At 35.8% G+C, this 254,712-nt stretch overlaps 8 protein-coding genes across 25 annotated transcripts; 5 read left to right on the top strand and 3 right to left on the bottom strand.

Moving 5' to 3' along the window:
• Window positions 1-2,704: 2,704 nt before the first annotated feature.
• LOC105219367 (uncharacterized) lies at window positions 2,705-4,493 on the bottom strand. The gene has a single exon (XM_011195463.3). The coding sequence runs from the start codon at window positions 4,348-4,350 to the stop codon at window positions 3,067-3,069; it is 1,284 nt and encodes a 427-aa protein (XP_011193765.2). The 5' UTR covers window positions 4,351-4,493; the 3' UTR covers window positions 2,705-3,066.
• A 26,176-nt stretch (window positions 4,494-30,669) lies between these two features.
• On the top strand, window positions 30,670-33,653 carry LOC105219371 (proline-rich protein 2). 2 transcript variants are annotated; one of them, XM_054228022.1, is made up of 3 exons: window positions 30,670-30,845; window positions 31,907-33,134; window positions 33,207-33,653. In XM_054228022.1, the coding sequence occupies exons 1-3, from the start codon at window positions 30,843-30,845 to the stop codon at window positions 33,419-33,421; spliced, it is 1,446 nt and encodes a 481-aa protein (XP_054083997.1). In that variant the 5' UTR covers window positions 30,670-30,842; the 3' UTR covers window positions 33,422-33,653. The 2 variants fall into 2 exon arrangements, with proteins under 2 accessions (XP_054083997.1, XP_011193770.2); XM_011195468.3 differs by having other exon boundaries at window positions 31,907-33,653.
• Window positions 33,654-56,901: 23,248 nt separating this feature from the next.
• LOC105219377 (sodium channel protein Nach) lies at window positions 56,902-61,119 on the top strand. The gene is made up of 8 exons (XM_011195478.3): window positions 56,902-57,154; window positions 57,223-57,349; window positions 57,435-57,719; window positions 57,789-57,876; window positions 59,920-60,005; window positions 60,089-60,457; window positions 60,623-60,729; window positions 60,834-61,119. Exons 1-8 carry the CDS (start codon window positions 56,992-56,994, stop codon window positions 60,974-60,976), a joined length of 1,368 nt encoding a protein of 455 aa, XP_011193780.2. The 5' UTR covers window positions 56,902-56,991; the 3' UTR covers window positions 60,977-61,119.
• Window positions 61,120-62,157: 1,038 nt separating this feature from the next.
• LOC105219374 (uncharacterized) lies at window positions 62,158-72,094 on the top strand. The gene is made up of 7 exons (XM_054226591.1): window positions 62,158-62,538; window positions 62,632-62,773; window positions 64,190-65,085; window positions 68,112-68,333; window positions 69,987-70,134; window positions 70,369-70,643; window positions 71,405-72,094. The coding sequence occupies exons 1-7, from the start codon at window positions 62,305-62,307 to the stop codon at window positions 72,038-72,040; spliced, it is 2,553 nt and encodes an 850-aa protein (XP_054082566.1). The 5' UTR covers window positions 62,158-62,304; the 3' UTR covers window positions 72,041-72,094.
• Chka_1 (uncharacterized) lies at window positions 72,029-73,755 on the bottom strand. Its single transcript, XM_011195473.3, has 4 exons — window positions 73,487-73,755; window positions 73,263-73,413; window positions 72,923-73,200; window positions 72,029-72,739 (listed from the first exon to the last, which is right to left on the bottom strand). The coding sequence occupies exons 1-4, from the start codon at window positions 73,721-73,723 to the stop codon at window positions 72,089-72,091; spliced, it is 1,317 nt and encodes a 438-aa protein (XP_011193775.2). The 5' UTR covers window positions 73,724-73,755; the 3' UTR covers window positions 72,029-72,088.
• A 2,075-nt stretch (window positions 73,756-75,830) lies between these two features.
• Window positions 75,831-88,910, bottom strand: LOC105219376 (uncharacterized). Of its 5 annotated transcripts, XM_054227355.1 has the most exons (13): window positions 88,227-88,910; window positions 85,271-85,307; window positions 82,588-82,730; window positions 82,224-82,418; window positions 81,997-82,129; window positions 81,582-81,716; window positions 80,339-80,496; window positions 78,409-78,653; window positions 78,198-78,341; window positions 77,869-78,140; window positions 77,696-77,794; window positions 77,468-77,627; window positions 75,831-76,958 (listed from the first exon to the last, which is right to left on the bottom strand). In XM_054227355.1, exons 3-13 carry the CDS (start codon window positions 82,644-82,646, stop codon window positions 76,618-76,620), a joined length of 1,941 nt encoding a protein of 646 aa, XP_054083330.1. In that variant the 5' UTR covers window positions 82,647-82,730; window positions 85,271-85,307; window positions 88,227-88,910; the 3' UTR covers window positions 75,831-76,617. The 5 variants fall into 5 exon arrangements, with proteins under 5 accessions (XP_054083330.1, XP_028900856.2, XP_011193777.2 ...); XM_029045023.2 differs by lacking the exon at window positions 85,271-85,307; XM_011195475.3 differs by lacking the exon at window positions 85,271-85,307 and having other exon boundaries at window positions 81,997-82,088.
• A 16,136-nt stretch (window positions 88,911-105,046) lies between these two features.
• LOC105215340 (estradiol 17-beta-dehydrogenase 11) lies at window positions 105,047-137,911 on the top strand. Of its 6 annotated transcripts, none has more exons than XM_054226994.1 (9): window positions 105,047-105,172; window positions 112,197-112,505; window positions 133,262-133,415; window positions 133,629-133,753; window positions 135,945-136,055; window positions 136,123-136,248; window positions 136,652-136,773; window positions 136,850-136,966; window positions 137,036-137,911. In XM_054226994.1, exons 2-9 carry the CDS (start codon window positions 112,326-112,328, stop codon window positions 137,313-137,315), a joined length of 1,215 nt encoding a protein of 404 aa, XP_054082969.1. In that variant the 5' UTR covers window positions 105,047-105,172; window positions 112,197-112,325; the 3' UTR covers window positions 137,316-137,911. The 6 variants fall into 6 exon arrangements, with proteins under 6 accessions (XP_054082969.1, XP_054082972.1, XP_054082968.1 ...); XM_054226997.1 differs by having other exon boundaries at window positions 105,061-105,172; window positions 112,200-112,505; XM_054226993.1 differs by having other exon boundaries at window positions 105,121-105,255.
• Window positions 137,912-140,275: 2,364 nt separating this feature from the next.
• On the top strand, window positions 140,276-215,678 carry LOC105215339 (uncharacterized). 8 transcript variants are annotated; one of them, XM_054226502.1, is made up of 5 exons: window positions 140,276-141,076; window positions 141,262-141,579; window positions 173,917-173,943; window positions 210,637-210,693; window positions 211,372-215,678. In XM_054226502.1, exon 5 carries the CDS (start codon window positions 212,889-212,891, stop codon window positions 213,534-213,536), a length of 648 nt encoding a protein of 215 aa, XP_054082477.1. In that variant the 5' UTR covers window positions 140,276-141,076; window positions 141,262-141,579; window positions 173,917-173,943; window positions 210,637-210,693; window positions 211,372-212,888; the 3' UTR covers window positions 213,537-215,678. The 8 variants fall into 8 exon arrangements, with proteins under 8 accessions (XP_054082477.1, XP_028898120.2, XP_028898125.2 ...); XM_029042287.2 differs by lacking the exon at window positions 141,262-141,579; XM_029042292.2 differs by lacking the exons at window positions 141,262-141,579; window positions 173,917-173,943; window positions 210,637-210,693 and having other exon boundaries at window positions 211,372-212,615; window positions 212,743-215,678.
• The last annotated feature ends 39,034 nt before the right edge of the window (window positions 215,679-254,712 follow it).

Here is a 254,712-nt window from a genome sequence, read left to right as displayed (position 1 = left end):
CTTTTTATTCAAATCAAAAAGATCATATTTATAAACATAATTTGTTTAAATTTTTATCAACAAGTGATTTAACTAATAGCTTTTTCTTTTCTCAATGAAAATACTGAGTTTTTGTATTATATTTCAATTACATTATACGAGTACACATGATGCATTATCTCTTTGAATGTGTTCCATTATGCATGATAAAAGAACAAACAAATGTCTTCCTATTAAAAGAAAACGCTTTACACTTTTTGGCTCTGTGTTATTGATGGGATACTAAACTTTTGAAAACTCACATTTTTCACTCAAAATATTTGAAACTTTTATTTAATGAATTAACTTTAGATGACGACACTTAATTCGCTCTCGGCGACAGTTGAATTAAAAATGAATGTTTGCTTTCTTCTTCGTATATTTGCGCGCTCTGTTCGTAGTTTAATTGAACGCGTCCGATTGGCAACTGAATTTTACGTCTTGACCAACTAACCGTTGTGGATACTCAAGTCCGCCAAATATTGTAATGGGTCAGTCTTTAAGTGGAAAAATCAAAATCGCCACCGATACGAATGCTTAAGCCGAAAGACGATGAAGAAGTCGAGAAAAGAAGATGGTCAAGTTACAAAAAGAAATTAAGTAATAAACAGTTAGCTTGCGATGCACATTTCATGGATATTAGTTTGTATCTATGTTCAGCTTTATCCAAAACCATATACTTTTATGTATGTAAGTTTGTATGCAAAACCACCAAATATGTGGTGCGTAAAAAACAATGCGAAAAGACATACGGCGAACCGTCGTGATAAACAGGAAAATTGATAATTACATTTTCTCTCAAAATGCTGGATAATTTAATAGTTTAAGGTATGCATGTATGTATGTCTATGTTTGCATTTAGCTGGTAGTACTTGTGTTTACATATACAGCTGTTGTCAAAATAATAGGAGTGCTATTACATTTTCACTTATTTTCGTGGTAGTAAATATATTATTGGTATTTTGAGTGTTCTTGTTCACTTAATTTGTTTAAATATTAGTGTAAATTATGAAATACCTTCAACTTTGTTCTGTTTCACAAAATTCATGAATTTCTAAAATTAACTTAAATTTTTGGCTTCTCAAAATAATAGATCAGCTTAAGATGAAAAATGAATCGTTCTTTATCACTTCAGTGGCACAAAAGTACCTTGACATCGACTTTAATTAACTTCTGAACGAATCATTGCGAAACTTCACTTTATTTTAAAGAAATGGGACGTGGACCCCCTGACTACAATTGAGCAACGTTTTTTAATCCCAAAATTAATTTAACGTGAAAAGCGTACACAATTTTATCGGTCGCGATGCGTCGATGGAACTAAATGCTATTAAATTTGCATCAAAAGCTGAAACACACAAAAAAATCAAATAATATCAAATGAACTTACTACTCGCATAACTAATACACGATGCACCATCCTTTCTTAAGCTTAAAAAATATAAAAAATGAACTGAGCTTGAGTATCCCAACTTTTAGCCAACGATTTAAAGATAATAATTTAAAAGCATATAGCCAGAGGATACAAGAAAAGTGACAAAGAAATGGTTCAATGACAACGATGATTGTTTGAATGCAGTCTTAATTACAGTAGGATCGAAAATTTTTATATATACATATATATATATATTTGGCATAGGAACCGTTTTAAGCTATTATAGCGGAATCCCCCAAAGCGCGCCACTCATTCCTCCTTTTTTGCTTTTTGGCACCAACTGGAAACACCAAGTGAAGCCAGGTCACATTCCAGTTGTTCTTTCCAACGGAGTGGAGGTCATCCTCTTTCGCCGCTTCCTCCAGCGGGTACTGCATAGAACACTTTCAGAGCTGAAGCTTAGAGCTCAACCGCAACCGCAACCGCAAAACCTTTCTCTCGAAAACTCCTAGTGCCGTTTCAGCGGATGTTAATATCGTCCACTCTTCTGCACCATAAAGTAGGACGGGCATTATGAGGGACTTGTAGAGTTTGATTTTTGTTCGTCGAGAGAGAACTTTACTTTTCAATTGCCTACTCAATCCAAAGTAGCACCTGTTGCAAAGAGTGATTCTGCGTTGGAATTCGAGGATGACATTGTTGGTGTTGTTAACGCTGGTTCCTAAGTAGACGAAACTATCTACGACTTCAAAGTTATGACTGTCAACAATAATTCACCACCAGACCCATACAATTCGCGTCCTTATCCAGTCTGGAAAAAGCAGAACAAACGGCGCGGTTGTTGCTTCCGATGATATCAATATCATCGGCGTCCGCCAGTAGCTGTACACTCTTATATAAGATCTGCAGCTCGTATTATTTTTTTCAGCAATAGATTGAAGTGTACGATAGTGAGTCACCCTGTCTAAAGCCTCGGTTGGTATCGATCGGCTTGGAAAGGTCCTTCCCGATCCTAACGGAGATTTTGCTGTTGTTCAACGTCAATTTACATAGCGTTTTAGTTTTGCAGGGATACCAAATTCAGACATCGCGGCATAGAAGCAGCTCCTTTCTCTGCCATCCGATTATCAATCAACCTCATTTACGCGCGGCCTTTTGCATGAAAAATAGGGCTAGAGTCGGATCTGGAATATTTGCGCACTCTCAGAAACTTCACGTCTAGACCAAGAGCAAAGGATTTATTCTGAAATTGAAGCTAAATTATTAACTATTTTGCAACAAATATTGAAATGCATGTGAAAGCATTGCATGAATAATTCAAATCATTTTTTCTATTCAATTCAATATAATTGGACAGAAATCAGCTGTTTCTGTTTACATTATTTTGTTTTCCACTCATGTAGGGAAAAGCAATTCGTACTGAAGTTAATTATTTTATCAACATTGTCACAGAATACCAAAAAATTTCTTACTTGATAAAAATCTGAAATAATTTTAAATTTTTTTGTTATTTTTTTCAAGTGCACAGAATAGGCCTGTTAATCTATTTTTCAAATACAATACTATGCAATTTTCCTTTACTCAGCGATTATAATATCAAAATTTATTTAAATCTATACATGTTATTGAAACTACAATTTTCTCTAAACTACAAACTAAACTATTTACAAATACTAGTGTTTAGCATTTAACACAAAGTTATCTACAAAATCTTCCAGCATATCGGTCATTCTATTCCGATATATGTCGTCGCTGTGAAAAGCTTCCAAGCAGATGTCCGTGCGTTTAGCATCAAAGAAATCGGTGAAACCATTCGCCGACGAGGTCACCGCCTCTGTCAATTCTGTTGGCAAATCCGTCATGTGGGAGAAAAGTAAACTCTCAATAAGTCCAACAATGCGAAATTTTTGTGTGGTCTCATTGAACTCTTGACGTGAAAAGTAGTCTTCAGTGTTGAGATGTTCACGCTCCAAGTATTTGGACATGAAACTATAGTAGTCGTCGAGTAGTTCTGATAAATGTTGCTTCCGGAAGTTGCTGCTTGTCGGTATTGTAAGCATTGTTATCACATCTAGCATGGGTGGTGCATAACGGCAGAGCTGAAAGTCCACCAGACGGCTCTGTATGGGCGACTGACAAGATTTGCCATACTGAAACATAACGTTGTTCGCCCAAAGGTCACCATGACAAAATGCGTTCCGATATTTGTCTGACGTCTGTGCCAATTCGAAAATCACAGCCATGCGCTTCGGAAACTCTCTTAAAATATAGTCCAAATTCTCTTGATATTTCGGCAACAACTTTATCAGTTCCACAAATACTCGGTTCGCATTTTTGAAATTTTGTTTTCGAACATGGCTTTCTGGAATGCCCAGCGGATAGGCGTTCTCCACCACAGCTTCGGGATGCAGCTCATTCAACTTGCGTCCACAACGCACCTCATAAATTATAGAACTGGCATGCATTGCCGCTAGCGTTTTCAGTACGCAATGCAGGTGATCATAGTTGAGAATGCCATCACGTCCGGCGGCCATGCTGAATTTCTGATCGGCGAGATGTTCGAAGACAAGAAGACGCTCGTTGGCATAGTAACAATTAGGCGCCACATGTGGAATAATTTTTTGCAATTGAGGCATTACATCACGGTATACGCTAACCTCCTTTTTGAAAACGCCAAACTCTTCCAGATACTCCATACGGGATGCCAATTCCAGTGGTGGGGTTTTGGTGAAAAATCGTATTTGTTCCAAATGCTCATTACCTTCGGCATCAATGCGACGAACTTTGAGTGTAAGAAATTGATGTCTACCAAGGAAACCAATGACGGTGTCTGCGTTGGCAGAATGTTCATAGCTGAGAACTTCAAGTGTGCGTGGCTGTTTGAAATCGTTGTATTCGTGGTAACTCTGGCAAAGATTGTGCAAAGCGCTGTTGCTTAGCTCAATTGTAGCCGCCATCTTGTTAAGAAACAGTAGAAGCAGGCACAGGAACTCTTATGCTATTTTTAAATTGTGACTTTTCTGCCTATTGTCTGTACTGCATTAGATGCAGAAGCTGAATAGCGTCCAAATTTAAATTCACGGAACTTTTGTCTTTTCATTATCAGCGAGTTCCAGTTAAGATGCGAGTCGTAAGCGGTCAGGGAAGTTAGAGTAAAATGTGTTGTATTTGAGGTGAAATATGGTTACGAAAATAAGATTTGCACGTTGTTGTATTTACTTAAAATATTTAAATATGGATAACTGGATATACATTTCTTTGTTTAAGTTCTCACGCCACTCTATATCTATGATGTTGTCTAGCTTAAAAGCTGGCTGGCGTAGTAATTACACATACAGTTGAGAGCATAAAAATATCATAGCAACAGAGCGTAGTATTTGTAGAGAGATTACCTTACTTTCTTACTCTCTCCTCAGTTATTGTAGGATCTTTCTGGGATCTACTACTATGTACTATTAGAGATTACAATCAGGTACTACCTATTTTAACAAGCATTTGAATTTCGGCACGAAAAAGTAGATATTTTGGGTAAATCATTTGATTACATTTTCATTAGTGTGTGATGTTTTTTTGTAGTAAAAATGTATTTTATTATCATGCTATTTACAGAGTAAGTCTAGCAACCAATTAAAACATAGGATCCCACATTGTGCGACCTGCTACCGTTATGTACACATACTATAAATCAGGTGCAATATGTAGTTGATAAGATATTTTTATTTTAAAAGAAAACAGTATGTATGTACTTATATAATTACATATAAATTTAAGGAGATAGTAAAGACAGTTTCTTATATACTTTTCTCAAAAGATATAAAAACGTCTGTTCAGACACTTTAAAATTCAAACAAATATATAAACAAAGTAAGGAAGGGCTTTGTTCATATACAACCGAACATTATATTTATTAGCTGCTACAAGATAGTGGTCCGAGTTCATGTTGGGACCACGAAGCGTACGCACCATCTATCACAACATGATCGGTTGCGAGTGATTCGATCCGGGGACAGCCAAGTAGCTTGATGGATTTTCTTATGCTGGAATCTAGTACTACAGACGACCATATTTCGGGCTCCGGCGAAGTCGATCAGCCTCAGACCGTTTGGCGATGTTTCGTCGTGGAGGCTGAATTTTCTGACTGTTGTGCCAAAGACACCTTCTTTACCCACCCTAGCGTTGAAATCGCCAAGCACGATTTTGACATCGTGACGGGGCAGCGCTCATAGAAGGTATATTTGATCACTTCGTCATGCTCTTCCGTCGGGGCGTGGGCGCAAATCAGCGATATGTTGAAGAACCTCGCTTTGATGCGGATTGTGGCTAGACGTTCATCCACCGGAGTGAATGCCAGGACTCGACGACGGAGTCTCTCTAACACCACGAATCCCACACCTCGCTTCCAGACGGATGTCTGTTGGCTACCCAGAGGATACTTGGTCTAAGACCGGAAGTCGTGAGCTGCTTGAGCCACATGCAAAAGAATCGTTCCTGGCCACTCCCAAGTGAATGGCAGTCAGAAACTTACGTGAACTTCTACACATGACTCCAACCTCCTTACATATACATACTATACTACTAGCGGACCCTACAGACATTGTCCTGCATAATATTTCAAAATATTAGGATATTACACAAAGTATGAAACGAAACACATATAATAAAATAATTAGAATTAATATATACTTGGATTGAAGATTTGATACACCGCCAGTAGAGACATCCCATTTTAAAACATTTCCCAAACAAATTTTCGCAAAACTTTAGGCCGAACTTTATATATAAAGGTAAGCATATATCCCAATTAGTTTTCTACGTCACAAACAATTGTTAGGAGAACAAATCCATTAGACTCCGTGCAACATGTTGCGAGAGTATAAACAAGTAGATAGAACAATAATATAAGTATTAAAGGTCATATAAAAAAATACAAATACAGTCAGTTTGAATGTTCACACAATCTAGTTGCTAGTTATTTGAATAATTGCGCGTGTATTTGCTTAACATTAGCTTGTATAAGAAAGTTTTGTGTACATAGCAGGTGTTGGGACATCCAGCAGCGTATTCACTAAGTACTACTATAAAGATAAAAAAATTTTTCACATATACAAAGATAAAATATGTGCAAACCAGAGAGCAATCAAGTTCGCGAAGGAATATTTATTGTTTAAATTTGGCACATGGATTAGATTTGAAAGTAGTCCATAAGTACTTAACTTGTTAATCTACGTAACAAATACCAAAAGTAAAAATAAAATTTTCTAAAATTTGCGGAAGCTGAACGAGGGCAAGAATAATAATATAATGCAGAGCTTTGCAAGAGATTTCATAAAATAAATATAAAATATATGTCTGTACATGGTCAGAAGAATAACTGAGCGGAAGAAAAAGTTGCAGTAAGCTATGAGGAGATTTTTTTAATTTCCTCATGTTATATTTTAATACACATAATATTTTATGTATAATTACGAAAGAAATCTCCGCATCGGTGTTTTGTAATTATTTCGAATTCATAACATAGCAGCTAAATGCAGTAATAAATGTTTTATAGTTTTTCACTATGCTATGCTATCGACCAATAGGTGGCGCTCTAAACCAATACCGTTTTATAACATTAAATTGAGGCATATTTATTATTTATTTATAAGGAAAGTCTGAACTACCGAATTAAAAATATCTAAGTTTAAACCGGTTCTATGTATGATAATACATTCATATATTCCAATTCTTTCGAAAAATAACGGGGGAATGATGGCTTTCCTAACAATAAATTCAATATATTTGTCGATATTTCTATGATAAACAGTGATCATTAGATACTAAGTCATTTGTAGAAATTGTAGACTAAGTGTCGATTTTGATCAACTTAAACTATTTTAATCTAATAAGTTGATGTGTTTTTATGTCATTACATGGATGTGTTATCTTTCGTTCGTATTCTTTTTCTGTTTTATGTGTTCATAAGCTAGCTTAAATAATATGAAACAAATTTCTCGCATGCGATTTTTAACACAGCTACGCAACTTGTATATCTAAGTTAAGTAGTGTGTGTACTTATTTACGCCAGTTATTCGTAAGTTTTGTTTTGAGAGATTCTATGTGTTGTTATTTAATAAGGCGGTTTTTCTAACTGAGAATATACGCTATAGGCTTACATATATCTTAAAAATGTTATCTTCTCAATGAAATTTAGTGGCGGGATAAGGCACCAATCTGGATTTCATCGAACGACACCTAACGATGTCTCATATAATATTATATATTAAATATCTTTCTTCTGGTGGATGGTTGATAATCGCAATTTACTCTCCAAAATACTCGCAATGGAGTCATATGTAGAGGTTCACGTAAATGAGCAAAGTGTCTGATTGTTATTCACTTGGGAGTGGCCAGAAACGAATTTTTTGCATGTGGCACAAGCAGCTTAAGACTTCTGGTCTTCCACCAAGTATCCTCTAGGTAGCCAACAGACATCCGTTTGGAGGCGCGAATCCACTTATGCGGCTGTGCGTAGGACCCACCAGATAAAAACAAATTACCAATGAAAAGGAAGCAACAGCCTCGGATGAGAGACCCCAATTTTGATGACGTGACACTGCAAACATATTAAGGACTACGATTTAAGGGCATGCACATGGAATGGCTCTGCCCAGCTGGTTGATGTTCTCATACATCTAAAAGCTGACAACATCCCCATCTAAGAATTGGACAGAAGAAGGTGGGCCCTTGTGACATCTACTACATCTGCCATATAAAGGAGCGAAAATTCGATGTGGGATTCGTGGTCGGAGAGGCACTCCGTCGTCGAGTCCTGGCATTCACTCCGGTGGATGAGCGTCCAGCCGCAATCCGCATGAAAGCGATGTTCTTCAACATATCGCTTGTTTGTGCCCACGCCCCGACGGAAGAGCAGGACGAAGTGATCAAAGATACCTTCTATGAGCGCTGCCCCCGTCACGATGTCAAAATCGTGCTTGGCGATTTCAACGCTAGGGTGTGTAAAGAAGGTGTCTCTGGTACAACAGTCGGAAAATTCAGCCTCCATGACGAAACATCGCCAAACGATGAGGCCTGAGGCTCATCGACTTCGCCGGGACCCGAAATATGGTCGTCTGTAGTACTAGATTCCAGCATAAGAAAATACATCAAGCTCAATCATGCGCAAACAGATCGATCATGTTGTGATAGATGGACGACATGTCTTCAGTGTTTTTGATGTGCGTACGCTCCGTGGTCTTAACATCTACTTGGACCACTATCTTGTAGCAGCTAAGATACGTACCCGCCTCTATGCAGCAAAGCGCGCACGTCAACAAACACACGGAAAGTTCGGCATCGAGAAGCTACAATCACAACCGAGAGCTGAACGTTTTTCTACTCGACTTGCACTCCTGCTCTCTCAGCTGCAACCAAAACTATTGTGTCTCGGAAAAGTACAAAAAAAACAGCTGGTATGATGAGGATTGTCGTCTCGCAGTAGAGAGAAAACAGACTGTCTACCGCGCAATGTTGCGATCAACCGCAACACGAGCGGGATGAGATAGATACCGAGAACTGAAGAGGGAAGCGAGCCGCATTTGCAGACAAAAAAGAAACAGGCCGAAAATGCTGGTGTATGGCGCTGAGGCGTGGACGATGACAACATCGATGAAACGATGGGGTTTTCTAGAGAAAGGTTTTGCGCAATATTTATGGTCCTCTGAACATTGGCAACGGCGAATACCGCAGACGATGGAATGATGAGCTGTATGTGTTATTAGACGACATAGACATAGTTCAGCGAATCAAAAGACTGCGTCTACACAGTGCTCCAGCTCTTAAAGTGTTCGATGCAGTACCCGTAAGTGGAAGCCGATGAAGAGGGAGACCTCCACTCCGTTGGAAGGACCAGGTGGCTTCACTTAGTATTACCAATTGGCGCCAAACTGTCAAAAGAAGAAATGAGTGGCGCGCTGTTGTGGACTCGGCTATATCCGCTTAAGCGGTGTCTATGCCAGTCAAGAAGAAGAAGTAGAATTTATTCTCCCTCTCTTAACAATTCCCATATTTTATATTTGTTTGTCAAGCGAGAGTACCCGATCTTTCCGAACTTAGTCTTTCCATGCTTTATTGTTTATTATCTTTGCAGATTTGATGGTGGTTACACATTTCATTAGATAAACGGCGTTCGCGCACTTCTTTGGGACTTTCTTGTTTTTGGCATAAGTTAGATGGTAAAACCAATTACAAATATTACTCTACATAAATGTGTACGTATATATGAGTAGGAACCTGCGTCAATGGATTTTCTTATCTAATTTGGTTCTTGTAAAAATGCACTAAAACAAACAACAACAATAAATTAATTGCCCTAAACTAAATATGCGAATGTCATATTAAACGTCACAACAACAGAAATTAGGTCTTATCTTTATTTTGCTTTTGCGCATTATCTTCGCGTATTTATAACTGTTTATTATACGAAATTATATGGATTTACATATATAATAAGAGTAAAATTTGTCGCTGTTATCGTGACAGATTTGGTTCAATTATAATGTCATTAAATATTTAATGAACTGTAGGCGACCTCAGAGTCGGAGATATTGAAGACATAACTGCCACAACTAAAGTTCCAACTTGAAAAACACATTATGGAAATAAAAAAAATTCTTTACAATTGTCACTCCTCACACAAACACTTTGCAGCATTTTCATTGAAATATGACCTTGACTTCTTGTGTACACGATCATGCTAGAACTAACCCGCTAAATATTCAGGTAAGCAACACTACCATAAGTTGCTCTTACGTAGTAATTAACTCTAACATAACTTTCGCTTTTCATTTGGTTCTTTTGCAAACCCAACACAAACTGCTTTTATGACGCTTTAAAAGCCAAACTATTTGGTCACACCAGTTTCATAACTCGGCACTTTTCCTTAAATGGTCTGAAAATGGAACGGGTGAGTTTTGGCTAATGAGTTGATTGTCCACCACTTTGTCAAGAGCACAACAAATGTGTGAACCTGAAGTGTGAAAACCCCTTTGCTTGCGGTTTTCTTAATATTTAACAACTAAATTGTTTAACTATATTACTAAGTGAAGCAAGTTGTGAACATTGGTGTTAGCTGGCGCTGCATAATGGTGCGGTCACGCTTCTGGTAATAGAGTAGAGCATTTCTTAGCCACAATTGTAGGCAATCTTCAGCGTTTGTAAGTTCTGCGTTAGCTTTGTATGTTGGGTTAAGCAACTGAGTATTTTCGCAAATTTTGCTCATCTTTTAGGCGGAGATTTATATATAGTAAGGACTAGGTTGCAAATGAACTAATAATAAAAATATCCAGATTTAAAAGAAAATATCTATATCATCGCAATGGAAGACGGGAAAATCCGCTGGACAGCATAACTTTGAACTCTACCTTGAAAATGATCCCGTAATTGTTACTAACCAAATAAAAACAAATTTATGTTATATGCATTTGGCAGGCGACCCATGCAAAACGGTTGTTCACTCAAGAATCGGAAATGTAATCATGCGCTTCCACAAATTGGGGATTTTTGACTACTATTAACTATTTTCGATATAAGAAAGAAAATAATAATTTTGAAATGAGAAGAAAATAATAATAATTAAATTGCTTTATTTGAAGTAATTATTTAAAAATTTGGTTAAATTTTGGGCCTAGTTCACTTGAGATCAACAATTTATGTTTGTACTCATTTTGATGGTTTTAAAGTGAGGTTAGGTGGGTTTCAGAGGCTTAAAACAAGGGTTTTTTTAAATATATACAATTATATATAAGCTGCACAATTCAGTATATCGAAGACACACATTTAAACAGTATATTGTGAAGGTACAATCTTCAATAAGAGTGTACAGCTCCTGGCGTACGCCGATGATATTGATATCATCGGAAGAAACAACCGCGCCGTTTGTTCTGCTTTTTCCCGCATGGATAAGGAGGCGAAGCGAATGGGTCTGGAGGTGAATAAGGACAAGACGAAATATCTCCTGTCATCAAGCAAACAGTCAGCGCACTCGCGTCTTGGCTCCCACGTCACTGTTGACAGTCATAAGTCGTCATCGAAGTCGTAGATAATTTCGTATACCTGGGAACCAGTATCAACAACACCAACAATGTCAGCCTCGAAATCCAGCGCAGAATCACTCTTGCCAACAGGTGCTACTTTGGACTGAGTAGGCAATTGAACAGTAAAGTCCTCTCTCGACGAACCTAAATCAAACTCTACAAGTTGCTTATCATTCCCGTCCTGCTTTATGGTGCAGAAGCTTGGACGATGTCAACATCAGATGAGACGACACTAGGAGTTTTCGAGAGGAAAATTTTGCGCAAGATTTATGTTCCTCAGAACATTGGCAACGGACATTGACATAGTTCAGCGGATAAAATAACAGCGGCTACGCTAGCGGCTAGGTCATGTTGTCCGAATGGACGAAAACACTCCAGCCCTGAAAGTGTTCGATGCAGTACCCGCCGGAGGAAGGGGAAGGCCTCCACTCCGTTAGAGGGACCAGGTGGAGACCGACACTTGTTACACTTGGAATCTCCAACTGGCGCCGAACTGCGAAGGAAAGAGAAGAGTGGCAGGCTCGAACGGCTAAACGGTTGAACGCCAATAACATACTTACACATTGTGAAATTCTTAATTATAAATTCCGAAGGTAGCCTTAGTACCATTGGTACCTTATCTCCAATGATATGTAAAAAACAGTAGTTTTTGCCATAGACAGCTTAACTCATTATCCGTTCATACAAAATCAATAAATATATCGAATTAACATGGATAAATCTAATTAATAAAATAAGTTGTTTTTCTAGCTTAGAATTTTTTTATGAATTGGGGGACTTTGGCCGCGCTTTAATAAATTAACCTTGGCCTATCCAAATCCGGGGTATCCATAAAATAAGTAAGTGTGGTAGCGTTAATACGGAAGTACCTGATATTCTCCACCGATTTATTCTTAGTAGTTAGTTTGGATATATGACGTATGTACAGTGGTTGCCATATCATATGCAACTGGAACGCGATTTTAGAAAAAGTATATATATCTTACGATTAAACTTTGCAGACTGTTGATTGAAATTGAATTTATTTAATTTGGTGTTTTTACTATTATTTAACGTTTATAAAAACAAATATTTTCATTATTTAAAAAAAATACAGGTACTATTTTGATTTCACCTCTAAAATTACGTGGACAAAACATATGCAACTTTTTAGAAACAAAGGTAAAAAATAAGTTTTGCTAATATTTTGTTGCAATTACAATGATTTTTCATCAATTCACGATATTTCCTTGGCATTGAGCCTATTAAGTTGTCAAAGATTTTCATCGGAATCGATTTTCAGGCTTCTTGAAGTCTATTAAGTAGTTCATCGCAATTTTCAATGTTAGTCCTTGCTATGCGCCTGTTAGTCGGATTTTACAAGTTCTCAATAGGGTTCAGATCTGGAGCCATTCCATAACATTCAAAATAAAGACAAGATTTGGCATATTTAGACGTGTCCTTTGGGTCATTTTCCTATTCGAAGATTTAACACAATGGCATTTCCCGTTATATACATATACAATGGGGTTAGATATACAATCTTCCGGAATTTGACTTGAATCGTATAGTTTAAGTCATCAACATCACTATTTTTGACAGCGTGTTCACAACCTATCGTAATTACGATAATTTTGGCAAATGTTCGATTGAACATTCGCGATGAGCTCATCTTTCGTTGAAGTGAATTGACAAATGGCAGGTGGAATTGATATAAAACCATTGGAAGTATCAACCGGAATTTCCCCATTTCCAATTCTTAGCAGTTCTTCTGCGGTGCCATACTGTTGCAGATACAATCGCATATTCATATGCAATCGTATGGTTTTCACGTACATCCAAAAATACGATGACTTGAGACATGTGTTTAATTCATCTGCCGCCGTTGAAACAGGAAGTGTTTGTCAAAAATCGCCTGATAACAAGACTTTCACAGAACTTTCATTGTTCTGTCAAGTGCTTCTAGAGAATTGAACCCATCTCACACTATCATTTGTTGGTCATTCAATAATGGAACAATTCTTGATACTTGTTGTTCCAAAGTTATTCTGTCGTACGCAAGCTCACATTCCAATGTACGATTCAGTACATTTCTGATTTGACGATTTGGCGCTGGCATATGAGTTTCCGTCAATAGTTTGCCAATCATAATCAAACACAAATATTCAATCAACACCAATGTTTCATTGTAGATGTCATCGTTCATTTGCAATTCTAAATTTTCTGCTGTCACCTGACACTTTCCGACTATTCCGACTTGGTTTTTTATACTCTCGCAACCTGTTACACAGAGTATTATAGTTTTGTTCACATAATGGTTGTTTGTGTCACCAAGAAATATAAGAGTTAGATATGGGGTTAGATATACATAAATCAGGATGACGAGTGGATTTGAAATCCGGATGTCTGTCCGTCTGTCCGTGCAAGAGTAAAAATTAAGATATCTTTATGAAACTTGGAACACATGTGCCTTGGCACCCGGAAGAGGTTGCTTTCGAAAATGGGCAAAATCGGTCCACTGCCACGCCCACAAAGTGGCGGAAACCGAAAACCTATACGGTGTCATAACTAAGCCATAAATAAAGTTATGAAAATGAAATTTGAAACATAGGATCCTATTAGGGAGGGGCACATTTGGATGTGATTTTTTTGGAAAAGTGGGCGTGACCCCGCCCCCAAATAGGTTTTTTGTATATAACTCGCAAACCAATAAAGCAATATAAACCAAACTCTCTGCAGTCGTTTATTTTAGTCACTTCTTAATGCAGTCCAAAAATGAAAGAAATCGGATAATAACCACGCCCACCTCCCATACAAAGGTTAGGTTGAAAATGACTAAAAGTGCGTTAACTCACTAACGAGAAACGTCAGAAACACCAAATTTTACATAAGAAATAGCAGAAAGAACCTGCACTGAGATTTTTTTACAAAATGAAAAATGGGCGTGGCGTCGCCCACTTATGGGTCAAAAACCATATCTCAAGAACTATTCGATCGATTTCAATGAAATTCGGTATATAACACTTTCTTGACACTCTGATGACACGGGTGAAATATGGGCGAAATCGGTTCACAACTACGTCTACTTCCCATATAACTCAATTTTGAATTCTTTTGATTCGTTCACTTTATAATACATATATACATTAGAAACAAATGAAGATAGCGGAATAAAACATTACACAAATACTGTATGTGAGCTGTGACATCACTTGTGCAAAAATTGTCAAAATCGAACCATGACTTTTCAAGGCCCCTGATATCGAACACGAAGAACTCAGTGCCTAAGGGTAATTTTTCACCGAAAATATAGGTAAATCCCTCAGATATTTTTATGTAATTCATTCCCTCTGAATTTTTTTCTTATAACAGTTTCTCTCTGTACCTGAAATGGTAAAAATCGGGTCATAACTTCCCCCAGATCCCATATACCTAATTATAAATAATATTAAATTAAGTGAGCGTACAGTCTTCGATACATTGTATCTTGGTGGTGAAAACGAGTGAAATCGGTTTAGGAATTACCTCAGTCCCCATATACTATTTATGATGATTTTCGTTATTCTATTGAACTTTATACCGAATATATGGGTCGAATTGTGTTATCTTTATAAAATTACATCAATAAATTGCGAGAGTATAAAATGTTCGGTTACACCCGAACTTAGCCCTTCCTTACTTGTTATACTCTCGCAACAAAGTTGCTCCGAGAGTATTATAGTTTTGTTCACATAACGGTTGTTTGTAACACCTAAAACTAAGAGTTAGATATAGAGTCATATATACCAAAGTGATCAGGGTGACGAGTAGATTTGAAATCCGGATGTCTGTCCGTCTGTCCGTCTGTGCAAGCTGTAACTTGAGTAAAAATTAAGATATCTTGACGAAACTTGGCACAAATATTCCTTGGCACCATAAGAAGGTTAAGTTCGAAAATGGGCGGAATCGGACCATTGCCACGCCCACAAAATAGCGAAAACAAAAAACACGTAAAGTGTCATAACTAAGCCATAAATGAAGTTATAAAAGTAAAGTTTGGAATAAAGGATCGCACTAGGAGGGGGCATAATTGGATGTAATTTTTTTGGGGAAGTGAGCGTGGCTCCGCCCACAAATCGGTTATTTGTATTTAACTCGCAAACCAATAAAGCTATATAAACCAAACTTTCCGCAGTCGGTTCTCTGACGTACCCCACTTCACACCATGAAAATAGTTCAAATCGGATAATAACCACGCCGACCTCCCATACAAAGGTTAGGTTGAAAATTACTAAAAGTGGGTTAACTAACTAACGAAAAACGTCAGAGACACTAAATTTTGCAGAAGAAATAGCAGAAGGGAGCTGTACTCATATTTTTTTACAAAATGGAAAATGGGCGTGGCATCAGGAACTACTCGACCGATTCGAATGTAATTCGGTACATATTATTTTCTTGGCACCCTGATGACACGTGTGAAAAATGGATGAAATCGGTTCACAACCACGACAACTTCCCATGTAACTCAATTTTGAACTCCATCTTATTCCTTCACTTTATAATATATACATAAGGAACCAATGAAGATAGCGAAATAAAACTTTACACAAATACTGTGGCATCATTTGTGAAAAAATTGTCGAAATCGGACTATAACTTTTCAAAGCCCCGAATACCGAATATGAAAAATTCAGTGTCCCATGGTAATTTTTCATCGAAATCTCTCAGGTATCTTAATTTAATTTAGAGGAAATATTTTTCTTCTAATAGTGTAACTTCCCCTACCTCTCCTATACCTAATTATAGGATTTTCAAATTGGGTCAAATTGTGTGTTATCTTAATAAAAATATATCAATAAATTGCGAGAGTGTAAAATGTTCGGTTGCACCCGAACTTAGCCTTTCCTTACTTGTTTATACATAATTTCTTTACAAAACAATAAATCAGCTTCAAAATATTTTTATTATGTTTTTTTTTTTTATTTATGTTGTCAACTCAAATAAAAACCTCTTATCATTATCTTTCCAGCACTCCTCCGCGAACATTTCGAGACTAAAATTAGCCAAATCGGTTCTGCTATTCTCGACTTTTAGCGAGACTAACGAACAACAAATCATATACATATGTACATATATGTATGTATGTAAATATTATATAGAAAGTGTTTGTATGGTAAAAAGAAATTGGCTATTTTCCCTGTAATTATTCGAACTTTTCTCACCTTTTAAACCTTCCCTAGATCTCCACGAACATTTCAAGACTATCTATTATCCAAATTGTTTCAGCCGTTCTCGAGTTTCAGTGAGACTAACGAACAGTTATTTATATAGATAAATGAAGAACCGAAAGTATTAAAATGTTAAAGCAATATCAGGAATTAATTGCATCGATTTTATAGTTGCAGAAACTCTCTAACCCTACTTAACTACGTGTCAATTATTGTTGCGGATTTGGAGCCAAGGTATGAAGCTTAAGTAGTCAACAAATGGATTTTGTTGTGTTTTCAACTAACTCAGTCGGCGCGCTAATGATTGGTGAGTAGTCACTGTTGTTGCCTCATTAATCAAAAGTATAAGAAGTGTTAAATTTCTTTGTTAATAATTCATTTTACATCTTGCCCGTTTAATTTATTCGCTTGATAGCTCCTTTCTTCTATGTTTCTATTCGAGTTTTTATAATTTGTTTTTGAGTTGATGTTAACTTTTTACTTAATTTTACAGCGGTTTTGAACAGTGACGCCATTGCCCAAATAAAATAACTTTTTGCACACAAGATGCTTGAGTGTCTTATTTTTAGTTGATGATTCTTAGACTTATTTTGTTTCCGGGTAACTAATTAAGTTGTCTTTACCATCGTAAACATGATCTTTGAATCGTAAATTGTGACCCTCGCGTATAATGTTTCCATGTTGCTAATTAAATAATACCAATTTATTGCCAATCCACTATAGTTAGGGTTTTTATTTAAAGCAAAATGTTTTACGCCTTAGGTGTCACTATTTTCAAATGTTTGAGTTAAATAAATTTATTTATATAATTATATGTATAATAGCAGCTCTATTCTGTGCATTTGACAAATTTATAAAATTTGTAAAATTAAAATTTAATTTTTAATTTTTTTCAAATTTTTTTCACGTAAGAATTTGTTTGATATTCTGTGACAATCTTTATAAAATAAAAAGCGCCATTCAGTACGCATAGCTTTTCACCACACGTGTGGGAAACAAAATAATGAAAACAGAAAAGGCTGATTTCTGTCCAATAAAATTGAAATGAATTAAAAAACTTAATTGAAAACCATTCTACATACATATATCGCTTAAGCATTTCAATATTTGTTGCAAATAGTTCATAATTTACCTTCAATTTCGCAATAAATCTTTTGCTCTTGGGCTAGACGTGAAATTTCTGAGAGTGCGCAAATATTCCATGCTCCGAATCTGACTCTATTTTTCATGCTAAATGTCATTATATGGATGAGCCTTCTTTATTGTGGCTTAGTTGATAAGGTTGGTTTAAGAGTGACCGGTTATCAGTTTATCTATCTCATTCTGATGTCGAGATATCGACTGAAGCCTCCCAGCACTGATGCAAAGTATTTGGTTTGGCTATACAACCCAATTTACTTTATATGGATGATAAGGTTATACCGCCTTTACCTGGCCGCCAGAGCTTCGTTATCCTGGCAGAGGAGGGCCGCGCATAAATGAGGTCCATTCAGATCAGGGTTTTGAGATAACACCAGAAAACCAATAAGGAGGACAGAGATTTTTAAAATCCATGGGACTCAGTTGAAACTCGTTATTCCGGTTTTTTATATCCGGTGTCGGTTTTTATACTCTCGCAACAAAAGTTACTAAGAGAGTATTATAGTTTTGTTGTATATAGGGTTATATACATATATCAAAATGATCAGTGTAACGAGACGAGTCAAATTCCGAATGTCTGTCTGTCTGTCCGTCCGTCCGTGCAACGGATAACTTGAGTAAAAATTGAGATATCTTAAAGAAACTTGGAACACATATTCCTTGGGACCGTGAGAGGGTTGCTTTCGATGGGCAAAATCAGACCACTGCCACGACCACCAAATTGTGAAAACCGAAGACACATAAAGTGTCATAACCCCGCCCGCAAATCTATTATTTGTATATATCTCGCAAACCAATGAAGTTATTTAAATCAATCTTTCTGCAGTCGGTTCTCTTACGTACCCCACCACACACCATGAAAATAGTTGAAATCGGATAATAACCACGCCCACCTCCCATACAAAGGTTAGGTTGAAAATTACTAAAAGTGGGTTAACTTTTACAGCAGAAAATTGCAGAAGGAAGCTGCACTCAGATTTTTTTACAAAATGGAAAATGGGCGCGGCATCGCCCACTTATGGGTCAAAAATCGTATCTCAGGAACTACTCGACCGATTTCAATGAAATTCGGTATATAATATTTTCTTGACATCCTGATGACACGTGTTAAAAGTGGATGAAATCGGTTCACAACCACGACAACTTCCCATGTAACTCAAATTTGAACTCCATCTTATTCCTTCACTTTAAAATATATATGTATATATGGAACCAATAAGATAGCGGAATAAATCTTTATACAAATACTGTATATGATCTGTGGCATCTCTTGTGAAAAAATTGTCGAAATCGGACTATAATTTTTCAAAACCCCGAAAATCGAATATGAAGAAGTCAGTGCCCCATGGTAATTTTTCACCGAAAACTTCAGTAAATCTCTCAATCTTAATTTAATTTAGATGAAATATTTTTCTTCTAATAGTGTGTCTTTGTACCACAGAAGTTTTAAAGCGTGTCCGCCATATTGGTTCGCCATTTTGAATTTTTAAAAAGTAACGTGAAATTCGTAATCAGCAACCCCGACCCGATTAACAAGTTTCAAACGAATCCGATGAATTTTGAAAATAGCTGTCCGCCATATTGGTTTTCTGGGGTTATCTCAAAACCCTGATCTGATGGGGGTAAATGGACCTCGGATTCGGATTCAGCGGCCCCATTCGGATTCAGCGACCCCAAAAACATATTGTTCACTAGTAAGAGCCTAGGTCATGACAAACACTTTTTTGTGAGGCTGTGTACTCGGATGGCACAGGCTATATATTCAATTTTTCATTCCAGATTTGCTCCCCCCCAGAGCCATATAATACATGTGCATGTGTACATATGTCCTTTATAAAAGACAGTAATCACCGTTTAAGAGCCCCCTCTTAACATGCAAGACTTTTGAGACACTTAAGCCGGAAAGGCACTTAAATGAATCCCGCATAAGTGCCTCGTGGTACTTACCAAGCTTTTTTCCAAATACTTCGATCTAATATTTTGTCAGAATGAAAATCAAATGTATTGCTTATTAATAACAATTTAACTTTATTAATATAACAAACAATTTGACTCCCATATTCGTCATATGGTATAAAGTCCATTGAAAGTTGGAAACCTTACTTTACATATTGTAAAGTAAACTAATCCAATCGACTTCTGGTATATAGGAAGTAGGCGTGGTTGTGAACCGATTTGAACTATTTTCACAACATATCATTGGGATGCAAGGAAAATATTACAAACCAAATTTCATTGATATTGATCATAAGTGGGCGGAGCCACACCTACTTAAAATTCTGTACACCAATTTGGGTGGAGCCCTTCTGTACCTTCTTTATAATGAAATTAAGTTTTCTGGTATTTTCCCTTACTGAATTAAAGCATTTTTAGTAGTTTTCAACATAACCTTTGTATGGGAGGAGGGCGTGGTTATAATCCGATTACCTCAATTTTTGGACTGTATAAGGTAGTACCTAAAAGAAACGATTATAGAAAGTTTGGTTGATATAGTTTAAGTAATTTACGAGACATGTACAAAAAACTTAACCCTTTATAACTCAACTAAGTAAAAGCGGAAAAACTGTATCGTTTCTAATAGATTTCGGATAGAAATGAAATATGTACGTGTATTAGTTTATACAATTTTTTTTTATTTGGGTGAAAAACAACAAAAGAGGGTATGTGACAGATATGTCACGTTATGTAACAACGTCTCTAAGCTCATTAAATAATAATATTTGTATATCGTGAATATTTACATGTTTTTTAAGAAGTGTGAAATTCTTTGAAACAGTTGTTTTGCTTGTTGTAGCATAAAGCCACACCACATTTTTCACATACCGTTTGTGATACTCCAACACATACTGGACGCTTGCAACGAATTCGTTTTTCTGCCCATACCGGCCAGTGTCCAACTTGATCTTGCCTAACTGCCATAGGAGGAACATGTTGGGCTGGGCCCTTATGCTTTTTAGATTGTATCTCCGCTTCAATTCCTCTTCGTTTCATAGGGGACATTGTACCCAATTTGCACAACACCGTGGAAACTTCTAAACGAAAATCAGCAGATGACAACTGATTGCCCTCTAATTTTTTTTCTTTATGAGCTCTTTTGTATAAGAGCCAAGCATTAGACATTGCAAGGTCTAAAAAGGGATAAAATAGACGAACGAGACGAACCCTTATTACTCAATGTTACAGAAATGGTACAAACCTAAACTTCACTATATATGTATTGTATTAGTTAACATTTTTCGTATTATCTTATAGAAATTAAACATAATAGTGAACTTACCTGGAGTTTTCCACTAAATATTTTATTAAAACACCAAAAATTTTCTTATTTTTATCTTTTCGGTAATTGCAAGCACGTGCATTCACTAACTTTACCACAGCGAAAAAGAAAGTACCGTTTTATAAGTGATGTCAATACATAAAAAACCAGAGAATTTTAAAATTGAAAAATACGGAGTGTGACACTGCTGCTATATCATACTAAAAAGAGAAAAATTAATTTTCCTATGTTTTGTACCCTCTAAAAGGGTTTGTAACATATCTGTCACATGATGCTATAAAGGGTTAAAAAGAAGCGATGCCACGCCAACTTCTCCAAAAAAGTTACATCCAAATATGCCCATTCATAGTGCGATCCTTTGTTTCAACTTTTATTTCCATAGCTTTATTTGTGAATTAGTTATGGCACTTTATGTGTTTTCGGTTTTCGCCATTTTGTGGGCGTGGCAGTGATCCGATTTTGAATTTTTGATTTCGAAAGCAACTTTCCTATGGTGCCAAGAAACAAGTGTGCCAAGTTTCATCACGATATCTTAATTTTTACTCAGTTTCAGCTTGCATAGACGGACGGACGGACAGACGGACGGACAGACAGACATTCGGATTTGAACTCCACTCTTCACCCTGATCACTTTGGTATATATAACCCTATATCTAACTCGTTTAGTTTTGGGTGTTACAAACAACCGTTTTGGGAACAAAACTATAATACTCTCTTAGGAACTTTGTTGCGAGAGTATAAAAAGCATTACAAAAGTATGTATATGTTTTCCTTTTGGCAATACTCAGCATACTTACACACTTAAAAGAGGAAATTTTCAAAACAATTTTGTTTTTGTGGCCTAAATATTGCAGTCATTTAAGCGGGAAAGGCACTTAAGCGGGGATCACTGTGTGTAAAAAAATGAAATCTAAACTTTGTCATTTTTTGGGAAAATTTAGATAAGCTGTAGTCGTATGCAATATAATTTCGTCAAAGTTACCCTCATTATCTTCATTTCTTTTATACAAAAAAGTAAAAAATAAACTTCTTAATATAAATACGACTCAATTACGCGAGCCATCAACATATTCATATATTTCCTCTTTGTATAAAAATAACGACAAAAGTAAAATATCTTCATTACAACAAATTCGTTTTCATAACTATCCACAACGACGTATTTTATTTGTAAAAAACACTGTCTAGAGTATTTTACTTCTTAACAATTAATAAAGAAAAGAGCTTTTTATTTTAGACACAGAATACGAAATGCTTGATAAATTTCAAATTTTTATAAAAAAATATGTATTTATATATATATATATATATATTTATCTAAATATCCTAAAATTCTGAAAAAAGTTTTTGTAGTCTCAAAAGCCAATAATATTCTGTTGTGCTTCAAACAACTGAAATTTATTTCTTGACAACTTATACAACGAATGCTTAAACGTTAGTGGGGATTTACATAGGATTTGCAAAGGACTCCAATGACAGCTATAGTGAGTTGTTTCTAAGTTACGCGCGATAAATGCGATTAGTTAACAATAGACAGAACATGATAATATGTAGCAATGTATCTTTGATTTTTAATGATTTTCCACACACGGTTTTGTGTCGTGTATTCTGTTGTGATTGCTTTGTGTGGACAGAATTGACACCACTCTACGCTATTAATACTCATTTGGCGTCGCTTCTCTGTTGAATTTTGGCAAAGTGTAAGCGGTAATTATGAATTAAACATCTTAATTTGCATGTTAAATCGAAATTTTCCGTTTTTTCCGAGTGATTGATAATGAGAATTTAATAGGTAGATTTGTTGCGGTCTAATGAGGTAATCCTCAGGTTAACAAAAAAGTTTAAGAAGAAAAAACAACTTTATAAGCATATACAGAATTCTTGTATTCAACGTACATATTTAATTGTTATTTGATTTTTAATGTACTCAATTATTTGAATGAAGTAGTGAACGAGAGTACGATTAACAAGCTATTTATACTCTCGCAACAAGTAGCTCAGAGAGTAACAATTTTAATTAACTAACTGTTTTTTCTACATAACATCACAACTAACTTGCAATAAAATGCTCGGATTATACAGATGATTTGATTTTGCATTGACAGCTTGTGCATCGCTCCGTGTACCGGCGCTTACGTTAGTTTCTAATGAATATGCTAATTTTTGACCGTAAGGTTGACTTAAAGTCGACATTTCGGATCTTACACAAGATATCTTAATTAATTTAAATGGGTTAGAAAAGACACTGAAATATACTTCACGAGACTATAGTTCTGACGAGAGTATCTCAGCTTTAGCAACACCCGAAATTAGAACGTTATTATTTTCCTACATTTATATGTAAGAAAAAAGTATCCAATATCATTTAGCAATCCCAATATTATTGCAATAATGGAGCCAATAAACAAATATTTACAATAAAATTTTACACTAATCGCCCACATACTATATACCAAACAAGCTAATAAATTTGTATCGTTTTGATGAGGAAGCTACAATAGAACCCATATGTTTTGTAATTACACACGGGTACATATTTCAAAGCAGGTGGTCCGTGGGATATAGTTTTAGAGCAACGTCAGTTTTGGTATTTTAAAAAGTTGGATGAAAACATGGAAAAGGAAGCATATTTTTTAATGTAAACAAGCAAGGAGGGGCTAAGTTCGGGTGTAAACGAACATTTTATACTCCCAAAATATAGTTATTTAATTTTGTTAAGATAACACACAATTTGACCCATATATTCGACTTAAAGTAACCTAGAGTAACGAAAATCATTATGTTTTATATATGAAGGCTGGTGTGTTTTCTGAACCAATTTCATTAATTTTCGGCACCAATCTATATTCTGTACAGTATTATACATTGTTCACTATGTGAATATATATATGATCGTACTCGAGAATTTTAAGAAAAATTTAATCTCAGTAAAAATATTAGCGCCCCACTAAGGCATAACATGATTTTGATTAATATTAGGTACCGCTGCCGTCTATTGGAATTTCATTATGCACATTACCTTCCCCGACTTACAAACATGAAGTTGGTCTCAACGAAATGAGATGAACATGCCATGCCATGGTATTGGAAACAAATGACGAACAAAACATATATTTGTTTTTATATAACGAAATCTGCTGTGTTTTGCATCCACTCGTTATCTGCATTTCAAAAAGAGGTTGACTTGAGTATTCCATCATCCCGTATTGACAAGAATAATGGATATTTGCGTAAATTAAACTTGGCAGCAATATTCAGTTATGTTAGAGGCTAATATGTAATATGTCTTTGGAGGGGAGCTTAATAAGAGTATGAGATTAAATTACTTGACGATACGTTAATTATACTATTTAACTTTATTGCAGCTATGGTTATGCAAAACTACCTTATAGTAAAAAGCTGATAATAAGACATGAGAGAATATGAATTAGTAAGAGACACTTGGTTCATTGTATTTATATTAACAGTAAAGATATAGATCCTGGATTAAACGTATGTCATTGGATAAATATTTGTACAAATGTGTATTTGTTCTGTTATGAGCTCAATATCCGTTCATTAGCGAAAGCGAGAGCAACAAAGCGTCTGATTTCTTTTCGTGATTCACGTAGGTGTTTATCCAAAATCCCGGATATTTGTACATACTCACTTACTTACATATGTATGTACCGTACAGAATAAGCCCAGAGAGCTAATGCCTGTTTTCACGGAATGAAACTGTTGATGAAGAGTCCAAGACATGGTAAGACTTTTGCAAGATTACCTAATCATTTCGTACTTGGGTATTTACTAATTGTGAATGTTAACTAAACATTGTTTTAACATAACAACTTTTTAACAGAATTTAAATTAACATAATCAAATGCTTAGTTCATAGATAAATAAGATAAGTACATACAAGCTTTAAGAAGAAGTAGAAGGTTTAGAGCCACAAATCGTATTTTAATTTGAGGTATTTTTATAATTATGGCACACATGCTAATAGAAATATTGCGAATTCTTATTAGATGAATAGTAGCAGATAATAGACGAAAAAATGTCTACTCAAACGTATAATGACTTCAAGTATATATTACATTTTAACTTGAGTAATAAGATATGTACATATTTCTTATATACAATCAAAATGTAAATTTTTTCATAAGGAAATATAAAAGAATTGATATCCATAAAACCATGAATAATTAAGGCATTACGTCATTCCTACATTTTCGCTATAAATATTTAAAAAGGACTAGCCAAAGCTGCAACTGTGTCATAAATACATGAAATAAAATGGTAATACAGCAAGTCTACAGCAATTAACACATATGTACATTACTGTTTGCTTATGCTCGATACAAAATAAATTTGCACATTTAAAGAGCCCGTAATCATATGTTTGTGTGAGAAAACACACAGTGCATACCAATTTGATGGCATACATACAGACATATGTTCATTTGGTTACATCAGAAACTCAGAGAATTACAAAAATTTATTAACACCTGTGAAAACATATTTAAAGATGAGTATTTGTTGTCATTCATAGACAACTTGGCGCATAATACTCTCCTGCACTTGCAGACAGAGCAAAATGGTGGGAAGATTATACAAAAAATCAACACTTTTTAATGAGTACAAAAATGTAATAACGGTGATATGCTCATTAAATAAAATTATCGAAATTACTTTCTTCTTAGCTGACTGGTATTGATTTGTTGTTGGCTGGTTTAGCGCAGTTAAGGGTGATAGTTGCATTTTCGTTTCGATATTTGGATTAAAGTGCAATTCTTTCGAATTAATGAAAAATAATGATTGTGAGGAAACTATAGGATCGGATAAAAAATTTGGTGCGGATTTCTCTATGCTTGATAAAACAATTCATAAAACTTCGCTAATAAATAGTTAAGAACTGATTAGTTGATAATCCGAGCTACAAGTTGAAAACTGACAACAGTAGAGGACCACAGAATTTATTTATGCAAAGACAATAAACATTTTCAAATAAAAAAGAAGCGGTTTCAATTAACCGCTATAAAAGAAAATGGAACGTTTTTTTCGGCTAAACGTCTTCTTTGGAACTTGAACAAAAAAGGAATATATGAACAAAGTGAAACCGCAAACTAATAAACATTTATTAAATACAGTGGAACTTCCATAACTCGAATTTCTATAACTCGAAGTCCTCCATAACTCGAACTCTTGAAGTGGCAATAGAAGTCAAATTTCATACAAATTTCCTTCCATAAATCGAACTTTTCGATCAGGACATTATACAAAATTTAAAATTTTACTATCAGGGAACAATTTTACAAAAGTCTTTCTATATCGTATGGGGGCAAACAAAAAATATAATTTTATACTTATAGATTTCCTAAATCGTGTAACAAAGGCATGGAAACCTTTGATCAAAGTTAAAAATTCGTCAAATTCAATTCTAATGGCTATTGGCTAATGACGTCACGAACTAATGTACTTTTCTACCCAACACACTCGAGAAACGAAACAGTCTCATTGCTGATTCTAACATTCTTTGGTTTTCTACTACTATTAGTAATTAAATGATAATATTTTAAACCGTAAATTGTATTATGAATGAGCTCAGTCACCTGTTTGCATACTTCTCTGCCACCAAATCATAGATGCTTCTGAATTTACTTACTAATCTACTTCTAATTGAAAGAGTTAATTATGGCAGAAAATATAAGAAGGCATGGTTTTAATTAAAAACTATAAAAACAAACAGTTTAACATTTACACATACCATTAAACTTGTACATATGTATGATCCAAAATGCGCTTCGCGTTTTATGCCGAAAATATATTTGCGTTATCCATGTGTATGGTTGTGTTGGGTTGCCCAAAGCAAACTCTTGACTCGCTCGTTTGAACAGGAACTCGTTAATTTTCTGTTAAGATAATTTTGATGAAAATCACACGCCCTTGGTATATCCGCATTGTTATCATTGTTTTTGCCATAATAAAACCACGATTTCGGCGGACTGCTATCAATTTTTGATTTAAACAAATCGTGCTGCTGCGTCTCATGCCAGCGGTCACCAATTAAAAGTACCAATTTAAGTTAAATAATTTATAATCAACTAACGCTACGTCACGTTATAATATTGACGATTGCCATAGTTTGCGCATTGTCAATGTTATCAAAAATATTGTACGGCGCATTGGCCATCAAAAGCTCGTGATTCTTAAATCATTATTGACCCCCTAGGTGACTTACTTATTAGAGGGTACACATTTTCTGAATATGGTTGCTTCTCCGACTAGCATATTCTCAGACCAAGTTAACGAGCTATAGAATAAAGGAAAAAGATATAATTTTGTCCCATTATTTGTCCAGGAACAAAATTACGATGAAAGTTTGATATTCCTTTTCATTTAAGATAGATGTTAAGATAGTTTTGAAGTAGCTCAAAAAATATGTTATAATGAGTATAGGACATACATAGGAGCATGCGTAGTTCTCGATCGATGCGGAACTCATTTATAGTTGACACGCGCATATAATTGCCATACGCAAACCCGCTTTGGTTTAATATCGTTGTTGACAGTGAGTACAACCGTTAGATAAACACTATGCAAATTTAAAATTATGAGTTTAATTTTATTAACAAGTTTTAGTCTCAACTATAGGTACATGTAAATAGGTGTTTCGCTCACCTTCTTCTTTTCTTTACGTTTGCAAATATTAGGAAATTTGAAGAAAGATTTACAGGGAAAACACCATAATTCTTATGAGTCGCCTGCCTCACGTAGTATTTTCTATGTAATAGAAATTCTTACAGCCAAACTGTTGACGGTGTCAATCATCAAACCGGATTTAGAACGCACGCCCAGTCGTTTGAGCACCCTAATATCCATAGCGAAATATGTGTGTTTGTGTGTGTGTGGGCAGAAACTTTAAAAATAATTTTAAATTCAATTGCGGTTTCATCATTCAAAATCAGTCGTAAAATTTTTTTTATTATGTAATGAAAAGATTTTTGATTTATGTTTGCATGTGTGTGTGTGTGTGTTTGTATGCACTCGCGCAGAATAGCCAATTGTCATAATGCAACTACAAATAATGGCTTATTAATTTCATATAGATTGAATCAGAAAGTATTGAGACCCCAGACCTGCAGTGGAACAATAGTAAGCGGACATTGAATGAAATACATAGCAACTGTGGCGACAGCATGACAATAATGTTAAAATTCAACACGGAGCCACTGACAGCGCTGTGCGAATTCCCAGCGCCACAGTAATTATAGTTTGCGATTTCAGTTATATGTTTGTATATTATATTATAATGTATTTGCATAAAAATGCTTTATGGTTGAAATAATCAATATTAAATGCACTTTTAGTTGACACAGTTCTATTATTTGGGTCAATCGATAAATGCAAATTGCTCAAGAAGGTGTTTAGCTTATAAGTGCTATACTTTATATACGTTACAAATAGGAGATACCAGCTGCAAACTGTTATTTTCGTAAAAGTATCATTATCATTTAACATTTGAATAATTACTAACACTCGTGATGCTTCGTCATCCCTATGAACACTCATCTCGTGAGGATTGCAACCTTCTAGTTTCACACTATCGAATTGCATTGCAGCACCTTTGAGGATTCATAACGAATGCAGGTGTCAATATCTTATATGAGTCAAGTTTTCGAAAATGATCGAAAGTGATGATCGAAAGAGTTTTTTGGAAAAGGAGGCAAAAACTTTGTTTGTAATTACTTCGAATGTTTGATAATTTGTTTAATTTCGAAATGCATCTGTTGGTTTTTCAAACGTCCCTGCTCGGAAAACAATACGGTAAAATCCCGATTATCTGGATCAAATAAAACCAGGAGTATTCCTTATAATCGAAAACCCGGATAATCGATTTCAAACAAATCATAAAACACGAGCTAATGAATTATATAATACCCCTGCAATTTAAAATTTTTGTTGAAAATAACTTGTGATTGAACTTTGAACAACTGTATGGTATCCGGGATCTCTTTTCATCTACTTAAAACCAACATCTAGAGATTTAAAATTACTGCGTGAGATGGTACTTGACATACATCTCCTGCTTCAGTCATTTAATAAACTTCTCTCTCCTTATTCTCATTGTTATTTAAAAAATAAATTAAATTTGCAAATAGAGCCGAGACAAATGCGTTCAGATATCCGATAGAAAGTTAAATATAGAAATTGTTTTTTCGATCAACACAAAGATCATAAGTTGCTGATACATATGTACAAATTACCACTGGACTTTTCTAAACTTTTTTAGTCTGCTTTGCAAAGCAGATGACCTAGCCAGTTTAGGCACAACTTTAGGGCTTTTCGCACAGGACTTACATAATTGATCATCTGAAACTGGCATGACACTGACACTGCGGGTTGTTGTCCACGCTGTAAATTTATCTTCTTTTATTGATAAAACAGCAATCAGCTAATGACCTTACCAACTTCTTACGGTAATGCAAAATACAAATTATACAAAAATGTAATGAAAGGCAAAAATGGTTTCTCAAGTGTAATTTTATTGTATTAAATTTATTTGGCTGTGCGAAAAGGCTATTGCTATTGGATTTCAATAACGGTATATGCCGTTTACCACTTGAGACACTTATTGAGCTGAGTCCCGGTAAAAATGATCCAAGACTTACACGACAAGCAGACAAATGTGACCTGATTGGAATAAAGGTCGTACATGCCGGCTATTGGAATTTAAAAGGAAAGATATAATAACTCTAGTAGGAGTGCTAACAAATCACTCTCTGATCGACAGACTGGGGATGACTACTTTAGGTGCTACCAAGAAGTAGTAGACGAAGAGAAATGGTACATCTTCTATGCGAATGCAAAGCATTGTGCAGGAAAATAATCCCAACAATCGGACACACAAAAACTCATTGAGTTGATCAATTTCATAAAAGCCACTGCGTGGTTAATAGAGGACCTAGTAAATATTAAAAGTTGAAAAGCATTACTAATTTATGAGTCAACTTCATTTAATTACATTAATATTTATTTATTTATTTTATTGAATTTATTAGCGAATTTTCATAAATAATTAAATCCATTATATTTATATTCTCTGTACAGTCGTCGAAGGCAATTATGATGCACATTGTTGTTGTTGTTGTTTATGAAGATCATTGTATTTGGAAAAACCTTTATGTATATGTGATATGATATGCAGTGTGTTCGTGTGTGAGCTCGTCTACTGAGCGTGCGCCACCGCTTTATTAAATGACTTTCGGTTTGTTTGTTTACTTTGTGCGCGTTTGTGTATAACTACTCGTGTGCTCAGCTGCTGTTGTTGTTATTGTTGTTGAGTCTCAAGTCGCGCTTTGACTGCTGTGACTGCGATGACGCTACGATTGAGGTTGCCGGCGGCTTAGCGGATTGGCAGCTTAGCCAGCCAGCCACTGAATCTAATGCTTCTATAAGGGAAAGAGTCTAAGTTATGCGAATTTGATGCTACTGTGGAGAAACGATTGAGACGACTCGACTGCGCGCGAGAGTTGGGATTCCCTAGCGCCGTAGCATCCATGAATCGCTCAATTTTCATATAAATTGAGCTGAGCGAGAACAATTGGTCAGCATTCAGTTTTCGGGCGTGCAACAGTTGTGATCAAACTACCAAGTGAATTTCAAACTGCAAACGTTTGGTGATAATAATAACATTTAATTACTGATTATATAAAATATATATAATTACCACCCAAGGATCGCAAGATATAAAAAGTACCTTTCTTTAGTCGGGTGCTAGCGACCAAAACTTGAGAATGGTGAGTTAGAGGCAAACAGCGTTTAAGATCATCATAATAATGGGCACCTAAATTTCGCAATACGGTAACTTGCAGTAGATAAGCGTCTATTTTGCAACGCAACGAGGCACATATGTACATACATACATACCAACTCGTAACTATGTGTTGCGTTGGATACGCTATTAGCGCAAAATGTGATTTATGACCAAGTGTGACGTTATGTACTTAGCATCAAAATTTATGTCATAGGTAAAGACAAAGAATATATGACAATACTGAAAATGGAAAATGGCAAATGAAGAGTTGAAGACTCAGGTCTGATTGCTTAAAATAAAAAATAAAAAAATATCTTAACAACCAAATACAGCGAATCCATATTGATATAGCGAAGTATTTTGGGAAAATAACGTAGGGTTGTCTACGAAACTACGCTCGTGTAATAATGGAAAGACAAGTTGTGATGGAGAAATTCGGTTGTGTCGGAGTTGAAATGTTTTGTTTTGAAATACACACCAACAAAACATAGAGTCTAATGCGGTTTTTGCTTCTTAGCCTAGATTGCTGTGGAGTTATTGCCGAGTTTATTTCGAAATCGTGACATAAAGCACTGCAATTGAAATGCAAAGCCAGCTCAATGCACAATCAGTTCCCAGCTTATTGAGAATACCATCACGAAATGATGAAAATGTACAAAACCATAATTTTTTAAGGGCGGCCTATGATTCAGCTATCGCAATAACAAACTTTTTTTGATTTTGCCTTTTTCGTACAGGCATCTTAATGCGCTTTTGAAGGTGTGCATAGTAGAGTTGTAGACTTGTGTACACATTTGTAGATGTGTACATTTGTTTGTATTTTGAAGGTGTTTTGATTGCTTTCCACTGATTTGAATAGTGAATGAAACCAAAGTGGATTATGATTTAATGACTAGTTAACGGATGTCTACACATTGTAAGCAATTATGACTTGCGTAATACCTGCTTGCCAAACTTGACTTATACACATGCATGCATACACAATGATTAGAGTTTATTGCATGACATCTAAATAATTTTTCGAAACTTTTATATATTTTACAGAAAATATTTCTTCTACTGCTGGCACTAGTTGTCACTAGTGCGCATGCTGATGTTTCACATTTGAGTGGTGACTTGCAGGAGGATGGTTATCATTACCAACAGCCTTCGGTGCCATTTCCAGGAGCTCCTTCGGGCAATGCCATAGATGATGTGGAATACCAACCAAGGCCACAACCACAGCCACAGCCATCATACCCAGCTCCTCGTCCACAGCCACAACCTCAACCACAGCCATCATATCCAGCACCACGCCCACAACCGCAACCACAACCACAGCCATCGTACCCAGCTCCTCGGCCACAGCCGCAACCACAACCACAGCCATCTTATCCAGCACCACGTCCACAGCCTCAGCCAAGACCTCAACCATCATATCCAGCTCCCTCACAGCCTACCCAGCCGGCCCCTCGCCCACAACCCCAGCCAGGTCGTCCGGCACCAGCCCCCCAACCAGGTCCAGAATATTTGCCTCCAGAGCAACCACAACAACCAAGACCACGGCCTCAACCTCAACCTCAACCACGCCCTCAACCTCAACCTCAGCCCTCGTATCCAGCTCCAAGGCCTCAACCTCAACCACAACCACAGCCATCATATCCTGCTCCACGTCCTCAGCCACAACCACGTCCCCAACCACAACCTCAGCCTCAGCCTTCTTACCCAGCTCCTCAACCACAGCCTCAACCACGACCACAACCTCAACCACGACCGCAACCTCAGCCAGCTCCTGGTCCTGAGTATATACCACCAGCTGGACCAACTCCTGGCCCAACTTATCAACCCCGACCACAACCCCCCACTCCGGGGCCAACTTACCAACCACGTCCACAATTACCTACTCCTGGTCCAACATATCAACCGCGTCCACAGCCGCAGCCAAAACCATCACAGCCTGCCAAGCCTGGTCCAGAATATTTGCCACCTCCTGGCGAAAATGAAGTAGGCCCGAGCCAGCCAGCTCCTCGTCCACGCCCTCAGCCACAACCTCGCCCCCAACCAACACAACCAGCTCCTCGACCAAGCTATCCAGCACCTCAACCTTCATATCCTGCTCCTCAGCCTAGTTATCCCGCACCACAGCCAAAACAACCAGAACCAACGTACCCAGAAGGTCCAGGTGGTCCAGGTGGTCCAAGCGGCCCAGGCGGTCCAGGAGGTCCACAAGGTCCTGGTGGTCCAGGCGGTTCATATGGCCCAGGCGGACAAGGAGGTCCCAGCGGTCCAGGTGGTCCCAGTGGTCCAGGAGGTCCACAAGGTCCTGGTGGTCCAGGCGGTTCATATGGCCCAGGCGGACCAGGAGGTCCCAGCGGTCCAGGTGGTCCCAGCGGTCCAGGAGGTCCCGGTGGTCCTAGTGGTCCAGGAGGCCCAGGTGGACCAGGCGGTTCATATGGTCCAGGTGGTCCAGGCGGTCCCGGCAGCTCTGGTGGCCCAACAGGACCTAGTGGTCCCGAAGCAGGATCTCTCGGACCTGATGGTTATAACTACAACAAACCATCTAGAGCCTTCTCATATTAAATTATTGAACTTAACACATGAAACTCGCCCATTTAGTATTATAAACAACTACGAAATTTTTATGAAGAATTTAATAATAAAAAAATGAAAATAATGTATGAGCAACATGTCTTCCATAATGTCTAAACAGAGACAAACGATCATTTTCCACTACGCGAATGCCAGTTGACACTTACATAAAATATAAATTATATGACTATTTAAAAATAAATTTTATGATTAAAAACAAAAATCTAGCCGTGTTCAATGTTAATTAGCAATGGGTTAAGCGAAAACGATTAAACTCGCAATGTCAAGTAAATTTCGTAGGCACAAATAAGCTTACAACATATGATTGTATGTGTACAAGAGTACATAAAGGTATAACCCGCGTGGTCAAGGGGCTGTGGTCGTTTGGTTATGAAGGCAGAACTATTTTGCTTTTTTCTCATACAACTTTATAGTAAATTTTATGACACGGGTACAAGCCAGCTTGTTAACAATTCATCAAGAACTATCATCATAACTTATTTACAAGTTGGAGCTCATTTACGTACTACTTGGAAATGGAGCTTTGAAATACATTATAATTTACAAAATCAATCAATTATATCATTTTAAAAATCAGTTCGAAAAAATAGTTATTGGATGCATCTTTTATGTTTTCTTAATATCCCCAATACAATATAATTTGAATATGAAGATATATAAAGATCCTTCATTAGAATCGGATCAGGTAGGTTGGAAAGTTTGTATTTATTCTTTGAGAGGGTTTGAGATGGTTAGACCTTCAATTCATTGTTAAACTTAAGTGTTTTCAGCATTTCAAGGGACACCAGCTTTTTATTTCATGTAAAGTGAATTAAAATGTTTTCTTTGAACGAATTTTTCAGTCTGTCTGACACTTTACTATCGTTCAACTGATCTGTGAATTGTGATTCACTAAGGAAAAAATTCAATTCAGAAGCAAATAGCTCAATTCATTATTGATATTACTGGTACTAGGTTACTATTCCAAATTGAAAGTTTGTGACCTAACGTCCTACAATCGCAATACAAGGATATTATAAAATGTAAAAAACATAGATAAATAATATGATATTCATCGAAATAGGAACACTTTTATATCCACGTACTTGAATTTCTTCCAGAATTACCGATTTATATGGAATTACTGTATTGTCTTCCAAATTACTCTCCAATATTACTATAAAATATTGATAAAGTTGAATCTTCGCCAGTGGACGTAGCATTAGGTTGCCTAAAACTTGTAGGCTCCTCGATTCATTAATGTATTTGCAATACAAAGTTACATTCTCCGATATCAGTATTTCAACAATTAAAGCAAAAACAGATCATGGCTTTTAATTACGCTTCTTTCTTGAATATGAGAACTAACAAAAGGCACATCATGAATTCTAAAATACTCCATATATGGTACATGCAAGTTGTGAAACTTCCATCAAACCAAGTACTATTTGCAGTCGTGGGAATGCCATAATTTCTGTGCAAAATTAATTACTGACACAAAAATGTACAATAATTCATTATGCATGAGGAAATGCTTTGTGAAGAAATTACGATTGCTTTTGTTCATATAATTTTTTAAGTTAATGCTTATATATATGTATGTTATGTATAGCTATGTATGCATGTAAATTCTCCACGGACATAAATGTGGCCAGACAATTATATGAGCATACGTAATAGTTAATGTACAAGATTTAATAGCAATCGAGTAAGTGGATGGTTGCTTCATTCACACTGTTAGATTTCTAGTTCCTGCTCCCGCCTGAGTGATGCTGCATTTTTATAATAGTTTCATATTCAAGTTTTCAATATTTTACTATATATGGACAACAATCGAAGTGATTAACCCTCTCATGCCCGAACTTAAATGGGCGGAGCTAAAACTTTTTTTTAGTCTTAACTCAAATATGCAGTGATAAAAATTATTTCTTTCTTTGTCCTTTGTACCCTGGTTCATTAGTTACAGGATGTTGCCTAGTTGCCTATTTTTTTGAACACTTTCGGTATAACCACTTTTGTACAACTTTTTTCGCGAAACGATCTTGACAATTCCACTCCGCGGAGAACGCCTATTGAATGAACACGTGCACAGCTCATAACAAATAAAGTAACTGTAAGCTTGCACAACACATAAGTCTACATAACTGGTCAAAAAAATATAAATAACGAAAATTAGAAGCCGGGTAAGTACATTGTTGTAGCATTGGACATGAAAGGGTTAATAGGATTGCATACGTCCTAGCTGTGAGATAATCGAAAATGGCTTTGAAAGATCAGTTCAAATGAATATCTTTATATAGCTCGGAATAATATGTATAGTCTAATGTTTGATTGTTTAGGTGATAGTCGGTGATCCACTGGTGGATATATAAATTACAAATAAGTTAAGTTTTTTAGTTTAAATAAAAGGTCTTTTAGTTAGAATATAACGTGTGTGCTCATGAACTTGAATCCATCTCCTACTGAGTCAGAAGAATAAGTAAAAGTATCCTAATACTGGAAGTGCTCATAGAAGGGCTGTTAAGGGCGTTTCAAATTTTCAAAATTTGACAATTTTTTGTCTTATTAAATAGTGCAATAAAAAATACAATTCTAAGAGATAGAATAGACCGTTCGGAAGTTCCGCACAACAGGCCACGTCAGTTTGAATGTAAAACTTTAAACGAATTCATCTCAAAACTAAATTTTTGAAGCGTTTTTGTTCAAAAGTGAGTTTTTTTGTAAAATTTGAATGAGTTATTTTTTCTCTCGTTCATTAACTAGATTTATTTATTTACTCTCGAAATATTTTTCGTTTATAGATTTTGGATGAACCTATAACGAGCTATACTGTCCACGGCAAGAGCTTTTTTTGGACACGTCATGGGAGATGAGGCGCCAATGGCTGAGTTTTCGGAATTTGTAAATAAAAATGTCACAAAATACTGTTTAAATAACTATATATCAAATAGTTTATGAATTGTTTAAATGAACCTTATGATTGTACATATTAAAAAAATGTTAACATTTAGAAGTATCCTGGTTTTTAGCCTCTGACACCCACCCAACCCCTTAAGAGGAATATTAAATAAAATAACACATCCAATTATTTAACTAATGTCATTTCTTTGTTATATAACCATCAGTCTTCTGGAAACACTTTTTGTATACTACAGTAATTTACATTTTTTTAACGTTCTGTGAAATGAACTCTTATAATTTTGTTGGTTATTCCTACTGATTAATTGCATCTGCGTATGTTTTTGGCATTATTTTGATAATGGTCGAAACCTGATCAGAAGTTTCCCTGCGCCCCTCTTTCTGATATTCTTTTGTTTCTTGGCTTCTACTAATTTAATGATTCTGTATTATTTTTTTAAGTTTTAAATCGATACCAAAGCCATGACTGCCAGAAGTGTGCTTCGGGTCTTTTTTGCTAGAAATCTTCAATGCAGAGATAAATCTTCAGCATAATCTTGTATGATATTATTTCTCAAAATTGGGAAAATATTTCAAATTTATATTAATTATGATCTCGACAGTGTAACTTTTGTTTGTTATCGCTTCCATATATTCATATGTTTGAAACATTTGAGGCTCATTATGTATTTGAAACATAATCGCTCCTTTAGCGTAGATATTACCAAGAAATCTGCTTTACTTAACTTGTTTAGGAATCTATCATCATCATCGCGGTCCATATCTCTTAATAGTAGCGCAGTAACAACATTATACCCAAAACATTTAAAAATTTACCATACATATTTATTTTACGTTGCAAGATATTACTCTAGTCAAGGTGTCGAAATTGTCACCTCGTCTAATAAAGGCATTTACATGAACATAAATCAGTACAAATTAAAATATATTATATTCTCATTAAGGCCTCATCTTTATGCGCATGCGCAACTGAAAGCATACATTTGAAATATTGCAAAGAGGCAAGACTAAGACTAATTAAAATCATTCCAAGTGCTGGTAAAATTTTTTTTTTTTTAAACGCGGTTTTAAATCACATTTGCTTATATACTTAAATTAATATAGGTATATGCCGAGTTAAAGAAATTAAGCAACAATGTTCGATCGCCAGCCTTGACATTCTGTTTGGCGAACTCGTGTACCTTTTGGGTACTAAAATGTAATCATTTTTTTTAATTGTTGACAGTGACGCGCTGTTTGACGAAATATTTATGATTTGTGCAGACACGGGAACTTCAAGAGTCAATTTCGGTCAGCATTGACAGCCAACACCTGACAATTCACTCTTCGGCGTTCACCGTAATTAATGAACAACTCCACTGTGGCATTGTGTGTAAATTGCATGCGGCACCAGCAGCCGTTTGTGGTTGATGGCAATAAGTAGGTGTTGCTATTTGCATGAGGGTGACCCGTAATGCACAAGTGAGATGAGATGTACCGAATTCTTTAAAAAGAGAACGAAATAAATAACTAAAAAATGATAGCCCGCTTACCAATTTAACGGTCGCAATATGTAGTCTTTGATACTTCTCCTCTCATAATACTTTCGCCGTTTAAGAGCGAAAGGAAATATTTCCAACAAACTAATAATTCCAACAAACCGATAATTGAACTTCATTTGCTTAAACACTCATAGAACAATAGTTACAGATATATGCACATACACACACATATATGCAATTTCTACCAACTGTATTTTCACAACTTCAAATTTGCATACAAACGAGTACATATATTTGTACATATGTAAGTATTCATTTGGTGTTTAAATATGTATGCAAAATTTTCAAAATTTGTTGAACACCGCAGATATGCCATGAACTCAAAACAAGAGAACCACCATCATATTTGCAAAAACAAAAAACAGAAAAATAATAATTATTGTAATAACAACTTTGTTATAGGCACCATAGTGGCGCTGTCAAATGAAGTGAAATGTAAATGAAAAGCGCGGAGCATAAGAGATAATGTTAAAATAGACGTGACTGCTAGAACTGTAAATCAAAATGTTAAATGAATTACGATTATTAATGAATTTAATTGTCAAATTCGTCATTGCCTTTCAATCAAGACGAGGTGCGAACATCATGAGGTCTGCTAAAGTCTAGCAAAGCGTAGGAGTCGATGACCCAGCAAATTGCCACCGGTGAACATTTTCCTAAAGATACAACATACATATGGGGTATTCTCTGGAAAAAAGCCACTTGAAAAAAAAGTTCTTTATTTACTTTGGCAATGATATATCTTATAGTACATGTAAAACCTAAAATAAAACATATGGTTTTAGGTCTGTGTAACGCGGTTTTGAAAAATACAAAAAAATTTAAAAAAATATTAAAAAATAAAAAAAAATCAAAAAGGGATTAAATGTCTGCTACGTCCAGGGTTACGCTAAATTCTGATAATAATAGTGCATAAATCAATGATTTTTCATCATGTTCTGAGTTGGTTTTTTATTTGTAGCTCATACAAATATTGCTGTCCCAAAATTCCCTTTGGGGGGTAAAAAGGTGATGGAATAAGGAACATTTTAAGATATTTTCGAAAAAATCGAAGTTGTTGTTAAAAATTCCAAAAAAAATTTTTTTTCATTTTTTGCTATGAAATATTAATTTTAAAAATTTTTACGATATACAGTTTCAAAGTTTGAGAAGTTCTGTAGAAAAAAGTCACATGGTGTTTTAAAATCTGTTCATTAGTTTTAAAGTTATGGCGGTTCGAAAATTTTTTTACAAAAAACTTTGGCCCCTTATAATATGGCAACCCCGCGTTACACAGACCTAAAACCATATGTTTTATTTTAGGTTTTACATGTACTATAAGATATATAATTGCCAAAGAAAATAAAGAACTTTTTTTTTCAAGTGGCTTTTTTCCAGAAAATGCCCCATATATATGGACGTAATTATATAAAATCATACCCCATAGAGAATTGCATTAATTGGGTACTGGTTTGAAGGTAGAGTTATTCTCCAGTTATGCCATTGGCTACATTTTAATTGTATATGAGGTGTCTTTTAGTGTTTGAAATCGTAAAAATTAAGTTTAAAGAAAACAATCCAACTTTATCTGTCAATGTTAGAAACTTTGTGAATTGTTAATTGACATTTTGTGTTTTCCGGTAAGGTATGTCCAAAGTGCTTAGCGCCATTTGTTTAGCTGAAATTCTTGGACGACTGCTGTTCAAAGCAACTAACAAATTTCGAGAGCTGCAGAATAGTAGTTACTCCCGAAATTTGTGAGAATAAATAGTGTGTGCAATAATTATAAATACAATAATCATAATCACAATAATGCTAAGTAGCTAGGAATCACCCTAGATGCTAAGCTTCGCTGGAAAGAGCCTGTCAAGAAAAAAAGGAGTGAGCTTGATTTAAAATTTGCTAAGTTTTACCATCTGGTCGGTAGGAGATCCACGCTTTCAATCGAAAACAAGCTGTTTATACATATATAATAAAGTACTAAAGCCAATTTGGGGCTATGGAGCTCAACTATGGGGTTGCACAAGTCAAAATAGTATTGTCTGCATTCAGCGCTTTCAAAATAAGGTACTAAGAAGTATATTAATGCTCCTTGGTATGTTAGATCTGCTGACCTTGACCGCGATCTTGATGTGAATTCAGTAGTAAAACTAGTAAGGAAGGGCTAAGTTCGGGTGTAACCGAACATTTTATACTCTCGCAATTTATTGATGTAATTTTATAAAGACAACACAATTCGACCCATATATTCGGCATAAAGTTCAATAGAATAACGAAAATCATTATAAATAGTATATGGAGACTGAGGTAATTCCTAAACCGATTTTACTCGTTTTCACCACCAAGATACAACGTATCGAAGACTATACGCTCACTTAATTTAATATTACTTATAATTAGGTATATGGGATCTGGGGGAAGTTATGACCCAATTTTTACCATTTCAGGTACAGAGAGAAACTGTTATAAGAAAAAAATTCAGAGGGAATGAATTACATTAAAATATCTGAGGGATTTACCTATATTTTCGGTGAAAAATTAACCTTAGGCACTGAGTTCTTCATGTTTGATATCAGGGGCCTTGAAAAGTCATGGTTCGATTTTGACAATTTTTCCACAAGTGATGTCACAGCTCAAATACAGTATTTGTGTAAAGTTTTATTCCGCTAGCTTCATTGGTTCCTTATGAATACATTATAAAGTGAACGAATCAGATGGAATTCAAAATTGGGTTATATGGGAAGTAGACGTAGTTGTGAACCGATTTCGCCCATATTCCACCCGTGTCTTCAGGGTGTCAAGAAAGTGTTATGTACCGAATTTCATTGAAATCGGTCGAATAGTTCTTGAGATATGGTTTTTGACCCATAAGTGGGCGACGCCACGCCCATTTTTCATTTTGTAAAAAAATCTCAGTGCAGCTTTCTTCTGCCTTTTCTTATGTAAAATTTGGTGTTTCTGACGTTTTTCGTTAGGGAGTTAACCCACTTTTAGTAATTTTCAACCTAACCTTTGTATGGGAGGTGGGCGTGGTTATTATCCGATTTCTTTCATTTTTGGACTGTATAAGGAAATGGAAACGACTGCAGAAAGTTTGGCTTATATAGCTTTATTGGTTTGCGAGTTATATACAAAAAACCTATTTGGGGGCGGGGTCACGCCCACTTTTCCAAAAAAATTACATCCAAATGTGCCCCTCCCTAATGGGATCCTATGTTCCAAATTTCATTTTCATAACTTTATTTATGGCTTAGTTATGACACTGTATAGGTTTTCGGTTTCCTCCATTTTGTGGGCGTGGCAGTGGACCGATTTTGCCCATTTTCGAAAGCAACCTCCTCAGGGTGCCAAGGAACATGTGTTCCAAGTTTCATTAAGATATCTTAATTTTTACTCAAGTTATCGCTTGCACGGACAGACGGACAGACGGACGGACAGACATCCGGATTTCAAATCTACTCGTCATCCTGATCATTTATGTATATATAACCCCATATCTAACTCTTATATTTCTTGGTGACACAAACAACCGTTATGTGAACAAAACTATGATACTCTGTGCAACAGGCTGCGAGAGTATAAAAATAACCAAACTTGCAAAGGCATACACAGCATGTAAAAGAAGAGAATTATAAAGAGATATTGGATTAAGGTTGAGGTTTAAAATTAATTTATGCTAGAAGTATATACATAATGCTATCATAATAGCGCATTGCGCTTAAATTAACATAAATCTACAATTGAATTATGTAATCTACACCTATTGGCCAATTTATGTGTTATAGAGTAACTAGATAGCGAATATTGTGTGCTATATTTTGGTTCGAAATCTTAATTATCGCTTGAGGAGGGTTTTATATAGTAAAAGAAGATAATGGGATTAATAGAGCGCCTTTCAGGATAATTTGATTTGGCGAAAATTTGACCAAAAAAGTGAGTTTTTTGTTCAAAGTCTGCCAAGAATTCAATTTTTATTATTTTCTTTTTCCTTCGATCATTAACTAGATTTATCCATGTACTATCAAAATAAATTGATTTTGGATGAACCAATAACGAGTTATGCTGTCCACGGCAAGAGCTTTTTTGGACATGTCATAGGAGATGAGGTACCAACGGCTGATTTTTCGGAATTTGTAAATAAAAATTTCACAATATACTGTGAATATGTATCTTTGATATTAATGTTATATAGTTTAAATAAAATATATGACTGTATATACTAAAAGAAAATTGTAAAAATATATTTGTTTTCAACCCCCTTAAAAGAGTACAGGTACGACGCCAGTATTGCAGTATCCTAAATCATTTAGTTTTAAGTGTTACAAGCAATCGTTAGGTGTACAAAACCTTAAAACTCTTACGAACGTGGCAAGCGAGTATAAAAAGTGATCTTTTGATGATGGTAAGAGTAAGACTTAAACCAGACCGCCACCCTACATTTGCAAGAAGACCGATACAATCGCACAACAAGTTTCGCTTAAATCATATTTATTATACAAATTAACTATGCTGGCGAACTCTTGATTATAATTTGTCAGCAAATATACTCGCACATAGAGAGACATCATACGTACGCAAACGATACAATAATCTATTCCAGTCACGCATAGCTACTCATATGCCAAATAAAATATTTCTTTAGCTGTGTCAGCTACGTCAAAGATTTGACAGATTTCAACTGCAAACTCAAGGTAACGCCAAGCCATCTGTAATACTACCATCAAGCAAAAATCTCCATATTACCACACCTGCAGAAACTATACTCACTTATAAGACTTGTTCAAAGAAGGAAAAGTGGTTTGTAACTGCAGAAATCGAAAAAAATATCTAAAATATTTGTCTTATTCAAAGCAACTGCATATTTTAATCTTCTGTGAGAAATAATTAACTGCTAATAGGGGTGACTGAGTTTGATCGGGTAGTATTTAAATTAAAGATAGCTCAATTGTATATTAAGTAAGTTAAACTTAAAAATTATATTATTTTAATGTTGATATAATTTTAAATCTTACAACACCACACATAAATATTTATGTATCCATATTATACTCATTAAAAACATGCATTACTTAACACGAATTGAGTGAAATCAATCAATGCATCATATTGCTTAATAAGTGTACACATGTCTGTATTGTTTCCTTTTGGGCATTACGGCATATTAGAGGTGTCTGCGACAATGTAAGTTTAAATTTACATAACAGCAACAACAAAAACAAGTGCATATGCGCAATCATAAGTGCTTTTCTTTGAGCGCTCTTGTACATGCCACAAGTGCGTTCCTAATTATCAGAAATCAAAAATATGCACTTTTATGCCCAGCAAACCCAAAGACATAATATAGTGCTCGTCATACTGATCAGACTTATTTAAAATTGAAATGAAATTAAAATGCAATTTTCAGAAATGCTAATCGGAAGAGTTGCATATAGTATTTAACCTCAAAGATAAATTAGCAAAACGAAAAACAACAAGTAAGGAAAGGCTAAGTTCGGGTGCCACCGAACATTTTATACTCTCGCAATTTATTGCTATATTTTTATTAAGAAAACACACTGATACTTGAGAGATTTACCGAAATTTTCGGTGAAAAGTTACCATGGGGCACTGAGTTCTTCATATTCGATATCCGGAGCATTGAAAAGTTATAGTCCGATTTCGACAATTTTTTCACAAATGATGCCACAGATCATATACAGTAATTGTGTAAAGTTTTATTTCGCTAACTTCATTGGTTCCTTTTGTATATCTTATAAAGTGAGGGAATCAGATGGATTTCAAAATTGAGTTATATGGAAAGTTGTCGTGGTTGTGAACCGATTTCATCCATTTTCCACGCGTGTCATCAGGGTGTAAACAAAATATCATATACCGAATTTCATTGAAATCGGTCGAGTAGTTCTTGAGATATGGTTTCTGAACCATAAGTCGGAGATGCCACGCCCATTTTTCATTTTGTAAAAAAAACTTTTGCTATTTCTTCTGTAAAATTTAGTGTTTCTGACGTTTCTCGTTAGTGAGTTAACCCACTTTTAGTAATTTTCAACCTAACATTTGTATGGGAGTTGGGCGTGGTTATTATCCGAATTCAATTATTTTCATGGTGTGTGGTGGGGTACGTAAGAGAACCGACTGCAGAAAGTTTGGTTTATATAGCTTTATTGGTTTGCGAGCTATATACAAATAACAGATTTGGGGGCGGAGCCACGCCCACTTTCCCAAAAAAGTTACATCCAAATATGCCCCTTCCTAGTGGGATCCTTTATTCCAAATTTTACTTTGATAACATTATTTATGGCTTAGTTATGATACTTTATAGGTTTTTGGTTTTCGCCATTTTGTGGGCGTGTCAATGGTCCAATTTTGCCCATTTTCGAAAGCAACCTCCTCAGGGTGCCAAGGAATACGTGTTCCAAATTTCGTTATGATATCTCAAATTTTACTCAAGTTATCCGTTGCACGGACAGATGGACGGACGGACGGACGGACGGACGGACAGACAGACATCCGGATTTCAACTCGTCTCGTCATCCTGATCATTTTGGTATATATAACCTTATATCTAACTTGTTTAGTTTTATGACTTACAAACAACCTTTAGGTGAACAAAACTATAATACTCTCTTAGCAACTTTTGTTGCGAGAGTATAAAAAGGGTGTCCGATGTCCTGACGATTTGCATCCTCCAACGACTTTATTAAATGCGCATCGGCTTCTAGAGGCCTGCCGCAACGAAGTTTTGTCTTAGGTGTTCATATATGTAACGCCGTTAAGTGTGAAGTTGGCTGCGAAAAAATTCAAAAAGATAGTATGTTTACATATAAGGAGATTATTTCCATTTACGAGCTCAACTCGATAATCTGTAATTAAGAAACGAGATTTACCATACAATATTGCTTTCTTGATAATCCGAGATTAAAAAAATATCTCGGATTATACAACTAGATTTGCGGTGTAATTCAATTCTTTATAGCTAATTTAACGAAGAAAAGGAGAAATGTCAAATGAAAATGTAAACAAAAATGGCCGTCGGCGTGAGAAAGATATGTAATACAACACATTTGACAGTTGATTACCTCATTTGGCTATATGTAAACGGTTAGGTTATTGAACGAGCTTAGACCGTGATTATTTTCAAATGTAACCGTACTTTTATTGAACGACCCAATATTTATATAATTTAATTTGTTTATGTTCCATGACGAGTATCATTAGGCGTGTTTTATTTCACCAGCAAATTAAGCTATGAGCTTATTTTGTATGGAAGACTTAGCCACATAATTATGGTGGCTTCTCATAAGCTATGATATCTTGTATATTGAACTAGAGGCATTGCCAGTTCCTCGCCTTTTTCATTCATAATAGTTAGGTTTTTTCCAAAAAAAAGCGAGAAACTCAATTTTGACAGATACAAATGTAAACAAACCAAAGTTGTAAATTCTATTAGATGTGCACAATGGCAAATAAAAACTGGCCATCTCTGATCTAATAATTACTGTAGATTCTTTAAAAGACCAGAATATTATAGAAAAGCGGTAAACATAAGGGAAAATTTATTCATAAATTCAACCGTTTAAACTAAATCTCAGCTGAGAGTTCGCGCCCGCATTGCCAACACATTTTTAGCAACCACGCATATATACATATATATCGAAAATTCGAATATTCTACAAAATATCGTTTTTGGTTTGCTGGTATATCACGTGTATGCAAAGTAGTGTGCGTTTATGAAGGTACTTAACGCATATAGCTTGAGACGACAACAAAAAGTAAGAAATGCACTTAACTGCATATTGCGTTAAGCACTCTGACATTAAGGAGCAAACTGTCATGCTCCATGACACACAACTTTTTGTACACAGTGTTCAAGTTACATACATATATGTATGTAAGTCACCACATTTCTTAAGAGCACCGAAAATCATGCGGCATTTTTCGTCAGACGTCTTGAGTTATTTAATTATTTCAATAGTTAATTTTTTGTTAAGAAATGATCTCCCGATTATTTTATAAGTTAAGTAACTATATATGCATGTACATAGATACATATATACAATATATAAAAACCCCTTTACCCAAAGTTCTCAATTCGATGTTCTTTAATTCAATTTCTTTGAAATATTCAATTTATTTATTTTTTCGGAAGGAAGAATTATCCTTTTGATTAAGTAGTATTTGAGAAACGAGAGCCCTAACTTTATGGCTCATAGGTAAATATGTAAATTGAAATACAACATTCATTCGGAGATGTGGAATAAAGCGATAGTGAAATGCAATCTTCTTACCGAAGTAGTCAAGGGCAACTCAAGCAATTTTTGTGCAGTGCCTCACAGAAGTATTTGGCATAAAAGCTTGCATATACAAATGCCAAATTCTTAATGTATTCAATGTGCGAACGTACTTATTTCAAGGTTTTCACTAATATTTGAGTATGTGTTGGAGAACAAATATTATTTCGTTATGTTGTAACAAGAAAAAATATTTACGGTACAGAAATTCTATGCTTACAAAAATTAAGTTGCTTCTTTTTCAAACCAGTTACGTGCGCTGTTTGTTTACATATTGCTATTTGAATTCAATGATTTATGTTGACTCTTGTTTGTTTCTATCGAAATTAGTTGAAGTTGCAAAATGTTATTGCTTCGCAATGAATGGAAGATTCGTAGAGAAGTAGAATTTTGTTTCAGTACGATAACGAAACGAAACGTTACGCAAAGTTAATTTGTGGATATTGTTCAACAACAAACACTTGCAAAATCGGGCCCGTAATCGTGTCATAAACCTTATAGAAGGCAAGTAAGGAAATGCTATGTTCGGGTGCAACGGTACATTTTATACTCTCGCAATTTATTGAAGAAATTTTATTTACATAACACACAATTTGACCCATATATTTGGCATAAAGTCCAATAAAAAAAAGAAAATTCCTCACAATATATTTATAGTATATATGTACATACATTATATCTAAGATTTAATTTGGCTAAGATATTTCACATCTTAACCGCTTTGTAATTATTAAGCCCATCGTATTTTTGAAAATCTATAATTAGGTATATGAGAGCTAGGGGAAGGTATGACTCGATTTTAACCACTTCTGGTACAGAGACACACTGTTAGAAGGAAAAGATTTTTGAATCTGAATTAAATTAAGATATCTGAGAGATTTACCTATATTTCCGGTGAAAAATTAGCCATATGCACTGAGTTCTTCATATTCGATATCCGGGGCCTTGAAAAGTTATGGTCCGATTTCGACAATTTTTTCACAAGTGATGCCACGGATCATATACAGTATTTATGTAAACTTTTATTTCGATATCTTCATTGGTTCCTAATGTATATATTATAAAGTGAAGGAATCAGAAGAATGACATTTAACATTTTGTAAAAAAAATCTGAGTGCAGCTTCTTTCTGCTATTACTTCTGTAAAATTTAGTGTTTCTGACGTTTTTCGTTAGTGAGTTAACGCACTTTTAGTCATTTTCAACATAACCTTTGTATGGAAGGTGGGCGTGGTTATTATCCGATTTCTTTCATTTTTGGACTGTGTAAGGAAATGGCTAAAAGAAACGACTGCAGAAAGTTTGGTTTACACAGTTTTTTTGGTTTGCAAAATATTCCTAGTGCGATCCTTCATACAAAATTTTACTTCAATAGCTTCAGGGTGCCAAGGAATATGTGTTCCAAGTTTCATTAAGATACCTCAATTTTTACTCCAGTTATCGCTTGCAAGGACAGACAGACAGACGTACAGACATCTGGATTTCAACTCCACTCGTCATCCTGATCATTATTTGTTATCAGTGGTACTGACATCATCAGCAAATGTGGCAATTGTACAGTTTGCCGACGTAGGCATATCGCAAGTGAACAAGATATATAAGAGTGGTCCCAGGATACTACCTTGGTGGTATATGATTGTCCCTGCATGATTCTGAAGTAGCGGTTGCTCAAGTAAGAGGCAAGTAGATCAGTTAGATAATGTGGTAAAAAACGTCTTAATTTATAAAGTAAACCATGGTGGCACACTCTATCGAATGCCTGAGATTCGCCTAAGAAGACAAGCTGTGCAAATTAGTTTATTTTCCTTCGCATTTTCTATAATGTTTGTTATGCGATGTACTTGATCGCTTGTGGAATGTTGAGTCCTAAAACCAAATTGGTGAATTGGTATGAAATTGGACTGTTACTGTTTATAATGTAATTAAAAAGAAGGAGACGTACAACTGGAAGGACAATTTAAAGATAACTGGGTGGAAACCGGTCCTAACCAAAGATAATGCAGAAGATTAATAGGAACTCTCTTACAAACTCTCACAAAAAGCCTTGTTAATATTGTCGCAGCTTCGAATCAGCAAATTGCGTTAATAGTCAATGAGTATAAAGTGGTCAATATCTCCAAAACCATAAAAAGCTTGCAGAAGATACCATCCTAAAACCTATCGTGGATAGATAAAGTTGAATTTTAGCTCCAGCCCTTGTTTGGTATACGCTTTATGCATTTATCAAGAAGAATAAGAAATAAGCAGTTCAGCCGCTAAACAGAGTCGGGAGTGACACGATGATTTTTTGGGGAAATTTTCCTTAATTCAGTTTTGGAGAAATCGTTCGATGTGTAAATAATTTTGACTACCTCTGCATATTGGATTTATATAACTGAATCAAGATTTCTATTCCTATATAGTATTTTTCTGGTATATTCATTTTTTAAATAAAGTTGTTTTTTTGGCACAACAAAAAAATATGGGGGTTGTCACTATTAACTGTGTGACTGCATATAGTTTAGTTGTACCAAATAGTTTATATCCATCCATCACTGCTCAAATTTTCCCATTCAAATCATTCGAAGCATAAAAGCTTGATCTAAGATACATATGTATGTGCATACATAAGAACATACATTAGAAATAACCTGTACTTCGTTGTTTTGAGGAAGAATGTGATGTAGAAGAGACAACGTTAGCACAAAAATCGCGTGTGAAATATGTACATATGTATATATTAATTTTAATTTACATAAATATCTATAAATATCTTAGCAGACGTGTTAAATATTATTTTCACTCATACTTTATTTAGTTGTTTTAATTTATATGTTTAGGTTTAGACTTAAATGATTTTCGGGAAGTTTGTAGATGCTAAAAGATTAGACTAATCAGCACACTCTAGCATACCTGTTTTAGTTTCCTGGTTCAAAATTTAGTCAGCATTTCTTCCGTAAACATGAAAATTATTACTAAAATATTCGGTTCAAATGAACTCGTACGCTTCAAGGTAGTTTGTAATAAATTATCGATTTTAGGGGGTCGGTTTTCTAGTTGCTAGTTAGATATAGTTTTGCATACTTGATGTTTGCGAACATGTTTTCCTTTTATTGAGGTTGCATCTCATTCCATACTACCGTTATAAGACTGTTTATATGTATGATTCCAACGAGCATTGACATTGCTTTAGTCGCGTGATCTTAACGGTTTGTTTTTACGCTTTCGAGCGGTTGTCTTATCATGCTGTTGGAATTTGCCAACACGCATTGCAACAGGTTTGCTTCAAACCAGCAGCTTGTTGTGCACACTTCCAGTAGGTACATATATTGTTATTTAATGCGCATAGTTTCTGGTGGCAATAACATTAGGAATAATTATGTATGTATATTAGAAGGAGGATGGGACCATGTGTAGAAGTTCACGCAAGTGAGGAAAGTTTTTGATTGTCATTCACTTGGGAGTGGCCAGAAACGATTCTTCTCCACATGGTTCAAGCAGCTCACGACTTCCGGTTTTAGACCAAGTATCCTCTGGGTAGCCAACAGACATCCGTTTGAAGGCGAGCTAAAGTGAGAAGGCGAAGCCCGCTTATGCGGTTGTGCGTAGGGCTTGGGATCCACCACATAAAAACACCCCCCAATGAAAAATCTACGAAAGCCTCGGATGAGACACCCCCCTTTTGATGACGACCCCTGCAAACGTTTTAAGGACAATGATATAAGGACATGCACCTGGAATGTCCGGACCCTTAATTGGGAAGGTGCCTCTGCCCAGCTGGTTGATGTCCTCATACGACTCAAGGCTGACATCAACGCCATCCAAGAAGTGCGATGTACGGGACAAGGACGGAAGAAACAATTGGTTTTCGGCAACGACAAAAAACAAGCTGGTACGATGAGGAGTGCCGTTTCGCAGCGGAGAGAAAACAGACTGCCTACCTCGCAACGTTGCAAACGACCACAACACGTGCGGGATGGGATAGATACCGAGAGCTGAAGAGGGAAGCGAGACGCATCTGCAGACAAAAAAAGAAAGAGACCGAAATGCGTGAGTACGAAGAGCTTGAGAAGCTGGCAGACAGAGGTAATGCTCGAAAATTTTATGAAAAAATGAAGCGACTTAACGAAGGTTTCAAGACCGGAGCATCCTCCTGTAGAGACCAAGGTGGTAATCTGGTAACCGATGTCCAGGGCATACTGGGATTATGGAGGGAACACTTCTCCGACCTGCTGAATGGCAGTGAGAGTACAACACCAGGAGATGGCGAACCCGATCCCCCAATCGATGACGATGGAACAGATGTTCCATTACCCGACCATGAAGAAATTCGAATAGCAATTACCCGCTTGAAGAACAACAAAGCAGCGGGGGCCGATAGATTACCGGCAGAACTATTCAAATACGGCGGCGAAGAACTGATAAGGTGCATGCATCAGCTTCTTTGCAGAATATGGTCGGAAGAAAGCATGCCTGACGATTGGAATCTCAGTGTGCTCTGCCCAATTCATAAAAAGGGAGATCCCACAATCTGCGCCAATTACCGTGGGATCAGCCTCCTAAATATCGCATACAAGGTTCTATCGAGCGTACTGTGTGAAAGACTAAAGCCCACCGTCAACAAACTGATTGGACCTTATCAGTGTGGCTTTAGACCTGGAAAATCGACAACTGACCAGATATTCACCATGCGCCAAATTTTGGAGAAGACCCGTGAAAAGAGGATCGACACACACCACCTTTTTGTCGATTTTAAAGCTGCTTTCGACAGCACGAAAAGGAGCTGCCTTTACGCCGCGATGTCTGAATTTGGTATCCCCGCAAAGTAATACGGCTGTGTAAATTGACGCTGAGCAACACCAAAAGCTCCGTCATGATTGGGAAGGACCTCTCCGAGCCGTTCGATACCAAACGAGGTTTCAGACAAGGTGACTCACTATCGTGCGACTTCTTTAACCTGATGCTGGAAAAAATTATAAGAGCTGCAGAGCTAAACCGAGAAGGTACAATCTTCTACAAGAGTGTACAGCTCCTGGCGTACGCCGATGATATTGATATCATCGGAAGCAACAACCGCGCCGTTTGTTCTGCTTTTTCCAACTCTTGCCAACAGGTGCTACTTTGGACTGAGTAGGCAATTGAACAGTAAAGTCCTCTCTCGACGAACCAAAATCAAGCTCTACAAGTCGCTTATCATTCCCGTCCTGCTTTACGGTGCAGAAGCTTGGACGATGTCAACATCAGATGAGACGACACTAGGAGTTTTCGAGAGGAAAATTTTGCGCAAGATTTATGGTCCTCAGAACATTGGCAACGGCGAATACCGCAGACGATGGAACGATGAGCTGTACGAGTTATACGACGACATTGACATAGTTCAGCGAATAAAAAGACAGCGGCTACGCTGGCTAGGTCATGTTGTCCGAATGGACGAAAACACTCCAGCACTGAAAGTGTTCGATGCAGTACCCGCCGGAGGAAGCCGAGGAAGGGGAAGGCCTCCACTCCGTTGGAGGGACCAGGTGGAGAGCGACCTGGTTACACTTGGGATCTCCAACTGGCGCCGAACTGCGAAGGAGAGAGAGAGGTGGTGCACTATCGTCGATTCGGCTATAACCGGCTAAACGGTTGCAACGCCAATCACATACATACATTAGAAATATTATGTTTTAATGTTTCCTCGCGTCTGACGATCTCGATGGCAAATTTCATTAAAAAACACTCAAACTGTTTAATATTAATATCGGCAAAATTAATAAATTGTACAATTATTTTTCAAAATTTCTAATTTTTCCATCATAACCTTGTAGAAGAAAACATTTTTTTTTTTCGTTGAAAACGGAGTGATTAACCGTTTTGAACACCCAAAGAAAAGACGAAAGGGAATAATACTAATTGGAGTACTTACAAGTTGTCGTGAAATGTCGAAAAATCATAGAGAAACTTTTACACTTGTTTAAAAAAATTGTTGTTGGATTGCTTACAAAATAAATTTATACAATCACGACTCAGTGCGCTATGTGCTCTGTTCGTTGTATATTGAAAATTTTCGTTTTTCAGTCAATCAGTGTTACCCGATCCGTATGTAGTTACTAAGTTGGATCATATAGACGTGGATACATGATACGTGAACTACCATCTAAAGACTGGGAATTTTACGTTGAATAATGAGACTTAAACTAATGAAAATCACAGCACATGAACAATATACAGTTGAACTTCCATAATCAAAGGTCTCCATAACTCGAACTCTTGAATTGGCAATAGATGTAAAATTTCATACAAATTTCGTTCCATAAATCGAATTTTCAACAAGAGCATAACACAAAATTTGAGCCAAACAATAGCAAACTGCAACAAACAAAATTATAGAATACATGTTTAATGTATGTACATAAAACTTCATTCGAAGTAAATAAATAAAACTGTATATAGAAATCTATATTATTCAGCTTTTTGATAATTTTTATGTTTTATGAAAACTTCTATAACTCGACCTTATTTTGTGGACTATGGTGATTCGAGTTAGGGAAGTTCAACTGCATATAAGAATCTAGAAAATTCACTTACACGAAGAGTAAATACGACACAAATGTGCCAGATTTAATGCATTTCAAGCTCACAGTTTCAAGTAAGGAATGGTTAAGTTGGGGTGTAACCAAGCATTTTGTAATCTCGATTAATCGATTTATTAAAAACACTATATTATTACATTTGAATTCTAAGTCGGTAAATCTGAGTGAATTAGCTGTTGTTGGGTGCGATGGAACTGTAGTGAATACAGATTCAAAGGTGGAGTTATTCGTCTAATGGCGGAGGAACTCAAAAGGTCATCACAGTGGTTTATCTGTCAATTGCATGAGTTACCACTAAGTAAACTTTTATTACATTTTATTAATGCTTTACGAGTGCCATCGGATCTCAATTACAAATTTGTCAAACAATGTATTATACGACATAATGACCAATATCAGACTGGTATATTTTCTTTGATTTAGCTAATATGGAACCTGAAGTCCTTAACTATTCTAGATGGCTAGCAATAGCTAATCGAATTCTAAGATTGTATGCCACTAAAACTGACCCAGAATAAATGTTAGTTGTTTTAGCCACGTACGTTATAAATGTTTATTGAACAATGTGTTTTACAATAAAATGTAATTCCTCGTGCATTAACGGAGCCAAAAATCTATGATAAACCGTTAGCCTAAGTCGTTATTTGAATTTCGATATAAAACCAATCGTTGACAAAGTAATAAAAATTGTAAAAGTAAGATCAGAGAATGCTCGAAAAATTCGAACGTTTAAAGTAACTGCCAAAGGTTATTATGTAGCGATATTGTGATATAACTGAGCCACCTCTAACTTTTAATATGCCTGATGAAACCTAGAAAACCATTGCCACATCCAAGACGTGAAGCGCTGCATAAAGTTGGTAACAGAACAAGTAAGAAAGGGCTAAGTTCGGGTGTAATCGAACATTTTATACTCTCGCAATTTATTTATTATGGGGCCTTGACAACCTATGATCCGATTTCGGTGATTTTTAGAATGGGGCTGTCACACTATAAACGTAGTATTTGTGCAATGTTCTGCATCGATATCTTCACTAGTGCTTACTTTATATATTGTAAAGTTAACGATTCAGATCGTCTTCAAAGTTCTGGTATATAGGAAGTAGGAAGTAGGTTGTGAAGCGATTTAGCCTATTTTCACAACATATCATTGGGATGTAAAGAAACTATTTCAAACCAAATTTCATTGAAATCGGTCGAATAGTTCCTGAGATATGGTTTTTGACCCATAAGTGGGCGATGCCACGCCCATTTTCCATTTTGTAAAAAAATCTGAGTGCAGCTTACATCTGCCATTTCTTATGTGAAATTTAGTGTTTTTGGCGTTTTTCGTTAGTAAGTTAACCCACTTTTAGTAATTTTCAACCTAAGCTTTGTATGGGAGGTGGGGGTGGTTATTATTCGATTTCTTTCATTTTTGGACTGTATTAAGAAGTGGCTAAAAAAACGACTGCAATTGAGTTTGGTTTATATAGCTCTATTGGCGTGCGAGATATGTACAAAAAACCTATTTGGGGGCGGGGCCACGCCCACTTCCCCAAAAAAATTACATCCAAATATGCCCCTTCATAGTGCGATCCTTCATACCAAATTTTATTTCCATAGCTTTATTTATGACTTAGTTATGGCACTTTATGTGTTTTCGGTTTTCGCCATTTTGTGAGCGTGGCAGTGGTCCGATTTTGCTCATTCTCGGAAGCAACCTTTCGATGGTGCCAAGAAATTAGTGTGCCAAGTTTCATCAAGATATCTTAATTTTTACTCAAGTTACAGCTTGCACAGACGGACGGACGGACAGACAGACATTCGGATTTGAACTCCACTCTTCACCCTGAGCACTTTGGTATATATAACCTAGATATAGGGTTAGTTTTGGGAGTTACAAACAACCGTTATGTGAACAAAACTATAATACTCTCTTTAGCAACTTTTGGTGCGAGAGTATAAATATTAAAAGAAAGTTGAAAGAAAATAATTTTCTGGTCAATTTTGAACATAACTGTATGTGCAATATTCTAGTATTTAAAATAATAGAAGCAATTTTGCTTGTCTTTCTAAAGCTTTAATTAATTTTTTTAAGATGATGTTGACTCTGCGAAATTGTATATGCCAACCACATCTAGAAAACTTAACTTAACGGAATGGAATATAGTAGTGAGTGCTAGCCATTATGGCTCCTTATGTAGTATGCCTTCTTAATATGCTGTAAAATAAAATGTTTATCTTGTATAGATCTAATTAATAGCTTCTATTATGTATTTAATGACTTTATGTATCATGTGTTTGTTCATTAACGACATCATCCAGTCTTGGGTTGGGTTTATTAATAATTTGTATATCCCTAAAAGTATACTAAAGACCACACGAAAATATTTTTCGTTTGTTAGTCTCCCTTTGAACAAATAATGTCTACGTTTAGGCCAAGTTCAGTTTTGTAGCAAGTATTTAAATAACATGTAAATTATTGTAATTTATTACTGTGAGTTGCTATTTTTGAGGAGATTTTTATGAGTAATCAATTTACGAAGTGGTAGCGAAAAAGAAAACCGAACTTTTAAACTCAATATATTTTTATTCTCTCGCAACAAAGTTGCTACGAGAGTATTATAGTTTTGTTCACATAACGGTTGGTTGTAAGTCTTAAAACTAAACGTGTTAGATAGTTAAAATGATCAGGGTGTCGAGTAAAGTTCCAATCCGGATGTCTGTCTGTCCGTCCGACCGTCCGTACAAGCTGTAACTTGAGTAAAAACTGATGTATCTTGAGGAAACTTGGAAGACTTATTTCTTGGCACCATAAGAAGGTTAAGTTCGAAGATGGACGTAATCGGACCACTGCCACGCCCACGAAATGGCAATAACCGTAAACATATTAAACGCTATAACACAGCCATAAATTAAGCTATTGAAATTGAAATTTGGTATGAAGGATCGCACTACGAAGGGGCATATATGGAAGTAATTTTTTTGGGGAAGTAGGCGTTGGCCCGACCCCTACTAATTTTTTTGCACATATCTCGTAAACTACTAAAGCTATATCAAGGAAACTTTCTAGAGTCGTTGCTTTAAGGTACTACTTATACAGTCCAAAAATGGAGGAATCGGATTATAACCACGCCCACGTCCCATACAAAGGTTATGTTGAAAATTACTAAAAATGCTTAAATTCAGTAAGGAAAACCATCAGAAGCCTTAAATATCATTATAAAGATAGTACAGAAGTGCTGCACCCAAAATTGTATACAAAAGTTTAAATGGGCATGGTTCCGCCCATTTATGGGTCAAAAACCATATCTCCGAAACTACTGGACCAATTTCAATGAAATTCGGTTCATAATATCTTCCTAACTGCAAATCGGTTCACAACCACGCCTACTTCCCATAAAGTAAGCACTAGTGAAGATATTGGAACAGAACTTTGCAAAAATACTGTATTTAAAGAGTGGCATCGCCCTTCTAAAAATCGGTCCATAAATTTTAAGACCCTATATAGCTCAGTACTTCTAACTAATTTTTTACCGAAATTATAGTAGTCTCTCAGATATTTTGAAGACATTTTGAGGGAATATGTTTCTTCCAATAATATGTCTATGTGCTAACAATGAGTGAAATCGGGTCATAACTTCTCCTAGCTCCCATATATCTAATATTAGGGTTTTCAAACTTCATACCATATATATGCCGAATATGTGAGTCAAATTGTTTGTTATATAATAAAATTAAATAAATAAATTACGTATAAAATGTTCGGTGACACCCGAACTTAGCCCTTCCTTACTTGGTTTTTACTATTAAACTATTACAGAGTTCATGTTTTATATTGCCTCCAAAGATTTTCAATACCGGAAAAGCAAGAAATCTTATTTAAGATTTGGAGATTTAGGTAAAAAGAAGTTTTTTATCAATGCAATTCACTGGCCGCTTTCAATTCGCATATATTAATTAATTGCCAAACTATTTTCCAGTAATATAAACTATTAGTAACCTCATTGCTGTCACACATATAATTTTTGGATCCACCCTAATGATTTTGGAGGGTGGCCATAGAATCCAAATTTTATGGGAACTACAACATCTGTTTCATTGTTGGCATTTAATAGCTTAATAAACTGATTCGAATAAGATATGAGTGCGATATTATAATCGCTTAGTTAATGACATAAGTTCAGCCCTAGCTAGCTTGTAATGAGCATAGCTTGATATCAACATCAGTTATTTGTTACTTGACATTCGTTAAAGTCACTTGGTGTCTTGTGGCACCCGGGAAACGAAAAATAATAATATGCGTTTACGTCAACTCGTTGAGGAGTATTTCAAGAATTCAACGTTGCATGGAGCCAAATTTATTGTGGACAAGGATGCATCATGGATAGAGCGCTTGTTTTGGGCGCTGTGCCTGGTGGCATCCTGGTTGGCCTCTTGGCAGTTGATAAAAGCTTCATTGGGTACATATTCACGTACTCATTATGTTAAGATGTGTCATTACTATATTTATTAACTATTCTTCTCTTAGACGCATTTGAGCACAATGCCATCAGTTTTGTGGTGGAGAGCTCCTATCGGGATTGGGATACCAATTTCCCTGCAATCGTTGTTTGTGAATCGAAAAACATGGATCGCATACAGGAAGTAGCAGAGCAGTGAGTTTTGAATTCAAATAAATGATTTTACGTCATTTTGCAAATTAAAAATTAAAATTAATTCATTCCTAACTCTATTTTGCAGACTTTGGGGTGCGGATCATGACTTCACACTGGAGGAGGTGCTTAGTGAGATTTCTTTCTTTCGTGGCGAATCATATCACACCGTGCATGAATGCGGCGGTGAGGAGCCAGCGGAAAACTGTTTCTACTCGAATTTTTCTTATTACGCTCAATTGGTGCGCAGCAGTTGTCAAGATTCGATACAGAATTGCATGTGGAACGACAAAGCCTTCGAATGCTGCAAATACTTCCACCGAATGGAAACGGAACTGGGTATTTGTTATGCTATCAATTCTTTGCAGGCGGGGTATGTTTTTGTGTACATATATTGTTTAATAAAGAAAATTCTTTACCACTACAATTTCTTCGTTTCCAGTAAAAACAATGGCCCCAAGCTTAATATGTACTCAAATCGTTATACTGGTCCGGGATCCCTGAAGATGGAACTACACACTGAAGCCACTGTAAGTGCACTCTAGTTTTATGAATTCTGAAAAATTTGGAGAAGATTTGATTTATAAATATATAGATTTAAATGTTTTTTTAAGATCTTAAAATACACGAAAACGTTGATACCTACAGTGGCTCACAGCTTATTTCGTGTAAGCAACAATTTTGATAATACTGATATGAAATTAATATTTTTTGCTCTGAACTAAATGAACGAATGATGCAATTATATTGATAATTTAGTTTTAAATACAAAACATGTAAACAAATTTACGAAAGTATTAAAATTCAATATTTTATTAAACAAAAACCAAAAACACTCATAATTCATGGGTCACAGCTTATTTCGTGTGTCGATTTTCGTTCATGTGATACATGCAAATAACGGATGCAGAAAACTAACGGTAAATCAAAGAGTGAACTATGAATACTTAAGAAGCAGTTTATGTTCTAAAAACAATGCAGATCAGTTGCAATTACGCGGTATATCAACATGGGTCCACGCACTTCAATTGAAAAACGCGAATTAGTTATTAAACATTTTCAAAGTGGAAAAACGCAAAAACAAATTGCTGAAATGGTTGATTTAAGTTCACCTACAGTTCAATATATAATTCAGCGCCTTGTTCGTGAAAATCGCGTGCATAACAAGGGTCGAAAGGCTCCTAATAAAATTTTTAATGAAACGGATGAGAGGTGGATTTTAAAAAAGATTAAAAAAGAACCAATGTTAAGTGCTCCAGCGGTGACCAAAGATGTTGAAATGTTTCTCGGCAAAAAATGTCATCCAGAACTGTGCGCAGAATATTAAGGGATTCCAATTTTCATGGGCGAACAGCGCGGAATAAGCCTTTTATAAATAAGAAAAATAAGAAAGCCCGTTTACAGTTCGTAAAAGACCATTTAAACAAGGACAATGCTTTTTGGAATACGGTTATTTTCGCGGATGAGAGATAGTTTAATCTTTTTGCGTGAGATGGTAAAGCATGCGTATGGCGGAAACCAAATACTGAGCTCCAAACAAAAAATTTACTCGCAACAGTAAAACATGGTGGCGGTCATGTAATGGTTTGGGGTGTATGTCATCTGCAGGCGTTGGTAGATTGGAGTTTATAGACTCCACTATGAATAAAGAAGTGTACCTAGACTTACTGAAGCAAAATTTCCTTCAACGTGCAGAAGACCTGGGTATAAGTGACACTTTTCGCTTCTACCAGTACAACGACCCTAAACATAAATCTGATCTTGTACAAACTTGGCTCATTTGGAATTGTCCACACCTCGTCCAAACACCTGCACAGTCACCAGATTTGAACGTTATTGAAAATGTATGGCACATTCTGGAAATTAATATTAGAAAACACCACATTTCTAGCATCCAAACTCTAAAAGCGGCTTTGAAGGAAGAGTGGGGTAAAATATCGCCAAATTATACAAAAAAATTGGTGGAATCAATGCAAAACCGCATGAAAGCTGTAATCGAGCAAAAAGGCTTTTCCACAAAATATTGAAATTTTATTTTTGTTTACTTTTTAGTAAGAATTTTTATACCACACGAAATAAGCTGTGACCCATGAATTATGACTGTTTTTGGTTTTTGTTTAATAAAATATTGAAATTGAATACTTTCGTAAATTTGTTTACATGTTTTGTATTTAAAACTAAATTATCAATATAATTGCATCATTCGTTCATTTAGTTCAGAGCAAAAAATATTAATTTCATATCAGTATTATCAAAATTGTTGCTTACACGAAAAAAGTTGTGAGGCACTGTATATTACATAATGAACATCAGCATATTTTAAGTCTTGTAGATTCCTGTATTCCGAAGAATGCATTAGACATTATCAGAAAGAAAAATTTTTGCAATTTGGAGATATTAAATCCAGTTGACATCCATGAAAGACTAATACATGACCCAACAGACTAAAGGAAGACCTTCACTTTACATAAAATTCTTATTTATTTCATCGTATACCAATATTCGCTCCCTGTACTATTGAAGTTCATCCTCGCTAAACTACATTGTTGTCAATGATCCTTGTCTAATTTAAGGTTTTTATTCTTGGTGAGGAGGAAGTGCCCACTTTTGTTACGCCCAAAACGGATTATCTATTGGTTGGGCCTTATGTGTCATTTGTGTGAGTATTTACGTATTAAGTTCCTAAACCCTTCTATTATATCTTTGGATAACTTTGGGTTTTGATCAACATTTCCCTCTAAGTCGCCACATATCCAAACGAGACATTCAGAATGATGAACAAATTCGTGAAACAAGTGTAGCTCAACGCAATTGCCGTTTTAGTGATGAAAATAATTTGGACGTTCATCGCTACTACAGTTATTCCGCTTGTACGGTGCAGTGTCGCAAGGATCGTCAGATCGAACTGTGCAATTGTTCCAGTCATCTTTCACCGAACACACCCGACTGGCAGATGTGCAATATGGACGGACTGGAGTGTTTGAATCGCAACTATGAAGATTTATCTGTGATCATAGCGAAATGGTCGCGTGGACGCAAGGGGCTGGTGTGCGATTGTCTGCCCTCCTGCACAGAAGTTGACATTTCTACGGTGCACGACAGCAAAGAAAAGTAAAACTCTCGAGAAACTATAATAACCCAGTCAGCATTTGAAGCAATGTAGATTTGACATTATTTAGGGCACTTGGTTGCGTTCATATCACCAAATGCCGGCTGGGAAAGCTTCCATTGAATAAACTCTTTGAGTTATACTAAAATATTTATTTTCTATTGAAGCATTTTTGAGAATCAGAACCCTTTGGCTAAAATAGAGATTTCGCTTATTGAATTGCCCACAGAGCGCTACAAGCGAAATGTTGTGCGAGGAAAGTTGGATTTAGTGGGTAAGCACTTGATTTTGATGAATGCATATCTTATTCTTACATAAGTATATTTAATAATTATTCAGAGCAAATAAACACTTTCCAACGTATTGTAATTCTTTCAGTATCAATTGGCGGCACTACCGGTCTGTTCGTTGGCGCTAGTCTCTTGAGTTTCGTGGAGATTATTTACTATATTACAATACGCCCTTATGGCACTATGCTATCGGAGAGGCGACAAATGCGACAAAAATTGCAGGTTTCTTAAAATGAGACTACACAAATGATGACAAAAGCGAACTGAGATTTTAGCGTTGCTTTTGATTGCCTTCTGATTTTATAAGTGTGTGGTTCTGTTTAAACGCAAGTGAAATTAATAAATAAAGTAATTTTGGCACCAAACAATTTAAAAAGAGCTAAAATATTGTTTTCATTCTATTTTTTGAAAAGTCAGATACATAACTTTTTTTTCTACAATCGACTTACCGATTTACACAATATCGACTTTTGTGTTAACGTCGCGCATCGTGGGCAATGAGTATGTATAAACCCTGTGAGTTCCGGTCTTCAAAATATTAATTCAAGTAAGTGTTCTCTGGAACCGTCTAAGTTGTTTCATCAAATCAAAATATAGTTTATTCATTACAATTCCAATCAAAGGCGATGCACCGGGTATAGCGTTCTTTTCACATTTCTATATAATTTTTGTGGAACCATTTATCTTTTACTTCAGAGTAAGTTTCAGCCTCTTTATTTTAGCTACATTTCTTTGAAGCCAGTATTAGCTTGAGATTGAGTATTGGTTATAGTTGCTGGACCAGAATCGGAGAATCATTTTTTTTTATTTTCTTTTGATGTTCACGATCAGAATAGCTTCTTTTTGGCGTCTGTATTCATTGTTGTTCATTTGACAAGAACGGAACTTAGACAGTCACCATGGTTGCTGCACCTAGCGAAGAGCCACATTTCCTATCATCAAAGTTTTTTCCATAAAAATAATATATAATCCATTAACACATGAAGTAATATTCGGCAGCCAAAACTCATAATAGAGTCCTTTGAATGCAAGGATTGACTACAAAATGTATGCAGGCAATTCTAGTGGCTCCTCCTCTTATTGAACGCCGCGAAGTTTTCAAGTTGCTTATATATATTATATAAGATAGCATACCACACTGGAGAGTGAAGGTATGTACTTTCGTACGTGTATATATGTATGTTTCTTATCAAACGTGAGGAATTCAATTAGGTAACAATACTGCAAAAACAAAAGTATCGAAATGGTTTGTAAATGCGACTGACGATATCGACAGAACCAAAACAGATGTACTGCACAATGACAAACGCCATATATATGTGCGAGCGGATGTGTTTATCCGTATGCGCTGTATATAGCACGTTTTGCTCCGCCAATGCGGTGCTCGATAAATGTCGGCCGCGGACAGTTGACTCGAGAAGCTCGACGAATTTGGACGGACGCCAAAATATAGAGCAGCTAAAGAAAAAAAAAACACATAGCGACATTTAAATAGTGAAATTTATTGCGAAAGGTCACTTGTGTACAAATATAAATAAGTGGAATTATAAAAAACAAAAATGTCGCTAAATATTGGAGAGTCAGAGTCAAACGAAAGTCCTACAACAGCGCCCGAAGACCTGCTAACACACGCCGAATGCGAACGAATTCTGGTGAAGGCCTGCGGTATGGAATGCAAGTTGCAGCTGATAGACTATCTTCTGACGCCAGCCGAGAACGCAAACGGCTATCTTGGCGAATATTATCACCTGTTGGCGCGCTATAACGTCGCTGAGTCGGATGAAAACAAAAATGTAAGTTTTGGCGCAGACAAGCAAATATGTAGCATACTTTTGGGGTGTAAGAGTGGAGAGTGGTTTCATGAACTGTTGCTTGTTAAATCGTAGCTGACTGATGGGCGCGAAACGCATGAACTGCGTGCTTTCGTCAAACGTGTGCCACAGGCTAGTGCAGAGGCAGAGAAGGAGGCCATATTCCGAAAAGAAGCAACGCTCTATGAAACTCTGTTAGAACGCTTACGCAGATACTGTGAGTAACTATTGAAATAAGCTTTAAATCTAAGATATGTTTATTTCAAAATAAGGTTTTCTATGCTTCAAACGAAAAAAGTTGTCAAAACATAACATTTATACATATATATTCCTACACCACACAATTAAACGTTTTTAAATTTGTTTCAAATATAGAGAAGTTGCAGTTACATAAAAAATAAATAATTTCCATAAGTTTTCTTCAATCACTCATACGTCCCTGCGCCACCGTTTACGCTGTCGTATGAGTAACTTTAATATTTACATAAGAAATTTTGCTAAAAAAGGTTAAATTAGAGGTGCCTTACGCATAACTTTTGTCATAACCGTAACAATTTATACCATACCCGATTATTGGTATCATAACCATAAACAGCAGATACTTTCATTCGTTGTTTTTGTTTTTATTTGGAAAGTGTCAAATAAAGCGAATAAAAAACAAGTAGGGTTTAACCGAATATTTTGTACTCTCGCAATTTATTGATCCCGTATATTCGGCACAAAGTCCACTAGCGAAATCGTTTTAGATTTTATATGGGGTTTGGAAAATTTCTTGGCTCGATTTCAGCTATATTTTATCGATTTCCTAGCTATATTTTATCGATGATTCTACGTTCACTTAATTTTGCTAAGATATCTCACATGCTAACCGATATACACAGTATAAAGTACACCGGAAGTTTGAAAACCGAATTTTAGGTTTATGGTGGCTAGTGGAAATATTTGCCAAATTTTCGGCACGAAGGCACACTATAATAAGCACCACATCTCCTTTGAACTTCTTTCACAAACACTGAGGCTCTCATGCTCGATATCTGGTGACTTGAAAAGTTATAGTTTGATTTTCAGTTTGGTATATATAACTATATATTGAACTCTTTTAGTTTTAGGACCTACAAGGAACCGTTATGTAAACAAATCTATTATAGTCTCTTAGTGACTTGTTGGGAGCGTATAAAAACGCACTTTTGTTAATTCACTAACGGAAAACTTCACAAATTTTACAGAAGAAAGCTGCACTCCGATTTTTTTTTTATAAAATATGAGAATTCAATACTTACACGCCTACATAATAGTTGTTACGCCCTGTATTGAACGTTAAATATATAAGTCAAATATGTTTATATAATAGTCAAATTTTGCCTTGCAAAGCATGCCATTGCAAATCACATCAAAGTTATAATTCTTGAGTTGTCCGTAGCAAAGTGCAATGAACTGATACAAATTAAGTTCGGTAAGTTTGAAGTAGACCCAGAATTATATATCTGCCAGTTATCCATTTTACACATTTTTGCTATGACGAAAGAATTGTAAATGGCACCTCTGCATTATTATTATTTAAAGCAGATATTTTATCGCTTTTTACTTTCCATGAACTTTGATATAAAGCATTCATATTCTCGTTGTTTTTCAGCTACAGTAGCCTGGTCGCCGCGCTGCTACTACACACGTGACGATTTTATTGTGCTTGAGGACTTGGAGGAAATTGGTTATGCTCTATATCCGAAAGTCGATACATGTATTCCCGATAATTATTTACATCAGGTGCTGCGCGCTTTGGCTGCTCTACATGCCGCCAGCTTTGCACTCGAACACAAAGAAGGCGTTTGTATAGGCAATATCTATAAACAATTAGGAGAAGAGATCACTATATCAGAACGTGTGCCATGGTATACCACAGGGCTACGTGCAATTCGTGCTTTGGTTAAATCGCAGTTAGAAACACAACCGATTTCTGCGCGAGAATCCATTGAGGCTCGCTTTGCGGTTGCTGTTGAAGGCGTGTACGGTATGACAAACGTCTCTTCTCATTACCGGAATGTGCTCTGCCATCGTGACATTTGGCGCGGTAATATCTTCTTTAGCGACAGCCCTTCGACTACTCCGAATTCGGTATTATTCGTGGATTATCAAACTGCGCGCTACTGTCCGCCAGCCATCGATTTGATATACGTATTGTTCATGAACTTAGATAAGGCCACAAGAAAAGCCAAAGAAACGCAATATTTGCGCTTTTATTACGATTATCTACAGCGAGATTTCGTCGCCAATGGGTTTACGCAGACAGATGTGCCACTCTCTTACTCAGATTTATTGGCTTCTTATCGGGAATTTCAGCCTTTCGGTTTGCTTTACAGAGCGATTGCCAGTACAATATTGAATGTCCCACGAGAGATTGTGACCAACTACTACGTTCAGGTGGAGCGCACTGACATGGTTCTTAAACTAATGGATGAGCTGCCCGAGTTTCGAAAGTGTCTGGAAGAACAGATTTGTGAAATTTTGCAGTTTTTGAGCGAAGAAAGTTGTTAGGCAACCAATTGCTTTTGATAGTTAGATAAAGTAGAATTGAACAATGATTAATGATCGGTATTTGTTGTAATTTAAGTAACTGTCAGGCACCACAATTATAATGTATTTGCCAGGCTTTATCTTCTTTCGAGGATTCGCAGATCAAAATATGCATTGCTATATCGTGCACTATTCAATATTACCGCAAATTATCTGATCATTTAAAACAAAAAATAAAAAGCTCTAGAATATCTTCGCATTGACGGTGTTCATCGAAGGTAGTGATAGATATTTATTACTGAAGAAACTATCCCAAAGAAAGATAATGTTCCTAGAAGCAGTCCCATTAATTATTATTAACACAGACATATTTTATTCAGAAAGAAGCAATTCTGAATGAATATTTTACAAAGTATACATATGTATGTACTATAATTTATTAATGGCATACGCAAAACCTAAACAGAGTAAAATGTGCTAAAATGTTGTAATTTTATCTAAGCCAATAAAGTAATTGGTATTTATCTACTTAATGCAAGCAAATATAAATATTGATCAAGATAATACCATATGGTGTCTTAAACTACATATGTGTGTTGTTATCATTTGATAAAGATAAATTGATATCTATATAATTCTTCTCGGCATAATAAAATAATTATTTAATTAAACTTGGTACAACATACTGAATGCTTTTAATAAGTTGGTATTTCTCAATTTGAATGACGATCAAAGCGAATTAGACATTGGATCTATGTATTTTACTTTCCGTAATTTCATCTAATATAAAACATTTTTCAGCTGCTGAAAGGAAAGAATTGTTCGTATGTAGGATTTAAAAGGTCAATATGCGGGCAGATCAAATGTAATCTATATACTTTAATGGAGTATTTTTGAAGCGTGACTAGTATCTCACTGGGTGTAATCGAAACCTATCTACTAAAACAGAGCAACACAAACAACAGTTTAGAAATATCGAAAATATTATTTTTATATAATGCAAAAGAATTAGAAAGTAATTGGTATCTTCCTATAATCAAATCAGCATAATCTACAAAAAAAATTGAGTTACAGAGACTTCGAATTATAGAAGTTTTCATTAAAACATTAAATTTTTCAAAAAGCTGTAAAATTCAGATTTATACAGAGTTTTATTTATTTACTTCGCATAAGTTTATAACTTAAAACATGTATTTTTGACTGAAATATATTTTTCACGTGCTTGTTTGAGTGAAAAGAGATTTCGATCTGTTTCTTGTTTTGTAATGATCGTCAGTCGTATTAATATTCGTATTTAAATAGGACTTTAAATTGCAAAGGAGGACATTTCATAATTTTTTTATGGTGATTGAGTAATTTCTTCTTTTGAATCCTCATTTGGTTATATTCATTCGGGTCTGAAATAATCTGTCATAGTAAGATTTGAAGGGATATTTGTATTACTATTTCCCATCCATAATTCGAAATCAGTAACTCATTTTTGATCGTCGCCAATGTTTTGAAAAAGAATTTGAGGTATGTAACTTTCGTTCGTTCGATTTATGGAAGTAACTTTGTATGAAATTTTACTTCTATTGCCAATTTTAGATTATGATTTACGATTATGGAGAACTTAGAGTTATGGAGAACTCTGAGTTATGGAAGTTCAAATGTATTTCTAATAGGCAGAAATTGCAAAACTATATGGGAGCATATGGATTAAATAAATATTTCAACTAAAGAAATTGAATGAATTGTAGTTAAGAAACACATATTATTCACGTATTATTAATTCATACCCATATATTACAAAATCAATCGGATTGGCGAAAGACATTATATTGGGTATTTGTAACTCGATGTATGAACCTATTTATACCATTTTTGGAATCGAATGGTCATACCCTAACATAAAATATGCATATGTACATAAGAACAAGGTCCTGCAAGGAACAATACAAAATATTAACCAATTCCATCCATTTTGGGAGCAGAGTTTCCATACTTCTGTATCCCTATCTGCATTAATTCTTAAATAAATTGATTCAGTAGTGGGAAATATTAATTTAATGAGGACTGTCTCACTATGTTTAGACTGATTCATATGAGACTTATATGACTATTATGATTACTTTCCTATTGACCGCAGTGGTCAATAAATCTACTTATCAGTTATGTGACGCTTTTATTAAATGCTCTCTTAATGTTTAAAACAATCTGATTTCAAATACCTCTTACCGCGGGTCGGGGAAAATATTTGAAACACCAAGCTTGAGTGAGAACTATTTCATTCTGATTTTATTTTGGTTTTTTACTTACTTATATACAAATTTTAGAATTATCTTAAGAACTAATTATATATGTATGTGTGTATGTCTATATTTATATTTTATATGTTGCACGATAAGGGGTTATTTCAAATGCAAACAAGCAATTGCCCAAATGTATTTTTATAACCAATAGGTTATCTTGTGCATACATATAAATGTGTTTGTTGAGTGCATGCATGTTGCATATAGATGCATGCGTGCCTCATATAAATATATGTACGTTGTATATATAAATGTATGTATTATATGTATGTATGTATGTATGCTCGTTAAATATATTTGAACATACATATTTATGCTCAGTGGACTGTATGTGTTATTACATTTTTCTTATTTAATATTCTTAATATGTAGAGTAATAAAAAACTAAATATATACGCACATGTTCATTTTTGAACATTCTCCCGGGCGACAAAAGTGACTCCTGTTCATTTTTGAACACTTAACTATCACATCACCGAACAAGAAAGAGTAGATTGTTGCACAGTGCTTGTTACCGATTTGTTATTTATACATTTATTTGACAATTGTAAATCGCTCTTTATCTTTAGTTATTAATGATTAGTATAAGTGATGAGGAACTTAACCACATGATTTAGTTGCTATTCGCTTGTGGAGACGTCGCGATCGCGTTAGTGCGCTTCTTTCTGATACGAGAGCTTATATTAGTTTATTTAACGAGACTCGTTGGTATCATTCAGAGACGGCGAGCATTTCAGTAGCTTCGCGCATTAGCTCTTGGCAAAAGCAATAAAAATGAGTCCCACATCTACGCTCGTACGTGGTGATAAGCAAAATGAGCTCTTCTCGCGCGCCGAAGTCGAGAAAATATTGAGCAATATATTGAACTCGAATGCCGTTGCTGTGTTGTTGGAATATAATGTATCGCCGGAGTGTGGACCAACTGGTTACTTAGGTGAATACTTTCATTTGGAATTGAAATACAAATTTGTAGAGGTAATGAGATACAAGTGTGTGTATAGTTTTTGAGTTGATAAGTTGAAATTTTGTATTGAGTGGCACTGACCTATAGCAAGATGTGGTAAAAGGTGCTTCATTTTGAAAATCTGCTAGAAGAATCTGTGAATATAACCTTTTTAAATACATTTATTTAAAATTTGCTATAACTTATAAGAGACCATTGAACGTTATCAGAATAAAATCACCTATCTAAACTCATTACTTGAGAACTCAACACCCATACTAAATGTACATACATACACATGTATGATCGTTCCTAATTTAACGAAATTTAACCCCAATTAAAACAAGTAAGGAAGGGCTAAGTTCAGTTGTGACCGAACATTCTATACTCTCGCAATTTATTTATTTAATATTATATAAAAGACAATTTGACCCACATATTCGTCATATATATGGTAAAAAGTCCATTGAAAGTTGGAAACCCTAATATTAGGTTAGAGCACTGAGGTCCTCATGTTCGATATATGGGGCCTGGAAAACCTATGGTCCGATTTCGGCGATTTTTAGAAAGGGGCTGCCACACTATAAATGTAGTATTTATGCAAAGTCTGTTCCGATATCTTCACTAGGGTTTACTTTATATATTGTAAAGTTAACGATTCAGATCGTCTTCAAAGTTCTGGTATATAGGAAGTAGGCGTGGTTGGCCTATTTTCACAACATATCATTGGGATGTAAGGAAACTATTACAAACCAAGTTTCATTGAAATCGGTCGAGTAGTTCCTGAGATATGGATTTTGACCCATAAATGGGCGACGCCACGCCCATTTTTTCATTTTGTAAAAATATCTGAGTGCAGCTTCCATCTGCCATTTCTTACGTGAAATTTAGTGTTTCTGACGTTTTTCGTTAGTAAGTTAACCCACTTTTAGTAATTTTCAACTCAACCTTTGTAAGGGAGGTGGGCGTGGTTATTATCCGATTTTTTTCATTTTTGGACTGTATTAAGAAGTGGCTAAAAAACACGACTGCAGAAAGTTTGGTTTATATAGCTCTATCGGTTTGCGAGATATGTACAAAAAACCTATTTGGGGGCGGGGCCACGCCCACCTCCCCAAAAAAATTACATCCAAATATGCCCCTTCATAGTGCGATCCTTCATACCAAATTTTATTTCCATAGCTTTATTTATGGCTTAGTTATGGCTCTTTATGTGTTTTCGGTTATCGCCATTTTGTGGGCGTGGCAGTGGTCCGATTCCGCCCATCTTCGAACTTAACCTACTTATGGTGCCAAGGAACACGTGTTCCAAGTTTCATTAAGATATCTCAATTTTTACTCAAGTTATAGCTTGCACGGACGGACAGACGGACGGACGGACAGACAGACATCCGGATTTGAACTTTACTCGTCACCCTGATCACTTTGGTATATATAACCCTATATCTAACTCGTTTAGTTTTAGGACTTACAAACAACCGTTATGTGAACAAAACTATAATACTCTCTTTAGCAACTTTTGTTGCGAGAGTATAATTAATGAAATATGGAATTTATTCAGCTGAAACTGAATAACTTTCCGTTCAGTTTCTTAATTTAAGGCATGTTACAACCCAAAAATCTGAATCTGATCTGGAAATAACTAAACTCTAACAAGGGTTAACTAATTCTGTTTCAAATTGTAGCCCAACAACACAATTCAAACAACGCGCGTGTTCGTTAAATCCTTGCCTTATCAAAATCCCAAAATGACGGCGTTTATTGAAGCTTGTGGCATGCTCACAAAAGAAGCAGCAATCTACGAGCAACTCTTAAATGAGTTGAGAAGACTGAGTGAGTATTCGAGTCTACCGGCAAAGAGTGAGAAAACATTTAATTAACATTAAAAACTTAACAAACCCGATTGAAATCGTAATTATAAGCGCTATTACCATTATTTTTATTCATTTAATATTTTATTTTCTCTTCCCGCTCCGCTTCTATTCAGTTGTTATCTTTTGTGTTATCACTGAAATTAAGCAGTTAATATTGATAAAGGCTTTTAATAATTTCTGCTATCGTCTACAGCAGCGACCATCTGGTGTGCTCAGTGCTACTTTACACGCAGAGATTTGTTTGTCATGCAAAATATTGTCGATATGGGTTATGAGCCACTGGTAGACCCCGCGGAGTTTCTAACTCAATCACAGATGGATGTATTGCTGAAAAGCTTAGCAACCATGCATGCTTGTAGTTTAACATACGAAGAGCAAAATAAAGTCAATATCGGAGAGCAGCTAGAAGATGTGCTCAGAGAGATGACAGTTACGCCAGATGTGGTTTTCTACACCGCAGGACTGAGGGTAAGTATTATAATTATAAAGGGTGATCCATTTCGAGGTTCCCTGCTTATTTATAATAAAAAATACAGATAATTCAAATTGAATGAGGAATGTTTAATATTATTCCAAAGAACATTCTTTGGTATTCTTTTAAAGATTATCTATTTCAAATGTTGGCCGCGGCTACGTCTCAGATGATCCATACGTTGAGTCCAATTTTTAATGACTCGTTCGAGCCGACTCAAAATACTCATTCGACTGATAGCTGGCGAATGACACGCGTGATGTTTTGCTCCAAGGCCTGAAACCAAGCGGGATTGTCCGCATAGACTTTCGTCTTTATATATCCCCACAGGAAAATGTCTAACGGTATGATATCACACTATCTTGGTGGCCAATCGACCGGTCCAAAACGTGGAATAATCTGCTCACCGAAGTGTTCTCGCAATAAATCCATGGATTGATGCTATGTGCAGAAGTGGCGCCGTCTTGTTGAAACCAAATGTCGCCGAGATCACGAACTTCAATTTCAGGCATCAAATAGTCAGTATAGTATATAAATAATCGTTCTCACCGGTATCATTTTTGGAGAAATATGGACCGATGATTCCACTGGACCACAACCCACACCAAACCGATGTTTCTCGTGTATATCCTTACTGATAGACCATCCATCATTTGACCATAAATCTCCAAAAAAATTCTAAAGTCTTCGTGGTTTTCACTGTTTAATTCTTTTGAAACTAATGCTAATCTTTTATAAATTATATACTTACTTACAGGCTGTCTTAGCAGTTGTCAGCGTTCACCCCGCTTACCAATGTGAGGCATTGCAGAAGTTCATTGCCCAAGAGTTGCCGCGACATTTGGACAGCGTATACGAGATGGTAAATCCATCCAAGAAATACCGGAATGTGTTTTGCCATCGCGATCTCTGGGGTGGTAACTTGTTCTTCAATAAAGCACAACCCGATGCAGAACCTGTCGTTCTGGTGGACTATCAACTAGCACGCTACAGTCCGCCTGCGATCGATGTGCTCATGGCAGTGTATTTGAATATAACTCCACAACAACGTAGAACGATGAAACACTGGTGCTATGATAGATACTACAGTTACTTTGCTGAGGAACTAAGCCGACAGGGTTTATCTGTGGAGCAGCAAATTACTCGAAGCGAATTTGAGCAATCACTGAAAGAGCTGGAACTCTTTGCCGCACTATACAATTGCATATCGGCGACTATACTGCGGGTGCCGGGAGATTACTTAAAGGATTTGAAGTTAAATCATCCGGACGCATTTCATCGCTATACAAATGTAGATCGAGTGAAAGAGGTGCTCGAGCTGTTAAAAATTGATAAGAAATTCAAGGATTACATATTTGAGTGTATTGAAGAAATGATGCGCTTGTTATTGTAGAGTCTGTTTTATTATTATATTTAATTAATAAAAATTATACAATTACTGTCACAAGTCACGGTTTTTCAGTAAATATGCTATAAGTTCTTCAATGGGCCACATAATCTTCGACTCGTAAGTGGGGTCCATTGCCATTATACGTTGAAAGAATTCATCACGCTGAGTATTCATGTAGTAATCGAACTTCTCTTGCTCCTCCGCATGCCATTTATTCGACAATCCCTCTGGCATCATTGTCAGCGGCTTGGTAATGGCCATAATGATCAGTGCTGGTAGGTGCGCACGATGAATATCTGCCAAAAGCTCTGCCTTGGTAATAGTATCAGTTGGCAAATCCAGCGCCTTGAAACGTGCTTGCAGCTCGGAAAAGTAATGATCGATATACTCCTGCATATGGTGTTTTCTTTCGTCTGCTGTGGTTTGGCCATACAAGAAGAAGAGTATGTCTAAGCCCGGCGGTGCATATCGACTGAGTTGAAAGTCGACTATACAGCAGGAAGTAGGTTCAAGATTTGCATCAAACTTGAAAAATATATTTCGTTCCCATGAGTCACGATGCAGGAAGACATTGCGCAACTTGGTTGAGGGTTCCGTATACTTTTGCACATCCATAAGCAGCGGAAAGAGCTTGTCTTTAATAAGTGATTGTATCTCGGGTGTTTGGAATTTTCGGTAATTTTTCGCAAGATATATTAGTCCCTGTAACAGTATTAAGTTAATATGTATAGACAATGTTCCCTTTTCAGTAGAAACTCGAACGCAAACTTCAAATAATCGCAAGAACTTAACAATAGATAGTTTATATTAGTATGTTTAAATCATCTGCTACAACTATCGGATTGAATTTGTTAGAATACTACTTTATATAACTCAAATATTTACCTTAGCGCCTGTGACGTACCACTCATTTTCCGTGATTAACATCAGTTCAAATAAGGAATCCTCAAATTGCTTGCCAATGTTGACGCCTTCCTTTTCCTCCCATGCAACGCTACCAGCATGCAGCTGTGCCAAGTGCGTGAGAAATAGTTTGCGATGCCTGTTCGTGTATGGTTCATCACTGGCCAAGTGCCGGTAGCCTAGGTGTGCAGCAGAGAGATCTTCAAGCACCAACAAATCTCTCCTTGCATAGTAGCACTCCGCATACAGTTTAGTGGTGGCTGAGAGCGATTCGAAATAAGATTTTGAAATTGAATTAGTTGCCAAAACAATTTGTACTCACCATACTTTTGTATATTCGGCATAATCGCAGTGTAGGCACAGATTTCTTTGCGAAAAAAATTTTTGCGCTCACACTCAGCGCGTAGCAATTCATTCGAAACGGGCACCGATTTCACAAAGCAACAGAGCTCTTTGATGTCATATGTTGAGTGCTGTCAGTTAAGTTATTTAAAGTGTTCAGATATTTTATAAAAAAGTGCACTTTCTACGCCCTTGTTGCCTTACCTTGCCGCATATTTGCACGCGAAGCTTGAAATATTCACCCATAAAACCCACAAGCTCATTCGAGCCCTTTTCAAGTTCATAGCTCGTAATTTCTACACTCTCCTCTGGTTTTAGCTTCAGTGCATTTCTTACAACTATTTCGCATTCTTCAGCGCTTAGTAGTTCAACAACTGTCCCACTCATTTCATGCGCCGTCTGTTCTCTATGGCCGCTGCTTTCGAACTGTCGCGCAATCATATTTAGAATCGCAAGCGAATTCTTTGCAACTACAATGTGGCACTTAAGATCGTCTTAATTTATTCTACACTTATCTATATACATATAATATGTATGCATATACATATGTATGTAGATTAGTATATTACATACACCTGTGAAGTACATTAAGTGCAACGTTATTGTTATCTTCATGATATTCTAATTTTGTAGCTACATCTTATCTCACCGCGCGATTTCAATTTACGAATTAGCTCCAAGCTTATCATTTATCTTGAACTTTAAGAGCACAAAAAGTATCTAAAAATTGTATAAAAATTCTAGTCTAGTAAATCGTTTATGTTTATCAGTTAATGCTTAGTTTGGAGTGTTAATAAGTAAGATACCTTTAACGGACAAAAATTAATTGTTTACTTATTTTTATGGTTTGTTGTGAGTACTTACCGACCACTTAGTTCAGAGAACTAAAACTCACATATGTTAATCATAGGCAGATATCAAAGGTCGAAGAAAAAACCTGACTAGACCCTTACTAGTGGTGAAATATCGCGGGGGTTTTAGGACTGTTTACTAACGGTATCGCAAAAAATTTAGCACATACAGTTAATTATTTAGGTGATTGTTGTTTTCTTTCCGTCACCCCATCAGCCCATTGTGATTATTCAGTGATCTCAGACATCTAATTTACCGAGTCAGATAACGTAGGTCTGCAACATAATACGTTTTTGCAAATATCTCGCAAAGTAGCAAAGCTATATAAACCAAACTTACTGGACATATTTCCATTTAATAGCCCATCATAAACTATGAAAATGGGTGCAATCAATACATAACCTACCATAAGACAACTTCTAAAATTGCGTTAACTCACGAACGAAAAAGTGTTTTATAAAATATAAACAAGTAAGAAAAGGCTAAGTTCGGGTGCAATCGAACATTATATACTCTCGTAATTTGTTTATATAGTTTTATTAAGATAACACACAATTTGACCCATATTTTCGGCATAAAGTACTTCAATAACGAAATATCGGTAAATCTCTCAGATATTTTAGTGTATCTCCGAACTAAAAATAATTAAAGTCAGGTCACAACTTCCCATAGCTCACATAAACCGAATTATAGGTTTTTCAAAAATACGGTGGACTTTCTTCCGCATATATTGGTTAATATGTGAGATATCTTAGCAAAATTTACTGAGCGTATAATTATATATTACATATAGTGACCTTGGTGGTGAAATGAGTGAAATCGGTTCTGGAATTACCTCAGCACTCAAATACTATTTATGATAATTTTCGTTATTGAAGTACTTTAACTTAGCCTTTCCCTACATGTTCGTATATGCAGCACTTCAGTCGTGGCATAACAGCTCCGTCGTTATAATATTAACCAAGTTAATACACATATTAACCATATTATTTGCATTTTAATATTTATTTACATGTACTTTCCTAAAAATAACTACAATTTATTTCATTTTCATTTTGATTGAAAATGTAGCAGATGTTAGGTTAGGCTAGACCAGTTATGATCCTTTGCGATACCAGAATGGAGTGCCTCCACATGTTCCTTGAGTAGTAGTCATCTTTTAGGATGCCTGAATTTTAATAGTTTATGAGGCTTTACTAACGATATGTCCTCTAACTTATCGTATTGTGGGGCCCCTAAATGATTGAAACGCTGTCTCGCTAACACAAGACAAATGCACAAGAGATGCTCCACTTGGTGGTGGTTTTCTTGGTGCCATATCAGCTTTTTAGTTATATATCAAATCTTCACATTTTTAGGTTGGCAACGCGAAATTTAAATTTTCAATACGAATTATTAGTTTAGTTGATCTGCAGTTGAATTGATTTAATATTATTTCCACTTTAGTCGGGTAAACAGGGGCACATAAAATGGCATTTCTCAGTGTTGTTTAACAGTGTTTAGGATAGCCAATTTGATATAATTCATAGATATCTCTAAAACGTTTGATGAGATAACTGAAATCATGTATAATATTCATAAGATTTGGGAACCAATGACACCATAGTATTGGTCATTTCAATTATTTTTCGAATTTTATTTCCAATAAATATTCTTGCTTCTATTAGAAGCAGCAGTGATGTAATTTAAAATATCATTTATGATATCTTCAAAATCGTATTTATTTTGAAATATTTTCAATAATAATTCATTTGACAGTGACTCGTTCACATAACACATTTCTTAAAATCGCCTGTTAAACTGTTAAATTGATACGTCCGTATGGTCATGAAATATTTGATTATAATTTAAATATATATATATAATATATAAATTTGTTTGTCTTAATTTAGCACATACGATTTTCCATGACTGGTTATAAAAATTGTTATCCAATATATTCCAATTCTACAGACATTCATAATAATATTTAGCTAGAATTGATACTTATAACTGCTAAATAGTATTGTTTGAAATTAATCGTTTAAGTTTTTGTATTAACATATACATTTTAGTACTCAACATTTGTTTTATATTTAACTAATGTACATACTATAATTAAGCACTAATTACATATATAATAGTATAAATACTCATACGCCAATATTGTTTGTCTAAAACTTTGTCATTTACGTCGGAATTCCGAATGAGGCGAATGTCTTATAAAATACGATTTCTCATTTAGGTTATTGTTTCGGGCAAGCAAATGGCATTTGCGGAGCCTTTAGCTGCGGCAATGACTATGGCTATGGCTACGACTACGGCACAACATTTCTCTCAAAGTACAGCACGTGACACGAAAAGGTACTCAGTTGTTTGATCGTTTCATTTTGTTGTATTTATTATTTAATTTTTTACTCGCTCCAACAAAGTTCATCGTCTTCATTTCTGTTCTCTTTGAAGTCGCACACATTGAGATCTTCACTATCTGAGGACGCTAATTGTCACCTACTCGCATTCACAAGGGTCGGTATTGTCACAGGATTTGTGGGTGGGCCTGGTATGTGTATTGTTGTCGTCTTCGGTGCATCGCTCGGTATTAACTGTTCCTGTATAGTGCCACCGCTATGTTCGAAGCAACTGCAACACCAGTTGTCGCAGCGCAGCAGTAACATAAGACCAGCAATCACCCAAAACACGATCGCTGGCCAAGAGTAGTACGAGCAAGCGCCAAAAAGTACACCACTGGTCAAGAGGGTGCCGCAGCAAAACACTGGATTCAAACAAATGTTACCGGTCTTGTGGCGTGGAAACAGCGATAACATGGAGCTGAGAAGCATTGTTCCTGGAAGGGCAGTTAGAGTAAAAATTATATACGGTAGATATAAGATTATAAATGTTTTCTTTGAACAAACATTACTTTCTCTCAGCGACCAGAAAAAATGGTGAAGACCACTTGACTTAGAACCTCTGTCGAAAGTACTCAAGCTTTTATACTTGGTACTCACAAGAACTCTCAAATTCTTTAGAAAATCATGAAAAAACATGAGATTAACTAAAAAGTACCGAATTGATTAACATAATACGATATCTTATATCCGTACTTAATATCAATTCGTCAATTTATTTATTTTAGAGAACGCTTTATTTAGAGAACGCCATTAAAAATTTGGTCTAGCATTGGATCAAGATTACAAGATTTGCGTCTTAAGCGTTTTAGATGTCCTTGTTTCTTAAGGTCGATAAGATAGAAACAGTATCGAGTATATTTCGAAATTCTTAGCAACTCCTTAGATAATTTGTAACACGTCCTATGTATATATCTTTAGAAGAATAAGAAGAACAAATACTCACCACAGCCGAAAATGATCTCTCCATGTGAATTCTGCTGCATACTGTTGGAAGCGAAAGAAACTGTACCAAAGATTGCCACACAAATTATACACAAAGCAAATCGCCAAGAAAACACCGATGGAACACGTGTGCTAATATCGATTAGGCCGGAGGTAGTAATCTGTTATATACAAAATAGGAAATAATTCGCAAATATTTTTATTTTTAATTTAACTGCGTTTATATTACCCTTATTTTCTGTCTATATTCATCGACAATCGCGTCAATGTCGGTTGAGGTATCTGAGTCACTGATCTCTACTATTTCCGGGTAAACGAAATTCAAAGGCTTTAAGAAGAAAAATATTGTTGTAAATTATTAAGTTGTTGGACGTCAAATAAAATATTCTTCAGCTGTCTTACCACCGGTTTACTGCTTGACTGCATTGCGGATTCGACGTCGGTCGGTTGACGCGTAGGGCACGGCGATGTGGGTTCTCCCAGCAAAAGCCATTCCTTCTCCAACTCCTTTTTCGGTTTTTTCTTCGGCGCAGGCTTTTTCGCTGCACTCATGTTGGCCACTTTGACACCCAATATGCTCCGCCCACTCGTGCTTTTCGAAGTGGCACGCTTGTATGAAGCTGCTGCGGCTGCTGCTGTGGCGAGCCGACTATATGCGAGTGACGAAATCGCTACTAGATGGGCGTAGTTATAATTATTTTCAGCAATTTATAAAATAAATTATTTCTTACCAGATCGCTCTATATACTTTGGACGGAGTGGTATGTATAGTAAATATAAAGCTCTTAAGAAGCCTGCAGCTAAATGGCTGGCCGCCAGCGTGTGAATTAGGTGTTGCATTGGACATGCAAAGGCCAACATAGCACAGAGACTTCCTGTAATTCAAAAATCCAATAGAACAATTCTTCATAAAAAACCTGCCGAAACTGCATTAAAACCTACCACTTATAAAAATAGCCAATACGGGGCTACCGCTTTCTGAACTCTCATAGCTTATTTGCTTTGAAAGCACCTTCCATTCTGAGGTAGCAAAACGCACAATTAAACCGTAGAGTTCTGGAAAAAGCTCCAAGTATGCTGCTGAGGAGGTTAACATTAGAAGACAAGCAGCGGCTGGCACCAGTTTGCCTAAAGTAATATCGTCCAGAAATGTGAAAAATGGATTGGCAATGTATTCTTCGACTGGTCTGAAAGGAAGAAATTATTTATGATCTTAGATACACATTTCTTAACGCTTTACAGCTCATGATTGAATCAAAGAGTTGAAACTAAAGTAAAGTAAGTAAGTAGAGATTGTGCATTGAGTCTATGACAAATATTATGAAGTGACCAATTTCAATAGCTCCTGCCGTACTAATCTAATTTTCTAATAAGTCATTCGCTCAAATTAATGTCGCTACACACGGACATCAGTTATATTTCTACTGAGACTGTTAGTGAAAATTTGTACATAATTTAAAAAAATATTCCCTAATATTTTTATCTATTTATTAATTTCCACGTTTTTACCGCCCAGCAGTAATGGGCCAACATCCTTTCTTTCAGAGTTAAAATCTTTAAGCCGATTTTTTAATAACGCTTGTAGAAGTGGTCTATGTGACAACTGTGCTTTTTATAAGTTAGGACTTGCCTTTTCAAAGCTTCGGGAGAGCGGTACCGCTTACACAGACCTTCTGGATGAACGTCACCTAACCTAGGCGTTGAATTAGCCTTCCCTCGATATTTCTAAAATCGCTGGAGAAGCTCATGGAGCTGTACATTAAGGTTAAAACACCTAGAAGCAAGCTCAATATACCTATTATATTATAAGGGAAGGTTGGTAGACACCGTTTGCACTCTGTAGTGTCGTGGTAGGTGGCAGCTTTCATAAACAAGGATTACAATGTAGGCACCTTACTCAATACTGAAGGGGCCTTCAACAATGTAAAACCGGAATCGATCATTGATGCGCTCGATGAGTTTAGAGTCGAAGCAAACCTCAAATATCTTATCTGTAGTATACTAGGACGTAGAACTGTCTTTGCGGAGTGGTGTAGTCCACTTGGGAATCAAGGCTGTCGACTGATAGTTTATGCTAACGATGTAGCTCTAATGGTAAAGGAAAATTCCTAAATAGCGTCTATGAGATGACTTCAATATGGTAACCTGCTAAACGCACAGAAGTGACTTAATCTGGCAGGATCACCGGGATCGTACATACATGACTTTTCCCACTTTGATACTCACAAAGTATTCTAAGGGGAATTGAAACAAAACAACTGCAATTTATTAATAAGGTAGGTGGCTAAAACCACCAGATGACTAATGTTGGCCATTGTAATTATATACAACTCATATGCTAAGTTTAAGTAATTGGCGACTAAACGGCACCTTTTTACTCACAATTAAGTCTAAAGCTTAGTAATACCTTACTTAATATACACATTTAAAACGCTTCCGAAAGAACAATTGCTATTCTACCTTGCTTACTACGTTTCATTAGCGAAAACTGCGGTAGCACTATACAAAGTTAATATCAAATCACATTCTTAGTGGTGAAAAAAATTAGTACAAAAAATGCAAGTTAAAGTTAAGATGGGTTGAACAAAACGGCACTAAAAGTATTTATTTAAGTTATCAGTAAGCCAACATCCGATTCGAGTTGCAGCTAAATCACCGCTTAACTTTTACTCGCTTCATAGCAACATCTACTTAAATATCTAATCAAAATTATACCTTAAAAAAATAAAAACTACCTCTATAATTGTATCATCTCGAAAAAATAATCTGTCGTTTTCGTGAACCTCACATTAATAGACAGTTGAGAAAATCCCAATAGAAACAGATTTTAACACTTATATTAATTTTGGCAACAACAATTTTATTAACTTACTTGTAATGCACCAAGGTCGATACGGATACTATCGCTAAACACAATATAAAGAGGGTTCTGAAGAACTTCCCAAATCCTTTGAAACGCTCGAGGAATGAATTGGGCAGAGGCAACTCTCTGGGATAAACGAATGAAAGAAGCGCCGCCGGCGTTAGAAGCTAGAAAATTAAACATATTTATGCAAACATTACACAATTATACATAAACGTATTTAGTATTTCGAAATAAGCAAATATCCATATTTGTAGGAGGTAATCAAATTTCGCCTATTCCCTCACGACTTCTCCCACTCGTCTGGGTAGTAAAAGCAGTAAACGTATGTGCATATGTTGAAATACAAATTAAAATTGCGTACACAGACTAGGGCTCACAATCTACGAGTACACTTTCTCATTTTCACACCAGTGCCACCGCAACTTGCACACTGACGCTGACGGCCATAGAAAGTTAGCTGAGAGATTTGCAAACAGCAAACCACAGGAAATCAGAATAATTACTACAAATGGTCGTAAGTCAAAGGCAAACCGAGAACTCGTGCAACAAATTGCCCGACCGTCAGCATGATAAATGCGACAAAGTAAACGAAAATCAATATACATAGCCGTATATTATGTACAGTATATACATACATATACGATATAGCAAATTGAATGCAAATAACGGTTGTTTTTTTAGACGTGTGGTTTTTAATAAGGCAATACTTTGCTCGAAGTTTGGCAGCTGTTTCATGATTAATACTAAGTTTGGTTTGTCATTTTATAGTGAACAGACTTACTCCGGAATAAGGTTTATTGCTGACATGTGAAATTACTGAAAAAAAAATTTTGAAAATTGGGCTTCTCGACTGTAATTTATTAAGTTTTACATCATTATGGCAAATCCTTCTTACGTTTCAGTAGATGAAATACATCTATGTATTTTGACCACCTGAGCACGAAAATGAAGCCTGTTTTGCGATTCATTATATTCAATATATAAAATTTCCGGAAAATGCGAAAAACTAAATTTTCAAGTTATTTATGAAAATATAGGGACAAATTTTCCGTTACCATATGGTAATCGTGGGTTAATTCGGATTAAACTAAATTCTAAACCATCATTTAATATTATTATTTACTTATTTTTTTAAAAACTGTTCTGGTAATAAATAATTATATTATGCAAATTCATTATAATTCTTGCTTGACGATTCAGTTTTAATATAAAAAGGGAGAAACATATGTTTCATATCGCGTTGACTTACACTAAGAAATCCATTAGGTCGAAATAAATAGCGTGTCCACTCCACAAAGTCTCCTTTCCAGCAAGTCGCGACCGGCGGACACAAGTTCAGAATAATCATGCCACACCACATGATAATATGGAAGACTTTTGAGTGCTGTTGCGTTAGCGTTAGGAGGAATAGACAGAAAATGTAATCAAGTTCATTAGCAAATATTAAGGTGAAGTAAGTATGTAACGAATATAAAGTGATAATTTTAAAATATTTTAATTTATTCTATTAGTCAAAATTTAATTACGAATTGCTCGTAAATAAAAAATAAATAATTAAATACAAATTTTGATCATTAAATAAGAAAAATGTATTTCTTAACATAATTAACTTTATTAATACTCTTTTATAATAGTTATATTTAGAATATATTTATTATTCTTACCTCCAGTCCCAGCATAAACATAACTGTAATGATAATGACCACCGCAACACCCAGCACATCCGGCCACGGCTCGTTCGGCGATGAGTTGCGGCCTAAAAGTATGCCATAAATTCGACTTAATAAATATTTTCGGCTAATGACACACAGTGCCACCGAAAAGTGAACATAACGAAATTCGTAATTAAATTTGAATATGCATCACGTAAGATTTCATTTTGTTTGCCTACCTAAAATGAGAATGTGCGCCATTCCGCCGGTCATTGCATCCAAGCAGGTGCTCATGGTGCGCGCCAAGGCGACGCAGGCACACAGAACCGCCAGCACATCCAACCAGGTGGCAAGAAACAGGCAGGTGTAGTCGATTTTGTTGCTCGCCCGAATGTACGGTATTTGGAGGCACTTCAAATGAGACTTGCAGTATGCTGTGTGAGAGAGAGAGAGAGAGAACACGTCAGCTGTTGTGTACTTAATAAACTCAATTAAAAGCATACATGTACATAACGTACATATGTCTCTACATAACAAATTTAATTTTTTCTACGGTGGCTTATGAGTTTATAAGCTTGCGTGTTTTTGTTTTCGTTCGTTTACCTGCCATTGCACTGTAGGTGAAAGCGAGAATGTTGGCAAACAGTATTGCCGGGCCGCATGCCTCATTGTAGAACAGCAAATACACAACGACTGTTGAGCCAAGAGCCAAACGACCGGAACTGCCGTCAAAGAATTTGGACTCACTGCAATTAGAAAAATATAAGGCATATAATAATAAGTGATATCTTAAAAATCTAAAAGTTAAAAAAGTTAATTTTGGTTGTATATGATTTCAAAAGTTCAGGTGTAAACTACCATTTTAAACCAGTATGGATAAATGTAGGTAACTCCATTTATAATTAATACCAAGAACAATTTGTTCAAAATTTCTCTACGACTATCTAGTGTGGGTAGATTTATATCTTTTAAACAATTAGTTTACAGGTGAATATTCCGGTATCTCAGAATAAAACTTAACAAACTACCAAAAACGCTTGATAACAAGTACAATACAATATAATAAAGTATGTACATAATTTAAAAAGATTTCCATCGTCGGTGTGTAACAAATATTTAAATGTTTTATTGCAGAAGTTATATTATTTTCAAAAACAATAACAAGAACAAAATCGAACCAAAAACTTGATGATAGTTCAACATCTTCCATGTTTAAATTGGAAATGTGAAGCTTTTATTTATAAACATTGTTCTCTTTCACCAATCAGCTGTGAATTAATGGTTTGCAATAATTGCAACCTTTGCAACCGCAAAAAGTTGATGGAAAATAAAAAGTTTATGAGTTTATCATGTAAAACGATAAGAGCGCGAACAAATCATATAATTATATATTAACTATTAAACAATGAATGCTTGTACTTAAATCCGTGTAAACGATTCGAAATTCTTCCTCCTTTGACATTAATTAGTAAGATGTTGAACAGGGTATAATAGTTTTGTTACAGTTTGAAATCCGCCAATCTCTCAGATATTCTAAAGAAATTCAAAGGAAACGTTTACCGTAGTATTTTAATCATATATCTGAACTAAATCTGAAATGTATAATTAATAATTTTGAGTAAATATGCAAAATTGTTCAATGTACAATGATTTAGAGTAAATATGAGATAGATAATCTCTGTGCCCAAAAAGGGTAAAATCGGGTAATTACTTCCCGTAACGATATGGTTTCCATATACATATGTACATATATTTCCATATACACAATATAATGAGATTGAAACTTCCGGTTGACTTTATACCATATATATCCTTTAATAAGTGATATATTAAAGCAAAATTTAGTGAATGTAAAATCTAGGATATAATATATAATAGCTAGGTGACAAAAATATTCGAAATCGAAACATCCCCCATATACTATTTACAATAAGTTTCGGTATTTTGGTGGCCTTTGCCGAATATATGTATGTCATATTGAGGAAAGGCGTTTTTGAGTATAGACCTTCCCCAAGTCCCCATACTTATACAATATAGTGATGAGATCGGTTTAAATTTTCGACCCCTTCTCCTATTATAACACATTTTCACCAATCCCTGAAGATGTTTCCACTCCTTTGAGACTTTGGAAATTATGAGAGTCAAAAATGTTCAGTTACACTTAGCACTTCCTTACTTTTTTATTTCACCATATCTATAGAGAGAAGGCCGGGGTTAGAAGCAAAATTAATATATAGATTAAAACTCCCGGTCACGTACTCCCGACGAACGTAATCGCCCAATAATTATATGTTTGTAAGCAGACTTTAGTTTGTCTCCACAAACCTCACAAGCAAGTCTGTTGTAATTCATTTTTATATGGGACTGTTTGCATTTTTATACCCTGAACAGGGTACATTAAGTTTGTCACGAAGTTTGTAACACCCAGAAGGAAGCGTCGGAGGCCCTATAAAATATATATATAAATGGTCAATATATTGAACTGAGTCGATTTAGCCAAGTCCGTCTGTCTGTCCGTCCGTCCGCTTAAACCCATAGTTACTAAAAGAAATGCACTTGTGAAGGGTATATTAGCTTCGGTACAGCCGAAGTTAACGTTTTTTCTTGTTATTAGTGCTTTTGTTAGTCTCGTTTATTCTGCAGACGCACACCTTTCATCTGTCAACAATTTCTTATAACATCCTGGCGGATTTCCCTAACGACCTAACCTAGAAAGTAGCACAATGAAACAAACGGCTCTTACACTCGAGCTGGGCGTACGAACAGGCTACAGCTCATATTAATGAAAAGGTGGGTAATCATATACACGAACGTGTCGGGGCACACATATTAATTTTCGTTGTTTTGTTTACTTTTTTGTTGTTGTTTGTTTGTGGTATATGAGCTTGTGTTCGTTGGGCTTCTTGGGATATCTACAGGTAAGAGAATTAGACTTACTAGGTTTATTCGTAGCTTGAAATAAAAATATTACATTCAAGTTCAGATATCTACTAGATAGATACTACTTTGCTTTTCTTACGAATGTACATAAATGTAACTCCCGAGAAGGAGGTTAGAGTTTACGTCCGAGTTAGCAAGAGTAAAAAATAGCGAAAACGATCAGTATACGACCACTATAGAAATTATTATTTTACCTGATCGATTTTAGCAGTTTATTTATAAAAAAACTTTAATCTCTATTTGTGTTCTTAAACTATAAGTAAACATTAAGGGTATTCAGACCGATTCTTTTAATTTGGTAATTCGTTGGTTGATACATCGTTAAAGCTCTTAACCGTGAACATACTTTTGCTCTATCTCAGTAGTGGGGAATATTTTGAAATCTGAAATAAAAATTAAATGATTTTTTGAGCAACGACACAAAACAAATAGAAAATTTGATGTTACCAAGTAACGAAAAAATTATCCAGCTTGTCAGGCTGGTACTTCGTTACTCGGTAGAACGATACTTTTTATACTCTCTCAACAAAGTTGCTAAAGAGACTAATATATTTTTTGTTAACATAACGGTGGTTTGTGTCACCTAGAACTAAATGAGTTAGATATAGGGTTATATGTATTATATATGTATATAAATGATCAACATGATGAGTGGAGTTGAAATCCGGACGTCTGTCCGTCTGTCCGTGCAAGCGATAACTTGAGTTAAAATTAAGATATCTTAATGTAACTTGGCGCGACCCGCCCACAAATCGTTTTTTTGTATATATCTCGCAAACCAATAAAGCTATATCAACCAAACTCCCTACAGTAATTTCTTTTAGGTACTACCTTATACAGTCCAAAAATGGAGGAAATCTGATTATAACCACGCCTACCTCCCATACAATGGTTACGTTGAAAACTACTAAAAATGCTTTAATTCAGTAAGGAAAACCAACAGAAAACTTAAATTTCATTATAAAGAAGGTACAGAAGAGCTGCACTCAAAATGGTATACAAAATTTTAAATGGACGTGGTTCCGCCCACTTATGGGTCAAAAACCATATATATGAAATTCGGTTTATAATATTTTCCTTGCCACGAAATGATATGTTGTGAAAATAGGTCAAATCGGTTCACAACCACGGCTACTTCCTATCTACCAGAATTTTGAAGTCAATCTGTATCGTTTACTTTACAATATATAAAGTAAGCACTGGTGACGATATCGGAACAGAACTTTGTATAATTACTGCATTTATAGTGTGGCAGCGCTTTTCTAAATTCGCCGAAATTGGACCATAAGTTTACAAGGCACCGTATATCGAAAATGAGGATCTCAGTGCTTCTAATCATATTTTTACCGAAAATATATGTAGGTAAGTATCTCAGATATTTTGAATATATTTTTAGGGAATATTTTGCTTCCAATAATATGTCCTCCTGCCAAAAATGGGTGAAATCGGGTCATAATTTCACCTAGCTCCCATATATCTAATATCGGGGTTTCCAACTTTCAATGGACTTTATATCATATTATATGACGAATATGTGGGTCAAATTGTGTATTATATTAATAAAATTAAATTAATAAATTGCCAGAGCATAAAATGTTCGGTCACAACCGAACTTAGCCTTCCTTACTTGTTTAATTTTACATAAACAAAACACGCACACAAGTAACGAGTTAACGAATTAACAGAGCTGGTCTGAGTACCCCTATTGTAAAAATTTCATTATGTCGTCTTTTTAATAGAATAGACCAAACTAATATTTTCCGGGAGATTGAGTCTTGAGTAAAAAAGTGCATTCCCCGATTTACGAAGTCGAAGAAATCGAAATACAGTTGAACTTCCATAACTCGAACTTCTATAACTCGAAGATCTCTATAACTCGAACTCATGAATTGGCAATAGAAGTCAAATTTCATACAAATTTCCTTTCATAAATCGAATTTTTCGACCAGGACATAATACAAAATTTAAAATTTTACTAACGAGGCAGATTTTTAAAAAAGTGTCTATATCGTATGGAGGCGAATAAGTAATAAGACACTTATGGATTGCATAAATCATCTAACAAAGGCATGGGATATAGATGTCAAGAGCCAATAATAGCAACTGCAAAAAAACAAAATTACATAAAACTTAATGCGAAATAAATAAATAAAACTGGGTATACATTTATATTTTACAGCCTTTTGAAAAATTGTATGTTTTAATGTAAATTCTATAACCCGAAGTTTTTTGTTGATTATGGTGATTCGAGTTAGAGAAGTTCCACTGTGTTATTAATTACAAGATTTAGCTACTAAACAATCCAAAATATGGAAATAAGCTACATTTTCTCCTTAATTCATTGGTGTATATAATTTTCCCACTAAGCTTATATGACAGAGCTGTAAGGTGTCCTGTATTTTTCGATATATAATATTTTTATTATTTTCGAAGATCTAACTTTGACACTTCATATCATCTCTTATAGTTATAAGCTTGAGCCCTAATTCAACATTCTCTATCTTTAAATGCATTATTATTAAATTACTGCTAAAGCATTCTTTTATCAATTAACCAATGATTCCCACATTTCAAAGTATGCATGTTTTGGAAATGGCACAACTTGACCTTTTTCTTTTCGACATTCAGCAGAACAGAACAAAATATTTTCATAATCCATTAATTTGACCCAATTAATTCTGTGATCATAAGCAAAAAGAAAGAAGAAAACATGCATGACATTTTTTATTCAGCCGTGAACTAGGCGAAGAGCATTAATACTGAGTAAACTTAGTAGCAGACCAAATTTAGGTGCAGCTCACCCACAGACTATATTTAATCTTTTGAGCAAATTAGGGGCTTTAAAAAATTGTACGAAAGCTTGGAAAAACATTAACACACTACCCACCCAATTGCATATATTTTGCTCATTACTGCAGATATATGTTTATTGTTCTCGGTCAAAATTAAAAATCAATTTATCGATTAGGTTAATACAAATGGCAATTGTAGGCATGAAAATACCGAAGTGCAAGTGACAGTGTAATGCTAATTACGTCAAATCGCCACTCGTTGAGAGGACAACAAGATAATAGCCACAGATTGGTCGGCAAAGTGGAACGAAAATTGCATAGTTTTACATAAATTTGCTGAAGAACCACAAGTGGCACGCCAGGACTGCATATATACCGATGCGCTGGTGAAAATTATGGCGATGAAGATGATGATGATGCGGTATACCCTTAATTTATGTACATAAGAAAGTAGTGGCACTTGCCTGCCGCACTTTTGTGGCGCAAACTTACTATCTGCCATATACTCACCTCATGTTTTCGTAAATATGTATATATGTTGTTGTATGATTAATTATTCGTTTTTCTGTGTTGGCCTTTATGCAGTCGTTTGCTTTGGCATTAGCACCAGACGCCCGCTTTGGCTTTTAGTGGCACGCAGCCAAATATTAGGAATTGCCGTGATTATGCGCACATTCAAAATTTTATATATACGAGCATTCTTCGATATTTTCACGGGTTTTCAATGCCTACAACGTTGTTGTAAATAGCAGCATAAATATATACACTAATTTCTTGATTAATTTTCTTCTTTTTATAATTTTCAACACGATTGGCTTTATTAATTTATGCTTTATTCTATACACTCTTCACTGCACCCCTCCACCAATATTGTGTCGAAGCAATCAGCTGCGCTCACTATTCGGCTAATTTTTGTACTTTTTTCTCTTTAATATTCTTTGGTATATTTAGCCATTGGTAAAAGGCAATTAACGATACTTATTTGTACATGTTTTTCACATTTTTTGTGATATTTTCATTCACTATGCTCGATTTTCTATCTTCACTACAATCCACGCCCCTCTCACACTCCGCTGTTGCTCTACGCGTGCCGCAGCTATTGCACAGAAAACTCGCCGTTCTGCATTGCGACCGTGAAAATGCGATGTTCCCTCACGAAGCTCATAAAACGAACTGAGTTTGCCGGGACCGCAAGTTGTTGAACGAAATTGCAGTTTTCTCTCTGTATTCCTTCCACTCTCTGTTACTATTTTTTGTGAAAAAATTCAAAATTTCCTCTATTTCATTAACATCCGCATGTTTCGTTTTAGAATACTTTGAGAATTCTATGGAACATGCGCACTCTCTCACATTTCACTCCCTCCACTTTTAGTTCTCCGTTCTAAAGAATTGTTTTCATACTTATGTGCGACGAAGTAAATGTACACACTCGCGTTCTCTTAATTTTCCACCCCATTTCTCCCCCACAAAAATTGGTGGAACCACGAAATACACGCGGCTCATATTTTTCTTGCTCGAATTGGTATAAATTTTGGCAATTACTTGTCCTACAGTATTCAAAGAAAAAATACACTGTATTTGTATAGTTTTTTTACATTTTATGTTCTCGCAACATGTTGCACAGATTTTATATTTCCAGCTTATGTTTGTAAAACCTAAAACTATCCAAATTCTTCAGTCGAAATTCAGATATCTTGGTGAAATTTACTTGGAGAAGTATGATTTTATATTTTTGTCTCGTTAACAAAATTCGAAATTATTCGAAAAACTAAACTATAATACAATGTGCTATTAAATGCCTGTTAATGGGTTGAAGACACATATGTATGTATGTATATATCCTAAACTATCAGGTCCAAAAATTCCTCTTCTAGATTCCATTGAATGTAGTATTTGTTTACTAATATTTTACGCACCACTGTACATATTATACACACGCAGTTTACGCTCGTGCCACAACTCGTCACTAAATATACTTTTTTTGAAAATGTGCAAATACACAAGCGGGGAGGGTTTCTCGTTACTTTGCTTTGCCTTCATATTCTATAAATGGTATAATGGAGAGTTTTTCTGTTTATTCACCTTTTCAGTTCGTGGCTGGATACGGCATTCTCATCAAAGGCCATATCCCTTAACCTACACTTGAGTTCTTTGTACGAACCCTGTGTAACTATGTTTGTGTGCATTTGTTTACCTTACTGTTTCCTAACACTTTGATGGTTTTTTAATTAAATTGAAATCATTATGCTCTTCGTAGAGTAAAGTTTCTGACCGCCAAAGAAAATTATTCTCAGTCAGAAATCTGGCAACAAAAGAAATTGTCTTAATTTATGGTGCTTATATTTGAGGTATATATGTTTGTAGATATTTAAAAAATAGAGCCTTTAAAAAGTTATTTGCATTTAAATCTGCAAAGTTTCGTGAAACCATTAGTGGTATTGTTAGAACCTACGATTTCAACAATTTTATATGAGCGCCTACAATTCAGTAAAGTTGTACTAGGTGAGGTTAGGTTTGTAGTCAGATCTCTGCAAAGACAGAAGATCTCACTTAGACATCCTGGCGCTGTCCATTGTGGTACCAATAAAACTCCCTGCGGATCAAAGACCTTTAAGATTCAGCAATCCGCTTGGAATCTGTTATAAATTTCTTAAGACTGGTAATATCGATTCTAGCCAATTCGCTAGGATCTCCGAAAAAGGGCTTTCGGAGATGTTTCAACCTCAGTCTGGCAAAAGCTGGACAATGCAGTAGGAAATGCTTAGATGATTCCATCTCGCCTTCCTCCATACAGCTTTGGCAACTTGCAAGTTGTACTAAGTTTCATGAAATCTATATCTTGGACGGACGTATGGACCAATAGACATTACGCAACATGTCTCGTTACCCTGATCATTTCCCCATAACTCCGTACAACATATTTTGCGAGAGTATAAAAAAAAGAGTAATGAAAGTACCCATTCACCAATATTAATATATTTTCCGCTTGGTTTCGTAACCATAAATCACATAGTGAAGGATGGATGCACCATAATGTCAAGCAGAAGGGCTGATATCTTATTAGACAAATGAAAGCGGAACGTATGGGCAGAATTTGAGATGAGATAATACACGAGGTAAATTTTACACTGTCCGGCTTTGAATGGGAACTACTGCTTAAAAAAGTGTTTACCATAGTTCCCCGAAACATTTCTTTATTATTTTGTATAAAACAGTTTTCAAGATGACTTTCCAAAGTTTGGAAAAGTCGAATACTGACTTTTTTCATTTTCATTTAAAAGTTTTAATCCAGCCTATAACGTCGATATGAGTATAGCGTTCTCGGCATCGAAGTAAGAAATTTCACTCACACTTTTTTGTGACTGTTTTGTTTGTGTTTAATCGTTTCCATAGTTACATTGTCCCATGAAGTCTTAATAAAATAAACAGCCTCCAAAGGTTTTTCATTGAAATTTATTGTACTCTTGTCAAAATATGTTTGACAATTTTATTTCTGTATAATTCCGGAATTACATGTGCATTTCTGCAGAAAACTGATTTGAGAGTTCAATGGATCTGCATGGGATGTGAAATTTGAATTTCGTTCACAGCTTCACACTTTTTCTGGTATTAACCCGAAATCCTCAATTTGGAAACGCTTTGTCTTATTGGAATTCACTTTGTCGTAAAATACGAAAGATTCGTTAGAGGAATGTGCCCTTGGATGAATTGTGTGTTTCCGGAATTGTATAAACCTGACCTTAAGAGGTATTTAAACATTATAGCAACTTCAGTCCCGAGTATTTTTTATTTTTTTTACAATTATACCTAGTATACAATGATTAAATGCTAACAACAATTCAATTGTAATAAGTTAAAAATAATTAAAAGCTAAATGTTAGATAAATTCATTTTCTGCTACAGTTGCCTTGCTAAGTCTGAAGGCCTCTTACGTTTCAGTCGGTTTTCTGGTTCAGCAGTTTCGATGAGTCTGGATGCCTCTTCATTTACATGCTGTCTACGCTTCATTTCGCGAGACTTTGCAAGTTTGCTTATTTCGTTTACTACTGAATTCACACCAAGATTACGGTGAAGGTCAGCAGATCTAACATACCATTAACATTAACAATACTTCTTAGTACAATATTTTGGAGGCGCTGAATGCAGGCAATACAGTTTTCACTTGAGCAACCCCATAGTTGAACTCCATAGACCGAAATTGGTTTTAGTATTTTATTATATATTATATAAACAGCTTGTTTTCGATTGAAACCGTGGATCTCCTACCGACTAGAAGGTAAAACTTTGCAAATTTTAAATCAAGCTCACTCATTTTTTCTTGGCATGCTCTTTTCAGCGAAGCTTAGCATCTATGATGATTTCTAGGTACTTAGCATTATTGTGATATGGTATAGGAGTACCATTTATATAAATGGGATGGTATGATATTTTTTTAAGTATAGTCTACGTGCATTGATTTGGAATCGTTTAATTTAATTCGCCACTTGGAAGCCAATTTAGTAATTGCATTGCACTCGAAGGGTAGATACTGAGGGCTGTGTCGTCCGCAAATGTCGCTGTCGCATAACTTGAGTCAGTGGGGATATCACTTGTAAAAAGCAAGTTAAGCATTGGCCCCAACACGCTTCCCTGAGAAACACCCGCTTCTATCGGTTGCAAGTTTGAGTATGCATCCGCTTGTTTTATGCGAAAATATCTATCTTTTAGGTAGGAAGCAATTATTTCGCAATATTGTTTGGGTAACAGGCATTTCAATTTCAGCAGTAGACCCAAACTATTAAAAGCCTGAGACACGTCTAAGAAGGCCGCCGAACAAACCGAACTGATGTACTGGTATAAGGTGTTTTCGATCTATTATTGATTTGAGCCTCTTTATGAGAAGATACTCGAAGATTTTCGTTAAAGCTGACAGACATCATTTATTGATTTACCCGGCTTAGGAATTATAATACCTTCAGATATTTTCCAAAGCGATGGAACGTATCTTAGGTATAATGCACTGTTTATAATGTTTACAATTATTGTTTACAATTCTTTGGTAGATTGCGTAACATTTCTCCGGTTATTAAATCATGAGCACCATGAGCTTTTTTGAGCCTTGCGTTCCTGATGAGGTTTTTGATGTATTTCTCAAATGATTTGCAAATACAGCAGCTTTTTGTGTGTTCGTTTTAGCCCATTCAATTTCGTTTAATTGTATTGGTGCGACGTATTTTATTTGTTTATTAATCTTTCTTGCAGCTTTCCAGGGCGAATAATCGGTAGATTTATCAATAGTGAGCTTGGACAAATACGCTTTGAAGGAATAGTTTTTAAACTGTCTAATTTTTGTTCTCAGTTCCGTTGTACATCTATTAAGTTCAGTTTTGAGAGCAGTCGACCTATTTTGCTACCATCTTCGTCGAAGTTTGCGTTTTTTATGGATTCCTTCAATGATGTATTTTGGGAATTTGTTTCCACTTAGATTCACGCGAATATTCCGCGTTCTCTTCTATGCAGCATTTTGAATTAATTTTGTGAAAGATGCAACTTCACAATTTAAGTCAGCATCTGTCGGTATGCGCTTCAGCTTAAAATCGACTTTATTCAGTATAGTCTTAAATTCATACAAATCAGTATGTTTATTAGATGTATAGAGCAATTAAGTAGTTATAATGACTGACTGTGCATTTTTACTGAAATTGATGTAGCTTGAATTACTTCAGTCTGGATCTGAGCTTCTTCGGAATGACCATTGCATTATTTTCAAGGAATTACTCAGCAATAAATTGTATATTGTATTCAAGAGCGTTAAGCCGCTGATTTATGGACTTCAATCATTTTTCTTGTTCGTTTAGTTTATCTAGAATTTGGGATAACGGACTACTTTTTTTAACAGTATTTATCTGACCTTGCTTAGCCATCTGCACAAATGTAAGTTTAGAAGTTGATGGAAGGGGTCTTACTTCCTCCCTTCCTTTGTCCGCAACAGGGTTATTCGCCTGAGCATTGACATTCTCCTCAACTGTATTACCATTCTTTTTGTCTCTAATTTTTTGTGGTTCTTTTGCAACGACCCAACCACGGTGCTTACAGGATGAAAATCGGCTTTGGTGCATTCAGTTGTTAGATGTTTGCCTCCACATGCCACACATCTCGATGGCGTACCGCAGAAGCTTTTTGTATGGCCAAAAGCCTGAGGGATTAATTTAGAGTGCTATATTATCTTTGTGTAATTGATTACACATCGCTTCTAAAGTTTTAGGCCTTTCATTTACAAGAGAGTCTTTTATAATTCTCTAATTTTATTTACTCTAAACGAGCTTAGACTGTTTCTCGGCGTCACCTCATGTAGAGGTTCAGCCATTTTGTGTTTTTAGCGTTTTCCCCCCCAACCGTTTGGTCGATAATGCAGTTGAAATAAAACTTTTTATTCTGTGTTTATTCAACGTATATGGCATCTTTGATCACAGCTATAACACAGAAGAAAAATCGATAAACCTACTTAGAATAAAAAACTTTTCGAGCTGCTGTTTTTATATTCTGTTATTTATTGAGAAACTTTAATTCAACTTATCAACTTAAGACTAACTACTATTTTTCATTTATTTATACCTCTGCCTCTGTATACCTTAGCTTTTCATACTAACATTAAAATACGTTAAACAAATTCGATTTTTCGATATTTTAATGTCCAATGTTTTTGATTTCGATGGGTATTGAAGAAATATCGATACAACGAACCATCGATGTTTCATTTCACGATGTTTTCATCCCTACTGGCAGCATTCTGAATTGCGCTCAGCTGTTGAATATCTGCACATGTAATTCCGGCATAATGCCCTTATCGAGGGGCTGACAAACGGATGTTTTATATTAGAATGTAGGAAGATCAACTTTATGTGATTAAGTTTAAAATCTCTTGGGTGAGTTATGGAATTGTCCAAATATAATGAAAATTTTGCTCTTCTGAGAGGCTTTTTTTTCAAGCTCTAGTAGTCACTCCAACATAATTCCACGAGACATCCAAGCTTTATCTACTCTACCTTTATTTCAGTTATTGATCTTCGTTGTCCGCAAATTAGAGCAACGCATCCGCTTATGAGAGGTTTTTTATTGTTTTCTTTACACTTTCGTTCGGCAATTAAATTTTCTTGTGCGTTATCGAGAGGTCCGCATCCCTTAGGAAAAGTAATGAAAATAAAAAGTAGTAAAAAAGTGTCCGCGCCCCGTCATGAGAGAGTGCCGGGTTGTTAGAGTGGAAGTTTTTCTGAAAACGCAATATTTTAGGTTCCTACATTTTTTCACCTTATTGGAGGTGTCCGCAAGTAGAGGCTTCACTGTATATCCTAATTTATTTTTTCTGAACATGATAATTTTCAGTTACCTATTTTCTTGAATATATTTCTGCCTATAGGAGTTAACGAATGGAGATACACCAATCCACCATGACATACACCGCCACCATTGGCATCCGAACTTCCGCTTTGGTTTCTCGCAATTGCGTATTCTTCGACACCTCACACTTCACCCTTTGTTGTGTCTTCTCTTGCTTTCAAAAAAAAATATGTATATTGTAAATGAAAAAGTGAACTCCTTTGAAATGGTTCGCATTGTAGTCCTTCCATTCAATCATTTTTTGTCCGGTTTTAGTTCCTCATTGACTGTGAAAGTTCGAATAGTGCAGCGAAATAATATATAGGAATTATCAGTATTCCCTTAATTACATCGCGTTCTAATTCTAAATCCAGACGTATTGCACATAAGATGACACTAATACAATTATTTCATTTCGGTGTTCAAAATGTCAAATTAACGTGCAATTGCGCATCAAATTTGAACTGTTATAGTATACTTTCATTGTTATTGTCGTTCTGCTGCTTGAAAGAGATCGCCTTGCGTCTAAGTATAATTCTTTCTAATCCACTCAATATCGAAATTACTTTTATTCGAAACTTCATTAGCGATGCATCGAAATTTGTAAACAAATATGCATTTATATTAGAATATCCAGTTTTTGACCAAAACACGATACGAATCTTAAGATGCATACATTTGCATATGCTTGAACTGCAGACGAATTTAACCCACTGACCTTGAGTGGTACCGCATTTTTTCAGCAAAACATTGATCTCAAAGCTTAAACAGGCAAAAGCTCTTGCACATTTGCCAAAGTGACCACAAGTGGTCTATATAATTGTACAAAAGCTCTTTCATTTTATATTTCCAAAAAAAACTCGTTCTCAGGCACGTTAAGTATTGAATAGGGGATTAATTATCACATATTTTTATAAGAAATATAAATTCTGCACGATATATAATGGTATATAATCAGTTTGACTGAAACGAAGAAGAAGAAGCGCTATATAATAAAAATATGGAATATACAAACAAAAACATAATCGTTAAACAAAATATAAACAATTATAGTCAGGAAATAATTGTTTATAGCTACATATATGTATTATGAAGTTTAATTTGTCTACATATATATTATATTAACTTTCCTCAATGATTTGGTGTCTAAACACAAATTATGTATATGTATAAACCTTCGGTACTATTTTTGAAACATAAAATTTGCAACAGAGGATCACAGTAGGAGGACATTTTAGCTAAAAATTTTGTAAAAACTTCGAAATAAGGAACTTTTATAGATTAGTTAGTATGTTACAATAAACGAAATCGAACTAAAACTTCCAATATAACATAACTCTGTCAACACCAATGATATTATATGAAAAAGTGTGATAAATATCTCTCAGTACAACAATATTTTAACAGATAACGATTTCGGTGGTGCGGTTTTGCTACTCTCTTGTCATTTTTGACAGACTTTGTCGGTGATTTTTTTTATTTTAGACGGTGAATTATTACGTGTATAAACTAGCAATTCTTACGACCATAAATACGAGCATAAATACGAGCATAAATCTTCAAAATGCTCCATCAAATATTTTGCAAAATGATTTTGAAGGGTTTTCGGAATGGACTAAACCTGACCTATTGTTCACGAAAAACTTAATTTATTCAGATTATTTTATTGAACATTCAAAAATTTTACTTGGTTCATAACTGGTTCAGTAGTCGGTCTATTTTAGCAACAAAAAAGTTGTTTTTGATGAAATAACTTCAAGACTTTTAACTACTTTTATTATGGTATTTTTACCACATGTGCGTCTCGGGTATATATGTAAATAATATCTGTAATTGTTGTTTTATATTCAAAATAAATCACGTAAGTGAAAAAGTAATTTTGAAATGAGTACTAGTGCTTTAAAATTACAATTTTTGTTGATTTATTTCGAATATACAATTTTAATTAATTTTCTATACTATACACATATATATAGTAAAGTAGCAAATATGGACGACCAAACTTTTTTTGGTTATATAGTTTACCAAATACATGCAATTTGATTAACTTAAAAACAATTACAGTGGAACTTCTCTAACTCGAATCACCATAATCCACAAAAAACTTCGAGTTATTGAAGGATTTATTGAAACATACACGTTTTCAAAAAACGGTTAAATATAGATTTATACTCAGTTGTATTTATTTAATGCGCACAAATATTTATATACATACGTTAAAACATTTATTCTGTGATTTTGTTTGTGGTAGTTTGCAATTGTTCTATATTTACTTGACGCCTTTGTTACATGATTTATGCAATCCATTTGTGTAATATCATATTTTTTGCTCTCCTCCATCCAGGTAGTTAGCAAGGCCTTTTCTGCCTTTTACGCTTCCTTGACAATAATTGGGATAATTTTAATGGAACAACACATATGTATGATTACGTTCACTTTCGATCTAATGATATGTACTATTTGTAATGGCTTTTGTCACCTTCCATTATTAAGATAGCTAAAGTATCAACAATTTTATGGCAATAAAACTTTTCACAAATTATCTACATGAAAATTCATCACTTGAATTCCAAAGAAATTAGTTCGTATATCATACGTGTTACTACGTCACCAAAAGTCAAGGCATCGGTTTACAGTATTGTCTATTAACAAAACTGTATTCATATGCATTTTTATACTCTCGTAACATGTTGCACAGAGTATCATAGTTTTGTTCACGTAACGGTTGTTTGTGTCACGAAGAAATAAAAGAGTTAGATATGGGGTTATATATATATAAATGATCAGGATGACGAGTGGATTTGAAATCCGGATGTCTGTCCATATGCCCGTGCAAGCGATAACTTGAGTAAAAATTAAGATATCTTAATGAAACTTGGAACACATATTCCTTGGCACCCTGAGGAGGTTGCTTTCGAAAATCGGTCCACTGCCACGCCCACAAAATGGCGGAAACTGAAAACCTATACAGTGTCATAACTAAGCCATAAATAAAGTTATTAAAATACAATTTGAAACACAGGATCGCAATAGGAGGGGCATATTTGGATGTATTTTTTTTGAAGAAGTGGGCGTGGCCCCGCCCTCAAATAGGTTTTTTGTATTTATCTCGCAAATCAATAAAGCTATATAAACCAAACTTTGTGCAGTCGTTTCTTTTAGCCACTTCTTAATGCAGTCCAAAAATGAAAGAAATCGGATAATAACCACGCCCACCTCCCATACAAAGGTTAGGTTGAAAATTACTAAAAGTGGGTTAACTCACTAACGAAAAACGTAAGAAACACTAAATTTTACAGCAGAAAAATGCAGAAGGAAGCTGCACTCAAATTTTTTTACAAAATGGATAATGGGCGTGGCATCGCCCACTTATGGGTCAAAAATCATATCTCAGGAACTACTCGACCGATTTCAATGAATTTCGGTATATAATATTAATATAAATGTATGAAATCGGTTCAAAACCACGCCTACTTCCTATATACCAGAACTTTGAAGACGAATCGTTTACTTTACAATATATAAAGTAAGCACTAGTGAAGTAATCGGTGCAGAACTTTGCACAAATACTACGTTTATAGTGTGGCAGCCCCATTCTAAAAATCGGGCCATAGGTTTTGAAGGCCCCATATATCGAACATGAGGACCTCGGTGCTTCTAACCTAATATTAGGGTTTCCAACTTTCAATGGACTTTATACAATATATATGACGAATATGTGGGTCAAATTGTATATTATATAATATTAATAAAGTTAAATAAATTGCGAGAGTATAAAATGTTCGGTTACACCCGAACTTAGCCCTTCCTTACTTGTTTTGAAATAAAGTTTTGAAAACATTCACATAAATTGAGAAGATATCTAATATTGAATTACGCCTGAACTTCGGCCCTTCCTTACTCGGTAATTACATTAATTTTATAGCTCAATGTCATTATTTTAATTGAAGTAGATTTTAAGCCACTAACCTTTGGCACTTCGCCACTGTCACGTCGTAATCTCTCTGCTGGTGTTATTCTCATACTTTTTATAGCAAGACATTACGCAAGTTTTGGCATAAAAAACGGAACGCTTTTGCTTCTTGAAAACGTGTCACTATTACTAATACTGCGATTTTTCTGCGAAATATTATATACAAATATCAAACAAATAACAAAAATAATATGTTAACAAACCCTGCGAATTATTTTGTCATTTGCAGCCTCTCTAAGCAGTGACATTCTCATACATGTGAGCTACCTGTTTAAGTGCTAACCATTAAATCTTGATTGCGAAGCTGCTAAGTTCAGTAGCAATGGAAAAATTACATAATATCTATGTAAATATATATATACATATATACAGGTGTTGTATAACAAAATGAATCTTAATAATTAGCGACGATTTACTCATTTTGAAATTACTAGAAATAGCGAATGAATACTGCAGCGACTGAAGACTATATAGTGTATGATTTATAAGCCGTAAATAATATTTAACTTACACTTCTCTACAAATAATTGGCAGTAGCGTGCAAATTCATTCGCAGTACTTCTAATTTCAGTAGAATTTTAGTAAATCTTGAAAACCTTACCACTATTTTAAGATCGCATATTTACTTTGCTGTATAATTTGCAAACAATAATATTTACACTTGTAAGGCCAGCGTACCATAGAAGCCGCAAGATTATTGAGGGTATACTTCGAGAAGTTTAATAATTTCTGAAGATGCAGTGTTTGTTAATATGTGTTTGGAAATATCCATAAAGAGAAGTATGAAAAGTGTTTACTTACAACTATATGTATGTATTATTATGTAAAAATATTAATATGTATACAAAGGTGGCACAGCCAAGGCTTATGTAATTTTTATTATGAGACTAAAGTCACGTTAACGAAACTTTGAACGGCTTAAATGTTTGGAACTATTTATGTTTCTTTATGGATGAACAAATTTGTAATTCTTACATACATATTCGCTGATATGTTCGACCTCGCTCACTTTCCAATCTCTTTTGTGATCTTCTGTAGTAGTTTTGTTGATCAATTTATGGCTAAAAGTTTGTCAATATTTTATTTCAATTCTATTCAGCCTGTCATGGCTTGTGTATATTGTCACCAATATTTTACTATATCCTCTAGAAAAGCTAATTAATTGTTTAAATTTTTTTAGGTTATACCTTTCAAGTAATCGTTTAGTTATAGTATCCGATCCGAATCATTGATGCTTTAAGGTCCTGTTACAAGAAACGATTCCAGGTCGGATTGTACACTCACACACGATTTTATCTGATAAGAGTTGATTGCCTTGTATGCCACATCCAGCAGTGTGGCTTTAGACCTGGAAAATCTACCATGTACCAGATATTCACCATGCGCCAGATCTTGAAAGAGACCTGTGAAAAGAGGATCGACATATACCATCCCTTTGTCGATTTTAAAGCAGTTTTCGACAACACGAGAAGGAGCTGCCCCTATGCCTGAATTTGGTATCCCCACAAAAATAATAGGGCTTTGTAAATTTACGTTAAGCAATACCGTCAGGATAGGGAAGAACCTCTCCAAGCCGTTCGACACCAAACAAGTCTTCACTATCGTAAAACTTCTAATTAATCTGATGCTGAAGCGAGGAGCTAAATAGAGATGGTACCATCGTCTATAAGAGTGTACAGCTTCTGGCGATGATATTGATATCATTGGAGGCAACAGCTCCGCCGTTGGTTCTGCTTTTTCCAGACTGGATAAGGAAGCGAAGCGTATGGGTCTGGGGTGAACAAAGACAAGACGAAATATCTACTGTCAACAAACGAACAGTCAGCGCATTCGCAACTTGGCTACTACATCAATATTTAGTCATAGCTTTGAAGTTGAAGATAATTTCGTCTATCTGGGAACCAGGATTAACAGCAATAACAATGTCAGTCTGGAAATCCAACGCACAATCACTCTGTCCAACAGGTGCTACTTTGGACTAAGCAGTCAATTGAAAAGTAAAGTCCTCCCTCCCTTCGAACAAAAACCAAACTCTAGAAACTTTATGGTCCTTAGAACATTGGCAAAGACGTATACCGCAGACGATGGAACGATAGTTATTCGACGACATTGACATAGTTCAGCGAGTATAAAGACAGCGGCTACGCTGTACGACGTTGGTCGAATAGGCGAAAATTCTTCTGCTTTGAAAGTCTTCGATGCACTAAATTGGAAGACTCTGTTGGAAAGGCCAGGTACATTTGGTATCACCAATTGGCGCCAAATTGTCTGTCTTAACCTTCGATGAAAAGAAGCTTGGAATCAAACCGATTGACCAAGAGAACTTAATACGCGGTCCCAAAATGCCTACGGGACGAGATTGGGTTGGGATTCGCAGATTGGGCTTAGAATAATGACGTAAAATCACTTTATAAACTCCTGCTTCTGGATTTACCCGCCAGGCGTTTGAGCACTAATAGTACTATTGTGACCTTAATAATGGGTTTCCTGGCGTTATTGATTCAATGAATCTAGTATTTTGTGTAATACCTTGCTATCTAATACCGAATTTCTTTTGTACAGTGACATTAACTGTAGCATTGAAGGAGAAGGCAGGTAACTTCTAGTTTATAATGTAAATGTTTGGTGTCTGAAATATACGTATACGGAGGATGGATAATAATATTATAAGAAACTCCAATATCTATGGCCCAGCGAATGAGTGTAAATGGCTAAAATATGTTATGTTTGTTTTTGAGATGTCAAGAAGGCGTTGAACTCCAACGATACGCAAAACACAAGAAGTCGAATTCCAAAGAAATACCATCAAAACATTGATAATTATTTAAGAATGGTCCAAATAATAAAACAACAACGTATATATGTACATAATTATGTGTGTTTTGAAACTGTATTTCTGTTTTCTTTAGCACAAAGCAATAAATAAAGAATTCAATAGTTTCCGCATAATAGTAATTCTGACTGATTCGATGACCGCGTTCATACGTACACATGCGCACATTGAATCCATTGGATCTAGGTGTGTATAATACATATAATGTGTTATTTAATAGGTCGAAATTAATTTTTTTTTCAAATATCATTTGTATAAATACATATTTTGGCACGTTAAGTCGATTCATAAGAAAACTGGATTTACAAATTTTTTAGTTGACCTTAGAATAATGCTTAATAAAAAGCTGTGCAAAATTCGCTTGCTAGTCTTGTATGTGTGTGTGTATGAAAGTGTAGATTAGCAGAATTCAAACAATTCACCGGATATTCATAAATCTATGGATTGAGGCAAAACAACTGTAGCTGTATAGGTGTGCGTGTGTGTGTCTGTATGTAATTTAACCTATTTTACTTCCTCAAACGTAGTCTTCAAATGAAATGAAGAGGAAGTTGTTTGTTTGCAAAAACAATGCAAAAAGTTTCACACACACTCACATCCAAATTAGCGGTTATTTGTGGATATGCGCGTGCATTTGTTGTGAAGTGGCGAAGTTGCGATCTGCCTCTCGACAACTGGGCTTGAGAAGTTGACGAGACGCTTCCGTGCTATTTAGCAAGTAGCTTCGCTTTTCAGTTTTACATTTGTGCGATTTTATGCATTGTCATTTTATGACATAATACAAGGCATTTAAGCGCTTAAGCGTCTAATTATTAACAGCGATTTTATGATCCAATACTTTGCAGGGCACTCGATAATTTGTTTGTTTGTAATGGTTTAGTGGACTTTATTATTGGCATGTATGGCTCTTAATTGTTTGACAGTTCAGGTTTTTTTCTTTATTTAAGCATACAGACATACACACATATAGTACTGAGCTAAAATATATTTGCATAATAGTGAAAAGTTTTTGATTGGCATCACCAAGTCAATAGTATTGTCACATTTCAAGGTCACAAGATACAACGCAAATACGGTATAACGCAAATAAAATTCTCCATTGAAATTTGTAAATAACTACGTGAGTTCATATGTATGTATTCGGAATGTATTCATATGAGAATAATGCTTCCTACAAGCAATGTTCAGAGCGCACGGATCAGAAGACAACCAGTTGGGGAGCTCATACAGCTCGTCATTCCAACGAATTCGATACTCACCTACGCCCACGCTTTTATATCGCCACGGACTTTTATATCGAACGCTCCTAAGGCGTGCTTCCGCACCATACACCAGGACGCGTATGATGAGTGACTTATAGATCATTGTTTTGGTTTTGCAAGAGAGAGCTGCTTTTTAATTGCCTACTGAGCCGTGGTTGGCAAGAGTGATCCTCCGATTGATTTCGTGGCTGACGTCGTTGTTAGTGTTTATGATGGAACCTATATAGATAAAGTCTTTTACAACCTCGAAGTTATAACTGCCAACACTGAAGTGGTTCCATTCCCGATGAGATCCTTTACATGATGACAGGAGGTACTTCGTTTTGCCCTCGTTCACTACCAGATTTTTTCGGGCATGAAAACGCTTTACATACGGCCCTGTTGTTGCAGCCGACATCGTCGGAAAAGGTCAATAACTGGTGACGCTTGAAAAGATCGTGTCTGTACGATTAAAATCTGCAGTCAGATCTTTCTCATCAATCATTATATTCTCAAATTGTGCATTTTGTGTGTAAGATTCTGCAGAACGATGCGCGTGCCGCAGCTCAAGCATTAGGTTAAAGAAATCGCCTTGACGGAAACCTCATTTGGTATCGAACGCCTCGGAGAGGTCCTTCCCTCTTCCAATGGGGCTGGTGGTGGCGCTCAACGTCATTACAGTACTTATGGGTACTGTCTTTAGCTGAATGTGTATTTTAACAACGTTAAATCAAACTTTTTTATGACATAATATGATTTGATATCAGAAATGGGTATGATAAACAGAAAGATTATGGAAATATTGTAGATACTGATTGTCGTAATGAAATTCTTTGAGTATATTACCAATAACACGTACTCGTAAATTATTATAGACCTTATTTTTGAGGGATTAAAAGCATAGCCGCTTAAGTCGCTTAAGAAATGCTCTCCTTTAATCTAAATTAAATTAATCTAAATTATTTTTATAATATTATTCTCCTCAACCTTTAATAGGTTAATCTCATTAACCAAAACGTATGACACTTTTCGAATTTTAAATTTTCATTCAAACGGTACGATCTCATGGGAGTATTCAACAATACGTCTAACTGATTATAACTTAATAGAAAACAGAATTGAATTAATTAATTCCACTTTTAATTAGTTTTAAATGTTTAAATAATAAATTGTATTCGAAATTCAATAATCTACCTACTTCTAATTCTCATATTTGTAAAATATACCACCTTTAAAGCTACAACACTGACGAACATACAACCACCGACAGAACGGTGAAGATTGTAAATCCAGCCCAGCCCAGTTTGGTGGTGAATAAGTGTCATATTGAATAATAAATAGTCGACCTAAAGCAAAAATCAGCATTACAGGATTGCATTGAAATAGTTTTCAAAAATAGCATTAACTATTAACTATTATAAATATTTTAATATTTTTTTTTTTTTTTCAAAAAATACTAAGAGAGCAATATTATATATTATTTTTATCTTTATATAATATTATATACTTAAAAGTGCTATATGCTTCCTATATACGCTTTTACTACCAAGTACATCCTGAGAAGAGTGTTCATGTGAACTTCGAATATTTTCGAGTGGAATTAAATTAATTACAATAGTCAAAACGGTATATTAAGCGAGGATATCTAAGTTATTTTTATCAATAGAAAATATAAATAGCGAATTTAAAATCATATTATCCAAAAGTGGCTGAAAAAGAAATGAATTTGAGATGCCAATTTAAATTTTACCTCCAACATTTTTAGTTTATTAAGAAAAAATATTATAAAAATATATTTACACATCACCCTCACTCCAGCATGTCCATTGCTATTAAAGGTGAGTATGGTTAAAAAACCAACAAAAAAGCAAAACACAACATTGCAACTGCGCAAACGCGAAAAATGTCATCCCCATTGTAAGAGATGTCAAAGAATGTTAGTTTATTCGGAGGAATATCATGAAAACAGTGCAAAATAGGTTCAACTGAATCAACGATAAACATTTTTGCATGTAAATTATCAAGAAGTGAAGGCAATGTGCCTAAGAAATAGGTAGCAATTCCAAAGTTGTTAATTGTAAAATATTATAAAGTCAAGTGAAGTAACATAAGCAAACTGTCGAAATTGCAAAATCGGTAATATTGAGTGTGGCTGTGAGTCATATGATAATTAAAAAATTAAACTCGGTCTATACAATATGAGTAGCGGTGTCTTCAAATGTATGTTGTTGAGACATCCTTTAGTCCAGTTCCAGAATATGCATCGACCCATTGAAGACAAGACATTATTGATGTTTTTTACAAGCAAAAACACACCAAAAACAAATCCACTAGTGGGCTCTAACTAGAACATACAAAAAAGCAGAGTACTGTCCGTTAGACAAAAAATCAATAAATAAAAACCAGAAACACATAAAACAAAAATTAGTAAAAACTCACGTAATAAACCAAATAATAAATGCAACAACAATTGCACACAACACTCGACTAGTTGTTGGCCTTTATTTTGGTTAAAGAGTTTCTTGAACTCGCAGCGGCACGCGCATCGTTCTGCAGAATCTTACACATAAAACGGACAACTCCGTCGCTTTGGATTCTGCCAACTGCTAGTAATTAGCGCTTATTTCTGTTTGCCTCCGCTTCTTTGTTTTGATGAGCGTTTGCATTCCACGATGCCGATTGGTTTTGCATAACTGGATTTTAAGGTGACGCACAAACATGCTTGAAGATTCGAAGTAGACTCGGACATTTGTATATTTGCTTGCAAAAATTGATACAACCACTTTCGAAAAAAAAAACAAAAAGAAAAAACCGAAGTGAAATTAATATAAACCGATATTATAAATTATAATTTATTACTTTCCCTTTTGCCCACAGAAACCTTAAATTTTGAGGTTATGTTAGGTATTTGAACACTTTAGTATCTTGCTGATTTAGAAATCTGCACAGCAAAATAGACATTTTTATGGTAACGAAAGAAATACTTACTGTCCTTTACAAAATCAATTTCAAACTATTTGTAATTTCGTTTATGTTGTTACCAATTTCCTGAACAAGCGAATGCCCGAAATTCTTTCGAAACTTTTTATAACAAGTAAGGAAGGGCTAAGTTCGGGTGTAACCGAACATTTTATACTCTCGCAATTTATTTATTTAACTTTATTAATATTATATAATACACAATTTGACCCACATATTCGTCATATATATTGTATAAAGTCCATTGAAAGTTGGAAACAATAATATTAGGTTAGAAGCACCGAGGTCCTGTGTTCGATATATGGGGCCTTAAAAACCCATGGTCCGATTTGGGCGATTTTTAGAATGGGGCTGCCACACTATTAACATAGTATTTGTGTAAAGTACTGCATCTTCACTAGTACTTACTTTATGTATTGTAAAGTAAACGATTCAGGAAGTAGGCGTGGTTGTGAACCGATTTGGCCTATTTTCACAACATATTATTGGGATGTAAGGAAACTATTACAAACCAAGTTTCATTGAAATCGGTCGAGTAGTTCCTGAGATATGGTTTTTGACCCATAAGTAGGCGATGCCATGCCCATTTTCCATTTTGTAAAAAAATCTGAGTGTATCTTCCATCTGCCATTTCTTATGTGAAATTTAGTGTTTCTGACGTTTTTCGTTAATGAGTTAACCCACTTTTAGTAATTTTCAACCTAACTTTTGTATGGGAGGTGGGCGTGGTTATGATCCGATTTCTTTCATTTTTGGAACGTATTAGGAAGTGGCTAAAAAAACGACTGCAGAAAGTTTGGTTTATATAGCTCTATTGGTTTCCGAAATATGTACAAAAAACCTATTTGGGGGCGAGGCCACGCCCACTTCCCAAAAAAAATTACATCCAAATATGCCCCGTCATAGTGTGATCCTGCATACCAAATTTTATTTCCATAGCTTTATTTATGGCTTAGTTATGGCACTTTATGTGTTTTCGGTTTTCGCCATTTTGTGGGCGTGGCAGTGGTCCGATTTTGCTCGGACCGATTTGCTCCGGACGGACGGACGGACAGACAGACAGACATTCGGATTTGAACTCCACTCTTCACCCTGATCACTTTGGTATATATAACCCTATATCTAACTCGTTTAGTTTTGGGTGTTACAAACAACCGTTATGTGAACAAAACTATAATACTCTCTTTAGCAACATTTGTTGCGAGAGTATAAAAACGTGTAAACCGTCTATCTAAACGTCGCTATTGGAAAATGTTCCAAGAACACACCTTTATACAGAACTTCGTTTCATGACAACTTCACTTTTAATAGTCGCCTTTCAATAGGATATTCCACTCAATGAAATCTCACATCATCAAACCGACTTTAGAAATTCTTTTCAGCTCCATTTCCATACTATAACTAGTTGCTCCAATGCGAATTCGTGGGTATTTTATAATTAAAGCCTAAGCAAAATTTCTCGTATTGAGCTCTCAATATCATGTACATCGAGGTTTTGTCTGGTTTCAATCTAGTTATTCTTAAATTAATTGACTAAATTAAAATATTTTCAAGAATATAAAGTCGTGGCCTTCACGTGAGCATGAGATGAGTCAAACTAAATTTAACCAACGACGCCATAACATAAATATTCTAAATGCACCACCACTAAATTTGAATAAATAAGCAAAAACAAATTTATGAAAAAAAAAACAAATTTAATACAAAATGGAGAAAAATCCTGTTTTTGCGATTTTGAATTCAAGGTTATGCAATGAACAATACAAAACTATATATTCGCTAAAATCAACTCGAAATTTATTTAAAGCTTTGTCCGTTTTTTCTGAATAATAATGTATAAATTGCGAATTTCATTAGAATATTTTACGGTTATTTGCACAAGCATGTTTATCTATTAATAAATTCTAAATTATTTTATTTTGCATATTATTTATTATTATTATATTACTTTTGACCTCCTGCCTTAGATACTTATGCAAAACTATAGATACGCTGAGACGAACTAGTTTTTGCATTTGTTTATTTTTATTATATTTAATACGTGATGCAAAACAGTTTTCAGTCCGTTATTATAGTAATAACTTCACGCTTTTTTCACTAAAAGAAACACTATTGCTTGATTGGGCGGTATTTAGTGGGTTCTCAAGCTGTAGCATATTGACTACTTCAGAAGAGATAGATAGATCAGAATCGATAAATCAAGAGTTAAGCTCCAGTTACCGATGCTTGACTTGACTCAGCTGCGAAAAATTTGGCTTGGAAAACTTAGATGCAGTTATACTTCACACAACTTCAACTTAAGCTGTTATTATTATAGTTTCTGGGTAGAGTTGCCAGATGTTCAGATTTAGCTTTAAAACTAAGTTTTTTAAATTAAAATATCACCAAGATTGAAGATTTTAAAACTAGTATACAAAAAAATCTTCACTATTAGGAACTCTGTGAACACGTGAAGATTGTATGTTTGAAAGAAAACTCTTTAATAAATATATGAATATAGCTTTGAGCAGAATACCACAAAAGAAACGTGCACACGTAGTTCAGTTTTTCGATATTTGGAATTGTTACAATATGTAATAAATTGGAGCCAGCCAAGCGTATATATGATAGGTGAATAAATAATTTATTCAAATTGTATTTGAACATTTACAATAAATTCGCAAAATATTTTTTTTCTGAGCAGATCACCACAAATTCTTGCAGAGATTCGCAATAGTTATGTTTCTGTTGTAAAAATTACCCTCATATCGTACCTATTTGATTTTATTTGTTTATTGCACTTAAAGTTAAACAAGTATTTGCGTTATAAATAAAATAAACGATTTTTTTATTAAACACATTAAAAAATAATTGTTGTGAAAAAGGTATTTTCCTCTGAATTATCTTATTTTTTCTTTATTTGAAGATTTATAAATATTAAAGATTAGAATTTTAACATATTTAATTTTAACCGAAAACATTCAGGCAACACTGGAATAGTGTCATAATGAGAATGAAAAGAGAAGCAGTGAGAGAGGGAGAGCAGTTCAAATGTCAACGTAACTTAGAGTTCTAAATTCAACAGACTTTCAAGTCAAGTCATGCGTTCTGTAATCAAATACATGCAAGGCCCATTGACAGTTCTCAAGTCTCTCTAGGTCAAGTCAAGCATCGGTAACTGGAGCTTTAGAATTTTAACTAGAGGATGTAGTCCTGTATACAGAGCTGTCTATTTGGATGTGGTGCTCAATATTAAAATTATCTGATAATATATTATTTATAAATAATATTCCCATTATGTAAGACAGTCGCATTATAGTTGTGGGTCTACTACTACTAGAACCAAAGTTTATTATTACATATTGCTACTGAGTTCAGTATATCTGAAAAACCAATCCTTTTTGCGAAACAATTGCGAAAATCAAAATAATATATATAAAGGGTTTTTGAGGGCTGTGAGTATTTGAATAAATGAAAATTGTTTAAAATCCTAGCAGCCTCTGATTTTTGTTAGTTTTTATTTGTGAAAATGTCAATTGTGCTCATTTGTCATGTGTTTCATTTTTTTCTCAATAAAATTAGAAATTTAATGAACTTCCACTATTCGAATAGTCGACAACGAACTGTTAACCGAATAGTCGGAAATGAGCGGTTAATCGAATAGTCGACAGCTTAGGACTATCCGGATACTGCACACCGAATATCATTATTCAAATAATGACCTATCCGGTCAATTCGGTTAGTCGATTATTCGAATACCAAGAGCTCTACTACTTAAATAAAACAAACGGTTTAGGATATCAATGAAATTATTTATTTATTTATGTGAAAACACATTCGATGTCATTATGTATGGAACTCGATTTCTATTGCTTGGCCACCACGCGTGGGTACGCTTGCAGAAGTCCAGACACTGAACCCCATTTTCGAAGGTTTTCCAGTATAAATCGGCCGATACTGATACAATTTGACGTTCGATATGAGACATTCGCTGTGTGGCTTGTGGCGCCGTCCTGTTGGAACCACATATTACCCAAGCCCATATCATCCAATGGTGACTCATGTAGTACGTGAGGATTGCTACCTGTCCAATGACCCATATTTTGCTTATTGACGATGGAAATCCGGATCATTTTGAAGTTGTTGCTCAGCCCAATTCACGAACATACCACGATTCTGGTGGTCCAGTGGTTACACATCTTTGGACTATTTGATCTTGTAAGAATGTAGGCCAAAAATCTTTTCGCAAAATTCGCCGACGACACAGAGATGCCCAACTCTTGAGAACGACGTGTTAAAGACTGAGGCGACTGTCGTGCTTAATGCAAATTTTGCTATGCTGAAACAATTCAAAGGAACGAGATCCTTTTTTAGATTTTCAATATTTTAAGTATTTGCGCATTTAATAAACAAAATAAGAGAAATTATAATAGAGCACTGTTTGAAGAAATCTCCGGTATTTCTAACACTGTATGCCATTTCGTTTTGACATTTGTGATTGCATAATTTTTTTTACTACTTAAGTACAATTTTAATTTAGTTTTCTATAGGAATTCCATTATACCATACCATGGTATATAGATACTGCCATTACATAGTCATACAGAGCAGTTTCGAAAGAAGTAAAACAAGTCCCTTAGAGTTTTATAGACTTTGCCTACTGGGTCTGACGAAGGATCTACTTTAAGACTACGATTTGGTTAATAAAGTTTAATATTAAAGCATACTATAATCACATAAATGACCTTATAAGCCTGATGAGATCATAACTTTCCTTAAGTACGCAAAGGATAAAACCCGCGATCGTTCAAAATCCATAAACAATGCTAGGAAATATAAATAAGATATTGCAAGAATTTCCGACAAAAATACTTACATCCAAATGAATGCCACAAAACGATTTGAAATTACAGACTTTTTATAAATGAACTAATGAATATACGAAAACTAAACAGAGGAAAGCAAATGGGAAACAATTTGCCTGACTGATTACGGCAAAGACAGGGAAGGTGTTAAAATTATCAATTATCATATCAAAACAAAAGAGCAGAATAGGAAACAGTTAAGAGAAATGAAAACGAAACTAAAAGAAACCACGCTGAAGAAATGAAAGGAAAATGGAATACAAAATAACCAACCTTGAAGGTTTCGCCAGTGAAGCCACTTCGCGGACCACCGCCAATTGCCTGCAATCGCGTTTGGCGCGAAAAGTCCAAGCGCCAATAAACCAACAGCTGTGCCGAATGACGACAAAAGAAAATGATAAGCAAAATTAGAAAAAGAAGTTGAAGACAAAAGAGAGGCAGCAAAACCAAAAGCATGTTTATGAAAACTGTAATGCAAAGTGAAGTGAAGCGTGTAAAGCAGACACAAACACAGCGGAGAGGCAGGGAGGTAAGGGGAATGCTATAATGAGACACAGCAGCTGTGTGACGTCAAAATCCGACTTTAATTAGAACTGCGACGCCACAGCCAGCTTAAGCTTCAGCAATAGCAAGCACGCTTCGGCTGCCGCTGCACCCGTGCGACTGAACAGCTGAGCTAAGCTTTGGCCAAGCGCCGACTGCCCGGCAGCGGGCTTAAACTGTTTTTTGTTGGCTATTATTTGTTGTACACTGTTTGTTGTTTTTGTGGTCGAGAAAATCGAAAGCCTCACAAAAATGAGCTGCGCGCTGTGAGTCGAGCGGAGAAGTCAAGCGACACTCGAAGCGATTTAGCGAACACACAAGTTTCTTACGCTCAGCAGAGCAGACGTGTAGCGCGGAATATCGAATTTTTATCAAACTCAAGCTCCTACGTCCATAAACAGCCAGGCTTTAACGAAAAATCGTTGGAGGAAAATAAATAAACAGCCAAACACTGACACACTGACATACACTTACAGTTACGCGCAAAGGCGAACAGTTCTTTTTCGCCATCGACTTGGTTTGTTGTGATTTTCTTGTGCGTTTCTCAAAACTCCTTGCGAAACATTCAAGTCGCAGTCGGTGTAAACAAGATTTACTTTTTTTTTGGTTTTATTTGTCGCTTATTAAATTCTGTGCTTTGTGCAAGTGGTTTTCCTTACATTTTTGGTGTGAATAGAAGTTTTTATATAATCTGGCAACGTGTTTTCCTAGTAGTTTACATCAAATAAAATAAAACATTCTTGATTTCGGCATCGAAAACTGAAATAAACCAATGAACCTAATTTCTGTGCTCTCAACTTAATATCAATAAAAAGTTGTAAATTTGAAATAACTGTGAAAATGGGGAATAACAACAATGCGCAAACGAATGGCAGTGCAGCAAATGGTCATTTGCCCAACGGTCATTTGGCAACCGCATCTGCGCCGACAGAATCCTTTCTCAACCGCGTTTGGGGTTGGGCGGATGCCATAAGGGACTTCCTGTGGTTCATCATTTGCTCCATCGGCTATATAATCCAGGTGAGTTGTGAACAAATGTAGGATTAAGTGATGGAAGAGCTGTGTAATAGAATTTGTTTCGATTTAAAATGAATTGCGAAAAGTGGGTGTTTAAATGAAATTTACTTGGATATGTCATAATAATTTCTAAAAATTATAAGTTTTATCTAGCAGTTAATTACAACGAGTGAACTAACTTTTATCTTTAAAACTATAATTAATATAATAATTTATATTTAAAACTATAATCCAAAATCTAATTTGGTTCCATGTTTTATGAATTAGTTCATTGTTATATAAGAATTTGAAAACAATTATATATGAATTTAATCTAGTGGGTTGACTAAATACCAGCAAGACTATAAAACTCCAGCAAAGCAGGTGGAATGATAGTTCTGACCTTAATTATTCGATTTTTTATTAAAATATAATCTGAAAAGTTTAAAACTATAAGCTGAGCTAACACTCGTTTATAAATGACTGTAAAATAATAATTATATATAATTGGGGTACTCACAAGTTGTCATATATTGACGAAAAATCATAATCTTTCACACTTGTTTAAAAGAATTGTTGTTGGATAGCTTACAAAATAAATGTACACAATTATGACGTAGGGCGCTATGTGTTCTGTTCGTTGTATATTGAAAATTTTTGTTTTTCAGTCAATCAGTTTTTTTCAAATTCAACACAACAAAATTGTAACGTGTTGCTCCCAACCATCGTATTTTTTCTCAAAATTTTATTATGATTGATAACTTTTTGACAACTTTTGAGTACCCCAAATAACAAATATAATAAATTACTATAAAGTTAGAATTTGAAATTAAAAAAAAATTCTTGAAGCGCAGAAAGGAACTTTCACCTAAAGGCGTCTATATTTACCAGCACATGGTTACCAGTATTCATTGATATTATATTACTCGATAACTTGCATAGAGTCACGAAATCTAAATCTGACACGTATATATATATGCATCAAAAAAAATACAATTCCAAAATTTATTAGCTCTCTGTTTCAACGTGTTCTAAAAATCAACGTAGCAGAGTGGTAATAAAAAAATTAAAATATAAAATACTAGCTATGATGATATTAAACAAAGTATGAAATGAAACGTCATACTAAAATAATTAGAATTAATATACAGTGGAACTTCCATAACTCGAAGATCTCCATAACTCGAACTCTTGAATTGGCAATAGAAGTCAAATTTCATACATATTTTAACGAATGTTTATAAAACTATATGGGAAGTAAATGTATAAAACTCTGTATAAATCAATATTTTACAGTTTTTTGAAAACATTATGTTTTAATGAATATTTCTATAACTCGAAGTTTTTTTTGTGGATTATGTTAATTCGAGTTAGAGAAGTTCCACTGTACGTATAATTGGATTGAAGATATGGTACCCCGACAGTAGCGACATCAATTATAAAACATTTTCCAATCAAAAACAATTTTCATATAGCTTTAGGCGGTTTCTATACAGTAACAATGGCGCCATCTAACAAATAGAAAACATCATAAACATTTATAAATTTAAAATTAATTAAATGTACTATTTAAATTGGACCGAATGGTGACTACAAACCATTCTCGAATCCAGCTGAAGACACACCAAAAATTTCATTCAAATCGGTCCAACCGTTTAGGAGGACTTCAGTGACATACACAAGTACAGAAGAATTTTATATATAAAGTTGGGAAAGTGAGTATCGCCTTAAGTCGTCTATATTTGTCAACTCCAGAAACAAGCCTATCGGGTTTCATTGATTTAATGTTACTAGTGTACTTGATATAGCATATTCAAAAAATAATAAATATGCGACTTTATGAATATTAATGTATCAAAAAAACTTTTAAAATCCGGATGTCGACCAAGAATAACAAAACAAAGATGAACTGAAATATTTAATATGTAGAATTATTACGTTATTCAGTTATTTATTAGTACTATGATACAGAAGTATAATGCAGATGCAAATAGCTAATGCTTACCAGAGCGTATGAGTAATCATAAACTATTTCACATATTTACCCTGTGTACACACGCAATGCCAATATCTACATATTTACTTGTGTCGTTATTAATTAACGAAGCAATGACATTTCGCAATACAATTAACAAAAACTTTTTTGTTCCACTCCCCTGTCAATGCGAACCGGCGATTGCTATTTAGACAGCGCCTCTGACACTCTGTCCGGCTGTCAGACCAAACAAATCCATCACTCATTTGAAAAAACTATGCATGCCACCTAAGTAAACTGCAGTTGAGCAATCGAGAGTTGTGCATATTAGATGCGGTTAAAAGTGATAAAAACAACCGAAAGCAATAAAGCGTTTACTACGAGCGCTTAGTTTGTAAGACATAAAAAGTCATAAAACAAAAACGGCTAATTAAATGTGAAGGCCAGCAATGCGAGTGTGGCTTCTGAGTTCCCTTTCATGTGTACAAATGCTAAAATATATGTATGTCATATGCAATATATATTTAGTCACTAAACAACTCTTAAATGTTCTGAGTGCAGTTGCATCTGCCGCAAGGCAATAAATAAATAAATTTATTCTATTTAATATTTTAAAACAAATAATAAACCCTTTTTTATGTTTTTATTCTGAGCTGTCTGAGCTTGCAGGTGAAAATAATTGCAAGCTTTAGTAGTCTTCGATTGACGGATAGATATTGTGAGGTGCACTTTGCTGCCAGAGACTCTCAAATTGCCTGCAAAGGGGAGACCGATTTAAAAAAAAAAACACCTTGATTTTTGAACACACCACTTTTGACCTCATCGGGTGATGCTCACGCACTCGGCTCTTGTGGCTCCTCTGCTATTTTATTACAATTTTTATAGTTCAAATAAATGCTTAAGACCTCGCGCCCTTTTGAAGTATGCTGCCACTTCAATAAAAGCAGTCGTTCATACCAAAATCTATACGAAACCACACAGCAACATACGGCACACTTTAAGGTCTTCTCAAGTTCACAACAACAAAACCAACCTAATAATTAAAGGTACAAAAGTGAGTGTAAAAACTGCTTTACTCACATTTTCAAGCGCCATTAATCCACATTTACAACGAACGCTTTTTCGGCGGTAAATAATCAAAACTCACTTTCGTTAACGAATCGCGCAAAAAGTGTTGTAATGCTGGTCAAGAGGCAGCCAGACACAGGCACGCATACCTCCGCATGTAAATGGGAACTGCGCTGTGTTTTTGTTGTTTTTTATTTTTATAACAGTATCATTATGCGGCAGCAACAACAACTTAACACGAGCACAATAGAGATTTACCACTCGCATATCTCAAAGCGCGTCTAGCGCGACTGGCTGACGGATGTGAAACAATAGCGAATCGGCTAAAATGGGTAGTGAAAAGGGAAATACCAAAGGAGCATTTGTGTGCGTAATATGTAAATGGTTGTCTAACGATTTGTGGTTGTAAAGAGTGTGAAGGGAAACGCTGCATAAATGCGGTCCGCCATGTGCTATACGTACTCGCACTCGTAGGTATTCGAATGAAGCGAAATGGCAGAGTTGCTGGCGTTTTCTATTTCTATTGTACACAAATTAAAAATAAATTAATAATTTTGCTTGCATATTTTAACGGCAGTTTGCTCTTTTTTATATTTAAGTTTTCGGTGTGAATTAAACTAACAAAGTGATATCTTACAAAATTACTTTTTGGTTTACACTACTATGTAGCACTCATTGATGAAAAATATAATATGATATATATAGTATATACATATATAATATACAAGGAAGTTACACAGAAGTGTTCTTCGCGCTCTAACTGATATGAACTTGTAAGTGCAAACAGCACCTAGGAGGAGTTTAAAAGCTCTGGAGCTCCAACATTGTCATTGCTTAAGACATATCTGGTTTCCAAGTCATATCTACAAATACTTATATTATCAGATTTAGGCATATTGTTATCTATTATATTAAGAGATTATAATAATATTTAGTAGTTTGTTAAAATATGCATTAGAGCACTTCAAAAAATGGTACATTTTACAATACATTTTTTTGTTGAAGAATAGTGTTTATGTGTATATAAATAAACTCAAACCAAATCATAAATTATTAAGCATTAAGCACTCCAACAATACAGTTGTGACTTATTATATATTTGATAATAAAGTTTTTATTTCTTTATTATTATATTATAATATTTTATTCTTTCTTCAGTTGTGTGCCTTGAATGCAAGTATTACTGTGTTGTTACCTTGGTAATATTTTCCATACATAAATTTAAATTTTCCTCCAAAATTTGCATATAAACATTGGCTTACTCAATCACCAAAGCCGTTCAAATTCACTCATTATCAAGTACTTTTCCGTAGAACTACCAAGTTCTGTGTTTATGCGGAAGGAATAGTTGCTCAACGAGTTCGTTACTTAAGTCTTTTGTTTGCGGTGGCTTTGCATTGTGACTCTCGAGAATGGGTTGTAACCCACCTCACTCTTCACTTCTCATTCACATAAGTAATATAACAAATATGTTTTGAAAAAATAATAATTTGTAAAGCAATAAGTAAGCAGCCACTTTAGTCATAAGGAAGCCATAATGAAACTTCATATTTGATATTTCCTACTTCTTTGTGCAATTGATGGAGTTGTTTATTGTAATTCAATTATTTTTGTTTATTCTGTAAATTTTTGTTTTCGTGTTCTCTTATTTTCCAACAAATAAAGTTCAATTTTCAACAAACCGTTTGAGTAGATTCTATTCATTGCGTCCTTATTACAGTCGAGAATGCACTTAACCGCATTTCTATTCGGAAAAGGGCTGTCAACTCGATACAGATACATGAGAATCCAAAATACAAAAAAATAAAAAAATAAAAAAGTTCACAAGTTGATATTGTATGTATATACATACTTATATATATTAGTATTGTGAAACATTTGCGTAATTCTCAACTTTTCTTCTTTCAATTAAAGCAAATTACTCAGCTGTGTAATTATATTCCAGTCACTCGCTTCGCGAAAGATCGAAAACAGAGATAAAGTTTGGCCAGCATTCATTTAGCATAACAATTAGCAATTTAAGCAGCTCGAAAATATGTAGTTTTAATTGGGCAGTTTATGGCGGACCCTACTACATTTAAAATTTCATTTTTTTGTTTTATAAAATAATTTGTCAACACTGTCGCTGCGTGAATTGTTTACAACTTAATTCAACACATTGCTGCTTTCATATGCGTTGCTTTTGTAAGATTTGCAACCTTTGACAGATGCTGATTTGCAGATTTTCCTACAATTTGTTACCTCCAAATCGTTGTGGTGTTTTCAGCGTTAGCCGGCGAATAACAATAAACTGACAAACTAATGCATGCCAGAGCACACAAGCGTTTAATTTTAGCTGCCTGACACACATACACCGCTCCCAAGCTCAATCCCCTCCATGAATCAGTGCGAAATACTCGCTGTCTATTTGACTTGACTGCCGCTTGTCAGCGGCGATTGTTTGTGGCACTATTAGTTGCCATTGTTTGCTGTCTGCAACAAGTGCGCCGCGCACACACCTACACAAACACACACACCGGCATACACGTAACAGTCATGCAGGGAGGCGCATGTGTGACTAAAGTCGACTATAAGCAAGCGATTCAGCGCTTCGGCTTAATAAGCCGCATTAAGTATTTGAGCTGCTCAAATTGCTAATGTTTGCAAAAATAAAAAAAACTTTAAATGCCAAAGGCAGAGCAGACGCAAAAGCGCATAAATTGCATGACTTGCGTAATCGACATTGAGCGCTATGTGCTCGGCAGATACCGACTTATGGATATTAGTTGCAGGTCTGCGATTAAAAAGGGAAAAAATCAATTGTGAATAACTATTTTTACAAATATCAATTTATAATTATTTCTATATGTAATTTCTTCTATACTAATTTTACTGGAGTACAGTCACTTAAAAAAACTATATGTTTGCATTAGAAGTTTGATTAAAGAAAAATTCCATATAAAACTAGTCAATGAAACCGAATACGCTTAACTTCTGTTGTCATATCATTTTGGAGATATCACCTTATCATTGGTGAAAAGATCCCTTTGGGAAGCGTTTCTATGTAGTTTCACGAAAATTTTATAATAGGAAATTGAATTATCTGGTTTCCACTGTAAATATTTTTTGGTCGAGTATATATAAATATGTATATATATAGGAGAATTGGATAATATTGAAAACCCAATAAAAAGAGAATAATCAGCAAGAACTGGGGCCTTGAACCAAATATAGTCATGTGGATGTACATGGCCGTGATTTAACCAGTTCTAACATATGCATGGTGGCCTGGTTTGGTGACCAGCACTAAATAAACATTATAACATCAAGAAGTTCGATGGAATACAGAGGGCAGCCTGTGCAGGGGTTACTGGGGTGATTAAGTCATGGCCGTCTGACGCGCTTAATGTTATCCTGCACCCACTGCCCATAGGCGTCTTCATCCGAAAGGTAGCAGAATGCTCTGCTATAAGAATAAAGAAACTATGTTGTTGGCACCGTAAGAGTTATGAACATAGCGGTATCCTGAACCAGTTCAAAAACAATCTAAACAAATCGGACTAGTCCCCCCCAAAGTTGGCCTTCAATAGTGGCTTTCAGGTGGGGATATCTGGAGCATCTCTAGAGGAATGGGAGGCGGAGCGAATACCATGCCCACTAGGAACTATCAAGAGAGAGAGAGATACAAAAATTTTGAACAAATTACTCAAAAAATGGAAATCTATAACTAAATGTAAAATAACAAAACAGATATGGCCTGGTTTAGATGGAATAAAAACTATAGAATTATTAAATCGATCCAGCAGAAGCATATACAGACTTACAGCGACTTTAACGGACTATTTGAAGAACATGCGTTTAAAATGGGTCTGCCCTATATATGTCGTTCCTGCAAACTAGAAGGGTACAAGGAAACGATATTTCACTTTCTTTGTGAATGTCCGGGCCTGTCACAAACCAGACATAGGGCACTTGGAATCCATACGTCCACAAAAAGCATAAAGGAAATAAGTAGTTTCATTAAGAGTACCAAGGGATCGAACGTAGAGATGAAACGTGATAGCAGGATTATAAAAGACTGACAGTGTAATGTAATTAAGCCCCAAAAAGCTGCACTCTTACCTAATATATAAAACAAATGAATGTCCAATTTTTCAAAACATATCATTATAGTGTTGCCTTTCTATGCAATCTGACCTGATATGAATATGGACAAAAATCGGTTTAACAAACGTGTAACATTTCCTTTGCATTTTTATTCACTCTTTGATTTAGCATTTTATATTTCTTTTGTATACTCGTACAACTTCGAGCTATGGAAGTTCAACTGTATATATTGTAAATATTTAAGTATTCGAAAACGGGAACAGTTCGCAAATGTGAACTGATTTGGTTTTAATTAGTTCAAGTTTTCGAGCGTGCGCTGTGCTCAAAGTTTCATTAGATCAGAGATTTCATAAAAAAATATAGATTTGTTGCAGACTAGAGCTCTTTTTAAATACAGTAGTTTTCCGAAATAACGAACACATTAATTGTCGGGCCTATTCGCTATATCGAATTTTTCGTTAATTCGAGTACTCACTTAGATTTTTATCTATAAAAATGAGTTATATATCCGTAAATTGCAGTTTAATATATTGTTTTATTAATTATTTGTTAAAAAATGAAAAACCATAACAAAACAATTCAAATCCAATAAATTCTGATCAATAATTTTAAACTTTTTTATAAAATTCAACATTTTTTTTGAATTTTTTCCAGTTTTTTTTTTTAATTCTGGTTCGATGTTATTTGATTTTTTTCTCTTTCTTCATATCAGAGAGCTGCAACGGATATATCATTTTCGTGCACACTCGAATGTCCACTCTGATTTTGTTTGATTAAACTTTTCGGTATGAATACACGTATTGATCGCTTGGAGACATGTTCAAAACGAACGAGCCTTTCGCGACACTCGAAACTCAAGCATATATGCTTGTTTTAACAGAGTGCCGAGTTGACACTCGTTTGTGAACGAGCTGGCACTCTAACCCGATCGTATTGAATGTGATCGAGTCACACACGAGTGTGCACAAAATTTCAGAATATGTATGTATGTAATTGGCAGTCATGCTATTATTGCGTAGTGATTGTCAACGATTATTGGTTTTGTTTGTTTTGTTTACTTTTTATAATTCATAATGACAACGATAGAAAATTCGGGTTGTGAGAACATTTCCAATGGCACAAACACCTTATCTGGTCTACACCTGAAATTTGTGATTTAAAAAAAATTAAAATATTTAAGTGCAATGAAATGTTTTTTATTTATGATTTATGAATTAATAAATAAAATAAGTTTTGAGTGAATTCTATTCTTAAATTGAATTATTCTTTTATAATATGTACTATGTACGTCTAATATTCAAATTTTTCAACCAAAAAAGCTAAGACAGAACGCGTCATCCCGACGCCAACATACATACATATGTGTGTACGTATGTTTATCTATTATTTTTTGGTCTTCGAGTGCCACTCGAGTGTGTCGATCACAATCAACACGTGCACGACACACCCGAAAATAAAATATACATAAAATTCGAGTTTGCTGCTTGCACTCGAAGATAGGACCGTCTTGATTGTTCGTTTGCGTTATTTTCGCTTCGGGTTCTAAACTCGATCGAACACGTGTTTGAAGAGTGTTACGACACACTCGTACCGAATTTAAGCTAGTGTGATTGGACACACTCGAACATACCCGAAGCTGCTCTCTGCTTCATATGTCTTCTTCATGTTGTTCGTTAAACTGAGTACTTACAAATTCTCGATGCTCGTTATTTATGGTACTCAATGCAACAAATTTGCTTGTTCGTTATAAGCGGTTTTCGTTAAAACGAATATTCGTTATTTCGGAAAACTACTGTATTTCAAACTTAATAAGAAATTTCAATTAGATAATTACTGTCAGAGTAAAAAATTTAAACGAAATCTTTCGATTTTTCCAGTGTTTGAAAAAAGTGAACTGCCTTCTTTTTATTGTATAACAGTAAAAGAATTCTCGTTTACTTTCAAAAACTAGTTTAAACGAACATAATAGCAGTTAGCGAGTAGTTAGTTATCTAAGCGATTACGTAAGATCTATTTAAGTGAGTCTTAAATAACGCTAATGTTATTATACTTATGGTTTAATTACATGTAGTACATGCACATGTTCACCCAAGTAGCCTTAAAAAGTAAATACATAAATTTATTTATTAAATTAACCGAGAATAAGTACGCAAATAATAATACATTTCATAACAACTCGCGACAACTTTTTCACAATATTTACAGCGTACCAGTGCAAGATTATAAAAAAGTAATTGGAATATTTTTTTCATGAAAGCAAAATGAATATTAATTATAATTAGTCGAAAACTATTTTGTTGTGCAATAATTTCCCAACTTTTTTTAAATACACAGTGGTTAACCTATGAGACGGGAGATGCCTTATTAGTAAGCTGTAACTGAGAAAAAGTAATTCAAATTGAATTAAATGTTGTAGGCTCTCTCAAAATTTATTAAATGCATAATTATATAAATATCACATCCGATTGCGAATTATTGTTGCACATATTAACTGTGCTGTCAACTGTTCATTTACCGCGCTAGAACACTGAGTAATTCAAGCTTCGTACTTGTGCGATTACTACCTTGGGCATATTATATAAAAACCACATAAAACAAAAACAATTAAAATGTTGTGAAACCTGTTATGGCTATTTAATGCAATTTAAAGTTATTAATCCATATTCTGTAGCGCAAGCTTGCAAGTTGTGAACGCTCAATTGTCGTTTTATTATCTAACAAAATGCGCGTATATCTTCATGGTAACGAGTGCATATTTAAACGAACGCGTGCGCGTTATGTAAGTAGAATGCCGAACAGAGTCATGAAATTCATGCCAACGCGCCTCATAAAGTTGCACTACTGGAAGGTCGTTGTGTGGCGCGTTCAAGGTTCAGTTTTATTTAGCTTAGATTATTCATAGAAATTAAAACCGCATGTAATCAGAAACCACATATGGTAATAACTGAGAACGCGCATCGAGAAAATGTGGTTTATTAACGACATGTGTGAACTCAATGACCCCACCGAGGTTGCCTTGTTAACATATTTTATAAATGTTTTCCATAAACGTTTTCTGCAAAAAATAACTGATGTATGTAATATGTACATATGTATGTATGCAAAAAAGTGTAATCGGTAAACTCTAATTATTTAATGACTTTGAAAATAAGCTAAATAACTTAATTACGTTAGCTAATTACTGTTCCGACAATTTATATTTTCCAGAATGTTCATATATATTCTATAACAACAGATTGATTGCTTTATTACTAATTCAATTTGAGTTCTTCTTTGTCCCATTTGGTTTGGTTGCCATTGTCCAATAATGTCTCATTCGATGTACATACATTCCTTTCGTTGTAATCTCACTTTCTGTACGGAATATGTACGAGTATTAAATGTGTTTGGACTCATCTATTCGAAAAAAAAAATTTGTAGTACCTTTTATGAAACAATTTGGTCAATTAAAAATATTGCGAAAAGACTGGATTCTAAAAGATATAAAAAACTTGGAGCAAAATTACAAGAGACTGGAAAGTATTCAATCATTGCAGAGGATTCTTCTCTTTAAGAAACTAGTTCGTGGCTCAATCACTGTCAAATATAGGGCAATCCAAAGGCAGCCATAAATAACAGAATACTGAAATGGAATATATGTGAGATTGTCTAACACTTGATATTGCACAAAACAAGATTTAAGTTAATATTTTTTTATTATTATACTTTTGTTGTGTTGTTGTGATGAAAAAACGTTTCTTTCTTTATTTAAATAAATAAATGGAAATCTTACTAAAATTGTGTGTCAAAAGATATCCCCCTTGTGTGTTTTTAGAATTCTATAGTTCTAAATGGCGAGTTTCAATTGGTCACCGACTTTCAAAAGATTTGAGTAAAATAAGGTGCCACACCGGCCTACTAGTTTGAAGTGCTCTGACGCGTCGTTATAATTACGCCTGTAACTTAAACAAGTAAGGAAGGGCTAAGTTCGGGTGTAACCGAACATTTTATACTCTCGCAATTTATTGATGTATTTTTATAAAGACAACACAATTCTACCCATATATTCGGCATAAAGTTCAATAGAATAACGAAAATCATCATAAATAGTATATGGGGACTGAGGTAATTCCTAAACCGATTTCACTCATTTTCACCACCAAGATACAATGTATCGAAGACTATACGATCACTTAATTTAATATTACTTATAATTAGGTATATAGGATCTGGGGGAAGTTATGACCCGATTTTTACCATTTCAGGTACAGAGAGAAACTGTTATAAGAAAAAAATTCAGAGGGAATGAATTACATTAAAATATCTGAGGGATTTACCTATATTTTCGGTGAAAAATTAACCTTAGGCACTGAGTTCTTCATGTTTGATATCAGGGGCCTTGAAAAGTCATGGTCCGATTTTGACAATTTTTCCACAAGTGATGTCACAGCTCAAATACAGTATTTGTGTAAAGTTTTATTCCGCTAGCTTCATTGGTTCCTTATGAATACATTATAAAGTGAACGAATCAGATGGAATTCAAAATTGGGTTATATGGGAAGTAGACGTAGTTGTGAACCGATTTCGCCCATATTCCACCCGCGTCATCAGGGTGTCAAGAAAGTGTTATATACCGAATTTCATTGAAATCGGTCGAATAGTTCTTGAGATATGGTTTTTGACCCATAAGTGGGCGACGCCACGCCCATTTTCCATTTTGTAAAAAAATCTCAGTGCAGCTTTCTTCTGCCATTTCTTATGTAAAATTTGGTGTTTCTGACGTTTTTCGTTAGGGAGTTAACCCACTTTTCGTAATTTTCAACCTAACCTTTGTATGGGAGGTGGGCGTGGTTATTATCCGATTTCTTTCATTTTTGGACTGTATAAGGAAATGGCTAAAAGAAACGACTGCAGAAAGTTTGGCTTATATAGCTTTATTGGTTTGCGAGTTATATACAAAAAACCTATTTGGGGGCGGGGTCACGCCCACTTTTCCAAAAAAATTACATCCAAATGTGCCCCTCCCTAATGGGATCCTATGTTCCAAATTTGATTTTCATAACTTTATTTATGGCTTAGTTATGACACTGTATAGGTTTTCGGTTTCCTCCATTTTGTGGGCGTGGCAGTGGACCGATTTTGCCCATTTTCGAAAGCAACCTCCTCAGGGTGCCAAGGAACATGTGTTCCAAGTTTCATTAAGATATCTTAATTTTTACTCAAGTTATCGCTTGCACGGACAGACGGACAGACGGACGGACTGACATCCGGATTTCAAATCTACTCGTCATCCTGATCATTTATGTATATATAACCCCATATCTAACTCTTATATTTCTTGGTGACACAAACAACCGTTATGTGAACAAAACTATGATACTCTGTGCAACAGGTTGCGAGAGTATAAAAATTACGTCGGATTGACTTGTAATTTTCAGAATGTTTACTTGAATACTTGTACATTACAAAATTTGAAAAAAAATATTTATCGAAAGCTCAAGTAATCGGCTAAGAATCACCCAGATATGACCGATGCCGCCTTTAATGACAACTGTAAAAAGAACTTATTTTCATTAATTTATATATATATATATATATATCAGACAGTCAGTTATGTATATCAGACAGTATTGTGTCGATATCAGGATCACTTGCGTGATCACTTCCGTTCATTTTGCCTTTCTGTTAAACTCTCAAAGTCACTGGGAGTTCTATCTTTAGGATGGGATCGCGACTGAATGTCAACTCTTTTTTATATCAGATAATCAGGAAATTTTTTGCTGCAGAAATTTAATAACTTGACTCTTCTTGTACTCTGTCTTTCATTATCTATTTGTGGACAGACAGAATAAGACAACCGTCTTTGTTCCTTCTATTTGCAATATGTGAAGCATTCCCGAACAACTAATTTATGAATTTCGCATGGAATTTTCATTAACGATGCACCTGTTGTTGTTGTGTTATTTTTCAAGAGAGCAGTCTTCGGCATTTTGTGGCAGAAAACCACCAGTCAACTACTGTGCACGCGCCCACAGCACGCTGACACATCTGACACAACAAATCGATTGAGAAATCTAAAGTAAGACTGCAAAATTAGCAATCCAATAGGTAAACCTGTTTGACAGCAAAACTTTTGAATGAAAATCATAAAATTTACACGAAATCAAATGCAAATTCAGAAATATTTACAAACAAATCTGCTTACGGCACATGCACAGGCACAAACATATACATATATATATATATATATATATATATATGTAAATATATGCATACATTTATACTTTGTTAAAATAGCCAAAGAAATAAATTGCATTTAAAGCATTTAATTATTGAGCAATATTTTTTACATTTGCATGAAGAAAGATTATATATCTCTCTGTGTATGTAATGTAATGTGAAATATTTGCAAATGAACGATGCTACGCCACCGCCTTTTTCGTATGCTTTTATAGTTATTGTTGTTGTTTCGGCCGGTGGTATCTATTGCTTGAGTAATGCCAAAGTGTCAAGTCGTGAACTCCGCTGAACGGCAACGTGACGACATAGTGGTTGGAAACATTGTAGTCACGCAAACAGCAATATAAAACAACAACAAATTGTAAAAGCAACAACATTGCACTACAACAAATACAACAACAAATGTGTGTGTGGATATTGATGCTGCTAATAGTTTATTCAACATAGTTGTTGCTGCTGTTACTGTTGTTGCCGCAATACTGTGAAATACTCAAAACATTCACCACGAATGGCTCGTTGACCCAGTTCAACTTTTGCCGGCTACTAAACGGCTAGGCAAGCAGGCAAACACCCGGCGATTAGCCAGCGACGAGAAGCCAGAGACACTCTCATGCCAGTTTGGCAAACACTTGTGGTCTTAGATTGGCCTTATTTCGGAGCATTTGATAAAATGGCTAATAGAACAAATGTAAATATGCATACGAAAAAGCTTCCATGTTGCCGAATGACGAAAATAAAAAAAAATCTGAAAAGCTGTGAAATAAATAAATGAAAATAGCTTTATGAAATCGAGAAGAAGAAAATATAGTTAAGTAAAATGATGTAATTCTAATAGCAGTAATCACTTAAATACTATTACATTGAATTATATAGAAGCAAAACTGCCGCTAGATGACGCCACAGTCAAAATGTTTGTAGAAATCGTATTTACCGCCCGATTTGGGTCATTTTTGGCACATATTCAAATTGAAATATTTTTTTCTTTAGTTTTTCTATATAATATTCCCTCTTATTTACAAAACCATTACAGAAAAGTTTATTAAGATTTTGTTCGAGGAACGTCTCTCAGATCAGCGGGTAGTATATGAAATAGAGCATATAAATATCAATGAAAAATACCGTACCGACAATGACGAAGACGTCGGAATACAAATTAAGCATGAAAAATTAAACAGCAATGCAAAGAAACAAAAAATAAAAAATGAGGAATTATAAACACATATCTCGAATAGACGGAAGGAACTTGATTACTTACCGCAAACCCATTAATTATGCATTATTATTGTTAATGAGTTTTGCACATAAACAAAAATGTTTTCAGCTCAACCGCACACTGAAAGCTTTTCCCATGCTTTTTTGTCGTAAACTTCAAAGTGAGATTGCTGGAGAGCGCGCTTTAAATAAACTGAGAGCGAGTGTAATGTAAATTGATTATTACTCTCTCTGCCGTTAACGCTCTACGCCAATTGGCAACCGCTTTTCATATTATTGTAATTGGCATTATTGAGCATTTCAATCCGACGACCGACCAACAGCCGTTGCAATCGCCATCGCCATCGGCTGCATTGTTTGGCCGCAATTGTTTCGGCTGTTGCTGCCGCTGCTTGCGGTTGATCCATGGAAGCCTTAGCCGTTGCGCTTCGCTTGCACTCGCTATTTGTTTTATTGTTGTTAAGTTTGTGTTACTCTTGTTTTTATTAACACTTTTATTGTTGGTGTTGCTTTTTTATGGCGTTTTTTTGTAATTTTTGCAATATTAACACTCTCGTGTGGTAGCTGTATGCAGAAGGTCAAATCAACACCACACCGAACGAGTGCGACTGTGGCAGAGTTGCCGTTACATCGCTGAGCGCGACAATTGAGAGAGGGTGTATATGTGAGTGATTAATGGCATGTTTGCTTTCGGCAATTGGCCAAAGTGTAAGTGTAGTAGCAAGCTTAGGTATGCACGTATGTTGCTGAGGGCGATTGTTGCTTGGAAGAAGTCTTTGGGGAGCTTATGAATTGTCACTGCATTCTTCCGACTGGCAAATTACTTTGGATTGATAGTTCAGGGCTTCCTTCAATTAAATGGTTTTATGCAAATAATTTAGTAATATTGTAATAATAATATAATAAATGTATTTTTTTTTTATTTAAACTGTTTAAAATTTTTTTTTATTTTTAATAGTTTTCGCATATATATTGGTCGTATATGTAAATATAAGTTAAATATTTTAAATTAATACTAAATAAAATAAAAGTATATTCCACATATGAATGTGTGTATGTATCTATAAATATATTTCAATCCAATGCAAATGCAGTTAAAATCGAAAACGCTAATATTTTCCAAGCACGCAGCATATTTTTTTGTGTTGTGTGCAGCAGGTTTTGCTGTTGCACTGGTTTTTGACTTAGAATGTTCGTAATCTACTGAAAATGCTCCATATTTTGTGGCACCAACACACGCGCATGCGCTTTCATAACATTTCGTGCCACAATATGTCATCATGTCGCATGTCGGTACGTATGTACTTGCCACAATATATAAACATGTTCCTAGTATGGATTAAATGTTTACTTGTATATTGTGACATCAAAAAGAGATACACATGAAAATATAAGCTAACTGCATTTATCAATCACTCCGGGTTTAATAGTCAAAAATTATTTTATTTATTCGGAATATTTATTCAAATCTGTTTTTTATCCTTTTATACATATACTAGTAGACAGCTCCGGCTTCGCACGGGATTGCGATGCGAAGAGAATGACTTGCAAGCGATTTTCAGTTTCAGATTAAGATTCTCCATCACGGAGTCTTTTTGATACCATCGCCAGGGAACTATTTCCAAAAAGTTAAGATTCGAGCAATCCATATTATTAATATTTTAAATGCGAAAGTAACTCTGTCTGTCTGTTACTCTTTCACGCCTGAACGGCTGAACGGATTTTGATGAAATTTGGTATGGTGATAGACGATAACCTAGAAATGGTCATAGGCTATAAATAATCACAATATAATAACCATAAATGAATGATTGAATTACCTATTTTGGTGGTAAAAATCAAAGATGTCAATGGCCTCAATGTGACAATTTAGAATTTCGTTCCAGGAGAATTGACACAGCTACAAACCAATATAAAGTAGTCAATTCTCCCACAGACTATTTAAAATTACCTGAACTGTCAACACTCACTATGCAATTAGAATTAGTGTGAGTTGTCATCATGCTTCGTAATATAAATTAACCTCGACTTTGCAATAGAACAAGACTGACTGTGATTAAGGTAATCAATATCGTCATCGAAGCCAAGATTGAGCCAACTATGAAATTTGCTAATTTGTTACATACTCATTTCAATATACGATTAAAAAAATTTAAATTTAACAAACTATGATGATTTACGCTTAATACAGATCCACAATAATGTATATCAATCAATATACCGGCTATAACGCTTTCTTCTTTATGCGTAAGATTTCTTTCACCATATTGACAAATTTACTAATTTAATGTATACCTTAGCCACAAAAACGTGTGGTCGGGTCTGCTAGTAGTCTATATTACTCAGGGTGAACGAAGCTTTCCAACGGTGAAAGAATTTTTGAAATCGGCACAGTAGTTTTCGAGTTTATTCATTACAAACATACATACAAATCTTTCCTCTTTATAATAGTAGTATAGATTAAACTAAAAAAATATCAAGGCGGACCAGAAAGACAGATAATGACAGTGACCCGAATAATTTCCTTAAGTATACACATTTGGGCGAAAATTCAATATATCGAGACAATTTGTAAATATTATGCATTTTTTGTGTTTAAATACCCAACTTTATGTAACTCCGTGTTAATATATAAATACATATTTACCGACCCAAAGATAGTTTAGAAACACCTTCTAGATATTCATGTTAAATTATTATATTAAATATATAAATAAATACTCGGATTTTGGAGAATTATAAAGTTTTTCCAATAAAAATATTTCATAATTTATTTCATTATAGTATTATATATTTTCGTGATTAATATTGTATGCTGTCAATAATTCCAACTCCAATGCATTTAATTCACGCTTTCTTAAAGAATTCAAATATAATGTAACAGATTTCAATGCAAACGCCGCACACGTAGAAGCTACATAATTACCACCTGACTATGCAAATATAGCACATATAATGCAACCCTGTCAAATCTGTCATACTCATGCCATTATTATTCACTTCACAGTTGATTGTTAATATTTGTGCGCCCAATATGGCTACTGAATGAATGCTTGCATTATTTTCAGAAGTCATTGTTCGAGATCTTTGTTTGTACAGACATATATGTGAAGTACTATGTAGCACTTCTCCGCAAATAGTGACACACAAAGCTTTTTGCGCTTCACGTACGACGTTGAAACTAAAAGTTGTTATGCTAACATACAAACATACACACATAAGTGTACAAACAAGTGAGTCTGTTTTTGTGTCACCTGTCAGTGATTTGCGGTTTTCATTTGTTGTTTTTATTTATATATATTTACATACATATGTGTACAAAGTAGTAGTGTGTGCGCCAGCAATTAGCTTTGGCTTGCTGGCTCGTGCCGGTGCTTTTTCACTAGGGTGTTTTCAGTGTGCATTTGAAGCATGACTCAAAAGTATTAAGTAAGTACAACAACAGGTATAATGACGATAAAGAATAATAACAACAATCAGAATTTTAATAATTGTAATTTTTCATGCAAATTCAGTGATGGTTTCCCTCAGCTGGACTAACTAATTTTGAATATCTTCACTCAATGTTGATTTCTAAACAAATTTCGTGGTTGATGATCGCCGTATATTTCTCATAGCAAGAAAGGGACCTTTTGAGCATGGTGACGGTAACATAATGGTGACGGTAACATAATGGTGTGGGGATGCTTCACCTGACAAAGTAATGGTCCGTTAATTTAGATTTGACCTAAAACATCAAGAGTGGTATCTGAGTGGTTCATGGATGAAAATGTGACCTTTATGTAATGATCTAGTCAATCCTCTTATCTAAACCCGATTGAGAACTTGTGGTGTGCCCATAAGAGGAGACTTTCAGACTGTTTATTTTTAAATAAGAATGAATTCTGTCAGGAACCAAAGTGACTATGAATGCTAGTCCATTGGAAATCGGCCAAAAATTAATACAATCCATGCCGGTTAAAATTGGAAGACTAATACAAAACCATGGAGGGTATGTGTGTTATTAAAAACCCATGGACCAAACTCAATTTTTTGTTTTTGCTTAGAAAGAATTTTTATTGAAAGTTATTCATTATTTTAAGTTTCAGAATGAAACGTTTTTAATATAAAATTGTTTTAAATAAAAAATACTTATTAAAGTGAAAACTGTTCACACCAATTATTTTGTCCATAAGTGTATGTATATTCTTTGGATACTAGCGTGTCAACGATTGATGCAAAAATCTATAAGCATATTACATATGTATATAGAAGGTGATGGCTGACATAGTTATTCGTTCCAATAGTTGGACTCAGTCGTTAATAAAAAATCCATAGAGAGCCAAATTTAGTGGAAAAGTGAATTTCGACAATCTTTTACGGCGATCCGTGCTGAGTTGACTTAGAAGTGAACCTACAATTTTTAAGCTCATTTCCCTCTAATTTCTCGAGTTTATCGTTAACAGTGATGGTAACGAACTAACATCTAGCAATATTAAAACATACACATTTTAGAAAATACATCTTAACTTTTAATGTTACTCACCTTCACTTTTTATTTTAACACTCTTCTCATTTGAATGTCGCAAAATTTGTTATATAGAGTACTCTTTGTGTACCCAACACTAATGCGCCTGCGCAATTTCCTGCGATTAGGGATAAACCCATTTCAAAGTAATTTCAACGGATTTAATAGCACAACCAACAATCTTATTACAACACACTCATCACTCGCCTCACACACTCTTAGGTAGTGTTGTTGCTGCTACAATTTAAAATGCGTCACGCTACTGTCAAAGTGGCAAAGACAATTATTTTGACATTAATAATGAATAATATATGCTGCGGCGGCTTGCGCATGTCTACACAGACACACACACATCGTAATGTGAACATATAGAGCTACTGTGAGTACTTTCATGCATGTCTGCACTTTTAAAATTATTTTATAATGCCACGCGGTATGAGCTTTCGGCCGTGTTTATGTTCATTAAAAGTAAAGCAAAGCAGAGCAGAGCAAAAATGGTACATCATTGTTGTTGTTGCTTGTATCGCCGCTTTTTGTGTGCACAAAGTTTTCACGCTTTTTAGCCGGTAACAGCGGAAACTGAAAGCGCCAACTGAGACAGCGCCGGTAGCCGTCTGCGAACTGTCTGCCATGAAGAGCTCAAAGCAACAACACACACACCCACATATATATACATACATAAGCGCAATACAACGGAAGACTGTCCTCTGCCGACACAAAGTGAACGCTGACATGTTTTTGTCACGCATGCTTAACTCAATGATAATGGCAAAATGGCATAATAATAATAATGAATCAAGCATTAATCTTTGCGATTACATATAGTGTACCAGAAAGTCATACATATCATAATTTGAGATTTGTTGTGTAAAACTTAGTGAATATATTAAAAATACACAACAAAAAAGTAGTTCAACCAACGACTCAAGGTCACTCGCAACACAAAGTGTAGGTTTAATGTCTCCGCAACATTTTCCAGAGTATTTCGTGCTGCTCCTCCCTCTGCTCTATTACAAAGCACAACCTTCGCTTTGTGTATGTAAATGTTATGTGCTTATTGAAGCGTAACATTTAAACTTTTTTATTTAAAAATATTTTTGTAATTATTTTTGCCATGCAAATCATTTTATTGGCGTACATTTTATTTCTGATGTGCAATAGTCCATGGATTTTGAGATTATTCGCCAACGTTAGAATTACAACAGACAAAAAAATATCTATTTGTATATTCATTTCCTTCATATTTTTGGTGTAATCACTCATGGGATAATGTATTTCCTGCTATTAAAGCGTTCAACCTAGCATGCGATGGTTACTCGTGAAACTGAAGACTTAAGCAACGAACCCGCTGTTAGTAAAATGACTCGAAAAGCACATAATTTGTATGTTTTGTCATATTTTTCAGACTGCGTAGAAAGCTGTGGAAAAAAAGTCATGAAAAATCTATCACTTTGTATTTACTATTGTTATTTATTATTTAAAGTGATTTGATAGAAAGAAATTTTTAATTTAACTTTTTTGATTTTTTTAATTTAAAATGATAAAAACATAAAATTTAAATTGAGTTTGTTAAAGTTAAATTAACCCTTTTAACAATAGTTTGAAATAAAAACATTTAAATTTAGTTAATTTAGTTTTTTTTTTGTTATTATGTACTAAAAAACAATTATTTTATGTAAAGTATACATTACAGTTATTTTCTCTTTTTTGCAGGATCTCTATTACATTACGTTTGGTTACCCAGAGAAAGAATTAAATACAGACATCGCGCTGATAACAGGTGGAGGTAATGGCCTTGGTCGTTTACTCGCGCAACGCTTGGGGAAAATGGGTACCAAAGTAGTCGTGTGGGATATTAATAAAGAAGGTGGGTAAAGAGAAAGAGGAAATTATACTTTTTTGAGACCTTTTTAAGACTCAGTAAAAACTTTTAATGAATTTTATAAATATATGTACAATTTTTATTATTAAATCAACGAAATGTAGATTATTTATTATTGTTTACTAATAACTAGGAATAGGTCGGTTGTTTAGGAATATAATAGCACCTTGAATTACAGCAAATATACTTTGATTTTAGGCATCAAGGAGACCATCGAAATAGTTGAAGCGGAAGGCGGTTACTGCAAGGGATATGTTGTCGACATTTCCAAGAAGGAGGAAGTGTACAAGGCAGCTGATGTGATACGAAGTGAAATTGGCGATGTAAGTAGAGCAAAAGTAGTATAGACAAATATAAAACATAAAATAGATAAAAAATATGTTTTATTTTGAATTAGTATTTTTATGTTCTTTGAATGAAAAAAAACAAATAATTAAAGTAAAAGTTAGGTGCTTAAGAGCATTACTCAAATTACAGTGAATAGTGTTTTCAATTTCCAACCGGGCTCATACATCGCTAGTATCTTATTCAGACAAATCTCCCGATTCTTCATCAATAGGGAACTCATATTATTGATTATATTATTCTAAACTCTTCCACAATGCGAAATTCGATATAATTGAGTCTTAATTAAGAGCAATTTTGAGGGGCATATTTTGAATTAAAGCCAATAAATCTCGCATTGCTTAAAGCACTTACTTCAGTACAAAATGATTTATCTGTAATATTCTACTATTTTATTTAAAACACTTCATTCACAAAGGAAATTAATTTTTATTGACAGCATTGATTGTTTTAACTGTCAACAGGATTCTATTTAAGTAAAAACGATTTTCGAAATCTTTCGAATTAATCATCGCCAATATCTGATAAAGTTTACGACACATTCACTCTTCGAGGATTTTAAAAATTTTTGACTTATCGTTTTTGCATATCCCGAAGAATGTCTGTCAAAAACATTCTAAATCAACTCTCTGCATTTAAAGAAACGTTTTTAGTACCTAAATCCTATAGCTTAAATTAAGATTACAGAATTACATATAATTACCCGTTTTACTCTACTGACCTTGAAGAAGTTACGAATAAGAGCATAAATTGGCACAACCATGGCACGCTTGTACTTCAACTTGACTTGTGACCCTCTTTTGGATATCCAAATACATACCACTGACATATAAATGTATAAACTTGGAAGTGTACAACGTGAACTTGTTTCATTAATTTAAACATACATCACTCGGCCTCTCAAGAGCCATGTTTAATGTTACCTTTTGTTAATTGAAGTGAAGTATTTTTTTAGTGAATTCATGCTGACATGAAAGCGATATTTAAATCCTTAAGTGACAGCAGAAGTTGACTCCCAACCAGTTTAATTGTTTAAAGTGATGAAATTAATTATTATAAGGTGTATTTTTTTTGTAATTTTCGGTATCCGCCTTGAGGTAAGGAAGATGATTTTTCCTTACGTATTGTGGTCGGTTTGGTTTTTGATCCTCCCGAAATGTTCTCTCGTCAAACTGACTGAATTATTTAAGAGAAGGTCTTTTCTCACGTGCCTCGAAATTTTCCCGTTATGGATGTAATTGGGATCTCCTGATAATTTCGTAAATATTTCGATTAATATGTTTAGTTAATTTTATGAGGTTATCAACTTCTAATTACTGTTTAGACCAACTTAACCTTACTAACCTTCCCGAAATATCATATATTTTGCCCAGTAAGACGCTTAACGCCGGGTTATATAAGCATCTGTACATTACTTTACTAATTGAATCCGTAGTTGGGAATCTCTGTGTAAATTTAGAATGTGTTCAGAATATATTATATAACGTTGAACTGATATGCTTCCTTGGGAACACAAGTTTTTAGTTTAAACTTGTTAAGTAACAACTTTTTTCACATTTCACATTCAAAAGTGTAATAGGTACTAAGAAAAAAACAATATAAAATCCATTCAACGGTCACTTCTGTCGCTGGCAACAATTCAAACACACCTCGTTTTGCATACAAAAATTACAAGTAACTTACGCAATAGCCGACAGTGATTGCACAATTACCAAAAATACAAATAAACATAAATTAGCATAACGTTTCCAAAATGCATAGAAAACGCTCGCCTTGACATCAATATTGCTGACTGACCGGCACGCATGCGCCATGAACTCACGCCCAGAATGGCTGTAGACTAATGTCCAAAATTCAAAACGTTTGTATGTATGTGCTGTAGAACTTGTTGCAAGTTTCTAAAATGTAATTGCACAAAAACTTGTTTGTATATTTATTTGCAGTAAATAAATATTAGCTAATTAGTATGAAGATTTGAGATAATAATATTAATTAGAGAAGCAGCAACAGTTATACGCTCTCGAGTAGGGTCCCGGTAGACATTTCTAACAATAAACACTTCGTCAACAAGAAAAGAGCTGAAATAGAATATTTTGAGATATATATGCATGTAATCCACACTCCGCAAGAAGAAATTAACAATTGATTGACATTAAATATATTTTGCAGGTAACTTTGTTGATCAACAACGCTGGTGTTGTGTCTGGCCGTCATCTTTTGGATACACCAGATCATCTCATTGAACGTTCCTTCAATGTCAATGTTATGGCCCATTTCTGGGTGAGTTGCTGAATTACACAGGCATTGGTTTATAATAGTCTTAATTTTTTTATATTTCATTCCGCAGACCACCAAAGCATTCCTACCTAAAATGATCGAACATGACCGCGGACACATTGCAACTATAGCCTCTTTGGCCGGTCACGTAGGCATCACCAAACTGGTCGACTATTGCGCTAGCAAATTTGCAGCTGTAAGTATCTAGAATAATTTTAGTTTCGAATACTTGTTTTGAAGGGAAAAACAATAGTCGCCAAAATAATCAGAATAATGCCTGTTACACATCAAGATTTACTCTGCTATTTTATCGGTCTTTTGAAAACACTCTCTCTCAAATATTCTAATTCCCAGACAGGTATGCCTACGGCAACACTATGCTTGCTTTAAAGCTTCTCGATAGAGTTTTTTACTTTAAATTCCTTCTCTCAGATGGGTGCAGTATTTATCTAAAAGTAGCACAGTAGCCTTAGATAATAGAGATACTTAAACTTAAATAATTTAAACTTGACTATAGAAATTGATTGTGTAGAGGATATGAAAGCTTTGGTTTCACATGGTTATCAGATTTTAATTATCTCAACTTATTCCATGACCAGGTTGGCTTTGACGAGGCCCTGCGTTTGGAACTGGATGTCTTGGGTCACAGTAATATACAGACAACCTGCATTTGCCCTTTCTTCATTCAGGCAACCGGCATGTTCGACGATGTTTATGCTAGGTAAGTAACACAAAAGCGGCGGTTTCATTCGTTCTCAACTCAAAAACCAAACTCAATATCTGTCATTTGCTTTCAGATGGGTGCCCACATTGAACCCCAACGATGTAGCTGATCGCATCATATTAGCAATAAAGAAGAACGAAAAGATTACAATCATACCTGGTTATATACGACTGCTGCTCTCGCTTAAATGGTAAATAACGGTTAAAACGTCTATAAATATTTTATATATTAAACCCTTTTTCTCTGATTGCGCTCGCAGGACCTTCCCTTGGGGCTGTGTGGGTGGCCTCTTGCGCCGTCTTGTACCAGATGCGGCGCCACATGGTGTTGCACAAAAGCCTTTATCCACAGATGCGTCCACAAAACAACAGCAACAACAACAAGAGAAGAGCGCCAACACCGCTGCCCTGAAAGTCGCCCACACCAGCTTAATCACGAAGCACACCAGCGATCTGAGCACGGATTTCAGTGAAACGCTGCCGAAGACCGCTTCGTTGTTGGTGCAACGTACACCATCGCTGGGCGAGCGTGTTCTCTGAGATTCACTGCTCCATTTCGCCTTTAACTTATTTTGCGTTTTTGGCATTTCCAATTTGTGCTACTCCCAGCCACTGGCCGGCCGCGCTGCTGGGGCGACGGAGGCGTTCTATGATCAGTGCGCAACAGAAGGCGTACTCGTCTAGTGATATTACGTTTACTTAGTATTATGTTATTGTTATTGTAATTAGTTTAGTTTCTAACGGCTTAGGATATGGTTTTGAGCATAAATATAAGGCGATACAAACGATAAGTTTTCAAGTACGGGTAAAATTATTCCACAATACTATATATATGTATGTATTTGTATTTATTAGCTAGTAATTCGAAAGTGTTAGCTATTTTATTATGAATTGTATTTTATAAACTTTAATGGGTGTAAGTCTAGCTCAATAAACTCAAACGAATATTTTGAGAATATATAATATATATAGAATAAATAAGTCCTTTAGGAATTGTCATTAATAGAAGCTCTGAAAGCTTAGTAACATCGAACATTTTATATAACTAGGTATGTAAGCATGTACCTAGGGGTACGAATGAATAATATAGCTGAAACAATCAATCGAATTAAATAAATAAAAAAATCTCTTACGAAGCTTTCATTTTTACATGCCCATTTCGATTAATACTTACATAACGAATTTTAGAAGAATATAAGAACGTAAAGAGTTCTTTTGTCATTATACAAATTTTTATAAAAAAATTATTAAAAAATTCTTGGAACGCTGTTAAGAAAATTTTGCTAAACCACACTCCTGAATGACAAAGACAAAATTGTGAAAGTAACGCCATGAGCGAAGCTAAACTTACTCAGCAGTTGTAAACACAGCCTTCTCTTCTTTCGTTTATCACATCACAAACCAATATATTTTTGTCGAACATCCCCTCTTTAAAGAGGATCGTGAAGAAACAGTCGTGATCTCCATACTCAAATTCTTGGCAACACTTATAATATTACATTTGTAACAACATAAAGTTTATATAAATAGATTTTCTTCAAACTGAAATAAAATATTCTTTCCTTAAGTAAATTCAAATTAAATAATAGCAATCGCATTTCCAGTATGAACATCATATTTAAAGAGGAAATAATAATTTACAATAAAATATTAAATAAATTATTGCAAAAATAAGCTTTATTTATCGAAATATATATATAAATATTTAAAATTTTATGCTGATTCTTTTGATATTCATATTACATTTTCGTTTAATTACTCGCATTCCTAATTATTTCTTTTTTCAATAAAACTGTTAAAATAAAATATGTTCGAATGCCTAAAAACATAATTTTCATATTTTGAAATACAGCTACGGTCAACGAATTAGCAACGCTGCTCAACATGATATTCAAAAATTGATAGTCGAAAGGTTGACTAAAATAATTTAAACTTTTGGAACTACGTTAACCGACATTTCACTGATTTGTAAATAATAATAAGTTTTTTATTTTGAATAACTGCTGGACATTGATTCAATTAACTTCTCACATATGTTTTTGAAATTGCTTCCCAATCCATCTTTGCCTTTTCGAATTGTTTGGTGAAATGTCCGATTTCGTTCAATGAAACTTTCTTTTTCAATTGTTCCCAGTGATTCTCAATAGGGTTCAGTCTTGGACTTAATGAAGGCCAGTCTAATAAAGAAATCATATCATAATTCCTCCATTGTTTAATTGACCCCGCGGAATGTTTGGGTCAATATCTTGCTGAAAGAGCCAAGTGACAGGCCTATTGGTTGGGAATATGGAAGTATTGCATTTCTCTGTATAGAAACATACTGGTGCTGAGCCATATGACCCAAATCCCTTTCATGACATAACACACCGTATCATTACATTACCGCCGCCGAGTACCAGTGTGGGAAGAGTGTATTTGGTTTCAAACACTTAACTTCGGGACGCCGAACGTAAGTTTTTCCATCTGATGACAGTCTAATTATCCGAAAATATCACTACTTTACTGTCCAATTACGATATTTCTTGATGTGGCTTCTTCATAGAAATTCTGTCAAAGAGTAATTTTTTCACTTAAACGTCTTATGTCAGTTTCAACTGATGGCGCACTATCATTTTAACCAAAATATGCACGCGAATTTCAATTGCTGCTTTTTGGGGGCATTTTTTGATCTATTTACTCGTCATCTCTAGCCTTGGTTATACTAAGTGTTTTCTTGCGTGGGACGCTTACTGTGATTTAGTGGGTTTTAAAATACTGTACAGGATTGAAAATCATACTTTTAGAGATATTTAACGATACTTACAAAAATTTACCCAAATTACTTGGATAAAAAAAGTATTGAAAAACTGCGTTGCTAATTACGTGACCGACCTCAATTTAAGCTTAGGTAATCATTTTAAAAATGAAATAAGAAGAAAAAGTTTGAAAATGATTTACCAGATTAAAGATATATTGGTGTCAGGACAAAAAGATTTTTTTGGTGCATATCGTTGTTAATTTGTTGACTGTAGCTGTAACTGCAATTTAGGAAATGCTACTGAAATTAATTTAAAATATAATGCGTTGAATCTACAAGAATGGTTTAAACTAGTTCCACTCGAGTCAAGCACCTTAAAATAGAAAACGAACATCAGTTTCGTACCAAAGTTCAGCAAAGTTTCAAACCAGAAGTTTTAACAGGGTGTGTGGAAAATGTAGCTACAACACAGGGTGTAATATTGAAATACTGAATATGAAGAAGAAGCGTCAGTGTTTTACTTAATTTTATACCGCAAGTTATAAATGAAAATCTTCAAATACTTAACATTTTTTATATATCATACTATTTATCCTATATCAAGCATTTACAAATAACTTTTGCAAGCTGCGAAAAACATTTATTCTCAATTCTCAAAGAGAGTGGCAACTGCTTGCTTTGACAACTGAAACGAAATGTGTCGTTCACAATAAACACCTTACAAGCAGCGTTGTATTCACTGCTGAAAAATATTGAAAATTTATTCATTAATCAAAACTTTAATTTGATAAATATTTAATAAATATCAAAACATCTATTCAATAATTCAACTTACACATAATAAAGAAAAGAATTTGTTTGGGATATCTTTCAATCAAAATATGTAAAGAATTTTTTAGTTTTAAATATTCCTCATTGCGAGCCCGAATTCAAAACGATACCTGAATGGAACAGTTTACATTTGTCCGACAAGCGACGCGGACATAGCAGCAGCGACGGAGTGTAACAAAAACGCGACGGTGGCCTAAGTGGAGTCGAATAAAGTGGTGGTAGAGAAATTGGAAATTAAGCAAATTGCAGTGTTACAATTAAATATAAATAACCATAATGCTATGTGTATTAACGACTGAAAAGTGAAAAAAATAAAATCAACGTTTTATTAAGTGCTTACAGTTCCAATTGTATCGGTAATTAAATGTGAAAAAATCAGAAATCGGTGAGAAAAACGAAGGAGTGGATGAAAAGTGTACGCAAAACAAGAATTTTTGTGTACTCCACGAGCGAGCGCGAGTACGAAGCAGCGGCGAAGAAGGTTGCCGTCGAGCCGTCACTGAAAATCAAAGTGGAAAGAAAAACGGGCGAAAAATAGTAAAGTAGGAAGGAAAGTCCTTAAACGAAACCAGGAAAATTTGTTTTCCCAGAGAGATAACTTGATAGTATAAAATTCGTACGTTTTCGTGTGTGTTTATATAGAAGTGATTGTGAAAAATTTGAAAAGTGAAAAGTGCATGCAAATATTTATCCTCTTTGCAACGCATTCCAATGTGGCAGAAGTAAGAAAAAGGTTTGTGAAATATGTGGTTTATAAGTGTTGGCCAAATGGCCAGTGGCAGTCGTGTGCTGTAAAGTTTGTTGTAGAAAAATACAAATATTTTAAATAAAATTCAGTTTTACTAGTTTGTAAAACACGAAAAAAGTAACGAAGAAATATATAGCTTTTGGTTTTTCGTGTCTACTGCTTTCATTTAGCTACATTTAAAGTGTATCAGTGTGTGTGTGTTTGTTGTGTGCGTGCACGGATTATTGGATTATTACCTGTTTCGCTTCTTCTGCGAGCGCTGTCGGCAACGGCAGCGGCAGCGACGTCAACGTAGCCGACGAGCGACCTGACATTTTTTCGGCTTTGCTTTACGGATTATTCGTTGTTGGTCGCAGTCGCCGCATTTGTGCCTCTGATTTGTCCACAAAGTATGCAGCAGAAGCATCGGCAACGACATCGTCATCTCCAACTCCATCAGCATTAGCGGCGTAGCAGAGGCAACTAATGACCGCATTGCCACATTAAATGTAAATATTATTTTTGTGTTAACATTTTTACAAGTGTTCAGTTGCAAAGCTACTCAACAAACCTGTCTATTTACGCATCCTTTTTTATGTCTATGTACATTATGTGTTAAGGCTTAATGTTTTATTTTAGACAGGCGTTTAGTGCATGGAATATGATTTTTTAAGTTATACAAGAAAAAAAAAAATTTGTAATATATATTTTTTTTTGTATATTTAGGTGTGCTAAAGACCTAAAAGTTACTATGTACTGACGAAAAGGTTAATATTTCAAGACTTCTTCTTGATTTCTGATAGATTTATCGTAAATTATTGAATTTGGTGATTGGGTTCCAGTATAATTTTGTAGCTCACTATATTCATTTTTTGTATAAGTCTGATGTATGCATTTTCAATTCGTTCGCATATCAGGGTATGTCTTTAATGTTTTCTTTTTTTTTCTAAACTTTTAATAAGTATCCAATAATAATTCACCAAGTTTTATTATTTGTGTGTGACTAAAGCTAAAGAGTATTCGATTCGAGAGTTTTCGAAAGTTCAGCATTTGACAGTTTATATTAAAGAATTTTAATAATGTTAATTAGACCATAAACCGTATGCTAATGGTAAATCTAGTATGCTTTCTTCTGTTTGTGACAGTACTCTCGCTAAGCTCTTAAATGTGCAGCAAGATCTATTCATTTTTTATTTTCACCTCCAAGGTAGCTTAGTTTTGTATCAACAATAAAAATTATACATACAATAAATGCACATGTAAATACAACAAACATAATTGAATGCACAAATTGTTTGTCGTCGCATGCTTACAGCGTCTCTTGTGCTTACAAGTGCAATAAAAGCAAGTACATAAATACTTTTCCGACATTACCGCCTGCCAGAGCCATTACATTACTTCCAGTTGGCGGTGCTTAGTTCAGCTCAGCTCATTTGCAATGGGGTCAAGGTAGCGTACGACGAGGCGGCTCACTTTACGCTACGCGTTTGCATGTTGCAACTGTTTATTTCGCTGCTCATGTGTTTGTGTGTGTGTGTTCGTGTATATTTGCATTGTTGAATACCTTTGTATTATTGTCAATGATATTGTTGCCTTAATGCGACCATAATATGGCAAATGCACGTGAGGAAATACCGTTACCACCTGCTGTCAAGCGAATAAAAAAGTAAACAAGCCCAAAAATCGCACATGAGTGTACACAAATTACATATGAGTGTACATAAATATGTATACAAAAAACCCATTCACTTCTGTTCTAAAATCAACATTATCCACAAAAACATTCGAGTTAGAGAGACTTCGAGTTATAGAAATTTTCATTAAAACATACATTTTTCAAAAAGCTGTAAAATATAGATTTAAACAGTGTTTTATTTATTTACTTCGCATAGAGTTTTTTTTTAAATACGTTAAAACATGTATTATGTAATTTTGTTTGTTGCATTTGACTATTGTTTGGCTTTTGACGCCCGTATCTCATGACTTTATTACACGATTTGTGCAATCTATAAGTGTAGTATCACATTTTCTGTTCGCGTCCATACGATATAGAGGGAAACATTTAAAGTTCTACCTTGATAGTAAAATATATTATTTTGTATTATGCCCTTGTTGAAAAGTTCGATTTATAGAAGGAAATTTGTATGAAATTGGCCTTCTGTTGCCAATTCAAGAGTTCGAGCTATGGAGAACTTCGAGTTAGGGAAGTTTGAGTTATGGAAGTTCCACTGTATATTTATATACATAAATAAATATGTACATACAATATAAATGTATCAAGAAAGAATATAAAGACTCTGAGGACTCTCTTTTTAAGGAATGAAGGTGGAATTGGCGAATATATTTAAATATGTTCCAATCTGATCACAAGCAAGAATTCAGATATTAGGTGCACTGTGCATACGCAATACAATACGAAGAGTTTAACAGGTTGTTAAGGAGCATTTATATAATATATTAATAAATAATATATGTCTAAAGTAAATGCTGGACAATATTGTCAGAAGTAATGCATATTAATGCATTTGAAAAGCATTTCTAAACTTGTTGAAATATTTTTCTAATAATAATATGACTAATTTTGGTGTTTTATGCTCAGTTTATTATCTCAAATGTTTCTCTAGTGTTATGGAAGTGTAATTCAGTAAATTTGTCTTAAAAAGTACCAATCACATCAGTAACAAGTCAAGCAGAATTCAACTATCACATTGGGTTCGTGACTAAATCATTCCTGTGCTTTAATGGTAACCTAAGTTTCCTCATATAACTTAATTGTACTACCTGTTGCGGGGTTATTGGCCATACTAGAGAAATGGATTTTAATATTTGTTATGCTGCTCGGGGAGAAACGAATATCATTTAAAATTGATAAATGAAGAACATTATGTATTTACATAAATAAAAATTATATAACCTAAGAAAAATATTCCAAGATTATTTACGTATATGTATAGCTAGGGATCACATCATTGCGATCTAGTTGTAGCTATTTATTGGCAGCTTTCTAATGTCTATTTTGAGAAGATTTTTCATAACATTTTCTGCAAGTTATATTTCTTCTAAATATTTAGTTGAAGTTATCGAATAAAGGAGACCATCTATCGAAATTGCCAACTTAACTTCTCAAGCACAAATTAGTTTATCTTTTGTTTTAATGTTTATGACAAAACAAGGTTAAATCAATCGCAATGGTACAATTGATTGTCGTCAATATCCGTAAAAAACGGATTTATACTTCAGTGAGTTTTAATAATTATAGTATCTTGAAAATTATTAAAACCTTTTTAATTTTGATTGATTTGTTTTCTAAAATTTTCATATATGTAGCACAAAAAGATGGCTTATGGCAACTGCATTTTAAATTTTTTGTTTTGTCCTACAAAATTCAAAATCAGATCTCAGCTCAAAACTACGCTTTCGAATGTCGTAGATTTTAATATTTCAAATCGAAATCTTAATTTAAATTATAAATATAAATAAGAAATCGTAAAAATACATTTTTAGCTTCTTCCATAGTATTCTTTCATATCAGAAAGCGCTTTAACAACTTTTAAAGAGTTCTCTTCTCTTGGCTAAGTTACATTCGCTTTTGGCGGCTAAAAATGCCAACGTTGCGAGTTCACTCCCAGAAAAGCACGACTAGCTGGAAATGACGAAAAAAGAAAAAAATCGATAATGTGTCAAAATTGCTGCTGGCAAGCATAGCATCAAAGGCATGCCAGCCCAGCCGAGCGGAGCCAGCCTATACGACCGTAATATAATTGCGGGCAGTAGAGGCAAATGGAGGCAAGCGTGGCAGCAACGCCGCTTCTGTTGTGAGCCTAACAAAAATAGCTTTGCAGGCATAAGCGCAGAGATGCAATGTAGTAAGAGTATATTATACGCAAAGCACACTTGAGTGAATGCTCCTATGTTATGTATGAAAGGGTTATGCGATGCGAAAGTGCAGGAAATGTCCTAAATGCACACAGTGTAAATATGCACTACAATTTGAGTGTGTATATGTATTTGTGGATATTTCAGTTACAATTTTTCATACCCACACATATATTATGTAAGGATGTGTGTGTATGTGTGTTATTAAATCTGCTCTTATCATTTGCGACTCATTGTGCACATTTTTATTCTGTCTGTATACATATTTTTGTTGTAGTTGCTTACCTTTTTTGTAACAGTGCAAGTCCATTTTATTGTTTTTTAATCCATACTTGTGTAAATGCAGCTTCTCATAAGGATTCCGCTGTACAGATCTTCTTTGCCCTTTTTTTAAATTTCCAAACACATCATTTACACAGAGTTGATGTGTTGTTATTGTTGACATTGTCATCGCACACTAGCGGGCATTTGTGCAGACATATCCTCAGCGCAAGGAAGTTGTCGCCTTCCTTGAAACACTTAATGTTGCAACATCGACAACAACAATAATATTTAATACGAGTTGCAGAAACAATGTTCAGCAGCAAGTACAATAATAACAATGAAGTAGTCATGCGATAGGCAGTATTTTCTTATTCTTCATACGCCGAAAGTCTGAAGGAGCAGTGGCAATAATGCGACAAGCACAACAACAACAATGCATGCAATGTGCAACAGGACCAACAGACAATGATGTCATATGTGACAGCGGAACGGCGACAGAGTTTAATAACGACATGCCAAGTGACAAGGATATAGCCATTCACACACTACTGTATTGATAAATGCGCCCTTACCTACATATATAGATGTGTACATGTGAGTGCATTTGCACTTTTGGCTGCGTCCTGTCTGCATTTAAAAATGTATCTGCGAAAATATTATATTTTTTGTTACATCTGCTTTCGCTCATTTGTCGTCGACTCGACATCATGTAGTCAGCGGATGATCAACACATCGGCCAGATCATTTTGAATGCTTCGAGTTATTGTGGATGTTTTTATTATTCTTTTATAAGGTTGATTTTGCTGGAACACGCTTTTGAGTAGCTATAATGGGTTGTCACCACTTCTTTCTATCAATATTTTATGTGCATATGTTTTATCGTGTGCGCGGAAGGCGGGCAGAAAAAGGCAGAAACGGGTATATCTTCGGGGACCATGCATTTAGCCTAATTCCCTAGGGCCTGTCCTATGATTTACCGGTTCCGAATATACTCGGACGAATCCTGCAACTCATTATGAGTGCTTCGCGCCTGGAATTTAGAAAGGGTAATTTGTATTATCCCGAGCAGGGCCCTAAGAACTGGTTACTGATTCATGTTTCCTGGGACTCCCCTTTCTTGCAACTCATTATGAGTGCTGGAATTTAGAAAAGGTAATTTGTATTTGAAAGGCGGTAACGATTAGCCGCTGTCGCAGAAGTTGCATTTCGGAACTAACCTGTTACTACAGGCCGTTCGGCTATCTGGGACCTGCCGACCCCCGGTAGCTTAGAGCTCAGCTCAGATGCCTGATCCAAAACCCTTGTATGTATGATTATCGAAGCATAAAATAAGTTAATGTCACCCAATTTGACTGAGATAACTCGAGTAGTTCGGGAGATAAACAGCTTCATATGTTTGATTTCTAATAAATAGTTTCATTTGAACATTCTACTATCCAAGTGGCAGAATAAATGGTTGAAGCAATTTTTTAATATATTCTGTCTAACATGGGCCTTTTTTCAGTGTTACTTGTATAGTCTACAAGTAGGAATCCAATGTTCTAAATAATTTGAAAGTCTCGAGTGTTTTCTATTTCGAAATTAGAAGTTTACTGTAACTTTCAAAAGGCAATACAAAAATTAACTGATTGAGCTACTTTCGTTCCATTCAACAATTACAGTTACATAAGTACTAAATTGCAAGTACTAATTAGGTAGGTCAGTACTCATCTACGAAGCACATACGGTTACCTGCTTTAATGTAATTCCAGCACAGTTTTCTAAAAGCCTTTTTCTTTCTATGCCGTAATACCACTCAGCAATTATTCCTGTCATTTACATTAGGTTTTTTTCCTGTGCATCCATTTCCTTCGCCTCAACTGACTCTAATATCCCTCGGCGCGTTAATTGATATTACATTTTGTGCGCCACATGCCAGACAAAAAATAAGAGACGAAAGGAAGACACGGACGGACGAACGTGTTCTTTCTCAAGTGTGCAGAATTATAGTGACACCTTCCGGGGTGGACGAGCGACGACGGTCCTGCGAGTGAGTGCTCCTTTTAATTGAAAGTGTGTGCGTTTATTTACTTTACTTACATACTTATATTGTCCTTTTGATGCAACTTTTTTTCTGTTTATGCCCTCACATTTTTTCGTCGTCTTTTGGTTGAGTCTCTTATTGAGACTCCTCGGTATTTGTCTGCAGCCTACTCGTTGTTTCTGTTCTGCTTGATTGCAATGCGTGCTTATTTTTGTTTTCCCTTATTTCTGATGCTATCTCTTTGCTTCTATATGTTTGTTTTTGTTTTTGTATTATTGTCATTGCAATTGCGTAATGTCGGAAGGAAGTCGGAAAGTCGTTGCATTGTTGTTTGTGTCGACTTTGAGGTCGTAATTGTGTTTTTTCTTCTTCTTCTTGTAGTAACTTTGTTTTTTCGCTCTTTGTCAATAATACACATTGTTGCACATTGTATATAAGTGTGTTGTTGCTTTTTCGTTTTGTAGTTTTCCTTTTTGTTTCTTGTCATTTTGCTCGACTCGTACTCCTTGTTGTTGCTGGCAATTGCAATGTAGCAGCGCTTTGTCATTTAACTTGAAAATCGCCTCTGGGCGTCACTACAGCGCACTCACTCTCACTGCTAGCTGCTCCTCACGCTCTCACGTTCGCGCCCACTCTTAATTTGCACAGTGCACTCACAACTTCAGTATGAAACCCACCTCCACCACCACCACCCACATATACACCTAATTCGCTGGAGCTTGTAGTATTTGTCTTTCCTTCTCTTTGTTGTTATTCTCCTGTGTAGTTGCTGCTGGTTTTCTCATCGGTGTCGTATCCTGTTCATTTGGCTACCGACTCAGCCAGTCAGCCAGTCCAACTGTCTGCATTTAAATGCATTAAATTGCATTGCTGTTGGGGCTTCGTCGTCGTTTTATTTTCGCCTCAATTCTTTCGGCATTATTTCGGCATGAAGTAAGTGACTGGCTGCATGTACTGCTCGTATGTATGTATGTCTCTGTGTGTGTTTGCGCCAGTGAGTGGATAGTAAAAGTCAGTTACGAGTGGCATTTGTATTTGCTGCAGCCAAAGACCAAAGTGACGATGGCATGCTGCCAATGATGGCACCCAAAAAAATTCGAAAAAGTCTTAACTAACTCGAAATCGAGTTGGCCACCACATTCTAGCATACATCCGTGCGCTTCCACTTATTAAAGTTTCACTTACCTCCCGCACCTCATTACTGGTTTGCTGCCTTAGTGGTCGCACCACGCTTTGTTGCTGCCACACTTTGCTCTATTGTCTCTATAAAGCCCTCCACACCGTGATTCTATATGACAGCCTGCAAAGCTTGCTCGGTTTTCATTACATTTGCTACGGTATTTCATTTCATTTTTTCACTTTCTGCCCAGTTGCCTGGTGAATTGGTGGCATTTTTTCGTGTGGTAAATTAATAATTTAAATTGTGTTGAAAATCAGCTATGTTGGCAATGTCATAATGTGGATTACGTGTGAACTGGGTTAAAATGTAGTTTGCATTGTAAATTCCTCGATAAACTTTGTGGTTTTTGGCATGAAGGCAAAACTTAAAATCTTTATTGTTGTTGCTATTAACGCGCACTTTTTGCGCCTGCCGCAATTGCAAATTGTCCTGATTGCGGTTAATCGACAACGGAGATTAATTGAGGATTTGTTCTTAGCTTAAAGTTATTGTCAGCTGAAAAATGCATTCGCGTTTAAATATGAATATGTATTGATCAGTAAACTGACATTAAGTAACGCCAAAAGGTCCGTCAGGATCGTCGATACCAAATGAGGTTTCAGACAAGGTGACTAACTATCGTGTAACTTCTTGGTGTGCAAAAATAGTTGGAGCGTCAAAACTTTCGGTAAGGGTTTTTAAAAAAATTAAAAAAGCGATAAACAAGCTGTACATGATTTGTCGTTATAGTTTCACCCATCCAACCCACACATTCAACCTATAATAATAATATCATATAAAAAAATCATGTAGGAAAAAAGCGAATTATCAACCAATTTAATACAGTTAATTTTTTCACTGCCATTCAACAGCCATTATAATTAGAACAAAAACGTATGATGTCTCCTCTAGTATACCGTACACAGATTGAAATAACGACGATTTATCCTTCTTCCCAAGCTTTCTTTGCCCAATTATGATATCCATTCATTTTTTGGCGATTGCAAATACATCCGCACTTTTATTACCTTAAGACTCTGATAAAGACAATATAAAATAAATCTAATGGGGAATCGTGGGGGAACACAATTAAATCTTTATGTAAACACATTGAAAACGTAGAAAAAAGATACAAAAAATAGGTGATAAAAACACTAATTTCACAAAAAATACAAATCACGTTAGTCTTAATCAATTTCACATGTTAAAATAACTTCAAAATCCAAGTTCGTTGTTGCCGTTAGATTTTTGCAAATAGGAAGTTTGGACAATTTAGAGGACATCTGTATAAATTTTGACAAAAAATCGTGAGATGGATTTTTTAATGTTTGGCCTAGGGGCAGAACCACTGTGGAATGGTAGGAAAATTTTAATTGTGATAGATACTTCATTCACCAGTTAAGAAAAATACATTATTTTTTTCAGATAAACTTTTTTTTTAAATAGCATAAACCTTTATTTTCAGGAGTTCTTTTAAGACTTATTTTACATACCAATCACAAAGTAGTACACTCAGTGAGTTCCCTCTGCCCACTTGCCACTAAATATTTTGCAATTATTTTGTCATTGTTTTATTTGCTCGACAGACTCGAAAGTATTTATAGTGCTGTCAAATGGGTCAAGCTTGGTTATAACACCGAGGAAGGGTTGGGGGCAACAGCAAAATCGATTAGATTTACGTGCTTAGCAGTAATCGCCCACGCCTGAGCGAGCTGCTGGTTCGCGTTAACATGTTTTGCTGGGAAAGACACCAACATGCCAACGGAAAACAGAAAATATATATACATAAATACATAGACAGTTATATAAAAATGTCAAGCGTACCAACTTTTCTAAATGCCAGCTGGTACTCGCAGGCGTGCTTACGGCTGTGTGTGTGTGAGGGCGACACAAATGACCATTTGAGTTAATTTAAAATCGGTTTTAAATTAACTTAATTCGCATTAAAACAAGTCTCCCGAAGTCTGAGAGCGCAACAACCACAAACCACCTAACGAAAGACCTAATAAAATGCGCCTACATACGAGTGGAAGGAAAGGCGGCAGCTCAGACAAAGTGGCTAAAAAATAGATGCGCTTGCTTGAACAACAACAACAACAATAAAGAAATACCACAATTGTTAGCAAACAAAAATTAAAAATACATGAACCTGAAGCGCGAGGCAGCGCGGCGGAGAATCTTCAATTCCGCCATAGCTAATGCGAGTGTGAGCACATTCGCCATGCGCCAGGGAGCCGCTGCAACAACGGCGGAGAATCTACTCCAACTCAACTTTAAATAAAACCCATTCTACCAGCTTTTCTGCTTCCACTTCGAGCGAAGCCGCCGACAAATAGCAACCTACTCGCCACTTTGCTGCATAAATTGTCATTTATAAGCGTATCCAACCACACACACATACTTACAAATTTATATGTGCTATAAAAAGGTGGATAAAAATGAAAACAAACCAAAGGCCGATCGGAGATTTTGTACCAAAACAAAGAAGAATTATATTAAAATCAGAAAAAGATGTTGCGGTGGAATGAGAAGACACTCGGTCGCTGAGGCAGGGAAAGCGCAGAGTGGCTGTAGCGACTTAAACGTCTTTTAATAGATAGTAATACATAATTATGTACAAGTTTTTTGTGTCTGCTGCTTGGCAATTTGTAGCATGAGCGCTTGCTTGGATCTTGGATCTTTAAAAAAGGTGGTTCAAAAACATATGAATATACAGTGGAACTTCTCTAACTCGATTCACCATAATACACAAAACAAACTTCGAGTTAGACTTCGAGTTATAGATATTTTCAATAAAACATAAAGTTTTCAAAAACCTGTAAAAAGTATAGATTTATACACAGTCTTAGTTATTTACTTCGCATAGACTTTTATTTAAATACATTGAAACATGAATTCTCTAATTTTGTTTGTTGCACTTTACTATTGTTTGGCTCTAGACGACTGCATCCCATGATTTTATTTCATGATTAATAAATCCATTAGAGTAATATCATTTTTTTTATTCTCCTCCATGCGATATAGAAAGACTCTTTTAAAATTGTGGCTCGATAGTAAAATTTTAAATTTTGTATTATGCCCTGGTCGAAAATTCGATTTATGGAAGGAGATTTGTATGAAATTTGACTTATATTGCCCATTCAAGAGTTATGAATCTAGTTAATGAACGAAGGAAAAGAAAAGATATTAAAAATTGATTTTTTGTCAGAATTTTAACGAAAAAACGAAATTTTTCGACATATATTGGCGCCAAAAATTTGTTGTAATTAACTAAATAATGTTATTTCAAAGAAGTGCATAAATGACTTTTCAAGGGTTTTGAAATAAACGCTTGATGGGCGGGCGGGTCTATATCTTAAAATTTAATAAGGCAAACATAATTATTTTAAATCTCACGGGACCGTAAACTAATCTTCAACCAATTTCATGAAGGTAATTCAAATAAATACTGTTTTGAAATATTTAGTACAAATGTTGTCAAATTCTTAAAAATGTTTAAATGTTGTGAAAAATATCAATCTCCTACGATTATTATCAGAGCATTTTAAATTTATTTCAATATCCAAAAATAATTATAACTGTTTTCGAATCGCTTATCACTCTCTTATCAAGGAATGTACACATTAAATACAACAGTCTCTAACAAGTGGTATAAGAGCTTGTCTTTTATTTCTATTTGATTGTGCTTTGATTATGCCAGTCTATGCGATTTATACCAGCTGTTTGTTCGTTTGACTAGTTTCCAACTTTTTGCGAATTGAAAGCCCTGGATAGTTAAATCAACAAAAGACAACGCGTATCATTCAAAGGAAGAGATAAAATCCTGAAAATTTAGGGAGAACCTTAAGTAGCATTTAATTTTGTTTCAATATTTGGTCGAAAAGTTACAAAATCTAAATTCATATTCCAAATTTAATTTTCAAAGGAGTTTGAATGATAGTAGTCTGCAAGTTTAAAGTTTATAACTCAAATCTGCATATAACATGCAAAAAGCATGGCTACATAAATATAGATATTATTTCCTTAAGCCCCATAATTTTTTTGTTGTTCTTTCATTGTGTTCGGACCACACTTTATGTGTGTTTGAGATGTGTCCGTCGCTTTCCAGCCGAGCTGTATAATTTGAAATGCTAGAACGCCTCTTCACAACACTTTTGCCACTGTCCCACTGCCTACTGCTGCCTGCTTGCTGTTGGATTCAGCATGTTTTTTGTTGTTATTGCTGCCGTTTGGTCGGTTGACTGCCTGTAGTTTGCGCCTGCGCGCGCGCACATTAACATTTCGCGCTACATTAAGTCAACGAAAACAACAACCGCAAAGGCAAAACAGCAATAACAAAATGCCAACAACTTCTGTATATGAGTGTGTGTGTGTTGCTGAATACATTTATGATGGCGGTGACCACATCAGAAGCAGCAGCGGCAGCAGCAACGGGCAGTCCGGCCGCCAACCGTGCTGGCAGGCAGCAGTACATACTTAATTTCAGCAACAAAAACAATGATAAGTGAACAACCCAAATACGACATGGACAAATAAGAGAAATATGTATTTAAATTCTGAAATTCCAATTATCAATTAAGTCAGCGTATTTTCCCTTTATTTGTTTGTTTTATTTCATTATATGATGTATGAGACATGCCTGTACGTATGTGTGTGTGTTGGACCACCACTCAGCGGAGAAACTGTAATAAAAATGACAAGGCACAACAACAACAATAACAGCAATAAAAATAAAATAAGAATTAAGAAACAAGCGCATAGTCCAAGCACAGTGTTGCCACATGTTCGTTTGTATGTGCGCGCGCGCGCGTGTGTGTGTGTGTGTGTGTGCGTATTTAAGTAGATATTCCGACAAACCTGCAGTAAAGGCGACGATGTCGACGACGACAACAACGACAATCAGCCGTACAAACACATAAAATAGCGCCCAACAACAATAGCAAAAATAGCAACAAAGCAAAACGTAGATAAAACATTAATTATTATTAATTGCTTTTTGTATTCGAACGCACACCCCGGCCCGCCTAGCCGCTGCCGGCGGAGCTCACCTCTGCTCAGCGGCCTTTGCTTCTGCGCATGAGTGGCTTTGGAGCGCTGTGTGTATTTTATATGCTTGCTTGCCTTGCCAGTCGCTCGGGATGCTTAAGAACATATGCGCTTTACGCATTTTTATATTTATCCATTTGTCCTATGCTTCGCCAGCCGTGTTCGGTGTGCCCCACAGTTGCAGCATGGACAAGCCACTTTGCTCATTTCAACTTTGTACAATTCGTTTTCTTCCAAAGTAGCAAGCAAGTAGCACGGCGAAGGTAATAAATGTGGCAATAAACGAAATATTAAATATTTTTAAGAACTACGGGCAAAAATGTGCTCGAAAACATACTATCTGTACTTATGTATACATATGTGTAAGTAAATATGCGAACAGATTAATGTACGTGACAGTTGATGATATTACGGTAAATGTGAGAACCACAAATTATGTCGATATTTTTTGTTTCATGTAATTTTCACTTCATTTTTTGAGGGTAAGGAAGCCCGTTCGATTTGGATTTAAAAAATATTTTATACCCTTAAAGATACCTATGAAAAATATCCAACCACATACCGACCCAAGCCCGTGGAACTCTTTTAAATAATGGTTGAAGCAATAGGAACATCTCAGGCCCTCGAGTACCGCCAATACCAGGCGAATAACAAAATTATTTTGGTTTATAGTGGATTGCGGGCTTCTATTTTTAGAAAAGAATATTGAGTAGTATGACTGATCATACCAAGGCACTTAACGCAGAGCTTCAACCTTCAAAAGTTGATATGAAGGAAACTAAAACGAATAGAGGAGGATTAAAAAACATTGCCAATGCAAATACCTAGCCAACCCAGTAGCTAGGCGATCTTATGATCATAAGTTTCAAAAAATCAACAATATAGAATATATATCCGTATGTTGTATATTTCTAGCAAAGCTCTTAGCGCTATAAACGTTCAGATAACTTATGGCCTAAATCAAAAACCTTTCTGTAAGAGAACGATCCTAGTAGTGCTGGACTTGTCAAAAGCTCTGACACATCCAATCACACAACGCTTCTAGAAGACATAGAGCAATTTTCGCTTCGTTTCAAGGTCCAACATCACAACTTAGTAGAATCAAACAAATGGTTCCGCAGGATGGTATCATACACCTTTACTATTCCTCGGGCAATGAAATCGGTGAGATGTTTTCGAAAGTAAACGCCTACCTCCTCGACCTTTCTCGCTTATATGCTGCTAGGAGTCTAAGTTTCTCCTGTACTAAATCTACGGCGATCATATTTACCAATTGGACGAAAGAGTATAGTCTAGACATTCCTAAAATTTTAATGTTACGCTAGGTAGCCTATACTCTTTCACTCCCCACACGACCGCGATTGTTACCAAGGTATAGAGCCGAGATCCACAACATCCATACAATGAGACCCGTTAAGGAACATAACGAAATGCTCCGCAAACAGTTTCTGTTGGTCACTTCCTGGAAGCTGAGCCGCCTCTGAGTTGAACCATCAATACCTTCCTTAAATGCGTCGACGATTTACAGAACTATACTGACCGGGCGTGACAAGCTTTCGACAAACACTGAACGGCATTCAGACAGTAGCTATTAACACCTTCAGCGACTCTCCGCCCGTGAATAGTGTACTTGGAATCAAATCACCACAAATTGCAGACACTGGGCTCGCTCAACTTCGTTCTGGATACTGTAGTAGATTGAATTCCTACCCTGTCGAAACAGTCCGTTACGTAGACCTCCCATTAGATGTCTCCGTTATGCTTTCCGGTTCAGGCAGGGTTGGGTAAAATTAAGCAATTTGACAAAATGTATCACGTCAGTGTGAACCCAAACCCTATTGATAGTAACTCTAGATGGGACGTTCATAAAGAAGCACAATTTGCCAGTTCCGAATAAGTGAAACCTGGAACACTAAAACTGTAGCTCATACAGTCAAGTTCATACCAATATTGTCAAATAAAGATATATAAAAAAATTGTATATTTACTACATATTCCTTAATCGCAGAAAACCTTAAAAATTGGTCCGCTGTTCCCACCTCTTGGGTTAGGAGCACCTGATTCACGTAAATCAACGGTGCTGTATTGCTAAGTTTGTTGAAATTGCTGCGACTACAACAAGAATACCATGAAATTGAGACACCTTATCGGGTATTTGGGACAGGTATTTTATGGCATAATGGCTGAAATTGCGGGTGTTGCGAGACAACACGAAGTTCAGTTTTTTCGCATTTGTGAAATCATATTTGTGAAATGTTATACTTATCGTTACTTTCTCCAACGCACCGTAAATATGAGCCATCAATAATAAACTTTAGAACTGCTCAAAACTCGACATAACTTATCCGCAAATCCCCACACATTTTTTCCAAAATATTTCACAACAATTTATGCTTCATCATTTTCCCGACGTACTCAAATTACCAATGCCCTGTGCGCGTGTTTACCTTACACCAACCCCTAACTACAGCGTCGCTCTCATCTGACGATTTTTTTATGTTTTTTTCTTCGTTGGCATTTTGTTCCGTTGCGCTCCAACGCGTCGTGTCTTTGAGTGCGTGTACGAGTGGTATTTACCGCGTTGCATTTTCCCCCGCCACTAAAGACACACACACACAAATATTTATTCAATTTTATTTATTTCTTCATTGTCTTCTTTTATTGTCGAAAATTTGTTTCACCTTCTAATTGCCGTCTTACGGAGCTTACACCAACCAAGCTGCGGACGCACATTTCTGTTTGCTTCTCAAACGGTTTTTTGTACGGTGTACAATGGTTCGTTTGTTTTTGAGCTGCTGCGGTAGCTGCTTACGCTGAAGCTTGTTGTTTAAGCGCTGCCTTTCTTGGCGCTTCTCTCCATGTGGCGTTCCAATCGCTTTCGCTTGTTGTTTTTGTTGCTTTAATGCGCTCTTTGATTTGCCCCCAGTTTAAAGTCGACAATTGCTTAACTCTTTGTAGCTGTTGTTGTTATTGGCATAAACTTTTGAATTTGTACTTCAACGGCTTGTGGTGTTTGTGCCACTTTCGATGTTTTCTTTGTGTTTCTGTGTGCTCCTTTGCTCTTTTTTGCTGCTTGTGGTATTCTTCGGCTTGACTTTAGCGCGCTCACCTTTGCCGTGCGAGTGCTCATGCCACAAATGCGTGCATTGCCTGGACCGATCCCTTTCTACACCACTATTTTTGTTATTGTTGTCCCTTTTCTGTTTGCTTCCGCCACATGCTCCAGGTCTAATATGTTACCGCGTTGCTGGTGTTCCGTGCTGATTCGCAGATTTTTTCCTCAGACTTTTCCTGCGCGCTCCAACCGGCTGACGGCTTTGAACTCCCGCTGTTGGTGGTGGCGTTACCGCTGCTGTCGCTTGTCGAATTCTGCCCTGGCTTTGAGTTGGCTGGCTCTGTCTTTGTTATTTGTGTTTGCTGTCGCATGTAGTCGGGTGTCATTAGCCATTATTGTTGCTTTTACCGCCTATCTCTGGGGCCGCCGCCTGCTGTTGTCCGCACATTCGATACGCCGTGTACATGTGCCGACAGTTGTTGGCATTAAAGACCGGTGCGCAAGTGTGCTTGTGGGAGCTTTTCTGCCCTTTCGCTGCCTTGGCACCGTTGGCGTCTTGGTAACGGCAAAGCGACCACCAGCTGCTACAACAACAACTCGACATAAAAAAGTCATGCCAGGAACACTAAAGCGAAAAAAACAAAAACAACAGCTGCTCTAACGCTCCGCTCTCACCACTTTTATGGCCGCTTGCTTACCTTAGCCCATTGTTGTTGTTGTAAATTTCGTTTTTATTACTTTTATAAATGCTTAATTTGTTGGTTTTATGTATCATTAATTTTTTAATTTTTCCCAAATTTTTGACATTTTTTTTCTTCATCAAGTGTGTCCGTCCTTTTGCCTCACACTGTTTTTTGATCATGATTTTTGCCATTATGATCCTTTTGTTGTCGTTCTACATATAACAGAAGTTGTTGTTTTATTTTTATTTTTTATATGCTATAGTTCACTGTTGTTGTTGCGTGCTTTTTGGCATACTGTGCGCCGCTGGGTCGCTCACTGAGCGCTGTCCGCCATGATTGAAGAATTTATGAGATTTGTGGCATTTGAGTAATTTCAGCGAGATTTGCTGTGTGAGCGGTTGCATGAAATTGTATTTATGCTGTATGTTTGTACATTTGTCGGCGATATGTCACTACCGACAACGACAACAGCAACAACAAAATGAAAGCGTGCATGCGCTTACAACAAAAATGTAAGGAGAGAAGAATATGCTGCAACAAAATGTGTACTTACTTACTTCGCTTGGTTTATAAATGTATTTACCGTTATTCTGTGCTGTTTTTAGTTGGTGTTTTCATTTTATTTTTATTTTTTGAATTTAAATTGTTTCTTTATTTTTGGCAGCCAATTGGACAGTTGAATTATCATGAAATTGCTGGCAAATTGCTTCAGTTAATTAAAAACTTAATTGAGACTGCTTTTGCTGCGACTTGCTGCTGCGTGCCAAACGCGAAAACGGGTTGTGCCTTTCATGAGCCTACACACATGTCCACGGCCATTCACACATTCCACCATATGTGTGTGTGCGTATGTGCCTAAAAAGTAATCAAAATTTATATACAACAACGCGAGATTTTTTCTCGACAAATCTGACATAAAAATTTGTAAAGGGTAATGACTTCGCCGCCGGCCATTCGCGATAAGTGGGACAGATGTGTATATTGGATAATAAAGTTTATAAATAAAAGCTTAGGAGAAGCCAAATTGTTAGCTTCAACCAAAATTAACGCCTTTATCTTTTAAATTTTAATAAAATATTTAGTTTAAATAGTAAATTTGAATTTTTTTGAAAGCAGTGCTTTCAGTGTCCGCCTTAGAAACGCTTATCATTCCATTTTTTATTCATAAATTGTACTAAGTTCGAAGTTGTTGGGAGAATGATATTATAATACTATTTTGGAATGAATTTGACTAAAAAATACATAAGACAATGACGTCATAAAGGAAATAATTAAACAATTTTGATTACAAATACTATGGAAGTCTACTGTCTTAAGATGGGTTCCAAGATTATTCCGTCAACTTTAAGGTCGCCACCGGAGTACAGACTTTAGCCGATTATGTTTCTATGTAGGTTAGGTTAGGTTAGGTTATGTCAAGGGGTAGATCTCCGCCACTGGGTCTGCAGTGCCACAGCTTCGGCTGTCCTTTGTGACACCCAATTACTCTTTAGTCGGCTAATATCGTTGGGCTCGCCAAAGATGTGCCTACCGAGGTTGTTTTCCTTAGTCTGGTGAGTACTGGACATTAAAGAAGGAAGTGCTTGGGATGATTCCTCTTCGTCTGACTTGATCCCTAACCTCATCGCATGTGTGCCTATTGGACAGTTACGAGTAAGCACACCAATGATAGCGAAGAGCAGCAGTAAAGACCGTTTTCGATCCACTGCGTACCAGAAAGACCTCGTTACTGCGTAGGTCCTAGTTATTCTTCAGCGTTTGGCGAGCTCACTCGAAGTCAGTGTATCCAGCGCTTTAGCGCAAGTTGACTGCGGACTAATCACCTGCTTCCACTCCGGCGTTAATGTTGCTAGGGTACCATCTCTTGAAGCTGGTCCGCTTTGCAGTTTCCAGCGATTCCGCGGGGAGCGGATACCCACCAGAGAGCAGCTTCGGGTATGTTCGAGTCTGTTTATTCACACTTAAATTCGGTACGAGTGTGTCGTAACACTCTTCAAATACGTGTTCGATCGAGTTTGGAACCCGAAGCAAAAATAACGCAAACGAACAATCACGTCGCGCCTATCTTCGATTTCAAGCAGCGAACTCGAGTTTTGTGTAAATTATAATTTCGGATGTGTCGCACACATGTTGATTGTGATTAACACACTCGATTGGCACTCGAACACCAAAGAATAATAGATAAACATATGTACGTACACACATGTACCCGTTGCATCTCACTGGTACCCACACAAGCCGGATTGCAAAGTAGTTCGAAGCTACTGATAAATATGTTAGACTCCCCCTAACTAGCTTAAAGCGTACTGTTTCTATGTAACTTAGTATAGATTTGTAAATCTTTCGTCTGAACCATAGACTTTCTTAAAGGCAACTAATATATTTTATTAGCTTGCTTTGCTGCTGAAATTCATCTTATTCTTTCAACTGCAATAACTTAGCGCTAATGCGCTTCCTTATGTACATAGGTATGTATGTCTTATGCGAGGAGGCGCTGAAATAAATTTGCGAATCACTTTGTAAGCTTTTAAATTCTTAACAGAACTTAGTAGTGTACAGAGTGCTGAGTTGTGCAGGAAAATCGAAAGAAAAACAAAATAAACGGAAAAGCAAAACAACATCAATAACACGCAGGCTGGCTGGCAGACGGGCAGACAGGCGAAATGAAAAATAGTTGCTGCTGCAACTAGCGGCAAACTACTTGAAGCATAGAAGAACTCTTTTTAACAGCATAAAGGAAGTTGTATAAAATAATAGTGCAATTCGGCACACTCTCCACCGAGTTCTATGATAAAGGGTGTATTTTTAGACTGATGGTCTTCAAGAAGAAATAAAAGGCATATAATTTAATGTTATGGCTCAGAATTGAGTTTTATTATAAATATAAGGGTTTTAGTATGATTTAAATCTGATTTTCGAATATTTTCCAGCCGAGGGACCCAATTTTCGCGTACTTTTTGCAGCCATAGTTGCTGTATGAGACCAAGAAACGTTCTTCCGAAGTAAGTCAGTTCATTGTGAAATGGCAAACCGCCTAAAAACGACTATTTTTATGACAATATCTCACTATACTACATCAAGCCTATTTTTATTATATTTTGTATTCCTTTTTGAAGTTTTTTGAGGACTCATGATCGAAATCTTTTCCCAATTATAGCTCCACTGAACGACTCAGCACCTAACTCATAGAGAACTTGAGTTCTTGAATAACTCCAAAATGTTGAAAAAATCAATTTTAAGTCCTCACTTGCCATTTCGGCATTTTAGCACTTATTGCAACACTGTGCGGCGCCCAAGTCAAAGGCAAATAAATTACACAAGCGACTGTTGTGAAGGCAAAGGCACACCGTATACGCTTTTAGAGATGGGGGCTCAGTATTTTACTGTCGTGGCTATTTGTGTTTGTTTGTTGTTGCTACTTGTTACCAATGCAACACACTGCAGGTTGCAACTTGCAACACCAAGCGCTTTTTGTTTATGCTACACGTGTAGATTGTTGTTTTTGTGTGTGTGTTGGCGCTTGCAATTGCAACAAAACTGAGAATGCAATATTCAAGCGCTTAAGCGGCTTTGGTTGCGTCCGTTATTTCTCCTTTAAAGTTCTCTTTAATTTGTTCTGTACGCTTTTGCTTTATTTGCGCTGATGGCTTTGTTTATTTTCCTCAGGTTGCGCAATTTTTTCGCTGGGCGCTCTAAAGGTATGTTTGCTCTTGCGTTTGCTTATTTTCTCGACACCTCCTGCCTGTTTGCGCTAACCTTCGAGTGTTTTCTGGACTCTCTTCCTCCGAAACAACCGCCTCCTCAGTAATATCTTTGTGAAAATCAGAATTAAAGAATGTGGGGTGTAAGACGAAGAATAAACACGAAGCGTAAGAATGCAAAACGTAAAGAAATTGATTTGGTTGTTGCAATTAGAATGCGTGCTTAATGGGAAAACTCAATGCCATTTAAGAAGTGGCAAGTGTGGACGCTCTACTGTACAAGTCAACAGAGAGGGTAAGGCATCTGCTGTTCGGTCGATTATGATGTTACAGAAACACCGCAAAGAGTGCAAAACAACGATGAAACGAAAAACATACAGACTTCGATTTCCCAAACTTTTGAGAGTGGCGAAACGGACAAACAGCTGGTAGCATAATGAAATTGTGATTAGAAACGATGAGTCGATTGAGCTGACAACTACTAATAGTTCCCTGTTTCAAAAATTTTGTCAAAATCTTCGACCTGTCAGAAATGTACATATGCTCCGAAGTTCACTATTCATTATATATAGTCATATATATATATATATAATTTATATATTTTTGTATTCCAGTCGACGTTCAAGAGCTCAGCTCAGATAGCCGACAGCTGTAAAGCGCTAAATACTCGTATATATGAGTAGTTCAATTAAATTACAATTTACCTTCACCCATTCTTATTGCTTTGTTGTATAATTTTTACTCAATCTGCTCGTTCATTATTAAAACGAAAAAAATAATAAAATAAAAATTTTTACAGAATATTTTATTAATAATAGATTATGTCGCTTATGAGCATATGGCTTATTTTTATTGCTTTGTCCTCGTTTTCTAAAGACATTTGATCGGTTAATGTTCAGCTGTGCGCATTAAATTTATACACCGGGCGGGGAGTTTTTTCGATGCGTAGCATCTGTTGATGAATCATTTGGCATTTACTGTTTTCCCAGCATTAAGCCGACATTGATTGTTGTTAAGAGTGGTTTCATGCAATCTGAAAACTTACATATGTACATATTAGCAAAATTTTCACTTCCGATTTTTGCTCTTTATTCAATGCTTAATCAAAAGTGTTGCAGTGATCGGTTTTGTTCAAATATGCGCCGTTTCGTTCGATAATCTGTTTCCATCTAGACGGCAACTTCTTAATACCCCCCTCTTAGAAGCCTCCCTCCTTATTTGCGAAGAACACGGACAGCCACTTTTCACAAACCTCTTTTGAGTTCAACTTTACACCAACAAGGGCGTTCGCCATGGACAGGAACAGGTGGTAATCACTTGGCGCTATGTCCGGGCTTTATGGTGGATGTGATAAAACCTCCCATCCTAGCTCACGTAGCTTCTGACGAGTCATCAACGAAGTGTGTGGTCTGGCGCTGTCCTGGAGGAACACTACATTCTTCCTGTTGGCCAATTCTGGACGCTTCTGGTCGATCGCCTTCTTCAAGCGGTCTAGTTGTTCGCAGTAGATGGTAGAATTAAGCGTCCAATCCCACCAAACACACAGCAAAACCTTCCTGGCCGTCAATCCCGGCTTGGCCATTGTTGGAGACGATTCACCGGCCTTCGACCACTACCGTTTTCGCTTGATATTGTCGTATGTGATCCATTTTTCGTCGCCAGTCACCATCCGCTTCAAAAATGGGTCGAGTTCGTTCCGTTTTAGCAGCATATCGTAGGCGTTGATTCGGTCCAAAAGGTTTTTTTATGTCAAATCATGCGGCACCCAAACATCAAGCTTTTTTGTGTTTCCAGCCTTCTGCAGATGGTTTAAAATGATTTGGTTTCTAACTCCCAACTCCTGGCCGATGTTTTTCATGATTTGATCGGTATTCGTCGTCACAGATCTTCCGCCGGCTGGCTTAACCATGGTGTCGTTTTCACCCGCTCTGAATCGTTGAAACCATTCCTCCGCAGTTCGAAGTTATAGAGTACCATCCCCCAAAACACCATTATTCTCACGGAACGTTTCTCTAGCGGATTTGCCTTTAACGAAGGAAAACTTTAAAATAGCGCGAATTTCGGCGTTAGTGAACTCCATGTTTACACGTCTATAATGTTGAACGCAATATCCAAACTAATCATGCATAGTCGTTTTGTAGGTTATGTCAAGACCTTTCAAAGCTGTATAGTATTGACAGATTCGAGCTCTGTTGCGCTTTATACATAGTCGCGGAATACAAAAGACAAAAAGGCGGAAGGGAGATATTTGTCAACCTAATATTATTATCACAAATTATTCATATGAAACGAATTCATTCAAAACGAAATTCGTTTGTGAATTCTTGCACAAAAACAATACTGTAACGATGCCTCAGCCTCCATATTCCCCAAACATGACTCCGTGTGACTTTTTCCTATTTTCAAAAATAAAGAGAACGTTAAAGGGTCTTGTTTTACAAGCATACGAGAAATCGCTGAAAGAGCTAAAGAATATCTCGAAAAACGAGTTCGAGAACGAGTACGTCAGAATTCGGTCTAGAGTAATACCCCATCTATTGGCAAAATATTTGGCCTTGTTTTATGGATAAAAGAAAGGAATACCTGTGCCTATATAAAACTTTGAGCCTAATTGGTTTAGCCATTGCCGAGAAATCTTTCTCACCGACTTTCAAAACACAGGTTTGAGAAAAACAAGGTTAAAGTCCCGACTCTGACGCTTCGTTACAATTATGCGTGTAACTTCAAAAATAACATAACGAAAATGAAATAAAAAAAAATCGTTTTTTTTTTTAATTCTTTTCTTAAACAAAAGTTAAACGAAGATAAAAAAATTACTAACTAGTACATGGAACTTGCAAAATTTTTTTTGGTTACAGAGTTACTATATTTTTCTATTGAATAGGTTGTAGAAATATGCAGTAGCTCAATTTCTTAAAGAATTTGTCATGGCTCTTAACAGACAAGCAATCAAAAATTCATTCCAGCACCCAGATCTATATCGATATTTGATATTTCTCTCCCAATTTTCTAGGGTTTCACAAAAAAACGCAAACAAAGGTATTATACTCTTTGCATCAATTAGTGAGGGTATAAAAAAATATGTGTAAAATTTACAGTTTTATGGTTCTTCTGAGTTGATATGTGCAACCGTTGAGTGCAGTAAATCTTCCGATAGCCGAAAATGCATACCGAACATACGAATACACAGCAGCTTCTCCCTATATTTTCGCTCATTCACCATAAAACGTTGTATTACCATTAGTATCTATTCGTGCGGCTCAGCTGTTTGTTGTTGTTACTTTTGTTTGCATCGTGAAGTGGCATATCTATGTCGAGTTGTTTGTTGTTGTTGGCTATGTAATGCGATGTGCTACATGTTGTTTTGGGCGCGCTTTTCCTGTACCTAATAGCATGAGCGCTTGAGCAAGTTTTTTTTTATAAATTCCTTTTCTTTTCGATTTCACATTTAGCTTTTGAGTTGTTGTAATTTCACTTTAAAGAGATTACCATTAGAGTTACCAGTTTTTGGGTCGTAAATCGTGGAATTTAGAGAATCGAGCGCGCACCTACATACATGCCTACAAATGCACATGTGTCTGCCATGCACAGAAGAAAAGCCAACAGCCAACGGACAACAACTGCAACAGCGGTGCATACAAACAGTCTGTTCCAATTGTTCAGCTGTCTGAATTGTCGCTTGTGTTGTTTTGCTGGCTTTTGTGTTATTTCGTTTTCATTCTTCAAAAACTTTTATCCCGCCACTTGAAAGTTTTCAACAGAATTTTTAAGGTTTCAATGTTTGGAAGTTTCTTCCTACGTCTCCATTACCCCATTATCACGCCTCCTTGCATTGTGTTGCCCGCAGTGCTGACATATAAAGGGGGGGAAAAGAAAACACGATGCAAAAATAAAAACAAAAAACGAGAAAATTGTTTGTCCAGGCTTTAACTACAGCTTCGCCACTTATGCGCCGACACACACACCCAAGCGCATGCTTACCCACACGAAAGCTTACCACATGCATGTATGGGCCCCACAAGTGGCGCTGTCAGCTCAATTAAAATGTCGAGTGCTGTTAAGTGTTCAATAACTGTATAATACGCATACGCACAAATCGACAAGCATTCGCACTTAAAATCTACACAACAACCACATACACACATCTCTGCGGTCGCAATTCATTTGAATTCAATACAAATTTTTTATTGCAATAGGAAATCAATTGACTCTTGAGTTTCGCTTACATACAATTTGTCCATAAATTTGTGCATATTTTAAAGGCTTTAGTTTTCAAATTCAAAGAAAATTTACGAAATCCAAAAGAAACATTGAAAACTTTTTCCATTTGAGAGACCCAGACCCCCTTCACCATACAATATTATATGTATGTCTGTGGACTCTACTGGGTGTGCACATATGTATGTACGTACGAGTATTATTTGAGCGTCTGTAAACCAATTTAAAAGTTTTAAGTACTTTAAAATATTGCCTAGAAAATTGACTTTATTGTGGATTTATTTCTCAAAATTGCACTTTAGAATTTGTACCTTCCCTGAGTTCACTGTAGTCCTTTATTTGGTCACTTTATTCTATGAAAATACATATAATCTGATACACAATGTACATATATGAAACTGTATACATACACAAGGAGTTGGCAAAGCAATGATTTTTTGAATTCACTCTTAATGTAACTTAAATGGTAACAAAGAGGGCAAATTAAATGGTCAGAGAGGGTAATTTTGGCTTGTTTCATCGATTTCCTTGAAGTAGTTGAAATATGAAATGGCGATCAACGAAGACTTTGAAGTTGTATACTTTCTTAACGAGAACTTTCAATTGAAAATAGGTTAATTGTAATAACTATAATAAATCAGTAAATATACCTCTAAACAATTACCTCCTTAATCTGTTCTTAAATTCGATTTGTTTCATAAAAATCATAATTTTTAATCGAATCCAAATCGAGTTGAAACTGTAATGAAACTATTTTTCTTACCAACTTCTTATGAACATCAAAAAATGTGTAACATCTGAGTAGCTGGATGTGCGAAAGGCAAAACCTGGCTTTTCAATAATAATCTTAATGTATTAAATTTGCTGATTATTGAATTTTCTTTAAAATATACAATTTCTCAAAAAGCTGTAAAATATAGATTCATTCCTAGTTTTATTTATTTACTTCCTGTATCCTTTATTATTTATGCCTTTATTACATGATTTAAGCAATCCATAAGTGTAATATCATATTTTTTGTTCGCCTCCCTACGATATAGAGAGACTCTTAAGATTCTGCCTTGATACCAAAATATTTAATTTTGTATTATGCCCTGGTCGAAAAATTCGATTTATGGAAGAAAATGTGTATGAAATTTGACTTATATTGTCAATTTAAGAGTTCGAGTTATGAAGAACTTCGAGTTATGGAAGTTCCACTGTATGAAAATAAAATTTACAATAAGTTTAAAATATTCTCCAAAATTTCCTAATTTATCCGAGTATAATTCTAAAAGATATACCCTTTGGAAGTAGGTAGTTTCAATTTAAAATTTTAAACACGTTATTCTTAGTCAACACGCGTCTTTGAAATAACATTATCTAGTTATTGAACGAAGATTTTTTTTCGTTATTACAACTAATTACTGAATAATGCTACTAAGAAATCACAAAAATTGGACATCAAGGGAGATAAGTTTACTCATACGACTGAGTTTTTGGAATTTGTTAATAAAAAAATCACAAAATACCGTTTAAATATGTAACTTTGAGATGCTAAATTATTTAAATGAAATCTATGATTGCATGTTGATAATCGAAAAACGTATTGTGTCATAGCACATAGGTAAATATAAGTTTTGTTTTAATATTTATATTCTACTTAAGTCAAAGGCATTTAAAAACAAGTAAGGAAAGGCTAAGTTCGGGTGTAACCGAACATTTTATACTCTCGCAATTTATTTATTTAACTTTATTTATATTATATAATACACAATTTGACCAACATATTCGGCATATATATTGTATAAAGTCCATTGAAAGTTGGAAACCCTAATATTAGGTTAGAAGCACCGAGGTCCTCATGTTCGATACATGGGGCCTTGAAAAACTATGGTCCGATTTCGGCGATTTTTAGAATGGTTCTTCCACACTATAAAGGCAGTATTTGTGCAAAGTTCTGCATCGATATCTTCACTAGTGCTTCCTTTATACATTGTAAAGTTAACGATTCAGATCGTCTTCAAAGTTCTGGTATATAGGAAGTTGGCGTGGTTGTGAAGCGATTTGGTCTATTTTCACAACATATCATTGGGATGTAAGGAAACTAACTATTACAAACCAAGTTTCATTGAAATCGGTCGAGTAGTTCCTGCGATATGGTTTTTGGCCCATAAGTGGGCCCATTTTCCATTTTGTAAAAAAATCTGAGTGCAGCTTCTATCTGCCATTTCTTATGTGAAATTTAGTGTTTCTGGCATTTTTCGTTACTGAGTTAACTCACTTTTAGTAAGTTTCAACCTAACCTTTGTATGGGAGGTGGGCGTGGTTATTATCCGATTTCAACTATTTTCATGGTGTGTGGTGGGGTACGTAAGAGAACTAACTGCAGAAAGTTTGGTTTATATAGCTTTATTGGTTTGCGAGATATATACAAATAACCGATTTGGGGGCGGGGCCACGCCCACTTTCCCAAAAAAATTACATCCAACTATGCCTTTTCCTAGTGCGATCCTCTATTCCAATATTTACTTTTATAACTTTATTTATGGCTTAGTTATGTTTATGTGTTTTGGGTTTTCGCCATTTTGTGGGCGTGGCAGTGGTCCGATTTTGCCCATTTTCGAAAGAAACCCTCTCACATCAAGATTTCTCAATTTTTACTCAAGTTATCCGTTGCACGGACGGACGGACGGACAGACAGACATTCGGATTTTGACTCGTCTCGTCACCCTGATCATTTTGATATATATAACCCTATATCTAACTCGTTTAGTTTTATGACTTACAAACAACCGTTAGGTGAACAAAACTATAATACTCTCTTAGCAACTTTTGTTGCGAGAGTATAAAAATGAAACCAAAGGGAGTTTTATTTATAGTTTATATGTCGAGGGAGATTTTTCGCACTACGTGATATTCGGAGGTTTTTCTACTTTGTCGTTCATAATAATAAAATAATAAATATGTGCATATGTGCAAACCCAATCGTATATCCGTTTTCCTTTGCCCAATGCAGTTCAAAAGGAGCCAAGTCAAATAAAAAATAGATTGGGTTGGCTAAGTAATTCGTTTTTTTAGTGGAATTTAAACATGATTTTTTATTGTGTAAAACATTTTATGAAATTATACAGAGGTGGTCAAAATTATTTACACATCGAACGTTTTTTACGAATTCCACAGAAAAAGCTTTTTCCTAATGTTGTTGTTGCAGTGTAACAAAATGCTATGGTATTTACACACATTTTTTTGCGCCCAAAGTATTTACACACCGCCATTTAGCCTTTATCTTTTAATTCAGTCTGACCTTAAGACTGGTGTTTCGACATCGGAGTTTGTTAAAATTTATGGAATTTCAAGGAATACTGTTTATAATGTTATTAGAATGAAGTAGACAAACAATTGCAAGGACCATTTAAAAAGTAGAAAAGCAATAGGAACTGTCATAAAAACTCCCACAAATAGTCATGTTAATATTGTCGCAGCATCGAATCAGCACATGGCAATAATAGTCAGTGATCCTACACTGATCAGGTTATCAAAAGGAATTAACATAAACACCTGCGATGTGTATAAAGTGGTCAATATTTCCAAAACCATAAAAAGCGATACGTCTCTTATTTTCCGTAAATTGCATCCTAAAGCCTGGTGTGGACAGATAAGGCTGCATTTTTGTTCCAGGCTTGTTTATAAGAATAAGAAATATACAGTTCAGGCGACAAACAGTGTCGGAGGTGACAGGATAATTTTTTGGGGAAATTTTCTGACTTCTGTTTTGGAGATTTGGTATTAATTTAAGGGTACTAAATCAATCCTTTCTTAAATACCAGATCAGAATTGATATAATGACCGAAAACGTCGAAATAACCGAAATTTGGTTTAAATTAACAGTTAACTTAGCGCACAATTAGATTGAATAAATTCGAACCAGATAGCAGGCTGTTATTGATGCCAAAGGCGATATAACAAATTATGAATTTACCATCTTAGAATAGAAACGTAAACTGAACATTAATATTGAAAAATTATCATTAACTAAGAACAGTATAATAAAGTTTAAGTCATATGTAAATACTTTTGAGGAAAAAAAATGTGTGTAAATACTTTTCATTACTCGTTCGCTTTGGGATAGATCAAGGTATACAACAAAATAGCATTTTGTTACACTGCAATAACAACAACAGCAAGAAAAAGCTTTTTCAGTTGAATTCGTATAAAACATTCGATGTGCAAATAATTATGACTATTTCTGTATATTTTCCTATAGTACCTCTTGCCATTTTCAGCAATTTACATCGATCAACAAAAGCTATTCCAGCTAGCTGTTCAAATATATAACGACAAAGCGGTTAAGTTTGAAGCCTTTTCCAAAATGAAGGAAGTTAACGGTGGAGAGCATTAACTGTAATTGTCCATTATTTCTTCTTCAGTAAAAGCTTGGAAATATCAAAGACAAAAAATAAATGAAATTAAACGAACGTTTTAAGTGGCTAATGCAATGCATATTTTCAAATTTCTCAGTTTGCTGATTTCTGAAGAATAAATACCCAATAAAAACCCAACTCTGGTTTTCCTCTCACCTTCGTGTTTATTCGCCGTTTTTTGTGCAACATGACATGTAAATGAGCACTTAATTTCCGCTTCACTCGCTGACATAATTTGCGCACTGCCACCGCTCGTAAAGTAAGCGTATAGTGTACACAATAATGTTTAGTGCCCGCGTTCGGGGCGCCTCGCACACACTTATTTTATAGGCCCTTTGCCTTTGAGGAATTGCCGCTGAACTGCTGTCGCCACTGCTGCCTGCGGTAGCTGCGCCACTGAACATTTTCTAAAGTGTGATACAAATAATAATTACGCCTGACAGACGTTCGACTATAAAATGTAATTAAAACCTTAATTATTTCTCTTCACATTGCCGCACACTCCACACACACACACACACTTAGGCACGGACTGATGACTTCTTCTGGTGGAGCTTGGTGTTCCTGTTCCACGAGCACTCACCGCCACTTAATTACATACCAACGAACATTCACTTGCTCGTAAGTATGTAACGGCATATTAAATTCATAACGTATATTTATGCGTGTGCGTGTGGTGTGCATGCGCTCGTGATTGTACGTGTACTTAGCGAAAACACTTTAAGTAAAACGCTGTACCCACGTAAATACCAGTCACTTAAATGAACTACAAGCACCACATAGCCGCAAGCGCACACACACACACGAGCGCAAATATAATATCTTCTACAAATCAACGTGTGCCCCAACCAATTTTCTTCGCACCTGGCCACCCTTTTTTGCGTGCGCTCGGCACGAAGTGTGTGAGTAGTTGTGTGTAGTGCTGTGCTTGTGTCCGCTTTGCGATCACCTGGAGCCGTGAACCGGCATTAACCACACATTACTCACACGTTGGAATGCCGAAATGCAATGGACGGTAAAAGCATGTGTCGTTCGTCGCCGCCTCAGGTCTTTGAGTGCCTCCTTTTGCATTGAAGTTCCCCCCTGAACAATACCGGCCACCCTGTCTCTACTGCGGAGTGGCTGCCATCGTGTGATTGTCTTCTTAAAGGGTCGGTCGTTCCACGGAGGAGTGTTTGTGGATAGCGCGCATTCGCAAAGCCGAAAGACGCTTGAGCTAGCCGCTTTCGGTGAAGCAGTGCAGTAGCGTCAGTGTTTCTGGCCGAAAAAATATCTTGTTTCATGTGTACGATGGACGTTAATAGCCCCGTCAATCGAGTTTGCTGTGGCGGTCGGCCGATCTGATCTGCGATTACTTAGCGTGCGGAGAGTTGGAAACAACAACAGCAAGGATTGTTGCACGGCTCATGTACTGCAGTTACACAGCCGTGAAGGAAAGTTGTGAGCGACCGAATCCGGAGCCAAACACACATATGTGAATATACTTGGAGTGCTGTCTCAGCAGCTATTCCCAATGGCGCAGAGTACAACTCACTATCTCGCTGTTGCATAGTTGGTATCGATCTCTAGGTGACTTGTTTGTCTTATATGTACACTCAACTGTTTCATAAATATGTTTCTTGCTCTCGTCAGTTAACTTTCCTGTTGTTGGCTCTTTACTTTCTTATTACCTTTCTACATTTTTTATTTCGCCGTTGTTTCTACTTCATCGTCTCGTAATCGCGTATCGAATCATACTCGTTGTGGTGCTCGTATCTTCAGCCGCAAGTTGAACGTTTCTTAATCTTTTCTTGTGTATACAGTTGTGGACTAATAATAGAAATAAGAAATACAATTTTCGAAATTAAAAAGAAAATTAAAAAAGGTTTTATTATTTGTATTTAAAAGACATGTTTGTAATTAATATTTAGAAAAGCGTAAATAATATTGGCTAAAAAATTAAAATTTGATCGAGAAATAGAGATTTTTTAAGCATTGTATTCTGTTATAACTGGATTATTTCCCAAAAATCTTTAACATCTGGACGTCTATATTCCACAGCATCTTTCTTAATCTTTCTTAATGCTTACCCATAAATTTGCTATGAAATTGACGTCATTCGACTGACCTAACCTCAACATATGATAATTGATAATTTTCCAATTTCATCATGGCAATTTTTCCTTTAGCTTCATTATATCGGCATGCCTTTTTTTGAGAAATGGTCCAATATAACATTTATAAAATAAGTTGTTCTGTATTGTAACTAGGATTCCATAATATTTAATATTTTCTGCTCACGAAAACTTTTTTTACTTTCCTCCATTTACTACATGTTTCCACCAACACTTTGAATTACTTATCATACCTAGTAATTGGCCCACAACTGTAAGTATATATGCAGGGGTGGCTATTGCTTTGGAGCATACATTTTACAGCTCGGCTCACAAAGCATTTGCGGTTAGTCATTTAGTCTTAAACGTATCCTCTTCTTTGCTTTGACTTTATTTCGTTGACCCATTCGGATTATTATCGTTCACGTTATCTTCTGAAGTTGCACTCGAATATTGCAGTCGATGGTGTCTCAGTCGTTGAGAATGGAAAGCTTTCGCATCGAAAGGTTCAGAGTATTTAGTATACATATGCACATATGCTTATGCAAAGATTTAATATGTTTTAAGTGGTGACACATTCATTATTATTGTGGAAGAAACTTTCGAATAGTATTGGAAATTTTAGTATCAAGAAAGAATAGTTTAAATTGTGTTAAAAGTTAAGATGGATCCCTACCATCAATACTGAGCACCACACTGGCTTACGACCTTATAGTTCCACGAGTATATTTCAATCGTCTAATTGCTAAACGATTCTAGTCAGATGATGCATCAAGCCAGATTTATATGGAAATGGGTCTGTCAATTGTCTTCCTACATATGTTTTTGATCATGTACTGGAGGCAATTCGATTAGGCTATAAAAAGTGTGAAGAATTGTATATTCTTCTTCTTCTTTGGCACTACAACCGTGGGTTAATCTGGGCGGAGAACACAAAACTTCGCCAATTGCCTCTATCCTTTGCAAAGCCATGCCAATTTTACATCCCAAGTGCAGATAGGTCTCTATGTAATGGACGCGTAAGCTCTCTTGCATCCGTTGTCCACTTATGAGTTCCGAATCGAAAGACCTTTTCACTGGAACATCGTCTTCCATACATACGAAATAGCCTAATCAGCGCATTCGTTGGCTTTTTTATACAGTTAACTATATCCATATCGTCGTAGATCTCATACAGTTCATGATTCCATCTTCTTTGGTACTCCTCGCTCACGAGCACGCCTCTAAAGATCTTACGGAGAACAGTTCTCTCGAATGTTCCAAGTGCCTTCTTATCTCGGGTTGTCCTCGTCCATGTTTCTGCGCCGTATAATAGGAAGGGAATGATGAGAGACTTATAGACCGTAATTTTTGTTCGTCGAGAGGCGGATTTGCCACTATCGGAATTGCTCACCGATCCCAAAGTAGCACCTGCTTGCAAGAATTTTTCTGGTGGCATATATGTTGGTTCCGAAATAAACAATGTCCAACAGTGGCGTAATATCCAAAGAGTGAAGTATGAGGAAGACCAGTCTCTTTCGCTTTCAAGGCTGGAAAAAACACCCTGTCTAAAAGCTCTGGTGGTATCGAACAGCTTGGAGAGGCGACTCTAAAGATTCTTTTTGCGCTTCACATTAAATGTAGAACTTATCATTCTTTAATAACAAGTGAATATGCAGACATACAAATTGTATATTCTTTTTTCTTGTTTTTTCAATATTTCCGTTGCTTGTATTATAATATTCTCTAAGCTTCAACGTTGTCATACTAATTGCGCCGTTAATGAAAATTCTTTCATTCAAGTTGTCAATGACTTTTTTGGCAGAAGTTCTTCTTCAAATTAATAATCTGCATTTCAACTGTATTTACTTTTGATTTTATACCGCGAAATATTTCCGCTGCGTGAGGTCCTTTGTGCATACTACTCAGTTTGGTAACTGTAGACAGGCAGGTAGTTAGGTATGTCGTTGCCGCTCCCCGAAAGCTTTAACTGGCGCAATATTGGCTAACTGGCTGCGGCTTGCGGTCTGCGGTCAGTCAAAACATCGACAACGAAACCGCTTACAGACTTCATTTGCAGGCTTCACTCGCTTTTGTAAGCCCAGGCACACACACACAAATACTATGTGGGTAATCTTTTTTTATTTATTTTGCTTTGCGAATGTTATTTAAGCAGAAGCGCTGCCACTAATGGACAACAACAAATGTTGGCGCTTTTTAGTGTTGCAATTTTAGTTAAATTTCCAGTAGTCTTTTTGCGGTAGCTTTAAAATGCAGAGCTCTTCACATTTTTCTGCTTAAACATTTTAATGTTCCCTCACTCATCTTTTTCTTCTCTCTTTGCAGGCAATTTCTCGGCATTATTTCTTAACGGTACGTAAATGAAATTTATTTATGCTTTATATCCTGAAAATGCAAGCGAGTGTAGCGCTACGGGCAAATATTTGCGTGGAGGGGCGCGAGAGAAGACAGCCAAAAGTGGTCTTAAAGTGGAGCAGCTAACTAAGGCTGAGAAAGACCGGCTGCGGGAATGTGAATGTGTGTGTGTGTGCATGTTTGCTGCACGAACTCGTAGAAGAAGCGCCAAAGCTGCCTGAAAGCAAGAGCGAAAGGCAGCGAGCGTAGGAGACAGAGAGCGGTGCAGCCGTGTAGTGCATGTGTGTAAAGTGAGCGAAAACTAGTTTATGACAACATTACAGCGCAACGTTGGCGAATAAATGCGCTATTTATGCGAACAGCTAAAGTGCCAGTAGTAGCAAAACACACAGCAACAAAAACAACAAGAAATCAGAGAAGAAACGCTGCAATACATATATACTCATATGCTTATGTATGTGCTATTTTGCAGCGACCACAAGCAGAAGCAACTGAGGATCTCATGCAAACCACTTGAACCGCTTGCCACACACCGCAGCTCCACGCCGTGCCAGCTCAGGAAGACAGCAGCGGTGTCGAAAACGTTGCCTCTTTGTGCCGCTCCGAGCTGCGTGGCAAGTTTGACTTTATTTATTTTTTCGTTTCTGACATTGCAGTTGACTCACCCGCCAAGCGATGGCTGCATTGACTGACACTCGCCTCTACTATTGCATTTAGGTATTTTTAAACCCACTTAGATACACGCGTGCTCCGCGGCGCATGCAGTCCACTCCGAGTCGCCACGGCTTAGCTTACGTGCTCGCATACCTAACTATGGCACTATACGGGGCTTCGCTAGAAGCGCCTTGCTTGCGCTAAGCTCACCGCCGTCGCTTCTGAGGTGTGTAATTCCCATTGCATGGCTGGTGTCGTTTACTTACCGGCATTTGTCATTTCTTGCCCACTTCCCTCACTTGCTTGTGTTGGTATGCCTGGGCTGGCACTGTTGTTATTATTGCTTTTATTTATGTTTTGTTGATGAAGCTGACAAAATACGTAGTTATTCTGCATGCCTCAGCGTCATTACAGAAAGTATTTACCATAAGATTGGCCTGTTTAGCTGTTGGAGGTGATTCGACAAATATTCTACAAACAGAAGAGAGACGGCAAAATTGAAGAAAATAATTTGATTGCCAATAAACTCAGCGAGATCATGCAAAAGGTCTTTCGTTGATCGTCATAAGACTACAATCTAAGTGCTGAAAAATTCTACAGTTGAAAAACTGGAGAACTAAAATCCGAAGCACATTTTAAATATTTTATAAACCTTAGACAAAATATGCTTGCTAATAAATCACGTTTGTGTTAAAAATCAATGAAGATTACTCTTCGTGTTTTCTTCTTTTATTTCCTCTAATGGAAGGACCTAAAAATGTAGGGATTTCATATGTCCTAAGTGTGTTGGGAGATAAGTTATTGGTCGTTATTAGATAGAACCTTTTTATCATATGATTGGCTTATGGTGAATCGAAGGAGGTCTACCAAACTCTTCGCACTCAGTAAGTTTCATATCTACTTAGTCGTAGGGGATCTAATTGAGCATTGTCCAATCGGGATCCACGCTGTAAAGTTAAAAATCTTACCGGATGCTGTCTGGATGAGGACGATGTGGAATCACTTTTTCAGTTTCTTCTGGAATGTTTCGTTTTTGCCTGAACAAAAAAAATATTTCTCGAATAACACTTTTTCGAACAACCACGGGAAATAGCGGATATAAAAGTGAAAAACCTCTGCAGATTTGTAATAGCTTCAGTGGGCTTTGTCAAATCCTAATACCTAATCAATAATCGACCCTGTGTTTCCCGCTAGGGAATAGCCTTACAATCTAACCTAACCCATCATAAGATCTTTGCAGACCCTTTTGAAATATATATATCTCATGAAATTACTAAGAAGTATAAAAGTTATATTATCCGAAAAATATCCAAATGAAACTTTTTAATAGTATACTTTAATGTGGAGATTGTTCTACAAAGTTCTATAGAAAACGGAAGTATTAAATCACTTGGGATCGATTCGTCTCTAATATATTTGTTTGAATATTTTCCCTATTTATTACTGAACTGATTAACAGACAAACCAATTTTTAGAGAGTTAAGTTAAAGAGAGAGATCAATGAAAGCTTGAACTGAGATATTATTCTAAGGTCTTCCAAGCGCCCTCTCTACTTCTCGACGATCTAATATATTACTCCTCAACCGTTCGATGTAAACAGTCTAATATCACTGAAGACTTCTCGAACCACACTTATCTACCGTGAAAATTTTATCCTTTAGTTTTGGGTCGAGTTGTGACGTTCGGTTTAGCGTATTTTCGTTTTATGCTTTTTTACAACGCTTTTCTTGTCATCTTTTATTTCACACGCACATTCTCGAAATAGCAACTTGCTAGTAAACATTTTTCCTCACAGTAATTGTTTTATTGTTTTACAAGCTTCGCGTTCATTTTTGGTTTTACAACAGTGTTATAAGGAATGCAGAATAATTATTGTTGAATCGGATGTCTCAGTGGAAGAGAAACCGAAAACGAGCCAAACATTGATAATAATAAACAACAATAAAATAATAAAAGCTCAACTGAAGTGAAATATGCGCGCATATAATTTAGAAAAATTCACCAGCGTTTGGCATGAACTTCGTATACAAACCAACCTACAAATATTTATGTGAGTATGAGCTATATTTTAACCTCGCACTTCCACCATTTTGCACTTGCTTTCGTGAGTTGTACAAATAACTGTATAAGTGTGTATAGGATTACAAGCAATAACACCGACTGACTAACAGTACTAATGCCATGAAATGTGACGAAATTAATAACTTCCTTAATTGCCGTCGACAACGCCAATACCTCTTAACTCACCTCAGGGTCGTCATTTCGCAAATGAAAGGCCACAATGATTGAGTTGAGCATTTACAAAACATAGTTCGTTGCGGTTCCTTTACAACTTGCAAACTCACACACCCAATTCTACGTGCACACCACACCACATAAACGATTTCGCCGCACAAGAGCACCGCTTAGAGGCTTCGCCATCGTAAGGAAATGAAAAAAAAAAAAATTGTGTACATACTAACATGATGGTTGTACATGAATATATATACATATTTTCTATAAACTCTTTAGAAATATTTTTCTCCGAAAGGCGCATGCCCCTTTAATGCTCAGTTAAGATAATTTTTTATTTTTTCTTAATCAGACCCTTTTAACTAAGTGTGTAACGACAGACCTGTTTAATTTTACCTTTAAGTATAGAGTCTAAGTCTTGCCCCACTTTAAATAACATATTGATCGGTGGTAGATAGGAGTGCAGCCCTATTTTTATTTCGGGCTCAATTAGCACTATCAGTATCACTTTGATTTACTAATCGTAGACCTTTATAATACTGCTATCACGTTTCATCTTTTCGTTTAAACCATTTTGTTTTTTCAATGAAGCTACTTATGTCCGATATGATTTTAGTATACATACATTTAAGGTTTGATGCCTGATGGATTAGTTCACAGCCCCGGATCGCATGTTGGACAATGTCCCGTTATAGTAGGTGTAAGTCTAAAAATACTTTCCTAGACCTATTTAATTAGTATCGAGTTCTTGTCTTGTAAAATTTGGCAATATCTGTTATTTTGAATTTGTTTGTATATTTCCATCTGTTCTCAGTTAATTGTGTATTGAGCTCCTGATCGTCCCTAGTGGTCATGGTATTAAATCTACCTCGGATTCATCTAGAAAGGCTCCACCCTATGGCAAGTCGTCTGCCTTTTTGTTACCGAAAATGTTCCTGTGGTTGGGAACACAGATGAAGTCTAGGTGGAGTTTGCCTTCCAGTGAGCTCAATACCTTGTTGCAATTACGGACTATGCTGGAATTTGTCATGAGCCACGACAAAGCCAAGTTTGCCGCCTGGCTATCTGTGTAGATTGTTTTTTCATGTATCCTCTCGTAATGAAAATCATCGAAATATACCTCCGTGCCTACTCCGCAGTCCATTTGCACCCGTCGGTGTAGACTGATACTGATATGGTATCTTCTTCCCTTATTATGTCTCTTCTCCATTCTCGTCTAGACGAGATCTGGAAGTAACTATTGAAATCCAACTTTGGGAGAATGTAGTCTGATTTATTTACGTGAATATATGGATCTATTATTTTTAATGTAATCTGCATTTTATTCTAAATCCTTCGGGATGTACTAGCTTTTAGCGGTTAGGGCAAACGCTTTCATGAAAAAAACATGACGATCTTTATATTAAATCTGTTAAGCAGACTTATCCATAGCATCCTAAGGATATACAACTGCAATAATTATATTTTTATATCTGTCGAAAAGTCTATTAGAATTTAGAAGTAGATATGGCAGCACAGAACACTAAAGGTGTCGATAAAATTAATCTCATTTACGCCGAGAAAAACATGTTTACGAATTCCGATGAATGAACATTGATGGGGAAAACGTAAATCCAAATTAAAAATAGAAATTGTGTTAAGTTTTCGAGGAATTTGCATGCTACTGAAAAAATCCCTTTTAATTTGTTTTTCCTCAATCCAAAAACTCACTTCAAATTGAGATCTTTGCTATGCGCGTGCACTTTTTTCTCGCTTTTGAATTTAAATCACCCATTCTGAATTTGAAATGAGCTGTGCAGTGCCGCCAAGGGCTGAGGTGTCGGCTTTGGTTGCCGTTGCCGCTGCCGTTGCACTTGCAACGCCTCATTTTCATTTTGTCACACATTTAATTGCATCTGTTGCAAGTCACAGTGCTTTAACACATTCCAACACACTCATACCCACACATTCACCGCTAAATATACACGGGGAAGAAATTGTTAAGGCTTAAAAAAGAATTAATAACGTTCACACTTGGCACGCACAAGTCGGCACGCAACAACAACAACAGTAACACCAACGCACGAACACGAAATATGCTGGCTGTGACAAAAGTGTCGTGTGTATTTTAAAAATATGCAGCAGCAATAAAAACAGCAGCAACAACAACACATGTGGCTTAAATCAACATGAGTTACAACAATGAAACAGTTAAAAGGCCACAAAAGGTGGACTGAGACGCAAAAAAAAACCAACAATTTGCTTGCGAGCTCATACATGCCCTTATATATATTTATATGTCTGAATGTGAGATCCCCATGTCAACGCGCTGTGTGTACTTTTCTCTCTGCTTCGCTTTTGTTCCATTTTTTCTTGTTACTGTTGAATTTTTCACTTGTAAAGTTTTCCCTTTCTAACGGCTTTGCATTCAAACGACCGTAGCAGGCTACGACCTTCCTGAGAACCCCTCATCCACAATCGTCTCACCCATCATTTCACTGTTGCTGCTGGAGGGTCGTTCCTCTTTCTGCTTGATGTTCGTGTTTTTCTAACGTAGGTTGGTATTTGTAGTTGTTGTTGTTATTTTATGTTTTTGTTGTTGTTATTGTCATCTCATTTATTGCTAGTAGTTTTGTTGCTGGAATGTATCTCATCTACACTGATCCCCGTTGGGCTGTGGAATCATTAGTGCAGCCGCTGATGATGATGATGATGGCATTCGGTGTATTGCTGTTGTAGTTTCCCCTCCCCACTTCGCACCTACCTTTCATTAATTTTTTGTGTTTGCTGTGTACCTTGCGTGCTCGTTGTAGTTATGTACATAAGTGGCGTTCCAATTTGCACCATCTTGTGATTTTCAACATCCTTAGAAATCAGCCAAACGATTAGGTGGGGTGTCAGTGAAATCTTAAGATCGTTGAATTTATCGCTGATGAAAAGTGTCTAAATAAATAAATATGTAAATTTATATTATCAGAAGAGAAATCTGAATTATAAAGAAAATTTTGTTCTATCTGACCGTTTTTCTGATGACAGAAGATATTTCGTCTTGTTTTTGTTCACTAACAGACAGATTCGCTTCGCTGGAACACTGCCTTATCCAGTCTGTGTTCAATAATATCAATATCAACGGCATACGCCAGCAGCTGTCTGACTCTTACAGAAGATTGTATCTTCTCTATTTATCTCTAAAGCTCGTTTATTTTCTCCAGCAATAGATTTAACCCTCATTTTGACGGATACTTGGATTGTCATATAGAGTACCAATGGGCCTGGCTGGACCCAAAAGCAAACCTAACATCATTTTGGAGAAACTTTAATTTTTTTTATTTCAAATAACATTTTAAAAACTCAAATAAAGTATTCACGAAAAGCAAGTAAAATATTTAAAATAGAATTAATTTTCCTTTATGCACTTAAAGCATTTGTAATAACATTTTGAATGTTGTTGACATACAGCATCTGCGCACTCTTGGCAAAAGAACCTTGTTTTACGACGATGTTTGTCTTGAGCATGGCATAAGCTGCAGTTCCTTTTCTTTTCTAAAGTCTCACTTTTGGTGTCTGTTACCGTATTTGGTTGTTTCTGTAAAATAAATTTTACAACTTGTAAATGTGTTTGCCCTATATATATAACATTACTGAATACATACCTCAAATTTTCCCAAAATATCTTCAATTGCGGAACGGCAAACGGAGTGCTTTATTACATGTATGTATATTATTACGTCTCGACTCGATTTGCGGATGAGCTAACATTTCAAACAAATCATATAAACGATATAAACGAAATCATATAAACGAACAAATCATATACGAGCGTCTGATTTAGTGTAATTGTTATTTTCTTTGCATATAATAAAACTGCCTAATGCCATTACATCAACAATATTATAAAAAAATGCAAGAGTCCATCTCTTAGTTTTTCTTTTGGTAGTGTAATGCGTTAGCATTTAGTCCATGGCATCAACACCAACTTTATTTTTGTTGTAATGCATTACTGCTGCTGGTTTTCGCTTGACGCCTTCAACTTCCTTATCGTAATGTACCGTGGACAGTAATATTACCGCTTTGTTTTTCTTAGGAACATATGAACAAATGGCTACGTTGTCTTGATGAAATCCAAACTCAGATGAAAGAACTGCCCTATTCTTGTTTTCCTTCATTTCAGGTGGGATACATGCTTTATAGCTTCGAAGGGTTCCAACGAAGGACAGCCCCAAGCTTATTAGCCGCTTACATAAATTTAAAGTGGAAAAAAAGTTGTCAGCTACTATTGAGCGCCCAGAATTTGAATATTTTGAAACCAAACCTATAAGCTCATTTTCCCCTTGGTTCTTTGCTCTCCCTTCGTTGGGTTCTTTTCCGGTATAGATATTTCCACGCAAAGGATAATGAGTTTTTGCGTCACAAGCCCACCATATGTTTATACCGTACTTAGCCTGTTTTGAAGGTATGTACTGAGTAAATTTCGTTCTTCCTCGATACCGAAAAAGTTGTTCGTCAACAGTTATATCGCTATATGTACGAAAATTCTTCTGGAGATTTGCATTTAGAAAGTTCCAAATATCTCGTATAGGTGCCGCTTTATCTGTTTCTAAGCGGAAAGGTCTAGTGCGACCGTCATCAAATCGTATATAACGGGATATGGTCAAAAACCGACGGTAAGACATCGTTGCTCTGAAAATTGACAATTGGTTTGTTTTCCATAAAACTGACGCAGCCTGACTATTGTTATTGCTGACTTCTGCTGCTATAAGAATGCCTAGAAAACCTCTGAGCTCCGTTTCTGTAAAGTTTTGCCATTCTTTCAATTTGTTGGGATTTTTAAAGTTCCATTCATTGGTTTTTTCCGTACCGTATTTGTTGGTTTCGCTTACAATGATGTATGATATGTTTGGTGTAAAAAACGCATTGAAAACTTCAACAGGGAGCGAACACGACTACTTTGAGGTGCTGCCTTACTCCAAACGGTCCCATCTTTGCCAATAAAGTTGTTACCTTCATCAGTATTCAAATCATCGTCGCTCTCTGTGCTACTGCTACTGCTACTATATTCTTCAGCGACTTCAATTTCATGTTCAGCTTCAACATCTGAAGCTTCAAATTCCAACTCATTTTCTATTTCTGAGACGCCGAAATCAAGATCATTATCATCATTTTCACTGTTGTTTTCAATCTCTTCTGCCAAAGCATTTGCAATCAAGTCATCAAAATTTGGATCACTACGCGGCACATTATCATATATGAAATCTATTTTACTCATTTTTATTCAATAAATACACACTTTCACAGAATACCACCGATTATTCTTTACTTGAATGTGAACATCACTTTTCACTTTTCACTTGAAATGACAACATCTAACATGTGAAAACCAACAATGTTTTTAATAACGGAACTTTAAATTCAATGGAGCAAAACAAATCATGAATAGAATAACAAGAGAGTATTCCAATTCATACAAAAGTATGTTCCCGTTGCGTAATGTGCGCATGGGTCTGGCCAGACCCATTAGTACTCAATATGACTTTTCGGTTGAAAACTATAACTTAAAAACTATTTATCAATTTTTATAAATATATTTATAAACAAAATAATACTAAAATATATCATCTAGGATATCAAGAAGTATTGAAACATAAACGTATGTACTAGTATATGAAATAGTGATTTAAAGTTCAAAAAGTTCTGGCTGGACCCATCAGTACAAATGAGGGTTAAAAAGCCGTTGGTACCAAACGGTTCTAAGAGGTCCTTCCCAATCCTGATGTAAAGGGTGATTTTTTAAGAGCTTGATAACTTTTAAAAAAAAAAAACGCATAAAATTTGCAAAATCTCATCGGTTCTTTATTTGAAACGTTAGATTGGTTCATGACATTTACTTTTTGAAGATAATTTCATTTAAATGTTGACCGCGGCTGCGTCTTAGGTGGTCCATTCGGAAAGTCCAATTTTGGGCAACTTTTTCGAGCATTTCGGCCGGAATAGCCCGAATTTCTTCGGAAATGTTGTCTTCCAAAGCTGGAATAGTTGCTGGCTTATTTCTGTAGACTTTAGACTTGACGTAGCCCCACAAAAAATAGTCTAAAGGCGTTAAATCGCATGATCTTGGTGGCCAACTTACGGGTCCATTTCTTGAGATGAATTGTTCTCCGAAGTTTTCCCTCAAAATGGCCATAGAATCGCGAGCTGTGTGGCATGTAGCGCCATCTTGTTGAAACCACATGTCAACCAAGTTCAGTTCTTCCATTTTTGGCAACAAAAAGTTTGTTAGCATCGAACGATAGCGATCGCCATTCACCGTAACGTTGCGTCCAACAGCATCTTTGAAAAAATACGGTCCAATGATTCCACCAGCGTACAAACCACACCAAACAGTGCATTTTTCGGGATGCATGGGCAGTTCTTGAACGGCTTCTGGTTGCTCTTCACCCCAAATGCGGCAATTTTGCTTATTTACGTAGCCATTCAACCAGAAATGAGCCTCATCGCTGAACAAAATTTGTCGATAAAAAAGCGGAACACCGAACACTGATTTTGGTAATAAAATTCAATGATTTGCAAGCGTTGCTCGTTAGTAAGTCTATTCATGATGAAATGTCAAAGCATACTGAGCATCTTTCTCTTTGACACCATGTCTGAAATCCCACGTGATCTGTCAAATACTAATGCATGAAAATCCTAACCTCAAAAAAATCACCCGTTAGCTTTCGGTGTTGCTCAACGTCATTTTACGCAACCGTATTAGTTTTGAAGGGATATCAAATTCAGACATAAACTCAGTCTGTATCAAATTCAGAAGATAGAAGTATACTAAATACAATATAGTCCAGACAAAGGGGTTTTGTTTGAAAATTGCTTACTTTCCTATTTATGGCATCCGATTTTTAGTTTATGGAACATTTAGCAGATTGTGTGGATCAAACTTAAAAGGGAATATATCCCGAATTTCCGCATTGCCTACTTACCCAGCCTCAAAAAGCTCGCTGTTGAGTTCGTGCTAGCGCTACATACCCGTACTCAGTGCAGCATTAGAAGGAATAATTGGACTCCATGAGATTGCCACCTCTTGCGAACGCCATTAACTACCTGACACGCGTGCGGATCACTTGCTCTAGGAGTTACCAATGTTTGCAAGACCAACAAGCACGACATGACCTACGGCAAACGTCAAGGTAAAACGCAACGACGCACATTTTCCGAAAATCAACAGAGCTCTTGGTCTTGCCGCTGTAATATGTTCGGTCGCCTCGCGTATTTGCTTGCTACGACTGGCTGTTGGTCTGTCTGCTTGTCTGTATATTTTATGAAATTATATTTTTTGTTACTTTTATTTCAATGTTGTTGTTGTTGTTTTCCTGTGCTCGTTCTGCTGTCATTTTGCTGATAGCGGTTGTTGCCATTGTTGTTGTTGTTGTGCCCTTCGCGTTAGCCCGGCACTTTGCCGCGTTCCTTTAACAGTTGCATTTGTTTGGCCGGGTCTCTCTATTTGTTGCTTTTGTTGTTTGTTGGCAAAAGTATCTTTTAGCACGCACACATAATTTAGGCGGCACCACTGACAACAACAGCAACAACTGGTAAAATGATGATGATGGCAACAACCACACATACGCACAACAAACACCAAACATCGGTAATAATAATAGCAACAATTTTGTAGTTTAGCGCCTGGAACTTGTTCATTTCATTAAGCGCTTGTATTTTGCCTTGTATTTGTTTTCTATGCAGTTGTTCTGCTATGCAATGCTTGCTTGTTGCTGCCTCTGATTTCCAGTCTGAGGTTCATTCAATTCACAATGCAGTTGTTGAGGACCGGTTGCCTTTTGGTTACTTGAAATTTTTGGAATTTTATCTATTTTATTTTCTTATTCTGATTGTTGCCATTGTTGTTGTCTAGAAAAGCGAGGATGTATTGTTTACCTTTTTCATTCGCTTTTGTTGTTGTATGCACGTCGTTCTCTTCACCTTTCAAAATTCGTTTGTTGTGGAGTTTCATTAAGAAATAAAGAGAAAGAGGGAGAGACAACTAAACTAGCCTTTATTTACTCTTATTGTCGTGTTCTTTTAATTTACACATTTGTAATTAGTGATAGGGTACTGCTTGAGCGGCAATTAACTGCAAAAACTGACATAAGGGGATATAGTCGAAAGGTACAAGTTGTCAATGATTCAGCAAGGGCTTTACAAAATCATCATCAATATGCTATTCTTATTGTTTTATAGGCGACATCTTCCGACCGATTTAACTCATTTTAGGTGTCGACTTATAATATATATTCAGGACCGATAAGGTTACTCGAATATTAAATATTTTGAGATGAAAAGTGTATACTCCTTTTTCATCTTTTTTGCCAGAAAAAATGTTCAAGGGTCCGGACACTGTCTTTTGATGCTTCTATTAAATGGATTAATTTTAGATATCAAGGATCTTTGCATAGGGATTGATTTGGATCCATATATTCAAAGGAAAGAAGCCATCACAGTCTGTTCTTACAGGGATTTTGGATATTCAAACACTATTTAAAGATTAATGATTAATATATCATGTGACTTTAAACTATTAGAGGAAACTTATATTCTGTGAACATTAGTAATAGAGTCCGACCGGTTAATCGGCATCGGTCAATATCGGCCCAAAAGTTCAACATCGGTATCGTCATTTTTAGCACCTTTTTTCTACTGCATTTGAATGTCAAATTGGACCATTGGTAGACATTTGAAAAAAAAAGTAGTGAAACTAGCTTTTTTTTGTTTGCTATAAAAAAACGACATTTCGGGAATTGTTGATTGATAATAGTCCATTCCATGCGCTACAAATTTCAAATCATTCGGCCAAGCCGTTTTTGACATACGATGGAGTGAAGTTTGAAAAACACAGTGTTGCTTATCTGGGACAATTCCAATCACAGTAATATAGAAGTTTTGGAAAAAAACTGACATTAGTGATTAAATTTTTTTTTTTTAATTTAAAGAGATGTCCACTGTTTGTGTTCTGATTTGTACAATGAATCATATCTCTGCAACACAAATTTTCGTAATCCAACGTTTTTGGCTCTCTTGTCTATCTTGTTATCCACAATTCGAAATTCACTCAAAAAAATGAATTATCTCATCAAATTCAATCATATTAGCGAATGTTAATTTATTTTGGGAGCATGGTGTAGTGGAAAGTACATAGATCATTGTTAATGAGTTCTTCGATAAAAATATATTGCTTTTATTTCAAATAAATCAAATTCTTACTCGGTCTATCAAAAATATGGGTTGTAATAAGGTATTTGTCGCCATGATCTTATTCTCACTGGAAAATATTATATATAAATTAATATATATGTATGTATGTATATAATTGGCAATTCTATCAAGCGAATTGTAGTGGGTGATGTGGAAGCCTCAAAGCAATTGTATTTACATGTGTTACATATACTTAGATTTACTTGCATTCTATTCACTTTAAAACCTCCCATACGGTCGTACACGCTCTCCATGTGCGGCTAATTTCCATTACAATAAAAAGAGAGAAGTTAAAAAGGCAGACAACGTAAAATGAAATATTATATTTGTATTGTATGAGAAAATGAATTCTTGGGGATTATATTTACACGTTTGTTTTATTTTCCTACCAATATTTTACCCCGATTCACATAAACGCCGCAGGCTACGCTTATCAGTTTCATATTTGTCTGTCATCTGTGTGTTTGTGTTTAATTTATATTCAAAATCTTTTACCAAATCCGTTAAATTGCTAATACCAAAATATCTCTTTTCCATTTACATTTACATTAACATTTGTATTTGTATTTGTTCTTTTTTTTTCATTTTTATTTCCATTTTTTATTTTTCCTGTTTTCATTTTCGATTATTTTTTTCTGTTTTTTTGTGTTTTTTCTTTTGTCATTTTTAAATTTATTCCCCAACCTTTTTCCATTAGCCGTGTTATTTGCTGTCCCACTTGATATTTCTACTACGATTATTTGTATTTGTCTTTCAGCATTTCGTTTTTCACTTTCTTTTGAGCGCATCCACGTTCAATATTTCAATATTTTATTTGCTTTGCTATGTCTCTCTGTGTGTGTCATAATGTGGTGGCATTTTCTCTTTTGTATGCGCTTGCAGCGTTTATACTTTTTAATTTCCCATTTTCCGTTCTGTTTGTTGACGTTATTGCTGCGGACGGAATCGTCATGGGGTCGTCACCGTCGACACCGACTCCAACCGACTTAAATTCTAATTCCGCCATCACCGCCATTCGTCGGTCGCATTCTCGTCTGTCTATTAAGATGTACGCGTAAGTTATCTATGCTTGATGTCTGTGCGTCACAAGGCAGCACGCTGTCACGGGTCGTCGGGCGACAGCCATCCGTCTAGGTTTGTCGCCGTGGCACAGTGGTGGTATGCAAATAAAATATTTACATCGCCTTTGTCCCTTCATCATCACTCAAATGCTTACACTAATGACCTTATACATTTTGATTTATATTATGATCATTTATGTATTGAGAGAGAGAAATTCATTAGTATTAAATTAAAATTAAACTCATATCTACATATTTATTATCATTCGAAAGAAAATTCATTGGCAATTATTTTTTAAAGATTATCTCTTTCAAATGTTGGCTACGGCTACGTCTCAGATGGTCCATCCGTTTAGTCCAATTTCGATTTTTCCGATATGTCACGAGTATGTATCATTTTGTCGAAATTTGTTTATTTCTGTCATATATTCGAAATATCCATGTTACAAGTCAGTGGTAAATATTTGTTTCGCATTTCTCTTCCCACTTGTCCCACTGTGCGGCCCGTCAAACGCCCGCAAAACCGCACGAATCTAGCCGCCACACTGGCATTTCGGCACGCCGGCATTCCATCGATGCCGCCATTTCATCTTGTTGCTCCCTTTGTCTATTTGCTCTAATATATCTTCATAACTGCAGGATTGTCTGGCTTGTCTTTCGGCTATTTCGCACATTTCATACCCACCGCCCGGCTGTACGCAAACCAACCAGAGAAGCAGCAAATACTTGCGCCCAGCACTCCTCAGGTCCTTGACAGGCTGCGTGTCCAAATATGAAAGTTGAGTTCTCACATTTTACATTTATGTTTATTTGAACCGTCCACCGATTCGATTACCTATGAATATGTGTATGTGTGTGTGACTGTGTGTCTGTCTGCTATTTGGCAATTCGGTTGGTTGTGAGCGACAGTTATTGCTTTTACAAGTATTAATGTTCATAGACATTTATGTGTTGGTACGTGCGTGTCGACTGCTTTTATCTGTTAGTGACTGTATTTGAAGTGTTTGTCCCACTTGAAAATTTGGCATCAAATGTTATCGTTCGCACAATCTATTTGGTTCTGGCAATGCCCGAATTTCAGGCGCTCATACAATTCATGCGGCAGGCATTCGACTGTGCGACTTGTGCGCTGTGCCGAACAATGAAGACGAACGGGCCCGCAAGAGTAGCTGAGTGGTGGGTATCGGGTTGGCTGGCGGCCTGCCTGTCTGCTCCAATGTTTGCTTGGCAGCTTGATTTTGAATAGATGACGATAGATAGCTGGATGGATGGATGGATGGATGGACGGATGGATGGACGGATGGATGGTTGAATGCCTCAATGACGGGCTATGAGCCACTGCGTGCTCATAAAACACCAACATCAAAATATGTATTTTTTGTTATTGTTTGCAGTTGTTTTGCTATTTCAAAATTCTCTTGTTGACTACTTCGCGTTTTGTTATTTTTTTATTCACTTTTTCAAATTATTTTTTCATTTCAATTCTACTTATTTTTGAAGTGCTGTCGGCATTCGACATTCTTTCACTCACTCAGTACACAACACATTAGGCATTCGCCGTTTGCCGGGTGAAAGTGTGGATTTAAATGAGTTTTTAAGATACTTGTGCACGTTCCTCAGCACAATATTTCTCGTTTAGCTGTGAATGAAATGCGTTTTTTTGTTCTTGTTTGGCAATCACGAAGTTTACGGTCGCGTCTTTTGTCTGCCGCCGCAGTCCCAAATTGCCGGCATTTAACGCTGGCTGGCGGCAGCTGTAGCCTATTCTTTTTTGTGATTTTAATGAGTCACTTACTTAATTGCAATGTGTAGTTGTCGCTGCTTCCCTTTCTTCAATGCCACTTCGACTCTGATTTGTTGATAAAAACGCTTAGTGGAGTTAAAAATTTTCATTTTTAATAAACGGTGATCCGCTGCTGTCGTTCCGTTGAATAGCCCTTAGACGCGTGTTGGCGTCAATAAAATTTGTCGCTTATCTCAATTGCCGGCATATAAAATGCTCGAAAATTACTCAGCAGCTATCAGGAAGTGCTCATTTATTGCTTTTTAATAGCCAAAGGGTCACGTGACTGCCGCTCAGAGTGTCGGAATGAGTCATCGGGCAAAGAATTATGAGAAAGCGTGAGTTGAAATAATTTATTGGTTGTTCTCACTTCATTTAATTTTCAAAATTCAATATTAATTAAGGCACAAATTTTCTTGGAGTCTTTAAATAGCTGTTACTTACATGTTTCAATCGTATGACATACGCTACAGTTATTTGACACTAGTTCTATTATTACTGACATACATATTTCTTCTTCGTCTTCGTCACCATATAGACCATATACGAGTTAAGGGCTATAGTATGTGAAGGATGCGACAGCACTTTTTTGATGTTGTAAAATAGGCATTAACCACTAAATCGAAACTCTTCGCATCACTGTCCTGAATTGCACCCCACATCATAAAGCAACCCCATATACGTTGCAGCTATAGTTGCAGGGAATATTTATGTGTCTTAGTTCTTTAATTAAAATTTAGCAGGTTTGGATATTTCGAGAGGACTTTTGCCGTCTTGTCTGAGGTAATAAATCTTGAGATGTTTGTTTATTGACCATGTTTTCTCAAAAACTTAAAACCACTCAAATGAAATTAGGATACCAAAAGAGGCAGTTTGACCATACACAATCAATACTAGACAAAAATAAAATAATTTAAAGTTTGAATATCTTCAGTCTTTCTCTATATTAAACTCAATAAAAGAATGAAACTGCGACACTATCAAATATTATTTGTCTGTCATAAATTAGATTTGGTTGAGATTTTCAACAGTTTTAACTGCGATTTCATTTTATAACTTGTGTACGGTATATTTATTTGCAATTTATTTAACGGTAAATATTTTTTCTGTCTGAATTTGTAGCTGTTTTAACATTAAGTGCTTTCAGCAATCATAATTCACACAAATACTAATCTTGCTGGCGACTGCAACTATCAAGTTAACCTAATAACTTCAAATAATTGGCATAAATGAAAAATTTATTTATTTATTATTTTATTTTTTTTATTTTTTTTTTGCAAGAGCGAAAGTGTACATATGCAACACACTAAACATTTATTTTTATTTAAATTTCTTGCTATATTATTGCATATAATGCTTGCTTTCAAACATAAAATATGATTTTTATTCCTTTCACATTATCGCATGCAACATGCTGCAACGCGCTCTTGTTCCTTAACCAATTAATATAAACCGTTAACTGTTTTTCTCATATCGACTATAAAGCGAATAAAAAATGCAATTCACCTTTTTTCACTGATTTTCACAAACTCCATAGACTCGCACCCACGAGTAAAGATTTAAAATTTCCACAGTGAATCCATTTCATGAACAACTGCCATAATAATGTTCGGTGTACCCGAGTAGTAATTCGCTAAGGCAGCACTTGCCTCTGCGCCCGCATGCCACCGCCCACTCATCCCCACAGGCACACGCTCGCAAATCCCAGGCACTATTTATAGAAATTGAAATAGAAATATGCAGCGCCGACCGTCGGCCGTCGAGCGAAAAGGCTTAATTTAACGCATTATAAGTGTCGAAGGCAATAGAAGCTGCGAACGTGATTGGATTGAATGCTGCTGCTCGGCTGAATGGAAAAGCCGAACGGCTGGACGGATCGGTGAATGGGGTGCTGCCAGCGGCTAGCGGTCGACTGCGAGCGCTGGTGTATTGGCGCGTGTTCCATTTATTCCTCAATTGTGTGGCTCGGTAAAAGTTCTATGGCTGCCCGCTGTTATTGGTGGTCCATGCTGTTGTATGCCGATCACTATGTGCGGGGGCATTTAGACTCTTTTTATGAATGCTACATTTGATTGGCAATAATTGAAAATTGTTGTTGCGACTAATGCACAAATGATGCTATTGTTAAAAATCTATATATTTCAAAGTTGTTTTTGCGACTCGCTCAGCTCTTTCTCTTCTACTCAATTCCGCTAAACGGTGGCAAATGTTCAACTGTGGGTCGCCTACTATGATGAGAGTGTATACATACATACATATATGTACAAGTAACGATAATAAATATATAAGTAAGTATTAGTTTACTGTGAGGTTTTCGGATAATTTCAGTGCTTACAATTAGTACATGTGTGGCATAAAAGCGCTGTTCTTGCTAAAATGATTAACCACTTTGCGTTTTGTAAAATTATTTAACAAAATGGCCAGAGTTTATTACATAATCGATATGCAATGTATGTTGTTGATAGCTATTCTGAATTTCATGAAACCTTACTTTTGAAATCGAAGAGTTCACGTTATAACGGGTAAACCCCTTCGGAATTTGTGAAATTTTGTAGCGTCGAATATTTTGTTGTTCACTTTTTGAATTCTGGAAGGCATATGTTGATAAAGTAGGTCTTCGCGTCAACTGGCAACATTTCAAAGAAATTTTTTGTGTGTCTTCTGGTGAATTGGAGAATGGTTTGTAGTCACCATTCGGTCCTACTTGAAACTGTTCAATTAATTTGTTTGATGTTTTATATTTGCCAAAATAGATGGCGTCATTGTTACGGCTTGAAATATCATACAGGACAACGTCTGTCGGGTCCGCTAGTATACTATAACACATATAGTACAAAGTATATTTTAGGCAAAAGAGAACTTGTTAAAGATATAATCTCAATTTAAGAGTTCGAATTATTGAGAACTTCTAGTTATGGAAGTTCAACTGTATATACAAACTAACGAATTATTGAAAGGAATTTAATTGAGGCGCTATAGGTAGTATTTATGGTTGCAATTAGACGTTTTTTCGACCTATGTATGTATGTATATTTTCAACGATACAATCTATAAAAGTGTTTCAATGTATCAGAAGAAAATATAATACTTAAAAAATGTTCAAAAAGGTCCTGAGATATAAAGAAAGTGTTATTCAAAACCAATAGCGTTTCCAATGCATTTATTCTGATGTTTCAGTTTCCGAAAAGCGATTAAACCCTTGTAATGAGCTCGAACGAAACTGCTCCAACGGGTAAATTGGATAAATTGAAGCAGCAATGAACTTCAGCTACTCAATTTTTGCAAAATGTGCACTTAAAACGCTTGTAAAAAGTAGGCCTGACGAATACCCAGAATGAGCTGAGCCGACTAATGTCGAAACTGTATGGAGAAATGGCAAAATTTGCTAAGATGTATGGTACCCAAGTTGAATACATACAAATGTACAAGAGTACGGTTGCCAGAGACGGACAATGTGTGTTTCGATGTTTGCATTGTGTATGTATGAGCTTGTGCACCGTTGGAATGCAAGTAAACCAGTGCAAACAAAGCGTAAGGCTACACGTTTCGTTGTTGTTCTGTTTTTGCAGTATGCATTATTGTTGTAGGTAAAGCACAATGGGTTTGTTTATTATATAGGTTGTTGTTGTCGTTGTTGCAGTTATTACTATTGTTGTAGTTTCTGTAGCCTGACGCTATGCCTCCTATTGTTACTTCTCTTGGATTTGTGGCAAATTTCTTTTGAAACCTGTATACTACAACTACAACTTAACCACAACATCTCTGCAGTGAAAGCAACTAGTTCGAAACTACTCTACAACTGGTATTGTCCTTGTATTTTACTATCGATGTCAGTTGGTCTGGTCAGAAATGCAGAGATCTTTAATAATATTAATTCCATTATTGTTCAGGTATTTATGAGGTATTGTTTAGGAAAATATACTAACTCACCGATGTGGATATCTCTCTCTCTTTCTGAACCAACATTTCCAGAAATGGTGTACTTTCAATACTTTTCTGACTGGTTTGAGATTTAACTACGAGTCTAGTTTCTTATGTACGATATATGTATGTTTTAGTTTTCTTTTTCTTTTTTCCATCAAATGCAACTCGCTGTATGCTTGTGATTTTATTCGCTTTCTCTTCGCAAACAAACACGAGCACTTAAAGCCGTACTCACTTAGTAATCCTTTACATATATACATACATATGTACATACTATATGTTCACTTGCTGACTAGTATATTTGTAACTACTTTGCCCATATAAATAAACATGTGTGCATGTACCTCACTTCATTCTAGTATGTTAAATTTCCTCTTTCTCATTTGTCTGCATTTAATCTGGCGATTGTTGGTGTTAATACTGTTGTTGATGCTGTTATTTTATTTCGTTGTTGTAGTAGCAGCAATTGTTGCTTGATCTTCGCATTGCCACACCAGGCGACTCAACCAGCACTCGTTTAAATACATACTTACAATACATAGATATTTGTTCAATCAAAGGCTTTCATTATTCTTATTGAACTAAGCTTCTGTCTTAAACAGTGTATATGTAAACACTTTGTCGGCTATAGTTCAAATGTTGCTTGAGATTGCGAGAATTTTATGGCATTTTTAATGTAATGAATTGCCTTGGCCTTTAATATTTGCCGACTTAAAGAAAACATTCATTGAAATGAGCTGATAATTTCTGTAGAACTCTAAGATCTCAATTTCTACACGTGTCTTTCATGCTTCATGAATATGAAATGGTAATTGTTAGAGATCACCAGAGAGAGTAGAGATAAAGGCTGAACTATGTCGGGTTTCCAATACCTATGATCAAATTTTTCTGAATGAAAAGCTGAGTTTAAGAAACACTGTTTATAATATGATTGTCCTAACGGTTCTTAGGCGGAAACCCGTATTTGGCGTCTCCTCTTTCGCCGTTTGTTTAAGTAAATAATTACTTCTCACAAACCAGAATGAGCTGTTCATATAATCTATTATCTATAAGACTACACCTACCTTAAGAAGTTCATACCATATTAGAGCGGTCTTTTCGTATAAGCTTGAGCGAAAAGTTGTATACACCATTGCCAAACGTTAAAGTAGTTACGCTAGGGACTATAACCGATGAATTGAAAAAAGTTTACCGATGTCAATCTAGATTAACTACCACAAGCTTATAACTGTATTGTCTTCTAACTAAATATACATATAATATACAAATTTAATATCTTTGCTTGATATTTTTTGTCTAGTTAGATTTTATTTACATAGCAGAATTCTTCGAAAAAATTTACTTGAATTCTTCAAGTATTAGATTCGGTATGACACACATGCTATGCACAATTATAAATATAAAGCTTTTGCTCTGGGATAAGTAGTAGTTCCAATGAAGAAACTAGATAATAAAACCTGTTATATAAACATATGTACGTACACACATGTTCTGAGAACAACCTAATGACATGTTTGTAGAAAATTAATATAACTTATATATGCGGATATATGTAAGTAAGATTGCTGCCAGTCTCAGTTTCACTTTTCATGAAATTTAACATTTGTGTAATGTTAGTTTTTTTACATTTTTTAAATAAGAGCTTTCAGCACGAAATTACTTGGTCAGTGGGCATAACTGGAAATGAATAAGCCGAAAGATATCAAATTTACGGCAACAGGTATGGAAAGTGTGACGTTTTCCATGTAAAGCAATGAGTAGATATGCAATTACATTAGTGTCTTTTCGTAGAATGGTACGTACATTGTTTGTATGAGATTCAAAGTTATGCAATTCGCGCAACACTACACACTTTCTCTAAGGCAGAGAGAATTAAAATATACTACAAGCAATTGTTACAGCTTCCTAATTCCAAAAAAACACAGAAAGTAAGTAATTAGTATAACCTGAATTCATATCCTTAGAGTAAATGTGTTGTTATAAATAATGACTATCTTCGATTCACCACTTCGCTATTCTCAACAACAAAGTCATGCATATGAATTAATAGAAGTACGTGGCTACCTCATTGAAGCAGTATAACCGCTTGCTAATATATCTCTATTTTATTCAACCACTTTATTTGATTTATATCAATGGTTTGTTTGATTTGCCACTTCTCAGAGCTTGGTGAATCGAAGACAACTAATGTTTCATCTATCAGTCTGTTTCTAAAACAACGCATTCCTTGGGTAATTTAACCAAATTTTTAGCATTAATTTAACTAGTTAATCCGCTCTAGTATAAAAATGGCACGTCTTAACATAAAAGTATAGGGGATTAGAAAGTTCTGTGATGTTAAATGACTACTAGAGGTTTATAAGCGTGATGGATGGATTGGTGAAAGTGAACTTTATTATTCAATGTTGTTTTCACCGAGACTCCCCAATTTTCGGTACCATTTTTGTACTTCTTTTACGTTAAGATAGGTCTTAAACCGTATGGTCTTTCAAGCGAGCAATCTCTTGAGTTCTAAGGACAAGAAAAAGTCGCTAAAGGCCAATTGCTTAGAATAAATAGATAAGAAAAGCAATTCGAAGCCCAATTTACTTTGGCGTTTTTATGCCTGTCGGTGTTTTAACTGCGAGCTCATAACGCATAATAAGCAATGAAATAAATTATTAGCCAACAAATATTAATGTTAAATCTTTCAAGACGGTTTTTTTCTAATTTGGTTAAATTATTACAATTCTACAATACTGATCGCAAAATTCTAAATTCTAAAATTGTAATTGTAATATCACAATGATTGTTTGATTTCATTTACTTATTTGATTCTACCTATTGGGAAATATCTCAATCAATGCTTGGTTTGGCTTCCGTCCATCGCTTTAATCTGACCTCCATGTCATCACACAACGTCTTCAAAAGTACCGAATCCAGTTCGTTTTGGTTCTTCGGTTTCTGTTCGGCTACCTGTTTCTTCATCATCGTGCACAGGTTTAGGAAATATAAAAAACCAAACTTTTTAAAAATACAATTCATATTTTACTTATGCAAATTCTCATGACAATACAATTAGGAACAGAAGACTTACTCAAACTTAAAGTATGTGTATAATGTATACACGTCTTTTGAAATTTAGGCACAACTTCAAAGAATATGGTTTCAATTAATGTAATGCCCTCGAAAGTCGGGTCCTGTCATTCTCACCAAACTGAGTAAAACAACTTTAGACACTAAAAAAACATGATTTAATTTATTTATGGACATAAAAAAAAATCATATAAGTATTTTGATTTGTTATACCTTGCTTCCCCGTTTGAACACAATTTTGAAGATTTCATTTATTTATTATTGGAAACGTTGTAAGTGTATGTAAAATAAACATATATTTTTATGTGAAAATCAAAGTTCGTTGATTATAAAAATACGAAATTATGGCGGATTTGATAACTAAATTTTGAATAAAACCCAATTTTTCGGTGCACTCGCCACATGATAATTGCTCAAACCACCTGTAAATCGGCATAAATTAAATGAAAAAACGTCGTAATAAACTGGAAAAGGCATTAGTCATAAAAAATACCATACATCTATTCAAAGGAATAGTCACATAATCAATGAAGTAATACAAAGTAGAAAAGAGCGCGCATATGCCCAGCACATATTGAATTAATTGAATAATAAATTTCGAGGGTTTTGTGCCTAGAAAAAGCGCTACAAAAAGATGCCATATCTGTCATAAAAATAATATGTAGATAGTTAAAAAATATAGATAAAAACGTACAAAAAAAGCAAAGAAATCAATAAACCGAAATGCATACATGCGTATGTATGTATGTATGTATATATGTATTTGTAGTTGATAATAGCTGACGGCTGCATACAAATTGGGAAATTCGGCGCAAAATGGAAAGTAAGCGCATAAATAATGCAAACAGTAATTCATCATATATTCATGGGAATATCTGCTTTAAATGTAAGTACACTTACATACACACATCGGCATACCTGCCACATGTGGTGCGCATAAAAGCTCTGCAAATAGATACGCTTGGAAAAATAAATATGAACTCGTGAAAGCACAAATATGAACCATTTCAATGGCGAGTAGCCGAGTAGCGAATGACAATGCAAAGTGCACAAAATCCAAATTAAATAAAAAAATCGAAAAATCAAGCGAAAACTTGGTCATGCAACGTTGCGGGAAATTCATTGAATGCATTGAAGCTTTAGCCTGCAGATTTCGCGTTTGTCGCTTTAAAGTGTTTGAAAAAAGCTTAGAACAAGCGCTGCAAATTCTTAAAACTGCTGACAAAGTAATGTTTCATAAATTATGCCGCCGATGTATTAAATTCGAGAACTTAAAGCTCAAGGCCACTGTTTGACGTTTGCCACACAAGACGATACAGTTAGACACTAGTGCAAAACTTTAAACGCTCGTTTAGGCGCCGAAAGCTTAAAATACAATCGTAAAAAACGATAGAAATCACAAAACCAGCTCCGATACTTATGTATGCATAAACCAAGCGAAAATTGTTGTTAAACGCGCGAGCGGCTCCGTCAAGATGAAAAAGTGGAGAGTTCAAAAGGTTTCAAGAAGCACGAAATAATAATAAACTACCATTAGTTTCGAAAGACATAATAATAGGTACTTATTAGCAGTGTCTTGCATGTTCTGCGCCACTCTATAATTTAATGCTAATTATTGATTGGCTACAAATAAAAAAAAACACACACACACAAAACAACAATAATAGCAAAACGTATGATAATACAAAACTAAATATTAAAGCAGAAGACAACAAGTCACTCAAGCGGCATAAATTACGATTTTCGACTTCTTTGTGATTTTTTTATATTTACGATCCGCAGCCCACAGGGTTCCAGCGCTACAGAGCTTAAAATTAATGACTTAAACTTAAATTAAAAAATGAAAATTTAGTATTAATTTCCGGGGGCTTAAGGCGCGAACAGCAGACGTTCGATAATCGCTACAAGCTCGCTCTCTCTCGGCGACGCGTACAAATGTGTTGGCTAAATGAATATTTGAATTATTTATTATATGAATGAATTAAGGTAAAATTAATTAAATGAACTAAGCTCGCGTCTGGCATCGTGCAGATTAGATCAACATTGTTACACTAAACGCGTGTATTAATTTGAATTGATAAAGTCGGTTAATTAAATTATAACTCTTTAGGTGAGTGGTTTGAAAAAAAAATCTACATACATATTCATATTCCGATAATTACTGCAGTTAAAGTGGTCTGCCGATTGTGAACGTAGGATGTATATACTCACCTTGTTGTTGTGATATCGGTAAAAACATTCAATAAATATTTTGAGGAAACACATACTTGAAAGACCCTATCAGTATCCCTTCCCTTTATGTAGCGCCTGTGGTCGTAGGAACGGATTAAACCGTGTTTTTGGGAACTAAACATTTTTGTACCTTAATTTAATTCCGACTATCTGTGTAATTCGTTTTGCTCCCAAGAATATTGCCAGTGTTTCAAAATAAGTTTATCTTTTAATAAAAATGTCATAAAATTCCATAAAATAGGCCAACAAAAAATTATACTCTCGCACAGTAGAGCTACGTTTGCTTGGATTTATTTCTGTTATGTTTTTTATACTATGTTCAATATATATATATATATTTAGAAAATTTTCTTTGATTTTCAAAATTTGTAAAAGAATATGTTTATTTGGGTTGTTATTAACATATTACAAGAAAACTTATTTAGTTTCACACTATATTGGCTGCTTAATGTCTAATAATACAGTGGTACATTGACATACGAGTTTAATTCGTTCCGCAACCTTGCTCGTATCTTGAATTACTCGTATCTCGAAGCAAATTTCCCCATACAAAACAATGAACTACAATAATCCGTTCCAACCTTCAAAATGTCACCCCAGTTATTTTTGTTACGTGGTTTTGAATAATAAAAGGCTAGGCCAGTTAGGCCAGTGTCATTAAAAAGGCCAGATGCACGGCCTGTTGCAACTTTTTCTGAGTGTTTTTTCCACGTTTTCTACCGAACCGAACCGGACTCGTATCTCGAATTCCGCTCGTAACTAAAAGCAAAAAATCACTTGCTCGTCGGCTCGTATCTCGAAAAACTCGTATATTGGAGCACTCGTATGTCGAGGTACCACTGTATACGTAAATTACGTTGATCAATTAGTTGACCTTTGAACCAAAATTTATAACTATTTAGTGTGACCACCTTTGAAATCTTAAACATCTTGGAGTTTTGTTGTGCCACGACTCTATCAGAGTGCTACTCTCATTCATTATCTTGTCAGCGAGGCTTTGCTTTAAATAAACCCAGGGATGCTGAATTGGATAAAGATCAGGGTGCCGTGACGGACAGTTGAGAGTACTAAAAATATATTCGGACAGACACTTCTTTGCTATTTTTGACGTAAGCTTATGGTCGTTATCGTGTTAGAGTATAATTTCTGGGAGTATTTTTTGCAATTAATCTAATCTAAAGGTTTTCACTCGTATTCCAATATGTTGGCATGGTGGGCAATATTAATATGTCCTTCCCCAAACCTCCAACTTTTAATGTGGATATTTGTATCTGTCAACGGATGTCCAGAGCACACTGGGATTATGGAGGGAACACTTCTCCGACCTGCTCAATGGCAGTGAAAGTACAACACCAGGAGATGGCGAACCCGATTCCCCAATCGATGACGATGGAATAGATGTTCCATTACCCGACCATGAAGAAATTCGAATAGCAATTACCCGCTTGAAGAACAACAAAGCGGCGGGGGCCGATGGATTACCGGCCGAGCTATTCAAATACGGCGGCGAAGAACTGATAAGGTGCATGCATCAGCTTCTTTGTAGAATATGGTCGGAAGAAAGCATGCCTGACGATTGGAATCTTAGTGTGCTCTGCCCAATCCATAAGAAGGGAGACCCCACAATCTGCGCCAACTACCGTGGGATCAGCCTCCTCAATATCGCATATAAGGTTTTGTCGAGCGTATTGTGTGAAAGACTAAAGCCCACCGTCAACGAACTGATTGGACCTTATCAGTGTGGCTTTAGACCTAGAAAATCCACAATGGACCAGATATTCACCATGCGCCAAATCTTGGAAAAGACCCGAGAGAGAAGAATCGATACTCACCATCTTTTTATCGATTTTAAAGCTGCCTTCGATAGCACGAAAAGGAGCTGCCTTTATGCCGCGATGTCTGAATTTGGTATCCCTGCAAAACTAATACGGCTATGTAAGCTGACGTTGAGCAACACCAAAAGCTCCGTCAGGATCGGGAAGGACCTCTCCGAGCCGTTCGATACCAAACGAGGCTTCAGACAGGGTGACTCACTATCGTGCGACTTCTTCAATCTATCGCTGGAAAAAATAATACGAGCTGCAGAACTAAATAGAGAGGGTACAATCTTCTACAAGAGTGTACAGGCCCTGGCGTATGCCGATGATATTGATATCATCGGAAGCAACAACCGCGCCGTTTGTTCTGCGTTTTCCAGACTAGATAAAGAAGCGAAGCGTATGGGTCTGGTGGTGAATGAGGACAAGACGAAATATCTCCTGTAATCAAACAAACAGTCGGCGCACTCGCGTCTTGGCTCCCACGTCACTGTTGACAGTCATAACTTTGAAGTTGTAGATAATTTCGTTTATCTGGGAACCAGCATTAACAACACCAACAATGTCAGCCTTGAAATCCAACGCAGAATCACTCTTGCCAACAGGTGCTACTTTGGACTGAGTAGGCAATTGAAAAGTAAAGTCTTCTCTCGACGAACCAAAATCAAACTCTATAAGTCGCTGATTATTCCCGTCCTGATGTATGGCGCTGAAGCGTGGACGATGACAACATCCGATGAGACGACTCTTGGGGTTTTCGAGAGAAAGGTTTTGCGCAAGATTTATGGTCCTCTAAACATTGGCAACGGCGAATACCGCAGACGATGGAATGATGAGCTGTACGATTTATACGACGACATTGACATAGTTCAGCGAATAAAAAGACAGCGGCTACGCTGGCTAGGTCATGTTGTACGGATGGAAGAAAACACTCCAGCTCTGAAAGTATTTGATGCAGTACCCGCTGGAGGAAGCCGCGGAAGAGGACGACCTCCACTCCGGTGGAAAGACCAAGTGCAAAGTGACCTGGCTTCACTTGGTATTTCCAGTTGGCGCCAAAAAGCAAAAAGGAGGAATGAGTGGCGCGCTCTGGTGGATTCGGCTATAATCGCTTTAAGCGGTTCCTACGCCAAATATATATATATATTTGTATCTGTAAAACAGGTTCTCATTCCTCTCTTTCCAGATCAACTGTTTTCAATTAGAACTAGTTTTATTAATTTTTGTTTCATCGGACCATATAATTATATCCTTAATTCGAAATCAGTCTCTATTGGATTTTGATCGTCGTCAATGTATTGCACAAAAATTAAAGGTATGTTATCTTACTCATCCCAATCGGAATGTTGACCTAATCCAACCTTTCTGAAGCAGTTTGCTATTATTTGACCGTTGACTTATCCCATGCCTTTGTTGCATGGTTTACGCAATCCATAAGTGTAATATCATATTTTTTGTTTGTTTTGGAAACTCTATTAATATTCTGCCTCGATATTAATATTTTAAATTTTCTATTTTATGCCCTAGTCGAGCGGATGCAATTTGGATGTCGTAGTGAAGGCGATAGCTTTAAATACGCTCGACGACTTCTATGTGAGCAACTACTTACAAAGTAGGATTTCTTCGAAAAATGCGACTTAGAGATTCACGTGCCAATATAAAAGTTTCAAGAGTTGGAGTTATGGAATTTGTTGGAGTGTTTTTTGTATTGTAAGAATTGGTTGTAAAGCATCTAAACGGATATAATCTTCTATGTTTTGGTACATTCATATTACAACAATAAAATCATAGTAGACATGATTTTAGCGGCTACTCAGATGAGAGTGGATAATTATCCATTTGTTGTATGTTTAGTAGAAATGCTAAAATTAACAGTGGCATTATAAGAAGAGTTTGGCTATGTAGTTCTTAAAGAAATGCTTTGGGCTTAAGCAATCAGTAAACACGCACATTTCACCTAATTTATTTAGTGATATGCTTGCATTTTCGCTTCGTTGTTTCTATTAGTGCAGCCGGATGGTTTTGCTGGTCAAAATTACACATGCAAATATTTTAGCACACCTTTCTTCGCAACGAAGTTTCGGTGCCGCTGGCAGCAGAGCCGCACACATACACATACACAGATGTGCACTCATGTCTGCTTAATATGCATATTAGTATTATGTCTACGTTACTTATGATTAGCCTAGCCTGAGCTGCGTTTCAAATATGCTTGTTGTTGTTGTTGTTGTATGTGCGTATTCATATATTGCGTTGAATGGCGGAAACTCAATTTGTATGCTAGTTGTTATGTTGTAGTTGTTGTTGTTGTTGTTGCCCGCAGCCGCAATGCTCTTTGTATTTTCGAGTGCAAAACTTGAAATTGAATTTGAAAATTCAATTAAAGTTAAAGATAACAAATTAACAAGCAAACAACATTGCCGCCACCGAATCGACTAAATCAACAGAAAGCGAACACAAAGCTTATTATTCTACACACAAACACATCCATTCATTCGAATATGCCGCCACACGCATTATACATGCTATGTATGTATTATTATCTATGTGTGTGTGTGTGTGTACTTATGCATATTTAGTTTAGGCCAAATGTGGGTGCGTGCATGTGCGTTTGGATGCATTTATGCTTGATAATACATTTGGAGCGTACAAGCAAAACATTTTCCGCCCGAGTGCGTTTTAATACAATACAATTATGCTTAATTACGTGCACATGTCGTTCATACACTATGTACTCTACAATAATTACGCATACGAGCAGACAACAATAACAACAGTAGCAACAACAGTTACGCATAAAACACCGGCAATTCGCTTTTAATGTACAAATACTTATGGCAAGTAGGCAGCTTGTTTTAGAAATGTTTTGCAGTCGTTTCGATTCTGTTCCATGCGATAACACAGAGTGCAAATGTGCCAATGTGTGTGTGTTCCACTGTAAAATCGGAAATATATATAATTAAATGCATACACATGTGTATGGTTGTTGAATTTTGATTGTTTCTGCTTGTGCTTGTGTTTGTGTTGGCGTGGGCGGCAGTCAATAATCAGCAACTCATATGGCCACACACACACACACTCTTATACAAGCACACGCATATATTTTGCAAACATATAATTAAAATATAGAATATTCTAATTTCAATTTGCGCCGCAGACGCTATTATTGTCGACATTGTATTAGTTGGCAGGCATTTGCATTACGTATACGTCAGCACAAATAGCAAATAGTATTATATATGAAATTAAGTGCAAATGGCGCCAGCAGGAATTTTGAATTTTTTAATTTTTTTAACATTTTCTGCCACGATTATATTTATTAATTTTTGCATTCATTAATTTAAACATTTACATATTTTTTAAGAGTGTGTCGATCAGCCTTTATTGTGATTTACATCAAAGATCCGATTCGTACAATTTTTTGTTTGATTTGTCTTTGTTGTTATTTAGTCGAATATTAGATTATTATAGAATATTCTATACCTGCGAGACTCGTAAACTTCCCCAACCAATGATATCCACACGTTTTCTATTATATTAATGGGTAAAGCGGCCACTGGATTAAAACATAATTTTTTTCCTCAATTTAAGACCTAATCATTCGGCCACTTTTAATAGGTGCATTATTATAATGGGAACACCATGGTAAAGTTTCAAACAAATTTTGAAAAAGGGAAAATCAGTTACCCGTACGGTTTATATGTCTTTGCAGTCATATTAGTATTAAAAAAGTGTGGTCAGTATATACCATGGCAGAAGATGGCTTTCCAACCCATTACACCACCCCTTGACACCATTCCAGGTGACGTTCCTCTGTCCAAAGATCATGGAAATAATAATTGTACCTATTAGGTTCTCCGAAATAAGATTTCTTTTCATCAGAAAAACAACATAGTGCCAATTAGATTTTCATCTCAATGCACCTCGGGAAAATGTAATAGTGTTTTTTGGGACGTCTTTAAGGTGTAATTTTTTCTGTAGTTTCAATATTTTCAAAAATGGAGGATTCATTCTAACTCATTAAACAGGATATAAGTTCGCTTTAGCTTTAGAAAATACTTTATTGTTACTGCCATTTAAAATTTCAGCCGATGAAAAAATTAAAAAATCAAAGTAGCATTAAGTTCAGAACAAACAAATTAGAAACAATTACATTAGTCAAGGAGGTATGCTAGCTTGATGTCGCGCAGTGTATAACGTTATGAAAGACATTTCCAACAGAAGTTTGCCTAATAAACTAAATAACCTTGTAGTTGCTAGTCAATTAATGTTAATGATATCCAGCAAACAAAATCTCAAACGTTAAAGTATTTATTGCTAAACTAAACTCAATAACTATCAGCAATTGTCAAACTATATTGTAGTCGAAAGTCTACACTAAAATCTACACTATAACTCGATTGAAGACTGGTACGGGTTCAAATTAGAATCTCATTAGAGAGTTACATTAGTTTTCAATTCCAACATAAACAATATCTCGCTTGCAGAATCATTTCCAACATGTTTCTTTCTTTTTTCCTGAGTAGTCTTTATTATTTGAGAATAGTGTGAAAGGGTTAGCATGCTCCCAGTTTTTCATTAGAGAGATTCATTTCGTCTAACACCCTGCCGATTGAGAGAAATATGTCCTGTTGTCTTTCAGAATGCTATGAATCTCTATTGTCCCTCGAGACGTTTCATAACATTATTCATAGATTAGAGAAAGTTCATTCTTCAGTCGTCAATTAAGCTTTGTGTTTGCTGGGTTAAAGCAAAACCGAAGCACTTCCAAGTGCTTCATGGCACAGTGTGTATGAGCTTAACTAATATAAACATATATCCACTCAGCGGATGCAACACGAAAGCCACTGAAGTAGTAAAAGCCAAATATAAATATAAAGGCAAACAATGCGAGTGAGAGTTGCAACGCGACGACAGCGCTACAATATGCTCACTATTTACCAGCAGAACGCCGCATACAAAAACAACACGAACAAATAAACGATGAGAAAACAAGCGGAGCAGACAAGCTGAAGACGAGGACTGATCCCCGGCGAATGAACTGGGCGGGGATTAAAGTGAACAGCGCACAAGTTGAAGCTGAGGACGAAGACGAAGCGTTTCCGAAAGAAAATGCAAACGAGGCAAAATGAAATAATAAGCGGTATTAACATACAAGCAGAGTAATGATAATAAAAGTTGAGTTCTACCAGAAGGAGTGGCAAGAAGCAGCAAGAAGGGCAAATTTGCAGGGAAGTTAAATCGGCGGAGAGGAGACGAGCGGATAAGACGAACAAGTAGCGGGCGCAGTAACAATGAAAGTCGAAGTGTCAGTAGCACAACGTAGAGCACATCAAGAGGCCGAGAACAGCACCGAGGCGACAGCTGAGCAGCTAAATAACTCGTATTAATATTAATAATAATAATCGGCTACTAGACCCTTTACGGAGTATTCGCACTGAATGAGCGGCTGACGGGCTGAGCACTGCGTGGATGAGCGTGCAAACAAAAGCGTAAACGAGAGTATCCAGAGTGGGTACTTAATTGAAGACAGTTACTGGGCGAGTAGACACCCACATACATACTCGTATGTACACACACCCACACACGCGAATGCTCATTACAAAAGTACGACGGCGGAGCTATGATGATGCGCTTAACAGCTTGCACGTTAACCTATTTCTCGCTATTGCCACCAATTAGACACAATCGCTTAAGCTGCTGCTCGCAACTCGAGCAAGTCAAACACTTTCGACAAGAATCAAACCTCATTAATTCAACATATAAACGAGCATAAAAGCGAAGTAAAATGCTTTCAACGCACACCACACAGAGGGCTAAATGAGGGCGATATCAATGGCAATGCAGCAATAAATATACCGATACTTACTTTGTGTGCGTGTGTGCCTTATGGGGGCGTTGCATGCTGGATTTTAGAAGAACGTGCGAGCAGATGTATTGTCGTTTTAGTTTAAGTAGATTGAGTTGATAGAGCATTAAATAAAACGAACTACTTACCATACTATGGCCACATTTAATCTCACATAAAAGCTTCAAATAAAACAAATCATCGGTATTTGTGTGCTGCTACACTAGGCAGGACGATAAACATATCATTATTTGTGTCGGTAAACATATTAGAACACACTAGTGTAGTTATAATCTTTCATAGAATAAAATTAAGAAGTTTCAAATTCTGTATACTTCAGTTGAAAGTTTATTTCTCTTGTTTGAAGAAAATTTTTACGTCCCATCTCGCTTATCAAACCCTAAAGTTAAACAAAACCATATCTCAACTAATCGAACGGTATCGCCGCACAATTTTTTTATCAGACACACTTCTCTAATATTTTAATAGAGCTAAATTAATTCTAAAACCTAGTTTTAGGATATTTTCTATTGGTGAGTTTAAATTTAGATGCTTTAACCATTGAAAAATATAGCACTTCTTCGATGGAGAAAAAAGGTAGAATTCTAGCATTTGCAGCAAAACTTTAACGCCTATTCGAATTCTAGATGTGGGGGGAGCCATTCATCACAGCGTTGCAATTTTTGCCACAGCTGTACCCATCCATCCATCAACAGTTTAGGCTGGGCACGAGTGCTATAAGAGCTTCAGCTGTAGCCCCCAGTGCCTTGACACCTCGACGCTTTTTTGTTTTTGTCGCTGATGCAGCGACTTCTTCTTCTACATATGTATATGCATATATGTACATACGTTATTAACTGTACTGCATATACTTGAATTTGCTGTTCGAAATTGCGTATCTGACTGTCGGCCGCGCACTGTGGAGGTCGTGGTACTGTCGGCCCACGCACTCAGTGCATTTAATGCACATTTAATGGCTAATAAGTGTGTGAAAATGGGCTAAATAAAAATGTTCAAAGAAACTCGTAACCACTTGCAAATTAGTATTCGAGTTTCTATAGAGGAATTGGAATAAATAACAGACCACCACATTTGAATGAACTAGGAACTCCGTACAATGAATGGTCGCCACAAATGCGCTTAATGAAATGAAGCTAGAGTGATAACGGAAACAGTTACAATAACAAACGAATGTTATGACTTATGGGAAGGTAAACGATTTTTCTAGTCATATTCTAATTCTGTTATCAAGTAAATGAAAAATATTCGATAAACGATTGTGAGAGATGGAAGCGCTAGAATTGTATCCACATCATTTAAAAATAGAACTAGTCTTAAAAAGACATTGTTTGAATTACATAGCTGTATCACCATATACTTTCTGATTGGATAAAAAGGAATTATGTTTGTGTATGAAAGGACAATTTTGAATCAAAAGTATCTTCGTTATTGTCGTAAACACATCTAATGTGATTATATCCGAGTTCATTATTCCTTTTCGCTTTTTGGTGAGACCAAGTGTAGCCAGGTCCTTCTCCACCTGGCCTTTCTAGAAACATGACTCAAGTGAATGTTGCGAAATTTGAAACATTTAAAAAAAATATTTCGTGACAAAATTTAAAGAGAGTTGGCAAAGAGCAAGACGTACGAGAACAAGATTTCTTGAAATGAATGAACAGTGGCTTACAAGTGATTATGTAGTGGAAGTTACTAACGAGACAGAAGCACCGAGCTGTTCTAGCATGGTTAAACGCGGACGACCAACTATTGCCTTCGAAAACAGTAAGCCACGAACAAAGAGAACAAAACTGCATGAATTTTATGAAAACACCTCGGAAGAAATGGTTTTGTATGCCGCAAAAAAACATGGTAGCGTAGATATGAATAAGGCTTTCACTCCAGAAAAGGCCCTGGCGTTGATTCTCGATGCTTCATTATCTAAGCACCAATATGAGGTTTTGCGCAGCTCCGCTAAGGAAGTTGGTAGTGATATTTTTCAAAAATCAGTGCTGTAAGTCAAAAATTTAGTTACACCTTATATGGGAGGTGGGCGTAAAAGTGGGCGGATATTATTGAAATTTAACACCAACATATATATATATATATGTCATAAAAATGCTATGTACCAAAAATCAGTGCTGTAGGTCAAAAATTAAGTTTCACCTTATATGGGAGGTGGGCGTAAAATAGGGGGCGTGATTTTGATTTTTTAATTTTTTTCTTGATTGGAATCCAAAACAATGATGTACCAAATATCATTGTCCTGCGACAACTCCTTATATTTTTAGCCGCAGTATGCACTAGCAGAAACCTATGTGCGCCGTCTGTCGGGGGTATTACATAAATTCACAAAATGATTTCACATTACTTTAAGCCGATTGGAACTATGCTACTATTTTATCAGTAAAGGTATTCTGTAAGAATATCTTTCAGTCATAAATAATTAAATTTAGTGTACCTCAACTGAGTTATTTTTAGAAATGTTTTAATTTAAAATAAACACGTGTGTCACTGCATATCGACAAGCGTTAATTCATGAATATACATACATGAAATATAGGTTGAAAAACATTTAGCTAGATAAATAAATATTTGAGAACTGTTAACGAACTGTCACACATTTTGATGCATAACTATAAAAATACGTTGAAAGTAAACTTAAGAACTCCAAATATTTGAAGTAATTTATCATTATTTTACTTTCCCAGCTAGGAGACACCTACCCCTTTTCCGGCTCATTTCTACACATACTTATTCATATGTATTATCTACTTGCTTTCGTAGAATTCTAACGTTACCTTTACCATTAAATAAGCAGATATAAACAAATAAAAAAATTATTTATGCATTTTCACGGCTTATCGCTGCAGAACATCTCGCTCACATACACGAACATTTACAGCAAATAAGGTTCTATTTACTTAATGAACGTGCGTAAGGAATATTTATGTATATATGTATGTATGCATATCAAAGTGTGTATGCCAGTGTGTTTTATGTAAATATGTGGACGCTTGATAACATAATTCAATAATTTACGGCCATATGAGTTCATTTGTGATCTGACTTATATGTATGGATGTATATACGTGTGTATATCTATGAGGACAAATGTGGCAATAGTCATAAGCACGAGGAAATATACATTAATGTTGCCTACCTCACTGTTGCATTGGCGCATTCCCATGCATGCACATATGTAGGTGTGTATGTAAATACAGTGTGACTAAAGAATTTTGATACATTTATTTCTTACATATTCATATTTCCCCATACAGACATATATACATATGTGTGTACTTACAGTGCTGGGAATGTTATGATGCCCAGTGGTTGGTAAATTTTTCTTCGTGTTAAATGGTTTTGGAAGCTTTTTCCATCGTAAAGGGTGATCTTTTTCGAGGCTCCCTACTTTTTTAAAGAAAAAAATTCAAATTTAATGGGGAAAGTTTATTATCATTCGCAAGAACATTATTTGGCATTCATGCTTTAAAGATTATCTCTTTCGAATGTTTGACGCGGCTACGTCTCAGATGGTTCATCCGTTGAGTACAATTTTTGATGACTCGTTCGAACATTTCGACTGGTAACTGGCGAATGATACGAGGGTGTTTTGCTCCAAGGCCTGAATCGAAGCGGAATTGTCCGCATAGACTTTAGACTTTACAAACCTCCAAAAGTCTAACGGTGTGAAATCACACGATCTTGGTGGCCAATCGACCGGTCCAAAACGTGAAATTATCTGCTCACTGAAGAGTTCTCTTAATAAATCCATCGATTGTTGATGTGTGGGAAGTGGCGCTGTCTTGTTGAAACCAAATGTCGCCGAGATCACGAGTTTCAATTTAAGGGATCAAATATTCGGTTATCGTGGTCGCCATTGACGGTTACGTCTTCGTATACACTCTCAGCTATGGCTGCTATATTTACTTCACTGCGTGCTGTAGGTGGTCTATGCGGTCGAATATTATCCAATAATGAATGCTGGGTCTCAAGATGGTTGATGGTGTTGCGAAAAGTACGCTCAGTAGGCCGATTATGTTGACCATCAGCACAGCGAAGTTAATTTTTGTAACAAAGTTGAACAATTTGTGAACGTTGTTCAGGGATAAATTTTTTCATGATGACATGCCAAACAATACTGAACAAAAAGAACATCAGTGTTTGACACGACTCACGCGTAATCTGTCAAAAAATGCTATTGAAAAAAGTACCTCTACTTGGATCACCCTTTACAACGCGAAATATAAATTAGTTAAGCCATATACTGGAAAAATAAAGGATTTTCTTTTGCTAGACATAATAATTATAGATTCTAAGTTGTTCTGGAAGCTCAAGGAATGTCATAATGTCAAAACCGATTGGTGAAAATCCAATCTATTCAAAAGTCAAACTTTTAGTAATATTAGATTTTGATCTGACTCTCAATTTGTAGAAGCAATTTTATATAGATTTTGGTTCTGAGTACTGTAAATATAAATAATAACGCCTCATTCTCATCATAGTTAACGCTTCCTTAGTTAATTTGGTACTAAATATATTTGTGTGTATGCCGCAAGATCACCAGCTATTTCCTTAGTGCTTCCATTCTGGGGAACGCCACTGTATGTTTGCGTATTTACGGAATGTGTACGATTGATTGCGTATGTGCATATGTATGTACATTTGCAGGTTTGGCTCTTTGCAGCTGCGCACTTTTGCGGGTCGGGCGTCTTGGGAAAAGCCAGTTTGCTTATGTGTGTGTGTGTGGGTTCGTTCACATTTTTTTAGTGGGGCAAATAGCATTAGCATATATCAATGCCAGTGCAAATAAATCATTAATATTTTTTCTGCTTTTTCACATTACAGATACGACACAACAAGCAAAAGGAGTCATACGCAACAACAACAACAACAACTACTTGTGTATGTACATATTGCTTACACACTGCAATACGAAGACGGACAGCAACGCGTCGCTCCTGCTGTGCTTTGGAATGTTGCAGCAACGACAGCCGCGCACAATATTTGCCGTTTTTTGTGGCGGCTGCTGCTGTCAGTGACATAGCGAAGCAGGCGACGTGCAACCGACTGGAGAGAACTGCTGGCGCGGTGACTGCATATTCTCGAAATTGTTTTAGTTTTTTCAGCGCGTGTGTGTGCGCCGGTTTCCGTATCGCATGCAACACCACAGCAGACGCGCCGGAAGGCAGCAGAGCACTCAAGTGTCGTTTTATCAGCGTGAATAAATTTCGTAAGAAATTTTTATCAACGTGATAGCAGCAATAAAAGCGAACTAGTGCGCCGCAGAAGAAGTAGAAGTGGAGACTCCAGCGTGCGGCAGGCAAACAAATCGAATCGATACGGTGTAGGCAAATTTGTTGCAGTGCGCCAGCGTGTTTATATTTATTTGTTTTTTAAGCGTTGTTTATGTGTGTGCGTGTGTGCCATTTTCTCGAAATGCAGTAGCGATAAACAAACGAAAAGTTACGAGGAGGGAAAGCGGGGAGCGGTGTCCAATGTGGCACCTACACACATTTCTTTATTTATTTATTTATATGTGTGTATGCGAAGAATACATAGCTACATTTGTCTATATTTCAGCGCCGAAAAGTGAAGTGCAATTGAGCTGAGTGTGCGTGCAGCCAGCGCGGCAAGGAGTTGATAAATAATCATAAAAAGTAACATAAAAGCAAATTCCAGCGGCAGCTGTACTGTTAAATGTATGTGTGCAACATTGTAAATAAAATACAACAAAAACAAATGAAAGTAAACTGATACAAAAAGAAAATAAAAAAAAATCGTAAATAAAAAGTTAAAAGTGCATAACTAAAAATACAATTGGAAAATTAAAAGTAAACTAAGGCAAAAACAACAAGAACTACAAATAAACAGCATATCGAGTGTGCTGAGTGATAGCTTCCCCCCTGCAAATGCGATAATAAACGGCGATTTCTTTAGCATTTGTAGCCGACGGCATTAGTGTGTGTGTGTGCAGTGCATTATTATTGACAACCGTAACGCCGACAGAGCGGACGACAGTCAGTCAGGCTGTCAGTAGATACTTACAAGGCGAACGGCAGTGTCACAGCAATACACGCGGCCGTGCGAGCAGCAATTTCCGTCGCAGACACAGAGACAGTCAGCGCGACAGACCGCTAGACAAATCAAGTGAGCACCAAAACGCAGATAAACGGGCTTTCAGTGTAGCGGTTACGCTTGCGCATCACTTCGCGCAAAAGTCAGACTGACAAGCAGTCAGTTAGTCAATCCGTCAGCTGGTGTGCAGTTGAGTTTGTCACATATTGTATTGACGTTCCCAGTCAGCATATGCTACAGGCATCCAGACAGCAACGACAAGCGCCCAGTGAATTTGTAAACAAGTAATAAATTTCTATATAAACTGTCGAGACGACAGAGAAGTGAGTGAAAGATACAAATCGCGCGCATCAAACGCGACGCAGCGGTGAATTGACAGTTTTACGAGTAGGAGGCGAGCACCAAGAGGCGGAGTGCGCTTTGTTGCAAACTCGCTTGACGTATTTTAAAGCGACGGACGAACGCTCAACAACTGTACGTTGTTTGTTTTCAAAGCGTGGCGGCCAGCCTTCAAGCGTTGCGAGTGTAAAAATAATAACCGCCGACTCAATTCAAGCGCATAACAAGCGCCAACGAGTAAGCGCTTCAACAACAAACACTGCCACGCCCATATACGCCCACCCGTTGACTTTAATACAAACATAACGCAACGTTAGCCTCGACAATGCCACCCGCTGTTCTAGCGTACGCTAGTTGTTAGCCGAGCGCGCAGTCGTCGCTTGCTGACGTCATCGCAGCGCTAAACAAATGTAATAAACAGTGAAAAAAAAACAAAAATAGTGAAAAATGCAAAATATATATTAGTAAAAACAAATAAAATTGAATAAAGCTTTCGCGCTGCAAACGATGACATGCTCTCAAAATTTTACTCAACAGCACAACAACAACATATACAAATACCAACAAATACAGACTACAAGAAATACGAGTGTGAGCGTTTCAGCAAAAAATCAGCAGCAACGACAACACAAGAGCGCGCTTGTTGTTGTTTCCACGCCCGATCAACATAAATCCAATGGAAAATGATGTTCTACGCCAGCATCAACAGCAGCGCCAGCAACAGCAACAGCAACAGCTACAAGTGTAACAACAAAGACATTCGCGAAAGCAAACACAACGTCAGCGGCTCTGACGTCGACTGCGACTGTAGTTTGCTAAAAGCAGCCAACACGAACAGCGCACATGATGCGGCGTCCGCATTGGCGCCAAAGCAGCGCAGCAGCAGCTATAAGAAGTACCGCAGAGCGAAACCGCTTCTTAACGATCACCAACACAACACTGGCACTTGCAACAACAACAACAATGACGCACAGCACTTAGACCACAGTAGTAATTCAATTACGCCAATAACGCCCGCATCCGCGCCTACAACAGCGACGACGCCCAGCGAAGACTGCGTGGATTCATGCGCCAGTCGTCTCCGGGGCCGCCATCATGCTACGCTTAGCGCTTGCTGCAGTTCGGCGGCGTCAAGCTCGGCCCTCGCAGTGGCGTTGGCCGCCAGTTTAAGCATTTGTCGCGCCTTTAGCTTATCGATATGCGTTCTGCTTTTGTTGCGGCTTGCACCCACCGTGCGTGGCCTCGCCGTCGGTGTCGACACAGTCAATGCCAACATCACAGATTTGGGTAGTCCCGGTGGGTATTCGACGAAAGTTTATAGTATAGATTAATTGCATATGTATATTTTGTAGTCTTCGTTTTGGCACTGAAATATTTTTTCAAAATTTGCTGCTGCTGCCTTGTAAATACCTTTTATTCTCATGTAAGATATAATAAGCTTTTAAGTACTCATCTACAGTATGATAATTGTGCTTCTAATTGAGAGTGATCCTGAGCTGGATTTCGATATTGGCATTGTTATTGGCGTTAATGATGGTTCGCAATTAAACATCATTAAAATCAATGGCTTTTTCCATGTATGATCTGCATCCCTACCATTCCATTTGACCAAATTTCGGAAGATTAGATCTCATGAGTAAATCCCTTACCATATTACTCAGTTTCTTCATTCCTACAAGTAAAGGCTTTTGCATTCTGGCCTGACCCCTCTCTTCTCTGCTGCGATTTATAGTAGTTACAGTTACAAAACAATGCAAGGTACTTTATTTGCTCTCACTGTTTAGGCATCTTGAATTGGTGGCAAGTAGTTGCGAAATTCAACGTTTATTGCCTTTTCTAATTTCTGTTCACCTAAGTTCTTATGTAATTTACCACTGAGAGTGCCCCAGAATTGCCCCGATCCAACAATGTACGCCTGTGAAGCACAATTTCCTGTTCAACAATCATTCATTTGCGCCGTCAGCGACCAAGAATGTAGGGTAACAACTTGAATACTCACCTACATACATATACATATGTATATCTATATAACAGTGAGTCCATTGAATATGCTTATGTGTGTGTGTGTCACATTCGTTTAAACGCCGGCTAAGTTCAGTGGCCAATTCACTTATGCGCTACTGGCAATCATTGTCGCACCGTTTGTCATCGCGTCCTTTACTCTAATAAACACACACATGTATACATATATGTACATACGTAAGAGTACACATGTACGCAAGTGCATGAACTTAAATAGTTTTTGCCACGCTGACACTCGGCATTTTCATTTTCATTCTCGTTTCCATTTCCATTTTAATTTATTTTTCTTCTTCATTTTTGCGTTGCTTTCATGCTCACTGATTTGTTGGTGTTGTTGTGTTTTTGTTATTTTACACCTGCCTTTTAACTGCGCCTGTGTCGCACTCCCTCATTTGATTCCATTTCTTTTGCCACATCAAGCACCCGCAACCGACTTCTCAGCGTTACCTCAAAGCAATCGCACCAAACGACAGCGTCACCACCGGCAGCAGTGGTGGCAGTAACCCGGTCTCACCCAGCCATACAGTGCCTCTAAGCATCAATTAACCCAATTTTCAAATCCATTTGCACTGCTACGCCGCAAAATTGCAGTTGGCCTGAGCGCTGAAGTGGCGAAGTGACTACCGTTGCCGCCCGTGCTTGCTCACCTTTTAGCCCTGGGATGTGCCAACAACAACAGCAAATGTGCTGCGCCGTCACTTCATTTTCTCCTCACGCCATGACGGCTATTCATGGCGTCCCACCCCCCTCAACTTCCGTCAACAGCGTCATAACCATTTATATCGACTGTATATGTGTGTGTGTCTGCCTTGAAATTATATATGTTTACTTGTAATTATATATGTTTATATATGTTTACATATCTACATACATACATATATATTTGTATTGAGTTAGAGCACCTCCGAGCTGAATTCCCACTGGCATTCCATGCACATGTGCATGTGTGTGTGTATGTGCGCAAAGTGTAGGCCCAATCGAGCCAACACCACCCACCAGCTCACTATGTAACGGTATATGATTCAAGAGCGCCAGTTAGTTGGTGTCGTCCAACGACACGTTTACCAATGGCGGCGGCAAAGGCAGCAGCAGCAGCTTTGGCAGTTGTTGGCCATTTTTAGCCAATTCTCTGTACGAATTCATTTGCTTTCTATTTTTATTCTTATATATATGTATATGTACACTACTCTAACCATTCTACTCATTTCTGCGCCCGGCGGAGTATTTAAGTCTATTTGCAGAGTTGTGGTTGCTGTCGTCAATGTAGATGATTTGGTTTGGTACGAATTGGTTTAGATTGGATTGCAGTGGATATGCGACGCTCTACAAACACCGGACTAATCTAATTTCTTTTTTTCTTAATTAAAATCTAATTCGTGTTACTTTGCAGCATTTATAGATTTTCAATTTCAGCAATAACAGTAAACATTTTCGTTTTCAGCCAATCGAACGGTCAATTCTTAATTTCTTTTCAGAGTAATACAAATATCACTATCTCAACACTAACAATATTTAATTATTATTTAACATACATATACATATGTGTGTGTGTATAAATTAATTATATCTTTACAGGATTCAGTTCCGGCTCAGGAGTTCATTGTTCAGGAGAAATATACTAAAACATTTAAAATTAATTAAATTTTTATTTTAAGTTAAATTTAATTTTCAGCACTTTGCTAAATAAGTTTTGACAATTTTTTAGGAATTTCAAGGTCTAAAAGGATCATTGATTTAATACTTTAATATAATAATTTTTTATTTCCAGTGATCTGATGAGATATTCACCCACAATTAAACGCTTACTCGAAATATTTCTTTTCAGCTCATTTTTAAAATTAATATTTCTTTTTTATCTAATTTTTCACAACGGCATAGGTCTAGCGATGGTATTAGGAACTATTAGCTATTTTTCCAAGAATTAATGAAACCGAATAAATTGCTGAGTTGCGCTTGGAGACATAAATTCCTTCCACTTTTGACTAGTCATCTACAACTATGGAATATGTTTGCCGATGATATAATGACGTTACAAATGACCACAGTTCAATTATTAGTTGATAATAATGATATATACAAATCCTATATTAAATTAAAAATAAATAAGAATCAAAATATGTATAAAAAACAAAAATTGTAAAATAATATATACCTTTATAACATATATATATGTATATACATATGTATTTATATTGTTAATTAAAACTCGCTTTCATTCTTATTATTAGCATTTATTTATACAAACCGAAATAAATTTAATTATTTTCGAAATTGTTCAACTTTTGTTAAATTGTTAATGCAAAAGCATTGCAGAGTGAAATTAATATTGTAAAAAATCACTTCTTGTAGAATGAAAAATTACATTTTAATAAATTTTGTCAAATTTGTTATAAAACTAAATTTTTATTTTGTTATTGAAAAGTAAAAAGTAAGAGAGTATTATAGCATAAATAAAGTTATGAAAACAAAATTTGGAACGTAGGATCGCATTAGGGAGGGGCACATTTGAATGTAACTTTTTTGGAAACGTGGGCGTGACCCCGGGCCCAAATAGGATTTTTGTATATAACTCACAAACCAATAAAGCTATATAAACCAAACTTTCTGCAGTCGTTTCTTTTAGCCATTTCCTTATAAGTCCAAAAATGAAAGAAATCGGATAATAACCACGCCCACCTCCCATACTAAGGTTAGGTTGAAAATGACTAAAAGTGCGTTAACTCTCTAACGAAAAACTTCAGAAACACTAAATTATACAGAAGAAATATCAGAAAGAAGCTGCAGTGAGACTTTTTTATAAAATGGAAAATGGGCGTAGCGTCGCCCACTTATGGGTAGAAACCATATCTCAAAAACTACTCGACCGATTTCAATGAAATATATAACACGGTGTATAACACTTTCTTGACACCCTGATGACACGGGTGGAATATGTGCGAAATCGGTTCACAATCACGTCTACTTCCCATATAACTCAATTTTGAATTCTTCTGATTCGTTCACTTTATAATGACCATGACTTCAAGGCCCCTGATATCGAACATGAAGAACTCTGTGCCTAAGGGTAATTTTTCACCGAAAATATAGGTAAACCTCTCAGATACTTTAATGTAATTCATTCCCTCCGAATTGTTTTCTTATAACAGTTTGTCTCTGTACCAAAAATGGTTAAAATCGGGTCATAACGTCCCATATATCTAATTATAGGTAATATAAAATTAAGTAAGCGTATAGTCATCGATATATTGTATCTAGGTGGTGAAAACGAGTAAAATCGGTTCAGGAATTACATCAGTCCCCATATACTATTTTTGATGATTTTCGTTATTCTATTGATGCCATATATTCGGCATAAAGGAATATATGGGTCGAATTGTGTTTGTGTCTTTATAAAATTACATCAATAAATTGAAGTACAGTAAAAGCTCCTTATTCGCGTTTCCTTTATTCGCGTTTTCACTATTCGCGTATTAAAAAAATTAGACCCAATTTCTAAATTCGCGACCAAAATTTTTTTTATTCGCGGATCTAATAAGTACATACATAATAATAAAATTAATAAGGAGTTTTTTTTCAAGGTCATTTCATTCATAACTTTATTAAATTTTATAAATTTCAAATTGCAGAAAACAGTTAAGAATTTTAAAACTATAGAAATCTTTTGAATTAGAAAAAACCAAAGCACTACTACTAACAAATTATCTGTGGTTATTTGTATAAATAGTGACTAAATTTACAAAAAAAAAGTTAAATAATTACCTTTGACCTAGCTAACTTCATCACATGCTTCCCCTGACAAAGCGTGTTCCATTAGTGTCACTAAATCCGCCCGCATAGAATTCGCTCGTAAATAACTTTAGTGACCATTTTAAACTGTCACAATATAATATTTAAATTGCCATCATAATTAATATTTTGCACATTTTTTGTGGCTTTAGAAAGCAACAACAACTGGTTGCACACGCACCATTGAACAATTTCATTTAATGCCTGCAGATTTCGCACTTTTCCACATACCACCGCTCGCTCTCTCTTACTGTTTGACATCCACCACTTTTTAGAATTCTCACTGACTAATTATGCATATTTAATTAAAGTATTTTATTTTGCGGTTTTTAATTTCAATTTAGCGTTATTATTTAATTAAATTATATTTTAATGCAGCTATCATATTAAATACACAATCGACTAACATACACATATTTGCATATGCCATGTGTATGTATATATATACGAATTTGAAAATTAAGCTGAGTATTTGTAATACTCGATGGGTGAAGAATTACAGTTAGTTTATATTGTTAAATCAATGTAAATAAATAGTGAAACTTTTTATTGTATTTAATCTAAAAAAAACAAAAACTTTCACAATCAAATTAAAAAAAAAATAAATGGTTAAATTAATGTTACCAATTTTTTACAAGACAACTTCAAATAAAGTTGTATATAAAGTGCAAAAGTCGTTTTTTTTTAATACTGGGGGCACTTAACCAAAATGCAACACACATTTCTGGAACGGGGGGAGCAAAGTAATTTTAAGTTCACTCGAGGAAAAGGTCAGTGTTATACTGTCACTCCATATATCAGTCGAGGGCTTACAAGCGATTCAAATTTTTGAGGGTTCACTAGTAACTGCAATATTTCGGATGAGATCCCTACAACTAGTACCACCAAGAGACCATTTGTTCTTGTCGTGTGCATGCACAATCTGGTGGAGCAAAAATTAGTTTTATATTTTTATGATTGTACCAACATGCTGGCGTAGTGTATTGTGAATTTAATGTATTTTTTATATATTTTGGGGCGAATTTATTGATTTATGTGAATCAATGCCGTGCTTATGGAAAATTAAGAGTGCGGAATATTGTAATCGCGAAATAAGAAGCGAGTGCTATAACAAAAGGATTGAAATAAATGTTTTCCGCACAAATTTTTATTCTCTATCCATTACGACATTTTCCATATACAATTTGTAAAAAAAAAAATGAATATTGCACCAACAAACAGGTGTGGTGTATGCTACCATCAGTTGATTGGCCGCTTAACGCAGAAACGAAACGGAAAGCTCGGGTTATCGATGGAATTAATGTTTTCATGAAAGTTTTCGATCGAAAATATTTTCCGTATCAATATTGAAGTGGGTGTTTTACGAAAAGTTGTTAGAGTTGGTGGTTTGTTTCCTTCGTACTTGTGACGTACACTTTGATATTATCAAACAAATGCAAGTTTTAAAGCGTCAACAAACAGCTCATGTATTTTACATATGTATGAGAGACTTTATTATGGCACGTCCAGCTCAACAAGAGTACCACTCTGTAACTTGACTATGAAATAGAAGTGGTCAGGGATTTGTCATTATGTGGTCTATATTTATTGTTAACAAGGCTTTTAGGAATAAAATTCGAAATAAATTACCCTTAAAACAACTTTTAGGTAGCATTTTCGAAAATCAAATGACAGTATATCAGAGAAACATATTAAGTTAACCGAAAATATAGTTAAAATGTTTTTAACATAATTTTGCTTTTACAGCTCTACACGAAGTAGTCGGGAACATCGAGAGATCTTTATATAAGAAAGGGTTAACCCCGCGGCTTTTATAGACGTGGCGGGTGCCTTCAATAACGCCAACACCGCTGCATTGATCTCGTCTGTTGCTTCATTCGACATCAACCAGAACATACTGGCTTATTTGAATCATATGCTCAGTAACAGACGAGCCATTTACGATGGGGAAGGAATAAAAATCTCTCACCAGATCACTTGTGGAACCCCGCAAAGAGGAATCCTGTCCCACTTACTCTGGATCACTCTGATCAACAAACTGATACTCCTACATGACAGGGCGAATTTTAATGTCGTCTGTTATGCGGACGACCTAGAGATTCTCTGTTCAGGGAAAAATCTCTCGTTTATCACGGCTCTAATAGAAACCCCTGAAAAACACCTCTATTTGGATGGAGAGACATGGGCTTTCGGTAAATCCGGAAAAATCAGAAATCTCTCTTTTTACCAGAAAGTCGAAAATTACACAATTTAATCCCCCATCTTTAAGGTGTAAAACCATTAAACAAACCAAATAATAAATCAAATATCTTGAGGCTATCCTAGATAAAAAACTAAGCTGGAGAAAACACATTGAATGTAGGGCTTCCAAAGCTATCCGTATATACAGAAGAGCCATTGCCTCGAAGTGGGGCCTTGGGTCCCAATAGGTATATGGTGCATTAGTTTGGTGGAAAGCACTAACGAAAAAGTGCCGGATTAAACCATATAGTAGAATCGGCAGAATGCAGGGCGTACGCGAAAGATGACGAGACACTAGAGCATTGTCTTTGCGAATGCCCAGCGTCATGTTTGTTAAGAAGAGATACCTTTCATGGCTCTCAATACTCTAATCTTAGAGAAAATGGTTAGCTGAGATTGAAAAACTCAGAAGCTTCGTTAAATCGACCGAGTTGTTAAGGTGATGCTTATCACGGTACCTTCGGGGAGCACAATGGGCCTAATAATGGCCTAAGTGCCACCGCTTGCGGTCAGGCTCTCTTCGTCTCGCTTTTTATGTTAAAATATCTCAAGTAAAGAGCAGTTTTTCCCTTTTTAAACGTACTATGGGGATGTTTGGACAAATCAATTCTCTAAAGTTCCAGTACTATATCCAACTCTGAAATTCTGCTTACATCAACTTTTTTTAATTTACAAACCTGCAGAACCACTTATTTAGACATGTCTTATATTCACAGATAATTTGGCTGTTGGAATTTCATTTAATTATATTTTATTGCTTTAAATTTTTCCTTAGTCCGTTTAAGAAACTTCGAAAGCACTTTTTCGTGGCACAACATTAATTTCGTTTTACCAGCAAAGTTTGCACAAAATTTAAGTGAAGTATTTTATTACCGTAACTTTTTATCGACACTCTTCTTCGCAACCAGATAATAACCAATTTCCAGCTGCTCCGCAACACATCCATAACAGCTAACTGCCGCCGTTGCACCTCTCGCCTTACCGCCGTCGCTGCTCCTCCTATGCGGATGCTCACTCCGCCGCTTTAAATCTTCCAACATAGCCGCGTTCATAATCGCATTTCTCGTCAATACAGAAAATTTTTAATGGCTCCGACGTGTTTACTCATATTTTATTACTAAGTGTGCTCGAGCAGCGGTACATTGCAGTTAGTCATCTACTGAGAGTATGTACGTGTACCTAACATCATGTGAATGGATGTACTCACACTCAGTTTATCTTATCCGCGCATTTCTTCGCCTCAAATCTGCCCGTGCGAGAGGTTGTTGTGCGTGATGTTGTTTTCGCCATATTGTTGTTGTAATGTACGCTGCGAAAACTGTTACCTTAATTGCTGTAACTTTACGCGCAAAACTTCAGCGACGCCGCGACTCTGACATCTTGCAACACTGTAGGTGAACAGAGGTGCACATGGAGAGATTTGTGGGAAGTCGAGAGTCTTCAGAACTTCTAATACTGATTCTTTTTATTTTTGTAAGTGCGTTTAAGTTGTTGTTGTTGTCTTTAGCGTTTGCAAGCTCTTTAGCTGACAATTTAGCTGACAATTGCAATTAATTAAAAACTGTTAAAAACCGACGCACTTGCTAAAGTGGGCGGGATGGCTAAACAAAGCTGAAGTGTGGAGCACACTTCACTTTCTAAACTTTTAAAAATATTATTTAAAACTTTCAATTTGTTTTTGAAAAATTAGCCAATGTCCTGGATATATTTTGTGCTTCTTTTTATTTTGATTGACACTATAACATCCTAAACGATTTTCACTAGGTTCGCGCGAACCAGCGAGTTCCTACGCTTCAAAAGTTATGGCAAATTCGACACTCAAAGTGATGCTAACTCCATCAACGGAAAGGTATCCCATTGAGTAGACCATGGGGATTATTTTACGCTTGGTCATGGGGACTATTTTACGCAGAGCAGGTGTGCATCGGTCTGGCACAATATTTTACCGCAGCGTCCATCTGCTTGCCTATGCCAACGACAAAGACATAATTGTGTGTGGAGCATGATGTATCTGAAGATTTTGTGGCTATTGAGATTTTCCTCCAAATTGGCTCTGGCAGTCAATGAGGTCAAGACGAGGTATATACGTTTTGTATTAGTAGAAGTAAAAGTCGCAAAAAACAATATTTTACTCAAAATGTGTATTTTCGAGGATAGTTATAGTTATAATGATGATAACCCTTTTGCACAACGCATTAGTTTTATATTAAATTCTTCCAATTCTTCAGTTTTGAAACTGTTACTCTGTTATCATTGCTGATTCAAAATTACCATAAAATTAATTTAATATTTTTGATGTTGTCAACAACCTATTCTGTACTGGGAGTAATCGATCTTAAAACCTGAAATACGAAAATGATTTTATTTAATTTTTTTACCGCGTGTAATTGTGAAATAAATATGTGGAAACCGTAATCGGACCATCAATAAAGTCAAATCAAGTATTTTATTGGCAATTAATTTGATTGATGAAGCTACATACATATGTACTTCGCTGAATGGATTGTACTTGGATTAATTGTTTTTGGTGAATCTCTTTCATACATTCTGTGACGTCTTGGGAAATGTATCAAACCATTTTTTTAACACAAATCGAGTATTTTCTACAATGTATTTGAAGAATATTCTGAATAAGGCTTTACAATATTTTAATATTTATTCTGCGGCCAAGAGGGCCCAACAAATTACAATAAATCAGAGATCATCAAATTGGCTGATCTTTAGTAGGCAGGCGTTTGGCTGATCACGAAGTTTTGATATACATATATGTATTTCTTTCTGCTATCCCCTACTTTCTTCTTCACCATAGGGATGCCATGATCTCTATGGATAGTTTCGTTGCGAATGTAGTACCATAGTGAATCCATGATTGCTCTACGCATTTTTGATTGGAACCTTTGTATTATGTCAATGTTAAGCGGCTATACCAGTGTGGCATTTTCAAAAAATCGTTTTTTTTTTATTTTTTGCTCATTCGAAAGTTTATACTTTCAAAAATATCCTGTGGTAAGATCGTATCTTGAATATTTTTTGAATGGTAGCGTTCTAAAGAGCGACCGCTCGCTGGCATAAGCAGCTATAGTCGAAACTTAAAACGGGTTTTTCTCGAAACGACATTTCTCAAAATTGCTGACATCATAACTCAACGATACATTGACCGATTGACTTCAAATTTAAACTGAGTATTCTTGAATATGAATATGAATATGACATTAAAAAATACCCTTTTTTAACTAAAAAAACAAACTTTCTTTTTCAGAACTACGCCATTTTGTTAATGTTTGATATTTTTCAAAAATCGTAGGTCATTGTATAGGAAATATATTTAACTTTAATATCCTTTTTGAATTTTTTTGTTTCAGCAACTCATTTGACCGGAATCATGTCAGCAGTTGGGGAACGTTTTTTTGGCACCTCATAAGATAGCACTACGTTATTTTTCCATATTTTATTATGTGCAAAAAACTTCGAAATAATCAATCGAGTACTTTCTTTAAAAAAAAATCGCCTAATTTTTCATAGGTTACACTGATATAGTCCCTTAAATACCCTGGTCGTACCCCACACTAGAATGCCATACATCCAAATCGACTTTATGATAGTATCACATAACAAGACTTGGTTGTCTTAAAAATGTTACTTAAAAGCCACTTTTATGTTTTTGCCACGTGAGTCTTATATCCAGGTGAATCCCATGATATATTACTTAATTAGCCTGGTGTACTAGGCCTTAGTTCATTTTAATAGCCCGACAATGTAGTGGTCGTACTGGAAATATGACAAGCTTGCATTTTTGCACATTCTACGATAAAATGCTCTGATGGGGTATTTGTTACGGCTCAATAAAGCTGTGTCATCCCCAAAAGTGGATATCAATACATTACTAGAGCTGCTGTATATATTATGTTTAGAGTTGGGCTTAAACCACTTTAGTAATTCTATTGACTTGCTCTACAGTGCTATGTTTTGCACGAAACCTGAACTTGTCCGCTGGTATTATATTATTTTCGTAGCAGAAAGAAGACATCTTTGATAGTAACACTGTTTCGAATATTTTAGAAATGCAAGGAATGAGGCTTATTGGTCTGTATGAAGATGGCTGTGATAAGTCTTTTCCAGATTTAGCTATCATGATAGATCATCAGTGTCTTTTTCCATGAAATTGGTAAGTATGCAAAACTTAAAATTGCGTTAAATAGAACACTACTGACAGAACACTACCGTAGCAATATTTGGTAACTGAGCAATTTTGGAGTAATATTTATTTTTTACTTTTTTGGGTATAAAACCTTTATAATTTGTTTCTTAATTCAGATGTTGAAGTCTTAATAAACTAAAGAGACTTGTTAGCGTATCATTGATACACCTTATTGTCAAGAAATTATTTTTATATTCTCTGATAATACTCAAAAATTGTCTGATTTTACAATGAATTTACTGCAAACCCTTCTTGGGTGTAATTCTGTTCAACGTAATAACCTTCAAAAGTAAAAAGAATGTAATTATTGTTACAAAAGTAAAGTTTCCTTTTTAAGTACGCGTTTAATTTCAATGAAATACTTGTGCAGATATTTATTTCTATAGTTTCGACTTCTGAGCAGCTTTCGTACGAGTATTGCACCCTTCCCCGCATGCCAATAGTTCAATTAACGCAAACAACGGTGCAACGGCGCGTGGGTCGGTCAGTTGGGCGCTTAGTCTCGTTGGCATTCAATATCTGGCACCCGGTACCCCGCTCTTAGCAACGCATTCCCGACACAACCGACGTCGCACTCTCATCGCACTCGTGCAACTTCAACTTGTTATTCCGAAGCAATTAAAATGTAGAAAAGTTATGCGCGCGCACGTCCAACAACAAAACTAACACTTGTATGACATTCATTATTTGCTGCAAACTGAAAACAATAAAGCACAAAGCCGCTGCTAAAGTACTGAAAAAAGGGGTCCACAAATGGAAAAGCAGAGAAGTGCTGAAATAAAGTTGACGGAAAATGGAGGGAAAAATTGAATTCCGCGGAAAGGTTGCACAGCAAACTTTGTCAATTTTGTTGTTAGTTGTACTTGTACAGAAACAAAAAACAAATAAAATTGCAATCACAACAACAGCAACAAACTAATACTCGTTGTTATGCACCTACTGTATTGCTCCTGTGCATGTGGACGACAGGGGCAAAACCAACAACAACATTTGTTGCATAGAACACTATAGTAATCGCGTAGTTGTTTTTGTTGTTGGCTTTTTAATTTGTATTGTTGCTAGGGAGAGTGCGTTGATTGTTTTCAATTTCAAACTTCTTAAACAACGCATGCATTAACGGGAATAACTTGTTGCATTGCCCAACTTCCGTTGTACACACTTCCTCTCAATTGCTCACGCACTCATCCTTCTTCGAAGTTCCTTCATCGTCGTGGTCGCTTCTACACATGAGCTTGGTATCTTTCGTTGCATTTCAGGCAGTGTGCGCTTGACGTTTGCTAGGTTGCTTGCTATCAACCTTGACTGTTGCAGGTTGCAGCTTTTAATTTTCCGTCATTATTGACATCGACAGCGGTGCGCCAGCCACATTTACTATGCCGAGCGTAGAGCACCCCCTTCATAAACAGTTACAGTTGCTTATAATGCTTATAATATTGTTTAAATTGGTAGAAGGCAATGGGCAATCGTTTACACATAAATTCACTCCTTTGAATGATCTTAACAAAAAGACTGTCCTAGTTCCATGACATTTCAACCTATAATTATAATGTTATTGGTCTCGAAATGGCGCTATCACCACTACAGATAACATAGTACATATGATTTAACGTCTAGGAACACCGCAAGAAAGAGACCCCATAAAATATCGTTCGAACATTCTAAACATTGTGTTGAATCCCAAGTTATGAACGAATTGAGGAGTTAGTTAACGCCATTCGCATCTCAAAGGAAACTTTACAAATGAAAAGGCTTTGGCGCGATATGTGAATAATTTTTCCCACATCGAGAATCGATAAAAATGAAGAAATTATTCTATGAAATATTTCCCTGTCCAACGTCTTCTTCAGATTTAGCCCCCAGTACCTATTTCATTCTTCTTTGGCTCAAAAAATTTCTCACCATAAATGTTACTTTCTTTTTAAGAGAGTCATCCCATGTTTGGGCTCGAAAAATTATTTTTCTAAATTGCTTTCTTTATATACATAGTAAGTAATTTTTCAAAATTCTAAGTCATTTTAAAGATACAACCGTTAGAAGAAGGAGCTATTCGAAGCGTCGAGTTGGCAGCCATTCCATGCATTTACGCGTTCAGATTAAAACGCCGCTTTGTTTTTAGTTTATAATTTATACTGTCGAAATACATATAAGTTAATAAATAATAATAAACCTAAATCTCTATGTATAAGAAATAAAATTCTATTATATAAAATTCCTAAAAACAGGCCCTTACATGGTATGACCCACTTAATAGACAGTATTTGCAACAAAATTTAGCGCTTGACTGCCTTCGTTGATTTTTCAAAAATTAAAAAAACAACTTTTCTCAATTTTTGGTATTTTAAGAAATCCAACAAAATAGAGTTGATCAAAATCGGTTCAGTCGTACTAGAGTTATATATACATACATATTAACTAACCGGGCATTATTTTATTTACATATATAGATTTCTACACATTTCCAACGTAAAAGCATTCCAGACTAGTTCGCAAACGTGGCCAAATTTCTATTATTATACCGAATAGCAGAAAACAGTATTACTTATCCATCAACGCTTTTGTCGATATCGAACACCTATTATTTTATTTGATTGCTTATCGTTTTTGCTGAAACCCCAAGATGCCATTAAAAAGTGCATGCAACCATTACTGAGCACACTTCCAACTACCAACTATTAACCACCAAACACTACACCAAGTATTCAAAGGCAGCAACCAGTTTGTTTCATTGCAAAAACAAACTACTATCATAAGCATACATACATATGTACATATCTACCCGTATTTATATGAGTCCACCGGTGTGTGCACTCATTTGTCTTTATCTGCATATTATGGCATACATTACAGGTCGGCGTTTGGTATTCTACCCACCAGAACCCACCTCGGTTACTCCCATTTTGCCGTTTATTAACTTCGTCAATTATGCAGAAATACCCAAAGCCATTCAACCGGTTTGAAGGATAATTTGTCGCGACACCACAGTTGTGCAAACGGAAATACACATGACAAACAACTACGACAATAACAACAACAAAAAACACCGCGAAAGAGTGGCGTGGAATCGAATGGAACGAAGCAGTGCCAATGCACTCCACCGACTTTGACACCTGATAGATCAAAGCGGTTTTGCGCGCTTTCTATTCATTATTCATTCTAAGTGGTGTACTCGCTTACGTAAGTACATATATACAAACATATATATATTTACATATATGTATATTGTTACATACATACATCATCGTTTGTATTTGTTTGCACTCAATGTGTACATGCACATACATACATATATTGATTGATTTTTTGCATTAATAGTAGGAGCCAATTGTTCGCTCACTTGCTGCCCAACTAGAAATGATTGGTTAATGCTATGAAGATTTGGCTATAGCTGCATTAAATAGGGGAAAAATGCGTTCAACGTCCTTCAACACACAGATCAGACTACTACTCCGTTGAACTCAGACCTATAGCAAGCACCGTTTCCTTACACATACATTTAGAAATAGCATATTATTTTTAAAAGGTAAAATATATACTTATCAGTTATGTTTCATTTTTCGAGAATAAAAAAAAGAAGTAAAGAAAGGCTAAGTTCGGGTGCAACCGAACATTTTATACACTCGCAACCTGAAACTTGAACCGATTTCAAAACTATCACTTAATTTTGTCAAAATATCTCACATATTAACCGATATATGCGGAATAAAGCCCACCGTATTTTTGAAAAACCTAGAATTTGGTATATGGGAGCTAGGGGAAATTATGACCCGATTTTAACCATTTCTGGTACAGAGATTATAGTCCTATTTCGACAATTTTTTCACAAGTGATGCCACAGATCATATACAGTATTTGTGTAAAGTTTTATTCCTCTATCTTCATTGGTTCCTAATGTATATATTATAAAGTGAACGAATCAGATGGAACTCAATTTGAGTTGAATGGGAAGTAGGTGTGGTTGTGAACCGATTTCGCCCATTTTTATACTCTCGCAACAAAAGTTGCTAAGAGTACTCTCTTTATAGTTTTGTCCACATAACGGTTGTTTGTAAGTCCTAAAACTAAACGAGTTAGATATAGGGTTATATATACCAAAGTGATCAAGGTGACGAGTAAAGTTCAAATCCGGATGTCTGTCTGTCCGTCCGTGCAAGCTGTAACTTGAGTAAAAATTTAGATATCTTAATGAAACTTGGAACACGTATTCCTTGGCACCATACAAAGGTTAGGTTGAAAATGACTAAAAGTGTGTTAACTCACTAACGAGAAACGTCAGAAACACCAAATTTTACATAAGAAATGACAGAAGGAAGCTGCACTGAGATTTTTTTACAAAATGGAAAATGGGCGTGGCGTCGCCCACTTATGGGTCAAAAACCATATCTCAAGAACTACCCGACAGATTTCAATAAAAATTGGTATATAATATTTTCTTGACACCATGATGACACTAGTGGAATATGGGCGAAATCGGTTCACAACTACGCCTACTTCCCATATAACTCAATTTTGAATTTCATCTGCCGCCGTTGCTAATGTTAAGAGAACCATAAATCTTGCGCAGAACCTTTCTCTCGAAAACCCCAAAAGTCGTGGATGTTGCCATAGTCCACGCTTCCGCTCCATACATCAGGACGGGAATCATAAGCGACTTGTAGAGTTTGATTTTGGTTCGTCGAGAGAGGACTTTAGTTTTCAATTGCCTACTCAGTCCATAGTATCACCTGTTGGCAAGAGTGATTCTGCGTTGGATTTCAAGGCTGACATTGTTGGTGTTGTTAATGCTGGTTCCCAAGTAGACGAAACTATCTACAACTTCAAAGTTATGACTATCAACAATGACATGGGAGCCAAGACGGGAGTGTGCAGACTGTTTGTTTGATGGCTGGAGATATTTCGTCTCGTCCTCATTCACCTCCAGACCCATTCGCTTCTTTACATTATCCAGGCGGGAAAACGCAGAACTAACGGCGGGGTTGTTGCTTCCGATGATATCAATATCATTGGCGTACACCAGCAGCTGTACACTCTTACAGAAGATTGTTCCTTCTCTATTTAACTCTGCAGCTCGTATTATTATATTTTTTTCCAGCATCATATTAAAGAAGTCACACGATTGTGCATCAGCATGTCTGAAGGCTCGTTTGGTATCGAACGGCTCGGAGAGGTCCTTCCCGATCCTGTCTGAGCTTTTGGTGTTGCTCAATGTCAGTTTACATAGCCGTATTAGTTTCGTAGGGATACCAAACATCTATTCCATCGTCAATGATTGGGGAATCGGGTACGCCATCTCCTGGTGTTGTACTTTTACTGCCATTCGGCAGGTCGGCAAAGTGTGCCCTTCATAACCCCAGTATGCTCTGGACATCCGTTACCAGATTACCTATTCGGTCACTACATGATAATGCTCCGGTCTTGAAACCTTCTGTAAATCGCCTCATCTTTTCATAAAATTCTCGAGCATTACCCATGTCGGCCAGCTTTTCAAGCTTTTCGTACTCACGCATTTCGGCCTCTTTCTTTTCACGTCTGCAAATGCGTCTCGCTTCCCTCTTCAGCTCTCGATATCTATCCCACCCCGAACGTGTTGTGGTCGATCGCAACGTTGCAAGGTAGGCAGTCTGTTTTCTCTCCACTGCGGAACGACAATTCTCATCGTACCAACTGGTTTTTTGGCGTTGCCGGAGACCAATTGTTTTGTTTGAGTTGCCGTCCCACACCTCCCTTATATCCCCTTATATCGAGATGCTGATGAGTGCTCTCAGAGAGTATGTCTTGATTGTCTGTTGCGATTGCAGCTTTTCGACGTCGTACCTTCCTTGTGTTTGTTGGCGGGAGTTCTTTGCTGCACAGAGACGAGTGCGTATCTTCGCTGCTACCAGATAATGGTCCGAGTCAATATTTGGTCCTCGGAGAATACGCACGCCTAAAACAGAGGAGACATGTCTTCCGTCTATCACAACGTGATCGATTTGATTTCCCGTGTTTTGATCAGTGAACAGCCATGTAGCTTGATGAATATTCTTGTGCTGGAATCAGGTACTACAAACAACCATATTTAACAAAATAAAACTATGTAATATGTTCTTAAAAATTCATATGCTGGACGCTAATCTGGATTTTTTTCTAACGAACAAGGCAAGATTCCATCCAACATTTTACTAATACAGAATCGTTATCAAAGGAAATTGAGCACAGGAAAACCATAGGTATACACAATAATTTCTCAAAATATAGCTTATTTTTTAAAAATATATATATTTTGATCTCACATGAAAACCTGAGGTGTATTTTTTTTCTCATTCACAAACAATTCAAAAAAAAGTTAAAATTTTGTTAACCAGTGTTATGGAAAAAATTTAAAATCGTTTGTCGTAAAATTACTACATTCCTAACCATAAAATAAGTAGGAGGGATTGAACGGATATCTATGGTAAAATACGTTTTCGTAAATTACTGTATTTAAAAAGCATTCATACAATTTATAATTTAAATGGAAGCGAACACAAATAAATGGTACCCCAAAAATTATACATTAGTCCCTTTACATAAAAGTGACACAAATCGTCCTTCGTATACTAGTTCTTTAACACTGAAAAATCTAATTACAGTCGCTAGTCGTATGGAAATAATAAGCATATAGTCTTATCAAAACTAATGCATGGATAAGTTCGTGCATTTTTTCACTTGGTTGAGGTAAACTAAAACTACCTAGATCGTTGTACCTAGGAGCATCCAAAATATGACAACCGAAGGACGACTCCAAATACACGCTTAAAATACTGAAAAAGTGGCATAATATCCAAGGTTTTATATTGAGGGGGTAACTAGCATATAGTATCGATCTCAAACAGACTGGACATTTTTAATTAATCTTTTGCGATATTTGAGGATCTCGAAATGTTATGGTTCTACTTCGACTATTTTTACAGGGGAGATAATATTTGTGGAGAGTTTTATTCCGATATTTCAGTGGATGCTTGATAGCCATACCTATAGTAAAATGAAATAACTCAACAGAATTTAATATTTTGTTATATGGGAAGTTATGATATGCGGCAACATGTTGCGAGAGTATGAAAATGAATCTAGGTTACTTTAAAAACATTTTAACTTAAAAATATTTTTTAATAATTTTCCTTTACATTATGTATTTGTAAATATATGTATATGTTTGTATGTGAGTATATGCGATCGTTCGTGAATTAATTTAATTAAATGCAAACTACTCGGATACTACTCTTAATGAAGTGCACCTGCCATGCTCACTATTTTATTTCGAGCTCATCTGTAATATTTCAGCGCGATATTATCGAGACTCGTCCGAGCACTGAACGCACACTCGCATGCAAATATTCACACACCATCATGCAACATACATATGTCGTATGTTTGTAGTCATGTGTTCCTTTATGCAATGCATCGGGTGCATGTCAGTGGCAATATTGTTGCCAGCAACACAAATCCCCGCCACCAACAATGACGACACAACAACAACAATGAGCTTCCGCAGTGACTTTATTGTTTATTGGGGGGAAAATCGCACAGAATAAAAACAATAAATACTGGTTTAAGCGAATGCACCAAATACGCATAAACGCACAAGAAGAGCGGAGGCAAGTGCAAAAAGCACGAACACAAACAGAGGGAAAACCGAAAAAAATATGATGAAAGAAAATAAAATTACAAAAAAAAAACACAAAATCGCTGTCAAGGCACAATATCAGTAACGGAGGCAGCCGCAGCTTCAGTTTCACCAACAACAGCAACAACAAGAGTGCGTTAGCTTTGGGACGAGAGGCGCACTGGAGGAAACTCCAGCAGCCCTTCATATATATGTATATGTATGCGTGTATGTGTGTGTGTAAATTGAGCTAATGGCGCTGGCGGAAACTCCATGGAAGTGCTTCCAAGTGGGCAGCAATGACAGCCAATAAAGTGTTTCGACTGCTTTGTAGGGGTCGTTTGTGGACCCTTTGTGCAGTACTTTATCTTTTCTACATTGGCACTTGAAAACATATCGTCGACAATATCGACGACTTGTTATGCCAACAACATTTATGATTGTCGAAGGAAATAACTGGTTGCCGGTCGGTTGATTCATAAATATTTATGCGCGTGGCGACGACAGTGGGACGGCGTGCGCCAATACCATGTTTAAATGCATGAGCTAAAATTGGCTCAGTGGTCATGCAATAAAATCTAACGGCAAATTTGAAATATTCTGGATTTTATTTCAAAAACAATACAAAAGGGAAAACTGATGGGAAAAAGATGTTCGTTGAATTGATCCGAAGTTACTTGTACTACATAACTATAAAGGGAACTTTAAGAATATTCTACAGTATTAAATTGGATATATTTGTGTTGAAACTTTTCGCTGAATTTATAAAATTTTAAATTAAATAAATTACAAATATACAAATGTAGGCCAATTCTACAAGTGTAATTCTGTCATAAGGACCCATAAGGGTGATTTATAACAGGTATAACTTAAGTTTTGTTATGTGTCATTACAGGTCACTTTCAACTGAGATCACATTCAGAAATTTAGCAAGTGGAATAAGCAAAATATTGCAGTGCATGTTCGGAGGATAATGACACATTAGAACATACATACATAACTTTTGCGAATGTTCAATCTTCAGCTAGTTGCGAAGAGAAATGTTCCATGACACCAAATGTTCCAATCTGAAAGAATTTGGGTAGCGGGGTTAAAAAGCTTAAGGTGTGTTATAAAGATTTAATAAAATCAAAAAATATTCCGATAGTACATGGATAAATCTAGTTAACGAACGAAGGAAAAGCGAAAATATTGAAATTTAAATTCTTAACAGACTTTTAACAAAATTTGGCATATTTATGCTCGATCCGCTCGAAAATATAAAAAAAAATCTTCGTTCATTAACTAGATAATGTCATTTCGAAGACTTGTGCAAAATTTATACAAAATCGCTTTATAACTTTTCGAGATATTGTGTCCACCGAATTAAAAAAATTTGTTTTGAGATAAACGCCTTTAAAGTTTTAAATTGAAACTGACGTGAGCTGATGGGCGGAACTTCCAAAGCGTCTATCTCTTAGTATGTTACTCGGATTGATTTGACAATTTTTGAGAATATTTTAAACATATTGTACTAATTAATAAGATAAAAACAATCTCCAATTTTGTGAGACCCACCTAACCCCTTAATTTAAATCTTTTTATATGACATGAGTGTTCCTTTCTTCTAATGTCGGAATTCTGCGCCATGTGTCGTTCAATTTAAGTTTAGTTCATATTAAATTTCATTTTTCGCAAATTACTCTTATAAAAATATTTGTGTTGAAAGTAATTCACAATAAATTCCTTAAATAATACATACATGAGTCATTTGATCAGGAATGCTTGAAAAATATTATAAAAAGTAAGTCACTTGAATTTGCCATGGCACACAGGCGTCCACTTATGGTTCACATGTGTATGTATGTACCACATGTAGTGTGTGTGTGTTTGCAAAAATGCGCTCGGTCATGAAGAGCCACTTCAAAGTCAGAGATACATTTTCGCATAATTGTTTTATTAACAATTTCATGAGCCAGAACCAAGAAAACACATAGACACGAGCAACTGAGCTGAGCGCCAAGGAAGATTGCCGATTAAACCTACCCAACCCAACGCCCACATGTCAACCCACACAGCTAGACAGGCGGGCAGTCAGTCAGCCAGCAAACCAATTGTTCAAGCGATGCTTACCATGCCGACAGCGCCCTACTTAAAACAGCCGACAAACCCGCAAAACCCGCCACCTCTTTGGGCCACAAGCGCGCGCATGAACACCTCCAGCAGCAGCAGCAGCGGCAACAGTAAACGCAATTTTCAGCTCATAGTTTGCCTCGTCCAAAATTCATTTGCGGCGAAAAACTGAAAAGAGTCCAAAAACGCAAAAACAAAAACGGCGGACAAACATTTCCAGAGCGACCGTTGTCAAGTGAAACTGGCAAACAGTCACACAGACGGAAAGCGAAACAGAGAAGGAGCGCTGGAGTTGTGGGAAATAGGTTCAAGTTGTGAGAGTGGGAGTTAAAGCGCTGGGGCTTTCTTGGGTTTGCGGTGGAGTTCTGGGACCGAAGGAGCACGTGTGTGGCGGCACAGGAAGCGCAGCGCGTAGAAATTGTTGCGAAATTTAATTTGCAGACAGAATGAGGTCATCCGCGCCGCCAGCCAGCCAGCTGAAAACCATGGCAGTAACCGAGCGGAGCACAGCAGTTGCCGGTTAGCGACACCGGCAACCAACATCCAGAAGGCAGCCGCAGCCGCAGCCAACTTAAGCATATCCATGTGTGGGTGTATGTATGTATGTGTTTGTGTTTATAATTATACAATATGTATGCGTGAACGCAGGATGCTGTGGCTACAGTGGAGACTAAGGTTGCAGCAACAATGTGGCTGCGAGGGTGGAAGCCGTTGTGGTGATGCTGATATTACACACTTTCGCTGTCGCTTTAAGTGTATTTATTGTTGTTGTTGTTTTTCTATGGTTTTATAACTGGCGCGTAGAATTTGCAAATACGAGTATCCATATACATACATACAAACCATACATATGTAATGAGTATGTGTGCAGTTTTTTATTTATTTTATTTGTTATTGTTTTTGGGGTTTTCTGCTGTTGCTCCTCATATGTGCAGTATGTACATATGTACATATATGAAACTGAAAACTTCTTTCTGGCAGCGCTTTTGTTGACGTTGAAGCTGTCGTATTATGTTATAACGCTGTTGTTGTTGACGTTGTGTGTTCAGTTAGTCGTGTTGGCATCGTCAGAGGACATTCGCATGTCAGTAAGCCTGTGCGCATATTACTCCAATATGCAAATACACACACACTCACACATCCACAGGCCCTCATTGACTCTCCATACATATGTATATATATATATATATATATATATATATACAATTTGCATGCATATGTGTGTGTGAAGTGCGGTAAAGTGGCAGTGAAGTGGAAGCTGGTCTCTAGCTGGTGTTGGCGTAAATTGGAGCGTAGCCGCAAGCGAGGCAAAGGACTAAGGACGACACCGACGATAATATATGCGTAGTAGTTTTTGGCGACAACCAAAGAAGAAACGACAACGAACGCTTTGTGAGTATGTGTTTGTTGCTGTTGTGTGTTGCGATGAAATAAAATGAAAGGAAAAACTTTATGCTGGTGTTGGTAATAAAAATGTTAACAACTGCAAGTGACAGACGCCGCACAGCAACACAAATAAACACCGTCGAATGACGCACATACATCCATATATCCATATAAGTATGTATATTTATATCATAACATATCATACATTTGAAGAAACTGAAATAGATTTACGCTCTCAATCAAGGGATTGACTAAAATTCTGTGAAGACAGTTTCGTAATAATTTTTGTGATAAAATTGTCTTAAATAATTAGGGCTTTAAGCATCTTCCAATATTTAAGATTTAAGGAAAAATAGCTTTATGATATAAAAAAAATATTAATAGAAAATAATAGATACAAATGCTATAGAGATGTTCATCCCGAATGAGAGATAAATTTAAATAAACAGATCTGATACCAAGAACTGAGCCACTGCACAGAATTGTTTTTTTTTTCAAATGATGTTCGCCTCTTCAAAATACATATTCATTTGTAAAACTTATTCCAAGGATAGAACGATGTTAATGTTAATGTTGAAGTTTAGCAATAGAAAATACGGACGACATTAAATCTGATAGAAATGAAGAAAGATTGGGAATACCAAATATCGTCTCGTTTAACAGCAAAAAGTCTCTGGGTCTGAGAATGCGTCGATAGACTCAACGTATAACATAGTAAACTTAATCTGGGTACCGGGACATGAAGATATATCAAGGAACGAACTTGCCGACGAAAATTAGATATTGCTATAATCGATCTATATTGCTATAGGCTTCCATAAAAACTATCTCGAATAATAAAAACTAGCCAAAAGATATGTATTTCTTGAAAATATGTACCAACTTTCCTTTGAAAAAGGTACCTCACTTTTCAAACACAAAATACCCGAGTATAGGTTTTTTTGATATGAAATTGATGATAAGCACACTTTTCGTATTCTAACCTAAAAATTTTTCTTCTTTACTAAATAACATGAACTATTACTCAACAAAATAAAATATCATAATAACCCGTACTAGCTAGAGACCTTTTTCATTAAGATCAATTCAAATAATGGAAATTAGGTGAGCGCTTTAAAGAATGCACTGTGGTTTCGCAAGACATGCATTCCACCCCGGATTTGTACCAAGAACAAGAGTTGCTTTCTAATGATGATAACCTCAGTATTCTGACCGTGGAAAAGCTTATCCGCATCCCGCTGGTGTCCACGGAAACTTGTGATATTCACGAACTTTTGTTAAGCCCCCGTTGCGTGGCTTGTCTATACAACCATACATAGTAAGACTTAAGCAACCAAAAGGCAAGTGCGAACACTACACAGGATGGAATATATGGAAAAGGATCTCAGCGAATAGTCAGCAAAGCAGAAGCAGCAGAACGCCAGCAGCAGCGGCATCCCACTTGTCGGTTGTGAAGTTTTTTTGTTTGAACAATGAAAATGAATTTTTTATCAATTGAAAGCAATCGAAAGTCAGAAGCGGGGCGTCAACAACAGACACATATCACACACACTTATGAATATGCATATGTACATATATTCCTCGACGTTTAAACTATGGGCACTGCCGTTGTGATTGCGTGCGACTGGAACTGTTTGGGATCAGCGATGACGCAGGCGCCTGCACGAAAGGGAATGGGTTGAAAGACACAGTAACAACGAAATGAAAAACAAAAACAACCAAAAAGAAAGCACGAAGGATGGCAATTTACACCCAATGGCCAGGAGCATGAGGCCGGGGTGCCAAATGTTGGGAATACGACTGCATATGAGCTGAGAGTTCGAGGCGTTCGATAGACATTTGCGAAAGGATGCACTCCAGTTCAGTGCAGTTCAGTTGTCTCCGGCAATCAAGTGTCACAGCAACGCCACCAGAAATAGTAATACGTTAACAATAGTGCCAATTGACTTTTTCAATGGCTTTCGCTTTTCGATTACTCTTATGTATGTCCTACAATTTCTCCGCATTTTCCACATTCGCTTTGCATTCGCATTGTCTGTGTTTTTGTTAAAACATTTTATTTGCTTCTTCGGTACGTGTGTGTGTGTGGCTGATTTCGCTTTCTGCATGTTCCTTTCGCACCAATTCGTATGCAACACTCCAATTTGGCGCCCAATGCAACTATCATCCACTGTGTCATTCACTTCAAGTGCTCGCCACTGTGAAAATGCACACATGCATATTTATCGTATGTATATTTCATTCAAAGTGATACTTACTTTGTGTGTATGTGTGTGTGTGGGTTCATTATAAATTGACGTCATCAATCATTCACTCATCAATTCTATGGTTTAATGGTATGCTTGTTCAATATTTCAAAAGGCCTTTGCAAAGTTGCACACTTCTTCTGAAGGACGAATCGCTCTTTTCGACAAGTTTTGCGATTCAGTTCTAAAAACACACAAATATTCATAATATATGTATGTACATATATATGTACGTATGTATGTTATGGTATTAAAAACAGTTTGACTAAGGCAATGAATTTATAAATAAAACAAATACATAATTGATGAATAATTTATAAATTTTATGCGAGGCTATTTATTAAATGCATTGCATTGCACGCATTCATTGCATTATTAATTAGGTTACATCCATATGTACACACATATCTATATTATTGTATACATCATATTATATAGTATATTTGTAAACACCCTACATGTACCACGCCTACTTATTATGTTTAAATATTTTATATGCGACATGTTGCACAGAGTATAATAATATTGTGCACCTAATACTTGTTTAGAACAGCTATAATCAATCGAGATAGATAAAGAATAGGTCAGGTTAGGTTCGATGGTTGTTCCCAAAGAAAACACACAGCCATTTGTGATGCCAAAAATTCACTACGTCACTAAAATTTAGGAATCGACAAAGCGCATAGAACATACCATAAATGAGAAGTTTTTTTTACTTTTATATCCGAAAATTGGCGAGGATGCCCAAAAAAATGAAATCCAAGAAATTTTGCCTAGATCTCGCAAAGGCGAGGCTTTCTAAAAGGAAATGTTGGGAAGATTCTACCTCATCCTGCTCCAAGCAGTTTCTATAGCTAGTATCCGGTACTATTTTTAGTCCAGTTAAAACTCTTACGACTAGGAAAATATTGTCCTTACTGAGGGCGAAGAGTTCCTCTGACTCCTTGCGATTACCTTTATGCCAGAATGAGACCGGCGTACTTAGCCAGCAAGATCATTAGCCTTGTGATTCTGCTATGGCCAGGCACCCGAACTAATATGATTGAGAAGTGGTCCGATGCAACCGATAGCGAGGACTGACATTCCTTCACCAGCGTGGAGAGCACAGCCAGCGAGCTCAAGGCAAGTATCGCCACTCTACTATCAGAGTCAGAATCAGTCACCTCCCTGAAGGAAGCTGCAGCAGTAAATCCGCTGCAACCTTAATGGCAGCAACTTCCGCTTGAGAACGCTACAAGAGTCCGGAAGCCTGAAGCTGAAATGTTGATGAGAAGTTTTCGGCAATAATAAAATAATTCTAAATATAAATATGAAATTAGATCACAAATTAACCATGACACTGCCAACTTTTAGACTAAATCATCTCAGTAATTACTCGATAAATTTAAACCTAATTTCGTACATAGCTATTTTAATGTTCTTATTTTAGAATAAATTGGTTATCCTGCTTTCCATATTTCACAACTTTAAACTCCAGCAGATTATGTCACTTTACAAATTACATATGCACCCATTAGCTTGCATCCAGATACCGAATATTTTTTGTTTCTTTTTCAATATTTCTTTATTTATTGAATCTGCTTTGTTTAAAGCCTAACAATAAGTATTAAAATCTTAAATCTATTTACAACTAAGTAAGCTCAAGAATGTGTTTGAGCTTTTTGGCAGAACGTTGCTCTTTAGTAGGCAGGTAGATCTCTTCTTTTTAAACGAGTTTGATTGGAATGTACCAAGGCGTTTGCCAATGGGTTTGGATGTTCACGAAGTTTAGAAATATATTTCTTTCTGCTGTCCTCTATTTCCTTCTTTACCATAGGAATATCAAGATCTTTATGAATATTTTCATTACGCATGTACCATGGTGAACCCGTTATTGTTCTAAGCATTTTAGATTGGAATCTCTGAATTATATCAATGTTGGTTGCACAGGTCGTACCCCACAGTTGAATACCATACATCCAAATCGGTTTTATGATTGCATTGTATAACAGGACTTTGTTGTCTAGGCTAAGTTTAGAATTTTTGTTTAGAAGCCAATTTAAATTTGCTGCTCTTAACTTCATGCAAGTTACTTTACTCGCTATATGTTTCCGCCACGTAAGCCTTCGATCCAGGTGAATCCCAAGATAGGTTACTTCATTCGCTTGGGGTACTAATACATTGTACCGAATATGGAGTTTAGAGATCGCTATTGAGCTGTGTTTATAACGGAAATTTTGGTAAATTTAAGAGATATCTTAATGAAATTATTTATTCTTTGAATATTGCAATAGTTATTTTTTATAAATATATTCTCAGAAACCGAAATTGTATTTGTGTAACTATGCTCTCTTAATGAGCGAACTAAAGAAGAATTAAGTATAAATAACTAATACATTTTTAGCTAGTTAAACTCAAATGTACAAATACTTACAAACAATTTTGAGTTTGTAAGGATCTCTTATTTGTTTATTTTTTATATTTATCTGAAAGAAGGGATAGTACTGAGTGTTGCTATAGCAATAGATGGCAACACCACATATTTATTAATGTGGTGCAGCGAACAAAACCAAATAATTACGTCAGAGAAAACAACACTAATTTAGAATAGAATAGATAGAAAAACACAAAAGTGTTTTTATCACTCATATCTGCAAAAGCTTAATTGTGTTTCTGAAGACCATCATATTTTTTATTGAGGATATGAAATCGAACCATGTGCGGTGTAATTTGTAAGTCTCTGAAGTGAGAAAATAATTTCCAAATTAAAAAAGTCCAAGTCCAGTGAGCGAAAAAGATTTCATTTACATGAGAAGGTTGTATCAAGAAGGAAACAAATGTTTATTTTGAAATCCTTAGTATGGTGTATCTATATCTATATTGAAATGTTAGTGGAGAAATGTTGACGCTATTTTTTTTTTTGGAGTTTGTTGACCATACATATAAATAACAGTAGATTTACGGACACAAAACCCGTCGTTTTGACGATTATGTTAAAATTCGATTTTGTTGTAAATTATTTATAAAAAACAATACATTTTTATTTAAACAAAATACTGTTCTATGTTAAGAATGTTTAAGCATTAAACCGCAAACCCGTCAAATTGAGGGGTTCCGTAAATCTAGTGTTAATATACATATTTTAATAAATCATAAACTAATAAATTTAATAAACTATAAAATCACATACATAGATGTTTCAAATATCGTTATATACGGAATACTTTTGTGAGTCACTGTGTCTATTTTCGTTTATTTTTACATTAAAACAAATTTATTTTCATAATATTTATATAGAATTCAAATTTCCGTAATTCTCAACTACATGCATACATATGTACATGTGTAGGACATTATTTACAATATATAAATGCATATTTATGTGTCCCCTGTAACGCCGTGAATGTTTATGCGATGTTTTCATATGCATGAATCGCTCTTATTACTGATTCATAAATAAAAAATTTAGCCCAAATAAACAAATAATAAATAATTCGCAAATGTGTTTACAATGTGAAATTAAAAGGAAGCAAATGTAATGATAAACAAATAGAGAGATACATTACAATGACAGTCGTGTGAATTGAAAACGAAACCGATTTGTAAAAATAACTAAACAAAACATTTATGTAATATAGTATGTATACATTTTCATATATACTTACATAAATATTCGCTCAATTAATATAAATAATACTTAAACTTAACTTTCCAATGAATTGTTGACAAAATCTCTCAATATTCCAACAAGTATAATGGATCACATGTTTCAAAATCAAATACCTTGAAATAAATAACCGACTGGAGTTCAATTTTGCAGCAATGGATCGATGACTGTGGGCTCCAGGATAGTTAACTTAATCTTAATCCTTATCAATAGCTACTTTGCTATCCGACTTGTGTGGGTATCCGGTCAATGCGGAATCGTTGGATACTGCAAAGCGGACAAGCGGATACTGCGACAATAACACCGGAATGGGAGCGAGTTGGCAGTCTATAATCCACTTGCGCAAGAGCTCTGGGCTTACATACATCGCATGAGCTCGCCAAGCTCTGTACAACAACACATGCAGAGCCTTATAATCTAACCAGACCTAATTATTTAGCTAATCGTTGAATGCTATCACAGGGATCACAACATACAATTATATTTATTGAATACTATTTTTCAAATCCGTCTCCCTCACTTTATATCGTCACCTTGTTTTAATGAGTCCAATTTACCTCCAGGTCATGGTAAACTGTACGAAATTTCAGGACGTTTGGACCAAACTATCACTGATGTATAAACACAAATCATCTAGTCTTCGAAAAATATCGTTTCTCTGAGAGTGAATGAAAAACTTATTTTTATAAAACTTTGTCCGGAACTGAATCTATTTGAAGGCATAGGAAGAAGCAGACACTTTCAAAATTTGGCATTCTTATTTCATTGACAAGACACTTGGAAGTTGTTAATACAAGATAATAGTAATTATGAAGATAGAACATCCATAGTTTGGAGCGTCTCTGGAAATAGTACCATTTTGGTTTCTAGTAAAAGTTTACAAATCCAATAAGTAATATAGTAAGGCATTTAAATATGACATCATTATTAACTAAATGTGTTCATAAATATTTCCCAGAGTGTACTCGTATTTAGTTAGAGGATTGAAGTTATGTAGGATCGCATTTCAAATGCATAGAGGGAATGTTGAAATGAAAATTAATTCAATTTATTCCCTTTGACGTTGTGCTCCATCGTAACACATGATTTGAGCAGACCAGACAAATTGAAAAATGCTTTAACTGATAGAAACCTAATTGATAGCGAGTTACTAAAAGCTTTCTAAATACCGCCAACGAAATAAATACATCACTCTTATACAATATTAAAAATGTAGTGGAATGGAATCACTTTATCCTGAAGATTCTGTGACTCCATCTCTTTATAAAATATAGATTATCATTCAAGGAATTTCTTACACATTGATTGAAAGGTCTAAAGATCTCAAAATTTAATATCCTCAAATAAGTCTAAAACCTAAAATGACAACAATATTATTTAGTAAAAGATTTTCCATTTTTATGTAATTTTGCGATACATAAATTGATTTTAGATATATGTACATATGTATGTATATGTATGCATATACTCGTATTATAAACATATTTGTAAGATAAACTCTAATTCTATTAGCATAGTTATAACAATATACATACATACATATGTACATATGTGGTATAAAATAAATATTTTGAGAATATTCTGCTTAGTATTCCTAAATAATTTAATCCGATTGCTGTAATCAAACTAACTTATTACTATATGAACTCAAATATACATATCTACATACATTCTCATATTTACATATAAATCTACGCACGACGGCAGCTGGTAATACTTGCACTTATTCTATTGTTGTAAATGTCATTCACCTAATTGTATAAATGTAGGTATGTGGTATATTAATATATGGCCAATTATACATATATATTCTCGTATGCACAATAGTTACAATATTAATGTGAATACAATAATACACTTGCGTGGCACTGACTTGTTATCAGACCAAAAATCATTGAAATGAATTCGGTTGCATTTGACTTACTCAGGAAGTGGTGGAAAATTGTGTTTGACAGTTGTTTAAGTTATGGTCAATGCATTTGACAAAACGCATTTTATGTAAAATAACCGTTTGACTGGTAGCCTATAAATGTTACTATAAATATTTACCAACATTTAGTTCAAATGAGTTCAGATTTTCAAATACAAATGCAATCAAATGAGTTAAGACTTTAATGAACTTTAATAAAGAAGGTAAAATAAATCATGACAGTGTTTGAAAATGGGTGTAATCGGAATACCTATGGGTGTATCCAGAATTTACCTAAAGATACATACATGTATGTACTTTTATCAGTCAATACTTTAGTTAAAATTTGGTAAATTATTTTTAGACCTTCCCTGGTCTCCGTATACCAAATACAATAATAATTTTCGCCCTTCTGATTGACTGTGGTAAGTATCGGTAAGATAAAAAATCAGATTAGACTTAGCATTAAGTGATTTGATAGATGAAATCGTAGCATATGCTTTTCCATCTTTAGTACCGTGCTATAGGGATTTCCCATAATAATATTCTCTACCTGATAACAATTGGTTGTTCCATTCATACGAGATATTTTGTATACATTTTTGTTATTATATTGTAAAATTGTTTCGAAGGAAAATTGCGAAAATTTCAGATTTTCAGCTGTGTCCGAATTTAACCTTTCTTACGCACTTACAGTTATAAATATTTCCACAGATTTTTATTGTCCTAGTAACATTAATATAACGGCATTTCATGGATTGAGCCCCAATTCATTTGTATTCTTTTATATTAATCATCAACTACTGGAATCAACGAAGCCTCACATTTAAATTGCCTAATTTTTTTGAGAGTTTTGAACTGACTTTAACAAAGAAAATGACTCATGGCTAAGCAAATATTTTGGAGGCAATTGAAATTTGATGCAAACAACACTATAAACAACGCAATCAATTAAAAGCCACTGAATCAACACAATTCCATTTAGTCAAATATATATGTATGTATATACATATGTACATGCATAAGTATAAGTACGTATCTACACATATACATATGTATGTGTGTATATAAACAAAATTCGGTGTTTAATTGAAAGTTAATGTCTCGATAGACGCCCACACAAATATTTGCGGTTCGACTCATTTCTTTAAATGATCTTGTAAACAAGTGTTGCGGCTTAAGTTAAATTCGATGTTTGATTTTTGACTTGCAATTTGTTAATTTGTATGTAGAATTGTAAATACCTAATGTATTTATTGGTTGAATTGTTTGGAATTGATTGGAGCAAAACAATATCCAATTTGTATAAGGTAATTTTGATAGCAGATAGTAATAATATTGAGTTTCGTTGAATATAACTCCAAGACCTCTGTCGCTTAGTTCCAACGGAATCTCGAACGATTCTTAAAATAACAGTCAATAATCCTACTCAGAACTCTTTGATTAATTTTGCTACATTATAACAAAACAATCGATCTAACCCGAGAAACTTTTTCTTTCTGAAATGCGCCCATTTCAAGCATATTTTATATCCGAGCACTGAAATGTGTTCAAAACTTCCCACTCGTTCAGGCTTAAGAATGTCCGAAATTTTTTTACTCTAATCTTTTAAGAGTTCTTAAGACGAAAGTCCAACTTGATGGTACAGGTAGGTAGGTAGGAGTGCTGCCCTGTTTTAGTTCGGGCTCAATTAGCACTATCTGTGCCATTTTGATGCACTAGTCGTTGACCTTTTTTTATTTTTATTTGCTATGTTCTTTAAGTTTCTCGTTCAAACCCTTTTGTGGTTTCGATGAAGCTACTTATATCCATTATGCCATTTGTAGACATCCATTCGAGGTTTGATGCTTGATGGATTCCCAGTGTTCTGTGACGGATCTGCGATAGGGCTGGGCATTCACAGAGGAAGTGGAAAATTGTTTCTTTATTCCCTGTTAGTTCGCAGCTTCGGCATATGTTATTGTAGGGCATACCCATTTTCGACGCATGTTCTCCAAATGGCCAGTGCCCTGTAATGGTAGCAGTTAGTCTGAAAATATTGTTTCTTGACTTATTTAATAAGTCGTTGGTTCTCTTCATGTCATATTTTGGCCATATCTGTTTGGTTATTTTGCATTTTGTTGTATTTTCCCATCTGTTATTTGCTAATTGTTGAAATTCTAAATTAAGCTCTCTTCTGATCGAGCCTAGCGGGCTTGGTATTAATTCGGCCTCCGATTTGTTCAGACAAGCCCCTGTCTTTGCCAGCTCGTCTGCTTTTTCGTTGCCGAAAATGTTCCTGTGGCCGGGAACCCATACCAAGTCTAGGATGAGCTTGTCTTCTAGCGACTTCAGCGCCTTCTTGCAATTTAGGACAATTATTGAATTAGTCACGGGTGACGACAATGCCAGGAGAGCCGTTTGGCTATCCGTATATATTGTTGCTTTATGTATCCGCTCATAGTTTTCCAATAGAGCTTCACAGGCCTTTTCAATGCCTAGTATTTCCGCTTGGAAGATACTAGCCGAGTTTGGTAAACGGATAGAGAGAGAAATGTCTAGATCATCGGAAAATACTCCCGTGCCTACACCGCAGTCCATTTTGGACCCGTCGGTATATACTGAGATGGTATCTTCTTCCTCTATTCTTCCCCTTCTCCATTCTCGTCTAGAGGGTATCCTCACCTGGAAGTTACTATTGAAATCCAGCTTTAGGAGAATATAGTCTGATTTATAGACTTGTGTTCTGAGTTGGTTTAGAATATCACTATGTCCATAGTTCTTCTGGTTCCAATCTCCTAATTCCTTTATTCTTATTGCAGAACATGCTGCTATTTTGTGAATATGAATGTCTCTGGGTAGTTGATGCAGGATCACATTGAGCGCATCAGTCGGACATGACTTGATTGCTCCAGTTACTCCTGCACATGCCGCCCTTTGTATTCCATTTAGTTTTGTGATGTTGTATTGTTTCTTCAGAGCTGGCCACCATACCAGCGCTCCATAAGTAAGTATTGGTCTAATGACAGCTGTATACATCCACATGATTATACGAGGCTTAAGGCCTCAATTCCTGCTAACAACTCTTTTACAAGTGTAGTAGGCCATATAGGCTTTTTTTGTTCTTTTTTCAATGTTCATTTTCCAGTTCAGTTTGGTGTCAATCTCCACTCCTAAGTATTTAGCTGTGGGAGACAGTGAGAGCGTTGTACCATTTAGTACTGGAAGATGAAACTGGGGAATCTTGGTTCTGCTTGTGAAAAGCATCAGTTCTGTTTTATTAGGGTTAACACCTAGTCCATTGTTTGTAGTCCATATGTTTAGCCTGCGTAGTGCTCTTTCCATAATCTCGCTGACTGTTGATGGAAACATTCCTGATACCAACAACACTATATCGTCTGCATATGCTACTGCTTTCACCCCTCCGCCATTAAGTTGGAGGAGTATTTCGTTCAGTGCTACAACCCATAGGAGCGGGGAGAGGTCCCCTCCTTGAGGAGTCCCTCTCCCCACATGACTTATTTGTGTTGTAGAGCCATTTGATGCTATTATTTTTCTATTTCTAAGCATTGATTGAATCCACCTGCACACCGTATCTTCTATACCGCCATGCGTCAGAGAATTAACGATCGTGCTTACTTCTATGTTATTAAAGGCTCCCTCTATATCGAGAAATGCCACCATAGCATATTGTTTGTAATGTAGTGATTTTTCAATTACGTTTATCACCTCATGAAGGGCAGTTTCGGTCGATCGACCTTTTATGTATGCATGTTGGGACTTGGTTAACGTTCCTTCCATGCTTGATCTTATATGTATATCCATTAGCCTTTCTAGTACCTTAAGCATGAAGGATGTGAGGCTTATGGGTCTAAAATCCTTAGCATTTTCATGTGTTCTTCTGCCTGGTTTTGGTAGGAACACCACTTTAGTTCTTTTCCAACTTCTTGGGATGTAAGACAGTTGAATACTTGCCTTGTATATGTTTTCAAGCCTTTGACTTATTGATTCTTCCAGTTTTTGCAGCATTATGGGCATAATCCCGTCTGGACCTGCCGCTTTGAATGGTGAGAAACTATTTATAGCATATTTTATTTTCCTTCTGTTTACTATCAGGCCTTGGTAGTCAGCTGCTTTTGCGGGTGGATCTGGTTGAACCTCCGTTATTGCCGTTTGCTGACTCCCTGGGAAATGCGTTTTAATGAGAACCTCCAAAGATTCTTTAGCAGAGGAGGTCCACGCATTTCCATCCGCCTTTATGTAGGTAATATTGCTGTGTTCTGTGGATAGTATTAACTTGATGGTACGAATTAATACTGTTATATACCGATCAAAATCTCCATACTCTTTACATGACTTCAAATATACGTATTAATACGAAGCTCCGTAATAATGAAAAATTAACTCATCAGTTTTCAGTTTTGCTCTTGCTTGTGTTTTTTTTTTTTTTAGAATACGAATTAATACTGTTATATACCGATCAAAGCTTATCTCCATACTCTTTACATGACTTCAAATATACGTATTATAAGAATACGAAGCTCCGTAATAACGAAAAATTAACTCATCAGTTTTCAGTTTTGCTCTTGCTTGTGTTTTTTTTTTTTGAGAATTTTTATACTCTCGCAACCTGTTGCACAGAGTATCATAGTTTTGTTCACATAACGGTTGTTTGGGTCACCAAGAAATATAAGAGTTAGATATGGGGTTATATATACATAAATGATCAGGATGACGAGTAGATTTGAAATCCGGATGTCTGTCCGTCCGTCTGTCCGTCTGTCCGTCTGTCCGTGCAAGCGATAACTTGAGTAAAAATTAAGATATCTTAATGAAAGCTGGAACACATGTTCCTTGGCATCCTGAGGAGGTTGCTTTCGAAAATGGGCAAAATCGGTCCACTGCCACGCCCACAAAATGGAGGAAACCGAAAACCTATACAGTGTCATAACTAAGTCATAAATAAAGTTATGAAAATGAAATTTGGAACATAGGATCCCATTAGGGAGGGGCACATTTGGATGTAATTTTTTTGGAAAAGTGGGCGTGACCCCGCCCTCAAATAAGTTTTTTGTATATAACTCGCAAACCAATAAAGCTATATAAGCCAAACTTTCTGCAGTCGTTTTTTTTTAGCCATTTCCTTATACAGTCCAAAAATGAAAGAAATCGGATAATAACCACGCCCACCTCCCATACAAAAGTTAGGTTGAAAATTACTAAAAGTGGGTTAACTCCCTAACGAAAAACGTCAGAAACACCAAATTTTACATAAGAAATGGCAGAAGAAAGCTGCACTGAGATTTTTTTACAAAATGGAAAATGGGCGTGGCGTCGCCCACTTATGGGTCAAAAACCATATCTCAAGAACTATTCGACCGATTTCAATGAAATTCGGTATATAACACTTTCTTGACACCCTGATGACACGGGTGGAATATGGGCGAAATCGGTTCACAACTACGTCTACTTCCCATATAACTCAATTTTGAATTCCATCTGATTCGTTCACTTTATAATGTATTCATAAGGAACCAATGAAGCTAGCGGAATAAAACTTTACACAAATACTGTATTTGAGCTGTGACATCACTTGTGGAAAAATTGTCAAAATCGGACCATGACTTTTCAAGGCCCCTGATATCAAGCATGAAGAACTCAGTGCCTAAGGTTAATTTTTCACCGAAAATATAGGTAAATCCCTCAGATATTTTAATGTAATTCATTCCCTCTGAATTTTTTTCTTATAACAGTTTCTCTCTGTACCTGAAATGGTAAAAATCGGGTCATAATTTCCCCCAGATCCTATATACCTAATTATAAGTAATATTAAATTAAGTGATCGTATAGTCTTCGATACATTGTATCTTGGTGGTGAAAACGAGTGAAATCGGTTTAGGAATTACCTCAGTCCCCATATACTATTTATAATGGTTTTCGTTATTCTATTGAACTTTATACCGAATATATGGGTCGAATTGTGTTGTCTTTATAAAATTACTTCAATAAATTGCGAGAGTATAAAATGTTCGGTTACACCCGAACTTAGCCCTTCCTTACTTGTTTTAACTTGCAATAGTCGGGTTTTTTGTAAGCGAGGGGATCAGCACAGATAAACTCAGTCAAACATACATATTTATTATATATATTCCCCAATTTGTTTCTTATTCGAAATCCAGAAATTTTTATTTCGATTAATTGAGAATTTCTAATATTTATTAGATCACGTAGTAATGATACATTTCGTTAAGAAATTAGTAAAAATTGGGTGGAAACGGACATTATGTATGTACATATGTATATACTACACTATGTGCAGTCTACCGAATTGTATATGTATCGATTTTTCGCATATATGTATATATAATTTTTCGGGAGTTAAGGATGGTATGATCTTGAAACGACTATTTTTGGTTTAAAGTAGCAAATATGTACATATATTTGGTTTTATTGTTGAAAATTTAGATAACTTCATATTAGCTGACACTCTTAGAAGGTTGGTTTTGAAGTTGGCAAAATTTACTTTGACTTTAATTTCTTGGAAATTGGCTTGATCCCGCCCCTAGTAGGTTTATTGTATGTAATATCTCCCAGTTACTAAAGCGCTATCAACCAAACAAGGCTGAAAATTGTACATTTTTACAGAATGTATTATGTACATTTTTACAGAAACGATGGCATGGAATGGCTGCATGAGAACTCTTAGGTGGAATCTCAGCAACAACGCGACCGATTTGAACTAAATTATTTGATTTTATGTAAAATTTTCATAATCGAATTCTTCTAAAGCATACGACATATTGTTCGGTGATCCACGCTTAACAAACTAAAAATATTTGGTACTTTTATAGAATTTTTTATATATTGTTATGATTTATAAAAGTTAAAAGTATTTAAATGAACACGCTCTGTGGGACACATGCGTCCCGCCAGAATTGAAAAGGTTAAGTGCTTTTCCCGCTTAAGTGCCAATATTTTGCGTCATCGTTGTTATGGCCTCGTAACATGTTGCACAGAATATTATAGTTTTGTTCACATAACGGTTGTTTGCATCACCCAGAAATAAAAGATTTAGATATGGGGTTATATATACATATACATATATATATGATTAGGATGACGAGTGGAGTTGAAATTCGGATGTCTGTCCGTCCGTCTGTCCGTGCAAGCGATAACTTGAGTAAAATCGGAGATAACTTAATGATGAACTTGGAACACATATTCCTTGGCGCCCTGCGGAGGTTGCTTTCGAAGATGGGCACAATCGGTCCACTGCAACGCCCACAAAATGGCGAAAACCGAAAACACATAAAGTGTCGTAGCTAAGCTATAAATAAAGATATGAAAGTAAAATTTGGAATAAGGGATCGCACTAGAAAGGGGCATATTTAGGTTAATTTTTTTGATGAAGTGGGCGTGGCCTTGTCCCAAATAGGTTTTTTGTATATATCTTGCAAACCAATTTAATTCAGAGGAAATTGTTTTCTTCTAATAGTGTGTCTCTGTACCAAAAATGGTTAAAATCGGGTCATAATTTCCCCTAGTCCTCATATAGCTAATTATAGGATTTTCAAAAATACGATGTGCTTAATAGCTTATAAATCAGTTAATATGTGAAATATCTTAGCCAAATTAAATGACCATATAATCTCTGATATAATGTATGTTGGTGATGAAAATGAGTGAAATCGGTTCAGGAATTAATTACCTCTGTCTATATACTATATATGTTGATTTTCGTTTTTCCTAAATGTTAAGGCTGGCCCACCACTAAATTTTTTTAACTTTCCGCGAAGAAAATTAAAAATTTTCTAAAATCGGGAAGTTTCTGGTTGTTGAAGTTCAAACCGATCTGGCTAATTTTAGTCTTGAAATATTCGTGGAAGGCAAGAAAAAGATTAGAAAGTGAGTAAATATGGAAAAATTGCAAGGAATATATCAATAAGAGAATTATTCGAGTTGACAAAAAAAAATATAAAAAGAGAAAACAAAAAAATAATATTTTGAAGGTTGTCATTGTTGCTTTGTTAAAATATTTTCGTTATTGTTCAATTGTATAAGGTTGTGTCGATAGCCCAAAACAATTTATAACAAATAAGGAAAGGCTAAGTTCACGTCCAACCGAAGATTTTACACTCTCGCAATTTATTGATGTAATTTTATTAAAATAACACACAATATGACCTATATATTCGGCATAAAGTCCCATAGAAAATCATAACATATAGTATATAAGGGCTGATGTGATTCCAGAACCAATTTCACTCATTTTCACCACCAAGGTTAACGGGAATAGGGGTAACTTGGCACCTGTTAGTAGGCAAACAAACGGCACATTCGGCCTTGAAATTACTCCTAAATTGCAAATGAACGAAACACCAGTCGGCAAAATCGCCAAAAATAGCGCTATAACGAAGATTTCAGGATTCTGTTAACAGGTGATTTACGCCAGACTCTTCCAATTATTCCTGGATCAACTGTTACTGACGGTCTAATCGCATGCCTAAAGTCATTTAATTTGTGGCGACACATAAAGTATCGCCAATTAACAACTAACATACGAGTGTTTTTCCAACAATATCAAATTGCGATTGTAGAAGCGGTTGGAAATGGTAGGGTCGCAGTTGACACCTCGATGGATTAATAACAGATTTCTGTCACTTCATTGACTTGAAAGAGAAGTTTTCCTGACATGAAACCTCAATATGATAACCATAAATGACTGATTGAATGACCTATATTGGTGGTAAAAAAACAAAGATATCGATGATCTTAATGCGACAATTTAGAATTTCGGTCCAGGAGAGTTGACACAGCTACAAACCAGGATGACGTAGTCAATTATCCCAAACTATTTAAAATTGCCTGTACTATCACCACTCACTTTGCAATTAAAAGTAGTGTGAGTTGTCATCATGCTGCGTAACATAAATCGACCTCGAGTAATCAATCCGAACACGACGATACACCATTAAAATAAGAAGAAACGGCTTCATCAACTATATTCTTTTGTTTGTAACTTACATACCATAATTAATAACGGGAGACCTGTATGCGAATATTTCGATTTTGGAAGTTAACTACAACCTAAAATATAATAAATTTTTATTACTCTAAATGATTTTTTGACGAAAATATCGGTCAATTAATTGTTTTTTATACTCTCGCAACAAAGTTGTTAGCAACAAAGTTGTTGGCAACAAAGTTGTTGGCAACAAAGCTGTTGGCAACAAAGTTGTTGGCAACAAAGCTGTTGGCAACAAAGTTGTTGGCAACAAAGTTGCTAGAGAGTATTATAGTTTTGTTCACATAACGGTTGTTTGTAACACCCAAACCTAAACGAGTTAGATATAGAGTCATATATACCAAAGTGATCAGGGTGACGAGTAGATTTGAAATCCGGATGTCTGTCCGTCTGTCCAAGCTGTAACTTGAGTAAAAATTAAGATATCTTGATGAAACTTGGCACACTTATTTCACAAACTCAGACCACTGCCACGCCCACAAGATGGCGAAAACCGAAAACACATAAAGTGCCATAACTAAGCCATAAATAAAGCTATGGTAATAAGATTTGGTATGAAGGATCGCACTATGAAGGGGCATATTTGGATGTAATTTTTTTGAATCGATGACTGAATCGATGTACTGGCTGTTAGTAAATCGTATCTGCTTACACTTGACAAATAGTAATTGTTTGTTTCATCTGCAGCAGTACCGTTCGTTATGAAGCACTATTGTTGCCAATACAATCTGAAAGTATAGAAACAAAATTGTATTACCTTTAAAATAATAGAATTGTTAATAGCTATACTTTTTTACATTTTCCGGCGAAAAGGATATGAATGTTCTCAAAACTCTCCATCGAGAAGATAGTATACCTTAAAGGCAAAAAATTTGTAAAAATTATCAACATACTTCCATACATGTAGGTAATAGTTTTTTACCAAAAGCAATCTCAATTCGTATTCTAGCACTACACAATCTTTTGTTGAACACTTCTTTACTGACATCAGTGACACAGCTAGGTGGGCTAACATAAATACTTGCCAATATTCGCCACAATACTTCATAGATAACACATGACGAGCGCTGCCATGAGCCAAGAAACTAAAAATAACATAAAATAAACAATAATTTAAACCACTCTTCTTAATCGTACTTACTGCAAGGTTATGTACAATCTCTGTTCAGGATCAATGGGACTCCTGCGCGAGTACTTTCGTAACAATGGTTCAACCAAATTTAATAATACTTTGAACTGCTCATGAGTAAATCTTGTTGATTTTACAAATAGCTCTGGGTTCTTTTTAATTAAGACATTATTAACACCGCTTGAGAAAATCAATGAGTTTTACGTGTTCTGAAAATCTCTTGATTTCCACTGCGTTGTCCACGCGCAATCATATTCAATAGTAATATATCCTCCTTTAAAATTATTAAAAATCACAATTGAAGTAAACAGTGTTGACATTTGACGTAAAGTTGCCGCTTTTATTTAGGGATGCCACGCGGGCGTTGACGCTGTGCGGTAAAAAACGTTACGCTCGCCGCTTTTATTTAGAGAAGGCAGATAGACATAGTCCAGCGAATAAAAACGCAGCAGCTACGCTGGCTAGGTCATGTTGTTCGAATGGGCGAAAGTGCTCCAGCTCTGAAAGTTTTCGATGCAGTACCCGCTGGGGGAAGCCAAAGAGGAGGTAGGCCTCCACTCCGATGGAAGGACCAGGTGGAGAAGGACCTGTCTTCACTTGGTATTACCAATTGGTGCCAAACTGCCAAAAGAAGAGATGCGTGGCGCCCTGTTGCTATAACCGCGCAAGCGTGTCTACGCCAGTCAAGAAGTAGAAGAATATAAACCATATGGCGATATCGATTCTTTTGTATTATTTTGACTGTGAATTTACATTGTAAAATCACCTTAAATTGAGATTCTAATGACTAACAAAAATGTCGAACGTCTAAAGCTCTTTAGTTGCAAAAATGTCTTCTTTTGCATTAACTTTTGGCATACACTCCCACATACTCAAATACACAAGTACAGTTACTCGCAAGTTGCTGTCATAAAATGCAATATTTGTCACAATTCATCGGTGTTTGTCAACAATGACAAATACTTCCTTTTCGCCAGTAAAGCCAGTGGATCTCGGCAATGACCCGCGTGATGAAATAAACCACCGGACACAGCTGCCGATGGCTGACATGTGTCCAATAAGCATAACAACGTACTTAAAATGTAAAATAAATACAAAACCAACAAACAAGCTGGAAAAAAGCATAAACATCAATAACAGCTACACACAGCTACAATAATAGCAACAACAATAACAAAATCGCATATTTCTATCCACAGTATCAACA

The sequence above is a fragment of the Zeugodacus cucurbitae genome, chromosome 3 (genome assembly GCF_028554725.1).
Source record: "Zeugodacus cucurbitae isolate PBARC_wt_2022May chromosome 3, idZeuCucr1.2, whole genome shotgun sequence".
NCBI classification, from domain to species: Eukaryota; Metazoa; Arthropoda; class Insecta; order Diptera; family Tephritidae; genus Zeugodacus; species Zeugodacus cucurbitae.
Note: the sequence above shows the minus strand (reverse complement) of the source record. Positions and strands in the feature narration are given on the sequence as shown.

Excerpts from the sequence above, each read along its gene's own strand:
- LOC105219367 (XM_011195463.3), bottom strand. The coding sequence starts at position 4,350 with ATGGCGGCTACAATTGAGCTAAGCAACAGCGCTTTGCACAATCTTTGC.
- LOC105219377 (XM_011195478.3), top strand. The coding sequence starts at position 56,992 with ATGCGTTTACGTCAACTCGTTGAGGAGTATTTCAAGAATTCAACGTTG. Across the intron at positions 60,006-60,088 it reads GGGCCTTATGTGTCATTTGT|TCGCCACATATCCAAACGAG; the intron begins GTGAGTATTTAC and ends TTTCCCTCTAAG. Across the intron at positions 60,458-60,622 it reads GTGCACGACAGCAAAGAAAA|CATTTTTGAGAATCAGAACC; the intron begins GTAAAACTCTCG and ends TTTCTATTGAAG.
- LOC105219374 (XM_054226591.1), top strand. The coding sequence starts at position 62,305 with ATGTCGCTAAATATTGGAGAGTCAGAGTCAAACGAAAGTCCTACAACA. Across the intron at positions 65,086-68,111 it reads TTTTGAGCGAAGAAAGTTGT|CTCTTGGCAAAAGCAATAAA; the intron begins TAGGCAACCAAT and ends TTCGCGCATTAG. Across the intron at positions 70,644-71,404 it reads TCTACACCGCAGGACTGAGG|GCTGTCTTAGCAGTTGTCAG; the intron begins GTAAGTATTATA and ends ACTTACTTACAG.
- Chka_1 (XM_011195473.3), bottom strand. The coding sequence starts at position 73,723 with ATGATTGCGCGACAGTTCGAAAGCAGCGGCCATAGAGAACAGACGGCG. Across the intron at positions 73,201-73,262 it reads GCCGAATATACAAAAGTATG|CCACCACTAAACTGTATGCG; the intron begins GTGAGTACAAAT and ends AATCGCTCTCAG. Across the intron at positions 72,740-72,922 it reads GGTACGTCACAGGCGCTAAG|GGACTAATATATCTTGCGAA; the intron begins GTAAATATTTGA and ends ATACTGTTACAG.
- LOC105219376 (XM_011195475.3), bottom strand. Across the intron at positions 81,717-81,996 it reads TGTTTATGCTGGGACTGGAG|CACTCAAAAGTCTTCCATAT; the intron begins GTAAGAATAATA and ends CTAACGCAACAG. Across the intron at positions 76,959-77,467 it reads AGAGATCATTTTCGGCTGTG|GAACAATGCTTCTCAGCTCC; the intron begins GTGAGTATTTGT and ends CTGCCCTTCCAG.
- LOC105215340 (XM_054226994.1), top strand. The coding sequence starts at position 112,326 with ATGGGGAATAACAACAATGCGCAAACGAATGGCAGTGCAGCAAATGGT. Across the intron at positions 112,506-133,261 it reads CCATCGGCTATATAATCCAG|GATCTCTATTACATTACGTT; the intron begins GTGAGTTGTGAA and ends TCTTTTTTGCAG. Across the intron at positions 136,774-136,849 it reads TTCGACGATGTTTATGCTAG|ATGGGTGCCCACATTGAACC; the intron begins GTAAGTAACACA and ends ATTTGCTTTCAG.
- LOC105215339 (XM_054226505.1), top strand. The coding sequence starts at position 212,889 with ATGATGTTCTACGCCAGCATCAACAGCAGCGCCAGCAACAGCAACAGC.